This window comes from Globicephala melas, chromosome 2 (genome assembly GCF_963455315.2).
Source record: "Globicephala melas chromosome 2, mGloMel1.2, whole genome shotgun sequence".
Lineage (NCBI taxonomy): Eukaryota > Metazoa > Chordata > Mammalia > Artiodactyla > Delphinidae > Globicephala > Globicephala melas.
The window spans coordinates 6,735,657-7,006,367 of NC_083315.2; the positions used below are offsets into that span (position 1 = coordinate 6,735,657).

A 270,711-nucleotide genomic window follows, 5' to 3' on the forward strand; every position below is an offset into this window, starting at 1 on the left:
TGGTGCAGAGAGGTCCCTTACCCCCTACGCCCGGTTCCCCGCCCCCAGCATCCCCCAGTTGTAACATTTTATATAACTATAGCACATTATCAAAACCAGGAAATTGACATTGGCACAATACCATTCATTAGATACTGTTAACTGGATTCGGACTTTACTGCGATTAGAACCCGTTTTTAAAACAACGTGGACACAGCTAGAGGTAACCTGAGTCATTTGCATGAGATTTATTCTTGGAGGGAACTTGCTACAGGGAATTTGAGTTTGCTGTCATCAGACCCAGATACTATGGGCAAATTATTTGTCAGTGAGCCTCAGTTTGTTCATCTGTAAAATAGGAATAATAATACCACCCAAGTAAGTTGTCATGAGGAAACACCTCCAGTCCAATGAGTGGCATATATAATACTAGGAACTCCAAATATAATACTGTCCTTGGTTCCCTCATGAGACCTGACACTTCAGCACCCAGGATTCTGTAGGAGTCCCAGGTGCTCTCCCAATAATAACCTGGTTTTCGGTTATTCTTGTTATCATTATTATCTTGCTCAGGCTAGTGCTGTCTCTTATAATCAACATCCCTGACAAAGGCACATCCTCAAAAGATATGAAGTGAGAAGTTTCAACTCCGGGTTGGGCTTAATGTCACTTCTCTTAGAAGCAGCCCCTTACCCCAAGAAAGTGATTTGAAAACTTTGGGTCCGCCCTGCTCCAAAAGCCATCCTCCACCAAGCAAGCTAGCTGGCCTGGACTCTTCGTGCTCCTGGGGGCAGGAACCCAAGCTGGACTTGAGGACCGACTGATCTGCATGGTCCTCTCTATGCTCCCCTCCCCTGGCTCTGATGTGTACCCTGGAATTACCCTAAGGCTTTGACGCTGGAAGTTAGAGGAGGAGGCATCAGGCAGTCCCTAATTGTGGGTCTTCTTTGCCACCTTCCCGACTACCTGCCACCCTGTGCAGGTGCCCAATTTGCACTAATTGCAGCCTTGGTCCTGAGGGTGCCGCTAACACCCACAGGGGCTTCCCCTCCTCCTGGTTTTATTGTGTCTCACAATGACTTGTCTCTAATAAGCCAACTGGGCAAGCGCCATCCTTCATTCTCTTTTTGGTACAGTGCCTGCCATACCTTAATGCCCAATTATAAAAATACGATAATAACCCTCCTCTGGCCTACCGTTCTGGAGGCAGCATGGGGCCTCTAGTGAGCCTGGTGTGGATTTCCCCAGATCGGCGGTCCCGGGCAGAGGTCCCAGGGTCCCTGCAGTGCTGGTTGGGAGATGGGGTGGAGAGAGTCAGGGGGACATGAGGGTTATATGGAGGAAGGTACACAGACAAGAGGGAGTTAAAGAATGGAAATTGGGGCTTCCCTGGTGGCGCAGTGGTTGAGAGTCCGCCTGCCGATGCAGGGGACACGGGTTCGTGCCCCGGTCCGGGAGGATCCCACATGCTGCGGAGCGGCTGCGCCCGTAAGCCATGGCCGCTGAGCCTGCGCGTCCGCCTGTTGCTCCGCAGCAGGAGAGGCCACAACGGTGAGAGGCCCGCGTACCGCAAAAAAAAAGAATGGAAGTTGGTGGGTGGGTGGGTACCTCAGCTTCAAGGAAGCCTGAGGTTCTCGCGGAGAGTTTCAGCCCTGGGGCCAGGATGATTGTCTTATTAGAACCTTGTCTCTGTCACCCACCAGCTACTTATTAAGGACAAACTCCTTAACCCTCCCTAGCTTCGATTTTCTCCTCTGTAAATGGGGATAGCAATACCTACCTCTGAGTTCCTATATTATGAAGATAAAAGTGGGAAATAACAAGTACTTAGGGCCTCAATAAGTGTAAATTTCCTCCCCGCCGTAACCTTCTAGAAACATCCAAGCCCAACACAGCCTGGAGATGTTTGCCTGTCAACACGCAGGCGCTGAGGGCCGCCAACGTACGGTGTACCCGGGCTGGGGGATTCTGTTCCCGCCGACCTTCGGCGTTGGGTGTCAGATCTCCCCTGGGGTTCCTGGGTGGATCGGGACAGGCAGAGCTGCAGGATGCCGCGCTCCTGCGCAAACCGAGAGGGCCATCAGCTAACCTGGTGCGAGGGTTTCGGCCTGAAAGGCAGCTACCGTCTTTCCCAAGAGGCGAGGTAGGGGGGTGGCGGGGCGGTCTGGACGCCAAGGTCGCGTTCACTGCTCCCGGGAGACCGGGTGGCGCGCGGGGCGGACCCGAGGGGGTGGCCGCTCGGGCGGGCGGGGCACGTGGGCTCGCGGCCGCCAGGTGGCACCACGGCCCGGGGCCTGGGCGCCGCCGCGGGCGGGGCGCGAAGGGGTTAAGGAGGCGGCGGAGGCGCGGCGGCGACTCTTTCGGGGAAACCCACCGGGGCGCGCGGAGGCGGGAGCGGCCGTGGGCTGCGGGGCCCGGCGCCGCGCCGGGCGGGGGCGCGGCCAATCGGGCGGCGGGCCCGGCGCGCGCGGAGCCAGGCGATATGGAGGGAGGCGCGGCGGCCGGCTGCCCCTGACGCGCCGCTCCGAGCCGGTGGTCGGCCAGCCCGCGCCGCCCGGGGCCCTGCGGCGCGGAGATGAGCAGGTCGGCGGCGCTCCTGCTCTGCCTGCTGGGCTGCAACGTCTGGAAGGCGGTGACCAAGACGCTGCGGGAACCCGGCGCCGGAGCCCAAGGTCGGTGCGCGGCGGCGGGCTTTGTGTCGGCCGCGGGCCTGCTGCAGAGGCGGCGGCGGCGGCGGGGCTCCGGGGCCGCATTGTGTCGCCGCGGCCGCCCGAGCCCGAGCCGCCGCCACCGGGCCTGCAGCCCCAGCGCCGCGCTCCCGAGGGGGCGGCGCCGCCCGGGGGAGCCGAGATACCCGGGCAGACGCTCCCGGGGGGCCGCGGGCCGCCGGGGTGCGGGTGGCATCAGCTGTTGCCGCCTCGCGTGGCTGGTGTGGATGTATCCGAGGGTCCTTTATGCGCGCCGCGGAGACGCGGCACCATCTCCTCCTTCGCCCGGGCGAGAACGGCAGACCCCGGGTCGCCATCGCCCGCTCCCCACCTCGGGGCTCGGTTCTCGAAGCCCGATCGCGAAGGCTACGCTCGGCCCTTTTGTTGCGGCGGTCGAGGGGGTGGCCGCCGCCCCTGGGGTGCCCCCTGCGCCCCGGGACCCCGAGGTCCGCGGCCGCTGCCCGCCTCCAGCCTGCCGCAGTTTGGGAAAGTTTCGGGGTCTCCTCCCCCTCCCGATGCGACGTCTTTAACAGGCCTTAAGGGCTCTGCTCGGCGGCCCAGGAATCATCCCCGGAAGGGGAGAAAGAATTGGAACTGGGAGGCCCTAATCAATTTTTAAAAAAAAATCATTTCCACGGCTGTGTGTCGCCAGCTCAAGGCTTTTGTCTAATCTTTGGCCTCTGCAAATATGCTTTCCAACCCTGGGAGGAGTGTGCTTGCCTCTGAGAATGGCCACGAGCCTGGCTTTTGTTTTCAAAATAAGAATTTGTTTGGGGGGGAAGCCCGAAGGTTCCTTTGCACGGGTTTGTGCGGTCGAAATCGAGGGCTTCTCTGTTGCCTGGTTTTTCGAAAGGGTGAGTGAGGCCGCCGTGGATGCACATCTGGCGTTCACACAGGACACCAATGCCGGGCCTCGCTGGGCCTCTCTGGTCTCCCGGGAGGGTTTCCCTGCAGCCCTGGAGACCCTCACCCGCACCCCGACCCCCAGACTCCTTGCCCGCGTCCTTTCCTCGAGGAAAGGTGTGTGTTCTGTGAAGTCCGCCCAGCAGACGGAATGCACGGGGAGCGCTCCATCCCAGCTCGCTCCATCCTCTTGCTAGGACCCTGCCTTACGCCCTTTTCCATATGCTCGCCCTCTTTCCTTATGGCAAATATTCAGAACCCAGAGCCCGGGAGTGCCTGGGAGCAGAGAACCCAGGTGGTTTTCCACCTCTCATGTTGAGACAGGGAAGGGAGTTCCTACCCACAGTCGGTTGGGGTTTGATTTGTTACCTACATGTTGAATTCAAGGTTTTCATATTCATCGCTTGCTGTATCATTTGCTGGAGTCTCTTTCATGCGTCGCTTTTTCTATAGCTGTGATGGGACAAGACCATTCTGAATTGTGTATAAACTTAGTAATGTACATTACGGAAGGGGGAACATTGACAAGGTACAGAAAAGACTGTCTCTTCATGTAGGAAATGAATGTTTAGGACATTAGCTCAGCAGTGTTGAATTGTAGCCTCTTTCATTAATCCCCTACTGCTCTTTGAATCAGCTGTTTCAATGAATATGATATTTGTGTTTCAACGAGGCCATTAATTCCAAAGAATGGGTGGAATTTTTTGTTTTGCACTTGGAATAGAGATATGGAAACATTAAGTTTGTGCACTTATAAAATAGGGGAAAGCATAGCCTTAACTGGAACAAAAAAGTCATGAAAAAAACCTACTAGGTCTAGGTCAAACACCACATTTTGCAGAGAGCTTGCTGCTAAATATTTTATCTGGTAACTAAAGTCTCAGAAATGGAATATTCTGCGCGGTGAGTGAGAAAAAGTCAAGCTGTGAGATGTTTATGCACAGCTAGGAGTACCTTAGTATATTGTGTGTTTGGAGTGGGAGATCAAGTATCTTGGAATATTTTTCCCCAGGATTACTTCCTTGTTTGGGTAGGATGGCTTTTTAAAGAGCTGAGCCCAGGAGCTCTGCTAGAACTCAGGGTCTCACTACCTGGCATCTGGATTTTGAACTAGTACCGTGTTTTCAGGGAATGGACAATTGCTCCTCTAACTGTAGAAGGTCGCCTTCACCCCACTGAGTTCTTCAGACCATTTTGAAATTTATCTTGTAACATAGTTTTAAAATTCATGTCTTCTCTGCTCTCTGGGATCACACACACCATGAAGACAAATGCTATCTCTGATTCCACTTTGCATTTTCCGCAGCAGGTTGTAGAGGGTTTTGCACAGAGCTGGTGCTCAGGTTGTGTTGAAAGAAAGAGTAAAGGATTGAAGACAGCTAGTGCATATACTAAAGGGCACCATGCATACACTTTAAGAAAAAAACTTCATGCTTACCTGCCCAGAAACCTAATTTGTAAGAGTTTTGCTTTTATTGTAGAAACTGTTCCATGAATCGTACTTTTTTTTTTTTTTTTTTGGCTGCGCAGCTTGTGGTATCTTAGTTCCCTGACCAGGGATCAAACCCATGCCCCCCTGCAGTGGAAGTGGTTAGGGAGTCCTAACCACTGGACCGCCAGGGAAGTCCCTACGAATCATACTTTGAACATGCATTGTGCTCACATAGATGTTATGCACCAACCAAATTTAGATTAGGAAAAACTACTTAGAGACCTCAAACACGTAAATCATGGGCCAGAGCACCCCAATTAGATTCCTAGGCCTAAATGACACCTTCCTTTTTAAATGAATCCTTGTTATGTCAGAGGAAACTAACATCTGCAAAATTTCTCGGCATCACTTTGCTCTTTATATATTCAAGATAAAATTTAAAGTTTGGCTCTCCCTACTGTAGCTGCTTTGAATCAGCAAAGGGATTTCAAAGGCAACAGTTAGCTGTCACCATGAGGCTTGGCTTTGCTGGTCATGAATTTGAACCAACTCCAGCATATGATTGCGTGTTTTTATGAAGTGTTTCCATTTGAGTTGCCCTAAAGTGGTCATAGTATCTAATTTTTTTCCTGGGAATTTATAGAAACCGTTATTCACAAGTATCTACTAATTCTGACTTTCTCCACCTCTTACACAACTGTGCGCTAAGACCAGCTTGATAGAGGGGGCCCCTACTTGAAGAGTGGTAAGCTGTGCAGACGTGCTCAATGAGATGTATTCTTGAACCCCAGCACTCTCTTTATGTGCCAGAAGAAAGGTCAGAGCTAGGTTGCTGCTTATTCTCTAACAGTAAAGTATTTTGCAATGATGTGCTATTTTTTTGTTCCTCTCAGAAAAGCTACAATCTATCATAACATTTGAGGTGAATGGTTGGCTGTCTCTCTTCTCTGCAAAAGGTCTATTCCTGGCCAAATTCAAATTTCGGTTTTTAGAACATCGTGATCAGTTGAAAGACCAGGAAGGGATGTAAGCTATCAGGAGGATTATCCAACAGGCATGACTTATGCTGACAGTATATTAAGAGCATAACATCTAAATAAAACTCATGGGCTCACATCCTGGGAAACTGCAGGACTTGAACTTGCCGAGACCTCTGGACTTCCTTGCACGCCAGGTGTGGGAATTCTATGCAGAAGCGACAGCAATGTCTAGGGAATTTCTGGCAAAGTCTTTGAGATGAGTTTAAGCATTATTTTTGTATCCTATTTGTACTTGTCCTGTAATGCTTGGTAACTTACAGCTTATTAGCTTAGAAACCTAACCAAAAGAAAGAAAATATTGCATGGATTTCCGAACTAACAGCTTTCAAGTGAAGGTACTTTCTCAGTTTTAATCAAGCCTTCATTTTAAACAAATTACTGATATGTCTGTAAATCTGTTTATTTTCATTATTGTTGGCCAATGCTAATTTAGTAGTTTTATTAAATACTGCTTACTAAAAAGGCACACGGAAATAAGTTGGACAGGCAACAGACGTGTATAATACTCTATATTGAAGGAAAAATTGAATATAAAAACATTTCAGAAATCTAGTTGGAAGAATTTGCCCTGTGATAACACATATACATCAGTAATGCTTTTATAGTTTGCTTTTATATATGACTTCCGGACCTTTAAAGACCACAGTCCTGGCTAAATTATTCAGTTCCAGCAAAAACGGAAGTGAATGTATTTTAACAGTACTTTTTAAATTAAGCTTCGGCACCCTAAATAGACCAACTCGTTATAAGAAGTGATCGTTCTTAAAAATTCTATATTGTGACCCGATGGTGTGCCCTACATTCAGAAAACCATTACGTACTTTCGTAAAGTCAAACTTGTAAATAGGCAACATTTGAGGCAATTAACCACTTTAGAAAGGGTTTCACAATAAGTTTCCTTAAAATAAACAGTTTATTCTGCGTATTTAAGGCGACTCCACCTTCCTCTGATCAAGCCTCTGTTTGAAATGTTTGCAGCTCCTCTTCCTCTCAGATAAAAGTGAGGCTGCAAACATTTGCCTATTTTTCTTTCATTTACCCCTTGCAGGATCTATTAACCCATAGAGATTCCAGTAATTAAACCCTATTACGTGGATGACTCCAACTTTTCTCTCTCTTGCTCTAGTTCCTTCTGTCCAACAAGCTACTGGACGTCTCCATTCAGTGCACGAAGCTGACCTCAAACTCCTCAGCTGCCAGCCTCCTTCTCCAGTCCAGCTTACCTTAAGTTCTCTATTAAACTGGACTCAAAATCTGGGTGTCCCCTTAGATCCTTCCTCTACCTTATAATCCATACAGTTGGTCATTGTAAGGGTGCATATAGAGAGCACATTTATGTAGATGTCTTTAGATCCAGGTAGGTGCGTTTATATAGTATCAGAAGGCGCTTCTTGGTCAAGTTTATACTTCTTGTTCTGCAGGTGAGGAAACCCAGGCCCAAAGAAGTGAGGGGACCTCAGACAATGGTGTTCTCTAGCCGCACAGACCCTGTGGAAGGTGGAGTCATGGCCTCGAAAAATGTTCATGTCCTAATCTCTGGAACCAGAGAATACAGTAGTGCTTTACGTGAGAAGAGGGACTTTGCAGAGCTAATTAGGTTAAGGATCTTCAGATGGGAAGATTATTCGGGATTATAAAAGGGAGGCAGAAAGATCAGAGTCAGAGAAGGAGATGTGACAACGCAAGCAGAGGGTCAGAGCCAGAGACGGTGAAGATGTTTCACTGCTGGCCAGGAAGACAGTGCCAGGGAATGCAGGCGGCCTCCGGACGCTGCAAAAGGCGAGGAAGTGGATTCTCCCCTAAGGCTTCCAGAAGGAATGCTGCCTTGCCAACGTCTTGGCTTTAGCTCCGTGATGCTGATTTGGGGCTTCTGACCTCCAGAACTATAGGATAGTAAATTCATGTTATTTGAAGCCACTGAGTTGTGGTACTTTTCTATGGTAGCAATAGGAAACCAGTACAGAGACTGACCCCCAAGGACTGTGAGAGATGATGCACCCATACAGCCAGGGTAATGGTACAGCTTGGACCACTTTGGGGGACCAAGCTGCTGAAGATAACATTTGGAGGCTTTTTGCATCTGTTTAACAAAATTCTGCCAAATTGGAACCCTGTTGGGGGCCCTTGGGGAGAGCCTAAAGGGCCTTCCCACCATCACCACCAAAATAACGATTTTTTTTTCCAGAGGAGCTCAGTGGGCTGTGACTTTTATTTGCAAGCAAGGTGCATGCAATTATCGGTGTTCCTTCTAGCGCGGGGATTACTCACACCTGCAGGGAGAAGCGATCGCCTCTTTTAGAAATTTGGCTTCACTTGGCTCTAATCTTTGTCGAAACATACCTATCAGTAACTAAATGAGGTAAAAGAAAGTTACGACTGAACGTCACCATCAGCCCCCGAAGCCATCGTATAATAAAATGATAGGGGACCCCCAACGTGGAACGGCCTCCCAGTGTTGTCTCAGAGGCTCAGCACATCCCCTTGATGTTTCTCTGCCTCTCTTGGGCCAGTGAGCCCCACCAGCTCGGGGGCCTGGAACCCCCAGAACCATTAAGGATGCCTCCTGCAGGGAAGGGGGATGGGGTGAACTGGGAGATTGGGATTGACATATATATACTACTATATATAAAATGGATAACTAATGAGAACCTACTGTATAGCTCAGGGAACTCTAATGCTCTGTGGTGACCTAAATGGGAAGGAAATCCAAGAAGAGGGGATATATGTATATGTCCAGCCGATTCACTTTGCTGTACAGCAGAAAATAACACAACATTGTAAAGCAGCTAGACTCCAATAAAATTAAAAAAAAAAAAAAAAGACGCCTCCTGCAGGTGGAGGACAGAGCAGTATGGAAACACCCAAATAATCCTCGACACTGCCCCGATTGCAGAATGCAGGAAGAGGGAGACTGCTTGGTCTCCTGCAGTTCCTATCCCGCTGGGAGCAAAAGACTAACGTTCACCTTAGCCCAGAGAAGGGAGCCACCACTGCGGGGGTCGCTGGCCACTTGGTGGAGTGATGTGGGGATGGGAGAAGGGGAAGGATAATGAAGTGTCTCCTCCCGAGGAGCAGACCCAAGAATGGACAGAAGCCTGACCCATCTCGATTTCAGGGCTTTAGCCTAAAGGTAAACAAAGATTGGAGAAAGGGAGAGAATGACTCCCTTATATGCAGGCCGAAGACCTTGCCTCATGTTAAGGCATCATTCTTCCCTTCCCCTCCCATCTCATCAACATTCCTTCACTCATCTCTCTTCATTTTCCCTCCCAGGTACTTGTGCAAAGCAGCGTGTCTTTCTCCCTCTGTTTCAGTCTGTTCTTTCAACCCAGGCTCTTTCCACGTGGCCCTCTTCAAACACCATTTTAATTCATGTTTCTCTCCTGCAGAGACACGTTAACTCTTTTCCCGTTGCCCAGAGTATGGCATCTAAATTATGACGTCTGGCCTTTCCTCATGTGCCTGTTCCAGCTTTAGCTCCGTTCTTCGCCGGGTTGGGATCACCCCCTCCGGCTAGAATGTTCCATCGTTGTCCCCTGGGTGACGGTTGTACATCCTCACTTCCCTTCACTCACAGCCATGCTCCCCTTTTCCATTCTTAAAATACTAAATGTGAAATGTCTGCTGTATGAAAACAGTATGCTAAACACTTGTTAGACGAAAAAAGGGTTCTTTGGGGCTTCCCTGGTGGTGCAGTGGTTGAGAGTCCGCCTGCCGATGCGGGGGACACGGGTTCGTGCCCCGGTCCGGGAGGATCCCACATGCCGCGGAGCGGCTGGGCCCGTGAGCCATGGCCGCTGAGCCTGCGTGTCTGGAGCCTGTGCTCCGCAACGGGAGAGGCCACGGCAGTGAGAGGCCCGCGTACCGCAAAAAAAAAAAAAAAAAAAAAAAAAGAAGGGTACTGTGGAGGAGACAGTATATTTTGGGGTAAGCTTGATTCTTTAGGGGTGCTTACTTTTTCACATTTTACAATCCAATTGAAGAAGAAATGGAAAAATAAATTAAGGACATCACCAAGGTACTTTAATGTAATTAGGCAAGAATCTCTTAACATGAAACCGTTAACAGTTGCATGAGTAAAATACAGCTGTAAGTTGTCTGTGATGTTTATTTCTAGAAATTTCGAGGACTTGCCCACAGTAGGCCACAGGAAGTTGTATTTGAGAGAGCATAAGCACACAGAACATCACTTAGTGCTCCTCAGAGTTGTACGTTAGGTGAGACACGTCCTTTTGGTGATCAAATATTGAAGCAGGGACAGTATTGGTTAGACAGTGTTGGTTCTGTAGTGATTTCCAGTATCAGCTGAAGCTCTGAAATAATAATTGCAGAAACAATTAGGTAGAACTCACAGTACTTACAAAGGGTGGGGTGGTGAGATGATCAAATATGGATTTAATATGTTCAAATAGTTTGAGCCCTTAATTGAAGCTTAACTTTATATAAAACATATAAACATACTCAAATATGAGAACTGGCAAGATCTTTTGGGATTGTGGGAAGTAGCCAGTGGTGTTGGAAAAGCTGGCTTAGGAGAAATTAACTTGGAAGTGAGTACTGAGTTTGTAAAAGATTGGTTTGTTTCTTATTTGTTTTGTTTTGAGCTGTACCCCACAGGGATAGAGAAGCCTGAGTGTAATGAGAAGAGGCAACCATGTCCAAGTCAAATGAACATTTCATTTGCCTAGACTTCTTAGAGCTCAGAATTCGAATAGAAAAATTATTGACTTCATATTGAAGGAAAGATTTTTAATGTAATTTTGACAGAGCTGAACTAAAGACATAAATGCTCTGATGAAAGCTAGCCTCAATCCATAAGGTGAATCACATTAGTCAGACCTCTGATTTCAAACCAGTAATTAGTAGCAGTCTTATGGATGACTTTATACCGGGTGTAGTCGAGTGTGGCTGTGCTTCGTTTCCTCAGCCTCACGATTAGCACTTAGATCTCTCCTCTTAAGAGAGAAGGGTCAACAACAAGCATTTGTTAATGGAAATCTATCTTAACAGAGAGAATTAAAGCACGTGTAACTTGGGTCTCTATTTTATTATTAACAACATTCTATTTATTTGCCTATTCTTAATTTGATTATTTATAATTTATAGTTGATTTCTAATAATATTTTATTAATGATTTGGATGAGTACCTTGCAGGGATGTTGATCATACTTTCTTCTGAAATAAAGACTAAAAGGGGGTGTCTTAGTCCATCCAAGCAGCTGTAGCAGAATACCATAGCCTGGTTGGCTTATAAACAGCAGCAGTTTATTTCTCAACAGTTTGGGAGGCTGGGAAGTCCAAGATCAAGGTGTTTGCAGATGCGATGCCTGGTGAGAGCCCACTTCTGATTCATAGATGGCCATCCTTCTGCTGTGTCCTCCCATAGCAGAACGGGTGAGGGAGCTCTCTGAGATCTCTTCTTAATCAGGGCACTAATCCCATTCATGAGGTCCCCACCCTCATGTGCGTGTGCGTGTGTGTGTGTGTCAGGGTAGAGAAGGAATAGGAGAGAAAAAGAAAAGAAAAATAACCCTTCCAGAGTCTATTATTTGCATCCTACCAGTGCAAAACTAGAGGTTATATAGGGCTGTTTCAGTGCCTGTCCTCCTCTTTAAAAGAAACCTGAACAGGGACTTCCCTGGTAGCACAGTGGTTAAGAATCCACCTGCCAATGCAAGGGACACGGGTACGAGCTCTGGTCCGGGAAGATCCCACATGCCGCGGAGCAACTAAGCCTGTGCGCCACAACTGCTGAGCCTGTGCTCTAGAGCCCGCGAGCCACAACTACTTAGTCCGCGTGCTGCAACTCCTGAAGCCCACATGCCTAGAGCCTGTGCTCCACAACAAGAGAAGCCACCGCAGTGAGAAGCCTGTGCCCCACAATGAAGTGTAGCCCCCCTCTCGCCGCAACCAGAGAAAGCCCGCACACAGCAATGAAGACCGAATGCAGCCAAAAATAAAATAATTAATTAATTAAAAAAAAAAAACTAAACATATATGCCAGTTGGAAGGTGCAAGAGTCGATACACTCCAGCAAGTACCAGGATCTCTTAAAATGACTAAGCAGCTTCTAGAAGTTACTTGGGACACTTCATTAACCCTTTTGAGTCACGAGTATATTGATTCAATTCCTCATAGTCTAACAGTCATTTTTAAAGTTAAGATAATAATAAAGTTCTAGACATATCTATTCACAGAAGTCAGATATTTTGAATCAGAGTTGAGCATACCAAGAGATGACCTGCTGTAAAAAGTGAAATTTCTTGAGATTTAAAATCACCCCTAAAGACTGGGTATATCATTTGGAAATTGAGACCAGATAGGATTGTCCCCTTATTTCCTCTGCTTGTGCCATTAACCTATAGAAATGTACATTGGGTGTTGCAGATGCATGTGCATGTCTGCATGTAGATTTCACAGAACTGAGCCATTCCAGAAATCCTCGCTGGGATTCGGGAAAAAGTGGGTGCTTGAGTCAGGTCCTCTTTTTTCAGTTCTGTTTCTTCCCTCATATGGCCTTTGCTAATTTTTAGTCTATTTCAGAGCTGCCTGCTTTTTTTTTAGAAGCTGTATCCACATAAAGAACAGTGACACCTGTGTACGGCTTCCCTGCTGTATATACTGTTGGTACTTTCAGCGAAGGTACTTTCCCCAAGTCCTTTGAGTTCTTTGGACTTCTACCCAGACAGACAGATTTAGTGGCATAAATAGCCTTTCTGTTGTTTATATTAAAATAGAGATTTTATAAAAGGAAAGGATTTTTTCTGAACTTAGAACATTTTCTTGCTGTGATGCTCACGAGATAGGGGTGTTCAGTCTGACGCCTGAATGTGGACCCTCAGAGCCCAGCATTGGTTTGGTGTTTAATGTGATAGAAAAATCATCCTCTGAGAGTTGCTGGGCGCTCTATTATTGTCTCAATATTTTTTGATATTAAGAAAGTCTGTGATCATTCCGAGTTAGGAAAACAGAATAGCATTAGATCCATGTAGGTCTGTTATTCTAAATATTGTAATACAAGAGGGTAGTGCTTCTTTGAGGATGGCGCGAAAGAAGTTGCTTGTGTTTCACGTCGTTTGATTATTTACAATATTCCCGTCTAATCAGAGGTTGGAGGAGACTGGTTTTTAGATGCCTCCTTTAGAACCAGGTTTGTCACTTTTTGCTCAGCTTATCAGTTTCTTTCTCTGTTACCTACCATCTGCTAGACATGTTTGTGACTGTGTGAGAAAGCATATGGGAAAGGGATAGAGAAGTTAATGCAGTCAACTGGTGAGTGTGGAGGACACAGTGTCTGCAGTCTGGTCAAGTTTACAGCCCATCTGCTGGAGCCCAGGGAGCCCTCTTAAAATATGGCTCTGCTGTCCAGGCAGAGTACCTGCAGGATTGTCCCAATGTTACTAGTATGGCCACAGCAAAATTAGGTCTCCTTCCTAAACAACGTTCCTTGGCAGATACTCTATGGATACATTTTTTCCTTTCCTGTAAACTTAAAGACTGCCTAGTGAAATGAGACTCAGAAAGCGATCCTTTTAGCTCACTCACCTCTGGGCAGAGCAGACTGTTAAAATGGCTTTTCATGCACAAGTTTTATTTTCTTTAGAACTGATTCTTGTGCTGTAACTTAGGTTTTTAGTTGAAGTTAAAATTGATAGAAATGCTCCTATTATGAACTTTCTCCCCTACTGTTTGAACCAGTTTTTTGAAACTATCTTGATAAACCTCATTTGCCTTTTTAAATTTAAAGATAGAATCATTGCCTATAATGATGGTTCTTTGAGTGTCTTGATGGAAATCTATTAGATGTCACATAAAATATTAAACTTATGCATTCCAAATCAATACATGTTAAAATACTATATAAATGCTAAGTAAGTATGAGAAAGGAGTTGCCAGCTCTTAGACCAGGGCTGTTGTTCATGTGTACTCGTTAGATAACATTTTGTTCATTAGGTGAAGCTATTCCCTGCTCCTATCTTCCCATTTCTAAATTCAGAATCCCTAGGGAGATGTGTACCTGAGAGAATGGTCTGGAAAGACTTGAAGTTAGATGCTTCCTCACCTTATCTCTCTGTTAGCTGCTTCATGGCTGATTAGCCATTCTTTATACACCCTTCCCCTCACCTATCTCCACACCCATCTGTCTGCCCACCCACCTATCCATTCATCCATCCATCCATCCACCCACACACTCATCCACCCATCCACCCATCTATCCACTCATCCACCCATCCATCCATCTATCAACCCACCTATCTATCCATCTACCCATCTTTATACCCACCCATAGGTTCACCCATCCATCCAACAGAGAGTCTGCTTGCCTTGCCTTTCACCACCAAAACATTGATGTTATTATCTTAAATTTATAGGATCCATTAGATTTTCAAGTGCTTTCAGAGCCATTATCTGTTTTGTTCCTCATAATCCTGAGAGGTATTGGGGAGAGAGATTATTCCTCTTTATACATGAAAAGCAATGTGGCTTGCAGTCATGTGCTGGTACACCGTGGAGGTGGAGGTCCCACCCGCACACCCTCCTCTGCTCTCCTCTTAGCGTGTCTCTCAGTTGTTCTAGGGATTCACACTCACTGTTTCTGAGATAATTTTCAAAGATAATTAAGACCCAGCCCCTCTTTTCTGGAACTCAAGCTTCCATGAGGGGAAAACAGGGATAAGCAAAAAGCAAAGCGTGCAGGGTTGCAGGGAAGGGAATGACTGGCTGGGCTGCCTGAGAGGCTTTCCCAGCGAAGAGGCTTTGGAGCCGGGGTTTGAAGGCTAAGAATTAATCATGTAGAGAAGGTTGGCAGGGAGGCACACCCAGGGCCACACCCCCATCCATGTGAATCGTAGCTCTTGGGGGGGACATAAGGATAATGGCGTCATCCGCAACGAGGTCTTCTGAGTTTATCGATAAAGCATTGGAAAAAGAGCTGCTTTTTTTCTTTTGTTGGAAAAAGTATCAGTGGAGTTGCTGAATTTGCTAATAAACTCATGTCTCATCCCACGGGGCATATTGAGTAGTGGGTGTTATTCTTAAGTCTGTGAACTGGTTGCCACGCCTATCTGTCTTCCTCTCCCCAGTTATCATAAAACCTCTTTTCCCATCTATTCTGCTTGGTTGGTTAATCTTCAACTACATAGTCCAACATCAAAGGCTCTGGCTTTTGCAGCATAACTTTCTGTAACCTGAGCCTCCTCTGCTAATCATGTGTAATTTATTTAGAAGGCAGTTACTGGTCTTTGTTCCCCATCTCCTTTCCTTTTCCCCCCCATTCTTATTCTTGCTTTTTCAGTTAAGAGAAAGTATCCGCCTCACAGCAACCAAAAGGGCACAGAAAGGTCAGCCTCCTTAAAGTCAATTTCAGCCGCAGAAGGAGGAGACTTTGGTGTTTTTTTGTTGTTGTTTTAAGTTTTATATTGGAGTATAGTTGATTTACAATTTTGTGTTAGTTTCAGGTGTACAGCAAAATGAGTTAGTTATACATACATTTATTCTTTTTCAGATTCTTTTCCCACATAGGTTATTTCATTTATTTATTTATTGGCTGCGTCAGGTCTTGGTTGCACTGCACGGCTCTTCGTTGCAGTGAGGGGGCTTCTCTCTAGTTGTGGCATGCAGGCTCCAGGGCGCGAGGGCTCTGTAGTTGCGGCGCGTGGGCTTTGTTGCCCCTCAGCGTGTGGGATCTTAGTTCCCCAACCAGGGATCGAACCAGCATCCCCTGCATTGCAAGAAGGACTTTTAACCACTGGACCACCAGGGCAGACCCCATATAGGTTATTACTGAGTATTGAGTAGAGTTCCCTGTGCTATACAGTAGGTCTTTGTTTATTATCTATTTTATATATCGTAGTGTGTACATGTTAATCCCAGGCTCCTAATTTATCCTTCCCTGCTAAGCTTTCCCCTTTGGTAACCATGTTTTCTAAATCTGTGAGTCTGTTTCTGTTTTGTAAATAAGTTCATTTGTATCATTTTTTTAGATTCCACATATAAGTGATTATGATATTTGGCTCTGTCTGTCTGACTTCACTTAGTATGATATTCTCCCGGTGCATCTATGCAAATGGCATTATTTCAGCCTTTTGTATGGTTGAGTAGTATTCCATTGTATATTTGTACCAGATCTTATTTATCCATTCATCCTAAGTGTTGATGGACACTTAGGTTGCTTCCTTGTCTTGGCTATTGTAAATAGTGCTACAGTGAACATTAGGATGCATGTATCTTTTCGAATTACAGCTTTCCCTGGATATATGCCCAGGAGTGGGATTGCAGGATCATATGGTAGCTTCATTTTTAGTTTTTAATGGAACATCCATACCGTTCTCCTTAGTGGGCGTACCAATTTACATTCCCACCAACAGTGTAGGAGGATTACCTTTTCTCTACACCCTCTCCAGCATTTATTGTTTGTAGACTTTTTGATGATGGCCATTCTGACCAGTGTGAGGTGATACCTCATTGTAGTTTTGATTTGCATTTCTCTAATAATTAGAGATGTTGAGCATCTTTTCATGTGCTTTTTGGCCATCTTTATGTCTTCTTTGGAGAGATGTCTATTTAGATCTTCTGCCCATTTTTTTTGATTGGGCTGTTTGCTTTTTTGTTATTGAGCTGCGTGCACTGTTTGTATATTTTGGAGATTAATCCCATTGTTGAAAATAACCACTTATGCCTAGATCTTAGTTTGTGTAAGAGTGATTGAATGTGCTGTGTTTATCTTTCCAAGTCCAGAAGTGATCGAGATAAAGGAGCTGATGGTAACTATTGTAGTGACGGGTTGGGAGCGATTTAGTTCCCAGAGGAAAAGGCCCCTCTGGTGGTCCTTATGGGAGCAATGGGGAGACTTCTCAGTGTAGGGAGTGGCTGCTTGGGAATCAGGAGGTCACTTTAATTCCCTCACTTTTGCATGAGTTGAAAGGTAAGGTGCAGAGTGTTGTCGGGAGAGCCCGGATTTAAGAGCTGTTCCTTTATTCACTCATTCATTCATGGGTATTTATTAACCTCCTCCTACTCTTTGTCAGGCAGTGTAAAATAGATTCATGACCGCTACTCTGCCGGGGTTTACAGTACAGTGGGTGCAGTGAGCTCTTCAGCGAGTAGGACTGCTGCTCCCGACGGAGACATGTACACTTAGGTCTGCTGTGGACACCTGTGCATGCAGCCCTGTTCCTTGCTTTTGTTGACACCAGCCCTGGCCTCTTCTGTGTGGTTCTAATTACATGTCAACTTTTTGGATAACGGTCTAAGTGACTTCCTAGCTTGCTGTGAAAACACCGGTTTGCTAATGAGTCAATTAACAACTGTCACCAAAAAAAGAAAAGGGAAAAAAATTATATAATCATATCTAAAATTGAACTTGAGAAGCATTTTCCATTTCGCCCCACCCCGTTACTGTATATAATATAAAAAGTTGACATTACCTTAGACGGTAGCATGAAGCCAAACTACTTTGAAAAATAAAGGCCTGTGGGTCAGAAAGAGAAAAACAAATATCGTATGTTAACGCATATATGTGGAACCTAGAAAAATGGTACGGGTGAACAGGTTTGCAGGGCAGAAATAGAGACACAGATGTAGAGAACAAATGTATGGACACCAAGGGGGGGAAGTGGCGGGGGGTGGTGGTGGTGTGGTGAATTGGGAGATTGGGATTGACGTGTATGCACTAATATGTATAAAATAGATAACTAATAAGAACCTGCTGTATAAAAAATATAAAATTAAAAAAAAAAGACCTGTGGGTAAAGAAAAGGAAGACTCTGTTACTTTAGAGAAAAGGTAAATACAACTGAAAAATGTTATACAATGAAATGTAATATAATGAAAGGAGCACTTGATAACTTCCTGAGGTGATGTGCCTAGTCTCCGTATTACCTTTAGGTGTGGAACGACCAGAAGGAAAGCCAGCCGATCTTGCTCTGCTGACCACTGCTGCCCAAACTCCAGTATGGACGTGTATCCCTGGCAGGTCTGGTTCAACGTGCATCCTGGTCCAGTGGGTCTGATGTGGCCCCTAAGATGCTGCAGCTCTTACTATGCTGCCGGGCAAGGGACCACACTTGAAATAGCGAGGCTGTCCACTGCCAGTCAGTTCCTAATGTTTAGAGACAGACAGAGGCAGAGCCAGGAAGCAATCCGTTTTGTCTGGCTCCTCTCATATGCCCTGTTACTCGGCCACTGCGCCTGCCACCAGGTAAACGCGCTGCTGCTTTTTCCTTAGGTTTTTAACATCTCAGTTTAAAGAAAGCTACCTAGAAAATTCATTCTCACCTTATTCAAAGCCTAGCTTCAAGATAGGTAGGTGGGGCTTCCTTGGTGGCGCAGTGGTTGAGACTCTGCCGGCTAATGCAGGGGACACGGGTTCGAGGCCTGGTCCAGGAAGATCCCACATGCCGCGGAGCAACTAGGCCTGTGTGCCATAACTACTGAGCCTGCGCGTCTGGAGCCTGTGCTCCACAACAAAAGAGGCCGCGATAGTGAGAGGCCCGCGCACCGCGATGAGGAGTGGGCCCCGCTTGCCAAAATAAATTAATTAATTAATAAACTCCTACCAATAAAAAAAGATAAGGTAGGTGATGTAGTCCACTCGGGTGTTGTGATGGACACAGATGTCTTGGAAGGGGCTACACATGTTTTTCTATGTGCGTATTCACATCCTTAAACATCCATACAGTTAAAATGTTTATTATGTACTTAATTATGTACATAATAAAAACTGTCCACAGCTCCCGTAAGCCTGATTGTGCACTTCGTGTTCGGTTATCGTTTTTGTTTTTTTTATCGCGGTACGCGGGCCTCTCAGTGTCGTGGCCTCTCCCATTGCGGAGCACAGGCCCCGGACGCGCAGGCTCAGCGGCCATGGCTCACGGGCGCAGCCACTCCGCGGCACGTGGGATCCTCCCGGAACCGGGGCACGAACCCACGTCCCCTGTATCGGCAGGCGGACACTCAACCACTGCGCCACCAGGGAAGCCCACGCGTTCGCTTATCTTTAACCTGCCTTTAGACCATCTCCAGCTGGACTGCGTATGTTTCTGACCTGATGAAAATAATTTCGAAGAGCAACAGCAGTACCGATATTGGTCTGGTTCCAGTTTGCACTTGATATTGAACTGCCTTTTTATACCGTTTCTTTTTCTGTGGAGTGCAGTTCTTACAAACCGTGAAGCTTACACGTTTTTATCCTTGTTATGGTAGTGTGGTTTTTTCAGATTGTGCGAATGGCATCTTGAATAAGCCACTTATTGCCAGCTGTTTGGGGCTCATTTAAAGAAATAATAGTAACAATGACTGTTGTTACTCAGAGATGTAGAGTCCCGACTTCTTTTCCATAATTATTTAAAAAGAGTAACGACTGAGTAGATCTTTGAGTTGTTTTATTCAAAAGACGTGGTTTTTGCACCACACCTAGATAACACAGTAACAGAGCTGCCAGCTGCCCCAGCTGTGTTTACTTCGTTGTCCCTGCGTAGAAGGTGGTTCAGGCACTGTCGAGGCAGCAGGATTCCAGGGTGACCTTTTCGTAATTTATCTCCGTGGAGATTCTTGGCTGCCTGAAGAGTCCCAGAGACCTTAGAGGAACCAGCAGAATGATTGATCTGTGTGAACCTTTGTCTTTCTGGCTCATGGGGGTTTTATTTTTGTTTTGTGTTTCTAAATGAACGAGGTGGAGTTGCATCACCTAGTCAATTACCTCTGGAAATGTTCATTTCCTCGCCTCCGGAAGCGTGCCACTTGCCCAGGTGAAAGCCAGTATGCTCGGGAGTGGGCTTTAGACACAGCTGGGCCAAGGCTAGTTCCTCCTGCAGGGCATCTGGGGCTGAGGAGGGGACACAAGGGAAAGGAGCTTAAGAAAAGCTCTCCGCTCCCCCCGCCCCATCCTGGCCCACAGCATCCCAGCCTTCAGCCCTGAGCCGTATGATCAGGGTCTTCCTGCCTGAGGTTCCACCTCTTTATCTCAGCATATCTTGAGGCCTCTCCCACCCAAAGACACACCTGTGAAACGGCACCTCCGTGGCCCTGTCATCCCTCAGACTGTCCACTTCTCACACCCCATTGCCACAGATGCTGCTGTCTGTGACGTCTCTCCGTTGTCACCCCCAAGTCATCCCTTAACCCTCTGCTTTCTCTCTCCCTTGACCCCGGCCTCTCCATCTCCATGACATGCCGTCCGGGCTCCCGTGGCAGTGGCTTCTCCTGCCTCCTCTCCTCCTGCTGGGGTTGCCCTTTCTTAGTCTCCTTCGGGTCCCTCCTTTCCTTCACTTCCTCTTGAGAGGAAGATGTGATCCAGGGCTCCCTCCGTGGACCCCCAGAGCATCCTCTTTCCTCTGGGGCTTCCATTCCCAGCCGTCTTCCTGATGGACTCCCCAGTCTCCATCCCCTGTCCAGCCTCCCTCTTGAACGCCTCTCTGTGCTTCCGCTGTTTGGTGGATGGATGTCTTCACTCCCGGGAGCCCAGCTCTCGGGCTTTGCCATGCCTTTGCACCAGCTGCTCCTCCAGGCCAGAATGCTTTTGGCCGATTAACTCATTTTCACTCTTCCTAGAGCATCAGGTGTCCCTTGGGGAGCCATCTCTGGTCCCCCCTTCCACTCCTTCAGGTCTGTGCACATACCTTTGCTCTTTATTCAACAAATATTGAATATGAATGCTTGGGTGTTCCAGGCACTGTTCCAGGTGCCGAGGGTTCAGCAGAAAACTCCATCCTCACACTTGCTGCCCTGTAGCGAGCAGTTGTGTGCGTGTGTCCGCCATCCGTCTCCCTTGGAGGCCAGAGCTGCCCCTCACTCCTGGCTCCCCCGGGGTCCTCAGTGTTTGCTGAAAGAGCAAATCCTATTATGCTGATTTTCTCCCTTCTCCTGTCTCCCTTTTCTGCTGGTGTCTTTCCACCATCTCTGGCAGGAGCAAAAACAGGGAATACAACTTCATAATTACAGGATTAGCCAGATAAAATTTCATCACTGTTTCCGCCTTCTGCATATAGTTTGTTGAAATTTTGTGTGTGTGTGATGCAGAGTGTGAGTTGAATGCTTCCTTTGTTTGATAAATTTGCTCAGCTGCAGCCAGCAACAAAAGTTTCCTTTCTGCCTTGTCCTTTGTTCAGAGCTGAAGAACTCAGTTCTTTGAAAGGGAGAGAGGAATATTCTGCTTATAACCTATTCTGGGCAGTTCCTATGCCATGAAGACCAAAGTATTTTGTTGGGGAGCAAGCAGAGGGTTTTCAAATGTTTTTATCTTGTAATACATCCTCTCTTTCTCCTGAAACAAAGTAACGCAAGGCAACAAATAGACTCTTTATGGGCTATTACTGGCAGAGGTGCCAGATAAAACACAGGACACTCAGTTAAGTGGCGTTGCACTTAAACAATGAATAAATTTTTAGTGTATGTATGTCCAAGTATTGCAGTGGACGTAATTACACTAAAAAAGTATTTGTCGTTCATCTGAAATTCAAACTAACCAGGCATCCTGCATTTTTTCTTTCTTTTTTTTTTTTTTTTTTTTTTTTGCAGCACGCGGGCCTCTCACTGTTGTGGCCCCTCCCGTCGCGGAGCACAGGCTCCGGACGCGCAGGCTCAGTGGCCATGGCTCACGGGCCCAGCCGCTCTGCAGCATGTGGGATCTTCCCGGACCGGGGCGCGAACCCGCGTGTCCTGCATCGGCAGGCGGACTCTCAGCCACTGCGCCACCAGGGAAGCCCCCATCCTGCATTTTTATTCACTAAGTCTGGCCACCCTTATGACTGGCAGAAGGCACTTAGTTACTGGGATTCGCCATTTTGGGCTCTTATTTTCAATCACGGTAATGTTTCAGAGGTACCTCCTAGGATTTGGTGAAAACTACTGCCTTTGCCACCTTTAAGAACTCGTAGAACACGTCTCAACCCCAAGATGGAGGAACAGTGAGAAGGTGGCTCACCCTTTCACCGGACCTCCTTCAACCTGGAGGGTTACAGTGTCGCAGGATTAGTGGGAAAAATGACGTGGCAAATGGCAGCCCAGTCTTTATCCCTGGGATTGCTCAGCTGTTACAGCAGTAGAAGTTGTCTGGTATGTAAGTACATTCAGTTTCATTCAGCAATAATTTATTAAGTCTTCCACGCGTGAGGCAAAGCAGAGGAAACTGCCCACCTGCAAGGTGCTCACATTCTTGTGAGGAACAAAAGCGTTCCCAGTGGGTGTGCACCCTGGGTGGACGTTATAATTACCTGGAAGCATTTTTGTTTGTTTGTTTTAAGTAATTTATTTATTTAATTTTTGGCTGTGTTGGGTTTTCGTTTCTGTGCAAGGGCTTTCTCTAGTTGCGGCGAGCGGGGGCCACTTTTCATCGCGGTACGCGGGCCTCTCGCTATTGCGGCCTCTCTCGTTGCGGAGCACAGGCTCCAGACGCGCAGGCTCAGTAGCTGTGGCTCACGGGCTTAGTCGCTCCGCAGCATGTGGGATCCTCCCAGACCAGGGCTCGAACCTGTTTCCCTTGCATTTGGCAGGCGGATTCGCAACCACTGCGCCAACAGGGAAGCCCTATCTGGGAGCATTTTTAAGCAACACTGGTGCCCAGGGATGCACCCAGAGATTCGGAGTCAGGTGTCTGGTGGGGGCCGAATACTGATAATTTTGAAATGCCCTCCCCCAGATTCAACAAGAGTTGAGACCGGCTGTTTCAGCATCACACGTGGTCGTGAAGGATTCTCTGAGCACGGGTACCGAGGAGGAATGGCAAGTGGCACAACCTCTGCTTGTGGAGGGAACACGTGGCCAGTGTAATTCTGAGCCGTGACTCAAAGGGGAGGCCTCCGAGCCCTTTCAGTAGCAGCGCAGTGCTTAGAAACCACTCATCACTGCATTCCTGAAATCACTGCTAAGTGAGGGTGCCGAGGGTCCGACTCCCATACCAGAGGGCCTCAAATTGGAGCTAAAATTTTATGGGAGCTGGATTCATGCTTACTTTCCATTTGTCATTAGTCCTTTGTGCTGTACGACTGGCTGATGGGACCCGAGTGGAGTTAACGTGGGAGAGTTAAAGCGATGAGTGTGGAATTGAATATAATTCAGTGTAAAGACTGACTGAGAGAAGCCTGTCCCAGCGGTACTCGCTAACACTGTGACGTATAATTAGGTTGACACATCTGTCCTGTTACTAAAAGTCCTGTGGGGCGAGTCCCCGGGTGGAGGGCTGGTTTGGCCTGCAGGTCACCTGTGCTTTGTAGCCCCAAGTCAGTGTCTCCGAGGGTCATCAAGGACCTCCTGCATCTGAATCCTGGGATGCTAGTGAAATATGCAGATTCCTGGGCCCTGCCTCAGAGCTGGGGGACCAGGATCTCTGGGGGGTGGGCCTCCAGTCCAGTAAAGAACTCCTGATTCTGGTGCTGGGGTCAAGGGCTTAGTCTAAACTGCATCTTGAAGGTAGAAGACTCTGAAGTCAGATGGGGGTAGAGGCCAACTTTCTTCTTCTTCCCCTCTTTCTTCTTTATTGTTATTATTATTGTTATGATTATTATTTTTATTATTTCTGTGAACTTCCCTCTGTTGGGGGCAGTTTTATTATTATTACTATTATTGGTGTTGTTGTTATTATTTCTATGGACCTTCTGTTTGGGGCAGTTTTATTATTGTTATTATTGTTATCTCTGTGAACCTTCCTCTGTGGGGAGCATTTTTATTATTATTGTTGTTGTTTTTGCTATTATTACTATTTCTGCAGACCTCCCTCTGTTGGGGGCATTGGTATATGACCTCTTTGCCTTCTCAGAAGAGTGAGGATCTCGTGGGCATCCTCAGAAGTACCGGGTACGTCCCGGGTTATTTCCAGCTCTGCGTAGTAGTTGATAATTTTAGGACAGCTTGTCTTTCTGCTTTGCTGAAATGGTATCACTTTTCTCTCTTTGATAGTTTCTTCCTGTTGTTTTGAATGCAGAGTTTTTCTTAAACTATGAGCAGAGTCTTCCACATTTAACTCCTAAGTAATGCCATGTGTCTTATCGTAAATCTTCATTAGTGAATAGCAGAGCTAAAAATAGAACAGTGACGGTTGGCAGCAATTGAAAAAACTAAGGAAACTGTTGAATATCAAGTTTTTAAATTTTACCTCTTTATTTTTTGCTAATTTGGATTTTGACGTGATTTACGGAATGACCTCTGAAGTATATCCTTCAGTCAACTGAAAAGAGGATTTGTTACATAAATTAGTAACAGAAACCAGAATTTCTCAAATAAGGCTTTTGGTGAGCTAAGCAGCGGTGTTTAGCTCACAAAAAGCCCTATTTGAGAAGAGGAATATTTGGAATATTCCGATTCCAAATAAGAATATTGGGGACTTTTCCTATTTCATCCTGGAAAATATTAGATAAACCTTTAGATAAATTAGATAAAATTTTAAACAAATTTTTCCTTCAATACATTTTTCTTATCTATGTTGCTTGTCTCTATTAGAACCTTTTACAAGAGAAATTCTATCCAACCCCAGATTGGAAACTTATTTTAAGTTTGGTAAACCTACATATCAGTGCAAATTTCCCCATCACTTCTAGGTGTTCTGCCACCTGAAAAATTTGAGATCTACTGGCAGAAGCGAGATTGCAAATTTAAAAGCATTCATTCGACTTTATTTTTATATTTACATTGCAAATATTGAGAGAGTTAGGCTCCACCCCCTTTCTGCATCACACACTCTTGTTATTCTGGCTCCATCTCAGCCGTCATCTCTGAGTGATGTTCTCTGCAGGTTCCCCTACACTCTGTACAGCCTGCATTATGTCACCTGCCGTGTTTTACAGGTAGGCACCCCTCCCGGTCCAAATACACTCCCTATCAAGAGTTGCAGAAATGTTTATCCTAAAGTCACTGACCAGCCTGAAAAATCCACTATCGCACGTGCCACCAAGTGCGCAGGTCTGTGCAAGAGGCTGTCGGGGTGGGTGGCGAGTCCTAGTCATTCACCCCCCGATAGGATCTGGACTCCGAGTGTTTATGCGTCCCCTCTGTGATTTGCCGGTCACTTTAACAATGGGATTGAGGACGAAAGCAGGGATGTGCACTGACATGAGCAGGCGGGTGGGTTCTGCACTTGCAGTTCAGTGCTCAGACTGAGCCCAGTGGTCTGCAACACACAGGACTTTACATCACAGCAGAGTTCAACTGTGGGCCTTGAGACTGGTGTGTGAGGGAAGCCTCGGGGCTATCAGGAGGCTGGTGACTGTCCTGTGTCCACATCAGCGGCCTCTGTCTTCCCTGGTCTTTGCACATGCACAGGCAACAGCAAAACCCCTTCCTGCCTCTTCCTGAAAGTGAACTCTGAGGACCCAGGAGTCCATACTGATATGAATGAATGAGGGAGGGAGGGAGTGGATGAATGAATGAATGGAGGAAAAGACAAATCTCCTCGGCAGAAGAATTCTGAATAACTGATGTCCATACTCTGCCCTCTAGGAGAGGGAACATAATCCCAGCCCCTTAAGTGTGAGCTGTGCTCAGTGACCTTCCTGTCAAAGAGGATAATGTGGAAAGGGGTCGGGGTAACTTTATGGGTGGAGAAACTTGACAGACAGGCAGGTGATGGAGGCCAACGTCAGCAGTAATAAGCCAAGTTGACAGTATGTACCTTTGACATGATGGGGTGAGAAGGGCACTTTCCCTTCGTGGTCTTCCTCCTCAAACCCATAACCTCAGGGCTTCCCTGGTGGCGCAGTGGTTGAGAGTCCGCCTGCCGATGCAGGGGACACGGGTTCGTGCCCCGGTCCGGGAAGATCCCACATGCCGCGGAGCGGCTGGGCCCGTGAGCCATGGCCGCTGAGCCTGCGCGTCCGGAGCCTGTGCTCCGCAACGGGAGAGGCCACGGCAGTGAGAGGTCCGCGTACCGCAAACAAAAACAAAACAGAAAAAAACCCCATAACCTCAGTCTGAGCATGAGAAAAACACCAGAAGAACCCAAACTGAGGGACATTCTACAAAATCCCTGACCAGTACTCCTCAGAAGTGTCAAGGTCATCAAAAGCAAGGAAAGTTCGAGAAACGTCCCAGCCAAGAAGAGCCCAAGGAAACATGATGACTAAACGTGATGACAGATCCTGGATGGGTTCCTGGGTCAGGAAAGGACATCAGGAAAAAACTAAGGAAATCTGAAAAAAGTATAGATCTTACTTAAAAACAGTGTACCAATATTGCTTCATTAATTGTAACAAATGTGCCAATTTAATATAAGATGTTACTAATGGGGGAAACTGGTGAGAGCTACGTGGGAACTCTCTGTACTACCTTTGCAATTTTTCTGTAAATCTAGAACTGTTCTCAAATTGAAAGCTTATTAAAAAATAAAATAATCCCAAGGAGGAAGGTAAATTTGGGTGCTAGGGGTAGAAGGGACGAGGTTTTAGAAGGTGATGCTTATTAACTAAAAACAAGTTTTATAGGAGAAAATATATGTCATATTCAAATTTGGGGTTCCTTAAGACTATCAGAATATATCCTTCACAAATGTCATTGGTCTCCTTTATTTTGGTTTCAAGTGAAATGTACATATAATATTAGGTCTCTACTGTGAATTTATTTATTTATGGACATTAGCAGGTATAATAAAGGCAAAAAAAGTCAAAACAGATTATCAGTCATGACAACAGAAGCAAAAGCAGTACCATAAATAATGACTTGGTTAATTGCAATTTCCTTTATTAATTGGCATTCAGTTTAGTCTGACACACACATCATAAGTATTGTTTATTTTTATACCTATTGTGAGAAAGCATACAAAATAGTGACTTTTCCCCTCAACTGTTCCAGGTCTGAATTAGAGCAAGATGAAATTCTGCTTGTGCTTGGAGATATACCAGTTTGAAATAGAGAACCATTAAGATTTCCCTTGTACTAAATTTATTTTTTGAACAGGTGAGATCCAGGTGAGCACTTGGCTTCTATAGCTCTGAAACTGTCATGATCAGATCATACGCATCTGAATCAGACCTCAGGATGAATTCCAAAGTCAGTATTTCAGTGAAGATATTTAATTGGACTGTTTACGTGGTATGTCTGCTAAGAAGAGTGTTTTGTTTGTTAAGTAGAAGTTTATTTAAAACCATGATAAGGGAGCCATAACAATCTGGAAAGAGTGCTTTTTCCTACTGTTAATTAGAGTGCTGTGGGTATTTTCCCTATTTTCCAAAGGCCTTTGGTGTATTTAAACTAAAGATACTCTTTGGATACCCTGTTCAGGTGAAACCACCAAAGCTACTGTGAACTATAGTTTAGGAATACCAGAAAAGCTTAAGGTTCTGGTGTGAAGCTAAGATATCATCTGCTTACATTTCTTCCTTAGGAGTTGATCCTCCAGTTATTCCTACTCTGACTCCTTACAACATAGGAATGAATTTTTTTTGTATAAAGACTACATCAGTAAACAAGGTATGGTACATGTATACAATGGAATATGACTCAGCCCTAAAAAGGAATGAAATAATGCCATTTGCAGCAACATGGTTGGACCTAGAGATGATCATACTAAATGTAGTAAGACAGAGAACGACAAGTATCCCATGATGTCACCCGTATGTGGAATCTTAAAAAAATGATAAAAATGAACTTATTTAAAAAAACAGACTCACAGACATAGAAAACAAACTTATGGTTACCAAAGGGGAAAGGGGGTGGGGGAGGGATAAATTAGGAGCTTGGGATTAACACTACTATATATAAAATAGATAAACAACAAGGACCTACTGTATAACATAGGGAACTATATTCAATATATTATAATAGCCTATAATATGGTGGTTTGTGACCACCTAGAGGAGTGGGATAGGGAGGGTGGGAGAGAGGGAGACGCAAGAGGGAAGAGATGTGGGAACATATGTATATGTATAACTGATTAACTTTGTTATAAAGCAGAAACTAACACACCACTGTAAAACAATTATACTCTAATAAAGATGTTAAAAAAAATAGCCTATAATAGAAAAGACTCTGAAAAGTATATATATAAAACTGAATCACTTTGCTGAACAGCAGAAATTAACACAGCATTGTAAATCAACTGTGCTTCAATAAAAAATACATACATACATATGTAGATAAAACAGATGAACTTCTGAACTCTCAAGAAAAAATACAAATGCCTCAAAAAATGCTAGTAAAAATTTTTAGATACTATAGATATTAGTACTTGAGCTCTTGAATCTTTTTTTTTTTAATTTATTTTGATTTATTTATTTTTGGCTGCATTGGGTCTTCATTGATGCGCACAGGCTTTCTCCAGTTGTGGCGAGCGGGGGTTACTCTTCGTTGTGGTGCGTGGGCTTCTCATTGCGGTGGCTTCTCTTGTTGCGGAGCATGGGCTCTAGGCACACGGGCTCAGTAGTTGTGGCACGTGGGCTTGGTAGTTGTGGCTCGCGGGCTCTAGAGCGCAGGCTCAGTAGTTGTGGCACACGGGCTTAGTTGCTCCGCGGCATGTGAGCTGTTCCCGGACCAGGGCTCGAACTCGTGTCCCGTGCACTGGCAGGTGGATTCTTAACCACTGCGCCACCAGGGAAGCCCCAGAGCTCTTGAATCCTAATTATATTTTTGAAAAATATAAAATCAGTGACGTCATCAGCATATATTTGACTTGGTGTGTTGTGTATTTCAAGTACCAACCAAAGCTTTGTGCCCAGTGGGGATTAGGAATGGCTGCTAGAACTGGGAGTATGACGAAAGGGTGTGTTTCTAGAGCTAATTTTTTTGTTTGCTTTTTGGGTGTTTTTGCTTGTTTAATTTTTTCATTTTATTTATTTATTTATTGGCCACACTGCGTGGCTTGCGGGATTTTAGTTCCCCGACCAGGTATTGAACCCATGCCCCCGGCAGTGGAAGCGCAGAGTCCTAACCACGGGACTGCCAGGGAAGCCCTAGAGCTAATTTTTAAAGTTCAGAGGTTGGTTGTTCCCTTTTTTAGATTGTCTGGCTTGCTTGTTTCTTAATCTTTTGCTCTTATAGGAGGTCTGAGGAAGACTTCTTTGGTGTCAACCTACTGGCTCTCATAGACAGGAGATACTTCCAGAACTGTTGGGGAGTCACAAGGTAATATGGTGGAAGGACCTCTGGTTTTGAGTTAGGAGACCTGAGTCTTCCAACGTCTGGCTCCTCCCACTTTGTAGTCCTGTGAATTTGAGGAAAGGACTCAGTTTCTGCAGATCTCAGTCTCCATTTGCAGTGCAGGCCTGACAGCGCCTCTCAGCCCACACCAATGTCCTTACATTGCAGGAATGTCCTTATTGGAAACATGTAGTATGGAGACATGCTACAAGGAGTGTATCTTAGGCAGTGACGGAGAAGGTTGATGACAGACCCCCTGTGGGTGGCATTTACATTTGTGCCAGAAGGAATTAACTGAAAAGCTTTTGATTGGTGCACTGCTCTTGTTTTATTATTAGGTGATCTTATTCGCAATGACTGGACGAAGTTTTTGTGTGAATCTGTGGAATCTGGCTATCTGTCAGCTCTCTCCCCTGGACTACTACGCAGAAGCTTTTCTGCTTTGTCTCTTTCACTTCCCTTTGCCTACTCTGTGGCTCCCAAAGAAATGGCTTTGTGTACCTTTAAAAGTAGTACGGAATCATGATTGTGATTCCGCATAGTAAAATAATCCAGTCTGGAATAGACTGAAGCTTACTGTTTATACCAACCATTTCTGAAGGGAAAAATGTTTACCAAGTGAATTAAACTCACAATGTTCAGCAAGTCGCGCTGCCGTGCTTTGTAATCAAGCGCTTATCTTACATGCATCCTGCCACAGGACTCTTGAGACTGCAAGTCAAAGAAACACAACTCAAAGCTGGCTTAAACAGTAAAGGGCGTATTGGTTTATGAAACTAAAAAGCCAAAAGGCACGTACTGGCATCGGGCAAATCTTGATATGGGTCAGCACCATTCGCTAAGGGTCCCGATTTCTTTTTTTCCATCTGCTTTGCTTTCCCTGGTGTCAACTTTAAGGATCTCTCCTTGAGATCCTCAGATGGTTTCCAGTGGGTCACAGGGCCATATGCACCCCGTTCCCAGCATCCCCGGAAAGAACTCTCCCATCCCTTCTTGTTGGATCTGTTCTGGTCATGTGACCAGGACACGGTGGCAAAGGGGAATGAGCTGTGCTGACTGGCTCAGTCCAGATCCTGGGTGTTAACCTCCCTGGCCACGTGGAGCCCTTAGTGGAGTCTGGACACTCAGTCCCCATCTGTTCATTATGGCTGGTTGGTCAGGACTCCTGTCGATCAACTCTTAGTTATTAGCTCAAGTTAGTATATATATTTTAAACCCATAAATGAAGATCTGTCCAAAAACATGTCGTCCTTGCCTTTTCTCAATGCTTTGCAGCCCACCATGGAGAGTCTCTCTTTCTTCCCGCATCACTATACCTGAGGGGTTCCTGCCACCTGGGACCATCGGAATCTTGGTCATCGTGACTCATTGCACCGGTGGTTTTGCCAGCGCTCCTTATGTGTGGCATGACCAAGGGTGAATGAGTTCAGCTGGGAGCCACGGGTTCTTTGTGTAATTTGCCCTCTCGACAGAGTTGTTTGGAATGTTTTCTAAGGTGACGTATCCGTCACAAAGCGCAGCCCAGCGATGAATGTGTGGTTTCTGATCTCACGCCTCATAATCAGAGGCCAAGTCTGCTGGTGCCCTGGAGTTCCTTGCTGGTGCCCTGGAGTTCCTTGCTGGTGCCCTGCAGTTCCTTGCTGGTGCCCTGGAGTTCCTTGCTGGTGCCCTGCAGTTCCTTGCTGGTGCCCTGGAGTTCCTTGCTGGTGCCCTGGAGTTACTTGCCGTTGCTAGATTCTAGAACTTGGGGTGGAGATGCTTGCCAAGGCCTGAACTGTTTGGGAAACCAGTTGCCAAATCCCCGGGGCTAGAGAGGGATTGGAGACAAAAATCGGTGGGGAAATCATGGAAGCTGATGAAGGAAAAGTAATGACCTCAACCAAGTGGCAGCCGCCCGACTCCGACAACACTGCAGGGCAGGGAGACCCGCGCGTGGACTCATCCTGTTCCTCGGCGGGTAAGGTACAGAAAGAACAAGCTCCAGCAGTTCTTAGGGGCACCCGTGTTCCTGCACTTAGAGGTGTAGATTCCAAGGTACCTGCCGACACTTGTCCAGAATAGCCCAGTTTCTGATGAAAACCAATAACTGAGTGTTTGTTTTCAGAAAGATGGTTCTTAAAGGGTACAAAAGCACTGGTAGCTGTATGCAGTGTCTACGTAGTTATCCTTATCTAGGCTGTTCTGAGGCCAGTTAGGAGATGGAGAGAATGGCCAGCCAGGTCATCTTTGCTGTCCTTGTAGCTAGGACCTGGTGAGCACTTAGCCAGGCACTGTTCTGATTTGGTTCTTTTCCCCATGCTGCGTGGCTCTCGGGATCTTAGTTCCCCGACCAGGGATGGAGCCCGCGCCCTCGGCAGTGAGAGCGCGGAGTCCTAACCACTGGACCGCCAGGGAATCCCCAGCCAGGCACTGTTCTAAGCACTGTGGATGCACTGCCTTGTTCCTTCCCTAACACCCCATGAGGGCAGTGACTGGGAAGGACAGGTCCCTTGCTCCAGGTTACTCGGTGGGCAAGCGGCAAAGCTGGGATTGATCCCAGGTATTCTGGTCCCCGTACTATACTATCCCCTAGTGATTTGATCTCAGTTAATTTTTTTTAAGGGAATGCTTTGTCTGAAGCCTGGAGTTTATATTGATTTATGATGGATACTTGAGGGAAGAGAGAGATGGTTAATCATTTCACATACATTGTTGCCACATTTTAGTGGCAAAAAACCAACATGTGTGGCTGTGACTTCCTGACCGAAAAAACAAAGGGTAGTAGGAAGCTCTCACTCCCACTTGAAGCAGCCAATTGAGACTTATTTTTAATTACTTGCTGAGTCTGCATCGACAAACCCACTGTGAATGAAATTGTGGGTTACAGGGCCAGGGCGGGCGGCAGGGAGAAGATAAGTGAGTTCAGTTGACTCTTGTAAGGATTATTAATAGAACATAACATAGAAGAATCTAAACTTGCCCAACAGATGAACTAGAGGGTAATTAGCTGCCATGGAAAATGATTCTTTTTCTGCACAGCTCATCATAAATTTCTTGTGCATCCTTAGAGTATTTAGATTGGGCTTTGCCCTGGACATGTTTCATCTCTACTAGGTTGAACTCAGAAGTGTAGTTTACAAGTAGGAGTCTGAAGTGATGATTGTTGACAAATGAACAGGAGAAGCTAGAGTGATGGGATGGAACAGAGCGATTTCTCTTGACTACTTCCAACTCACCCTCACCCAGGTCAGAGTCAAATGGCGTTTACCTACCAGTGTCCCCACTCAGCATCTTCTGCTGTCATTCACTTCCTGGCCTGATTGGACTTGGAGGCCATGCCCAGCCAGGAGTGAAGATGAGGGTGTAATCTGGAGACGAGAAGAAGAAATGGGTACACGTTCTGGGATTCAACCAGTCATAAAGCGTAATTCTACTCGAGGGATCCCACACAGCACAGTAAGCTTTTGGAAATCCTGAGTTCCAGCAGAACATGAAAAACCCTGCCATAGACAAGAAGTGTTTGTTTGAGGTACACAGCGTTGGGGGCAGAAAGGCCTGAAAATGGGGCAAGGGAAGGTGGAACTGAGCCGGTCCTGGAAGGCTGGAAGAGTTTGGATGGACAGAGCACAGAGGAAAGGCCAGGGAGAGGGCTGGGGCCAAGGCCCAGCCACAGCAGGGACAGTCAGGGGACCTGAAATGGAGGAGGGGAAGGGGAGTGCCTCGAGAGGGCGCAGGGATGAGGCTGGTGGGCCGGAGTCTGCAGGGTCCGCAAGCCACGGAAATCAGCTTAGACTCAGTGCCGAAGACCAGTTAACTGCTGCGGGGTCTTAAGCAGAAAGGTGGTCTGGTGAGAGCTCTTGAAATAATTAAGAGGCATTTGACCTTATAAAGCAGACAGTCGTCCTCCTTTTACCTGGTGGTGGATTGGGGTGTCATAGCACGTCACACTTGCCAGATTCACCCACGTCCCCACATGGAACACATAACTGGTGACTGTGTCTGGCCGATGCGTGGCCAGCTGGCCCCTAGTCCACTGCGGGGTGCTGCCCTGGGAGCTTGTCGAGAGAATTTCAGTCTCCAACTGTTATCACCAGTTGAACTGACTTTAATTAAACATTACATAAGCCATGTAAGTGCACAGAGAAAGTTCTCGAAACTTGAAACAAAGTTGAAGTTTTGGGAAGATTCAATAAAGGCCAGCCACTGCAAAAAAGGATCTGGGTTATAACAACCATTAAAAAGATCAGAAGGGGCGCTGTCATTAAAAGCTAGAAGGATTTTTTTGTTTGTTTGTTTTTGCGGTACGCGGGCCTCTCACTGTTGCGGCCCCTCCCATCGCGGAGCACAGGCTCCGGACGCGCAGGCTCAGCGGCCATGGCTCACAGGCCCAGCCGCTCCGCGGCATGTGGGATCTTCCCGGCCCGGGGCACGAACCCGCGTCCCGTGCATCGGCAGGCAGACTCTCAACCACTGCACCACCAGGGAAGCCCCGAAAGCTAGAAGGATTTTGGGGCAGGTTGCTTCTCCAGGGTCTTTAAGAGTTCTCTCTCCACTTAAAGAGAAACTGGGAACTGTAGACAGTGCTTTCTGGGTATAGATGTTGCAGGATAGGGACCTGGCACTCCACTAGCTCTCAGGGAAGGAAGGAGGGGGTGGAGATCATATCTTATTATTTGGTTCTAACCAGTTTACTCCTTTTAGTTATGGATCATTAGACAGATGTGTTACGTGATGGAGCCCCCAGCTTCTCCCAAGTCTTGTCATTTCCACTGCTTTTCCGTTTTGTTCTGAGTCCCGGGCTGTGGGGACCAGTGCTGGATGGCCGGCATCAGGGCAGATGTTTTCACTCAGAGAGTGATCAGAAGTGTAAAGGCCTTTATTTAGTCGGGGGTTGGTCTGCCTGTGATTTGTTGTTAGATCCATGACAAAACCGTGGTTCCTCCCCTGGCAGCAAGGATATGGATGGGTTTCTTTGTTTGTTTCTTTTTTGTTCTTTTTTGTGGACTCTTTTTTTTTTTCCCCCCCCTCACCCTCACCTCTAAGGCTTTAGTAGACACTGGTGGTTAAGCAGATTTTAAGATTGTCGATAGGAAACCTCTTAACCGTTCCTTGGGTAGATGTGTGTAATGTGCGTCAAACAACCACTGAATACAAAGTCAGTCTCAGCTGGGGGTGCGTGGTAGATGGATAGTACATGAGGCTGGAGGTCGACTGGGGTTGATGCCCCCAGAAGTGCTTTAGTGCAATGCAGAGATTGCCGATTGCCAGGAGACGGTGGTTAAAACTTGGAGCATCGACAGTATGTTATGCTGTGGGAATAAAATATATTTGTTTACACTATGTAAAGAATGTCTCCCCCAAAGAAGAAAAAGGATGGACCTCTTAACGTGTCATTTGAGGACTCCCAAAGAAGAAAGAGGATGGACCTCTTAACGTGTCCTTTGAGGACTGGAGAAGGATCTGCATTGCATTCCTGCCCTGTTTGGGGTGGACTTCTTCTCTGCTTCAATCACTTTATCGTCTCTGAGGAAAAGATGGAAGAAGAGAAAGTTGGATCTCAGTTGGACATGTGACAAGTCGATGTGACAAGTAGATGCCTAGGTGTTAAATTCCCTGTCAGTCCAGATGACACACTGCGCATATCAGTTTCCATCTTCAGTCTTACGCATTTTGGGGTGGAGATTCACTCATGTTTATCTTGCTGTCACTCACTGCACTCTCCATCTATGTATGCATTTCAAGAATTCGAGCTAAAAGTTACGTGATAGCACTCTGGCAAAACTGATTACCTACCAGCCTTCCCTTTTTTTTTTTTTTTTTTTTTTTGCGGTACACGGGCCTCTCACTGCTGTGGCCCCTCCCAACGCGGAGCACAGGCTCCGGACGTGCAGGCTCAGCCGCCATGGCTTACGGGCCCAGCCGATCCGTGGCACGTGGGATCCTCCCGGACCGGGGCACGAACCCACGTCCCCTGCATCGGCAGGCGGACTCCCAACCACTGCGCCACCAGGGAAGCCCAAGCCTTCCCATTTTTGATGCTTCACTTTGAAATAGTTTGTGCTCTATGTGGACTTTGTCACCGTTACATTTTTAATAGTGCTGAAAGTAGAAGCTTTTCCTGGCAGGTAGATGGCTGTTACTTTGAAAGTGTTTGCACTGTGTTTAAGGACTTTTTTAAATCGTTGAAACTAAACTAGGTGCTGTATCACCCCGGAATACCATGTTCTTTTCTTCCAACTATATTACCTCCCACTTACTTTAAGTAAAGCCACAGCACATAGGGTAGAGGATATCATGGACCTATTCACAAGACTTTTCTGATTGCCGAGATGTACGCACTGGTTTATTTTAGCCGGATGCCGTTGTTATGCCCTTGAATCCTATAGTTAGCTCTCCTTTTTCTAATTCTAAATTGTCCACCAGGTAACTTTCTGATTATAAGTTGGCTTCTTGGGTTGGTCGGCTTTCGAGGGAGAGAACATACTGGTTATCTGATGAGAGTATTGCCATCCTAAGGAGAGGGGTATTTTTCATTGCAAATTAAGACATTGGCATTTCATTTTCATTCATCAGTCTCTGTCATCCTGGTAAAGATGGGTCCATCTGGGGGCAAGATCTCGATCAGGGCTAAAGACCAGACCCGGACACTGAGAGGAATTTCCCAGAATATCCCCACTCGAGGAGACTACTTCGTGGACAGCTTACTTGTTGCTGCTGAAAGAGCTCTACCATCCTCATGCTTTTCATTTGAACATAAATAGTTACTATTAAGTGTTTTGGTAACAGTGACTAATAGTGTCAACTAGGGATCAGTGCCTTTGAATGAATACAGTATCCTGTCAGAGGTAACTTCAGGCAATCAGCCATATGTCCACCCGTGTCCAGCTAAAGCTGAGGTGAGTAGAGTTGCCTTAACCTCAAGGCTGTCTCCTTTAAACCCACAGTTTACGTTATCTAACAAGGATGAAGCATGAGGGAAAAGAATTTAAAATAAGAATTATCTTTTTTTCATGCGCTCAAGATAAGTAAGGATTGTTTGCACGTTGGAAAGCATCCTGGAAAAGAAAACCTGGTAGCAAACCAAATAGAAATCTCCTGGCGGCCGACCCTCTCCCCAGCTGTATTCAGTTATGGAACAGCTGTCCAAGAAAGCAAAGCATTATTTGTTCATTTCGAGCAATTTCAGAAAGCTGTTTTTTAACCCCCAGTAGTATTTTTCTGCAGCCTTCTAATATCTGTAAGGGTTTTAAAAGATCTAATAACCCACACTTGTATCAGGCCTGAAGTTACCACTCAAGCATAAAGAGACGCCCAGTAAGTGTTCATGTGAAAAGAATTATAACCAGGGTTTTATTTCTTGCAAAATTTTGCACTGTGGCACATCATCATGTATAGATGTCCTGGCTCGTAGTCAGCAACAGTATCTACTATCTGTTTCTCAACTACATGATAAATAATGTAAGATAAAAACCAGAGCTATAGACACAGACCTACTAGAGAATGGACTTGAGGATATGGGGAGGGGGAAGGGTAAGCTGTGACAAAGCGAGAGAGAGGCATGGACATATATACACTACCAAATGTAAGGTAGATAGCTAGTGGGAAGCAGCCGCATAGCACAGGGAGATCAGCTCGGTGCTTTGTGACCACCTGGAGGGGTGGGATAGGGAGAGTGGGAGGGAGGGAGATGCAAGAGGGAAGAGATATGGGAAAATATGTGTATGTATAACTGATTCACTTTGTTATAAAGCAGAAACTAACACACCATTGTAAAGCGATTATACTCCAATTAAAAACAAAAACAAAAACAGAGCTATATGTACTTTGCATAACTACGGAACTGGAAACAACTATCGGGTCAATTTCTATTCTAAACGTTTCATCTTATAGAGAGGCTGGGTCTGTGCCGTTTTATGAGCTTATGATGATATGAAATGATATGAAATGCAGTTGGCATGGTCTTTTGCGTTTGAGGCGCAAACCATTCTGATTTCGAAGCATCCATTTTTTTCCTCTCTGTTTTTATTGAAGGGTTTAGGTTTCTGACTGGGAAGGCTAGTATTTGAATATATTGAAATTTGAGACTTAGAAAAAATTCAAAATGTTTGTGTTTTGGTTTTTCTTTGTGGTTGAATGTTTGCCGGAAAAGCTTTTATTTTAGTGAAAGTTGTACAGAATTGTAAATGGGCTATTTGACTGTGAAACTGGGTCATAGTTTTAGTGAAAAAAAAAATGTGGAACAAACCTGTTTGGTGGCTTCTAAGATTTGAAACTGATTCATTACAGGAAAATCATATGAGCTACCTTATCTCTTACTTAAAGCATTTAATATTGTATTTCAAATATTTGAAAAAGTATATATCATCGGGATTTTCTCTCCCCAGTAGCAAACTTGAAAGTAGAAGGAAAATCTTTTATATGGTAGCCTTCCTGAGTCAGGCCACAAAATGATCAAATGTAAGATAAACCAATGTGCTTGTGACAGTAATATGAATTTAAATGCCAAGATCAACACAAAAGTCTGCCCACGTTCCATCACCATTATATTCTCTTTTCAAATACGTTATCTAGAAACCATTTGATTGAGACAAATTAAAAGTTAGTTGAATTACCTAAACTCTTCCATACCTTTCACTGGTAATTTTCAGCACTTTTCACTGCATAATATTACTGTAACTATGGAGGTAGAACCAGAAGACACTTTCTTACGGGCATCATTGCCATATGGTATAAAATGATCTATTTAATATAAAAGCTTAAGTAGTTTTACCTGCTGTTTTTATATCTTTAATTAAAAGGGCTCCAGATGGTGAAGAGTGTTATAAAAATATTTTTGTATATCTTCTGTGCCTTCCTTGAGTTCCTTGATTGGGGAATTTTTTTGCTTTTGTTGGTTTCCCCACTCCCACTCTACTTTTAAGAGTCTTCCCTATATGTGTTCAAAATCCCTGGCCATGTCGTATTTTTAATTGAGGGGAGATGTATTTTTTTCTTTTGTGGCAAACATGGGCTTTCTATTGGAATGAACAAGTGACAGAAAAGAGAGGCTAAGGTTCTGTGACTCAGTTCAGTATGTTACCGAGCTCAGGTCCAGCTGCTCGCCACTTGAAAGCCAATATTCAAGAGACAAGTGTTGGTAGAAAGGAAAGTTGCTTTATTGAGGAAGCCGGCAACCTGGGGAGAAGGTGGACTCATCTCCAAAGGCCAGCTCCCCCTTGTGGACCTGGGGACAAGAGTTTTGAAAGGGGAGTCGGTGCCTAGGTGGAGAGAGGGGGCTCCGTGGGGCAGAACAGCACAGTCAGCACTGACAGTCATCTTGAAATTGGTCCTGGGGTCGTCTGATCAGTGTCATCCTGATTGTTTAAGTACAGCTAATCTTTACTTCCAGGGTGGATTTGTTCCCATTTCCTTGAGGCCAGTAATCGGAGCTGTGGCAGCTTAGGTCATGGCTACAGTCTGCTCGTCATGTAGTTAACTTCTTCCACCTGGTGGGGGTTTCAGGATCTACAGAACAGCTCACAGGATATGGCTCAGAATATTACCTATATCCCTTGAGGAGGAACTGAAGGTCCGTGACTTTATTTAATGACTCACTTATTATTATTTTGTCCTGTTTGACTGCTTTACTTTGCTTCTCCATCTTCTCATTTCTCTGATTAAATTCATTTTTTGACTAAAGGTTTTCTACAGACAAGAGGCAGGCAGAGGACATGGGGGTTGGGGGGTCTGTCCCAGGAAGGCCCTGTGGGGTCCTGCCCAGCTTTAAATATTCATCCCATCCACAGGCTAGAATATTGACATGGGCATGTGTCCTGTGCTTCCAGAGGTCTCTTCAGCGTCCTTTTGAGTCTGACTCTCTCCCTCTAGATAGCTACCCCCACACCAGCCTTTTTGGTTGTTCTCGAACACTTAGATGGTCTTTATACTGAAGTGGGAGTGGGAATGGGCATCCCACTGGCGACTTTATGGTTCTTCTTCTTCTTTTCTCCCTTCAGTTCCATCTGAAGCTGCTTATCCCTCATGAACCATCAAGAGGCCTCTGAATTTCTTCCTGTGACTGTCAAATGTCACTGCTTTCCCAGGAACAGTTTGGGACTGCTTCATCTTTTGCTTTTAGCAAGAGGGACGGTACAAGCGTGGTCCCCAACAGAAAGCGTCTCTATACCCCCAGGCTGCGGGCCAGGCAGCGCCGCTCCCAGAGTAGCCGCACGTAGACCCCTAGAAAGTCTCCAAGGGATGGGAAGAGAATTAAAATATTAAGCACACTTAGAAGGATATAAAGGAAGTTGAAATAAGCATAGAATTAAGCATAACAGAGGAAAAATAAGACTGCATACACCTCACAACTCCTAAAAAGTAGCCAACCAAGTTGATATTTTCTGAACCCCCAGGGAGGAACCAGGTTTAGCCCTTGACAGGGGATTTGGCCCAAGGTGCCTGTCCTCCGAGGTCCAAAGGGGAGCGTCTTGGGTGACAAGAGCTGCTTGGAAGAAGATGAATGGCTTTCCCTGCAGGAGGCCGTCTTTCTGTTCGACGTGCTGTCCACATATGCATCCAGGCTCGTGACCCTCCTCTGTGTGGCGGTGGGATTTTGTTTCTCATCTGAGTAGCTCCTCCCATCCCAGAAGGGCCGAGCTGGACCTCAGCTCCACCCGGAAAGAGTCCCTGATCTCTTTCCTCCTCCAAATTCACTTGCCCTGGGAATTAAGGTGGAGGAGTCTTGAACTCCTGGTGTCCTCATAACAAATGTCATCATGTCACTTTCCTGTGAAGAAAGTTCCAGGGTTACCCATCACTGAGATCATTCATCTCTACACTTCTTGGATTGCATACCTCTAGCAAGAAAAATGGAACATATGCCCCTAATATGTGTACATATAAATTATGTTATGTCACATGTATCTGTATAAAATATTAGTACAACTGGATTTCTTTTTTAGGTAGAAATGTATATAAGTGAGTTCCACGCTTCAGTTTCATGACCGCGGGCTTACAGGGTAAATCCAGACCTTATTTATGGCATCAGCCACCTCTGCTGCTGACCACAACCCTGCCTCCTGACCGTACAGGTTTTCTTTGCTCTCTGTCTGCAGACAGTTCACACAGCCTCTGTTCAGGCCTCCCCTGGCCCCATCTGTCCTCAGGCCTCTGTGTTTCATGGGTACCTCTCTTTCTACACATGCCTCACTTTGTCTGCCATGACCTTCCTCTCTCCTCCTTCCTTGACTCTTAAAGGGCCATTTTTCTCCCCTGAGCAACTGTCAGCACCTTGTAATTTTTCATCAGCTTCCCCCTGAAGATAGCTGTTTAGACGGCTCTCCTGATAGACACTGAGAATCCCAGACGTGGCTTGACTCTTTCCCCCTTGTGTCACCCAGGCCTGCTTCAGGACCCCTGGTGAGCAGAACACCATTTTTTACATTGTGTCAGAGAATGTGTGAGTTTATCTGTGGAATAAATTCATAAAAGGAGACCTTGTCAAAGGGTATGTGCATTTGTGACTTGGATGGACGTTGCCAGATTGCCCTCCAGAGGGGTAATGCCTACTCGTGTTCCCACCAAGAGGGAACGTTGAGTGCCCGTTTTGACACAGTTATGCCAACACGGTGCATCATCAAACTTCACGATCTTTGCCTGTCAGATGGGTGAAAACTGGTGCCTCACAGTTACAGCTTTTTCTGTGATTCTGCTTAAACCTTCGCTCTTGTTGAGGATTAGAAAAGAAAATGATGGTGTCTTAAGAGGTAAAAAGGCCCCCTTTGGATGGAGGTGTCCATCCTGCCTCAGTCACTACGTCAGCATCTAGAAAACAGGTGCTAAAAGCTAGAATGGCTCCTTAGAAATAAAGAGCCAAGGGCATTGGATCCCTTAGAAGAACCTTCTCGTCATAAGAGCAGGGCCATAAGAAGCCCTTCACTTAGCAAGTACTAACTTTGCAGTTTGGATGGACACCAAAGCACGTCCTTCCAACACATGGGGAGTGAATGGTTTGGTGAGGGAGGAAGCCACCCCCTGGGGTGATGTCTGTGCATTCCCAGAGGCAGCCCAGACGGTCTAAACAGAAAACGCAGCTTCTCAAACCAAGGAATGCCTGTCATTTCAAGCAGGCAAATTATATACAAGAGTACTCGTAGCATTATTTATAGTAATGCAAAGCTGAAACAACCGACAAGTCCAGAATAGGGGATAATTATGTGACATATCCATAAGATTGGAATGTTATGTAATCTTTAACAAACATTTTTAGTGACAAGGGAAAATGTCTATATGCTAAATTTAAGTTAAAAACGTACAGGTAAAATATAACCTTCTTGCTATACAAAGAAAAATGGCAATAAATCAAAAGCAAAAAAACCAAAAAACAAAAACAACAAAAACCTGAGAGGAAGTATGCCAGCATGTTAGATGTAGTTGCCTCTGGGAGATAGGGTTGTGTGTGTGGGATTTTTTTTTCTTGCTGCTTCTTTATATTTTTCTGTATTAATTTTCTACCTTATACTAGTGGTCAGGGAGGAAAAAGGTAAAAATCTCAGCTCCCTCCAGCCCCTCCTTGTCCACAATAAAAAGGACATCAGACCGTCTTAAGGCCTGAGCTTGGGACTGAGGGGGACACCAGGTTGGTCCCAGGGGATGAGAGATGGGTTGCCAATGCGATCATGGTCTCAGCGAGCCTGATGTGGTAGAGGAAACTCTTTTAATTGAGGAGAGCGTTACTCAGACCTTTGCGAATAAATCCGTGTTTGCAGATGTACTGAGTCTATTAGAATTATGGGATAATGTGGTATTAAAGGTGATTTTTCCAGGGCCCTGTCACAAGCACCCTCCACAGTAGAGAAATTCAGCCACAGAGAAGAAGGCCCAGCCATATCTTGTGATGATGGTGATGATGATGATGATGGTGGTGATGATGGTGATGATGATGATGGTGGTGATGATGGTGATGGTGATGATGGTGGTGATGATGATGATGGTGATGATGATGATGATTGTGATGATGGTGATGATGGTGGTGATGATGGTGAAGATGATGGTGATGGTGATGATGATGATGAATGATGGTGATGGTGATGATGATGATGGGATGGTGATGATGGTGATGATGATGAATGATTATGACTGATGGTGATGATGAATGATGGTGATGGTGATGATGGTGGTGATGATGGTGATGATGGTGATGGTGATGATGGTGGTGATGGTGATGGTGATGATGATGATTGTGATGATGGTGATGATGGTGGTGATGATGGTGGTGATGATGGTGAAGATGATGGTGATGGTGATGATGATGATGAATGATGGTGATGGTGATGATGATGATGGGATGGTGATGATGGTGATGATGATGAATGATTATGACTGATGGTGATGATGAATGATGGTGATGGTGATGATGGTGGTGATGATGGTGATGATGGTGATGGTGATGATGGTGGTGATGGTGATGGTGATGATGATGATTGTGATGATGGTGATGATGGTGGTGATGATGGTGGTGATGATGGTGAAGATGATGGTGATGGTGATGATGATGATGAATGATGGTGATGGTGATGGTGATGATGGGATGGTGATAATGGTGATGATGATGAATGATTATGACTGATGGTGATGATGGTGATGATGATGAATGGTGGTGATGGTGATGATGGTGGTGATGATGACGATGATGCTGATGTTGATAATGATGGTGATGATGAATTATGATGATACTGATGATTATAAATTATGATGATAGTGATGATGATGAATTATGATGATGGTGATGATGGAGATGATGAAGAATGATGATGATGGCGACGACAACAACACTAGTACCAGCTGACATATACGGAAGGATAGCTACGCGCCAGGCACAACTCTAAATGTTCTGCACTTATCACACCATATAATTTACACACAAAGTGTACAATGGGTTAAATGTTATTACTTCTCCCATTTTTCAGATGGAAAAACCAGGAGAAAGATTAGATAACTCAACCCAGTCACCCAGCTAGTAAATGGCAGAGCTGCATAGCTTCAGAGTAGAACCCAGTCTGCCTTTTTTTATCAGGTGGATTTAATGGGTCTAAGCAGGTCAGGGGAGAAGGAACTTTGGGTGGTGATGGAAACGTCTATATTTGTATGCATTGTGGAGGCAGTTACATGGATGTGTACCTTTGTTACCATTCACCCCACTGTGCACTTAAGATGGGGTATAATCTAAATTATACCTCTATCAAGTTGGTTGTTTTAAAAAGGGCTGGAGGTATCCTGTTTCCCTAATTCCAAACTGGAGTCTGAGAATTTACTACTGTGATATGAGGACAGGGGAGGCCCATCCACAGCACACACCCTGACTCCAGAAGAAGAGGATAGAGTGATGGCCCAGATGGAGCTGTTTCAGCCCCTCTCCTGCTGCTACGGCCTTGCAGGCTCGGGGCCTGAGACGCAGTCCGGGGGGGCGGGGGGGATGGGGAGCAGGGCATCACATGACCCTGACCTTTCCTCCAGGCAGAGCAGGAAGGCGGGCCATTTGGGGGTCACACTCCCCTCTGTGGGGTTGGGATGAATTGCCTTGATCTGCCCAGGGATGCGGAAGGGGGCCAGAGTCCCTTGAACTCTTTCCCTGGAAATTACATGGTATGCACAGAGAACTCCCTGCCACGTTCAGTCTGTGGTGTTGGGTAGCTGGCCAGATGGGCTCAGTAACCATCTGTCTTACACAGTGCGCATGGTTCATGCCCCAAATTATGCTTTTCCCCGTATCGCTGAACTTAAAAAGACTTGCAAATAGGCAACGCTACAAAAGTTCAGATCTACGAGTGCCTAAGTCTACTGTGTTTTTAACAATGTGTGTTTGGTTAATCAGCTAAATTAAAGAATTCTAAAACATGCCAAATGGGTTTCTCTTCTCTTTCTCTTTTTTTTTTTTTTTTGCCAATAACAGCAGGATCTCAGTCAGGATGATGGCATGCCTTCAGGCCTATGTTTTTATACCATTGTATGTGGCCTCCGGTTTTGAAGTCCTTTCCAGTGACAGGGTGGCGGTTTGCTACCTGAGACCGTATGATCAGACTCGTAACATCTCACCCCTCCGTGTCATCGGGCTTTGGCAGTGGGAGTTGGCTTCTCTGCTTCTGATCAGGGAAGCATATTGTCAACAGGAAATATCTGTCAGCGAGACAGAGGCGACTTAGGGCAAGAGCATGGGAGGAGAGGCCAGATCTCTGTGAGTCCTGTCCTGTCCTCAGTCCACAGGGCCGGAGCAATTCCTGCTTGCTCAGAGTGTGGACTCAATGAAATTCTGCTCAGTTCCGGCAGGAAGCAAGTTGCCCTCGTTCAGGAACGGTGGAGACTTGCTTTCCTGAGATCACATGCTCCTGCAAACTCATAAATACATTTTTTTCATTTTTCTCCAAATTCAGGATGACAGTGTGGAGAGTGAGTGGAGTTATCCACCTAGCAGGGCTATCTTCTTCTTTACCCTTACAAGGTTTATTTATTCACCTTAACTTTCCTTTTAGATTGGATGCACTTTATTATAAAAGACTTGGAAATATACAAAAGCACAAAAGTTAAAATCTACACATGCCCAGGTCTCCGGCGTTTTAAAAATGGTCACTTCCTCTACTATACATAGTAAAGTTGATTTGTTGTCCCTTTTTTTTTTTTTTTTTTTTTGTGGTACGCGGGCCTCTCACTGTTGTGGCCTCTCCCGTTGCAGAGCACAGGCTCCAGACGTGCAGGCTCAGCGGCCACGGCTCACGGGCCCAGCCGCTCCGCGGCATGTGGGATCTTCCTGGACCGGGGCACGAACCCGTGTCCCCTGCATCGGCAGGCAGACTCTCAACCACTGTGCCACCAGGGAAGCCCAGTAAAGTTGACTTGTGAAAGTTTATCTAGTTGATGCAGAGGCCCCCTATGGTTTAGATACTGTCGTCTCCAAATTCTTGCTGGGTTGGGTCTTTAGGAGGGAAGCTAAGTGTTAATCTTTGACTCCCGAGGCCCCAGTTAAGGTAGTGAGGAGAGAGAAGTTACAGAAGGAAAAATTTTAGGTCAGGAAAAGGAAGGATTTTCTAGTATCCAAAGCTCTTGGGCCATGGAATAGGCTGCTGCCCTGGGCAGGGAATCCAGGGGCATTTCAGCCACAGATGATGGAAGTCTCCCTCCTGAATCTTTCAGATTCCCTTTCTCCAGCTGCTGATTCCTGGAACAGAGAGAAGGTTCTATGGCTGCAAAGCAGCTCATGCTGTTGAGAGTAGGAGTTCCAACTGTTTCCATGGGGGACGAAACACGTTCTCGTCAAGGGCTGTTCAACTCCAGGACCCCCTGGAGCTGGTTCCCCAGCACCACGCTCTGTTCCTGGCATCCAGGGAGGTACAGAGCTCACGCTAGAATGAACTCGGCACTCTGCTTACTTCACCAAGAGTGGCTCAAAAAGCAAAAAGTGCTGAACTCAGAATAGTATTTGATTTGACACTCTGCTACCAAATGTTTTAAGAAGTCGGAGTTCAATTTGCAGACGGCAATTCTGTGGACCTCTGAGTGGCACAGCCCTCCAGGTGTGGGGCGGCAGATGAGGGCTCAGAGCATGTGGTGCTCCAGGCCACCCTGCTCTCTCCAGCCCCGCCCCACTGGCTCCAGCCAGAGCAGTCTCCACGCGCCCTTAGCTTCAGTGTAGTGTTTTAAAGAAGGGACTCGAAGGCCAAACAGTGTTGGGAACCTCCCCCATGTAACAGCAGACTCACTTCACAGCTCAGCAGCAACATGGCAACGGGGGCTTGGGGTGAGGGTGACAGGTCAGTAGGAGTATCACCTCCACATCTAACCTTGCTTCTTTGGACCTTGAACATTCTTCCCTGTTTTTCTTTCAAGAGCACTTTTATAAGCAGGGGACTCTTTATCTCCTTCTTTGGTGACCTTCTGATCTGGTCAGATTTGAAAGGCAGTTTCTGGTACTTGGATGGTAGGCAGCTTTGGGGGAATAGAAAAAGTGCACCAGACCTAGCAGATGTGAGCCGAGATTTCAGTCTAAGCCCCCAGAGCAGCGTTTTAGAGCTTATTTAAGGGGAGTCCCAGGATAAATGGAGATCCCGCCTTATTGACTATTTCATTTTTAATGGCAAGAGGGAGATCACATCTGTTTAAAGGAGGAAACAAAAGCATTTGCACAGAGAAGGTCACTTCACACAGACTGGAGCCTTCAAATGCCATTCCCTACTTTTGCAGCAAATGGGTCAAAAGTAATTAAAAAGGAATATGGGTTTAATTTTTTTTTCTGTCTCTTCTCTCCATTCTAATTCATTGAAACATTAAATGCAAATGGAAATTTTAGAAATGATACGTTGAGATTATACCTGTGCTGGCAGAAAGCTTGTCTCGTACGATGCTTATAAACATACAAACGCCTGCTCAGTCTTCATACAGGAATGCTTAGGCTTGGAATTTAAAATATGTAGCCTGAAAAGGAAGGCAATAGTTGTAAATGTGTATTGTTTGGGGACCAGGAGGGACCATGTGGGCTGTACCTGCTGGCAGAGCAGATGATGCTTAGGGCGCCCTCCATCCTGCATCCCTTGGGTTCCCTGTGCTCACTGCTACCTGGGCTCTGTCCCTCCTGGGACTTTTCACTTCCCCCGTCGTTCCTGATGGCTAAGGTCCATCGTGCCGTAGAGCTGCTTTCCAGCCCTGGGAGGTGGAGAGGGAGGGAGAAGATTTCTGGAGGGTCGATGCTGAAACCCAACGGATCTTTATCCAAGAAGAAAGTTTCGTTTCAAAGACAGGCCAGGTGGGGAGTGCTTTTAGAGACCTTTTAGTATAGGGGGCCGGCAGCTGCTTCTCTGCAGAGCTAGCCTGGGCTGGTCACGGGGTACTGCATGGCTGGGCCACAAGACCAGTCCAGCTTGCCTCTCAACTCTGCCATTTTTAGGGTATTTTTAAGCATTTTAGGTCACACTTGCCCTTACTGTAAGCAGGGGACCTTACCTGCTCTGTGTCCTGAGATTGCTACTAAGATCAAATAACAGAACCTATAACGATAGTTCTTTGGAAACTGTAATATTCCATACATATATAAGGTTTTAAAAAAATCATTTTTATGGTACTATTTCCCACCAAATTCCTCCCTCACCAAACTCGTTCCCTAGATCCACATCCGCCCCCGTGCAGTCATGGCAATAGAAATTGGAAACAGGTCATTCTTTTACATATTTGGTCTTTCAAGGCCAAAAAGAAAATTTAACTACCAAGTACAATTGGTTGGTGAAGCTCAACTTTCTCTTACAGTCAGAATGGTTGGTCCTAGGCCCAGAAGACAACTTTATTTCTGGTGCTTAAGAATAAACCCCAGAGACCTACCAAAGTTTGAGATCAGAATTTAGAAATTAAACATACCTTTTATGTTCTTCTTTCCTCCCAATTGAAGATTCACCCTATCATTAAGCAAAAATAATTTAATGATCACCAAAAGGTTTCTACATTAAAATATTAGCATTTCCTGTGTTTTTAATTAATAAAAGCATAGAAAATACAGATTACCTTCAAGTCCTAAAGCAAGCATTTAGAAGTTAGATTCTTCACTTCCAAAAATTCTGTTTGTTTGTGGATTTAAATTCACATGCTATTGAGTATGTCATTTTAAAGCAATGCTGGGGTTTGTTTTAGGTAGCTTTCAAATTGTTAGTTGTGGGGCTTCCCCGGTGGCACAGTGGTTTAGAGTCCGCCTGCCGATGCAGGGGACACGGGTTCGTGCCCCGGTCCGGGAAGATCCCACATGCCGCGGAGCGGCTGGGCCCGTGAGCCATGGCCGCTGAGCCTGCGCGTCCGGAGCCTGTGCTCCGCAACGGGAGAGGCCACAGCGGTGAGAGGCCCGCGAACCGCAAAAAAAAAAAAAAAAAAAAAAAAAAAAAAAATTGTTAGTTGTGAAAATATAATTACTTGAGTATCAGTTAATACAGTAAATATTACATTAGAAAATAAGGTAAACTTGGTTTCTGCTTACCTCTAATATGTATTCATGTTCAAGTTATCTACATCCATTAATTTATTGTTCACAAATTACATGGTAATAAGGAATGAGCAAGAAAACAGAATGTTCAAAGTTTAAAGTAGGACCAGATTTGCCACAAGAAATAGCTGTTCATGTTAAGGTTGTATTTTTTTTTTCAAGTTGAAAAACTAGGGCAGCTTTTGATGGAAATATTGATCAAAATAGGCTTTGTCGAGGTGATTTGTCTGAGCTGTTCCAAATCTTTAAAAACAAACTTTCTGTTTTTAGAAACTATATGTTAGCATATGTTTGTCTATTTATAAGACTTTCTCTTTATCCTCCTAGCATTTATTAACTTTCGCAATGAAGTAACAATTTTGCTTTCTGGCTAATTGCAGTGCACGCCCTTCCTAAGAAAATCCTGTGTGTACTTGGACTGTATACTTGGACATGGAGTAGAATGTATTGCTCTTGGATTGTATGCATAGCAAGCACTGTTTTTAAAAGATTAAGGTGTGAATATGAACAGCATGAGAATGATAAAAATGTTTAATTATTTCTAATAATTAAAGGTAAAAGTCTTCATTTCCCCACCTTGCCTCCCTGTTCCTAAAAAAGCACTAAATATTCAACTAGTTTGTTGACTGGAAAGGAAACATCACAACATTGGAAGAATATATTTACATTCTTGTGGTGGTCGATGTTACTGTTTTGGAGTTTTCCTCAAGTTCCTTCCTTTTTTAGGATAAAATCATAACTGTTTAATCCTGTGTGTGCCCTGTTAGCTCAAGCTTTTTAAAACCCCATAGATGTTTTGCAAAGTTCATGGGTTCACTAGGCAAGTGAGTAGGAAGTTGTAGGATTTGTGCTGATTTCACAACTTCCTGAAAAACAAGTCAAAGTTTTTGCCCCATTGAGGATGCATGGATGGTGTCATCCATATACACCTGGGTCAACACATGGGAGCAGGAAATAAGATCACTCAACAGAGACCATCTCAACAGTACACTGGATCCAAGCGTGTGTCTGCACCCACAAAATGTCATAATCCAAAGCCCTGGAAAGGATCACCAGGTCCCACCAGAATTACTGTGGAATGATGGAAAGCCTTGTTCTAGAAAGCTTGCCCTGGCAGAGGTGATCACCACGGTAGATGTTTGCTGAATTTAGTTCTGATAAGAAGGTAGATGTGACTTAATTGAGCAGAAGAATGGGAATCTGGAAGTAATTGCTGGTTCTCTGTGTGCAGGTTGTTGTATTTAGGATGCAATTTTCTGCTACTGCCCTCATTTCTATTTTTTGGGTCGTCCTTGAGAGTCTTCACCCCCAAATTGGGCGATCGTGACCATCAATTTCAAAAGGACATCTCATCCTAAAAAAGCTAAGTAAATGACTCTAAATTTCCCGATATTGCCGACAGGATGATTTAAACATTTTTCTTTTGCACGATTCTAATACTTGAATGTGACTTTTTCAAAGGAGAACCAAAAATACGTTAGCTGTCATAGCCTCAGTGAAAGACCTGAACTTAAATCCGTAACTTAAAATCTTTTTGCATCAACTGATTCAGATAAATGTGCTTCTGAGTGTGAAGATGGGGGTGGGTCCTGGCAAGAAATGTCTGTACATTTCTTGCACACGAATGTGAAACCCACGATCATAATATGCGTGGACCGCTCGGGTGGGTCCTTTGCAGGTCACTGTCCAATGCTGTCAGACCGTGCCCTCATGATATATTGAATCTCTTCCACTCAGAGCCTCTGCCCAGGTCTCTCTCCTCACCTGTGTTGAGAAGGGGGCTCAGTTCAAGTTCAGGTGTACTCTTCCTCCTATTTCTGTCCCCACCGTTATGCACCCCACATATGCACCAGCGAGCCTCTCTCTGTGCTCTTGGGACTGGACTTCACCAGGAATCCCCCCATTATTTCTTCTGCCAGCAGTCTCTTTCTGTTGTGGTCCATTTTGCATAGTGTTAAAAATTTAATTGCTTCCCTCCCCTGCTCAGAAATCTTCAGTCACCCTGCGCTGTTGAGGGTCTGCAATTGCTTATTCACTGCCTAATACGTGAGGTCCTTTATAGCTGTCACAGAGTCTGGAAGGTAACTTACAGTTCATCAGGTCTGATCTAAGTGCTCTGTTGTGCCTGGCTGATAAACCCTTTTCTCCTCTTGCTGCTGGAGTATTTTCTGTGATGTGGAACATCCTGTTTCTTCATGCATCCGAGACCTTTTAGAAGGTTCTTCGTCATCACGAGCGTAATCCTAACTAATTCGGCACCAATTCTCTGTTCGCGGCTTAGCCTCAGCCAGGAAAACCTTGAGTCATCCACTGCTTGAAAATGTAAATTGTATTATTATTCAGGTGTGGGGGGGCCAACAGGCCAGGAGCTGACTGCCCTCGAAGAGACACTTTGTTATACTCAACAGTTCCCGAGACGAAGGGGTACATCACCCCACAGGGGGACACATGGGGAAGCACCAGGGACCGTTCGGAGGCAGAGGGACTGAGGGGAAAGCACAGGACAAGAGCCTTTCTTGTGGTTTTCTCGGGAAGGAATGAGTGAAGCAGAGTAAGCAGGCCAGGCAGGGTTAGCATTGTCTAGTTTGAATGATTTCGTAGGCTCTGGGGCATGCGAACTGCCTGTAGTTGTCTGATATCAGGCCCCGGGGAGATTAGAGCAGGTGGATAGTGGCCTGGGGCTGGAATTGAGCCCCATGAAGGAGGTGGGTGTGGGTGTGTGTTCTGGGTGGGTTAGTTTGCATCTGAAGGCAGCTCAAAGGTGGGCCCTCCAAGATAGTACTTTGCTATCACTAGGAATCAACTAGCCTTAGGAATTTCAGTCCCATGAGAGTCAGCAAAGCCCCAAGATGTCAAAGCATCAAAGTACAAAATAAAAAGACATGATTCGTACACCTGCCAACCTGACTGTCCCATCTCAGGTACAGACCAGCTCTGTCACCTTGAATGAGACACTCCAGCTCCTCATGGATGCAGTGGAGATGTAACGGCTATAGCACAGCCAAGAGCTCATTCTTTCTTCCTTGTGGAGGTGAAGCCTCCCACACCTCCTACTACTTTGCCCCCATCCCCAGGTTCGCAGAAGTTTCAGTCACCGGCACTCTCTCCCTCCCTGATAATGTGCAGGGAAAGTCACCAGCCACGGGCCGCCCTGGAACTTCACTTTAGTCTCTTTCATATGTGGACTTCCCTGCCTACATTTGTATCCTGAACACCTTGGGCCACTGGGGTGCCTTTGGGATGCAGTCATTGGCCCTGCCACTCTTAGAACTTTTGAGTTCTTGGCCTGCGCCAAATGACTATCCCCTGTGCACTCTACACCTGTGACCCATTTGACAGGTGACATTTAATAATGCCTTTGTGAAGGCAGAGCTAAAAATAGCATCGACTTCCAAGTATAAGACAAAGCATGGCAGACCTTCTGTGCTACAACTTGGAAAAATTATCCATCTTACGTTGCAGAATTATTAACCGAGTTGGCTGTGAAGAGCGTGGAACTCTTATTTTTCAAGGCAAGAGCGGAAAATAAAATCCCCTTATTGACATTGATGCCAGTACACGAGCTATGAAAGTTAGAAGGCAAAATGTTGATCCATGTGGCACAAACGAAGAACCAATTCTATAAACGTAAACAGTGTGGAAAATATTGTATGCTGAAGGTCACTGTGGAAAAACATCACAAGGACCAAGTACTCTGTTGTTCAGAAGAGTCCAATTTTTCTTCCCCCTCAGATGAAGCAAGAAAGTTAAATTGTGTTGTGAAAGCTTCTAAATTTCTTAGAAAACCCCTATACATTGGATTTCGTAAATATCGGTGTTAATTAGAACATTATAAGGTTTATCCATTCTATATATAAAAGTTGGCATTGCTAATCCCAACCTCCCACTCCATCCCTCTCCCTCCCCTGTCCCCCAGAACCACAAGTCTGTTCTCTATGTCTATGAGTCTGTTTCTGTTTCATAGGTAGGTTCATTTGTGCCATATTTTAGATTCCACATGTAAGTGATGTCAAATGGTATTTGTCTTTCTTTTTCTGATGTACTTCACGAGTATGATAATCTCTAGGTCCATCCATGTTGCTACAAATGGCATTATTTCGTTCTTTTCTATGGCCGAGTAGTATTCTGATGTATATATGTACCACATCTTCTTTATCCAGTCATCTGTCAGTGGACATTTAGGTTGTTTCCATGTTTTGGCTATTGTGAGCAGTGCTGCGATGAACGTGGGGTGTATCTTTTTGAATTATGGTTTTCTCAGGGTATATGCCCAGGAGTGGGACTGCTGGATCATATGGTAGTTCTAGTTTTAGTTTTTTGAGGCACCTCCATACTGTTCTCCATAGTGGCTGCACCAATTTACATTCCCACCAACAGTGCAGGAGGGCTCCCTTTTCTCCACACCCTCCCCTGCATTTAAATAAACATCCTTGAAGAGAGAGTCCACAACCAGGGTAGTCAGTGCCTGGCTCACGGAGTGTGCAGAAACGCAAGAGCCCAGGGAGAATTCATGTTCGGCAGAGAGCCTAACAATGGCTTCTGCCACGCCTCCAGCTCCCTGTCACCTTGGGAATTGTCAGCGGTGGGTGTGAAGGAGAAAGGGAAGCTTCCGTGAACCGTACTCAGCTGTGGTCAGCTCCTTGCATGAACCTTTTCGGGAGGGCTTTAATACACTTCCTGAAGACCCTTGATGATCCTTGTTTCAGAGTCAAATGCTGGGAGAGAGGAAGCTCATTAAGCCCCCACTGTGTGCTATGCTGCATGCCAGCACCTTACCCTTATTGTCTCACGACAGCTCTCTGAGATGGTTATGGGGGGCATCACCCCCATTTTTTTCCAGACAGGAAAACTCCAGTTAAGAGCGCGAAGCAGTAAGTGGAGAGATGAGACTCAAATCCAGGTGGTCAGAGCCCCAAGCCCTGTGCTCTGAAAAGCACAGTCTTTTAATTTTTCTTCCATCGAGAGGCTTTTGGAGGAGGAAGGGCTGTGAGGGGTGGTTTTGAGATTTTGTTTCACCAGGTAAAGTCAGAGGGATACTGGCAAGGAGGCAAGATAAGGAACGACCTTGTGCCCACAGACGCCTTACACACGTCATCCCCGTCCTGCGAATCCTACAATGTTTTCAAGGCAGTTGGAACCCCTGTTTTATGGATGAAGAAATAGAGGCTCAAGGAGGCTGATGGACTTGACTGAGACCACACAGCTCCTAAGCGAGGAGCCTGGCAGCCGACCCCAGATAGGTTGGCTGTGAGCCATGCGTTCTGTACACACTCCCCGGTAGTCAGGTATGTGCACGTGGAAGACCCTGAAGTGCCCTAGATAATTAAGCTGCTTCTGAAACAGGAAAGGAAAAATTTTATGGGTACATAGCATTTTAAAAATATTTTATTTATATTTTTAATTTTTATACAGTTTTTAAAGGTTACTTTCCATTTACAGTTCCGAAAAGAAAATTTTAATAATCGGTTCACTGTAGCTTGTTAAATATCTCTTTCTTTAGAAAGATAACCACTGCTCTCACTACAGCTGCTTCAAGGACCTTTATCTTTCTCTCATGTTCTTCAAGTACCAGCGAGCCTCACACACTTGGGCCATTCACAGCCTTCCAGTGAGCCTCTTCTGCTTGCCTTTTTTGACCCTTTTTTAAATTCTAAAAGTACTTAATGTCAGCTTTCTCCCAGACAGCTCCATTTAGCACTTTCTAACTGGTCTCTTCCTAGAGAGAGAAATGACTTGTTAAAACAGATTTTTTTTAATAATAAACATCTGAAGCCTTCTGATTCAAAAGAAATGCCATGTAATCTTGGTCTTGACCAAGCCCTGGACAGACGTATTAAAAATGCATATCTGGGGCTTCCTTGGTGGCATAGTGGTTGGGAGTCCGCCTGCCGATGCAGGGGACATGGGTTCGTGCCCCGGTCCGGGAAGATCCCACATGCCGTGGAGCGGCTGGGTCCGTGAGCCATGGCCGCTGGGCCTGCGCGTCCGGAGCCTGTGCTCTGCAACGGGAGAGGCCACAACAGTGAGAGGCCCACGTACCGCAAAAAAAAAAAGCATATCTGTAAACATAAGGAGATCTGGAAAGACACTCACACACACACACACACACACACACACACACACACACACACGCAGAATTTTTCCTCCACCAGGTTCCCTTGGCAACCTATCCACAAGCATCTTCCAACACATCTTTAAAGCTTGGTTGAGGTGTGTATGTAAATTTTATAGACGTGCTTAATATTGCTGATTAACTTCATGGTTTCTGGATTCTTCTAAATTCTCTTAAGGGAACTTTTATGCCTCTGTGAAAAGTTTACAATACAAACAAAACTGAAGTCACCTTCAAGTGGTTTCTATGGTAATTTCCTTACAAATACTTGTGGGTCCTCTTTCAATGCAGTATTGCATCATCATTATTCTCTTGTTTAATTGTGAAGGAGATTGTGCGAAGCTTAGAGAAACTTTTACCGTATTTACATTTTCCTGTTGTACTTGTTACGTACTTTCCCATATCTGAGTAAAACGAGGAAATTGTTAGGTTTATATATATGCATATATATATATATGCATATATATGCATTGATTTTTCTGGAAAAGTTCTTTAAAGTTGGAACCACAACTTTTTAGCTATGTTGAGCATCATTTTGGTGTTCAATAACTGCTTCAATTCTAATTACTTTTGAACAGTTAAAGCTTTCTTTTATTTTAAATCGGTTTGAATTTTTTTCAGAGGTTTCCCCCAAGACAAGCAGTCATATTTTCATACAGTGCTTTAAAGTGAAATCTACATGATTCCTGCTGCTATTTTTAAAAAACTGGGATTGTGTCAGTGGCATTTGCTGTCAGATAATTTTTTAGGTGAGATCATAGAAACACTGTGAAATTATTTTGCTTGGGAGCACTTGGTTATATACGTAAGTTGTACAGTTCAATCAGGTATATCCAGCAATGGTTTTCAGGTTATCCTGGGATGTTTAACCTAAATAACCCCTTGATTAGTTGCGAGAGTGTAATCACTTTATAGTTGCTTTTATAGCATAACCTGTATGTGGACCCAGCCTCAGAAAGTCTCATGTTGTACCAGGCACAATAACAGAGAATGACTTCTGCCATTTAACTTATTGGTGAATAGATAAACTTAAGCAGCATCCTTATCCAAAAAGTTGTAGGAGGTTGTTGGTATTTGAGTATCGCATTTTCTATTTCCATTATAGAGGGTTTCATGTGGGGAGAAGAAGGCATCCTGTCACTTGAAAAAGCAGAAGGTCGATGTCATACATGTCATACATGTGTGTATCATGTATCCTGTATGCATTTATCAGAGCTTCTTTAATTGCTGTACTTCTGTGATGAATGTTTATTGTGTATTTCGACATTCTTGGCAACTTGACGATGTCGGTTAGGAAGCGTTGTTAACAAGATGATCATTGGTGTGATCCTCATATGTACGTCTTACGGGAAGAGGGAGGAATCCACTGATTTATGGCCCCAGGGATCCTCGCAGCCCCGCCAAGACGGAAGTTCATGTCTGGGAGGGACAGACACGAGGGGTTGAGGTGAATGTTCGTGTGCAGAGCCTGCAGAGATAGTGATGGTGAATAAGCTCAAAGCCCGTGCCCTGCGGAAGGCGGACGGCCAGCAGGAGGGCGCCTGGGGACAGCACTCATTGGCTGCTCACACAGGGCTCTTGTCCGTGTTCCAAACTGAAGCTGTGACCATGAGTCACCACGGAGCCGTCTTTTCATGAAGTTCAGGTAGGAAGGAGTCAGTTGCCAGAAACTGGAGAACACAGAAAGGCACAAAATGAGATCCTGAGTTCCCAGGGCTGCCGCAGCAAACATATCTCATATGCTTTTTCAAGTGGGTAGAAATTCAAATGGAAGTACGGAGACACAATCCTCCACCGCAAACTAAGGGACACTTTTACAAGGAAAGCCTCGTGTGGGTGGGAATTCTGTATCAGATATTGTGACCGCAGCTTGATAGAGAGGTTTTAGGGCAGCGCTTGGTACGGTCAAGAGCCAAAGTTGCTTGAATAGAGAACAGGCGCTGAGGGGAGCATCAGTGACGCTAGGAGGGACTAGTGCCAGCACACGTGTCCCCCCGACGCTTGCCTGCATCCGTCCCTTCTCTTCTTCGCAGAGTACCAAACTGAATATTATTTTTAGGATGAAAATACACAAAAATTGCCAAACGCTTTAGTGCAGCTAGAAACTGGGTATAAGGGAGTCCTAGGATGTACAAACTGTAGCAGGTTTTTATTGAGCTATATTGTATATTTTATTATATATAATAGGTAATATATCAATATAAGAATGTCATAATATTTATATAATATCCTGTAGTACACTATATGTTAATTTATATAATACAGAATATAACTAATGTCAGTATATAATGCATGTGATATATTAATACCTAATATAATTATATAATTAATATATAACGTGATTATTAATATTGCTATATTGTTATATAATAATGTATGTATATACTATATTGATATAATTTATTAATAACTAATATTAATAATACATTATATGTTAATACAGATTATATAATGCACAATATTATAGATGATAGCTAATATTATACAATCTATAATATTATAGATAGGTCTTTTTTAGAAAACATAATTTGCTTGAAGGATATGATTCACTAATTTGGGGAAGAAAATAAAATTGAACACTATATAAGATGCGTATGCACTCTATGAGACCAGAGAAAATAAATTATAAGAAAACACTAGTGTAACAAAGTGCATTCTCCTTTCATCAGATTACAAAGCAAGGTAAACCTTTCATGTTACCAAAAGAAATAAAATAAGTGGATAGAAAGCTGCCCCTTAACATGTTGGGCAGCTCAGGATGTACCTGTAATTGCTGTATAAGGACTGGCAATTCCACGTATACAGATACTGTTAAGTGTTAGCACCAAGTACTATAGGGCAGGATCTCTTAGAGCAAAGTTCTGGTAACATTTTAAAAGTAACCTCCCATTTAGAAAATGTTTTTAAATGAGCAAGTAATTTTTTATATTTTGACTTAGATGGAAATCCGTTGTGACTCCCCTGAATTTGGGTTAAGTATAACTAATTACAGTGCTGGAGGCTCTGAGTCGAGTGACTTGCTTTTCTGCTGCTTTCCCTGGTGGTTGGCAGCCACAGGGGGTCCAGGCAGCTTGGGATAAAATCCTTTGCTTGATCTGCTGGTGGAAATGGACTTTCTTTCCACAGAGCCCCACGGCCAACCCAGCAAACACCGGGTTCCCAACGAGGTGGGTTGCTGTGGAAACCAACAGCTCTAAACACCAAAAGGAAAGAAAAAAATTAAACGCCCAGAATCAAGGCCAATTTGAGGGAATATAAAAAGGCATGAAGAATGGTCCGAGGGAGCCAAAATCTTCACAGAAAGAAGAAGAAGAAGAAAAAAAGATGGAGCCTACAGGGTTCGCTTTCCCTTCCATGATGAGCCAGAGTTTGTTCGAATAGATTTGAAACCAAGGCCCGGAGGCTGTTCAGTCCGCCAGCGAGAGTGGTCCTCTCAGCTGTGCTCCCAGTGACAGCCACAGAGGGCGCTGTGATCCGGAGTAGTATCTGTTAGCAGGTGACTGTTAGATGGAGAATGTTGGTTTTGGAGTCTGCGTGAGAAGTTATGAAATAACTGGCTTCTGTCATTTGTAGAAAAATAACTAAAGCCGTGAATTATTAGTTGAAGCTGAAAGGGGAGAAGGCAAGGCATGCTTGCTGCGTGGCCTCCCAGCGTCTACAGGCAGTTCTGTGAAACTGCACCTGTGAAGGACGCACTGCGATTCCTTCCTCTTGGCCCTGCCGTTATGTTTGCTCTAAATTGCTGTGTGGGTGCCTCCTCTCCAACCAGCAGTCTGAAACAGACTCATCGCATTGAGTTCTGAGTCTGTGTCCGATAGAAAGGAGATGACGAGAAGGTCATGCTGGACTAAAAGATAATGTTTAGTGCTCTACCCACCAAGCAGGTGCTCTTCGAAAATGGACTGGTTCGTGCCTGCAGAGTCAAACTCTTCCAACCTGCCAAGAGCAAAGGAGTTCTGAATCCTAGTGGAGGTGTGATGCAAGAAGAGGTCTGAGCCACACACCCACGGGTCCACCCACCATGCTGCAGAATTGGAACCCCTGATGGGGATTGTGGTATTCAGGGTTCTCCAGAGAAACAGGACCAGTAGGATACACGGACATTTAGGAAGAGATTTATTCTAAGGAATTGGCTCCCATGATTATGGAAACAAGTCCCAAGGTTTATAGGGTGAGTCAGCAAGCTGGATGCCCAGGAGAGCTGATGGTGTAAGTTCTAGTTCAAAGGCTGGCAGGCTTGAGATCCAGGAAGAGCCGAAATTTCAGCTCAAGTCTGAAAGCAGGAAAAAGCTGATGTTCCAGTTCAAAGGCTGGCAGGCAGGAGGAAGTCTCCCTTTACTCTGGGAAAGGTCAGCCTTTTCCTTCTCTTCAGGCCTTCAACTGATTGGACGAGCCCCACCCACTTGAGGGAGGCTGAGCTGCTTTGCTTAGTTAAATGTTCATCTCCTCCAGAAACACCCTCCCAGACACACTCAGGATAATGTTTGACCAAACATCTGGGCGCCCTTATGGCCCCGTGAGGTTGACATATACCATTAACCATCACAGATACTGAGAAGGAAGGCCAGGGGGTGGGAGGAGAACCAGGTGGGTGCAGTTTCAAAGAGATGGTCCTCTGTCGTATAGAGTCATCCCAGGACAGCACAGAACCTGAGGGGTGCAACCCACCCCTTCCCACTCCAGCTAGGGAGCTCACAAAACTCCTGTGAGGACGAGGTGCACAGCCATATAAGGAGACTGAGCTGGGACCACCTCACTGCCCTCCTGCCCTGAGACGGGGCTGCTCACACCGCTGCCCCCAACCAGACGTCTCCTCCCTGCTCCCTCGGTCAGAAAAAGCACCTGCTTCTTTTTTATTATTTTTTTAATTTTATTGAAGTGTAGTTGATTTACAATGTTGTGTTAGTTTCTGGTGTACAGCAAGGTGACTCAGTTATATATATATATATTTTTCAGATTCTTTTCCATTATAGTTATTATTATAAGATATTAAACACAGTTCCCTGTGCTCTACAGTAGGGCCTTGTTGTTAGCACCTGCTTTAGCACCTGCTGTCTTCTAAATCAAAATCCAGCATGAGGGTGGAGCAGATTAGCAGAAGTTAGGTCAGCAAGGCCAAAATCCATTCCTCCATCTTAGCTACCAGGGCGGCTGGGAAAACAAGTCTCTGGCTTCTGCCTCAGACCAAACATGTGATGCAGGAACATACTGAAATCTTCCGAAAATGCTGGGCTGGCCATCAGAGTTCATCTTCCTGTGCTACCCGCCCTTCCAGTCCCAGCTTCAACTTTCTTCTCTTCCAAGAAGCACTCCCCCATTGAATTCAATAAACCATGATCACGGCCAGTATTCATACCATACATGCTTGTGTAGCCAATGGTACCCCTTTTTAAATTGTTAATATCACCTCTACTTCTCTAGATACTTTCAGATCTTTTTTCTTTGTTAGTTTGTGTTTGTGTTTGTAAACTCCAGACCCTCTTAGTCTCTTTTTTGCTCTATTTTTTTTCCTCTGTCTTATCCAGCTTCAGACTTTTTGCTCTCTGGCACGTGTATTGGTCTTACCTCTCCCCACCCCTACCCCCCAAAAAACTGTAAACTCCTTAAAAACAGTAACCATGTCTTTTTTCTTCTCTTTTTCATCTTCCACAGTCCCTAGTATAATATCAAGCACATAGTAGCTGATCAATAAATATTTTCCGATTAAGTACAATTAATTAGTTATCTGGATTGATTAATGCTCCTCAAATGAATTTTGATAGTTTCTATTTAAAAAAATAATGAGAAAAAAAACCCCAGTAATGATGGGGAGTTCCCTGGTGGTCCAGTAGTTAGGACTCAGAGCTTTCACTGCCGTGGCCCTGGGTTCAGTCCCTGGTGGGGGAACTAAGATCCCGCAAGCCATGAGGCACAGCCAAAACAAAATTAATTAATAGTAATAATAATAAAGCAATAGTGAATAAGAAATCAATGGAACAACAAAAAACAGGTATATTTAGGCCATATACCAGATGACACCCAGAAATGCTTGTTAGTTTTAGTAATTCATTCAGCATAGATATTGAGGGCCTATGTGCCAGAGACTATTCTGTGTGCTCGGGATACATGAATAAAGAAGGGAAGAGAAACAGACAAAACAGCTCTCTCAAAGTTTATGTCCCAGAAGAGTCAGACAGTTAATACACATATAAATTAGAAACATGTTAGAATCAAGTGTAACGCATAAAAGAGAAGGCAGAGCATGATAATATCAGAAGTTCAGGGAGACGCTGGGATCGACACTGTAGAGAGGATGGGCAGAATTGTGAAAACGATTGTTTTTACACAATCAGAGAAAATTGAAGATTTGTTGGGTATGAGACAATATAAAGAAGTGGTTCTATAAACTGGGCCTGTTAATGGCATTTGGGGTATTTTTTAAAAAATCCTCATTTGTTGTAAACTGAAGTATTTATGGGGAAATAATGTGACCTAATGTTATGATGTCTGGGATTTGCTTCTAAATGTTTCACAAAAAAAAAAAAATGAGGAAGGGAAGGAAAGAATGACGAGAAAGGAAGGAGGAAAAGGAAGGGAGAGGGGAGGGAGGGAGGGGGAGGGGAGGGAGAGAAGGGAAAATCGGGTGCGGGGAGCACAGATGAGACAAGAATGGTAGAAAGTTGACAGTTGAAGCTTATCAATACTGGGGGGATCCTCATACTGTTTTTTCTACTTTTATATGTGTTCTAACATTTCCATAATAAAGTTTAAAAGGCATAACTAGCGGTCAGTCAAGGCCTCATTTAAGCAGAGGCTCAGGAGGTGAGGGAGGGAGCCCCGGGGAATGGGTTTGTGGGGGGAGGTTGCCGAGGAAAGAAACAGCCCACAGAGCCTGCCCCCCTTGCAGCTCCTTGAATTGGGGATGGGAGCCGTGTAGGAGCTGAGTCTGGGAGGTAATTTGGCTGTGGGGTGGAGAACACATGGAGCCTGAAAGTCACTGCAGGGGCCTCGAGTCAAGGTCAGATCCAGGCGGGCTGCAGAATCACACTTGACGTGCTTTCCTTGGGAGTTTGTTGAGCCACCCAGATACCCTGGATCTCTTTACTCAGACTCTGAGGTGAGCGTTTGTAATGCATCATCAGTGCCGTCTGGTAGAAGTTTCTGTGTTGGTGGAAATGTTCTCTCTGTGCTGTCCAGTATGAGAGCCACTGGTCACACATGGCGCTTGAGGACTTGAAATGTGCCTAGTGTATTGAAGGAACTCAATTTCTAATTTAATTTCATTTTAATGAATTTAAACTTAAATTGACACTCCCCCCTGTGGCTGGTGGCTCCCACACTGCAGTCTTAGGAGACGGTTAGCCGTTCTCCGGAATTTCCCTCCACGTTGGTCCTAACTCCACGTAAGCAACCAGGTCATTCTCACCTCCAGGTGTCTGTAGCCCCGCCTGCGCCCCCTTGCCTGGCCGGTTCCTGTGCCTCCTTCAGGCCTGAGCTTACGTGACACCTCCTTGAAAGGCCTTCGCAGTTGAAATTCGGCTCTCCTCCATCCTGCTGCCCTGTGGTACCCAGCTTTCCTTGGAGGCATTTTTCCCAGTTTGTAATTATACTTGGTCTTTATTTATTTAATGTCTAAAGCCAAGAGCTCCTCAGCATTGGGGGTCCATTCACCGCTGTCTACCCACATTGTTGGTGAGCAATAAAAACGAGCTGGGATGGAAACAGAGGGAGCAGTCTGAGTGTATGCAGTGCTGAGGACCCAGGTGAGGGGCCTCTAACCCAGCGTGGAGAGCAGTTGGTGAGTTGGGAGCAGTTTCTCGAATAAACCTTAACCAGGGCTTTTAAAGGATGAACAGGCCTTAGCAACAGGAGAGCGAAGATGGACAACGGCATTTCCTACACAGATGAGAGGTAGCAGCAGGAAGGAGAGTAGGAAACGTAGGGGACAGTGTCTGGGGCCTGTGGTATGTGGGGATCAGGTGGAACTGGATTGTGGAGGACCTTGGGTGCCTTAAAATGGATCGTGTAGGTCAGGGGTGGGCAGATTTTTCTTTACAGGGCCGAAAGTAAATAGTTCAGGCTGTGCAGGCCTCAGGGCTTTGTCAAAACTTCTAAACTCCACCATTGAAATGCAAAAACCGCCTTGGACGATATGTAAATCACTGGGCGTGGCTGTGTTCCAATAAAACTTTATTTATGCGCACAAATTCAAGTTCCAGGTAATTTTCATTTCACTATTATTCTTTTGAATTTATTTTTCCCCCAATCATTTATAAGTGGAAAAACCATTCTTGGCTTATGGACCACACAAAACAGGCAGCTGGCCACATCTGGCCCTCGGCCACATTTGGTGGGGAGAACTGTCGGGTTTGAAGGGGGACAGGAAGTGGTGAGATCAGTATTTCAGGCGGCCCCCTGAAATACTGGCTTCGGTGGGAGCTCAGGGATCAGGTCTTAAGACAGTGGCAATTTCTGTGAAGAGGCTGAACAGCAGTCTGGGTGATAGATTTCCACGGCCTGAGATAGGGCAGTGTTAACAAGGGATGGGAAAGAAAGGCCGGCTTTGAGATCTATATTCCGGAATCAGAATCAGCAGAACTTGGTGATGGATATTCAGGGTAGAGGGTAAAAGAATGATGTCCCAGCTTCGAATTAGTAATGAGGTGCCCCGTCTCAGCAGGATACATCAGCTGTCATGACCAACAAAGAAACATAGTGCATCTTATTTTTTTTTTAATTGATGTATAGTTGATTTACAAGGTTGTGTTAATTTCTGCTGTACAGCAGTGGTTCAGTCATATATATATATATATACACACACATACGTATATATATTCTTCATATTCTTTTCGATTATGGTTTATTACAGGATATTGAATATAGTTCCCTGTGTTATACAGTAGTAGGGCCTTGTTGCTTATCTATTTTGTATATAGGAGCTTGTATCTGCTAATGCCTAATTTATTAATTTATTATTAAACTCCTAATTTATCCTCCCCCCCCCTTTCCCCTTTGGTAACCATAAGTCTGTTCTCTATGTCTGTGAGTCTGTTTCTGTTTTGTAGATAAATTCATTTGTGCCATGTTTTGGATTCCACATATAAGTGATATCATCTGGTATCTGTCTTTTTCTGATTTACTTCACTGAGTATGATAATCTCTAGGTCCATCCATCTAGGTTGCTGCAAATGGCATTATTTCATTCTTTTTTTTTTTTGCGGTACGGGGACCTCTCACTGTTGTGGCCTCTCCTGTTGCGGAGCACAGGCTCCAGATGCGCAGGCTCAGCAGCCATGGCTCACGGGCGCAGCCACTCCGCGGCACGTGGGATCCTCCCGGACCGGGGCACGAACCCGTGTCCCCTGCATCGGCAGGCGGACTCTCAACCACTGCGCCACCAGGGAAGCCCTATTTCATTCATTTTTATGGCTGAGTAATATTGCATTGTATATGTTGTGTAACACATCTCCTTTATCCATTCATCTGTCGAGGGACACTTAGGTTGCTTCAAAGTCTTGGTTATTGTGAATAGTGCTGCTATGAACATTAGGGTGCGTGTATCTTTTTGAATTAGAGTTTTCTCCAGATATATGCCCAGGAGTAGATCTTAATGCACATTTAGGTCTGTGGCCGTGTATAGGGGCTTCCTTTTATCTGCAAGATGAGATTAATAAATAGTTAATAGTGTTCCACCTCGTCATAAGATCACTCCCCTGGTTGTTATTTAGTGGGAATAATTTTATTTGTTGTTGAATGGATAATATAAGTATTTCTATAAAAATGATACTCCAGTGAGACATTTCTGTGACTTCCACTCAGTTTTGCTGTGAACCTAAAACTACTCTAAAAGATAAAGTCCATTTCTAAAAAAATGAACTAGATATAGAACCACTGAACAAGAGGACTGTTCATGCTGTACTGTCATATGAATAAAGCAAATTGCAAACGTTTTAAAACTATGATACCCCAGTGGTCTGTAATAAGTTCTTAACTACAGTGACATGTTTTCACATCCTAGCACACCAAAAGAAGTAGCTACGTAATCTCTTCCAAGGACTACAATTGCAGAACGTAAACTAGGCTTCCTGTTTTAGAAGCAATTCAAGTGGTAGAACCTAGGACGTTGATTATAGGCGAACTCCTTTCTTGTGTTCATTCACAAATCCTTTAGCTTCTTCCAAACCTCAGCTGCTTTTGCCTTCTCAGCAAACAGTTAAGAGAAAGCAGAAACCTTGTAATCCCAGTTGTTAGTAAATGTTGCGCTGCCATAAGATTACATAGATCATCACTGCAACGCTACAAAGCCACCTTCCCACTTGCCCTGTTTGAGAGGATTTCTGCTACGCGCATGTTAATTCATTTATAACTTCTCATACCACCTGGGGACAAGGAAGACCCCAGTTCAGTAAGAAAACAAATGCGTGTTTGTACATACTGCAAACGTGCATTAAGATAACAATGGTAAGATTGGAAGGAATCAACTAAGTATGTTTTGTAATGCCATATCCTTGATTTTCTTGATGTTGATTTTATCTCTCTTTTGGCAGTTTTCTCCTGTAGTATGAAGTAACCAGGTTCAGTTTCTGTAGCACTTTTTTTCTCTACAAGGTTTTTGGGTTTTATTTTTTTTTCTTTCCACAAATGGTTTCATCAATTGGCTTTTTTATTTTTAAGGCATTTTATTTACTTATTTATTGTTGGCTGCGTTGGGTCTTCGTTGTTGCGCGCGGGCTTTCTCTAGTTGTGGTGAGCGGGGGCTACTCTTCGTTGCGGTGCGCAGGCTTCTCACTGCGGTGGCTTCTCTTGTTGTGGAGCATGTGCTCTAGGCGCACGGGCTTCAGTAGTTGTGGCTTGCGGGCTGTAGAGCACAGGCTCAGTAGTTGTGGCACACGGGCTTAGTTGCTCCGCAGCACGTGGGATCTTCCCGGACCAGGGATCGAACCCGTGTCCCCTGCATTGGCAGGCGGATTCTTAACCACTGCACCACCAGGGTAGCCCCTCTACAAGGTTTTGAGAGATTTATTTGGTGCAGACCTTATATAGCACCAAGGTCTAGGATTCTTTAGGGGTTCCGTACGGTCATCTAGTCAAGAAATGGATTAAGTAAGTGATACAGCCCGAGCCCTTGGACTATTTAATCAGTAGAAATTGAGGAGAGGCCAGCCGAAAAATTCAGGCAAGGTTTTATTGGGGAGGCTGCAGCACGAGGGAGCAGAAACAAGTAATCGGTGCCCTTGCTCACTCCCCGAGGAGGGGTGAACTGGTTCCTTAAATGGGATAACAACAGGGGCAGGTCTCTGGGCCGGGCAGGGCACGTCGCTTCGGTGGTCTGCCCACCCCCTTGCTGGTGCTGTGTGCAGGGACCATGCACAGGACCCTGCTTTTGTTCCCGGCCCCTAAGAAGTGGCGGTTGGTTTGTGGCCTTTTGTATGTTATTGTTCATAATTGCCCCAACTGTGCATGCGTGCAGTTACTTTTTATTCCTTTATAGTTTCTTTCTATTCTGTTGCTCAAGGAGACATTTGTCCAGGTGCAGTCATTCTGCTAAAGGGTCCTGGCTCCCAGCCTATCTCATCAGTATGTGAAAAAAGGGTGAGAAAATGATCGACTAAGTGAAATTTGCAGTATTGAAAAGGTTGCTTTCGCATCATAAGATCGCCAGCAAGTTACCAAGGTGGAAGTTCTCGAACCGAAAGAAGTTCTAGTCAGTGTAGTGGCCCCAGTTGGAGAAGAGCTTGGGATGTTGAGTTATTAGCCCCCGAGAAGGATGTCTCATCCCTCCACTTAGTTTCATACCCTTTTCCCCTCCAGCTCTCCTCCCTGTGCCCCGTCCTGGGACCCTTGGACACTGTGACCGAATGCTCTCGAGCATAGTGACTGGAACAACGTAATGGCACTAGCTTGTGTTCGTAATTATACTGAGATATATGTCGTTATCATCCCCCATTTACAGATGAGGAGACCAAGACCTGGAAACCATAAGTAACTTGCCCAAGGCCATGTGGCTAGAGCTTGGTAGAGCCGAGGGTCAAACCTAGAGTGTGCATTGCCTAGAACGCTAGAGCTGCACGCTGGGCAGTTCCCATGGGGCTAGCTTGGACGCCGCCTCCCCTCACTCTCAGGTCGCCCCCAGCCAGCCTTGACCTCCCCAGTGGTCTCTCCACTGAGCCAGCGGGTCTCCAGTGGTTCTTTAAACGTGAGCCTCCCTGCTCACCGGTTCCTTGTCCCACGTCCCTCTCCCAAATCACCAGGAAGGCTTTCAGAACTGAGGCAGCTCGCAGTGTATGGCAAGTAGCGCCTCTAAGCGGCCAGTGAACTTAGGTCACTGGCCACCGTTTACTCCCTTCATACCTTAGCAAAGGGGGTTTCTTGGAGCAGAATGCACGGATCGTTCTAGAATATATGTGGAATCAGCATCCCTTCACTGATGTCCACCATGGTCCACCACCATCGGGTTATTACAGAAATCTCTTAACTAGATGCTCGGTCTCCAGTCTTGCCAATCCCTGAGTCCATCCTTCGTCCAAAACCAGGTGTTTCTACGCATAAATTGGATTTCCAGCAAGTTACCAAGGTGGAAGAGCGATAAAGATAAAGAACAGTGAAGGATAAAGAACGATCCTTTTAGGTCACTTAGAAAGCCATATCTGATCTGGCCCCTGTGGGCCTCTCGAGCCTTGTCTTTCCCTGGGCTTTGTACCCCTCACACTCCCCCTCCAGCTCTCAGAAGCTATTTCCTATTTCCGTTTCTCCAGGAAGCAGGGCTTTCTCTTGCCTCTGGGCCTTTGCATGTGCTGTTCTGTAAGTGCCCCCTTGGTGGCTCCACCACATGCCCCCCGGGCATAGCACTTACCTGTCTACTCCCTTCCCTTCACCACTGTAGTTGTGCGCAGTTGCTCATGATCCTAGGTGTGGGGTAACAGTTCAATACACATCTCTTGCATGAATAAATGAAAAGTATTCATTCCAGTGTAATTTTTACCGTTAATTTGGAGTCCATTTCCCACATCCGTTTTCTGGTTTTGCCAATACTACTAACTCAACTTCAGCCATCTTTTCAAATGTTTACTTTTAATTTTTTCTTCTTCTGACCTTCTCCACTGTGTGGGTCCTCCCTTTTAAAGGTATTTTTGACTACTTTTCAGTAACGTCTTCATGATTACTAGCACAGCAACCCTGAGCTCTACACATCCGTGTTCACCAGGACCATTGAAGAATTTTGCTGCAAATCTTAGCACCTGCAGGGTCTTTCTGTAGCAGCCCAAGCCTTGCTTAGGCTGTGTTTACCAGCAGCGCTGGGCAGGATAAAAGAGCATTGTGTTTATTTAAAGGGATAGAAATTTTCTCTCAATTATTTGTTCGTGTGAGCCGGGAGGAGCCAGGGGGAAAGCAGTTTGTTATGGGCAGTGGTTTTGAGGAAGGTAAGAAATCATGTAAAGTGAAAAAAGGACCTCTAAGAAGAGAACATTCCCGGTTAAAATGATTTATAGTTTGGATGTAGATCGAGATTTTCTTAGCCTATCTCACTTTCTGCTACCTATCGCGGTTATAGCAGAATCACTGTTGGAGTTGCCCAATTAATAGCCACTGTTCTTTGTTGCTCTGTCCTTCTTCCAGAGGTCACCCTGAAGGTCCACATCAGTGATGCCAGCACCCATCAGCCCGTCCCCGATGCCCTCATTGAGATTTTCACCAACCAGGTCTCCATCGCCTCTGGCACCTCGGGGACAGATGGCATCGCCTTCCTCAAATTCCAGTATAAGCTGGGCAGTCAGCTGATTGTCACCGCCACAAAGCACGCCTACGTGCCAAACTCTGCCCCGTGGAAGCCCATCCGGTTACCCGGTAAGGTGGTCTTAACCTTTCTGTAAAACAGGGCTTACAGTCAGGCTAGGGATGGAGTCAGACATAGAAACAATTTTGCAAGTGTTAAGGGTTAAGTCAGACAATCAGGAAAATACTTGTTCATTCACTGCCTTAGCTTTTGGGGCCCCTTATGTGCAGGAAAAGGTGGGATCCCGGTATGAAGCTGGTTGTACGTTACTATCCATTTAATGGAACTCGTTTCCCCAGCGTTCCGCTCTGTACCTTACTGATCGTGACCAGCTGATGGGATTGGGGCGGTGCCCTGAAGTGGGGCTTTCTCGTCTTGCTTCAGGGTCTGAGACCAAGGCTGGCCAAAAGGTGGGGAATGATGGCGAGACTGTCTTTCTCTTTCCCACCTGTCTCACCTGCTCAGGAAGAACACTGCTGTGTGTTTCTTCCTCTCTCAACACTCTACTCCACTTCTGGCGTGTCTGATCACCAAACATGGGCGTTTTGCCACACATCCAGCAATTTGCGGATTCTGTGACACCAGCTGGGTACTTACTAGATTACCAGTTTATTACAAAGGCTATTAAAGGAACAGCTGAATGGAAGAGACGCGTAGGGCAAGGTCTGTGGGAAGGGGTGTGGAGCTTCCATCCCCTCCAGGTGCACCACCCTCCCAGCACGTCCAAGTGTTCGCCAACCAAGAGGCTCACCAAACCCCATCCTTTTGGTTTTTTATGGAACCTTCATTATGTAGGCATGACTGATTAAATCATTGGCCACTAGTGATTTATTCAACCTCCAGCCCTCTCTCCTTTCCTCCCTGGAGCTTGGGGAGGGGGGCGGGTGAGACCGAAAGTTCCAACCCTCTAATCACATGGTTGTTTCCCCTGGCAACCAGCCCCCATCCTTGGGTTATCTAGGGGCCTTCCAAAAATTACTATATTAACTGAAACTCCCATGGTAAGTGGCGTGTTATAAATAACAAAATATACCTTTATTGCCCTTATCACTTAGGAAATTCCAAGGGTTTTAGGAGCTGTGAGGCAGGAATGAGACCAAGAGCAAATATATATTACTTATTATAAATCACAACAGCACATTACCATTCACCGCTGCAAAGCAGCCGGTCTACCACAAGGGGCTAGGATGGTCCCTGACATGGGTTCAGCTGGGGATGGAGTAGGTGGGAAGCAGCAGACAGTGCCGCTTCAGTCCCCTCACCTCAGGCTCCATCTAGTGCCTGCACCACATTACCTGCCGGCACTATTGCTCTGAGGCTAGCGAGGGTGGGCGGGTGGGAAGAGCATGGGCTTTGGACCTGGGTTCTGGCTCTGGGTCTGTGCTTGAGCCCCTCCAGCTTTGATGCCAGTCTCTGCAAAAGGGAGCTGATACCACGTAGTAGAGTGGTTCTGAGTAAAAAGGGGTTCATGCAGGTGCACTAGCTTACAGTACCTACAACATAGTAGGGGCTTGATAAACGTGTAGCATCTGACACAGTGCCTGGCAAAATGCCAACGTTAGTGCTCACCTGTGTGCCACTGGACACGCCCCATCAGGGTCCCTGCTGCCCCTGGGGCACATGGGAGCTAAGCGTGACTGTGCCCGTCTTTTCCAGCCCCAGCATCTACCCTCAGCCACAAAATTCTCTTTAAGTTCAGTTTACACTTATTGAGTAGCTACCGTGTGCCAGGCAGTGCCCTGGTCACTGAGGATACAGGTCTAAAGACGCAGAACTCGCCCCTAGGGACTTCATCAATTAGTTATGAAGTCACCCACAGAACCCGATGCCTCCTGATGGGATCAATGCTCTGATAGATGTAGGTGCCTACGGGGATGCTGGGGACCAGTTCACTGGCCTAGGTGAGCAAATGAAGGAAGGCTTCCTGGAGAGGCTGAGAGGGGAGCTGAGTCTTGAGGATGAGTAGATATTAGCATCAGAAGGTGCTTGTATAATGATCCAGATTCCGGGACTCAGCCATGCAGACTGGGCAGGTGGACCCAGGAATCTGCGTTTTCACAAGCAACTCCTACCCGCCCCCCCAGGGTGTTTATGGATAAAAATGTTCACTATAGTTTGGGACCACTGCTTTGAGAGCTATGGAAAGTGGATTTGAAATAGGTACAACTGAGGAAATCCTTTAGCAAAACGTTAGAGAAAAGGAGATAAACCTGAGAAATATTTAGCAGGTAAAATCCAGAAAGCCTTGGAGAATGGGTGGGAGAGATGTGAGGGAAGGGACGAGTGAGAATAAATGGAAGTTGAGTCTCGGGTTTCTGGTTGCTGATGGAGTGGGTGGGATAACAGACGGGCGGTGGGCTTGGGAGACCTGCCACCGTGTGGTTCCCTCGAGTTGACTTGATCGATTAATGCCGTCGGCTGAAAGAAGCCTCTTCCTCCCTCCCGTGTGCTCCCCTCTCTCCAGGCTTGGGGCTCAGGCAAAGGTGGGTGGAAGTGGGAGTGGAGGTGGGGAGATGGGGAGAAAGGGGTGCGTGTCGGGATTGTAGGTGGTGATGAATTTAGCATGGATTGGATTGGAGCTGCCTCTGAGACGCCAAGTGTGTTCGGGCTTTAGTTTGAAAAGAGTTTGGGGCTTAAGAGGTTTGGAGGTGGAGGTGGAGTTTGGGGTCATCAGCAGCTTTTAAGGGAGACTCAGAACAGTGATCTCACCCAGAGAGTGGAGGGGAGTGGGCCTGGGGCAGAACCCTGGGAAGGCCAGCACGATAAGAAAGGTGGTCCTTGTTAGGTTCTTGCTAAAGAAAATGTTAGAAATGACCTCCCCCATTTTTCATACTGAGAAATCACTGGAAACAACCCTGGGGGAAGTCTAAATGGTATCCAGACACCTCAACTCCACCTTTGCTGAGGGCGGGGGGCGGGCAGCAGCACAAAATGCCACTGATTCTCACCATCACAGGAGTTACGTTCTGCAGAGTCACCGTGAACACTGAGTTCGTGAATCCTGAGCCATTGCTCCCAGGTGAAGTGCAGGGTTAGGTTCCTTAGAGCCTCTGGTCACGTTTTCATCCACTGATCAGTACATCTCCTTGTTTGATGTGTGTTTCTATTGCAAGATACCTGACTCAGCATATATTGTTCGTTCATTAACCTTGAACTCATGGCCGACAGCACCGTAACTCATGGCTAAGGGAAGCTTGTCTAACGTGTAATAAGGCACATCCCAGCCTCCTGCAGTTAGAAACACTGGACAGCACTTTGGGCCAGCACTCAGGGGCTGTTTGAAACAGGGAAATCACCAACAAAAAGCACAAGAACGCAAACACTTGGCACTAAATTGATTGCAGGAAGGATGCTTACGGTGTGAGAGCTGAAACGAGAAGGCAGAGCGTCTGTCGCCTTGGTCGACCTCAGCTGGGAGGAGACTCAGACTTTTGGCCCCTCTGTACGTACACGTAGAAAGCATCACAAGTATTGACTTGGGGTTACAAATACCCTTTAGCAAGTAGGCACATTTGCAAATCCTGAACCGACAAATAAGGACGGACTGTACTTTAATTACATTTGTTTTGACTTTGTTAACATGATCATTTGAGAAAAAGGCAACCATTTTCATAATATCCATTCTTCTTAAATGAGTAAATAATGGTAAAAAAATGTAGTTTCATTCTAAGAGTTTTGGACTAGGCTTGAAGATGCCTGGCTTCTAGGCCTGCCCGCCCCCAGCTCTGCCCACACATGGGGGCCCATCACAGCTTTCTGAGCCCAAATGTCTAGTTTCTAAAACCAAATCAGTTAGACCGAATAATTTTCAAGGACCCTCCCATGTCTTTCTTTTTCTCTGCTTGTCCCGTCAGCATAACAAGATCCTCTTAACTAGAATCTAACGGACAACGTGAGCAAAACTTAGACTGGTCTGATGTGAAAAACAGAGTATACTGTTGTTTTCACGTCTATTGTTGAAGGTGCGCTTTTGGTATTCCAGGTAATTGAGCGAGGAGGAGAGAAGAATTGGGAGCCTCTTCTAAAATATTTTTAAAATTTGAAACTAAAAAATAATTTCTTTACTACATGTCCGCACGTGGTTTTGTTTGCATACGCGTTCTTATGAGATTTGGGAATAGATTTCTTTTCTCAGCCTTGACAGTAGTTCCTGGAGGATGTGGGGTTTTTTTTCCCCTTGCATGGAAGGGGCTACATATTGGGCACCAGGGAACCACAGCAAAAGGAGAGTACCCTTTACCTTTGGTAGCAGTTAGGAACAAATTTAGCTATATGAAGTGACATCCATCCACTAAAGACTGTGATTCCACATCTTAATTATTTCTAGCTCTATAGCTCAGGCCTTTTGCAACAGTTCAGGGCTACTGCAGTGGCCTCTGGCCAGCTCAGTCTGACCCCTTCAAAACGCCCTTCACATTACTGACCATTAGTGTCTTAAAATGTATTTTAAATATATATATAAATATTATAATATAAATATTATAATAAATTATAAATATTAAATATTATAAATTATAAATATTATAATATAAATATTGTTTTTATAATATAATAATTTCACATATTTATATATTAGATATATGTATTTATATATGGATGTATATTTATACATCCATATATATATGCAGGCAGACCTCATCTTATTGCACTTTGCAGATGTTGCATTTCTTGCAAATTGGAGGTTTGTGGCAACTCTACACTGAGCAAGTCCATCGGCACCATTTTCCCAAGAGCATTTGCTCATTGAGTGTTTGTGTCACATTTTGGTAATTCTCCCAGTATTTCATTATTATTATATTTGTTATGGCGATCTGTGGTTTTCGTGTTACTTTTGCAAAGAGATTACAACTCACTGAAGGCTCAGATGATGGTTAGCACTTTTTAGCAATAAAGTACTTTTAAATTAAGGTATATCTGTTGTTTTTTAGACATGATGCTATTGCACACTTAATAGGCTGCAGTATAATATAAACGTGACGTCTGTATGCATTGGGAAACCAGAACATTGACGTGCCTTCCTTTATTGCGACATTCGCTTTATTGGGGTGGTCTGGAACTGAACCCGCAACATCTCCGAGGTGTGCCTGTATATATATCTGTCTAACTACGTTATATGTCTGCCTAAAGGCATCTGAGGTCCTCAGGATCAAGTTTAGACTAACAGAACACAGGGACCTCCCCAGCCGCTTCTCCCTACGTTTCTCACGGTCTGGTCACCCTGGGCAGTTTGTTATTCTCTGAAGGAATCTGGCATTTTACCCGCTCTGTGCTTGTCTGCACTGTTGTTCCTTTACTGTTCTCTCTGCAAGCTTGTCTTCTATCCGTTCATTCCCAGTGTGGTTGTTCTCTGCGCTCAGAAGTGTTCCAGCCTCTCCCAGGTAGAGTCAGATGTTCCTTTCTCTCTACTTATCAAAAAACAAGACAGCAGTCAGCATCTCCTCTCTGATGGGTAATATACCATCTGCCTGCAGGTCTGAGGCGTCTCTGCCACCTCCTGCCCAGGAAGCCCTTGCAGGGGTCTCTACCACCCACGTCTCATCATAGTCATTACAAGAAATCGTCTTTTCTCATATATGAAATAGGGTTTGCGGAAGAGTTTGCTGGAGCAGATGTCTGATGTTTGGAAGCACCAAATGCTATAGGCAAGAAGCGTTTCAAAGCATCCTGTAATGGTCACACACATCTCGAGAGACCAATTACAGGTGATTCCAGCTCAGAGTCCCCCAAGCCAGACAACACACAGGTTTTCAGGACCAAGGAAATGCCTTCAGGCTCTGTGTGAGCTCTTGAAGGGAGCAGTGTGGTCCAGGTCTCTACCTAGAGAGGCGGGGAGGGCAAGGCCATGGTCTGGAGGTGAGCTGTTCCCTACCAGCACCAGCAATCCGGTTCTTCTTTCCTGGCCAGTAGGTGCCCTGTGCCCTTGGGTGAAGGGATCTCTGTTTAAGAAGGTTAAGTTTCCCTGGGACGTGGTTCTGCAGGAATTACCCAAGTCAGGCTTCCTCCCTTCAGTCCTGGCTCACACACAGGACCTGATCCCCCCTCCCGCAACTTGGTATAGATTTTTCTTCCAACTTTAAACCCCCAAGGTGAATTCTTTTTTTTTCTTGCTTGATTGATTTATTTTTGAGATATAATGCATATCACCGTCCGATTCACCATTTTAAAGTGTATAATTCACAAGGTTGTGCAACCATCACCACTGTCTACTTCCAGAATTATTTTCTTCACCTCCAAAAAAGCCCTCACGCCCGTTAGGATTGACTCGCTGTTTCCCATCCCCCCAGCCCCCAGCAACAGCTAATCCCTCTGTCGCTATGCATTTGCCTGTTCCACATATTGCAGATGAATGGAATCCTCCAGCGTGTTGGCCTTTTGTGTCTGGCATCTTTCACTTAGCATGGTGTTTTCCGGGTCTGTCCATGTTGCAGCATGAATCAGCACTTTATTCCTTTTTATGGGTGAACAATATTCCGTTGTGTGGATAGACCACGTTTCGTTTATCTGCCCGTCAGATGATGGCTATTGGGTTGTCTCCACTTTCTGGCTAGTATGACTGATGCTGCTGTGAACATTCATGTGCAGGTTTTTGCATGAACATATATGCTCAGTTCTCCTGGTTATATGCCTGGGAGTGGAATTGCCGGGTCACATGGTGACTCTGTGTTTAGTATTTGAAGGAACTGCCGAATTGTTTTCACAGCACCAAGGTACGTCCTTATCTTTGTCTTGGCACTTGCCACGTTCTGTTTGTCCTACAGCTATGGGTTGTGCGTCCAAGTCTCCTTCTAACGTAGAACCCTTGAAGACACAGACTGCCCCCAACATTGATCTGTTCCGCACGTCTAGCTCTGGGCCTTGTACATGTTGGCAGCTAAATAAATGGAAAAAATGTGTAGGGAGAAGTGTCATGTCCAAGGCCAGCCGCTCACTGGTCGCCCCAACATTGTCCAGAGCCGGCTGTGCCAAGTAATTGATATTCTTAGCATTTGATGTTTCTGGTTCCTAATATTATCCTTGAAAGTTACTTTACCTCTCTAGGCCTCCCTTTCCTCCTCTTTAAACTTAGAGACTTAGGCTGGATGGAGTCCAAGAAGCCTCTGAATTTGAGTCCACGAAGCATAGCAGTCGAGGTCAGACTCCAGAGTTCAAATCCTGGCTCCAGTATTTACCAGCTGCGGCGTCTTGGACAAGTTAATTCCTTCTCCATAAATCTGTTCCCTTACCTGTCAAATGGGCATGTTAATAATACCTATTTCATAAAGCTGTTTTGAGAGTTAAATAAATCACCAAAATTAAAGCACCTAGAATAATGTCTGACATGTTAGTGAGGGTTCAGTAATGTTAGTGATGATTGTTATTCCATAATATGTTGATTTGTTTTTTTCTTAAAATTCATGATCTCCCCAGAAACACGTAGGCTTTGTGAATTTTTTAGTTGGAAGTCCAGGTACTTAAACAAGAATTTTAAAACATAGCACAAGTTCTGTCATCTTATTAGTTCCCAGAGTAGGGAAGAAAGTTGTTTTTTTTTTTTTTTTTTATGATGAGGCACACAGTAATCTAAGCACATATTTTTAAAGTCTTTCTTAATGTTAATACCCAGTGTGTTACATCCATGCAGTGTGTACATTGTAACTTTTAATAGATTCCTAATGGGAGGAGGTTCAGATACTTTACTAACAGCTTCTAACGAATAAAAAATACATAGTTGACTATTGTAGGGCAAGCAGTTGTTCTAGGAGAGATTGCAGGACTCTTTGGGCGTTTTGAAAGCCTTTTGCTAATAACACTTAAAGGAAAAACGGTTTCTTTTCTCTCTGTTTACAGCACTTCTGACACCCGACGGGTGGGTTTTTTCTCAAGCCAACCAGTTCTCCAGCTCTCTGGACACCGACTGGGCGACCTGCAATTCAATTCAGTTCTGACAGTAACTTTCCAGAGTTAGCTCAGAAGCCACAGGTTAAGGGTTCAGTCCCACAAGACCAAGTACCACTTCAGACACAAGCCCCGGGTTGTCACCTGACCAACCAGCTATAAATCAGAGGTTCTCATGAGCCCCTCCCTGGGTTCATTTACTATCGTGGCTCACAGAACTCAGGGAGACAGTTACATTCACGGGTTTATTGCAAAGGATATTATAAAGGATGCAGATACACAGCCACATGAAGAGGTACAATAGGGGGAGATCCAGAAGGGTCCAAAAGGAGCTTCTGTCCCCGTGGCGTTGGGGTGTACCATCCTCCCAGCACACATACTTGTTCACCAGCTTGAAGTTCCCCAGAGCCCGTACCTTGGGGACTTTCATGGTAGCTTCATCAGTCATGGCAGGCATGATCGATCATGAGCTGTCCACCGCCTCTGTCCTCTCTGGAGGATGGCAGGTGGGACTGAACGTTCCAAGGTTCTCATCGTGGCTTGACCTTTTCGGTGAGCAGCCCGCCTCCAGGAGCCCACCCGGAGTCTCCTCAACAGAACAAAAGATACTCTGATCACTCAGGAAATTACAAGGGATTTAAGAGGCAGGAACCAGAGGCAGAGACCAAATACGTATTTATTATTACGCCACCCTGCGAAAACTCAATATTGCCGACTGAGTGGAAATCAGAGAATCCAAGGAAGGCAGAGTGCTTAAAAAACTGGAGTGGGCATCTTGATTTAAATGTTCGAATTCCCTCATATCCATCCTTGTTTCTGCAGTGTTTTCTTCGCTGAGCCTGGGCCTGCTTCCAGAACGATCTGCTACTCTGATGGTGTATGAAGATGTTGTCCAAATAGTCTCAGGATTCCAAGGTATGTTTGATAGTTAAAAAGAGACGTGAAGGTAACTCTGGGGCCAACTCTGAAAATCTCGTGAGGGATGACTCTCGTCAGGTAGTGATGGCCGTGAATGTGTCCACAGCTGGAAGTAACAATGCCTGCGGTCCCTACGGGTGCACGACACATTGGCATTTTGGTAAAATGTCTCTTGGCTGTGGCCTTTTTTCTTCTCGGCCCAGCCTTTAAGTGCATGAGAGGGAAGAAGGGGCTCTACCCTCTGTTCACACCACATCTCTCTCTTCTCCGAAGGCGAGAATATTCATCCTGGGGTCAGAGTCCGGACCCTGTCTGCGCCTCACTGACCATTGGGCGGGGTCTCTCTGAAAAGGTTCATAAGCATTTGAGAGTATAGAGTTTCAGGTTTTTTGGGTTTTTTTCTTTGGCCACGCCGCATGGCTTGCGGGGTCTTAGTTCCCCGAACAGGGAATCCCCCTTAGTTGCCCCCTGCAGTGGAAGCACGGATTCCTAACCACTGGACCCCCAGGGAATTCCCTAGAGTTTCAGTTTTGCAAGACAAAATGGTTCTAGAGATCTGCTGCACAACAATGTCAATACACTTCACACTAGTGCACTGTACACTTAAAACTGGTTAAGATGGTAAATTTAATGTTATGTGTTTTTTACAATAAAAAAAAAAACTCTTCCCTTACCAAAAAAAAAAAAGAAAAAACAAAAGGTTCCTAGGTGTTCGAGTGTGGCCTTTTTCTCTCCCTTGTCCCTCGTTTGTTTGTTTTTTTGTTTTGTTTTGTTTTGTTTTTTTCCGGTACGCGGGCCTCTCACCGCTGCGGCCTCTCCTGTTGCGGAGCACAGGCTCCGGACGCGCAGGCCCAGCGGCCATGGCTCACGGGCCCAGCTGCTCCGCGGCATGTGGGATCTTCCCAGACCGGGGCACGAACCTGTGTCCTCTGCATCGGCAGGCGGACTCTCAACCACTGCGCCACCAGGGAAGCCCCAGTATTCCTTTCTTTTAATACCATTTTACACCAGTCATTCTCTACCTGACCACATCCAGGTGCCATTTGCAAACAAGGTGACCTGATTTATTCCTTTTTTTATCGAGTAGCTGTGGGAACGTACAAGGAGGTTCACGTGCTGTTCTTAGAAGACGTATGTAAAGAGAAATAAGTAGAAACGTCTGGGAGCGTACGTGAACTCGAGTTAGGAGAGAAAAGAGGAACAGAGACACAGATTTTCATGTCATCTGCGTAGTGAAAGTCCTAAGTTAGCAACTATTTTTTCTCCTCCTAAGAGAGAGCAGAGCTAGGACCGAATCCTCAGCACCCTTTCACGTTGGAACCACACTGGGGCCTACTGGCCTCGGTACCTCCAAGCTCTCTTTAGTTAGCTTTGCTATTGTCGTTTCACAACTGAAAGACAGTGGAAGAAAGTGAAAGATAATTTTTCTCCTCCAGTCTTACTGAGATATAGTTGACATATACCTTTAATGACTTGAGATGTGTACATATTCCACAATGGTCACAACTGTAAGTCTACTTAACATCCTTCACCACCCAGAGTTTTTTCTTGTGGTGAGAACTTTTAAGATCTACTCCCTTAGCAGCTGGCAGATATACACTACAGAATCGTTAACTGTAGTCACCACGCTGTACGTCACATCCCCAGGACTTACTCATTTTATAACTGGGAGTTTGTGCCCTTTGACCACCTTTATCTGCTCTCGTCACCTCCCGCCTCTGGTGACCACCAGTCTGTTCTGTTTCTGTGAGTTTGTTTGTTTGTTTTTAAGATTCCACTTATAGGTTGTTTGTTTGTTTTTAAGATTCCACTTATAGGTGACATCCTACAGGATTTGTCTTTTTCTGTCTGATTTATTTCACTAAGCGTGATAGCCTCCAGGTCCATCCATGTTGTCCCAAATGGCAGGATTTCCTTCTTTTTTATGGCTGAAGACAGTAAGTCCCCTACATACGAACGGGTTCCGTTCCGAGAGCACGTTCGTAAGTCCAATTTGTTCTTAAGTCCAACAGAGTTAGCCTCGGTACCCAACTAACACAACTGGCTATATAGTACTGTACTGTAATAAGTTTAGAATACTTTTCACACAAATAATACATAAAAAAACACAAAAAATAAAGAAAACATTTAAAATTTTACCGTACAGTCCCTTGAAAAGCACAGTAGTACAGCACAACAGCCGGCATGCAGGGGCTGGCATCGAGTGAGCCGGCAAGAAGAGTTACTGACTGGAGGAGGGAGAGGAGGTGGGCGACGGTAGAGCTGAAGGATCCTCAGCAACAGGAGACGGAGGGCAGGCGGCAATTTCACTCATGCCTGACGTTGATGGAACGCACATTCGCATCTTTGAAAAGTTTGCAACTTGAAGGTGTAGGGGACTTACTGTAACATTCCATTGCATATATATACATATACGTGTGTGTGTGTGTGTGTGTGTGTGTGTGTGTGTACACACATTTCCTGTATCTCTTCATCCATCAGTGGAAACTTCAGTTGTTTCCGTGTCTTGGCTTTTGTGAATAATGCTCCTGTCTTTGCCTGAATAAGTAACTTCTGACCCTGGGTGACCTCAGCCGCTCATGGCCACACCAGAACACGTGGCTGGAGGAAACCTCACAGCTGCATCCACTGGTTACACAGACCTCAAGGTGGGCATCAGCCCTGCAGGACCGAGGCCACTTCCTAATTACTTGTTTTCTGACTCTCCGAGATGGCTATTTCGTGCCCTGTCACTCCCACACTGCCGTTTTCTCCCGCTCTGTAGCGGGTGAGCGTTCAAGCCCGTGTATCCCCCAGAAATGCTCCCCTGAGCGTCCTGTGCTCCAGCCGCTGCCCTGCTTCTCTGCTGTCCTTTGGGAAGGACTTTGCTCCCTCATCTCTGCTTTCTCGCCTCTCCTTGCCTCTTCAGCACACTCCGGTCCGGGCTCCTCCCTCAGCGCTTCATCAGAGTGTCTTATGGCCCCCGTGCGACCAGACCTAAGGTCACCTCTCTTCCTCTCCCGGGATGTCCGCACAACATTCAACACAGACAGCTGGTCACTCTGTCTTGAGACTTTCTTCCTTTCGCTTCTGTATCATGCCTTGCCTTTCTTTCCAGCTGTCGGTTACTTCTTCTCTGGACGCTCCCATGACTGTTCTGGGCCTCTGTTTCTTCTTCCCAATGCTCTCCCTAGAGGAGCTCATAGACCCATGGCTTTCATGCACCCTGGGCACTGATTACTCCCAATTTCCCCCTAGAGGGAGGCCCTTATTTGACGTCTTGACTTGGGCGTCTGCCAGGCATCTCAGTCTCAGCAGAGACGCACAGAACTCTTGATGTTTTTTACCTTCCATCTCAGTGAATGGTGTAAACGCACACCTACGCTTCCAGCCAAGACTCTAGGAATCATCCTTGACTCTTCTCCTCACATCCGGTTCTCCTGCAGACCCTCTTCTCTCCATAGGTGTTGCTGCCTCCTGAATCCAAGACACCACCATTTCCCCCAGAGAACTGCGGTGGGTTTCTCACTGGTTGCCCTGTGCCCACTCTTGCCAACCTGTAATCTAATCTTCACAAAGTTACAGCGATCAAGTCGCCTTGCTTCCATTCTTCAGTGGTCTTCCCATTGTACTTGGAATAAAATCCCAATTCCTTACACTCAGGGCTGGACAGCCCCTGGCCCTGAGCCTCTGGTGGCTGCCACCGTTACCTGGAAGGTCGCCACTGATGAGAAGGGGCAGAGATTGTATCTACACACAGAGCATCTTCCCTGCACCCCTTCCCCCTCTGACTTCCCTTTCAGCCCCACAATTCCCTTTGTCGAGCTCTTCTCCTTCACGGCCACCTTTGACGTGCCCGGCACCCTCATGGGTCATCCCTTCCCAGTCCCCCTGCCCAGGAGCGGCACTAACCTTAGGAAGGTGTTTGTGACAAGGACTCAAACTGCAGCCCACAGGGTCCATTGTTATGGCCACGCTTTACCCCATCGTGGTGCCAGGCCTCCTCGCCGCCCCCTGCTCTGCTTCTCCCTGCCGTCTTCCAGCCCCGATGCTGAATTGTCCCCTCCAGTGGCTCCGAGGGGGTTCATGAAGGACCTCGGTGCTCGTGTCGTCTGCCCTCCGTAAGCAGAGTCACCTTCTGAACATGCAGCAGTCCTGATGACCTACATCTCCCATGAGTCACACAGAGTTATGGCCAGCCTGGCCCTTTAGCCCGAGTAATCCCACAGTGGTTATCCCTCGGTCTGCCCACACTTGCCTTCTTTTTTTTTTTTTTAAAGATTTATTGATTGATTGATTTGTTTGTTTGGGTGCACTGGGTCTTAGTTGTGGCAGGTGGGCTCCTTAGTTGTGGCTTGCCAGCTCCTTAGTTGCAGCAGGCAGGCTCCTCCTTAGTTGCGGCTCCAGGACTCCTTAGTTGGGGCACGTGGGCTCCATAGTTGCGGCAGGCAGGCTCCTTAGTTGCAGCATGCGAACTCCTAGTTGCGGCACGCATGTGGGATCTAGTTCCCTGACCAGGGATCGAACCCAGGCCCCCTGCGTTGGGAGCGTGGAGTCTTAGCCACTGTGCCGCCGGGGAAGTCCCACACCTGCCTTCTTTCTGCTGCCCACATGTTGCACATTTGCACTGCATGGCCCATGCCCTGATTCAGTCCCGGTCTCGGTCTCCACCCGGGCCACTGCAGTGGCCTCCAGCCAGTGTGCTGGTGTCCGCTCGCTGAGCTAGCGTTGGCGCTGGACTTGAGAAGATCAACCAGATGTCCCATCTCTTGTGTCTCCTCCCAACACACCTTGCACTGAGCTGCCCGAGTGATCTTCCGGGAGCAGAACCCTTTGCCCACAGAGTGAAATCCCACCTCCTTACGCAGCATGCCCCGGCCTCCTGACCTGGCCTCAACCTCCCTCCTAAGGGCTCTTCTCCTCCATGTCTTGTGTTCTAGCCTAACTGAATTTCTTTTTCTATTTTCCACCTGAGATGTCCCACCCCATCTTCCCAATCTCTCTTCAAATTCTCCTTGGACATCAAGACCCACTTCAAGGCCACACCCTCCAGGAGGTCTTTTCTGTGTCTTCCCTGGAGACGAGATTCATGCCAGTGTCTTATCCTTCACCTTCGGCTGCCAAGGGACCCCCGACTCAGAGGGGTCACCAGTCCATAGTGTGGCCAGGGGCTGGGACCCAGCTGGAGGAGAATCGCTGGAGCCGTCAGTTCTTCTCTCTCTTCCTTTTACCGGGGTGGGACTGAGAACCCAGAAGAGATGAGACTCTCAGCTGACTGTGTGGTCACGAGATGCAGTGGGTCTGTAATTACACCAGGTCATCTGCAAGCCCAGGTTTGAAGGGAACAGAAAGTATGAGTCAGAAAAGGAGCTAGTTGGTAGCAGGCCAGAGAGAAGCAGACCGCAGACCGGGATTTGTGGAGTCATGTTAATGGTACAGCATTCAGGTGAAATCCACAAACTCCTGCCACATGGTCCCAGAGCTGCCCTGAGCCCAGACCCAGGCTCGTGCCTTCCGCGCACCCCCCACCCCCGGCTCCAGCCTTGGATTCCACACATCCTGTCTCCCTTATGCCCCCTCCTGTCCTTACCAGTAACCAGGAGGATGGATTAAAACAGCCCTCCAGCTGGGGGTTCTGTATCCGATGCCGCCCCTTCTGCCCTATTTGGTAGTAATATCTTACCTCCCGGACTAAAACTGAAAAACCTGAAGAACAAGGAGGGGGTCACGTCCACCTTAGCATCCCCAGGGCCTGGCCCCATGCCCGCCTTCGGATCCGTCCACAATGAGCAATTCACTGAAGGATTGAGTAAATATTTAAAAACTGTCCAAATCCCACCTTTCTTTGCACTTCCTGTATAGATCACTCAAGCTCGGGTTAATTATTTTCTTTGTTGTGCCTGCTAAGAGGACCGTTCACATGTACACACACGCACACAGACATACAGAGTATTTGAGTAACTCTCTCTCTCTGAGGAGCAGGAAGTATGGTCGTGTTAGAAACCCAAGGATGTAAGACATTCATGGCAGCTTTCGTTATGGTAGCTTTTGTTATGGTTAATTTATTCAGTCTAGTGTATCACTTCCCTCCTCTATGTAACCGGAAACTGAGAACCATTTATCTCTCCCTTGCCAAAAATCTCATTTACATTCCAGCTTTTTAAAATTGTCTACATTTTAATTTTTTAACTTACGCCACTTCGTGAATTTAACTATTGCTAGTTGTACTTTTCCTTGTCTCAGTAGAGTTGAGGCACGGCAGGAATAACACTGGGTGAATTTGTTTCACGTTTTCTTACCAGTTGGAAGGAGAGCCACGTGTAGATAATTTTTGGTCTTTGCAGTTCTGTTCCATAAAGCGAATACAGAACTGAATTTCTAAATAATACATCAAATTTTTATTCTCAAACTGGTCAAGTGTAGGTGCATTTATTTTTTTTTAATGGAATCAGAGGAGAAAAACATAAACTCTTGCTGATCAGAACTGTAAGTACTGTCAGCCGTTTGAGTTTTTGTGTGTTGCTTGGATGTTACCGTGTGTCAGATGATCCCCCCAAGGAAATGGGGAGGTAGTGTGATGACAGTTTGACAAAGCCTCACCCGTGTTATGTGCATAGTTTTGGGTGATGCCCCGTTGTTTGATTTTACGTGACACCGAAGCAAAAGATTTGAAAGCACAAAGGCCACTGGGTGAGAGAGGTGGAGACAGGAGAGGCGGGGATGTTCTCTATGGGAAGATGTTCAATGCTTCAGGTGAAGTTTTTGTTTTGAAATGTTTACAACCAAATAAACGAGAATAAGCTCATGGTTAATGAGAGTTTTCCTTGAAGAATAAAAGACTACTCACTTGTTTTCCTCTCTCTAGGTATGGTATCTATTTAAATTCTGACCATACACACCCTAAAACTATTCCCATCAGACGAGGTGGGATTATGTGCAGTGCCTTCACACACACACACACACACACACACACACACACACACACAGTAAATGCATGTTTCCAATGGAACTGGCCTTAGCATTCGATTTCATTTGAAAAGTGAGGAAAGTGATTGCGTTGTCATTGTTGACACTATTTTATATAGAAAGCCTGGAGCAGTCTTATGATAACAGTGTGGTGAAGGGGAAGGACCAACATAGTCATTGATTAACTACGTATAGGGATCTTTCCCAACAGAGGCTAGGTCTAAAAGTATGCTCGTTATCACAGAATGCTTGCAAATTGCTTTTACATTTTTTTTGACTTTTTTTTTTTATTGAAGTATCGTTGATTTACAATGTTCTATTAGCTTCAGATGTAGGGCATAGTGATTGATATTTTTATATATGATACTGCATTTAAGGTTATTATAAAATATTGGTTATATTCCGTATGTGGTATCTTATATCCTGTACCTTGTTTATTTTATACCTAGTAGTTTATACCTCTTAATCCCCTACCCCTGTCTTGCCCTTCTCCCCAATGGAAACCATGAGTTTGTTCTCTGTATCTACAAGTCTGTTTCTGTTTTGTTATAGTCATTCATTTGTTTTAGTTTTTATAGTCCACATATAGATGAAAACATACAGTATTTGTCTGTCTCACTTCATTAAGTTTAATACCCTCTCGGTCCATCCATGTTGCTGCAAATGGCATTATTTTGTTCTGTTTAATGGCTGAGTAGTATTCCACTGTGTATTTGTACCACATCTTCTTTATCCATTCCTCTGTTGATGGACACTTAGGTTGCTTCCACATCTTGGCTGCTGTAAATAATGTTGCTATGAACATTGGGGTGCATGTGTCTTTTTGAATTAGTGTTTTCATTCCATTTTCTTCGGATATATACCCGGGAGTAGAATTGCTGGATCATATGATAGTGCAAATGGCTTTTAAACTTTGCAATGAGATCATAGGAGAGTGGAGAGAGAGAACACTTGTCAATTGCTTTATAAGGATCATTTTCTTTGAGAGTTTTTTGTACTTTGCTGAGGAACTGGAAGCTTTCAAGGAGGAGTTTGATGATGATTCCAAAATGTAACCTCACGACGATGAACCATAAGGTAGGAGTCGTTGCTCTACTTCCGGCTCTCTCAGACCTTCACGCTGTCTCGGGAGAAACAGCACGTTGTCGACTCAGAATGTGATGACGGTAAATAAGAAAGTACCGTCAAGATGCCCCAGGCTGCTCGTGGCTGCACTGTCATCAGGCCAGCTGGTACCACCCAAACCAGCAGTGTCCATCCTGCGGGGCCCTGCGCTGCTCTCTTTACGGTCCCCAGGACAGTCCCCTTTCTGTTCCCCAGGCAGTGCTGTCAGACTCTCCCACGCTCTGCACACACCCCCGACCTGCATGCCCTCCTCTTAGCCATGACCTTGACGGTGGGTCCAGGGAACCCAGAGGCCATCGGGGAAGGCTGCTTCTGTGGCCTGCTTTTCTGCATCCCCTTCTAAGGGGACATTGTGACGTGTCTCCCCGTGGCTCCTCTCCCACCAGGAGCCTCTTCACATCACAGTCAATCCCTCGTCTAATCTCCTCCCCTCCCACCTCCCTCTGTTTGCGCCGAATCTTCCATCTTTCTCCTCTGGTTCCTTCTCAGCTCCCAGAATTACGAAGCCCGCCCTTCCAAGGAAACCCATCTCAATCCCTATTCCTCACTTCCTTTCCCACTCAAACTTCGGAGCCGTCTGCCCTCGAGAATTTCCTTTAGGGATTTCTCGTGCCAGCTCCGGTGGCCTCGTCCTCCCTGCATCCCCGAGCTGGGGTCCTTCCTCCTGCACTTCCCCTCCCTCCTTGTCTCCTGTTCACCGCTTCCCCGTCTCCTCCCCGGTTCTCCCTTCCCCGCCTCGCCCACATTCGAAAAGTGGCTTTCAGCTCCAGCCACCTCCTCTGTTTTCTTCCCCGAGGCCACTGTCTTTATTTGCAGCTACGTCATTTCTCACCGAACATCTCACAGGAGCCTGGCTGACGCTCTGACTCTAGGATTTCTCTACCCACAGCCACCCCCAACTCTGCTATCGGCATTTGGTAAAAACGAACACGATTCCTTCACTCCCGTTCCGAGAACCCCCGGAGACTCTCTCCCCTGCAGGTTGCCTCGAGTTTAGACTCCTGAGCGGGGTGCACCAGGCCCTTCACGAGACTCCCCCTCTGTCCGGAGCCCACACAGCCTGCACGGGGCTCACGGGGAGGCCTTGGCCTCTAGCCACGGTCCAGATGTCTGTCACCCCTGGAATTTCTCCCCTGGGTGGTTGACGGTTCTCTGCTGAAGCTTCTCCTGTACTTTTTGGGCGTAACCCTCTATTTTGGCATCAAAACAGTATGATGATTCAGCCATTGCCATGACTACCTTCTCTACCCTGGAGTCCTAGGATGTCAGGACCATCATCCTCTTCCCCATCATGTATCCTGTGCCCCGGAGCAGAGGAGACTCTGTCCGTGTCCTCTGGGTCATTCTGAGGACGCTCAGAGTATCTTGTAGAATCCTCTCAGTCAGGGGCAGTTTCCCCCCAGGGGCACCTGGCAATGTCACAGCTTGGGAGCCACTCCTGGCATCTAGTGGGTAGATGCCACAATGCATAGGACAGCCCCTGTCCCCCAGCAGAGAAGTGCCTTTGTGGCCCCAAACGTTAATAGTGCTGAGAATGAGGGATGGTGACCTAGTCAGAATTGAGACAGACCATTACTAGGACCCAGTGAGTTGCCCGGAATAACTCATCTTTACATTTAATCCTATAAGCATTCCCAGAACGTGGTACCATGGGTTTCACAGGACACCTGCTCTTAAGGAGCTGCCATCTAAACGGGGAGAGGCGGCGGGAAATTATTGCTGATCCCGTACCTGGTATGTACCAGGAGGCAATGTGAGGCATCGTATCAATGCATGTGTGTTCTGAGCTAACATCCTAGCAGCCATATCATGAGACAGGCGTGGGCCACACCCACTTTCAAGATAAAGAACCCAAACCCCAAAGTCACTCAGCTCAAAGGTGGTGGAGGAGAGATAGAAACAGAGAGATATACACAGTGATGCTCCTACGCATGTCCTCTTCTCATGGCGCCTCTGGTTAGGGAGATGCTCAAATACACAAATAAATACAATACCAGGCGCAGGAAGATGGGTTCTGTAAGAGACATACAAGTAGAGTTTAGAGCTTGGGGTGGGATCCAGAAAGGCCACACAGGAGAGGTGGCAATGGAGGTGCACCTTGCATGACGGGTAGGATCTGCAAATAGAGACGATGCAGAGAAGCTCCAGATGCGGGGAAGAACGTGAGCTCGTGAGCAGAAGCAGAGCTGCATGGGCCAGAGGATGAGGGCCGTGGGCAGTAATAGCAGAGCATCTGTTCTGACGTGGGCAGGTGTGCTAGGAAGGGACGCAGAGGTCGGAATTCAGAGAATTCATTTCCACCTCGTGCAAACAGAATGACTGTGGGCCTCTCTGGGCCTCAGTTTCCTACCCCGTAAAGAGAGGAGAGAGCTCCTTCTTCACGGGATTGTTGTAGGTTTGTTTTTTTTTTTAATTTTTATTGGAGTCTAGTTGATTTACAATGTTGTGTTAGTTTCAGGTGTACAGTAAAGTGAATCAGTCATATATATATATATATATATATATATGTATGTATATCTCCACTCTTTTTTAGATTCTTTTTCCATATAGGCCCTTACAGAGTATTGAGTAGAGTTCCCTGTGCTATACAGTAGGTCCTTATTAGTTATCTATTTTGTATATAGTAGTGTGTACATGTCAATCCCAATCTCCCAATTTATCTCTCCCCCCTTATCCCCTAGTAACCATAAGTTTGTTTCTGCCTCTGTGACTCTGTTGCTGTTTTGTGAACAAGTTCATTTGTACCCTTTTTTTAGATTCCACACATAAGCGGTATCATAGGATATTTGTCTTCCTCTGTCTGACTTACTTCACTCAGTATGACAATCTCTAAGTCCATCCCTGTCACTGCAAATGGCTGCATTATTTTGTTCTTTTTATGGCTGTGTAATATTCCATTGTGTACATGTACCACACCTTTTTATCCTGCTGCAGATTATTAAGTGAAATAATGTGTATGTAAGATCTTTGTAAATTCTAAAGTGCTGAACTACACCTCCCATGAGAGAAGTGGGGCAGCAGTTCGGGTCTGTGTTGGTCTGTGGTTGTTGCCGCTGTTAATTTGGGAAGCGGTGGATCCATTGAAGGTTTCTGGGTGGGGAAAGGCGGTGATGAGAGTGGAACTGGAGAACCATCAGTAGATGAGGCGGGAAAGGGGTGAGGCTGAAACACAGGGGAAGTTAGGAGACTTTTGCAATAGTTGAGGGGTCACGTCACAGGGTAGTGTAGGGTGGAGGCAGGACGGAGGGAAAAGAAGATGCTAGAAACGTTGATAAGGGAAGATTGGGCCGTCCTGGCACTTGTGTGACGAAAAGCGATGGTGGCAACCTGGAGTCAAACACAGGTGTCGGGGGGGAGCGGGGCTTTAAGTTGGACAGAAGGTAGTGATGACTTCAGTGTCTGACGGGCATCCGAGTCGAGGTGCAGAGGCGGCGGGAATGCAGGCGTGGAGTCCCCGGCACGACCGGAAGGTAACTGGTGAGGCTCCAGCAGGGAGGAGAGTCAGGCAAGTCAGGAGAGAGTCAGGAACAGCAGAGGCGACTGTGGTGAGCCTTCGGGAGCTGTCGCATCCGAAGCAGGAGGAGAAACAAGCACTCATAGAGGAAAAAGCCGGCTACTCTGGGGAGAGCGGAGTGCAGCACCGTGACCCCGCGCGGGGGCGGGGAACAGCGCGCATCATTGTGAGTAGCTGGAGGCAGGAAGGCGAGCCAGGGTCACGGGTTTGCAGATTATACAGTCATCAGGTGACATTTCCAAGGGCGGCGTGGGGGAGGGGGGTGAAAGCCACGTCCCTGGGCGTTGAGGGGAAAGAGAGGAGGCTTACGGGGGGATAAGAGCGAAAGTGGTGTCTTGCTGTGGTTTTTCTAGCTGAGGAAGAAAGGAGTATATGTGTTGGTTGGGGAGGAAAAGCTTCTGAAGAGAGGTTTTTGATGAAGGCAAGAATAGTGGATCGAGTCACGTCTTGCAATAAAACAAGCAAAAGTTAGGAAACTCGGGTTGACCTTGGGGGAGCGCAGGGGCAGAAGAGGCAGCAGAGAAGAGGGAAAAAAGATTTTAAAGTGCAGCCGGAGGGGGCTTCCCTGGTGGCGCAGCGGTTACGAATCCGCCTGCCAATGCAGGGGACACGGGTTCGAACCCTGGTCCAGGAAGATCCCACGTGCTGCAGAGCAGCTAAGCCCGTGCGCCACAACTACTGAGCCTATGAACCACAACTACTGAGCCCACATGCCGCAAATACTGAAGCCCACGTGCCTAGAGCCCGTGCTCCCAAGAGAAGCCACCGCAACGAGAAGCCCACCCCAGTGTTTTTAGTAGAGTTGGATTTGAGCACTGGGGGGATAATGGTGGAGCCCCAAGGAGGATGGAGGATGACACAGCTGCTGTGGGGAGTGTGGAGGAGAGGCATCCACAGAAGAGGGACAGACCCGTCCCCCTCCATCCTCCCCTCCCCACCCAGTCAGGTCCCCCTCCTGAAATGCGTGGGAACTCAGCAGCTTTAATCCGTAAACTTAGGCTTAAGAGCATAACCACCCCCCAACCCGACATGTACCCACTTTAGATCGTATTTACGCTGCGGCTCAGAGTACTTCGACCCTTACACCCCTCAGACGTTTCTCGGGGCATTTCATCAGGCAGAGCCCGTGCTCCTGTGTTCAATCCCCCAGCGGCATCACAGCGTGTGTTCACAGCGTGTGTCAAAGCAGCTGGACCAGCCACACCCTCTTCGAGTAAACCTGCCCCAGCATCGCCCCTCTGTGCCCCCCACTCCTCCAGAAGTGGGGGACAGACACGGTGTCTGTTCAGGGAGTGAATTCTTCTGCACAGAAAAGGGAAGGGGGGCAGCAGGGGAAGAGGAGTGGGGAGAGGTGGGTCTCCCACTGAAACGCATGGTGTGCCAGGGAGAGACAGAGGCAGAGACATGCACACAGAGACAAAAAGGCAGAGAGAGAAGCACGCACAGGGGCAGAGAGAAATAGACACATACACAGAGACAGACAGAAAGACACTGAACTGTGATGATATGTGATATCACTTATATGTGGAATCTAAAAAAATAATACAAATGAATCTATTTACAAAACAGAAATAGACTCACAGACATAGAAAACAAACTCATGGTTACCAAAGGGGAAAGAGCAGGGGAGGGGGTAAGGGATAATTTAGGAGTTTGGGATTAACAGACACACACTACTATATATAAAATAGATAAGCAGCAAGGACCTACTGTATAAGACAGGGAATAATATTCAATATCTTGTAATCTATAATGGAAAATAATCTGAAAAAATATACATATAACTGAATGACTTTGCTGTTCACCTGAAACTAACACAATGTTGTAATTAAATTATACTTCAACTAAAAAAAATGAGGAACTGGGACCTCTTTGGTGGTCCAGTGGTTAAGAATCCATCTTGCAACACAGGGGACTCCAGTTCGATCCCTGGTCGGGGAACTAAGATCCCTCATGCCACGGGGCAACTAAGCCTGCGCGCCACAACTGCTGAGGCTGCGTGCCTCAACTACTGAGGCTGCATGCCTCAACTAGAGAGCGCACATGCTCTGGAGCCCATGCGCCACAACTACTGAGGCTGCATGCCTCAACTAGAGAGCCCACGTGCCGCAACTACTGAGCCTGCACAGGCTTCAGAGCGCCACAACTAGAGAGAAGTCTGCGCACTGCAAAGAAGTATCCCATGTGCCGCAACTAAGGCCCGACGCAGCCAAAAAATAAATAAATGAGAAGAACTAAAACCTAACATCTCTCAATAGAGTAAAAAACATTAAAAAAAAATGAGGAACCAATGACAAAAGTAGACACCTCTTTAAAATCTCCCTCAATCTGAAAGGGATACCATTTTAAATTGAATTTAAGGAGGACTTCTTTAAACTTCAATTTATTAAAATTTAAAATCAGAAAAAAAAAAAAAAAAGAATGGGAATGAGCCGCCCAGTGGCCCGAGAGCTGGGAACGGCCTCGGTTGTGGTGTCCGGGTCCCAGGCTGGTCCCCATAAGGCCTGGCTGGGCTAGTTTCCTGGCGCTCAGCAGGACTCCCCTTCATCTTTCAGCAACGTCCCCTTTTCCGTGGTCCAGGATGAGTGGGTTCTCTTCCTTTCAGCCAAAGGGGCCTTCACGGTGACTTCAACCTGCCCATCTCACGGGGCCCGGAGGGGCACACAGGACCCACGGTGTTCTGGGGTAACCCGCCTGGCCCCTGCTTTCTGCCTTGACCCTTGTGAGAACAAGCCCCTCTTTGCGCCATCACGCTGCAGACACGCCCTTCTGTCCTTCCTAGTAGCGAGTTCCCCGTTTGCCAGTGCATGAAACCCAGGCGGCAGCAGCATTGTTTAGGCTGAAGAACGGTGGACAAGAGGAAACATATTGCAGGACATTCACTAGCATTGAAAGAAAATGATAACAGGAGGAGAGAATGTTGTCACGTAGTTGGGGGTGAGGAGATGGACGAGAAAGGGTTCGCTTTGACCTTCCGTCTCTGAGGGCAGCTCGGAGAAGAAGGAAAGAGGCAGACAGCATGTGCGGGAAGCGGGCTGCGGGAAAAGGGATGGGGTGAGGCACGATGCTCCGGGCCGGCGTGGAGAACGCCCCACCCCCTGGGAGCGTGAGGCATCTGAGCCCTGCGCAGACCGAGGAGGTGACAGCAGGAAGGCATTGCTGTCATGTGAAATCAGAGGACAAGGAGAGCAGACTCACAAGAGCTGAAAGTGAGAAGATTCAGCTATGTGGATGCCAGTGCATCACCATAGCTTTGTTTTAGGGACCAAGAAAGGGCATCGATGGTCTAGAACAGGACCGACGTCCATGTCCACTTAGCTTCAGATAGGACTGTTGTGAGTTTGGGCACCTGGCTCCCATGGGATCTAGAGCTGGACCAGTGTTTATGGAGAACCAGTCATCTGAGAAATGCAGTCAGTGATTTTCAGGGGCCGTCATGACCGCCTTGGTCACACATGGTCAAGGCAGCCCACCCCCTAAGTCTGTGTTGGTGGTGAGTCCGTTTTGTGGGCTCACCTGTCAGAAGAGACTTGGATTGGTTGATCCTTGGAGCTCCAGAGCTCCGTTATTCTAGAACACTGCTTTTTATTTTATTTTATTTTATTTTGCAGTTTGCAGGATCTTAGTGCCCTGACCAAGGATTGAACACGGGCCCTCGGCAGTGAAAGCACAGAGTCCAAACCACTGGACCTTCAGAGAATTCCCCTAGAACACTTCTTGATAGGCTTATTCCTCCCTTAAAAGTTTCTTTTTCAGGGCTTCCCTGGTGGCGCAGTGGTTGGGAGTCCGCCTGCGGATGCAGGGGACACGGGTTCGTGCCCCGGTCTGGGAAGATCCCACATGCCGTGGAGCAGCTGGGCCCGTGAGCCATGGCCGCTGAGCCTGCGCGTCCGGAGCCTGTGCTCCGCAATGGGAGAGGCCACAACAGTGAGAGGCCTGCGTACCACAAAATAAAAAAAAAAGTTTCTTTTTTAAAAAAATATTTATTTATTTATTAATATTTTCGGTTGCACCGGGTCTTAGTTGCAGCAGGCAGGCTCCTTAGTTGTGGCTCGAGGGCTCCTTAGTTGCAGCACACGGGCTCCCCAGTTGCGACATTCAGACTCCTAATTGTGGCATGCATGCGGGATCTAGTTCCCTGGCCAGGGATCGAACCCGGGCCCCCTGCATTGGGAACGCGGAGTCTTAACCACTGTGCCACTAGGTAAGTCCCCTTTAAAAATTTCTGATCCAGGGTGAAGAGGAACCTTGGTGTAGACATAAAGACCATGAACTCTGGGCAGGGCTGTTGTGTCAGGACATCCGTGGGTGGGGAAGAGGAAGCCCCCAGCCGACCACAGGGAAACGTGGCCTCCCTCAAGGCTGGGGTGGGATATATGATGAGCAGAACATCAGGGCAGACCACCACGTTTGAGGAACCACTTTATTTATTTTTTTAATTAATTAATTTGATTTTGGCTGCGTTGGGTCTTTGTTGCTGCACCCGGGCTTTCTCTAGTTGTGGCGAGCGGGGGCTACTCTTCGTTGCGGTGCCTGGGCTGCTCACTGCGGTGGCTTCTCTTGTTGCGGAACACGGGGTCTAGGCACTCGGGCTTCAGTAGTTGTGGCACACGGGCTCAGCAGTTGTGGCTTGCAGGCTCAGTAGTTGTGGTGCACGGGCTTAGTTGCTTCGTGGCATGTGGGATCTTCCCAGAGCAGGGCTTGAACCTGTGTCCCCTGCATTGGCAGGCAGATTCTTAACCACTGCACCACCAGGGAAGTCCAAGGAACCACTTTATTTTAACCCAGAGAGATGTGTACTTCCATCGGGAAATGCTCCAACTCCCATCTCTATTCATTTTTGTCTTCACGATGTTTTTGCTGGTTGTGTGTGCAAACTGATATAGCACGTCTGCGTCTTGTGACCCTCGCTACAGCAATAGATAAAAACGGGTTCAGGTTTTACAGTCAAAATAAGACCTGGAGCAAAGTCAAACTGCGGATGGTGTCACAAGGTAACTGCGTAACAGGGTCACTGGCTCAAGCCATCCTGCACAGAGTTGAGTTTGCTGAAAAGAGCAGTTCTCACATCCTTTCAAGAGGCTCATCATAGAATCTGTAACATGATCCGTCGCGAGTCAGATGCACCCACCGGAGTGGATGGAATGCCAAAAGGCAGCGTCCGCCGAAGGGAAAGGACTCATTACTGTGGGTTCTTATTTGCAGTGTCTTGTCCAGCTGCTGGTCTGTTGCCCTGCTCTGCTTCAGCTTGGACCAGATTTTACCAGGAAGACTAAGGATGTGTCTGTAACGGTGTCAAAGGGTCTCTCCTGCCTTGTTTGTATCAAGAGATTAATTGTCACCTACTCATTTCACTTACGTGGACTTTTTCCCAAAACGCTACCCCTACCCATAGGCGAAGGCTGGGCAGTGAAAAGACTGCTCACAAACAGAGCTTTTTGTGAAAAACCTAAATAACGTTCTGTGTGAAAGCAAACGTGACAATGGGCTGTTATTTCTCTCCCCATAATAACGTGCTGTCACATCTCTGTGCCCGCGAGAATGGGCGATGTGAGGGGATGTCGAGAGGAGTGGAGACGGGGAAGCCACGCTGAAACCTTAGAGGAGCTTTTCCGGGGTTTGCGTTTTCTGGAAACAGAAACCGCCCCTCCGAGAGGTAACTCCAGGGTTCATTTCCGCAGGTGCCCGGCCGCAGCCTCGCGTGCATTTCCAGAGGAGAGCTCTGCGGCTGCCGGAGAACACCAGCTACAGTGACCTGACAGCCTTTCTCACGGCCGCCGGCTCCCCCTCGGAGGTGGACGGCTTTCCTTATTTGCGGGGACTAGATGGAAACGGAACAGGTAACTCGAGGCTCGTTTCTTTCCAGCCGGGCAGTCTGCGTTTGCATCTTTATATGCGTTTGTATCTTTATAAGTGGGAGAACCCAGCCCGAGGTGCAGAAGGGCAGATCTGTCGTCTACAAGTTCAAGGGCACTAAAAGTGTCATTTGAGGACTTCAGCCTGCGCCGCTTTCATGAGCTTGTCTCCCTGAGCCTCTCTCTTGGTACCAGTTGCCTGAGCTCTCCGTTGGCCAATAAAGTATATTTAATTCCCAGAAGTTCTTTTAATTGAATTTTTTTAAGTGTCCGATCAGAGTTAGAGGTTTTCTGTCCCCCTGTTCTCAGCCTCGCCCCACTTGCCCCCGGAACGTGTATTCAGTGAAGCAGCCTGCCCAGCTGTGCGGAGATGCACTGTCCCCGCCGCCCCCCCCCCACCCTGGGCACGTGTCACAAGTGGGAGGGGCGGGGGTGGCCCTGGGCCTGATTCCCAGACGAACACACCATGCCCCCTCCCACCAGTGCAGGGAGCACTTGACGGGCAGGGAGCCTCTGGGCTCCACCGGCTGAGTCCATCCAGCCTTTTCTCACAACCTCCGTTTCTCTGAGTTTGCCCTCTCTTTGCCTTCTCCTCTGCGAAGAGTGGTGAGCCTTCATACTTGACTTTGAAACATCTCCCGGAAGGCCTCTAAGTCCGCTTGGTCATTCTCACCCTAGGCTGGCAGGACACAAACTGCTCAAAGATCACAGAAACTAAAAGCCACCAGCCAGAAAATAGGTAATCGTTCCTTACCAGTGAAAGACCGCCCTTACCTCCGTTCCCAGCCGACAGAGCTCGGTGCTGACGTGGTCCCCGGCCCTCCTTTTGGTGAATGGATGGTGGCCGGGTCTCAAGCCCTGAATCGTTTTCCTGTCTCCCCCTCTTCTTTTCCCCAACACTTTACACGAGTCACAACATAAACTTGAAAACCAAAGGCTGTTCTGGGTTAAATCCCGCTAGGTGAGTACGTTACTGCATTTCCCAGGGACGCTTTGATTGAATTTCACTTAATTGTCTAGTGCTTTACAGAAATGGATCATTCTGCAAAAGCTTTTTATACCTGCCACATCTGATCCGCTTTATAGAATGTTAATAAACGTCTGGTTACAGATCAAGCTCACGTGGTGATTAGTTACTTGCATTTCTTCCCTCTGCGATACCCGTTTTGAGAAACGTTTCTTCTTCCTTGAATTTTTGCATGATAATGTTGCAATGAATATGTCAGTCACTGACCGCCAGAAAAGTTGCATGGCGGTCATCTTAAGTGAATATTATTGGGAAGAAAAAAGTTGACTTTTCATTTAAATGGACAGGCCTGGGAGCAAAGTAGTGTTTCGGGGAACAGGATAATCCGAGGCCATCATGAAACCTCCATTCAGCCTCCATCAGAAAGCCCCGAGTTGGAAGAACAGCCTCGTTCCTTGGAGCTCATTCAGTTTTTTTCTGTGCCCCAATTCCAAGAGCTCTTGAATAAGTTATGAAATCCGAGACGACAGTAAGATAGAGAAGACATAGGACTATTGATTTTAGAGGAGTTTGTTTTATTTTAAAATCACTCTCTTATTTCAGACGGAAGAGAGGAGGTCTTTGGAAGGTTACATTCAATTTGTTTTCCACTGAAATAATTGGCCAGTTGACCTAGGAAGCATCAGACCTCCGGCCAAGGAAGGGCAGCGTGGTATCTGCCTAGCACCCCAGCAGCCCATCAACTAGGGATTCTCTTCTGCCCCACGTTGGCCTCCCGTTTCATAAACCGCATCTAACAGATTTCAACTTAGTGTGAGAGCCTGGACCACACAAACCCGTGTGAGGTGACAGGTTATCACCAGAATTCAGCAAAATAAACAGAGGCCACAAATGCAGTTGGAAAGAGGCTGGTTTCCCCGCCGTGTCCTCAGAGGGGTTGTTTATTTCCCCCCTTTGGAGGGATCCAGAGTTGTAGACAGAGAAACGCAGCCATGTGGAGGTTTCAGTCCCTTCCTCACTTGCTCGTTCCCGTGCACCCTCATACGCTCTCCCCTGTGGTTGCCAAGAAAGCGCAGACCTGTTCCGTGATGCTCCCGAGGGGTTTTCAAGAAATTACTTCTGCTCGCAGATCCAAGAAAGCAGAGGAGTCAGTAGTATGACTAATGTCCAGAGCCAAACAGAACCGGAGATGCTATCCGAGCAAAACCCCTCTTGTTCTAAGTGATGAATTGGGGGCCTCCTAGCTTGGTCCATTGTTGCTGCTTTTGCCTGACAGACACCTGTCTTTCTTCGGACATGATGGGAGTCAGGTAACATCAAGATGAACAGGAAGGAGAGACTCCTTATATGGAGAACTCAGTGTTGTGTTGCCGTCTAATAACGAGGGCTGGAAGGAAAACAGTGTAGCCCTTCAAAGTATGTCCAGAATAAAGAAAGTGGGAGGGTAGACTGTCATCTGGAAGGCATGGAGTGGAAGCAGTGAGAGAGGAAAGAAGCCTCAGGAGAGCAGGTATAATTGCCTGTGATGTCTTCTAACAGAGAACATTTTAAAGAACATTAAAGCACATGCACCCAGGCCATGTTGCTTTAAAAGAATATGCCCCTCTCTGCAGTGCCGTTCTTCCTTCTGAATGTTTATAGTCGAGTTCGTTCCTCTCTGTAGCCTCGCAGGAAAGCATCTAGTCCAACCTCCTTAGTTTTGCAGATGAGAAAAACGGACCCCGGAGCAGGGAAGTAACTCGCCAGAGGCCACATAAGTAGTCGGTGGCGGGTCTGATACTGGGACCCTGGCTTCCTGGGCCAGGGATGTGCAAGATTATAGGAAGGAAGTCTCGAAATGGGATGAGTGGGGACCACGGGGATGCCATCTCTGAGAATCAAGAGGCAGTGTTAAGTGGGACGAAAGGGTGATGGGTCTGGAGCACCTTTCTGCTCTACCCGCAGCTTCCCCGGGCAGACTTCCTACCTCGGGTTTGATGAAAGAAGCAGTGCTTCCTGATTGAAAACATTATCTTTAAATTGTTTATGTAAGGTCTAGTAAATTACTTAATCTCTCTTTGTTTTAAATCCTGTCTCATCTAGAGAGTCTAACAGAGCCTAGAGAGGTACATTGGAGACCTGGCTTTGCTTCTGTGTTGCCTTTGGGCAATGGACCCATTTAGGTCCTCCATCTGCAAGGTAGTTTGACCAGAAAGATGGTAAATTCTGTGCTTTGGTTTTTCTTCACCCTAAAGTGAAATGGCCACAGGATAAAAAGATTTCAGAACTTGAATCTATGCTTCCAACGTGGACCTTTGGATGAAATCCTCATTTCCATGCCTTTCCCTTCACTGGAAAACAGAGATGGGCATGAATCATAAAAGATAGTGCTAACATTAGCCGTATAGAGATTGCTCTACAAAGGGTTTAGCTCCCACTGGTTGTTCAGACTCTAAAATCCACCAGATTTGTTTTAAATGTTTAAATTTAGTCCTCATTGGAGGTTTGCATTAGCTTGGGTAGTTAGTTGATAGGTAGGTGAGTATATAAGTAGCTTACTAAGAAATCCTATAAATGGTATTCTAACGTAGCTTACATTTTTCTATCAGTGTGTTTTCATCGTGTTCAAGGGAAGATTTTAAATTATGACCGAATACATTTTGTATGATATATTACATTTCACTGGAGAAAAATTCTTCTCAAATGGACCGCTTAACTGTATAAATATCATATTGCTCTCATAAGCATTCCCCAGTTTATCTGTAGACAGTCATTCAAGCATTGGCTTGCATAAAAGGCCTCTAACGCACAATAATTGGTATATTAAATTCCTTTTAAACAGATCAAAATAACAGTGGCAACCAAAATAACTCATAAATATTTCAGATCCAAGTTTTCAATCGTGTACTTTTCGTAGCAGTAAGTTAATATTTTGAAGTACTCCTTGAAGAAATTCACTCTTTTTTTTTCAGCAGTCTCTGATTTAAATCATTTGGTTCCATTATGGTGACCTGCTGGGTCATTAACATGTGTGCAGTGCTTGCTTTGTATAGATGTTGATTTCAGGGATTTCCACACACACCTCTTCTTCCATTATAGACAATCCCTTCTCTTTTGAGGCCCTTGTTTTTGGGGGGAGGGGCGCAGCCTGCGGGATCGAACCCGCTGCTCCTGCATTGGGAGTTCAGAGTCTTAACCACTGGACCACCAGGGAAGTCCCTTGAGGCCCTTTTTGAAAGCACAGCACAGTGGTTAGAATGTGCAAACCCAAGCTTGGATCAGGTTTGCAGATTCAAACTGGCCTATATCCGAAGACCAGCTCTTATTACTACCCTCTCTGAGCCTCAGTTTGTTTATGTGTAAGATGGGAATTAGAACGTCGTGGGGAGGATTATGTGTGTAAGATGCTGAACAGAGTCCCTGGCTTATAGGAGGCCCAGTCCTCAGTAGATGGTAGCTGTGATATTTCTCTGTGAACAGTTTCTGCAGCCCCATGTAAGTCCTGTGTGTGCACGTGATGGAGAATGTCTCTTGCTTCCAGGAAACGGCACCAGGTACGACCTGACCCCCGTCACAGCCGTCAGCGTGCACTTGCTCAGCAACGATGGAACGCCGGTGCTGGTGGATGGCCCCATTTATGTCACCGTGCCCCTGGCCACGCAGAGCAGTCTGAGGCACAATGCCTATGTCACAGCGTGGCGGTTTGACCAGAAGCTAGGTAAGCAGGCTCCTGTGCCAGCGATCGGCTACAGATAACTTCGTTACTGTCTGATTTCCCTTTTAAGAAGCCTGTGCAAGTTCCTTTTCCTTGAAATTATTGAATGCTGCTATTTATGGTGCCTTGCATGGCTTCTAGTGGGTAAGTCTTACACGCTCTTTGGAGTTGGGGTTTTTTTCACATTTAAGCTAATTTGCTTGAAAAGAATCGTTAAAGGTTATTAGAACTAAATTGGCTCTCCTAACCTTTATCCTTTTAGTCTTTAGATGGTCACATGATCTCTCTTGGTCCTGTGTTTGAAAAAAGAAAAACACATTGCCAATATTGTACAAAAAAAAAGAAAAGAAAAATTACCCATGATCCCACATGTAGCGAAACCTGCTAACAGTATTTTGGATTACAGGCAGACCTCGTTCTGTTGCACTTTGTTTTATTGCACTTCGCAGATACTGCGTTTTATACAAATTGAACATTTGTGGCAACCCTGTGTTGTCAGATGATGGTGAGCATTTTTTAGCAGTAAAGTATTTTTTAGTTAAAATATGTACATTGGTTTCTTAGGCATAATGCTATTGCATACTTAATTGACTACAGTATAGTGTAACATAATTTTTAATGCACCGGGAAACGAAAAATTCACGTGACTTGCTTTATTGCGATGTTTGATATATTGCACCAGGTCTGGAACCAAACCCACAGCATCTCCAAAGTGAGCCTGTATTTCCTTCCAGCCATTGCACTATGGGTGTATGTATTAGTTATCTTTTGCTGCGTAACAGATGGCCCTAAAACTCGTAGCTTTAAACAACAGTGAACATCTGTTGTCTCACAGTTTTGGAGAGTCAGGAACCCGGGCACAGCCTAGCTGGGTGACTCTGGGTCAGGGTCTCTAGATAAAGTTGCAGTCAGACTGTCAGCCAGTTCATCTCAGGGTTCAACAGGGGCTGCACGCACGCTTTCAGGCCCCAGCTCCTCACTGGCTGATGGCCAGAGGCTTCAGTGCCTTGCCACGTGGGCGTCCCGACAGGGCCACTTGCAGCGTGACAGCTAGCTTCCAATAGAGCAAGTGACCCAAGAGAAATTTACAAATAAACTGAAAGTACAAAAGCGCACATGGGCAAAATGGAAGTCACCGTCTTTTATCACCTAAGGTCAAAGTGGCCTCCGCTCCCTTCTTTCCATATGCTGGTGGTCGCAGAGCCCGATGCTGGTACAGTATGAGGTGGACCACACAGGTGTGTGAACACCAGGAGTGGGGGGGCGGTCACTGGGCCCTCTTAGGGGCTGCCTTCCAAAAATACACATTTAACAGAAAGGGGATTATACGCTATGTACTGTCTTATAACTTGCCTTTGAAAACCATTTGTATGTCATGAACATCTTTCCCTAGCATTATTTTTCCATAGCAGCCGTTATTCTGCAATGTCAATATTAAGATTGCATGGTATTCCCTTATATGTTTATGTCGTAATTCAGTTGCTCAATCCCCTAAGTTAGAAAAAAAATTACTCTTCTTACCAACGTTGTGATAAATATCTTCGTAGCAAAATCTTTATACATGGCCATGATTGTTTCCTCAGGATAAAATTTTAGAAGAAGTGGAATTGCTGACTTCAAAAAGTACAAAATTCTAAAGATTTTAATACATATTTCCAAATTTTTCTCCAGGAGGTTTTATAGTTGACATTCGTAGTAAGAATGTGGGAAGAAGTACGTGCTTGTGTTTCGGGTTTGGACAGCACATTGGTCCCTATACCCTGTTGGTTCTGAATCCCAAACTTGAAAGTCAAACTTGAAAAGACCGGTTTTCAAATAACCCCATTCAGAGTTTTAAACTGTTAGACCACGCGTAAAAATTCTTGGGGGATTTTTGGTGTCAAATGTATTTTCAAAGACACCTAATTCCTTGAGTAGTCAAATTCTAGTTCTAGGAATTTATATTTGGAAATAAATGCTTGTTGGGCTTTCTGGAGTTTGGGGGGAGTTGGGGTTTGTTTTGTTTTGTTTTCTGGTTACTAACAGACCGCGTAATTATTTGTGTGGAATTCATTGGCTTTACCAGATGCACCGAACTTGATGTTGTTAGAAGGATCGTGCTGCTGCGTGGACATGCGGCACTGGGTCATGTGGGCACTTTGTCATTGGCGTGTGTTCTCCACGGCTTGGTGACTTCTTGAGGCACATGGTCCTGATCAGGATGTAAGGAGCCCTGGGCTCCGGGAGAAAGGGACTTGAGGGAACCCCTGGGGAAGACGGGAATTCTGAAGGGAGGAAAGGACGTGGATAACAAAGCAGGGAAAGAAAGTAGGAAGGAGAGGGGAAAGCTTGCACTTGGCCTTCTGAAACCCTGGATCTGCTACTTGGAAAACTCTAAGGCCTACCTTGGACGAATCACCTGTCCTGTTTCCTCACTTGTACAAGACGCACATTGATCGAGGCTCTCCGTCCCTTGTACAGTCTTCCGCTCACCGTTGTCCGTCCAGGTTGGGCCCCAACGTGCCAGGGCAGTGCTCTGAAGTAGAGCGTGTGGTTAAGAGCAGCAACACTGAGGCACAGTGGATTGGAATTCCAGCTCTGCTGGCCATCAGCTGTGTGGCCCTGGCCAAGTTGTTTAACCTCTCTGTACCATAGTTTGCTCAACTGTGAGATGGGGATAATAACAGTATCAATACCTAGTGCTGTTATGAAGAGTGTGTTTATCAGTCAGAGAAACAGAACCAGTAGGATGTGTGTGTGTGCGTATGTGTGTGTGTGAGAGAGAGAGAGAGAGAGAAAGGGAGAGAGATTTTACAGTATTGGCTTATGCACTTGAAGAGGCTGGCAAGTTCAAAATCTGCAGTGGCCCAGCAGACTGGAGACCCAGAGAAGAGTTGATGTTGCAGTTTGAATCCGAAGGGCCACGTGCTGGCAGAATTTCCTCTTCCTTGGAGGAGGTCAGCCTTTGCTTGAGGCCTTCAACTGATTGGATGAGGCCCACCTACAGGAAGCGTAATCTGCTTTACTCGGTCTACTGATTTAATTGTTAATCTCATCTTTAAAATACCTTCACAGCAACCTCCAGGCGCGTTTGATCAAATATCTGGGTGCTGTGACCTAGCCAAGTTGACACATCAAATTAAGCACCCCAAGGAATAAATGAGTTAATATTTGTAAGAAGCTCAGTTCAGTGCCTGGTACATGGTACACCCAAAGAGTTTATTCAGGGAACAAAGGTCTCCCCTCCTCTGCAGAAGGGTTTCTCAAACTGTGACCTCTAAACCACTTTCCCAGATTCCCGTTAGCCCAGATCGCTTTTTTTTTTTTTTGCGGTACGTGGGCCTCTCACTGTTGCGGCATCTCCCGTTGCGGAGCACAGGCTCCAGACGCGCAGGCTCAGCGGCCATGGCTCACGGGCCCAGCTGCTCCGCGGCATGTGGGATCTTCCTGGACCGGGGCACGAACCCGCGTTCCCTGCATCGGCAGGCGGACTCTCAACCACTGCGCCACCAGGGAAGCCCCAGCCCAGATCTCTTGAAGGACTGTTTTCCATGTGCTGCTTCCACTTCTCGACCCACTGCAGTCCCGCTTCTACCTTCCGCTCTCCTGAAACCACAGTCATGAAGTTAAGCAGCAGCTGCCTGATGGTGGAATCAGGTGACCTCCTCATCCCCTTGGACGTGTCTGCAGCATCGGAGGGTTTCCTTTCTCTAGAGAGGAAGGCCCGCCTCCCTCGGCTCTGTGACTCAGTGTCCCTGGGGTCCTCGTCTCCTGTCATATGGGCTCTGCCCCACGCCCAGCTCCTGACTTCCTTTACATGCAGTCGCTGGGACATCCACCTGCCTCTCACACTCCCAAAGCCACCCCGTGCAACCACGTCTGCTCTCTGATCTGTGTTCCTGACTGTCCGTTAGGCCTCCATCTTCGGATGTCCTGCAGGAAACTCAGATTCACGTGCTTGACACAGACCCACTGACTCGCTTCACTTCAACCCCTACCCCTGTTCATTTCTGTGTGTTTCCTCTCTTGGTTAAGGGTGCCATCCACCAGACCATCCAAGTAGAAACCCCCGACTTATCCCCCATTTACTCTTTTGCTTCACCTCCCTGCCCCACCGGCAGCCACGTCTGCTCCCTTGCAAGGTCATGTTGATGTCAAATCAGCGTTTCTCCAACCTACCTTCTCCTCTCCTTCTCTGGTTACCTCTGTCTGGGTGCAGACTCTTCCCTGTTTTCTGGCCAATTCCTGCAGCCGTCTGCCTGTCTTCCTCTCTCCTTCCCTCCACCAGGACTTCTGGGTTGCTGCTTGGGCTGTCTTTCAGAAGCACAGACCCCTTTCCCACATGAGAACATCTCAGAGGTACTCGTCGTGAGGCTGTCCACGCTCGTTGGCACGGCACACAGATCTCTGCAGAGCTGGTCCCTGCCTAGCTCCCCAGCTCACTCCCAGCCTCTGTTCCCTGCACACCCTCCATCACTCCCACACCAAACCGTTTGCCGTTCCCTGGATGCGCCTGGGTCTCCCTCATCACTTGTCACATTGTGTGAGCAGGACCTTTCCTCTGAAATCCCTTTCTCCATGTGCTGGACAGTAGTTTGGTTTCTCTCGAGCATGTTGTCCATTCAGCAGCGGCACTAGAAGTCTGTGAAGACATGGCCTTGCAGTGTCTCAGTTATTATCTGTGTCCTCACTGAGTCTTCCTCATCGTTGAGTCTTCATGATCACACACAGTCCCTGGCAGTTGCTAGGTGTCTAAGCAGAATGTTTGCTAAATGATTGAATCAGATGGGGAGCTTTTATGTGTTCTAAGATTCAAGGCGGTTTAAGATATTACAATGTAACACTGGTACTTAGAGGCGGTTTAAGATATTACAATGTAACACTGGTACTTAGAGAATAGACATGTGGACACAGTGGGGGAAGGGAAGGTGGGATGAACTGGGAGATGGGGATTGACATATACATACTACCGTGCGTTAAGATAGATAGCCAGTGGGAACATGTTATAAAACATAGGAAGCTCAGCTCCGTGCTCTGTAATGACCTAGATGGGTGGAATGGGGGGAGGGGGTGGGAGGGAAGTCCAAGAGGGAGGGGATATATGTGTACCTGTAGCTGATTCACTTCATTGTACAGCAGAAACTAACACAACATTGTAAAGCAATTATACTCCAATTAAAAAAAAAAGATGACTCTATACACAGAATTTACCTTTACATATCTGTGTATATATATGTTTAATGAAAGAACGGTGCTTTGAGCACTTGTCTAGAGAGACAGCAGTTATATTGGATTTTCTCCATCCTGGAGCTTCCAACCCTGCTGCTATGATTCTACTCCTTCCTGCCTCTTCATTTTTGAATGTATATAGTTGAATATAGATAAATAAGGCTGGGGTATAAAAGGCTGTATTCCTAATACAGTGATGCTTTCACTAGAGAGTCGTACACAGATATGTCATAACAATATGGCACAGGTCTAGAGAAGCAGCATCCTTGCTCTCATTGGTTTATTTTGTATACAGCTCACAAACAACAAAAGTTTATATAAAAAAAATTTTTTTGATATCTATGGCCGACTGAATAATGCCCCCCCTGAATATCTCCACATCATAATCCCTGGACCCTGTGAATATGACCTTATATGATAGAGGGACTTTGCAGACGTGATTCAGTTATGAATCTTGAGATGGGGAAATTCTCTCGGATTATCCTCGTGGGCCCACTGTAATCACAACGGTCTGTATAAGCAGGGTGCAGGAGGAATCAGAATCAGAGGAGATGGCAACGTAATGACGGAAGCAGCAATTGGAAGGATGCACTTTGAAAATGGAGGAAGGGGCCACAAGCGAAGGAACAGAGGCAGCCTTGAGAAGCTGAAAAAGGCACAGAAATGGATTCTTCATTCAGAGTCTCCAGAAAGAACCAGCCCTACTGATACCCTGACTTTAGCCCAGTGAAACTGATTTCAGACTGCTGACCTCTAGAGCAATAACGGAATAAATTTGTGTTGTTTTAAGCCCCTAAGTTTGTGGTAATTTATCACAGGCGCAAAAGGAAATTAATATACTATAGAAGTCAGTGAAAACAAAGAAATGTGCAGTGTTATAAAGACTCTGAAATATAAGTTATCCAATTTTCTACTTCCTCTCTGGAAATAATCCCCGTGGCATTATTCCTTTTGTCATTGAGAATCTCCATTGTGTCGTTGATCTCTTCCCACTTAAATGGTCTTTTTTAACTTAGCATCTACAGTGAAAAATGTAACTGCCAATTCCTGGCTCTAACAGATTGTATGTGTGCAGAGAAAAGCCAACATTTGGATAGTCATTCAGAAACGATCAAATGAATTAAAATATGTTTTCTGAAAACTTTAAGATTGGATGGACATTTCAAAGAAACCATATGTTCTTTAACTCACTAAACTCAGTAGAAGCCTACATATTTCATAAGGGGTTTTCTGTTATGTGTAATCAATAATATCATTATTCAGGTAGAAATTAAATTATTGCAGTTAAATGAAAAGTTCCAAGAGTGTATTATAAGATCAGAAAAAAAAATAGGAACACATCTTAAGCACATAGCACTCACTGTTTACTAATTATCTGCTATTTATGATTAAGTCAAATATGATAATCACTTCTAACCAGTTTAGCACTTTAATTATCTACTTTTGAGGTATATCAAAGTAATTGCAATTTCAAAATGTTTAACAGCCAGAAATAGCAATTCATGAATCCATTAAGAATTTTTCGTCTAATTAAGTATCGCCAAACTATGGCCTGAAAGCTAAGAATGGTTTTTACATTTTTATTTATTTATTTTATATATTTTGATTGATTGATTGATTGACTGATTTATGGCTGCATTGGGTCTTTGTTGCTGTGCGCGGGCTTTCTCTAGTTGCGTGAGTGGGAGCCACCCTTCGTTGCAGTGTGCGGGCTTCTCACTGTGGTGGCTTCTCTTGTTGCAGAGCACAGGCTCTAGGCATGCGGGCTTCAGTAGTTGTGGCACGCGGGCTCAGTAGTTGTGGCTTGCGGGCTCTAGAGCACAGGCTCAGTAGTTGTGGCTCACGGGCTTAGTTGCTACGCACCATGTGGGATCTTCCTGGACCAGGGATCGAACCCGTGTCCCCTGCGTTGGCAGGCAGATTCTTAACCACTGCAACACCAGGGAAGTCTGGTTTTTGCATTTTTAAATGTTTGAAGAAAGAATCAAAAGAAGAAGAGTATCTCATGACACATGAAAGTTAGATGAAAAGTAAGCATCCCTGAATCAATTTTTATTGGGTGCTGTGGACTGAATGTTTGTATTCCCCCCCCCACAAAATTTGCATGTTGACATCCTAACCCCCAAAGCCATTAGTATTTGGAGGTGGGCCTTTGGAGTTGATGAGGTGATGAGGGTGGAGGTCTCTTGAATGGGATTAGTGCCCTTATAACAGGGGCCCCAGAGAACTTTCTCCCGCCTTCCACATGTGAGGACACAGCAAGAAGGCATCATCCGTGAATCAATGATACAGGCTCTCTGTGGACACTGAATCAACCGGCACCTTGATCTTGGACTTCCCATCCTCCAGAACTGTGAGAAATGAATTTCTGTTGCTTGTAAGCCACCCAGTTTATTTTATTACAGCAACCCAAATGGAATAAGACATGGGAACCCAACCGTGCCTGTTGGTTCATTTGTGGTCTGTGAGTGTTTTTCCTACACCAGCAGAGTTTGAATAATTGCAGGAGAGAGTGTATGTTCTCGCAAACTGAAAAATATTTGCTACCTGGACTATTACAGAACATGTTTGTGACACTCTGATCTGAGATGCATTCAACAGGGAAGCTCTTACTAAAATGCAAGTGTATTCTCCATCTGCAGGGCCGAACAGCGTGCCTGATTCAGTCACAGTCTCTCTGTACTGTTATCCAGGCAGCCTTCCAGCATTTGGCCCCGAGGGACAGCTGATGCTCAGTGATAACACCTTGGTTATAGGGCACGATTTCAAACTCTTAAAGAAAAATGAAATTCTTTTTAAGTTCCGTGGGACTTCTATTTGAAAAATAAATCCACATTTTAATGCTAACTCAAATACTTTCATTCCTGACTGCTGGATAACTGAAAGTTTACTCATGAGAGAAATGTAGAGGTACCTCTTTTCTTTTTTCTTTTTAGATTTCACATATCTGTGATATCATATGGTATTTGTCTTTCTCTGTTTGGCTTTCTTCACTTAGTGTGATAATCTCTGGGTCCATCCATGTTGCCGCAAATGATGTTATTTCATTCCTTTTTTATGGCTGAGTAATAGTCCATTGTGTGTGTGTATATATGTATGTATGTGTGTATATATGTATGTATGTATATATATACACGCACATATATGTGTGTATATATATACACATACATATATATATACATACATATATATATATATATATATATATATAAATACACACACACTACATCTTCTTTATCCATCCCTCTGTTGATGGACATTTAGGTTGTTCCCATGTCTTGGCTATTGTGAATAGTGCTGCAGTGAACATAGGGTGCATGTATCTTTCTGAATTACAGTTTTCTCAGGATATATGCCCAGGAGTGGGATTGCTGGGTCATATGGCAACTCTATCTATATTTAGTTTTTTGAGGACCCTCCATACTGTTCTCCATAGTGACTATCAATTTATATTCCCACCAGCAGTGCAGGAGGGTTCCCTTTTCTCCACACCCTCTCCAGCACCATTAGAGAGGATCAGTATTTGGTGCTATCATTTATCACAGTTTTCTTTTTCTTTTTTTTTTTTAACGGCCACAGTTGTCTTTTTTTTGGGGGGGTGGGGGGAACAGGCAAAGAATTTCCCATTATAATAATGAGCATCTCTATATTTTAACCCACGTGTTCATCCGAGGGTGACCTAATAGATTAACAGTCTCCTAGAACGTAAGTAAAGTTGGATTTTGTTTCGTGTGTTACAGCGGTATGAACTGGCTGATTATGGTATGCACTCTCAGAAAAATGATTTTTTTAAGAAGCCTGACTTGCACATATTAGAATCGAAACTTTTGCCACATTTATGGGCAATGCTGATTTTGCTGACGCTACCGTGTTAAAATGCCACTGGATTTATGGTGCGAGGGAGGCCTCTGTTTAGTGAGTGTAAGTCTTTTCCTTTGAGGAATTACCAGATTTTTTAACCTAGATCTTCTAAAGGTGCTGTCTCTTTTGAAAAGTTGTACAGTGCCAGTGCCTGGGGCCTGGGTGTCCAGGCGTGTCTGAGGGGGTGGGATAAAGTGACCTTATCGGTCACGTTCAGGGGCCAGTGTAACCTTTGAAAGAAGCATCTCTCCTCCCCTAGTCTGGCAGGTGCAGTTTTGTGGGTCATGGTGAATGCACCTTAGCTGAGGCTTTCTGGACAGTACGAGATGGCGTGTCAGCTCAGCTTCACAGGCATTTACTCTCTTCAGCCTGTAACTGGGACAACAGATGGCTGTCCATGTCCTGGGTGGTGCCCTGGGGAATGGTCACTTATGAATAAGCAAACCAGGTCAGTGGTTTGAATTGAAAGTGACTGACTGACCTTGAGTGGCAGAGAAATCACGATTTAAGATCCTCTATGCAATAAGTTTCTGCTGTTTCACAATAAGTTATGTGGCTTGAAGACTCTCATTCTAATGAGGTGACAGAAATAAAAGCAGATTCCAAGTGAAGCTACATTGCAGGATCCAGTTTTAACTGCCTTCCCAGAATGCAGCCTGCAGAGTGGTGTGCGTTGCTATAGAAATGGTGGTTACTGAACCAGCTTCTTATCACGTATGGTGCACACGTATCGGGCCCTCAGCAATACCCGCTCATAATTGGCCTGTAGTGGATTCATCTCTGCATAGGTGATGAGCATTACTGCTGATGCTGTGCTCACTGAACTAGTCCTTTTAGGTAAGTCATGGCCAGCCTGCCCTTGAAGGTGGAGCTTGATTTAAAATACAGATCTAAGATTTTGTTCCATTTCATTGTTTTTCGGGGGGAGAAAGGGATGGGAGTTCTTAAAGCACTAAATTCTGTTTGTCACTTTAAGAAAATGAAAATAGTATTACTGGTGTGTCTTTTTCTCTCTCATGAGCCATGCGTCTTACATAGGAGGTGACATATTGCTATGCAGAGGTGTAGTGATTGAATTACAAGAATGAACTGTAGTGCATCGGGTGGGCAAAAGTTAGAACAAAAGAAGGGAGTTCATGTTTCTAACAGTTCAGTATGTATTTACATGTGTGATGTTAATTGTAGAACCATGTGTATCATCTTTATAATTTTTTTTTCAAAAAGAACAGACTCAATAGTTAATGGAATCAAACAAAGAAGGAAGCAGACTTACCTGTCAAAGTACAATGTCAGTATATCCTTGAGAAAGATGATCTGAAATGGGTCTTCTGAGGATGAAGGTGATTTGTTAGAAACAAAGAAAGAATTCTCAGGAAGAGTCTCTATGTTCCCAGATGTTAAAATTGCCCATAAAAGTGAATTGGGCTTCCTTTAGATATAGGAGGGGAGAAGAAGATAATGTACCTGCAAAGAAAGCTGACTGAAGTGATGTAACAAATCAAAAAGAACCCTGAAGGTGTAGGACTTAATTTGGATAAACGATACCGGTCCGGCGAAAACTTTGGCCACAGATCTTGACTGCCAGGTGGCCAACAAACTGTGATCTGTTTTTCAGACACAGATTGGTGTCTTTTGACCACTCCGGACCATCAGCATCACAGTTGGGATATTCCACCCCTGCTGACCAAGTGGAACGGAGTCCGGCCACGGAACATGTGGGCTGTCCGTGGGGAGACCGAGTGCAGAATGATCTCAGAACATGGACATTTGTTTTCTGATGTTGCCTAGCAACTCAAAAAACACTGTCTAACACCAGTCCATTCCTAAAAATTGTTAAGCCTTTTGTGTTTGTAGCCATACGCCCCAACAGCAACAAAAAAGAGAATTTTTAGAAAACAACACCATCGCATTAGGTATATTGTGGCCATGGTTCAGGGCCGCTTTTGTTTTGAAACCTATTCTTAGAGACTTAATTTTTCTAAAGGATCCTTTTATATAGAATGAGAACTTCCCATGCTTGAGTTGCACAGAAACAGTTTTTGGAAAGCGTAACAAATGATGGTCGCCCGCTTTGCGGCCTTAGAGTGTATAGATCCACGTTCCTCCTAAAAGAAAATGTCTCATGTTATAGTCAGCCCTTAATTACCACTTACGGAATATTCACTTTGTGGATTATCTGTGGCAAGTGTGTATCCTCCAGTGACTTGCCCACCACCTGGAAGCCTCAGAGCTGCCTTGCTTTGCTACCACGTGGCCTGGATTTTAAGCACTGCATCTAACATGCTCGTTCTAAGATCAGCCTGGGTGAAAAATAACTAGGAAGGCAAAGCTGCCACATCATTTATTTTAAAACCAAGTATTTTATAAATGTCTCCTGTTTTCAGTGATCTCCACTGGCATGGGTAATTAAAAGGTAAAATTATCTTTGATTTGAATATTGCACTGGTTGTACGGCATTTGGCAGGAGTGTATAGAACACAGGTAGCCTGTAGCCCAGCAATTGAGACAGCTTGGACATGAACAATGGCTCCTCTGGATCTTGAGCAAGCCCTTTAGCCTCTCAGGGCCTCAGTTTTCTCATCTATAAAATGGGCATAATAATAGCTATCATCCCCATCTCATAGAACTGTCGAGACTGGAGAGCCCTTACAGTGGTGCCTGGCACTGGGGAAAGTGCTCTCTAAATGTTAGCCCTTATTATAATCATCACTGCCCTTATACAGCCCATATGTAGTTTGTGCATTTTGGGTAAAGCGTGTTATAAGCAAGACAGACAAGTACAGTGAAGTCTTAGTGTCTTTAAATGGAATTTCCAGTCTCAGCAAAGGCTGCTTTGTAGCTGGTATGCCTGGACATCCAGTCTAATTGGTTGGTACTCTTGTTCGACTAGTTGTCCCATATTTTGAATGTCATTGCTGTCTCCCTGTTTCTAAATGACTCAAAGTTCAGAATAGGTGTTGCCTTTTAATTTGACTTGAGATAATGTACATAAAGCACCTAGCGCGTTGCCAGGCACGTATTAAGTTCTTAATATCGTGGTTCTTTTTACCCCTTCTCTTGAATCACCCCTTTAAAATTATTTGCATAAACACACATGCACATGCATACACAGAACACACACATCGAACCAACCCAGCCCACATAGAATGTGCTGCGTTAGAGGTTTCTGCAGAAGCGTGCTTGCTGGCTCTCATTATGACCCGCAGTGGAGTTGTACATGGCAGCCCCGCCATTTCACATGGTGGGCAGTTTGAAATACGCCTATATTGAAGGGGAAGAAAAATAGGAGCGTTTGGGGAAAGCCTTTTTTTGTCTACCCATTCTCAGCTGAGCTTATTCATTAGCACAACAGGTGTGACCATAAACCAACATTTTTCATCACTGTGCTCAAAGCAGCCCTAGAGGTTGGGGGACTACATTCTTTCTTAATCAGAAAGAAGCCGCAATTCAGCGCAGGGAAGTACCTGGCACACATGTACAGTATGCTGGGAAGGGAGAAGGGGAGACACAAAACATGGTTTCCTTCAGACTTCAAATCCTCTTCCTGTTCTAGAATCTCCGATTTTGGTGCATTCCTGCTTCTGTGCCAAGACTTAATGTGGCTCAATAGAATGATGGACTGGATCTGGGTTTACAAAACAACAATCCATTCCCAGATGTTTTGTTTGGCCCATACAGTCGATTTAGGGGCATTTATTTGTTTGTTGTGTTTTAATTTACTGTCAACATTTAAATATTGAAAGATTTCCTGAGGAATTCTGTTCTTGGCTTCTCTTTTTCTTTGTTTTTCTTTTTTGCGGTACGTGGGCCTCTCACTGTTGTGGCCTCTCCCGTTGTGGAGCACAGGCTCCGGACGCACAGGCTCAGCGGCCATGGCTCACGGGCCCAGCCGCTCCGCGGCATGTGGGATCTTCCCGGACCGGGGCACGAACCCTGCCCCGGCAGGCGGACTCTCAACCACTGCGCCACCAGGGATTGGCTTCTCTTTTTAAAAGTTGAACAATTCGTTCATTACAGCAGATAGATAGTAAACATCTTCTTTGTGCCAGATTCTACTCTGTCCTAGCCTCTTGGGATAAAGCAATTACAAAACAAGCCAGGGAAGGTCCCTGTAATTATGAAGTCTTTGTTCCAAATGGAGGAGACAGACAATGCACCAGTTTATTACTTCATTGGCATGAGTGCTATAAGACAGGTAAGCAGGGTGATGTCAGGGAGAATGGTTGGCTGGTCAGAGCCTATGGAGGAGTGATACTTGAGCTGAGATCCCAGAGATACCTCTGAGTCTAACATGGGAATGTCTTGGGGGGCAGCACATTCTGGGCAGAAAAAAAATGGTCAACGCAAAGGTCTTAAGATTGGAACCAATTTGTCCACAACCACAGCAGCCAGTTCACTGAGAGGCACTGCCCCTTCAAGCATCTGGAACAAACTCAGATAAGTAAGTGTTTGTCAGCTCCCTGTCGGTAATCTGACAAGTGACTAGATTATTTCTGGAATATATTAGAAATATTTCTGAAGTTGCTTCAAGTACTGGCCACCCAGTTGGTGTACCCCGGAAACATTGTGGGAAATGGTCTTAGGGTTTTCTGAAAGGGTCGCCACACGCCACAAAAGTGCAAACCATCTAGAGCTTTGCTACTCAAAGAGTGGTCTGTGGACGGGGAGATTGTTCCAACTGCAGGATCTCATGCTTTGCTCCAGACCCACTGGATCAGAATGTGCATTTTAACAAGATCTCCACTGCCACAAGCTCTTGAACAAGCACTGGTTGAGAGCATCTGACCGCATCTGTCCAGATGTTTGTCGCCTTCTCTGTTCCGCCACCCTTCGTTTTGAGCAGGTTTTCTAAATGCTGGGGATTTGTGGCTGTGCCTCCCAGAGTCCTGGTCTGGGTCCCCCACCCCGTCCCATCTGACATGTAATTGCAGGATGGATGTTGGATTTAGTGGGTAATGAACAAAATTTCTCTCCATATGGGCTTAATTAGCCAGTTCTCCGATGCTGCTTTCTGGAAATTTATACATACCTATCGTAAATTCAAAATTCTCTCATTAAATTTTATTAATGCTATTATGCATGCTGATACTTTTGGCCACCTATTTAAGGCATACGCTTTCTCTAGCTCTGCCAGAAGCGTTATGGTTTCCCATTACTGCTCTCTCCTAAAATTTGTTTCAGTAAGTCTTGTGATCGCTCAGCTAAAGCTGAAAGGGAAAAAAAAAAAATCAGTCACTTAGATTAAATTTATTTTTAAGAATCCATTCCTCAAAATTTACCCTAAAAATACCCAGGGAACATGTTGTAGCTGAATACAGATGCATTTCTTGTTTTAATTTCTAATAATTGATTATATCTGTGATTTTATGCTTTGAACAGAAGGTCATTGTTTGTAGTGTGTTGCCCTTAATTTTATTCTTGTTTAAACGGGTCCTGAAATGTACTTGCCGGAAGCTACAGGAATGCAACCATCTGTACAGGACTTTCACTCTTCAGTTCCATTGCTTTTAACAAGCATGGTTAGGTAATTGACCACCAGGTAAACACTTTGCAGTGTAATTAACAAGGAATGTATCCTCCTCACAGACTTCATGAAAAAATAATTCCAAAAAAGGGAACATAACTATTCAAAGGCATAGACTTTAATTTGGGAAAAAAAGAAGGCTACTCCACAATGTCATAAAAATTGACACTGTCGCTGTTTCTGCTCTACTGATTAATGTGACTTAAGGGCGGATGGACTTTTCTGGGTGATCTCGTCCCACTAAAGTTTTGTTAAAGCATGTGATAAAAGAGGCTCAGACCTTGACACTGCTAATCGTACATCTGGTAGAAAAATATAGTAGAGGTTATAGCTTAAGATAATGCAGATGGTAATCCTGGGAAATAAGTCTGTGCTGGTTTCTAGAGAAATCCAGCATATTCCGGAAGCTGGGGAACCCCTATGATTATAAGTAGCAATAATAGTAATAACTGTTCGCTGTGGATCTGAGCGGTACATACCCCTTAAGAGGACTGCCCTCAAATGAACTAATGCCCCCGCCATCCTGATCATTCAGCAAGAGTCACCACAGCCCAAGCGAGGAGACAGTCATTGGCCAAAACCAACAGCTGAAGGGCAGGACAGCAGAGGTTCCTACTGTCCAAATTCACACGTGTGTCATGCATATATGTCTCACCTCTCGCCATGAACGTTCTCAAGTAGTTCACAGTGAACCATTAAGTCGTAGGAAGAGACATGGCTCTATTTCACAGAGTGAATATTCACCTTTTAATTGATAGAACTTTTTTGAGATGGGTTTTCTGCGTGGCTGTGGCATTTCTTCATGTCCCAGCGTACAGGCCTAGTAGAACTCACTGCAGCCTCTTTCAGGAAAAATACATCAGTTAGGATATGTTAGCTGCACAGGGTAGCAGAATCCCCAACTACAAGTGCTTAAATGATGAGACCATTTATTTATGTGACAAAGGAAGTGTGAAGCAGCCATCCCCCAGCTGGGCCATCCTCTGCGTGTCCTTGGGTCACACAGCTGGAAAGTGGCAAAGCTGGGATTCACATGCGGGGTTATCTTAGGCCAGGCAAGTCGTCTATGCACTCATTCGGCCCTTGATCATACTGGACTTTTATCTGCCCGGTGTCCTGAGGTGTGGCGTGGTCACAAGTCCCGGTATAAGAGCAATGACTTCTTTCTCTGTATATTGGCGAAGATGCAAGATGCCAGCTTCAATGTGTAAAAGGGCAGGTTTTCACTTATAGTTTCCTTTTCAAAATCAGTAGTGCTCATCCTAACAGGGTTTTTCTGCTTGTTACCAAATGCTGAGATGAGCTCGTGCAGCTGATAAAATAGGGGCTTCTGGGCAGAATAAGTGAGCCAGGCAGAAAAAGCAAGGCAAATCTGATCCGTATCAGTTGTATTCTAATTAGACATTATATTTTTGGCCCTTTTTCATATTTTAGAGTTCTTTTCCCTTTCAATAGACATTTGTTTAAATTTTGAACTCAGTGTTCTTTATATTTTGCAAATAAAAGCTGCTTTCATTCCTGCTTGGTAACCAAGCAAGAAAACGGCACCCTTGGTGATCGCTAAGAGACTCCATCAGATCTTACAGACGAGCATAAGGCGTGTCTTTTCCAGCCTGTCAATTATTGTGTGTAATACTCATTGCAGTTAAATGTAGCTTCCAAGTTAAAATCTTGTGGTGCTTTATACACACAACGAACCTTGCCAGCAGAATACATAACTAACACGCTTTCAAAAGATGAGGGCAGGGGCTTCCCTGGTGGTCCAGTGGTAGAGAATCCGCCTTACAATGCAGGGGACGCGGGTTCGATCCCTGGTTAGGGAACTAAGATCCCACATGCTGTGCGGCAACTAAGCCCACGTGCCACAACTACTAAGCTCGAGAGCCTCAACTAGAGAGCCTACGTGCCGCAAACTACAGAGCCCACGCGCCTTGGAGCCTGCGCACCACAGCTAGAGAAGAGAAAACCTGTACGCCACAACTACAGAGAATCCTGCGCCGCAGCAAAAGATCCTGCATGCCTCAACAAAGATCTCGCGTGCTGCAACTAAGACCCAAGACGGCCAAAAATAAAATAAATGAGTAATAAACAAATCTTTAAAAAAATAATAATTAAAAAAAAAAAGATGAGGACGGTTTTTCAACAAAGTATTTCTCCTTGAAAAATCTTTCCATTGTGCAGGGTTTCACTCTAGAGAATAAGAATTCAGACAAAAACCTATCTGAGGAGGACTTCTCAAAAAGAATAAGAAAACAAATAATCCTGGAGAAATATTAAAATGAGGGTATCAAAAACCAGTTAAGGGCTTCCCTGGTGGCACAGTGGTTGAGAGTCCGCCTGACGATGCAGGGGACACAGGTTCGTGCCCTGGTCCGGGAAGATCCCACATGCCGTGGAGCGGCTGGGCCCGTGAGCCATGGTCGCTGAGCCTGTGCTCCGCAACGGGAGAGGCCACAAGAGAGGCCCGCGTACCGCAAAAAAAAAAAGAAAAGAAAAAAATAAAACCTATCTGAGGATGTGTGTTGAAGAAACTTGGATTTAGCATATCTCTGTTCCACGTCTGGATTTGTCTCTCATGTGGCTGCCTGTGGAGTTTATTCTAGATGCAGTCTTTGCAGGTGGGTTATCTAGTCCCCAGTAGTAGGTGCCCCTGGTGGGGAGTTGGGGGTCATTGGTGGTGAGGAAGCAGAGCTGATAACAGAACCGCTGATAACAGTGTGTAGGAAGGGTGGGGGAGGGGAGGGAAGGGGAGGGGGGAGGAGCGAGGAAAACACATTTGTGGGTGGGAGTATTTAGCATAAGAGCAAACAACTTCGTTCCTCAGTAGGGACCTAAGCACATCAGTATTTTAGGACCAGCATCAGTTGATCATAATCATGACCCTGTATTATCATGAAAAACATCAAAATTATATTCAACTTTATAAGGCAGGAGTAAATGATACTTTTTAGAATTACAGAAAATTGCCTTTTCAAACTTTGGCAAATAAGACCCAAGTTCTGTAGAAGAATAGCTTCCAAACCGTGTTCAGGAGATGTCTTGGGGGTTGTGCCGGGGGGGGGGGCGGTTCTCGTCACTTGTTTGCAGAGAAGCTTGTCTTTTTTTTTTTAATTTTTTAAAAAATAAATTTATTTGTTTATTTTTGGCTGTATTGGGTCTTCATTGCTGCGTGCGGGCTTTCTCTAGTTGCAGCCAGCAGGGGACTCCTCGTTGCGGTGCGCGGGCTTCTCATTGCGGTGGCTTCTCTTGTTGCGGAGCATGGGCTCTAGAGCGCAGGCTCAGTAGTTGTGGCTCACGGGCTTAGTTGCTCCGTAGCATGTGGGATCTTCCTGGACCAGGGCTGGAACCCCTGTCCCCTGCATTGGCAGGCGGATTCCCAACCACTGCACCACCAGGGAAGTCCCGAGAAGCTTGTCTTTTATCTGTTTTATATATTAATTTCTTAATATAAAGGTTCCATTAAAGAGAAAGAGTTCAAATGCTTTGAAAGCTGATGATCTAGAAATTTCAGTACTGCGGAATTCATCCCTCGGTGATGCTAGAGGGATCGCTCTCCTACCTTCACACACATAAGAGTCCCAGTAATGGATGCAGCACGGGGCTCCATCAGCACAGAGACGCACACGGCCGCCAGCCCGCCTGCTCCTGGCACACCCGCTTTACAGCCAGCCACCCTCCCTGGGCAGTGGCCGCCGTTAATGAAGGTGGCAGCCTGGCTGGGCTGGCGTTGTGGAGCACAAGGAAGCATGGCACCCTCCTCCTACCTGCACACCTTCACCAGGTGACCCACCTTGAGACCTGCCTGGACGGCCCACTTGCGAAGAGCCCCGGGGAGTCGGCAGGAAGCCCCGTTATGCTGTTATGACCTCAGCAGCTGCCCTAATGTCCGGACCACAGGGGAGACAAGCTTATTGACCCTGGCAGCCCTACCAGCAGCTGTGATGACCAAGGGGTGTTCAGAGGCTGGCCCCACCCGGGAGGGAGGGGAACAAGCCAGTGGCCTTGCACTTGGAATTTTCTAAGCAGGAGCAACCCGGGTCTTCCCACAGAGATGGAAGGGACCCGCTCCTGGTACCCTGTCCGCGGGTCTGGCGGTCATATAACCTGCTCAACAAAAGAGACTCTCCAGAGGTCTGTTTGTCCGGCTGTCCGGTCACCAGTGACCATTCCCGGCGCTGGCTCTCCAGCCATGAGCACAAGAATCTCTTACGAGTGCAGAGGTTCCTCAGGTGGGAAAACAGCCTCACACCACAGCATCAGGATTTCAGAAATGAGAAGCATATGTTTCTAGTACACAATTCATTAATTCTTGTGTTCCCTGTAGCTAATTTCCTACACAGAAAGCTTGGAAATGGCTTTTGCCAATAACAACGTGATTGCCGAATCCCAAGACAGCGCTGCCCTTTATTCATTGTACACATGTATGTTTCACAGAAAACTTAGGCTGAAATAGATGCCTCTTTCCCAGCTGGCTTTGTTCCCTCTGGTCTGAAAGAGTAGAATCCCAAGCTTAACTGCATTTCCTGCCAGCCACACCCACCTTTGCACAGGAGGTCATCTGATATTATTCGAGGGGAAATGGGGAGTTTGCACGTCTGGCTTTCACCCTCAAGTACTGTCACGTTCCCACGCCACGGATGTGTCTGGGTGTTGAGAAGACAAAGGGAACATAGGATGAGGGTTAGCAACTTCGGCGAGGTATGCTTTGGAAAACGGGTGATGTAGTGACACGTGCCCTGGGGTCGCCGAGACCTGGAAGGTCCCTGCGCGCAGGAGGGACTCAGGATGGACACAGGATGTGACTTGAATCTTGAAGGGTGGGTAGATTTTTGGAAGAGAGGAAAAGCATGTGAGGTTGGAATAACAGTTGAGGGCAAAGTCACAGCCTCTGGTAAAAGTGTGTGTTGTGAGGACCAACCTGGGAAGAACTGGGGGTGGGGGCGGGTGGCCTTCCATTGCTAATGGCGCCGGAAGCCCTGCCCAGACGTCCCCAGTCTCTGTCCCTCCCGTTCCCCGGGCCAGTAACTTACCATGCCTCTGTGCATGCTATTCCCTCTTTTTTCTCTCTGCTCCTGGCCACCCTCCACCCCGGTGACAGTCCTGCCTGTTCACCGGAGCCCAGCTCGTCCCAGCCTTCTCTGCCCACCGCAAGAGGCACTCGTTCTTACTGAGCTCCCAAAGCAGCTTGTACTGCGCCTTTCCCTGGCTCTTCTGGCTCCCACAAGCATCACAGGCTGGACTTGCGGGCCTGTTAGCTGGGGGCGGGGTGTGTGTGTCCGTCCACCCTTTAGGCTTGTTCCCAGTGTAACTGGGAGGTGTTTTAAAAGTCCCTTTCCAGGGCTTCCCTGGTGGCGCAGTGGTTGAGAGTCCGCCTGCCGATGCAGGGGACCCGGGTTCGTGCCCCGGTCCGGGAAGATCCCACGTACCGCAGAGCGGCTGGGCCCGTGAGCCATGACCGCTGAGCCTGCGCGTCCGGAGCCTGTGTTCCGCAACGGGAGAGGCCACAACAGTGAGAGGCCCGCGTACAGGTTAAAAAAAAAAAAAAAAAAAAAGCCCGTTTCCAGTTGGCTGTGTCGTAGAAAGCCAAGGCGACTTAGCCATCCAGGTAGGTGGCTCGCCCTTGAGTGAGCGCTCAGGGCTCTGAGCTTCCAGCTGTTTTCCTCTGGTCGCCTTTAGCCTAACCTAATCCGCTCCACTTGAAGAGCAGTGACTCAAGAGGGAAACTGCAAACCAAAGAGTGCAGGCGGCTTCCTGGCTGATAGGAGATCCTGGCAGGGCCACTCCTGTGGGAGCGCGTGTGGGAGTGGGGTCGGGTGTGTAAGTCATGAGCTAAACAGCATGGGGTCCCCGAGGGGAAAACCGGAAGTGGTGGCAAACCATCCGTTCGCTGCCTTCAGGCGAGCTTTCTGACCCGACGCAGAACCACGTTAGCCGCCTGTGTCACATGCTCCCTGTTTCCATGTTCTCAGCAGCCCTGTGGAGTGAGTGATGCTCGGAGTGGCTGGACCACCTCTGGGTTGATGCTCTTCAGCACGTGAATCTGAAGTGAGCATCCTCATCCTCACTTTGGAAACCTTCCAGCGTATATTCTCGTCTCACTTGACTTGAAATCCTCTGGGGCCATGATTCAGCCTGTTGCAGGGGGCAGTCAGACTACGCAGGGCACCCGCTGACGCCTGGCCTCTTCCCGTCTTCCTTCTTTGTTCACCTTCTGTCTTCGAGGATGAGGAGGGGGAGGAGGGGGAGGGGAGGACATGGAGGGGGAGGGGAGGAGGGCTGTGGGAGGCGTTGCTGGGGCACCTTTCCACCCCGTACATCTGAATGTTGCTATGGCAACTGATAGGCCCGAGGAAGTCTGCCAGGTGTTGCTTCTTTTCTCAGGAGGGAAAGAAAACTGCTCTTGCCACGTCGGTGATGTGTATACCTAGGAAAGGCAGGGATTTGGAGACTGGAAGGTGGAATGTTTGGTGCACAGCTGGCGCATTTAGTCCCGGAGGGGACAGGATTCCACATGCAGCCATTTCAGGGGGTGGGTGATCATAGGAGGAACCCCGTGTGAGAGACCCGTGTCTCCGGGCTGGTGGGGACCTAGCCAGCAATCTCCCTTGCTCCCCGGCTCTCAAAGCAAGGTTCTCTGCAGGTGAGACAGGTGACAGCCAGGCAGCCTTGGGCGACCGGCTCCTGGAAACCTTACAAAGTAAAAAAGTTCTCAAACGCTGGCAGGTTTCGTAGGAGATGCGGCAGGGCAGAGTGGAAGAAATAGCACCGGCCTTGAGGCCAGACACACAGAGAGACCTAGTCTGCCCCTGCTCTGCCCTCTACCCCTGGGAGGCCTCGGAAGAGTTCCGTGTCTCACCAGTGTCCAGTGTCTAAAAGGGGAAAATAAGTCCTCCTCTGTAGGGTCGCTGTGAGAACCGTAGATAGCTTGTATAGGAAGCACATGGCTGCGACGGGCCAGCACACAGAGGTGCTCACTACTGTGAGGTACTAGTTACAGTAGTGACTGAAGACAGCCCTAACTAGTATCTCACAGTAGTGACTGAAAACAGCCCTGACCTGGACGTACTCCATGTCTCCCAGCATCAGAACCAACTAGAAGCTTCTTAAAATACTCGCCTAAGCCAGTCTTATGGGTTGGAATTTGCAAAGATAGGACCAAGGAATCGATATACTTTTTTTAAACTTCCCGAAGCATATATGGAATCTAAAAAAGGTTCTGAAGTACCTAGGGGCAGGACAGGAATAAAGACGCAGACGTAGAGAATGGACTTGAGGCCACGGGGAAGGGGAAGGGTAAGCTGGGACGAAGTGAGAGAGTGGCATGGACATATATACACTACCAAACGTAAAATAGGTAGTGGGAAGCAGCCGCATAGCACAGGGAGATCAGCTCGGTGCTTTGTGTCCACCTAGAGGGGTGGGATAAGGAGGGTGGGAGGGAGACGCAAGAGGGAGGGATATGGGGATATATGTATACGTACAGCTGATTCACTTTGTTATAAGGCAGAAACTAACACACCATTGTAAAGCAATTATACTCCAATAAAGATGTTAAAAAAAAAAAACAAAAACTTCCCCAAGCAACTCTGATGTCACCAGTCTGCGATTCCAGAGAGGAAATCCGTTTATTTGCTTGAGGATGAAGACTATAAACAGAGCTGGAGTTTCCCCTCTTCTTTCTCGTCCCACCAGCCCTTTTCATGCTACCTTTATTCTGCTTCTAAACCCCTAAGGCTTCCGGAGGAGATGGGACATGATGGTGGAGGAGTAAACTCCAAAAGCTTCTGCTAAAAGTATCTGCATTTGGAAGCAGGAACGTGTGATAAAGTGGCTGAAAGTCATTTAATCAGGAAGAAAAACAAGTTCGACTCTTTCCTGAAAGCGAAATGCAGTCCCTCCGTGAGAGCTGGACCCTTTTGGCTCTCTGATGGGTTCTAAACACGACACCGAAGGTGACTTGTACAATGAGCTTAAGCCTTAAATAGGAGTTTAGCGTGCATGTGGCTGAAGTTTTTTTCTGCATCCCACAGGAACGTGGCTGAAGAGTGGTCTCGGCCTCGTGCACCAGGAAGGCAGCCAGCTGACGTGGACATACATCGCCCCTCAGTTGGGGTACTGGGTGGCAGCCATGTCTCCTCCCAACCCAGGTAACAGGACCCCCGAAATCTGCAGTGATGGGAACCGATTCCTTTGAGGGTTCAGGCTAAGTGTGCTTTTGAAAGCGATGTCAGCAGGGAGATCAGATCTTCCTTAAATATGGTTGAAAGTGTGAAAAAGCAAATGAGGAGTCAAAGGTTTTTCCTGGGGGTTGGGGGAGTTCTGGTTGGAACTCTCCCATCCAGGATAAGAATCATGCATAGAAAATAGCCTTGTCTCGAATCTCTGTTTTGCTCAGACAGCTGCCGTAGGGAATTCTTAATCTAAAGCCCACAGAGGCGGGTCAGACCTCCTCCCTAATTTCTGAAACAGCTGTGGCCTGGTGCAAGAGAACACGTAGTATAAGGCAATCACTAGAGGGACCAGCAGAAAGTCACCATTGGAGGCTTCTTGGGGCAAAACCCTTGATCGGGCATTTCTGAAAGGCTTAAAAGGAAGCCTGTTTTATATCTAAAAGAATACTCATCTCCACTTAGGATACATGAATTAACTCATGTTTTTCACTGAAGTTTAATTTCACAAATATTTTGACTAAAAGTTTGGGTTTTTTTTTAACCGAACCATGCTGATTTATCCCTAGGAGTATTCTAGAATTGCTTTTTTCAAAATAGTCACCTTAGGAGAAGTCTTTCCAGTGGATGGCTTCCAGGACTCAAAATGCCTTTAGAAACTTTTTCCCCTGGACTGTCATCATTAGAGAAACTCTTCATAGGTGGCCAATCTTTTTGCCCAGAGGGTCCCTTTGATTTTTCTTAGACACATCTAAAAGTCACCCACCTCCAAGGCTGGTGAATAAAGTAGGTAATTGAGCTAGGTCAACATGTGCTGTGATTAAAAGTTGTCTCGTCAATTAACCATGAAGGCAGTTTCAAAATGGGAGTCCAAAATACTTTACCAATGGAATCATCACTGGGATGAACACTTAGACTCCCAAAGTAACTAATTTGATGGAGGCCAACCCTAGATGGGTGTTGAAAAGTCAGTTACATTTACTTGATAGTCCAGTCCTGGGAAAATGTACACTTCACATCTGGGTTATAAAACTATGTGTTTCCCTTTACCGTATGGTTCTTGTAGCCACGTAGGCATGAACCAGCTACAGAAATGCCTCAGTCTCCAAATCTGAAATATCTAGAATATGATTATGAGTAAGGTAAGAAAGAAAAAAAAGCCCTTAAGTACCAAAGTAGAGACCACAAAGCCCGTGCATTAAAGTTAACTTTTATTTTAGATCTATTTCAAAGAACCATGGCGATCGGTGTTCCTATCATGCGACAGATTAATAGATACTTTTGTAAAGAGGGGAAGAAGAACTGCTAGATGTAGGTCGACCCAAGCTTCCTGAGAGCAGTGAAGGAAGAGACAAAAAGCCATAAAAAGCACACATAGTACAGCCCTGACGGCATTTAACGTAGAAATGTGTATATTGGTAACCACACAGCCGTCACTTATATTAAAACAAATTACAGTGATGCTGTGCTTTTGTGAGCCCAAAACCAACAAGAAAATAGAGTTTTCTCTTTCATTCTCTGGTTAAGAAGGAAATGAAGTATGACTGTGAAGTTTGTCAAGATTTCCACTGGCAGAAGTTAAAATAATAGCATTTTAAGTACTTAAAAGGACCAAGCTTCAGTTATTTGGAAATGATTTTTATGTGTACCCCAGATTTCTTGGTGACCCCTGCCAAGGCATTACATATGTCTGTGGGGTTGTCTCTGTGTCAAAAAAAAGAAAAAAAAAAGTTTCTCTGAACAATTCAGGCGGTAGATAGTTGTCAGTAATTTCCCCCCCCACAAAAAAAAGTTTCTCTGAACAATTAAGGCGGTAGGTAGTTGTCAGTAATTTTTCCAAAAAAAAAAAGTTTCTCTGAACAATTAAGGCGGTAGATAGTTGTCAGTAAGTTTTCCAACTTTTGTAAATATTCACCCTCACCCCGTTGAAATGATTTGTAATTGGGAGAGAATGATGTCATCTTTTGAACTTAAGTAATGTCACTATTTTCAAAAATCCAAAAGTCTCCTTGGATTTATCTAGCTTTTAAGAGATTTTTGAAGAAATCTGTCCCTTCGAATATAAAAAATCAATTAAGAAATGGGTGTTTATGGTGTTTAGTAATCATAACCTTGCTCCTCTGACATAATGTACGATCTAACCACATTCCTTCCTTCCCATCTTTTGGAGCACTGCCAAGATACCTGGACACCAATAGGTGCCCCAATATTGTAATTTGGGGAAGTTTTCGTTATTGCTGTCAATCCATTGTTAGCAACATTAAGATAGATTCTTACTACTATTGAACATAAGGAGTAAGTTAAACTACCTCTTGGGATTCTAATGTAAATTAAATCCCAATTTAATTTAATGGATTCTAATGGATTTTAATGTAGATTAAAAAGAAAATATGTTTACCTCTGATCACCTTGTCTGTAAGTTCTGGAAAGGTCTGTTGCCACATCAGGTTAGCCATTTTGAACAGATACTAGAGAGAAAGATGTTATTTTTTAAAAACAGGAGGCATTTTAGAAACCCTTGATACCCCTGTAATAAGCTGTGGATTATTTTTTTTAAGTCATAGAAATTTATTTCATACATTTCAACTGATTCATTTAGGCCAAGGGTTTAGGCCAATGATTACACAGTAATCATTGCCCAGGGAAAGTGAGAATCAAATTTCATGACTTTTTTTTTTTTCTTCTGCAGTATCATAAAATCCCCAGGTCTTCAGGTCATGTCTCTGAATGGATGAGTCCCCCTCATTATATGATCGTGCATCTAGTTTTCTTTTATTAAAAGATCACATATTTAGAATGATGAAAATGGTACCCAATGCTAAGGAAGGACCCTGGACACTGCACACAGAATTTGAGTACTCAGAGTGCTCTAGTGATGGTTGGGTTAATCCCTTTTCACTGAGGGAAGTGACGGTGATGCTGCAGGCACACCATCTAAAGGGTGTCTGCATCCGGCCGCCGCTCCACACCCCAGCCAATAAGAGCAAGGAAAACATCACGCTCTCAGTTCATCTCCCCTCTTTTTATTGAAAGGTTTTCACAAATCTCAAATGCCCTTTTCTGACTTTTTAGGTCCCGTTGTCACACAGGACATCGCCACGTATCACACGGTGTTTCTTTTGGCCATCTTGGGAGGAATGGCTTTCATTCTTTTGGTTTTGCTGTGTCTCCTTTTATATTATTGCAGGTAAAGTTTTACCATTGAGGCACTGTCTTTTTTAATTTGGAATTTCTTGCGCAAGCATTGATATCGAGGTCCTTTTCTGAGTCGAGGTCCTTTTTTTCTCATGAAAAAGTACCTAAGAACTGAACATCTGTCACGTAAGTTGCAAACAGTGGGAGGCACACTGTAAAATGTTTCTTAGAAGGGCGGTCACAAAAAAATAAGTTGTCATGATTCGTTCAGAATAGTCCTACATGGTAATGAAGAGATGATATTCTCAAGGACACAGCAGAACTGTTCTTATTTTGATGCCTCATCTGATCGACTTGCAAGAAGGTTTATCGTCGACTCTGCTTTTGAATGGATAACTTGGATGTACTTGGGGTAAAATCTGCGACCCTCAGAATCAAACTAGGGCTGAGGGTGCGGGGTGAGAAGGCTTCTGGCTGCCAGTTCATTGTGTTGTCTTGTTTCTTCCTGTGGGAATTGAGAATTAGGTTTCGACTTGAACCTTCACTGTTCTGAGAATCTTTAATCTTGGGGTTTGTATCTTTGATCGCAGGCGGAAGTGCTTGAAACCCCGCCAGCACCATAGAAAACTGCAACTTCCTGCCACCCTGGAGAGTACCAAAAGGGATCAGTCAACTTCCATGTCACACATCAACCTGCTGTTTTCTCGGCGGGAATCAGAATTCCCTGGCCCGCTCTCCGTCACCAGCCAGGGCCGCCCCCCCGACGCCCCGGGCTCAAAGGAGCTGATGAGCGGAGTCCATTTAGAGATGATGTCTTCCAGCGGGGAGGTGGACATGCACACGCCCATGCTGAAGCTCTCCTACAGCACCTCGCAGGAGTTCAGCTCTCGGGAGGAACTCCTGTCTCACAAGGAGGAGGATAAAAGCCAAATCTCCTTTGACAACCTGACACCGAGTGGGACGTTGGGAAAAGACTACTGTAAGTCGGTGGAGATGTTCCCCTTAAAGGCCAGGAAGTCTGTGGAAAGGGAAGGCTATGAGTCCCCCGGCAACAGTGACTACAGGAGGAATTACAATGCCATGCTCTCGCAGCCTTTATTTGAAAAGCAAGACAGAGACGGGCAGGCCTCCGTGACCCACATTTCCACAGGAAGTAAGCTCACCATTCAGGAACACATGTACCCCGCGCCTTCATCTCCGGAGAAAGACCAGCTGATGGAACGCAGACCTACTGAATGTATGATGTCGCGATCAGTAGACCACCTGGAGAGACCTACCTCTTTCCCGCGGCCCGGCCAGCTGATCTGCTGCAGTTCCGTGGACCAGGTCAATGACAGCGTTTACAGGAAAGTATTACCCGCCTTGGTCATCCCGGCTCATTACATGAAACTCCCAGGGGACCATTCGTATGTGGGCCAGCCCCTGGTCGTCCCAGCCGACCAGCAGCTCGAGATCGAAAGACTGCAGGCCGAGCTCTCCAGCCCTCACGCGGGGATCTTCCCACACGCCTCCTCACAGATCCAGGCCCAGCCCTTATCTTGCCAGGCTATCTCGCAGCAGCACCTACAGGACGCGGGCACCCGGGAGTGGACCCCACAGAATGCATCCATGTCCGAGTCCCTCTCCATCCCTGCATCCCTGAACGACGCAGCCTTGGCTCAGATGAACAGCGAGGTCCAGCTACTGACCGAAAAGGCGCTGTTGGAACTTGGGGGTGGGAAGCCCCTTCCCCACCCTCGGGCCTGGTTCGTGTCCCTGGACGGCCGGTCCAATGCACACGTCAGACATTCCTACATTGATCTCCAAAGAGCTGGGAGGAACGGAAGCAATGATGCCAGTTTGGATTCTGGCGTGGATATGAATGAACCCAAATCTGCCCGAAAGGGAAGAGGAGACCCCTTGTCTCTGCCGCAGAACCGCCCACCGGTCCAGGAGCATGCGCAGAAAGAGCCGCGGGCCGCGGACAGCTCGGCCTACACGCAGCTCGTGTACCTGGACGACATGGACCAGAGCGGCAGCGAGGGCGGCACCGCGGTCGGGACGCCCGAGGACAGTGCCCTGCGGTGCCTGCTGGACGGCTCCAGCCGGAGAAGCGGCGGCCAGCTGCCCAGCCTGCAGGAGGAGACGACGAAACGAACCTCGGACGTCCCCCCGGCGCCATCGGCCAGTCCCGACAAGAGGCGATCCGCTCAGGAGGACGAGGACGACGAAGACGACGACGACGACCAGGGCGAAGGCAAGAAGAGCCCGTGGCAGAAACGGGAGGAGCGACCCCTGATGGCGTTCAACATCAAATGAGCGGCCCCGAGCCGCCCAACAGGGGGACTAGAATCCAGTTGCCAAAAATTCTTTCTTACGGAAGCGCTGACCTGTTTGCGGAGGAAGTGGAACCACGTCCACAGTGGGAAGTGGACTTTTTTCTGCAATTACCGTTTGCTGTCAAAGTGTTTGCAAGTAAAGTTCTTACTCAGAAGAAAGAATGCGTCGCCTCCAGGGAGATGGCCGAACGGAGTGTCAGAATGTCCGCGTCGTTCCCCGTACTTGATGTGTCCACCCCCGAGGACACCAAAAAACCACACGTGATGTCGCTGAGTTCTGATGATAACCTCAGTGCTCCCGCAGATTCTGGGAACAGATGAAACTCTTTTTGCATTGCTTGAATCAATTCTATCACAATAATGCTCCTGTGAAGTTATTATTGAGAAATTAGCTTGGCACTTAGTGTCTGGAGGTATGCATTATCTCAAAGGAAAACTATGCATCGCTGCTTCGTGGTCTTACTTTGCTTAGATTGTTGCTTTGGCTAGGTTTCGTTTCCGATTTGCTTTTGTTAAACACACACACACACACACACAGACACACACACACACACACACAATTTGGTTGTAAGGAATCTATTCCTTCGTTTTCGCCTGTGGTTTATTTCGGTATCTCCTTTCAGGAACTTCTGAGTGTCACCTCTGAACATCCAAGCCTCTTAATGAAATCGTACTGAAGTTTTTATCAGCTGCCAGTCCTTCACTTCTGGTCCCATTAACTCCAAGTGCCTTTTTTACAGTGACAACAGACAGTCCCTTACTTGGCTTTTTTTTTCGTTTGTTTTTCTTAACTTCTTTCATTGAACTGCCTGGATTTTATAAAGTTATGAAACGATCCCCCTTTTCTTTCAACTGCATGCCGCCAAGTGCCCATTCGTGCTCCGAATTCTCATTTCAGCTCAGTGTATTCTGTCGTTCTCACGTGTGACGTGGATTCTGTTTAGCTAAGCTAGCCTAGAGGACACTTTAGCGATCCCCTTCCCTCCGCCATCCTTTTGGCCACTAGGCACCATTATGGTTTTATTGGCTGTTTGTATATATGGTTACGTATTAACTCTGGAATCCTATGGGCTGAGCTTGCTTACCAAACACAGAGTATGGGCTGAGCAAGAAGACTGAATGTGACTATTAAACAAATCTTATGTACTATCCAAAAGTGCCAGAATGATTCTTCTGTGCATTCTCCTTAAAGAGCTGCTTGGTTATCCAAAAATGAAAACTCAGAATAAACTCTTAAACAGAAACCTGTCTTGTGGTCCTTTTCATTCATTCTGAGCCATAATTGGTTTTAGAGTCGCCATTAAGAATGCTCTCTTCATCCCTTGGCAGTCTGGAAGGCCAGTTGTTGGATTTATATTCAAAGGCTAACACATGGTGGGGGGAGGGATACATTGGGAGATTGGGATTGACATATACACACTGCTATAGATAAAATAGGTAACTAATAATGCCCTACTCTATAGCACAGGGAACTCTTCTCAATACTCTGTAATGGCCTATACGGGAAAAGAATCTAAAAAAGAGTGGATATATGTGTACGTATAACCGATTCACTTTGCTGTACAGGAGAACTAACACAACGTTGTAAATCAACTCCGATAAAAAACAAACAAACAAAAAAGACTAACACATAGATGCCTCGGAGTTGACATGATGGTTAAATCCTAAAAATCCACCTTGCTGTTTAATTTCATTCAAGAATACAAGGTAACATTTTATTGTGTTTCCGCACTTTACAAAAAACTAATGTTTTCTTTTATGTTCAGTGTCGATCCAGCTTCAAAAAGATGTCATTCAAATGACCAGAACCATCCCAGATGTGTGAAACTATTAATCAAAATCATTACTGGAGCCGTCAGCATGTAGCACAGATTGGTGGAAATAAATTAAGCTAGCTAGCTTCGTTATAAAATCTTATTCATGAATTTCACACCAGCAGAAAAATGAGTCAAGCTGATTTTTACGATTTTAATTTTCAAATGCCGATGTCTAGTGTTTTGCTTTTAAAATGGTTGAGAGAGTCCCTGACAGTGTGGAAGCATATGAATGGATGGGAGTCTGGGGTTTAGCAAGTGAGTGACTGGGAGTGAACATTCTCACCAATAGGTGGCAGGTGAACCCTGGCAGATGCCACTAAAATTCCAGGTAAGAACCATTTGTCACTCTCCAAAGGAGAAGTAGGCGGCCTCTCCCAGCATACCCAGGTCAGACCTGGGTGATGGGGGAATGCCAGAAGGTCCCCTTTGACTTTGCCGCGCTGCTAATGCCATAATCTCCTTAAAGCATTAGTTTCCAGAAGAGCCTCGTTTACAATGCATGTTACGTGTGACTTGTAGGTGACCTGTTACCTGTCAGTACTGATGATGGGAGATTGAGCAGGAAGACGGGGGTGGGGGTGGGGTGCTCTTCTGATTCCTTCTCATTAGGTGGGACATACCTGGGTCGACCAGGATTATGGAAGGTGTAGAGCAGCCAGCAGTGGTCATGAGACACTATGTCCCTAGAAAGACAAGACAGTGGGTTTGCCAAAGGGAAATTGGTTCTGCCGAAGATGAAGCTCACTCGTTTTACGCTTGTCCAAAAGGAGGTTCAGAGGCTAATGTTTTTGCTCGGGGAGCCAAGATTGGTCACCAGACTAGAGCTGTCTGGAAAGGGCACCCTAACTGTGTGGACTTTAAACGTTGTATTTATCTTTTCATCGCAGTGTTCCGTGTTCCGAATCAATTATATTGTGTGAAGAACTAAAGCCTTCAAAAGCACCTTGCTTATGCCACCTAGTGGTGAGTTTTCACCTGCCTCTTAAGGAGACTTTAGTCAAACAGCTCTCTGCGGCCAGGTCTGGGAAGACAGGTGAGTGTGTACAGGGATGCCTCAGATGCTGCTTCTGAACCCCTGGTGAGATGAGTGAGGAGATGGGGCTGACGTTTGTTGAGTCTCTACCTGGAAACATTATGTTGGAAACAATAATGCATTCAATTCTCAAAATCTTGTGAGGTTTATTTTATTTTTTTTACACCTAACTCCATGGAGGCTGGGGGTTAAGTAATCGAGGTCACTCAGCTAGAATCAGTGGTGTGTCACTTACACGGCCAGCTCTCTGGAAATGAATGCATTTAAGTTAAAACTGTATTACAAATCATAATAAAATGCATAATTGTCAATTCCATTTGATAATTCGTTCTCACAGAATGCATTCGTTGATTTCAGTCAGAGCCAACCTGTTGCAATTGACAGAAGGATGTAGTTGTGACATAAACACTTGTTGATTTTTTTTTTACATTAATGATTAATTAGTGTAACTGAAACAACGAAGATACATGTCAGAACTTCACTCACTGATCAATCATGGAGTGACTTCTTTGCTGGATCATAATAGTTTTTGAACCTGTAAGAATAATTCCTCGATTTTTTGTGTGTGTTACTGGCAGTGTAATGGCTCCAGACATGATACAGTTCTAAGTGTATCTGCACTATTAACTTTTCTCCATCGCTTTCTTAAATCTGTACAATCAACAAAGCAAGCTCTGATTTGTAGCACTTGTCCATATCCACGGTGTAAATATTCCCATGTGGCCAGTTTCAAGCCACTAAAGTGACATCACCACACACAAAAGTTAGGAGAGATGCACAGTAGCACATAGTTATATTTGCAGCAAACAGATACACTAGAGATAAATAACCTCAGAGCATAGTCAAATATAAGTTAATCCTCATCATTTGAGGATTCCATATTGACGAATCTGCCTGTTTGCTAAAATTTATTTGTAACCCCCAAATCACCCCTCACTGGGCTTTCGAAATCATTCGCAGACAAGCACGGAGCAATGAAAAATCTGAGTTGCCCCACACGCATGTTCCCAGCCCAGGCTGAACTGGGCGACGCTTTGCCTTCTTGTTTCAGCTCTCAGACTGTAAATAAGTGTCCCTAGTTTACAGTCCGCTTATTGCCACATTTTCTGCAGTTCTATCTTTTTGTTGGTGATTTTGCTGCTGAAGACGGCCCCCAAGCGTAGTGCCGAAGCGCTGTTTAGCTTTCCTAAGTGCAAGAAGGCTGTGATGTGCCTGGTGTAGAGAGGACGTGTGTTAGCTAAGCTTTGTTCGGGGCGTGAGTCAGAACACTCCACGGGCCACTAGCAAGAAGGTAGGAGCCTGGGAACAAGGTCTCCTTGACTCCAGAGCCTGGTCTCTTGCTTTATGAAGCTTCACATTGAAACCCCTAGTTAGAACGGAAAATGCGAGGTGCAGTCGTTTTCCAAGCTGTAGTGTCACTCCGAGTTAAAGCTGGGCAGTGTTCACTGGGAAAAGAACCACGTATCTTCTTGTGGTTTGGGTCTGGCCGCGGGACTTGGAGGAATTTGTGAAAGAAATGAATTTATGTGCCCTAAACCATGCTGGGAGATATGCAACATCATTTAAATGACAGAGACCCTGTGCTTTCGGGAACTTTATTTAGTATAAACTAACACAGATAATGCTAAAACAGTGAGGCAAAGTGCCCAAGAAAATAAGACTGGAACCAAAAAGGAAATAGACCATAAAACCTAAAAATAATCCAGCCACAAGTATGATAAACTCTGTGATTTCTTGTGTTCATCCTCTTAAACTTTTACTTTTTCAGACCCTCTGTATTTGGAGGACAAGGGGATAAAAATGAGTACAGTTAAACGTAGAAATGTGTGGGGATTTTTCAGCTATTTCATAGTTCCACAGTTGTTGGGTTTTCTTTGTCTTTAGAGTTTTTTTAATTGAGGTATAATTGACATACAACATTATATTATTTTCAGTTGTACAACATAATGATTCCATATTCATATATATTGTGAAATGATCACAAATTAAGTGTAGTTAACATCTGTCACCGTACGTAGTTACAGAATTTTTTTCTTGTGAAAAGAACTTTTGGGACTTCCCTGGTGGCACAGTGGTTAAGAATCTGCCTGCCAGTGCAGGGGACACAGGTTCAATCCCTGGTCTGGGAAGATTCCCACATGCCGCGGAGCAACTAAGCCCGCGAGCCACAACTACTGAGCCTGCGCTCTAGAGCCCGCGAGCCACAACTACTGAAGCCTGTGCACTGAGAGCCCGTGCTCTGCAACAAGAGAAGCCACCGCAGTGAAAAGCCCGGGCACCACAATAAAGAGTAGTCCCCGCTCGCGGCAACTAGAGAAAGCCCGCGCACAGCAACAGACCCAACACAGCCAAAAATAAATAAATTTATATTTTAAAAAAAGAACCTGACTTATTTATCTTATAACTAGAAGTTTGCAGTTTCTTTAGGTGAAATGGAAATTTCAACCCCTGCAAACTGTATTTTCAAAGCTGTGGCTATAAATACACACCAATATCCCTGATAAATGTTTTTATCATTCTTTACAGAGATTATGACTTGTTTAACGCTGGTATTCTGGTACCCGAAAAGTGACTAGTAATTCCTGTAAGGCTGTTTCACCTCAGCGGGATGAACAGGCATTAGAGTCCCTGAGAATGTGGAACATGAAAGAGCCTCGATAATCCCACACCAGAGGAAATAGAGCCAAGAGTGTTGGGATGACTTCTCCCACGCAGGCAGCGAGAGACCACATGGGGTGTCTTGGTCTGTTCTGGCTGCTACAAAATACCATAGACTGGGTGGCTTATAAACAACAAACATTTATTTCTCACAGTTCTAGAGGCCACAAGTCCAAGATCGGGGCACCAGCGTGGTTGGGTGAGGACCCTTTTCCTTATTCACCTTGTTGCCACCTCACAATGTGGAAGAGGGTAGGCAGCTCTGTGGGGCCTCCTTTACGAGGGCACTAATCCCGTTCATGAGGGCTCCACCCTCATGACCTAATCACCCCCAAAGGTCCCACCTCCTAATACCATCATCACCTTGGGCTTTAGGATTCCAACATATGAATTTGGGGAGGACACAAACATTCAGGCCATAGCATGAGACAGGGCCCCAACACCTGGCTCTGTGTGTGTCCACCTCCTCAGATGGCTTCCCCATCCACTGCTCTTCCTGGCAGCTCTTCTGTACCTTCTGCCATCTGTTCACATTCCATGTACAATAGATACTCAGTATCCAGAATGTAAGGCATTGTAAGCCATGCCAATTATTAAAATTTCAGGGCTGTGAGAAGAACCCTGGATTTGGATGCAGAACACCTGGGCATCAGACCTGACTCTATGAATGAGACAGGTGATTAACTTCAAGGACTGCAGAAGAGGGATGGTGGTACCTTGGCTGCCAACCTCTCGGGAGGAGGACGGGTGGGAGTTGAGTTCAAATGAGACAACGAATAATTAAAGTTCGCTGTAAAATGTAAGTTACAGTCCAAATATAAATTGTGGCTCTTCCTAATTATTCTTTGAATCTTGTAGTTCCCTGATCCTGCTGCTACCATGTAACAATGATCTTTTTTTGTTACACCAGCAGCTTCTCTGCTGGTTTTTAGGAAAATGGTAGACAGAACAACAGGATCTTCTTCTTTCCCGTGCTTACTGCTCCCCACAACCTTCAGTGGAGTGATCCCTGTCTCTGCACAAGCAAGATGATTTGACATAAACCAGGGAGCTCAATGAAGATGCAGCCTCCTTACACGGTGGTCTCGAAACATGTATGAAGACATGCTTACAAGGCAATGACATTGGGATAGGTGCCCAATAACCATAAATTACTTGCTACTGGCCACAAAGATAAATACCTTTGCAAAACACAGCAGCAGCCTCTTCATCCCTTAATTTAGTTGCTCCTGTGCTTGTTACCTGAGAACAGTGGTGCTCAAACCCAGAAGCACAGTAGCATCACCTGGGAGCTGGAAAACGTACTCAAGTATTTTGGCCTCACCACAGACCAATCAGGATCAGAACCTCTGCAGGGGAAACCCGGCACTGATATGAAAAGAGAAAAACAAAAACAACAATTCCGCAACTGATTCTGATACAGTCAGGCTTGGAAACCACTGCCTTAGAAGTTCTGAAGATACATCACAGTTTCGTAGCGCCTTCTGTTGGGCAGCTCTGAGAGTGATGGATTTCCCCTTTGTTTCTAGGGTAGGTCAGCAGCCCTGTCCTAGATTTGCAGTTGGGAAGGGCAAACGCAGTCAGTAACAGTGCCCCCAGCTGAGCGGCACATGCCTAAGAGATGTGACCAGGGCTCTTCTCTGCTTTGTTCGCACTGTCAAAAATCTGGATGTTGACACCCCCTGGGCTCTGTCATCTATCCTGCTCAGGGGTACTACACATACCCATTGTTATCACAACCATGGCTATTTCAGAGCACTGCCTGTGAAGGATTCCCATAGCTATATCGGCAGCCAAATCTGCTATTGAAATTCAGATTCAGTTTCCACCTGCTGACCGTGCAGCTCCATCCAGATGACCCTCAAACACCTAAACCAACTTGTCCCAAGATGGATTCATCATGTATCATCCCATGAACCTCCCTGCCTGCCCCCCACCAAAAAAAAAAAAAAAAAAAAAAAGCCCAATTCTCCTACTTTCCTCCCACATCTGCCACCCCAGTGAAGAGCCTCACCATACACAATTTCCCCAGCCGGAAACGTCAGGGTCACCCTCCAAACCTCTGTCAACCTTACCACCTGGGTTCAGGCATCACGTCCTATCAATTTCACCTGCTGTCAAGAAACAGTATGAAAATTTCATGCTTCTGGCTGGCCAGGGCTTTCTGAGCAAGATTTACTGGCATCCTAGGTCTAAGGATGCATGAATATAACCATTCCTTGGAAGACAAAGAGAGTGAATTACTCCAGAGAGATTTACAGATATATCTCCCCTGGAGCCATTCATTCACTGATCTTCATTTACATTCATTATAACAGAGAAGGACCTTTCCTTCTCTTCCCAGAGAGGATTGTTTTAAAAGCTCCAGAATTGGGCTTCCCTGGTGGCACAGTGGTTAAGAATCCGCCTGCCAATGCAAGGGACACAGGTTCGAGCCCTGGTCCGGGAAGATCCCACGTGCCGCGGAGCAACTAAGCCCGTGCGCCACAACTACTGAGCCCATATGCCACAACTACTGAAGCCCATGTGCCTAGGGCCCATGCTCCGCAACAAGAGAAGCCACCGCAATGAGAAGCCCACACACCACAACGAGGAGTAGCCCCCGCTCGCTGCAACTAGAGAAAGCCCGTGCGCAGCAACGAAGACCCAGCACAGCCAAAAATAAAATAAATAAAAGCTCCAAAATTCATAATTCAGGGGTTCCTCTCCTGTAGTACAGACCCTCCTTTATATATGGGATGTGATATAGACCCCCCTTTATATATGTGATGTGATATCTGCCCTCATCGCATCCCCCAAGGGGTAAAATGAAGCATAATGTAAAGGTATTTTTAAAGTAAATAATAGATCAGCCTCTGATCCAAAACCTTGTTTTTGCTGTCAGGATAAAATACATAAAGACTTATCATATGCTAAGTATCTCCCAGACAGTCCCTCCTGTCCCCCCATCACCATTTCTAAGTGGCGGGGCTGTCACAGCCCCCCTGTCTCCCACCCCACCCCTCACCATCTACGCCCACACTGCCACAAGTGTGATGTACAATCCAGTCATGTCACTTATATGTAATAGTGTTGCAGATGACAGAAGCCAAACTCAAACTAGCATCAATTAAATGAGGGACTCCGTCATCATTAAAGGGGGATTTGGGAGGTGGGTGAAATAAGGTTGTGATAGTGTGATGTATAAAAAGGAATCTATATTTGGTCTTCATCCCTGTTCCTGGCACAGAGCTCCTAAAACCCCTGGAATTTCTTAAATGATGAGCGTGATAAAGGTGTCTTGTTATTCATAACAAACCCCTTTCAATCACACCTGAGGTTATGTTAATGAAGTGACTTTGGGGCCACCGCTAAGGATGGGGGTTGGTCACCAGGGGAGCCAACCCTGTGATTAGAGGGTTGGAACTTCCAGTCCCACCCCTAACCTTGGGAGAGGGGAGCAGGGCTGGAGGTTGAACTGATTGCCAACAGCCAATGGTGTAATCAACTGTGCCTATGCCATGACGGCTTCATAGCAACCCACAAGGATGGGGGTCAGAGTTTCTAGGTTGGTGAATGCGTGGAGATTCGGGGAGAGTGCTGCACCCAGAGGGCATGGAAACTCCTCCCCCGCTTCCCCATAGCTTGTCCTGTGCACCTCTTCCATCTGGCTGTCCCTGAGTTATATCCTTTTATAACAAACCAGTAATCTAGAAAGTAAAATATTTCTCTGAGTTCCGTGAGCCACTCTAGCAAATGAATGGAACCCAAGGCGGGGGTGGTGGGACCCCCGATGTATCGCCATGTGGTCAGAAGTACAGGTGACAATCTGGACTGAGACTGACATCTGAAGCGGGGGCAGTCTTGTGGGACTGAGCCCTTAACTCGGGAGATCTGATGCTATCTCCAGGTGGGTAGTGTTGGAATGGAGTTGAACTGTTGGACACCCAGCTGGTGTTGGAGAATTGCTCGGTGGTGTTGACACCCACATATCAGAGTTGGTATCCAAACTGTGCCATGGAACCAAACCACAAAAGGCAGAGTATAATAATGATACCCCAAAACTGGGTTCACCTCTTGGTGAGTGTCAAGCCAAAAGATACAACCAAGCCAAAGAGCAGGAAAAGAAAGGATTTATTATTTGCAAAAGTAAGGGGAACACCAGGGATATTTCCTAAAGCAGTGTCTCCCCGAGCAGCAAAATTGGGGAAGTTTTCAGGGTACATGCATATGCATGAAGGGGCTTGGGCAGGGGAGAATTCAGCATAGAACTGGGGCAAATGTTTGTTGACAGCGCCCAGGCTGTAGTGGATTGAAGTCAGAGGGTCGGCAAAGGTCAGCATCGTCAGTACTTAGGCTCTAGTTAGTCTGGTGGTTGAGTGCTCAAGGGGGGTTGATCCTGCAAAACAGCTCAAGAATGTGCTTCAGGCTAATCTTTACCTTTGAAACAGAACTAGGAGTCTTTACAACTGATGTATTGTCCCCAGTATGGTTATATCTCCCTGGGCTGGTCATAGCTATTTGTTCTTACATTCTTTCGTTCCTTTAAAATCATTAACTACTGAGACCTGTTCTGCAAGGGCAAGCGCTGTGGCCAGGTTTAGATCACAGAATGGGTTAGGCCTAAAATGGCTTCTCTTATGTCAAAACGTCGTGTCCGTTTCCCTTTCTCCTGGGACCCACTACCCTATCTGCCTGCAGTCATAGCCCTGTGAAGGGGTTCTTGTTTATAGACTGCTTTCATCATGCATGATCTTGTTTGATCATGACATCCCTGTCATCTAGCTAAAGCAGGTGATGTGAATCTACTTTGGCATCCAAAGATACAGAAAAGACCTGTTTTGCCCAAACAGGGGTAAAGACCCAGGATTTGAGCAGAAACCCAGACACTTCTCCCGGAAGTACAGTACATATTCTCCCGGAAGCACCTGGCTGCCTCACAGAGACGAATTCCAGGGACGGTCACAGAACTAACACTGAGTGCCTGCTGTGTTCAGGTAAGGTTCTAAGCACTTCCTGTGGATCAGCTCATTGAATCCTCACCAGAATCTGTGAGGTCAGTACTCTGTCATTTCACAGATGAGGAAACTAGAGAAGCAGAGAAACTTACCTTATGGACCTGTCGACTGAAAAAAATCCACAACTTAAAAGCTGAGAATTATGTTTTATTTGGCAGACTTGCTGAGGACTTAAGCCCAGGAGGCAGCAACTCAGATGGCTCTGAGAGACCCCTCCAAAGAAGTAAGGGGAGAGCCAGGATATATAGGAGTTTTTGCAAAACAAACAAACAAAAAACAGGTAGACAGACCATCAGAAGATGACTGTTCATTAAAGAAAAACATACATCTCAAGTTAGTGAATTTAGCACTTTTCTATGTGTGGGAAGATGCAAGAATAGGGGTTCATTGAAATCATTCCTTTGATAGGCACCTTAACTATCTAGGGCCAATATCCGGCTTTTCTCCTCAGGGTGAATCCCCTCAGGGTGCACATTCAGGGGAGGCTGCAGTGGCTATGGCTTGATCCTTTGTTTACGGATATGGCAGGCGACGTATGCTCTCTACCTTTCTGCAATGCTTATGAAATAGTGTTAACTGTCTTATGGGAAGCTAAAAGTGTTGTTTTCCAGAATGCCAACAACTTGATAAAGAGTATAACAATTATAAACTCCTTCGAGAAACATGGCAGTGGTCACTGAGGTCCTAAGGGATCCTGTGAGCCTTAGGAAGATAACTTGATACTTATTCCTCAAGGGGGGAAATTGTAGAGTCCTGTGATATCAGTCACCCCTTAAAGGCCAGACAAGGTAGGAAAGTAGGTTAAAGTGAGATCAACTGCACAGCAGCCAAAAGATTCATGTTTGATATAAGGAGACACACAAAAGGGGAATCGTGGTGATGAATATATCAGTAGAACTACTTGGAAATAGAGAATAGCTCAAATTGCATTGGAGATCAATTACATTTTTCCTTCAAAGAGGCCAGGAAAGACAGATTTTCATTCTCTTGAGTCAGAGAAGAAGAATGTCAACTATTTCTCAGGGAGGTTTGCCTTTTTCTAGATTGGGAGGTAAAAGAAAGCTGGAAAGAGGCATCTTCAGAGAAGGAGCTTCATGGAGGAGAGGTGATTCTTGGCCAGAGAGCACTTGGTGAGTCTCATGTGAAAGGGAGTTGTTTTTTTAAGTGGTTATTATCTTGTAATACTAAAGTTAGCTTGTCTCCAGTGGGTATTGGAATGACACAGAGTATCAACAAATAAATAACCAAATAGTCATTGTGAACTGCAAATGAAACTTATTCATGTGAGCATCAGTTGTCGTTTCATATGAACTAGAACTACAGTTGGTCCTTCTGTTAAGAATACGACACACTGTGTGAGCTTAACTTTTTCACTGTGCAAATAGAATAAAATGTAGACTTTCAGAAAAATCTTATGGTTGGAAAGCTGGTATACTTCCAGAGGTACATGTACTGCATTAATTATATAGGCTAGTCCACTAAAATTTTAGCACACTGAAGGTGAAAATCAAGAGAGACAGAGGAAATATAATTTCCTTTAAGAACAGAAACCTCGTCTTTCATCCATTTTGTATCCTCAGACTTGCACACTTGGGTGTGTGTGTGTGTAAAGGAGAAGAGGGACAGTGTATATAAGCTCAAAGAAACACTGGCTCATAAAGGAATTAACTTTAAAATTAGAGAAACAAAGTTACTGAACGATGTAGTGATTTTTGGTGTTGCCTCTACTTATAAAACAAGTTATCTGGCAGATGAAAAGGTGTTAGCTCAGTTTTCTCAATAACCTTTTTTCCTTTCCATCCTTAGACATGGTACCAAAATGACATTTCTTCTCGTGTGTTTAAAGAGGTATCTTCTATGCCTCTTTCTGACTGAGAATTCCGTCTCTGGAACGCCCAATAGGGTGGAGCCCAGTGGTCATGTCTCCATGATGGGAGTAGAGTGATTAGTCACATTCACAGTGATTGATCTAGGCAGGAGCCAATCAGAGTTCTTCTCTGGCTTTTTTATTTTTTTAACTAGAACTGCGAGAGGTAGGGCTAGTGGTGGAACTGCATATATGAAACTCTAAAGCTGCTAATAGGCGTATTCCTTGGATTATCCAAGCCACTCCACTAACTTTCCAGTAAAGTCCCTGTTTTGCCTAAGGCATCCAGGCCACAATGAGAGAGAGTGAACTTGACTCACACAGAGAAGAGGTGAGTGAGAGGAGAATCCCGGCTGCCAATGCTCACCTGGATCACTGTCCTTCCCGTAATTTTATTATTCATCCGCTCCCTTCCATTATTTAAAATGTTCCAATACCCTTCCAGTAAATTCCCCTTTATTGCCAGATAGTTCTAGTTTGTTTGTCACTAGTGTCTCACAGAGCCCAGAAATAAAGCATCCTACTGGCCAGATGTAGCACCTGGTTAAAAACCTACGTGGGATTTTTCAGGTCCAACCATAGGCAACTGCAAAGATTTGCTGGGTAGGGAAGCTGCTCTCCCACACCAGACAATGTGTACACACACATATCCATTCCATGGGGAAGATGGAACATTTCGGGGGCTGGTGCGTGTTCCTGTTTGGCCTCTTGGCTTATCCTAGAGCGGTGATTAAAGACTTGACTTTCCTTTTGGCGTGTTGTCTTAACTGAGCATCTCAACACCTGGCAACTCCGCTCGTGAAATAAACTCATCAGTGAAGGTGGGGTATCTATTTGCATTACATGATGCAACCACAACTGAGACACTTGAAGACACGCTTGTGATTTGGAAGGCTAAATCAACTGGAATATACACTTCTAGAAGTTTTTAACCTGACTTCTGTGGAAAGATATGAACATTTGCATCATAAAGTCCTAGATTGTTCATGCTACCCAGTCATTACATGCGTAAGTCACCACGGTAGCGACCACAAGTCACCATGACAACGCAATAAACTCTCATTTTGCTGCACTTTAGATGCTCTCCATTCTACAGATAAGAATGAAGGAGCATTCCTAACTTACCCTACTTTCGAATTATACTATTTTCCCATGATAGATAGAGAGAAGGTACATAATCATGAATTGTTTGAATGATAATCAAAATCATTTTCTAACTTGGTTCACAAAACAGTCTCTGCCCTTGATATTAAGGAGTGAGAACAAAGACTCATCAAAGTTAAGATGCAGAAACTGTCTGATTAACAGAGTTTTTAAATTAATTTACTTGTCTCTTAAACCCCGTGTTTGTGTTGATTTTTTTTATTGAAGTATAGTTGATTTACAATGTTGTGTTAGTTTCAGATATACAGCAAAGTGATGCAGATATATATATATATATATATACACACACACACACACACACACACACACACATATATTCTTCTTCAGATTCTTTTCCCTTATAGGTTATTACAAAATGTTGAGTACAGTTCCCTGTGTTATACAGTAGGTCCGTGTTGGTTATCTATTTTATATATAGTAGTGTGTATATGTTAATCCTATACTCCTAATTTATCCCTCCCCGCCCTTTCCCCTTTGGTAACCATAAGTTTGGGTCTCTATGTCTGTGGGTCTATTTCTGTTTCGTAAATAAGTTCATTTGTATCATAGTTTAGGTTCCACATATAAGTGATGTCATATGATATTTGTCTTTGTCTGGCTTACTTCACTTAGTATGATCATCTCTAGGTCCCTCCATATTGCTGCAAATGGCATTATTTCATTCTTTTTAATGGCTGAGTAGCATTCCATTGTATACATGTACCACATCTTCTCTATCCATTCCTCTTTTGATGAACGTTTAAGTTGTTTCCATGTTTTGGCTGTTGTGAATAGTGCTGCAGTGAACATTGGGGTGCACGTATCTTTTCAAGTTATGGTTTTCTCTGGATATATGCCCAGGAGTGGGATTGTAGGATCATATGGTAGCTCTATGTTTCATTTTTTGAGGAACCTCCCTACTGGTCTCCATAGCTGCTGCACCAATTTACATTCCCACCAACAGTGTAGGAGAGTTCCTTTTTCTCCTGTGTTGATTTGCTTTTAATTAATTTCAAAAAATCTTCTTCCATTTTTTTCTTAACTAAGCTTCTTTGTTTCTCTTAAGGCCTACATTCAACCTTCTGTACGCCTTGGCAGGTACACCTGTGAATTTGCATAAGGACTGATGTGCTTGTGGCTGACTTTATGGTGATATGTTGCCTTAACACACAACCATATAAGCCAAAAGCACAGGAAGTGAACAGCCAACCATCTCACCTGACCAATCAAAGTGCTCACTGTCAATGTGAATCACAGCTGTCAGTTTAGGAACAGGTGCCGTTTCTGCTGAGACAAAGCCCGGAATGTCTTAACCACAATTCACAGGTAAAATAGATAAGGGCTAAGATGAGAAGGAGGGCCCGGGAGGGTCCAAGAAGGAGGTGAGACTTACGCTCAGTTTAGAACGTTAAGGGAGGAAGTTTTTTTGAGAAAAGAGATGGATGGGGAGGCAACAGAAACCAAGGGTAGGATGTGGTCGGTTCTCCGATTCCCAAGTTGCATTTCTTTGGATGCTTATTCTTTGTGCCTAAGACTCTAGAGAGATGTACCTAGAAGATATAAAGGTGAACTTGCTACCGTGGTAACATCTTGACTTTCTCAGCTGTACCTTAATTATTTATTTTAATTGAATAAAAGAAATTAATCCTGCCACTTGCAACGACACAGATGGACCTGGACATTATGCTAAGTCAGCAAGACAGACACAGGAAAATGCTGCATGGTATCGCTTAGATGTGGGATCTAAAAAAAATCAAACTCATAGAAACAGAAGGTAGAAGAGTAGTTGCCAGGGCTTGGGAGGCGGAAGAAACAGGGAGAGTTTGGTAAAAGGGTACAAATTTTCTAAGGTGAAAAACCCGGTGACTATAGTTGATAACGCTGTATTGTATAGTAATTGGAATTTGCTAAGAGAGCAAAATGTAAACATTCTCACCAAAGAAAAAGAAAGATAAATATGTGAGGTGATGCATGTGTTAATTAAAAGGTCGGAATCCTTTCACACACAAAAAAAGTGTCTTTAACTTTATCCTTGGAGACATTAGGTGTCAGATGATGGCATCTCTTGTGAATCAGAATTTCTCCGTTTTCAGGAATACCATAGTAACAATGACTTCTTTTTTCATCTGAGAATAACTTTTGGAATAATTAGAAAATTGTCATAGTATGACTCAAAATTTTTTCTCCCTCTGTCCTCTGAGGCTTTTAACGTGGACGCCGCCCTAGGAATTCAGGATTCCAGAAACTCTTGGTGGGTTAAGTCACCACATTCTCAATGAGATTACTCACCAGGATGCTTAACCCCTATCTGCTTCCTTTGATAAAGTCACTCCTGATTGTTTCAATGTGTGGATCTACCGATAAAATCATATCATTGCCCTTCTGTTACGTATCTATTCATACCCTGTGCTTATGACTGAGACAGTAACAGGGTGATGGCTCTATCTGATTCCCTCCTTCCAAGTGTCATCAGCCCCAATATAAAAAGGTTGTGAGATGTTTAAAACGGTTGTGAATAGAAAATTCACATTCTTGCTTCAGGTTGTGGAACTCCTAACCAGTCTACAGAGCCCCAAGCCCTGTAGCCGCAGCATTTGCTTCTGTGGAAGATGGTCCAACTTCTTTACCTGTAAAACTGCTGTCGTCCAAGAGGAGTGGGCTTCTGCCCCTGGAGTGCCGGGCTGTCACCCTTGGTTCTCCTGATACACTTACAATTTTGCTGAGGAAACAAATATACATACTTGAGCCATTAACCATGCAAGTAGACGGGATATAAGACTCTGTGTCTATATATGAAACTCTTCCATTCCGAAGGAAGGTTGAGTTTAGGTTAATTCACACAGAAAAACTAAATGGAAAGAGTAGTATAGGTTTCATGAAGGATTGAAGCCCTGGAGCCCCCAGAAGATCACAAAGAAGTTAATGGATTAAGGGGTACAGTCAGCATGCACCTGTCCGAGATCGTGAAGTTGTGATCAGAGCAAGCGTCTTTGAAAGACAAATTCCGACCGCTGGAGAAAACCATGCCATGGAATTACTGAGAGTGGCACATCAGCTGCTTCTGTGTGGAAGCACAGAGGAGGGATGCCTCTTGCTAAATAATGTTGCAGCCACACGTGGCACAGAGTTCAGAGACCTCGGGGAGGCCAGGAGCAGATTCATCTATAAACTTCAGCCTTCACTCTCTTAAGAATGAGTTAGTATTATAGAAAACAAATGGGAAAGGGAGGCGGGGGAGAGATAAATTAGAATTATGGGATTAAGAGATACAAATTACTATACATAAAATAGATAGGGACTTCCCTGGCAGTCCACTGGTTGAGGCTCCGAGCTTGCACTTCAGGGGGCATGGGTTTGATCCCTGGTGGAGGAACTAAGATCCCGCATGCTGTGCGGCATGGCTAATAAATCAATAAACAAATAAATAAATACATACATAAATAGATAAGCAACAAGGATTTACTGTATAACCCAGGGAACTATACTCAAGATCTTCAAACAATCTCTAATGGAAAATAATCTAAATATATATATATATAAACTAAATCACTTTGCTGCACATCTGAAACTAACACAATGTTGTAAATCAACTATACATCAATTTTTTTAAAAAAGAGTTAGTGTTGCAAAGAATGCCTTGAATGACTCAGAAAGGGAAAGGACTCTCCCAGAATTTGAAGTGAGTGCAGCAGAGAGTGGGTGTGCAGAACTTACAAAGGAAATGTCTGCAAACTGATCTCACCCTCCTAGCCCACTTATAAAAAGGTCATGAGAGTGGGAGCATCTTGAAGGATTTCTTTAAACAGAACGGTGCTGTGAACTCCAGCCACCTGCCCCCAAGCCCAGGGCCAGACCCTGGGGAGGGGGCATAAACCTGTGAGAGGGAAAAGGCTGGAGTGGCAGGAGGGGCGTAGACCACAGCCCTCCTGTCTGACCGCGTGTTCTCCATCATGGCGGCCCCACCTGGGAAGAAAAGTCCAATGCCAAAACCGGCAGAAGTTTTGATTGTTCGCAGGACTGAGCCTTCTGATTAAGAAATCGAAACTCATTTTTTTCACCGAATGGTCCGTAAGACTGTTGTTCCTTGAGAGTGACCAGAAATGTCATCAATCTGACAGTTTTAATGGATGGACAGACTTGAGTCTGATGTGGTCGAAAAAGCCAAACTCTTTGCTTCAGATCAACAGAGGAAAAGCTTGCAGGAGAACTGAGCAGGGCTGGAGGGAGTCACGATTCTCCCACTAAACACAGAGACGCTAACCCTGCCGGCACGGATGCTGGAACGCAGTGTAGAAACAGGCAACAGAGGAACCGAGCTCCCCATCCTAAATCATTATTTTGAATTTCTCCAGGGCAGAAGCCCAGACAGACACATGGCCGTTAAACTAAGGGCCAGGCATGGACAAAGTACAGCTAAGAGATTGAAGGAGTACGCTAGCCACGCTATCTGGCTTTGGTTACAAGCCCATGAAGTTGACTCTATTCTTGTTATACTTAAGTAGAACTTGTTTCTTTAACTCCAACCTCATGCTATGATGTTGGACATTTCCTGTTCATCGTTCTTTTCGTTGGAGCTGGTCCTGGTAAAGAGATAGTTCTCTATGACTCACAATCTCTGACTTCCTACTCCAGTTTGTTTTTTCTTTATTTGGTTGACCCAGGTCATAATGCCTCCATCAATATGAATGGGAAAATGAAAGAACCCAAAGCAAGCTCTCTTAAAAGTGAGCTTAAGTTGGTCTTATTTCCTGTTACCAAACATTTGTAACAGCTAAGGGAGCAGGTAGAGTGTTTTTACTGATACTTATTTTTTTCCCCCAATAATTTCTCTTTCTTCAGTATCCTAAGCAATTGGTTTGTTTTTTGGGTTTTTTATATAAATTTATTTATTTATTTTTGGCTGCATTGGGTCTTCTTTGTTGCACGCGGGGTTTTCTCTAGTTGTGGCGAGCGGGGGCTACTCTTTGTTGTGGTGCATGGGCTTCTCATTGCGGTGGCTTCTCTTGTTGTGGAGCACGGGCTCTAGGCACGCGGGCTTCAGTAGTTGTGGCACGTGGGCTCAGTAGTTGTGGCACGAGGGCTCAGTAGTTGTGGCTCGCAGGCTCTAGAGCGCAGGCTCAGTAGTTGTGGCACACGGGTTAAGTTGCCCCGCGGCATGTGGGATCTTCCCAGACCAGGGCTCGAACCCGCGTCCCCTGCATTGGCAGGTGGATTCTTAACCACTGCGCCAACAGGGAAACCCAGCAATTGGTTTTAAAATTATTCTGAAGTATACTGGGGTTCTTTGAGGTCAGAAGCCAAGACAGAATCTTCCAGTCTTTACTGATTTATCTATTAGGGGGCCTCGTGTAATGACTTTTTATAAAATGATTTCAGTTTTTTTAAAAAATAACAGCATTTGAAAAGGATTGTGCTAGGCAGTGGCAACAAGGATTTGTTCTTTGCAGTCCTGCTGTTAGGCTTTTTTGTTTTAAGTATCAGAAGGAGAGAAGTACGTAGAAGGAGGCCGTGGAGAATGGCAGCAGGAGTCCGAGGACCGAGGAGGGTACTTCACAGCATGGGGGGCAGGGGCTCTTGTCCAGAAGAAGAAACAAAGTGGGGAGCCTGAATCCACTCGGCATCTTCTGGGGGAGCAGCGAGACCTCTTACGCTGGCTCTCAAGGGATGGCTTAGGGAGTACAGGAGCTGCCAAAATTGGGCCATTTAAGGGATTTTAAAAATTAACCTCACATCTGCCCTCACAGCTATAACTCAGAGGAACCCGGGGGAAAACATGCAGAGAGAGAAGCTCACTGCTTCCAGATCTACTCTGATGGTTTGATGTCATCCCAGAAGGGGGAGCTGAAAGGCCCTCAGAGGTCCCCTGGTCCCGTCTCCTTATTTGCAGATTTAATGGAGGGTTAGATTGAGGCTGGTTTCACTGACCACAGAGAGGCGACCTACAGCTGTGAACAGCAAGAGTGGCCAACCAGCCCAAGGTAAGCCCTCTAAAAATGGACATGCTGCTTTGTAAAGGGAATGATTTGAGGATCTTTAAAGACAGAACATCAGGAACTTGATACAACTGGTGAATTTTTTCACACGCTGTTTGCCCTGCATACGGATTCCCTGACATCATCTACCCAAAGCATTCAACCCTGAAGATATTCGGGGGGGGGGGGTGATAGCTGAAAAATATCTATGCGTAAATTACATGTTGCTATTTTTAACTTGAATTTGCATTAACGATTCCCTGTTCCCTTCTTTATTGGAGAAGGTGGGTGACTTCTCCTGAGCAAAATTTCCTCTTGAATAAGAGTCAGATTTAGTCCATTTGTATCTTTCCAGTTTTTCTAGTGATTCCTCTTGAATTTACTGAGATCCTTAAAGGCTGAAGTAAGAGAGGATAAATTATCTGAAAATAGTGCATGTTGTTTTAGTTCATGCAGGATCATTCAGTATTAAGCAGTTATTTCTCAAGTAGTAAACCAGGCAGTAAGCACTAAACAAAGTTCTGGGGGTACAGATATAAATGTGACAGGGGCTTCCCTGGTGGTGCAGTGGTGAAGAATCCGCCTGCCAATGCAGGGTACATGGGTTCGAGCCCTGGTCCGGGAAGATCCCACATGCTGCCGAGCAACTAAGCCCGTGCGCCACAACTACTGAGCCTGCACTCTAGAGCCTGTGTGCCACAACTACTGAGCCCATGCGCCACAACTACTGAGCCTGCACGCTAGAGCCCATGAACCACAACTACTGAGCCCACACGCCACAACTACTGAAGCCCGTGCACCTAGAGCCCGTGCTCTACACCAAAGAGAAGCCACCGCCATGAGAAGCCACTGCAGTGAGAAGCCCACGCGCTGCAACGAAGAGTAGCCCTCGCTCGCCACAACTAGAGAAAGCCCGTACACAGCAACAAAGACGCAACGTAGCCAAAAATAAAAATAAAATTTTAAAAATTTATTAAAAGAAAGAAATGCAACAGAGTTCTGCCCTCAAAGCTCACTCATGCAGCCAGTTAAGCATCCAGCATAACTGATTACTTTTAAAGCTCTGTTTGTGATTATCTCACCTTGTAAGAACCACGAAAGGTGAAACAGTGTTCCTGTGTGTTAGGGCTTCTGTTGTAAATCATTATGGACATGCTGATGTTTAGGGTTCAGAAATGCTTTAAGACATGCCATGGAATGTACTGGTCAGCACAAGAAGTACAGAGAAGTGGATTGAGATCTGGTATGGGTCAGTATCGTACTCGCGTGTAAAAATAAATGGGTCAGTAAGAGATCGGCCATTCCCATCTGCTGTAATGGCCTTAGGGGACAAGGGCCAGTGCGATATGAAGGACCCAAGCTGGGAGAAGAGCTCTGAAGAGCACTGAGTCCCATGCAGGGGCTGCAGCAGTGATATCTTGCTTATTCAGATGATATCTTTTTTATTACTTTGTATTGGAGTATAATTGATTTACAATGTTGTATCAGTTTCTGCTGTACAGCAAAGTGAATCAGTTATACATGTATCCAGTCTTTTTTAGATTCTTTTCTCATATAGGTCATTACAGAGTATTGAGTAGAGTTCCCTGTGCTATACAGTAGGTCCTTGTTGTTTATCTGTTTTATATACAGCAGTGTGTATTTGTTAATCCCAATCTCCCAGTTTATCCCTCCCCCCCGCTTTCCCCCTTGGTAACCATAAGTCTGTTTTCTACATTCAGATGATATCTTAAGAGCCAATTTGGCCCTTCCCAAGCTTCCATAAGAACAAAAAAATTCACTAAAAGTGGAAGCCCAGGGACAGCCACGTCCTGGCTGGAGAAAGTCATCAACGTTATTACATCCTTCTCCCATCAAATATTTCCTAAGGAGAGATGTCCAGCATCGAGAACCTTCTAACTACAGGGTCAGGGTTACGAAATTAGAGTTGGGCCAGTGCTTTCACTTGCAATTTTTATCATTTCCTTTTGTTCATCTCCTCATAAATAGGCTTTTTGTTTTCCAAAAGCCTGGTGTCAAAGAACGCTTCATGGGATTCAGTCACTCGGTGTGTGAGAACTGAAATTGAACGTCTGTAGATTATTCGTGTGAGCCCACAGAAGTCCCCCTGGCCGCATTACGATTCGGAGAAATGCCACCACAGAGGTGTGCGATTGTGCTAGGTGATAGCTCTCACTGTCAGTTATTTAAAAAGAAAATCAGGTGTGATTTGAGCTACGAGTACAACAGGTAATTTAGAAAATTGTGATGAAAGCAAAACTCCTTTCTTCGTCTCTAATTCCCACAGCACAAAGGATTTGTTCTACTCACAGGCAGACGTGCAGAACACTCTACCTTTTAAAAGGAAGAGGATTAGAAAATAAGGTATAGCAGTTCGAGAGCTCAGGAATGCTGACAGCAAGGCAAGTTGCATCTGCGTGGCCACATCCAATAGCAGATGCACAGAGAGCCGAGGACCCAGCGCTCCCCAGGGACCCAGTTCTGTTTCCCAGCCCCACCCTATCAGAGACCAAGGTTGAGAATCCAGAGCAGCAGGGGGAATAAATCTATGCTAGATGATCAGAAGGGAAGAAGCAGTAACAGGTTCTGAAATCCAGGATCAAAGCCAGACACGGGTAAGCTAAGAAGCAGGCTGTTCAGAGCCAGGAGTGAAATGAACCCGACTTAACAGTCCAGATTCAAGGTGTCAAGTCAGAGCTGGGATCTGGTTAGGAAATGTGATGCTTGGGCAGGAAGCAGGAGGTAAATGGGAGGTAGCATCTTTGCCTACCCTCAGCCACTCCGTATCCTTACTCCTTCTTGTCCAAGAGTAAAGGATGGCTCACCAGAAGTTTGAAAGGCAGCTAGAAATTCAGCTTCCCTGACACCCAAGCCTTCTCTTCCTGTCCCTAACTGCGATGAAAGCAGCTGCAGGATTTGTGGGCACCAGGCTGTTCTTCCTTTGCCGAAAGCTACAGCCGTCAGAGGCTCTAGGCCCCAGTAGAGGAGCCCATAGGACAGCCAGACGGAAGCCTGAGCTTCCCCGCGGTCAACTTGACCTTTACTTTCTATTGTAGTATTTCTGGCCTCCGGGGAGGTCCGGTTCCTGAAAAATCTCCAAAAAGTAAAATGACACTTCATTTCTTTTTACTTTATCCAAAGGGAGAGAAAGAAAGAGGGAGAAGGGAGGGTAAGGGCAGAGACTGCCAGGGCAACCATATGCCGATTTGAATGAGGAAGAAGAATGAAAGAAAATGTTGCGTGTGAAATAATGGGGCTCTAGAACATTCTATCCAAAACTGACTGTTAAACTCAACACTGAAGTGGGATTTAGCTTGACTCTTACCACCTCAATAGCTGTTCTTCTACGCCCCAAATATGCCCAAAGTTGGGGTAATAATACGCATGTAGATGTTGAAAGGATGAATAGAAGAATGAATGGACTGATCGATCCACTAAATATGGAAAGTTGTGTGACGTCATTCAGAAGATCATTGTAAAGTAGTGTGACAATTTAAAAGCTGACTTCTCTTAGCGTTATACTATGAAAAAAGTCGCAGACATACACGTCCACAAATAGGAAGGAACGCTCTTAAATACCCACACTTCTTAAAAGCTTCTGGCTTCCTTAAGTTTGTATTGAGAAACTCTACATGTCTCACAGTAATTTTCAAACATCACTGATTCCATGGGTGGACCCTCAGAGGGTGCTGGGGGGACAGATGTGATGACACATTGTAGATAGTGTATGGTGGGAGTGTGGTGCTCTTCAAGCTTGAATTTCTTAACATTTACAGAGCAGGTCATCTTACCACACTATCGGAATATTTTCCCAAGAGTAGGTGTGGTTTTCAATAGTTTTGCTAAGGAGTGGCATGTTACTCTTTCATGTTATTCTATTTCGAAAAATACAGTATTCTCAGCACTGTCTCCTGAAATATATATATGAAAATTCTGAAGTCAGGCTTGGTCTCAGAAAGATACTTCTGTGAGTTCACTTGTCCCAAATAACAAATAATTTTAGAAAAACGAAGTACGAGTTAAAGCATAAAGCATGACTGCAGGTATTATACAATCCAATACCTGGATTGAAAAAAATATGTGAAAAGATATACTTAGTTGTATAAAGAGCTCACTTAAAATTTCACCATGAATATTGGATGCACTTCTAACTTTAAAATGATAGCATCTTCTGCACAACTATATCAACAGTCCATATGACAAAAAAAACCCCCAAACAAACCCTTTTTAAACTATGAAATAATTCCTTCTACTGAGGACAGGATTACATTTTCTAGTAATGTTTAAATGGTTGGTTAAAATGTCAGAGCTCTTGTTCTCAGTGGAAAGTTTACTTTAGACTTGAAGTTGTCACCGTCTCCTTCGGCATCTTCCAGAACTCTCCCCTTCTTTGTCCTGCTGTCTGGTCCCTCCCGCCCCGGTTGTTCTGGAACTCTCACCCCGTGTTGCACTTCTGCTCCAGCCCCCACCATGCTGAATCTCAGACCTCCATCTCAGATCTCAGATCCCAAGTTTTCCTGGCTGGGTGCCCTTCCCTCTCCCCCCATCTGTCCTCCAAGGTCCCGAAGCAAACCAGCCTCTTAGGGTCAGCTCGTGTCCCTAAGGGATCTTCTAGAATGCTTTCCGTGTGTCCCAATGGGCCCACTCACCACGGCATGATGCTTCGTAATATAATTTACTTCAGTGGTTTGACCTGCCTCCATAAAAAGGTTAAACTCCTAGAGGGAGAACCATGCCTTTTTCTTCCTTTAACTCCCAGCAGCTGTTCAGCATTTGATTTGGAGGCTAGAAAACCTGTGTTAAAATCCAAGCTCTGTCATTTCATTCATGACTTCCCTGACTAGCATTCATTGGACGCAAGGTATGTCCGGTCTATGCTCCGATGGGGGAGTAAAAGCTTAGTCAGGCGTGGCTACCGCTTTCAAGGCAATATGGACTGAACTGTGTCTCCCCCAAAACTCAGATATTGTAGCCCTAACATCCAGTATGGCTGTAATTGGAGATGGTGGCTCTAAGGAAGTAATTAAGGCTAAATGACGTCATTAAGTGCAGGGCCCTGATCCGATAGGGTAGTGTCCTTATAAGAAGAGACCCCAGAATTTACTCTTGTGCCCTCTCTCTCTGCACACCCACGAAGGAAAGGCTATGTGAGGTCCTCGCGAGAAGCTGACCATCTACGAGCCAGGAAAAGAGCTCACACCAGAAACCTACCCTGCTGGCACCTTGCCCTTGGACTTCCAGCCTCCAGAATGATGAGAAGATAAATTTCAGTTGTTGACGCCACGTAGTCTATGGTATTTTGTGACAGTACCCCACGCAGACTAGTACGTAAAGAAATGAGGATTTAGGAGAAGAGGCAGATGAGCTGTGTTAGGCAGCTGGCTTGTTAGCAGGACGTGGATCAACTTCCATCAGATTGGTGGGAGCTTCCCACACAGCTACTTGTGACGGTGAAGGAAGCAAGAAACCCAGAAGTGGCCTTTCTGCCAGGCCTCACAGAGATAGCTGGGAACCAGCTGCTGCTCTGGGCCCAGAGGCTGGCAGCAGCTGGGGCACAGGTACAGGGAGCAATTGGGTCGATGAATGACATGGAAGTCTGAAGCTGCTTAAGAATGTGCTGGTCTAATAAATTGTACTGATATTTTTTTGGCTCCGTCTCCTAAAACAAAGGAAATAAAAGCAAAAATAAACAAATGGAACCTAATGAAACTTAAAAGCTTTTGCACAGCAAAGGAAACCATTGACAAAACCAAAAGACAACCTACTGAATGGGAGAAAATATTTGCAAATGATATGACCAGTAAGGGGTTAATATCCAACATACGTAAACAGCTCATACAACTCAACATAGAAAGACAAACAGCCCAGTTAAAATACAGACAGAAGAACTGAATAGACATTTTTCCAAAGAGAAAATGCAGATGGCTAACGGGCACATAAAAAGATGCTCAACGTCACTAATCATCAGGGAGATATAAATCAAACCACGATGAGATATCACCTCACATCTGTCAAAATGGGTATCATCAAAAAGAACACAAATAACAAATGTTGGCAAGGATGTAGAGAAAAAGAAACCCTGTACATTGTTGGTGGGAATGTAAATTGGTGCAGCCACTGTGGAAAACAGTGTGGAGGTTTCTCAAAAAACTAAAAATATAACTACCGTATGATCCAGCAATTCCACTCCTGGGTATATATAAAAAAAAACCCAAATAATTTGAAAAGATACATGTACCCCATAGCAGCATTATTTACAGTTGCCAAGGTATGGAAGCAACCTAATTGTCCATCAACAAATGAATGAATAAAGAAGATGTTTTTTATATATATATATATATATATATATATATATATATCTCCCAGGACTTGTTCAGCATTTGATTTGGAATACAGATATAGAGAACAAACTAGTGGTTACCAGTGGGGAGAGGGAAGGGGGGAGGGGAAAGATACGGGCAGGGGACTAAGAAGCACAAACTACTATGCATAAAATAAGCTACAAGGATATAATGTACAGCACAGGGAATACAGCCAATATTTTATAATAACTATAAATGGAGTATAACCTTTACAAACTGTGAATCACTATAATGTATGTCTGTAACTTATATAATATTGTATAGCAACAACACTTCAATAAAAAAAGAAAACAAGAATGTGCTAGTCTAGTTGGAGGATTTGGCAAGGAAACGGCATGGTCCTGATCGTTGAGAGGAAGGCCTAGGCTGCTCGGAGCTCCCTGGATTCTGTCCTGGGGGTGCACTAGCCTCCACATCCATCAGATCTCAGGGGTTTTCCTAGAACCCATGGCCTTCTGGGAGCCCCTGAAACCAAGGCCTGCTTTCCTAAGCTCTTAGATGCTTAAGGAGCAGACAGCAGAGCCACTTATCTAAACAGTAATCTCAGCCTGGGCTCTCTTAGCCCCCCCTCCCTTCTCAGCCACTTCTCCCCGGAAACTAAAAATGAAATTGAGAAGAGGATCATTAAATCACAGAATTCAGCTGAGGCAGGAGCTGAGGCCTCAGGCCTACATGGAATTGATGAGAATAACTGGTCCACAACAGGATCTCCACCTCTGGTCATCCCATCTTTTGGGCGTCGGGAGTTGACAGACGGTATTCACTGGAGTGCACTTCACTGCCTTGATATGACTCAGCTTTTCTCGTAGCCTCTGTTTTGTCTTGTTTCATTTTTGTTCTTATGTCTCCCTCCTCTGTTAAATAAAAAGCCATCTGCCTATATCTCCAGTTCAAATTCCCAAAAGAGAGAATCCAATTTGGTCTTCAGACCCTTTTGGGGAGGATGCTTTCATGCAGGGCCATTTGATGGTCCTGCTGGCCCCAGGCAGGCTGCCTTGTCTCCCTGCAGTGACCTGCTAGCAGGGCCCTCTCCCTCAAAGCGAGTGGCGAGAATCTGGGCATACAGAGGCAAGACTGGCCTGCCTGTATTGATGGAATGCTCTCAGCTGCAAGTAAGACAATATCCAAATACAAGGAGCCCAAACACTAGGGAGTTATTTTTCTCTCCTAACAAGAGGCATGCAGGTGGTGGTCCTAGAGCTCAGAGGCTCTGTGACCCCCCTGAGGATCAAGCTCTTCACATCTTTCCCTCTGCCAAGCGGCTGGGCAGTAGTTGCAGCTGCTCAGTTCCCCTGATGGCCCCCAGGAGGAGTCTTTATGTCTCATGGACAAAACGGGGTCCTGGCAGCACCTTGAGCGGCGAGAGAAGCCACCAAAGTGAGTAGCTGGCATTTGCAGTGTCTACAGGGGCAGGTGGATTCTGATGACAGAATAGGGTAACACATCGTGTAGACAAGTGTCTTCTCTAACAAGAAAACAGGAACTTGCCACGCAGAGCTGTAAGTGCTGTAAGAATTTGCTAAGACACTATTTTGGATAAGTTACATAACCTCGTTGAGGCTCAGATGCCTAAATGGAAAATGAGAATAATGCCTACATCACAGAGCTGTTGTAGAGATCAGTAGGAAATAATACAGTACAAAGTCTCTGCTTCAATACCTGACACCACAAATACACAATAAATACTTGTTGACCAAATAAAACAGCGTTCACCTGGAACATGATCCTCTTGGGTATTTTTGGATATTTGTTTTAAAGAAATCAACTTGACATGCAAAATAAAAGTAAACATAAACAAATCCAAAGGCTGGCCTGGTAGGAATTACTTTAAAATGAAATCATGCTTCATCGTATTTACAAGAAAGCTCTGTAACTACACTTAAGTGTCTAACACATTTCCCCTAGATCATGGGAGTATCCATTGTCACCCTCCCTCAGGCGTGGAGCCTCTGAATCACGTCCTGCTCCTTCCTGCAACTGGCTCGTTGCTGAAGTGTTGGGGGGTTTTGGTTGTTGTTTCTTAATTCATGTGTGTTTGGCTGGTTTTTTTCCTCCACTGTAGAGTCTCTGGGACAGTCTGTGATCATTTCTCATCTGAAATAAGTCATATTAACTGGCAGTTTTGCCTCTAGACTCTGTTCCTCACAAGGCATTCAAAACACTAGTGAAATCCATTTCTCCCGCCTGCATCTTTGACAACATAATCGGTGGATGCTTCTGCAGTGGATTCAATTTACTCACATTTGATTTCAGGAGTCTTTATCAAAGTAGCCTAATTATATCACCTCCCTGCTTCACTCACGGGTTCTTTCCCTGCCAGTTATGCAAAAGACATTTGGTTTTCTTCTCACTGCTCCAATTGGTCATCAAAGGATCCTGCTCTCTCTACCCAACATCCAAGAATTCTTTTTATGCAAAATTCATCTCCAAACCCACAACCTCCAGGAAACTCATACCAGCAATGATGTGAAGTCATATCTGTTCCACTAAACAGGACCATTTGAACATTTGGTCTTTAACAGGGCAGAAAAACCAATGGACAGTGAGAAATCATTAGTTTTTTTCACTGGAATTGTAAGTGCTGCCATGCTCTGTGGGAGGCCTGGCCTCATGGTAATTCTATACATCTATGTAGTGCTTGAAAATCTCTGAAATACTTTCTCTTGCACAACTTCCTACTATTTCACTTAATGTAATGCCCTCCAAGTCTATCCATGTTGCTGCAAATGGCAAATTTTAGTTCCTTTTTATGGCTGAGTAGTATTCTGTTGTAGATAAAATTTATACCACATCTTCTTTATCCATTCATCTGTTGATGGATACTTAGGTTGCTTCCATAGTGTGGCAATTGTAACTAATGTTACTATGAACATTGGGGTGCATGTATCTTTTCAAATTAGTGTTTTTTTTAATTGAAGTCATTGATTTACAATATTATATTAGTTTCAGGTGTACAACATAGTGATTCAATTTTTTATAGATTATACTCCATTTAAAGTTATTACAAAATAATAGCTATATTCCCTGTGCTGTACAATATATCCTTGTAGCTTATTTATTTTATACATAGTAGCTCGTATCTCTCAATCCCCTACACCTTTCTCACCCTTTCCCCCCACCTCCTCCCCACTGGTATCCACTAGTTTGTTCTCTGTATCTGTGAGTCTGTTTCTGTTCTTCTGTAAGTTAGGCTATGAGGATTCAACAACTCCAGTATCACGCATTGGCTTCTAGCAAGGGTCGAATTGGTTTCCTCAGTTGATGGTCACACGATGTACTGCCGGTAGGCAAGATTCTGGTTACACTAAAGGGGGGAAATTGAGGCCAGTGAGGATGAGAGAACGTGGTTGGATCTGCACCAACCCATTTCCACCGCAGAGCAAATGACTGAAGTGCCCATCCTGAGTGGACAAGAAGGAAAACACTAAGAAATCTCTGTGGGTAAATGGTTGTGTCTAATGAAAAAGTATGACTTAAATCACTTTTTACACATTTCTGTAAAAACATTCTCCAATTCAGAAGTTTTACAAATTAAACCAGGCTGTAACCCTCAACACATTTTAACACTGAGGTTTACGCTATGCAAATCTTGTGAATATGTATCTTCCTTGGCCATAAACAGGAATAGGAAGGTACAGGGATCTGAATCTATCTACAGTTTCTTCTTAAAAGGATGGTACCATTTTTGCTCGGAGACACTATTTACAAATAAATAAAATGATACATAGGTGGGGTTTTTTTGGCTTTGTTTTTGTCTTTATAAAATAAAATGGGTGTGGGACTTCCATGGCAGTCCAGTGGTTAGGACTCCACGCTTCCACTGCAGGCGGCCCGGGTTCAATTCGTGGTAGGGGAATTAAGATCCTGCATGCCACGCTGTGCAGCCAAAAACAAAAACAAAAAAAACCCAAAAACCATGCTTTCAAATCTCCCTTTCCCCACCCTTAGTGATATCTTGGGCAGATCCCAGAGCTTTCAGTGATGGCAGGTATTAAGAAGTTCACTCCAGTCACATTCTGTTTGAATCTTTTATCTTTTTTCTGTCCAATGCCAAGTCCACCCCACCCTTGGTTCTGGCATTTCCCCGTGGTTCACAGGATCTCTCCACATGCCGGGCTGTGGGGCCTCCAGAGCCCAGGTGGTAGGGAAGAGGGATTAGAGAAAAATGGTGTAACCTGTTTTACCTAATTGGGGCAGCTATAATCTCCTCTTGGTTATCAACACCCACTGGGTGGCCAGTATCCAATCTTCATTGTGTGTTCCCAAACTTGCGAGGAAATATAGCTGGCTTTCCCAGGAACTTTCTCACCAAGCTCTGACACAGGAGTGCCAGTGTGAGCCTGTGAGTGTCTGCATCTTAGCAAGCTTGGGCGAGATGTACATCTTCCTTTCTGGCAGATCCACTGAGTGTGCAAGGGAGGCTCCCGGGGAGACTTGGCTTCAGGGGCTGATGTACCAGTGATGATATTAGCTTGTATAAAGACGAAAGGTCCTAGCAATGAGAAAGCATTTTTTCCTCTTTTACTGTTCAAATAGATTCCCTTCCTCTTCTTCCCTCACATATTTTACTTTTGAAAAAGTGGGAACAAGAATCCTGTGCTCACATATGATTCCTGGAAGAAATCTCTGTCCTTAGAAGAAACAAGTTAAACTGTGTCTCTACTTCCCATCTTTAAGTTTTCCTGAAAATCCGTGGTAGGGATTTTACCAGGGATTTTTTCCATGGTAAGAAATTTTGCCTGAATGCCTCTGCAAGTAAACCATCAAAAGGGGATGGGTTTGCATATAGGGAGAAATGAGGTGGAAGAGGCATTCATTCATTCGTTCATTCTGGGCCAGGCACTGTTGGGTAATAGGGCTACTGAGACCAGTAAACGGAGCAGGACTCTTCAGAGCTGACAGTCACATGATGGGATGGTTGCAGGCATAGAAAAAGATTAATTACTGCATTGGTAACAGAGGCATGAGCAGACGGCCTTGGGAGCAGAGGACACTGGGCAACTCTCTGGCGTCTGGGAAGCTTGACAGGGAAGCAACATTTGACCTGTCATCAGTGATGGATGAGACGAGGGGGAAGAGACAAGTGAAATCTAAGTAAAGACCCTGGTGCGTTTAGAGACTGGATGGAGTATCCTAGTGGAAACAGTATGCTGGTCATGGGGAGGCTTGAGGAGTGTGAGACCAGAGGCAAGGTGAGGTTAGTTTGTGGGTGGCCTTGAATGCTCACCTAAGGAGCTTTGACTCAGTGCAGAAAGCAATTGGGACTTGCAGAAGTTCTAAGTCAGGGGACTGATCAGATTGCTATAGAAGGATCATTTGAGTAGCACTGTTGAAAAGGATCTAAAGGGAGGTAGAGGCTGGAGGCAGGGAGTCCTCTCATCTGGGAGGCCCTTGTGGCCTTTGGGTTGCTGGCAGCTGATTCCCTACGCCTTTCTTTGCTTCCCTGTACCCCACTAGCGTCCCTTTCTTGATCTGCCCCTCCCCCTTCCACTCCCTTACCTACTCTCCCTACTTCCTTTACTCTTTTCCTTTCTCCTCCACCCTTTCTTCCTGAGAGGACTGGGAAACCCTAATCCTGGACAGGCTAGAATAGATCCTTTTGCCTCCTTTCGTACTTAATACTTCAAGTAAAACTTTCTGATGAGAATGTGCTTCTGGAATAGACAGTTTTTATTCATGAAAGAACTGATAAACTTTGGCACTACACCATCCAGTGATGTGTTGGTGAACAAAGCCTGGCTATATTCACAGGTGGCAACAGGGTGTGGTCGTGAAATGACCTTGTTTACAGACTTAAGGCACCTTCTAGCTCATGCTATGGCATCATCTCTACATCTCTGGCAGTTTCCTTGGCGTCCCCCTCACACTCTGCTTTACGGGGTGCAAAATGGTCGCACCAACAGTGAAGCTGCATAATGCAGCTGGCCTGCTGGTACCACCCTGCTAGTTTGGACAAGTAGGAAAACTTTTCAGCAGGATCATAAGCAATGGGAGGTGAAAATTGCGCTCACACTGACCCTAAGAAGTGCTTGTCAAACACACAATTGCAAAAGGTACAGCGTAGTCATAGTTTCCTCCACAATTAGAAATGGAGTCACTTTTTTTTTTTTTTAATTACAATCAAGTCAACCTGAGTGTGAAGCAGACCGGCTATCAGGAAGAGTTAACACAATGCAAAAGTAATGGGCATTGTTTTTGTGAGTACAGAGCGGCACGTGCAAACTTTCGACTTGGCAGGAGTCTTTTTCAGACGTACCCTGATACATAGACAGTTATCAAGTTGATGATAAAGGATGTGTCAATCTTTAAGATTTTCTTTTGGTCTTTGCTTTTCTGTAGTGTATCATTTAGTTATTGCTTCATTAAACAAAGCAAAAACAAAAAACACTCCACAACTTAATGGCTTTAAACAATGACCATGGATTATTTCTCACACATCTTATGGGTCAGCTGGGCAGTTATGCTAAACTCAGTGGGGCTCGCTCACGTGTCCGTGGTCAGTTGGCAGACTGACCAAGAACTGGAGAGCCCAGGAGGTCTGGGCTCACTCCAGGTCCAGCCCACAGGCTAACCTAGGCTTGTGCCTGTGGAGGGGAAGCATTCCGCTGGGTAGAGTAGAGCGTGCAAGCCTCCCTTTGGCCAGAGTTCATTAGTTCTCATATTAACAAATATGATGTATCCTAGATACACACCCTGTATCATCAGAATTTCTTTTTGCTGGAAGTAAAGGGATAGAGGAAGCAAAAGGGTATACTCTATGTGCCAAAACTGCCACACCATCACTTCTGCCAAATTTTGTTGGTCATCCCAGAATCAAGTGGTGGGGACGTTGGTTCCATCTCTTGATGGGAGGAGCTGCCAACGACAGGAGTAGAGATTTGAGGCCATAGTTTTGCAATGAATCTATCAATCTACCTTCTGGACAGTTATTCACATCCTTCTTACATCACATCCATCTTATGTTCACATTTTCCTCTCGCCCACAAGACTCCCCAACATCTCACCCAAATCACAGCATCAGCCTCAAAGTTTAGGATCTTATGATTTACAATAATACAATGTTATTCATACAACAGAATGTTATTCATACAACAGAATATTATTCAGTCTTAGAAAGGAAGAAAATTCTGATGCATGGTACAACACAGATGAACCTTGAGGACATTTTGCTAAGGGAAATAAGCTAGTCACAAAAAGACTGTATGATTCCACTTACACAAGGTACCTAGAGGAGTCAAATTCAGAGGGATAGAAAGTAGTCAGATCCATAGGTGGTTGCCAGGGGCTGGAGAGAGGGGTAAATGGGGAGTTGTTTAACGGTTATAGTTGCAGTTTTGCAAGATGAAAAAGCTCTGGAGGTGGGCTTGCACAACAATGTGAATGTACTTAACACTACTGAACTGTACACTTAGAAATGGTTAAGATGGTAAATTTTATGGTACGTGTAATTTAGCACAATTTTTTTAAAAGCAAAAAGTTACCATAGTTTAAATAAAACAAGACTAATTATACAACTATGATCTTACATCTATAATAAGAGATGAGTCAAGTAGGATAGGAAATTTCCAAGAGCTTCTTTTAACACACTAGTAATCACTGTACAGTACTCTCTTCCCCCAAATAAATGTTGGATCTGAGATTCTAGAAGATACCACCTGCTTCCAGTCCTCCAAACTCTGGGATTAAACCAGAGGAAGAAGCAAAATTTTTTAGAAACATAGTGAGTTTCTATGCATAACAATAGGATTTAAGAATTTTCCAGGGTTGTCGGCAAACTCTGTCCTCCTTCAAATGATTAATGATGACACACGTTTGTATTATGTAATACCTCCATCCAGTACCAAAGAGTCATCTGGGCCAACTTCTTTGCATTCTGGGGAACAGATGTTCCCTATTTATCATTGCTTTCCAGTGTTTAACTGGTTTTTGTTTTGTTTTGTTTTGTTTGCGGTACGCGGGCCTCTCACTGTTGTGGCCTCTCCCGCTGCGGAGCACAGGCTTCGGACGCGCAGGCTCAGCGGCCATGGTTCACGGGCCCAGCCGCTCCGCGGCATGTGGGATCCTCCCGGACCGGGGCATGAACCCGTGTCCCCTGCATCGGCAGGTGGACTCTCAACCACTGCGCCACCAGGGAAGCCCTTAACTGGTTTTTGATACCCTCATTTTAATATTTCTCCAGGATTATTTGTTTTCTTATTCTTTTTGAGAGGTTCTCAGTCAAAATTTCTTGAGAATTCATATAAATAATACGTGTCTGCTGACTCGGCTTTGTATTTTTAAAACATTTTAGAGAACCCTTCCAATAGGCTATAGCAACTGATGGGATGGATTTGCAGCGTCCTGCTGACTACCCAACCAGGTTACCGTTAGCCAACTCTTCCCGTTCACAGGGATGAGCAGCGGGAAATTCACTGATCTATATTTGCCTAAAGTTTGAAGCTAGAGGGCCACATGTGACTTTCTGCCTCAGAAATCATTGCAATTGTGAAAGAAAGCATTGTATTTCCTTCGTGGTTTGGCCCCATTTTGCACTTCTTACAGAACCTTTGCTGGCTCATCCTCAGTCAGTCATAAAAGTCTGGTGAACTTTGAAATAGCTCTGCAATTTTTGTCTCTAGATACTTCTATCTTACCGTATTTTAAGGGCACGGTCTGGCTTGTGGGGAAAAAAAGGAGCCCCAAAATGCTCCCAATGTCTTTTGCAAAAAAAAGGACCCGCACCAAAAATTTCAGGTGGCTTTTAAAAGCCTCTTTTTTCCTCTCTGAGCATTTCTGATAACTATCTTTCCACTGCCTTTGTAAAGCCATGTAGGCTTCCCATGACCCAGTGGGACCTTGAACTCTGCTCATGGAAGGAGAACAAAGGAAGGGACCGGGGTGTACAGACTGCAACAGCAAATAAGAGTTTGGACTTCACCCGCGTTTTATTTGGCAATCCGCGGGGTGCCTCCTTCCCCTCCTGCGTTCACGGGGAGAGAAACGGGACCATCTGAGCCTAGAAGGCCACCCACTTTTGCTCGGAGGTCTAGGTCATAACCTTCACTTGAGGACGCCAGAGTGGCCTCACTCACTGACACTGTCCAAGGCCCCAGCATCATGGACAAGTCCCATTTCCCCAAAGATGGTTGTGGTCTAAGCCGTCCAGCAAAAACAGGGGCAGTTCTACATTTTTCTCTGTCAAGAGTTTTAGGGCTGCGAGTCTCGTTGGAACGGAGAGGCGGGAAGGCTGGAAGCACTCTGTTTTGACTCTGGCTTTGACTTTATAGTATACTGGAAAGACAGAGACATATGAAATGGAACTTTTACAAAGCGTACGTGGTTGGGGATGAGGTGAAGGGCGGGGGTGAGGGTTCTGGAAATCAGTGGTCTTGGCACGCCTACCCCTGACTAAGAATTTCCTGCAAAGAGTTAAAAGTCTTCCTACTACGAAGAGATGTAAAATCGCGTTGCCTGTGCTCCCAAAACGAAGACTCAGGATTCGGGGTCTTCAGGTTGCGCCATTCAGAGGCGAGCGCAGGGTTCAGGCACCGGCCGGGATCCAGGACCACGCTCCTGCGCGCAGCGGTTCGCGACCACCTCTACTACCCTCCGCCCTGCCCGCTCCCTACCCGGGGCTGCGGGGGCGCGCGGACCGCCCGCCACCCAACCCGGGCCGCAGGGGGCGGGCCCGGGGGCGGGGCGGAGCCATGCGAGGAGGGGCGGGGCGAGGAGGGGCTGGCACGCCTGCGGCTCCGGCTCTGAGGAGACGGCGGGCGGCGCTAGAGGGAGCTGCTCGCTGCGCCGCCTCCGCCGCGCCGGCCCTCAGCGCCAGCTGCCCGGAGCGCCGCCCCAGCCCGCGCCGCCGCGATGGCGGAGGACAGCGAGTCCGCGGCCAGCCAGCAGAGCCTGGAGCTGGACGACCAGGACACGTGCGGGATCGACGGGGACAATGAGGAGGAGACGGAGCACGCCAAGGGGTAGGTGCGCCCGGGGCTCCTCGCGGGCGCCGGCTCCGGGGCGCGGCGGCCGCACCGCTGAGCGGCGGGCGGCCCCCCGCGTGGCTTTCGCGGGGCTCACGGGCGGCGGGAGGTCCGGGGGGCGCGTCTGGCTCGCGGAGCCGCGCGGCGGAGGCGAGGCCCCGGGTGGGCGGGGAGGCGCGGGGACCCGCCACGCCGCTGTCACCTGCCGCGCGGCCCGCCGGCCCTCGCGCGTTCCCATCCCGGCAGGCGTGAGACTCGGTGACACCGAGGGGGGCGCGGCGCCCTTCCCTTTGTGGCGGCCTGGCCGGTGGGAAGTGGTCCTCCTCTCTCCGCTCCTTGTCATCCTCTCCTGAAGTCCTCCCACCCCTCCCCCAGCCGCCACCACCACCGGGAGAAAAGAGTCGCTGATGGCGGGGAGCGGCTTGAGATTCGCCCCTGCCCGTTTCGGCGCCGCTGGCGGGGAGCTGCGGAAAGTTGTGCCTCCCTGGCCGCCCCGCCCCGCGCCGGGCCGGGCCGGGGGCGCCGGGGGTCCCGGCCAGGCTCCTGGGGACGCGCAGGTTCGCCGCCGCCGAGCGGGTCCCATCTCTAGAAGTGGGTCAGCATCTCTAGAAGCGGGTCCGACCTTGATTTCAGCTCAGTCTTGGGGAGCAGCTCCCGCCGACCGGACCCGATCCTGCTTGCTGGTTGATGTCCAGAGCCATGCGTTTTAACACCTGATCAGGTTTCTTCCTCCTTTAACTGGCTCATTTTCTCCCTCGCAGACTTGATTTGCTCTCCGGTTGGAGAAAAGATTGCTTCCGGTGGGGGGGGGGGAGGGTATTGAAGTTCTGTTTTTGTAGGTAGAGGAGGTCATTTTAAATGCTGCCTGGGGTTTACGTTACCCTTTTACCCAGTTGAATGCGAACTATGAGCTGGCACCGAGCACTCATCCCCTTAGAAGTGAGATTTTACAAACCATGGTGACCGGGGAAGAAGTGGGTCAGCTTAAAAACATGATAGGGAGGCCGTAGTCACAGATGGCTTATTTATTCAGTTCATGGAGAGGATTCTTTAAATGATTGATGATTTAAAGTGTAAAGTATTTGCATTCTGTTTAACGTCTGCTTGAAGATTTGTTTAAGAAAGGAACTTTGAGCTTTAATGTGTTATAAAATATTAAAAGATCAAGAAAAAGAAAAGCTGACTAAATGTATCTTTCATTGGCATGAATATTTTTCAGTGGCAGCTGCAAGTACAGAATGTTATCAGTCTGGTCTAGAATGCTTTTTTTTTTAAGAGAGGAAAGGAAATTCTGCAGACATCTGAGCTCGACTTCTGTTTGTGCAGTGATAGAAATTTGTCTGTGATAGATAGCTAAATATAGATATGTTATTGAAACAGTGGCCCTGGTGCCAGCAGTGGGCCCAGATGCAAATATGTTGCATTACCCAAAAAACTTTTTAGCTCCTGTCTTTCTGGCAAAGGCCCTGGACGTCTGCCTTCTCCACTGTAATGTCTATTTGTTGTTCTTCATCCTTCGGAAGGTTTGATTATGTACTTCTTTGCTTATACAGTCAAGAATGTCCATGGTACAGAGAATTACTCATCTGTGTACCCATTGATCAGGACCTGCCCCCGGGAACCTTGCAGGAGGCTGTGCGAAGTTCCCAGATTAGCACCCAGAAGCATCTCCATGCCTTCTTCAGACATTTTCAGTTTTGTACACGGGCTAAGAGTCTAAAAAATTAGACTCTTTTGTCCGCACAATGTAAATACTACTGTGTATGCTTTACTTACATTTTTGTAGAATTTTATTTTATGAATTAAAACAGGTATTTCATTTTGTGGATAATGCCAGAAGTCCATAAATGAAATATGACTTTTGTTCAGTTAAAAGCAATGGCTGACATATTATAAAATACTTGCATCTCACTATCTCTGTATCTTATTTTTTGTGGAAAATGTGCTCTTCGTTTAACTTTTTGGTCCACCCAAGTATGAAAGTGGCACACCACTACCCAGATTTCATGAATTCCAAAAATCATGGGGGAGGGCAGGGATTGTCCATTTTAATTAGCAAGACTGAATTCAAAAAAGTGTAGCTTTATTATCTTCAAACAATATGCAGCAATTAGAAGTAGACCAACAGAGGATTACCGAGAAACATGCTTTAAATATTGCTTGAGCACATGATTTACAGTTAGGGGAAGTGTGTCTTTGTAAAGCGTTTGAGGGAACTTGAAAACTTGAAAGCACATTAAAAGTTCTGAGGTAGGACTGGCGGTCCAGTGGTTAGAATTCTGCACTTCTACTGCAGGAGACACGGGTTCGATCCCTAGTCAGGAAACTAAGGTCCTGACTGCTGCGCAGCGTGCCCCCCCACCCCAAAATGTTCTAAGGTAATCTGTCTACATAGGTAAGAATTACCTTCACCTGTCTTCTTCTCCTTGCCCCGTTGATCTGCGTCTTCTCCGTTTGTAAAATAGAGTGGGTCCTGGTCTTTATCTCTTAGCCTGCCTACCCCGCGTTAAGCATAGTTACTGCCCCGTGCCGGAAACGGGAGCACACAGTTGGCCCTACATGAAATTAGCATTCAAGTTGGCAGATCTCTCTCCTTGCTTTACCAACACTGGCTTGCAGAATGCATAGTTCCTGGATGAACTGATGTGTTTCATCTCCTTTTCACGCAGAGAGCCTTGCCCTCATTATTCACTGAGGTGAATAGAGACAGCTACCAAGAATATTAACATAGGGAATAAAATAAGCATATATGAAGGTGCCTATGTTGGCAGATAAATGACCAAATTATTCCCTGGGGTAGATCTGAAATAGTTTTGGTATTTGAGGGATATTCCCAGACATTTTAAATAAGTTATTTTTCTTAGAAAAATTAAAGATCTGGTATTTGGGAAAGATTAATATTAAAACTTTGGAATTCTTTGAACAGAGACCCTAACCTCTCTTTTCTTACCCCCAATTTAAAGAGGAAAAATGGAAGTTATTGTGTGTGCACTGTGTTGTTCTGATTTTATCTGTTGTTGAGATGGGCAGTGGGAACTTCTCCTTAGTCAACTGTAGAGTCAGTGGGAAGATGCAAAAAATTACTGTAACTCTCCAGAGATTTTTCTTGTCCTGGAAAACTTAAGGGCTAATTCAGAGCTGCTTCTCTGAAACGTGATCTGTTATCAATAGTATAAAAATCTAAATGGAAGGGTGAGCTAACAGCCTTTGCCCAAGCAACCTCCCAATTTAGGGAATGACATTTAAAAGTATTAAATGTCGGTTCAGGCTTAACATCTGAAAGGGTGACATCACCCTGAGGCCCAGAACAAACTTCTTGCAGAGCTTGGCTAAACTCTAGAAAGTCTCCAAGTATAGGCCACCTACTGTGCCATCTTGAAATTGTTTATTAACCTGAGTGTACACAGTAGATATTTACGAGTTCGAGTTAGTTACTGGGTTAACCCTGGGGTTGGAACCAGGTTCTGTACCAAGTTCAAGAAAGAGGTTGGTTGGTTGGTTTGCAGTTACTCCCATTGAAAATATGTAAATGACTTTTACTCATTGTCCTGTAAAATATGCTTATTAAAAATGCAAACAGGGCTTCCCTGGTGGCTCAGTGGTTGAGAGTCCGCCTGCAGATGCAGGGGACGCGGGTTCGTGCCCCGGTCCGGGAAGATCCCACATGCCGCCGAGTGGCTGGGCCCGTGAGCCATGGCCGCTGAGCCTGCGTGTCCGGAGCCTGTGCTCCGCAACGGGAGAGGCCACAACAGTGAGAGGCCCACATACTGAAAAAAAAAAAAAAAAAAAAAAATGCAAACAGTAAAGTATATGGAGAGTAAAAGCCCCCATCATCTCATTTCTAAGAGCTACCACTATTGACAGTGTAATCAAGTCAGACTTATTTATATTCATATACATATATATACACCTACACACATATTTACATAAATAAGGTCGTACTTTATACACAGACGCTTTTGTTATCTATTACTTTCCACTGGCAATTTGCATTTATATGTATCTGTTTATATGTATATATAAATGTATATTTAGCATAAATAGGATCATACTTTACATAGACTCATATTACGTTGTATTTTGCACTGACTGTGAGTGTTGTCTGCTAGACCTTTCTGCGGTGATGGAAATGTCCAATACAGAGGTCAATGGCCACTTGTGACCAGTGTGACTTAGGAGACGACTTTTAAATTTTATTCATTTTTAATTCATTTAAATTTAATAGCCCCATGTGGGTCATGGCCATTGTGTTGGACAGCTCAGATCATATCCTGCCTTTGAATTTTTTAAGCCTTCTCGGTACTCAAAATATTTCCTTATTCTTTTCTTCTGTTTTGCAGAATATGTCAAGTTTCCATTCTTCCTTTTTTTTTTTTCTCCTTCTAGTGGTTTAGGAGCTCTATATCCTATTTTTCTTCTTTTAGGAATTATCATTAAAGTTCAAGCAAGCTTGCTTTTTTTCTGTATTTCTCTATCAATGTCAAAAATTAACCAATGTCCAAAATATTCTGTGTACTACCAAACAAGACAAACCATGTAGGATGTTTGGATTTCTCCTTCCTTTACATGTCCTAGATTTTGTTGAAATAATCTGAAATTTCAATTCCGTGTGCCTTCTTTTACTTTTGCCCTTATGTCATATTAAAGCTTTTTCTTAACTATTAACATTACAGTCACATCCATAGTATCAAAAACTTAAACTTTCCTGACTGCATTACTGTTTTCATTGCTTACCACTATTTCTTATAAACTACACCCCCTCCTTTTCTTCTTTGATTATTTTCTCCCTTAATTTTTTTATTAGAGTAGGTGGATGATATATTTTCTAACTTCTTATATGTCTGAAGACGCCTCTTTTTGCTCTTACGCATGAACCAGAGTCTGGGTGTAAGTGTAATTCTGTGATAATCGTTTTCCTTCAAACTCCAGAAACATTGTTTTATTATCTTCTAGCATTTAGTGGAACAGATGTTTCTCTGCCAGTCTCTTCTCTTTCTTTTATAGGTAGCCGTATTCTTTTTCTTTGTTTTGACTTGTTTTTAGTCTAGAAGCTGGTAGGATTTTTCTTCCAATTTTCCTAAAACTCAAGTGTTTCCACATCCTTTAACCTTCCAGGATCACTTTTTTCTTTAATATCTAACAAAATGGCTCAAGCTCATACGTATTTGTGGCGGTCTCGTGGGGACCGAGGTTTTCGTGGTCCTCCAGCACGTCTGTGTGGCCCCAGCTGCCCCATCACTAGCTCCTAATGCTTTGGGTCCTATAGCATTTCTCCCCAGACCTTTGACCCTGGTGGAATCCAGTCAGCTCTCTTTCATCCCCCTCCCCCGGCAGGAACCACTAATACAGGGCTGTCCTGCACAGCATTTGCTGAAGCTTTAGTGAATCAAGAGTGCAGATATTTGATTATAGCCTAGGGCAGAAAACAACTTCCAGCTCAATGTCAGACATCATTGTTCACCAAAGGGATTTACTGGCGTCCATCCTCCGCTCCCCCCATAGGCCACGGCCTCCCTCAGTGTCCCTCTGAGAGTGGTCTCTTAATCCTCTGACCTCTGCCTCTTCTCCAAGTTCAAGGTCCAGCTCCGGTGTGCTTTCTTTCATGACATCTTCTCTGGTCATTAGAACTGAGGGTGACAACCCCTGGCGAAGGCCCTGGGACCCTTACTGAGTGTATCCTTCACGCGTGCCTTTCCACCAGTCGCTCTGTCTCCCAGCCATCTTCTCAGGCAAACCCTTGTTTTACAGGAAGGAAGCTCTGGCTCCTAGGTAAGTGACTTCTCCAGGGTCACATGGTGTGTTGTAGGTGGGAACAGAGTTTTTGGTGTCTCTCTCTTCTTTTTTTTTTTTTTTTCCTTTGGCCTTACCACGCAGCTTGTGGGATCTTAGTTCCCCAACCAGGGATTGAGCCCACGCCCTCAGCAGTGAAAGCGCTGAGTCCTAACCACTGGACCTCCAAGGAACTCCTGGTGTCTCTTGTTTAACATGTATGTGTAACATCTGCACACTGGCTCACATAAAAGATTTTATTTTACACGTACAGTAGGTTGTCTTGAAATAAAGCATGGCTGAAATTTATTAGAATTGAGGACCAGCAGGTCAGGAAGGCGGGTCTGTCTGTCTGTCTAGCCTTCCCTCCATCAGTCCGCTACCAGCAGGCTGGGTCCAGGCAGGGGTGGCAGAGGGTGTGCCGGCAGCCGGAGGGGGTTGTCACGTGGTACAACATGGCCATTTAGGGCCAGGTCTTCAGGGAGGTCTGGAATCAAAGTAGTTTTCAGAGAAGGAGATAATAAGCAAGGCTGGCACCTCAAAACATGCCTACAGAACACGAGACATGTGTCTACCTGTCTGCTCACCCCAATCCTTGTAATATCTGGGAATTGCGCACATAGGTAGCTTCATAAAGGTCACTTGAGTGGATTCCAGTGGTTCCCCATCTTCACTGACAGGCTAACTTCTAACTTAAAAGATGTTCCCCTGTGTGCATTATGAAGACGTGAAGGATTTCCTTTTCCTAATTCTGCTTTTGAAGGATGTGGACTGTGGCATTCTTAGTTGTGCTCTTCGCTGTATAGGACCCAGCATGGGAAAATGATAGCTCATCTTTTGAACTCCTCCTGCTATGGGCTTCTTTCCTTGTATATACTTTTTTTTTTTCTCACTGAATCATTATAATAACAGGTGAGGAGACTAAGGCCTCTCCAGGTTTAAATAACTTGCCCAGGCCACATCTTGGATTCAGATTTAGGTCTTGGGGCCTCTTGCTGTCTGACTGTCTGACCCCTGCCTGTTCACAAACTGCATGGTCTAGTGGACTCTCAATACAGAGCAGTTTGTTTGATAATGTTTCAAGTTCATCTCCCCATATGTTGTAGATTACCAGCTTCAGTGCCTCTGGAGCCAAGATTCACCAGCGTAATGGGCATACTATTGGGCTGGCCAAAAAGTTCGTTTGGGTTTTCCGTTAGATGTGATGGAAAAACCCACATGAACTTTTGGGCCAACCTAATAAATGTCAGTGAATTTAAAAGGAAATAAATGCATACATTTCTTTGTTTTAAAAGACATTGCACCTCGATTATAGAAGACCCTTTCAGAGTTTGTCTTTTGGTCTCGTCAAAGGACTGCGTTTAATGATAGCATCAGTAGTTGCAATAAGATCCTTTTTCTTCTATGCTTCTTTTCTGGCTGTCTCTTCTCCTTTCTGGTTCGAGTTCCGTGTAGCCCACAGTAGCCTGTCACACGCCAGCATCCTTTCCCTCCCGCACTGCCGTTGTTCACGCCTCCACCAAGTCAGATTTTTGTAAGAAGCAACGTGGGCTTAGGAATCCGGTTACTGAACATCTCTGGGTGGTAGCACTGCCGGAGGAAGCCACGTCAGCCCCTCAGTACCCGGTACCCCAGCTCCACGGCCCGGCCTGTGGAGCGCCCGCCACGGGTAGCGCTTCTGGGCGACGCTTTGAGTTCCTCTCAGTTGGTGGCCTGTCACGGGAGAGAACCCAGCACACGGTCACCCGGTGCGGGCCCCAAGCTGAGCTGGGATTTACCTTTGCAAATTCTGTTTTGTAAGCACATTGCACTTCTATTGCTGGCTTGAACACACACGCCAGGGGAATATGGGCTCCTCTATTCTGTGTTCACTCCATAGTCAAGTTCATGTACTGCTTTCCCAGAGAAAGATGGCAACTCAGCTACTATGATACTTTCCCACAATTTCTTCATTTAGTATTTGGCGGTGGGGTAAATACTTGCTCTTTACTGCCCGTGGGTATTTATTAACATTTTAAAGAGACCGCAGAAAGAGCCCCTGAAAGCAGAGTTCCTTTTTTATTTTTCCAGTTGAAGTTTTTAAAAAAAACCTTTTTGCAAAAATGCATCATTTCTAAAATGGAACATTAGAATGTATCACCAAGCAAAAAGACAATGACTTGGCATATTCATTTACACATTTTCCAATTCATATATATTTACAAAAATGCAAATATACTGCTCCTCTGGTACTGGAAATTCCTGTTTGTCACTTGATGTGCCAGGACCATCTTTCCAGGGTGTTACAGCGCCTTCTCCGGAGTCACGGGAACTGGCTGGCTAGTCCATCATATGACTCTGTGGAGATAATAGAATATCCTCGTCTGTTCAGTCTCCTGTTGTTGGGTCCCAGTGGCCGAGGCCGTTAGTGGCCCCTTCTTCCAAAGGAGCAGGGCCAGGGTGTGCTTGTTTGAGATGGTAAGTCTCCATGGACCAGGTGAGCCCGGCACACATCCCAGGGATCCTGGGGATGGCCGAGAGCAGGTGAAGGATCTTCTGGCAGAACTTCCCCACTGAGGGAAGCGAGACTTTCCTGTGAGCGCGACATGGGCTTCTGTGTTCCATGCTGCTGTTATTTTGGGACTCGACCCGCACAGCTCAACCTGTACACTAACTAATAGAACATCTGTATATTACCTTTGATTTTGTAGACACCTTCATTTTTAATTATTATTTTTCAAATAGGTAGTATGAGCATATGGTACAAACTTCAAAAGGCACAAAAAGGCTATCCAGTGAAAAGGAAGTCTCATTCTGCCAGCCCTGAGCTTCCCTCCCTGTGAGCAGCTCCTGATGCCAGTTCTTGGCACGCCCTCCTGGTGGCATTCTATACACGTACAAGGATGCGGGGCAGGTGCATGCGTGCATGGGCGTGCTTACGTGTGCACGGACATTCACCAGCAGTGGGAATGTGACCTTCCATTGCTGCACCTTGATTTTTCACCTAACAGTGTATCTTAGAAATCCTTGCATATATATTATATATCAAAACCCATAGACCACCCTCATTTTTTATTTATTTTTTGGGCCGTGCTGCACAGCTTGTGGGATCTTAGTTCCCTGACCAGGGATTGAACCCAGGCCCTCGGCAGTGAAGGTGTGGAGTCCTAACCACTGGACCACCGGAAATTCCCCCAACCTCATTTTTTAAAAGGCTGCATGTCATTGTTGAATGGATGTCCCATTTCTCATTTAATCTGTCCCCTGTTCATAGATCATGAGATTGTTTCCAATCTTTTGTGCTAACGGACAGTGCTGAAATGAGTATCCTAGGATGTATAGCACTTCTCCAGAATATTTCTTCATAAATATCTTAAAAAGCTTTCCAGATAACAAGTTTTAAGGAGGCGGTGTGGTGTGTGGAAATGAGTATTAAACCAGGAATCAAGAAAGTCCTGTCACTCACCCTCAGTTGGATGTTGGAATACTGGTCAGTGCATCTCTCTGGGTAGGAGGGTCTTGTCGGGAAATTGAAGCATTTGGCTCTCAAACTGTTAGGATCTAACAGGAATTTAACAAGTACACACGTGGTCCTGGGCCTGGTCCCTACCCTCAGGGATAAGGACCACAGACCTTGTGCCATGGGTGCCGTCAGGCCCCCAGAGCTCCTTGGATTGACTTTCTGCTTCCATAGCCCAAAGGTCAGGGGGCAAGATAAACGTAGGCAGAAGAGAGATCCCTGTCCTGCCCATCTCCTGGCTTGTCCCACTTTTTAGCTGTACTTCTAGGCACTGCCAGCTGCTCTTTCTCTATTAGACACTTTCTCTGAGCCCTGGGGGTGTTTCTGTGCTTTTTACATTTATTTTATTTTATTTTCTTAATTTATCTTAATGAAGTATAGTTGATTTACAGCGTTGTTTTAATTTCTGCTGTACGGCAAAGTTATACATATGCATATTCTTTTTCATATTCTTTTCCATTGTGGTTTGTCACAGGATATTGAATATAGTTCCCTGTGCTCTACAGTAGGACGTTGTTTTATATCCATTCTGTATATAATAGTTTGCATATGCTTGTGCTTTTAAAAAATGTCCTTGTCTCTTTCCTCTGCCACTGCAAAGTGGACCGTGACCTCTGGCTCCCTTCTGGATCTGGGAGGTCTTGTCCTTTGTGTTTGAGAACTCCAAGTCCACCTTTGTGATTCCTGGAGAAGAGAGACACCTGTGCGACCTCTGCTTGGCCTCTGACCCTTGACTGTCCACTGAAATCATGTTTTCTCTGCATCCCGTTTCTGGCCTTTGTACTTGGTCTCATATCCCAGACTCATCGCTCAGCCCTTCCACTCGAGGTTGAGCTGGTGTTTTCTCTGTTCCGGTGTTTCTACCCCTTCGGAGCCATCAGTCCCTGGAATCCCTCCAGGCTAGATGGGATCTGACCATCACCTTCTTGCTCTTGGCGCCTCCTGGCCCCTCCTTGCAGATTTAACGGCCTGAGACAGTGATTTGCCCTTCCCGCCGGGCATGTCTTGCCCCTTACTTCTTCACCAGATTTTTCTAGGGGAGAGGGGAAGCCTAATATTTTGCTACGTTCATTTGGAACGTTCATTTAATGAAAGAATTGAGTAGGTCCATGGGCAGCATCGGAATATACAAAAGAGAGAGTAAAAAATGAGTATTGGATTTAGCAAGGGAATTCACAAATAGGAATATCATTTGAAAAGCACTGAATTGTGAACTTTGCTGACACATTAATCTTATTATCTGTAACAGCGCTAATACAATATTGAAATGAATCTCAGCCAGAAAAAAACATTTTTTTTTGACTTGTTAATCGTCTTCCTTCAGTAAACTCTGGAAGGCCCAGAAATGAGAAAAGTCATAGAAGTAGGAGCTAGTGTGAATGGGCTATTCTTCTATCAGAAAAACATTTGTGAGCATGAGTAAGAAAAGGCTGTAGGAAATAGGGTAGTTTTTCACTAATCTAGACTGTCTCGAAGGTTATACTCTGCCAACAAGCTTAACCTTTTTAGAGAACTTGATTTTTCTGCTTGTTTTGTTCACCATTTTATCTTTTGGAACAGTTTTACCTAAGATGCAAGGAAGTAAGCCTTTAAGAAATTTGCCTGTGGAATAGCTGGGCAATTTGAATGTAGTTTTGCAGTGACATGTAGTGATCTTAAAGATATCCAAACAATTTTTAGGAGCATTTTACATATTCCTTTATTCTGATCTTGGATAATCTGCAAAGACAGGTCTTACTTCACAAACTAAATTTCACGCTAGATGGTTTCTGGCCAATGAGTATTGATAAAATTTTATGATGAGTTAACATTAACTCTTATGATAATTGGGTTTTTATGGGAAGTAGGCCCCAAATGTGTTGAATAATAATGAAATACTTGTGGAAAGAGAAGGCTAATGAGAGAGAACGTATTTTCCCACATTTAGATTATAGTAAGAGGGAAAAGAACTAAAACCTTGGAAACAGCCCAGTATCTAAAAAAGGGGAATTGGTTAGCAAACTCTAGACCAGAAGCTAGGTCCTACTCCAGCTGGGCCCGGATTGCTCAGGGCTTATTGGTCAGCCACTGCCGGGAGCCAGCCACCCTCTGCTGCTGACACCCATGGAAATACTGGAATTGTTGGCTGGTCCTACCGTGACCTCTACCCAATGCTCCAGCCTCAGTAGCTACCGCTGCCTGCCTCCTTGGCTGACCTTTATAATGATAAGGATCATTGTCAGGTTTCCACCCCTCACTGATCATAAACTTCTAGGGCAGCTTTGAGCTCGGAACCCTCCAAGGGCTTCTCCGTGACGTACTGCTTTGACCAGAGATGATGTGGCTTTAAAGAACTTCTGACAGGTGTTTCCTCCATCAGCCCCAGGAGGGGAAGGAAGGTACAGAGCAAGGGATGAAGCTCCCACGTTGAAGAGGTGGCTGAAATCCTGCTGGAGGTCAGGCCGTGACAAAGCCAGGTGATGACAGCGGCAAGGTTAGCTTCTTGCTCTGAACTGTGCATCACGCTTGTGCAGGAAGCGGGTGAAGAAGTCGTGACTGGAGTCGCACACATGAACCACTGACAAAACAGACTCACTCGTGGGCCTTCAAGAACCTGAACTATAGATAAAATCCATTCTTGAGTTGGGCGGCCGGGTGATCAGCTTGTATCGGATGGGTGCCCCAGTCCAGCATGAGAACAGCCTGTGGCCAGTACCCAGGAGAGTTGGAGTCTGCTGCAGCCACCTGCCCCGCAGCTGTGGCTGTGAGTTCTCTTCCATCACCTGGGCACTGTGATGCTGCTTTAGGTTACCTTTTTCATAAACTGTGCCAAAACTGCCTCATGTATTTTCTCTCCTGGGTAGTGCATTTCCCTCTAAATAAAGTAATTTGGTATCCCAAACAGAACACACATACACACCTACACCTAAACACACACACACACACACACACTAAAGATCTGTTACCATTCAATAAAAGACAACTAGGCTAATAAAAAGTGTTCACAGGGGCTTCCCTGGTGGCGCAGTGGTTGAGAGTCCGTCTGCCGATGCAGGAGACACGGGTTCGTGCCCTGGTCCGGGAAGATCCCACATGCCGCGGAGAGGCTGGGCCCGTGAGTCATGGCTGCTGAGCCTGCGCGTCCGGAGCCTATTGCTCCGCAACGGGAGAGGCCACAACAGTGAGAGGCCCGCGTACCGCAAAAAAAAAAAAAAAGCGTTCACAGAAGAAGAGGTCATTCCCCAAAGAAGACCTCAAGATTGCCAATAAATATCTAAACAGATATTCATCCAGTGGAAACGCATAAACAAGAGATGATATATTGTAGTAATTACCTGAATCTTGGAGCCTGACTGGCTGATTTGAGTCCTTGGCTCTGCCATTATTTAGCTGTGATTTTCAGCAAGTTACTTAACCTCTATGTCTTGCAGTTTCCTCTTCTATAAAATGGGATTAACTATAATTGTAGGACTTAACCTCACAAGGTTGTTGTGACAATTTACAAGGTTGATATATATAAGGTGCTTACACGGTGAGTGCACTAAAGTGTTAGCTGCTCTGACAATGACCGTGACGATGATGACAATGACAGTGATGATGGTGATGTTGGTGGTAATGACGGTGGGAGTGATGGTGGTGGTGATGTTGATGGTGGTGGTGATGGTGATGATGATAGTGATGATGTGGATGATAGTTATGGTGGGGATGCCAGATTGTTTCCAAATTGCTTGTACCAGCATTATATAAATATTACCTTTCCTCACATTCTTCTGATACTATTAGACTTGAAAACGTTTGGCGAGTCAGTGGATAAAAAGTAGAATCTGAAATGGGTTTCATTTTCAGTTTCCTTGCTGCTGCTGAGGTTGAGCATCCTTTCATAAGTTTATTGGCTGTTAGGGTTTCCCCTTTTGTGAATCATTTATTCGTATCCTCAGCCCATTCTTCTCTCAGTGTTTTGTCTTCCTATTGATTTTTGCATTGATTTCTCATTCACCCAGCAAATATTTATTTTATACCTCAGACACTGTTTTAGGTGCTAAGAATACAACGGAAAAGGCTGTCTTATGGATCTTATGTTCTAGTCAGAGGAAGACAAATAAATAAATAATACGTTTTTAGCTAGCGATAAGTTATATGCAGAAAAGTAAAGCAGGATAATCATAATAATAGCTAGCATTGACTGAGTGATTTCTCTTTGACAACTATTGATACTAATGTATTAGCTCATTTTATCCTGACAATTTTTGTAACACCATTCATTGAAAGCTTCATCCTTTTGCAGGTATGGAAACTGAAGCACAGAGAGGTTAAGTAAAATATTCCAAGTCACACAGCTAGGAAGTAGTGGAGCCAGGATTCAAAACCAGGTGGTCTGAATCTAGCTAATGCCTGCAGTCTTGACCCGGATATTATGTTGCCGGTCTATACTATGCTGGAGATAAAATGTGAATGGCAAAAGAGCTTTTTATATGTTCTGACTTAATATTTTATCATGTGCTTTATAAATACCTCCCCTACTTCTGTAGTTTTAAAATTTTGTCTATAATCACTTTGCCACAAAATATTTAACTTTGATGTAGTCAAGTTACCCCTTTTTATCTTACGGTTTGTACTTTTGGGTCCTTATTTAAGGAATTCTTTTCTTCACTGATATTATGAAGTTATTGTCATTCTTCTGCTTATTCATTCAACAGATATTTATTTGACCATATATGCCAGACGCTGTACTAGGCATGGATAGATGTTAGCGAAACCAACAAAAAGCACTGCCTTTCGTCTTAATCATTGCCTTAATCACCGCCTTTGGTTTTGTTTTCCACGTTTGGGTATTTAACTTATTTGGAATTTGTTTTTGTGATTCTTGGGTAGTAGCAAACTAATTTAATTTTTTCTGTATAGAAAGTCAGTTTTTCTGATACTATTTATTTACAACTTTATGCTTTCACTACTGATTCATGATGTAATCATTATCATATATCAAGTTCTTGTATGCCGTGAGTTGTAACTGGTCTGTCTACTCCATTTCTTTGATCTGTTTATCTGTTCTTGAGCTCTGTTGTATCTTGATAATGTTTTAGTTGCAGAGGCATTGTGGTTTTTATAGACAACTTAGAAAATGCATGAAAATACAGCAGCGATTAAAATCACCTATAATCCCACCATTTTCTATGCAGCAAGTTGGAAATCAAGGGGGAAAATTTTGTAAAATGATTATAATATCAAACTACTAATGGTCCTTGTGGGGAGGAGCTAAGTGATCTCTCTGGTGGAATCCTGTGAAATCTAAATTTTTTCTTATCTTTGGGGTTTGCATACCGTGAATCGAGCTCTTAAAATTAATGTATTAGTTCCGACAGGCTAAGCTGCTGTAACCCTGTGGTGGACCCTATGGTGTCACTGCTCAACATGATGGAAGTTCTCTCCTTTTTTTTTTGGCCACGCCATGCGGCACGTGGGATCTTAGTTCCCCGACCAGGGATGGAACCCACACCCCCTGCAGTGGAAGCACGGAGTCTTAACCACTGGACCACCAGGGAAGTCCCAGTTTTTTTCCGTATTGATGGGACAGTCCCAGACAGGTGTTCAAGTGGATGGCGAGGGAACTTCCCTTTATCCTGTCCATCAGAGGCTGCCTCCTCCTGTCACGTGGTTCTGCCGTCCTCTACTGTCTCATCCTATACCTGCCTTCAGTCGGCCCAGGGGAGGGGGAGCCTGGAGGAGCAGCCCCGGAGCCTGTCTGGGCCAGCAGGAAGCAGCAGGCTCGCGTCCACTCCCATCCCGCTGGCTGGGACTCAGCCACATGGCCGCACCTGACTGCCAGCGGTGGGGAAGTGTGGTCTCGCTGACACACTGTGAGCTCCCGGACGAAGGGGGGATGGATCTTTGTGGGCAGCTGGCGGTCTCTCTCTCACTCGTTTCTCCTGGGGCAACTGTAAAACGTTTACAGTTTCCTGTAAAATGTGTTACTTTGCTCATTCCATTAAGTCCTGTCTGCAGAATCCCTGTATATATCTTTGAAGAGATTTCCTGGATGTGCTTATTAAATTTAGTTTGACATTTCCGTGGCTGACAAGGAGTTTGTTGGTTTGCACTTGGGGTTTGAATGTGCCAAAGATTCTCTTTAGGCACAGACGGAAGTATCTTTCCTTCCTGGGGTAGCAAAACGGAGAGGCTTTTCCTTATGGATTTTTTGTACGAATTCTTGGGGAGGTGGGAAATGGAACTTCTGTTCTTAAAGAGGCAAGAGATCTTTGTAAAAGGGCTGCATGATTTCCATGGTTAAACGTCTGGGACTCAGTAATCAGCCTCAGGCACTTAAGAGTCCGAATCTTTTTCTTCATCAGATTTCGAAGAAGGATCTTCTTGAGCTGGGATTTTCCTCTGTTATCCTGAGCCCTTTGCAGCATCTTATCACCCCCCTGGGGACAGGAATTTCCACCTGCCACTTTTTCAACAGCTTTGATGAGATGTAGTCCACATACCCTGTGATTCTCCCATTTAAAGTGTACAATCCAGTGGCTTTCAGTATATTCACAGAGTTGTACAACTATCACCGCAATCAATTTTAGAACATTTTCGTCACCCCAGACTGAAACTCCGCATCCCTCCTTTGTGACTGGCTTCTTTCATTTGGTGTAATGTTTTCACAGCTCATCTGTGTTGTTGCATGTATCAATACTTTTTTTAATTTACAATTTTTTATTGCTGAATTAATATTTATTATATGGATATACCACATTTTCTTTATTCATTTATCAGTTGATGGATATTTGGGTGGTTTATACTTTTTGGCAGTTATGAAGAGTGTTGCTATGAACATCAGTATACAAGTGACTGTGTGCACAAATATTTTCATTTCTCTTAGTTGTAGACCTAGGAGTGGAACTGCTAAGTCATGTGGTAAATCTTTGTTTAGCGTTTTGAGGAACTGCCAGGCTGTTTCCAAAGCACCTGCACCATTTTCCATTCCCACCAGCAGTGTGTGAGGGTTCCAGTTTCTCCACATCCTTGCCAACACTTGTTATTATCTTTTTTGGTTGCAGTTGTCGTAGTGAGGGACTAGTGGTATGCCTGTCAGCTCTGATTCCCAAACTCTAGTCTCTTTGAGGCTAGACCCCTTCCACCCTTCCCCTGCACCCAACACAGTGCTGAGCACATACTAGATGGCTCAGTAAATACACGATAATAGGCTGCAATCAACTTTACCATGCAGGTAGGGAGAATTGTAGCTTTCAGAGATATTCTCCTTCCTGGCAGTGTGTGATTGGAGCTACCCCAAGGATTATTCATTCATTCAACAAACATTTGTTATAAAAATCTACTAGTGTCAGGCATTAAATCATTAGCGACCTTAGGGATGCACACAGGAATAGTTTTCTTCTGTACCCTGCACACACTGACACGAACGTGCACACAAATCATAAGCGCAGCACAGCAAGTTCACCACTTTATGAGGTGCCAACCCTGGGAACACTGAGGGAGGAAAACCCGAAATAGTCAGACTCCCAAATCAGAGAATGTACAAAACCATACTATCCATGGCATATTTCTAGCTCTGGTATCTGGCTGTGATATGTTTGTTTAAGCCCAATTGCTAGTCAGATATTTATGGAAGTCCTTAACTACTAGATGATTTTAAACATAAACATCACAATACATAGTACAGATTTGATTCTACTGATGGAAACAAACTGCTCATTTGGGGGTGGGAATGCATTACTGTTTTTAGACCACGAGGGTGCCACTTGGCGGGGTCTTCTCGTATCTCCAAAAATGAACACTAGTTTCTATTCCAGGATTAGGGAGAAGAGGGAAACACGAATCTATAGCTCATGCGCTTGTCTTTTAAACACTTTTTCTCACTATTGAACATGGCTTTCATGCTTTGACTCTACAGAGGAATGAATTACTTTAACTCAGAAAGTTTTCTGATTTTAACACATGAATAACTGCCTGTCTGTCTGTGACGTAGATTGTGGGTGATGAGGCTGGCCCTTGGGATCCTCTGAGTGGTAAAGACCAAGCCCACAATTCTGTCACGTTAAGTCAGCAAAACTTGGTCTCCCCCGGCACTACACGCAGCACGTGGGGACCTCTACTCCTCGGAGGCCTCTCGGGCCTCAGCTGAAGGAGGCCCATCCCCTCCCGACGTGTCATCTTTACAAGGCCCTGGGGCTCGCTGGGAGGGGAAGTCAGCAAAGAAGAAGGTGTGGCGGCCGTCACGTGCTCTCACCTGGCAGCAGCACCTGTTCCATCCTCAACTTCCATTGGCTAAGCCTGCTTGGGCCTACTTTTCTCACTTGGGGGGTGGGGTGGGATGCGGAGTGTATGCGTCATCCTCTGGAATGTCCACAGGAGGGGAATTCAGAAATATCGGTGAGCACAGATAGTGTTCACCTGAGTAGGAAAACCCCAGTTCTCCTTCTGTGTTCTCCTGACTCTCACTGCTGTCACCCTCAGCGCTTCGGACACCAGGCGTCGGCGCCTCCCCACACCGAGCATTCCTGCAGCGCTAGCATGGGCTGGGGTCCTACCATATAACTCGATTCTGACACTTTCTGCCTGGAGGCGGCGTCAGATCCCACAGGTTGAGGGCTCAGTCCTGCCAGACTGCCCTCTCCCCACTTCAGATGCCAATGCTAAGTCCAGGTTGTCACCTGTGCTTCTGACCGATCAGCTACAAATTGGAGTTTCCTAAGATCCCCTCCTCGGATTCGATTAATTTGAATCCACAGAACTCAGGAAAACACTTTCTACTGTTCACCAGTTGATTGTGAAAGAACGTGGTAAAGGATGGAGATGAACACCCAGATGGGCGAGGTGTGCGGGGGACGGGTGTCCATGCCCTGTCCGGGCACCACCCTCCCGACACCTCCACGTGATCACCAACCTGGAAGCTCTCTGAACCCTGCGCTTCTGGGGACTTCTGTGAAGGCTTACGATCGATCATTAACTCCATTTCCAGCCCCTCTCCCCTCTCTGGAGAACTGGGGACGGAGCTGAAAATGTCAGGCTTCTGATCATGGCTTGGTCTTTGTGGTGACCATCCAGGAGCCCACGCAGAGGCACCGCACTGGAACCAAAGACACTGCTCGCTCCCAGGAAATTCCCAGCGTTTTAGGAGCTCTGTGCCAGGGACTGGGGTCAAAGACCAATAGATATTTTCTCTATTATTTCACACATTTTTTAAAGAAATGGGAGACCTTCTGTTCTTAGGCAGCTTACACTCTAGTGGGGAAAGAGGTAAGAGCACTGGGTTTTGAGCGTGCCTAAATCTTTTTTTTTTGAAGTGTAGTTGATTTACAACGTTGTGTGAATTTCTGCTATACAACAAAGTGATTCAGTTATACATATATACATATACATTCTTTTTTTTTCTTTTCCATTATAGTTTATCACAGGATATTGAATACAGTTCTCTGTGCTGTACAGTAGGACCTTGTTGTTTATCCATTCTATATATAACAGTTTACATCTGCTGACCCCAACCTCCCACCCCAGCCCTCCCCCAACCCCCTCCCCCTTGGCAACCACGTGTCTGTTCTCTATGTCCATGATTCTGTTTCTGTTTCATAGGTAGGTTCATTTGTGTCATATTTGAGATTACACATATAAGTGATATCATATGGTATTTGTCTTTCTCTTTCTGACTTACTGCACTTAGTATGATAATCTCTAGGTCCATTCATGTTGCTGCAAATGGCTTTATTTAATTCTTTTTATGGCTGAGTAGTACTCCATTGTATATATGGAATACCACATCTTCTTTATTCATCTGTCAATGGACATTTAGGTTGTTTCCACATATTGGCTATTGTGAATAGTGCTGCTATGAACGTAGGGGTGCGTGTTATCTTTTTTGAATTATAGTGTTGTCTGGATAGATGCCCAGGAGTGGGATTGCTGGATCATATGGCAACTCTATTTTTATTTTTCTGAGGAACCTCCATACTGTTTTCCACAGTGGCTACACCAGCTTACATTCCCACCAACAGTGTAGGAGGGTTCCCTTTTCTCCACACCCTCCCCAGCATTTATTGTTTGTAGATTTTGTGATGATGGCTATTCTGACCGGTGTTAGGTGATACCTCATTGTAGTTTTGATTTGCATTTCTCTAATGATTAGCAGTGTGGAGCATCCTTTGATGTGTCTATTGTCTTGGCCTAAATCTTGAACGAAAAGCAATCTGCCAGGAAATGAAGGAGAGAAGGGTGTCCTGGCAGAGGAAACAACATGCCTAAATGTGTGATGAGAACAGTACCTATCAGTTATTGATTGGCTTACTCCATGCCAGACGCTAAGCTACACACTGTGCAGGCTCCGCCTCCTTTAATTTCCCATAAGCCTCCCATCTGTGTGTTGTCTGTTGCCTTAAGAATATATGCTCCATAGGGCAGGACGTTGCTTTGTTCATTGCTGTATCTTGATGTTCCAGTAGCTTGCTGTTTAATAAGCCAGCAACCATTTTATTAGGCTCACAGATTCTGTGGGTTAGGAATTTGGAAAGGGCATGGCTGGAGGGAGTTCTGGCTGGGGATCTCATGGGGTCACAGTCAGATTTCAGCTCAGGCTTCAGTCAGCTGAAGGCTCCCCTGCAGTGGACGCCCGGGGGGGCTCACTCACATGACTGTCCGTCCATGCTGGCTGTTGACTAGAGCCCACCCATGTGGCCTCACCAGCATGCACACCTCTAGAAGTGGGTGGGAGCTTCTCACCTAGACTGGGAAGTCATATATTGACACATTTGTTGTGAATGATTGGTTGTGAGTCACAAGCCCATCCACGTTCAAGGGGAGGGGAGCTAGATTCCATCGTTCATTGGGGGGAGTCTCTAAAAAATTTGAGGATGTATTGAAAACTACCACAGTCCATCTTCTGGCCATTAAAAGTATGCACATTCTCCCCCAAGTAGAATACATTTACCCTCCCTGAGGCTCTCCTGCAAATCATATCGCGTTTTGGCTTACATATGAGGCTCAGGCTTGAAGTGCAGGATCTCATCATCTAAACCAAGTCTAGGTGGATGAGGGCCCTCAGAGTCCATCTCAATACCTGTAAAATGAGCAGGTATGTTGTCTGCTCCCCACATGCCCATTGTGGAAGGGTGGACAGGTATAGGGGGGCCATGGTGGTGGTTCCATTCAAAAAGGGGGAAATAGCACAGCACAGCCAGTGGTCCGTAGCAGTTCTGAAATCCAGCCAGGAACCTGTCGCCAGTCCCTTGGTTTGAGTTCAGTCCTAATCTTCAGGAGCTGCTCTCCATGGCTCTGGCCTCTGTCCCTTGGGCTGTGGGTTCTGCCCTTTAAATCCTCCTTCCAAAAGAAAAGATGACTTTGCATCTGAGTGAGTGACCTTCTCTGTCTGATTCCTGCCTGTAAAAGGCTGAGGGTCCAAAGGCCTCTTTGCATTTTGTCCTGTTCTGTCTCTTTCAAGCTGGTGTAATTCTTTAAAAAATGTACTGGACTTCCTGTTTCAATGTATAATCCAGCTGTCCCCAACCTTTTTGGCACCATGGACCAGTTTCATGGAAGACAGTTTTTCCACGGACGGGGAGGTGTGGGGGGATGCGTCAGGCGGTAATGCAAGCAATGGGGAGTGGCAGATGAAGCTTCGCTCTCTCACCCGCTGTTCACCTCTAATAGTGTGGCCCAGTTCCCAACAGGCTGCAGACGGGTACCAGTCTGCAGCCCGGGGGTTGGGGACCACTGTACTGCGCAAAAGCCACACCCACCAACCTCTTCTTCAAGATAAACTTTTCTCTACCTTGGTCTTTATGTGAGGCTGAATGTCCAGAAGATTTAGAAGCTGTACTGTTTAGAGACAGAATAGAAGAGGCACATCCTTCAGAAACCGAGAGGGTGTTTTGTCTGTTTGAAATGGTCTATGGAACACCACCTTGAAGATTTTCTGAGGTCCTGACCACAGCTGCATTCCAGGTTTGACTTTCTGTCCTGAGACCATTTCTTAATATGTACAGCCTTTGCCTTCTGGGGATGCTGGGGATGAGGGACAGTTTAATTTTGAGTCTAGCAAGCCCTGCCTGGGCTCGTGTATTCTCTAACTTCCTCTCAACTGCCGAGAAGCTCATTCTTGAGTTAATGTCTCTCTGCTCTCATTTTCTTATACACAGCTGGGAGAAGCCAGCACGATTTCAGCCTTCTGCCCAGAAATCGTTTTAGATTTTCATGCTCATTACGTCCATTCTCTATTTCCCACGTTATCTCTGGCGGCAGTTTTATAAACATTCCTCTACTACATAACGGGGGTCCCCTTCCGTCGATCTTCCCATATCACTTCCTTTATTTTCCCAGGCCCTCACCACCAGCCTCCTTGAGACCGTCAGGCTTCTGCTTACAGTCGCCGCAGGCTCTTTCCATCTGGTCTGAAAGCCAGGGCCGCGTGTTTCGGGTTTTAGTTACAGCAGCCCTCCACTTTCACACCCCACGTACCTGGCTGAGTTTTTATTGCTGCATGCAGCACCATTACAGGCCTGGTGACACAAAACAATGTTGCTTTATCAGGCTTGCAGATCCGGTGGGTGAGGAGGCTGGGAAAGGCAGTTCCTCATCCAGGGTCTCTTGTGCGCTTCCAGACGGATGTTGCCTTGGGCTGGAGTCTTCTGCAGACTTGACCACGCTGGGCATTCATGAGGGTTCCCTCCTGTGGCTTCAGCGGGTGGTCTCAGGGCAGTCAGACCTCTTACGTGGCTCCTGGCTTCCCCCAGACTTGAGCATCCCAAGGGAGCCATGTGGAAAGTGCGTGGTCTTTTGTGACCTAGTCTCAGAAGTCATGTAGTGTCACTTACACTGCGTTACGAGCAAGTGACGAGCCTGCCCAGACTCAAGAGGAGGGAAAGAGACCCCCACCTCTCGATGGGAGAAGCATCAAAGAATTGGCAGACGTATTTCGAAACCGCTTGCACCCGGAGCAGTGTCTGGCAGCAAGGCCTTGCCATGCAATTGTATCCAACGAGTAGGCACTTCCGCCTCTCTTTTTATATCTGCTTGTTAGTCTTTGGGCGCTCAGTGTGGCCCCTGTAATAACAAGCTGTGTTATAAAGGGGCTTTCTTGTATTTGAAACGTACTTTTGGAAAGTAGGAATACAGGACTTCACATTCTACACACTTTATTCCAAATGAATTAGAAAGCTAAATATTTTTCCCCAAAAGTCATAAAGCTAAAAGAGAAAAAGTTACAGAAGGATACTTACGTAATTTTGGAATTGGGAAGACTTTCTAAGCAAGATTTGAAAGCCGAAAAACCACAAGGGAAAAATTTTAAGTATTAGACGCCATAAAATTTTTAATTGTCTGTACAGGAAAAAATACCATAAATTAAGTGGAATGCTAAAAACTAAACTGTGTATTTACAGTCTAAACAATGGACAACAAACTAGGCGATGGAATATAAGCAGAGGGTAGTATCTCTCATAGGCCTGTTGTGAGGATTAAATGAGATTAAAGTGCCCAAAGTAAAAATTCTTAATAAATGACAGGTTCTATCCGTGCTTTTATAAAGGACACCTACAAATCATTGTTTTTTAAGATGGCTAATGGAAAAAGAATATGAATGAGCTATTCGTGGAAAAATATAAATGCTCTGTAAACATATAAAAAGATATGTAGGGCTTCCCTGGTGGCACAGTGGTTGAGAATCCGCCTGCCAATGCAGGGGACACGGGTTCAATCCCTGGTCCGGAAAGATCCCACATGCCGTGGAGCAACTAAGCCCGTTCACCACAACTGCTGAGCCTGCGCTCTAGAGCCCGCGAGCCACGACTACTGAGCCCACGTGCCACAACTACTGAGCCCATGTGCCACAACTACTGAAGCCCGCGCGCCTAGAGCCTGTGCTCCGCAACAAGAGAAGCCACTGCAATGAGAAGCCCTCACACTGCAGTGAAGAGTAGTCCTGGCTCATGCAACTAGAGAAGGCCCACGCATAGCAACAAAGACCCAACGCAGCCAAAAATAAATAAATAAAATAAATAAATTTATTTAAAAAAAAAGATATGTAGCCTCACCCCTGGTTAACTAAAGGAACATTAAATCTACAGTGAGATTTTTTTCTACCTTTCAGATTGTCGGGGATGAAAAAGAATGGTTATATTTCAGTGCTGGCAAAGACATAGGGAAATTGCTGTTCTCATTTACTGTTTGGTCCTTTGTTCTTCTACAGGTAAGGTAATTTTTCCTCTCCGGCTCTTTTCATCTTTGGTTTTCTGTAGTTTGAGAATGATTTGCCAGGATGCCATTTTAGGGGCATTTATCCTGTTTGGTGTTCTCTGAGCTTCTTGGACCTGTGGGTTAGCACCTGCTTTTGACTTGGGGAAATCCCCAGTCATTATTGTTTCAAGTATTTCTTCCATTTCTTCCTCTCTTCTCCTTCTGGTTCTCCCATTACACATATGTTATACTCTCTGTAGTTTTCCCACAGTCCTCGGATGTTCTGTTCTGTTTTTTCCATCTTTGTTCTCTTTGCTTTTCAGGTTTAGGGGGGTCTCTGAGGTTTCCACTGCTGTATCCTCAAGCTCAGAGATTCTTTCCTCAGCCACGTCCAGTCTACCAATAAGCCCATCAAAGACATTCTTCATTTCTGTTGCAGCGTTTTTGATTATTCTCGGTTCTTTCTTAGGATTTCCATCTCTGCTTACATCGCCCGTCTGTTCGCACGTGCTGTCTGCTTTGTCCATTTGAGCCCTTAGCATATTAATCAGAGTTGTTTCGAATCCCATGCCTGATCATTCCACCGTCGCTGCCACGTCTGGCTCTGATGCTTGCTGTATCTTTCCCAGGCGTGTTTTTGGCCTTTTGGAATGCCTTGTAGTTTTTTCCTGATAGCCAGACATGATGTCCTGGGTGAAAGGAACTGCTGTAAGTAGGCCTTTGGTCATGCGGTGGTGAGGCGTGTGGGGCGGGAGGCATTGCGGGGTCCTGTGATCCGGCCTCAGTCTTTCAGTGATCCTGCGCCTCTGGACCGTGAGCTCACGAATGTGAACAGGATGGCTAACGGGGGCTGGAGTCAGTCATCTCTTTTCCCCAGATTAGTTAAGCTCTGACCGTAGGCCAGCTGCTTAGGCTCTGGTTGACTAGTTTCTGCTGAGGACAGACCTTGTTAAGCACAGAACGTCTGACATTTTTCAGAAATGATTCCTCTTCCCCTCCTTCTACCAGAAGCACGAGGGGATTTTTCTCTGCTCTCTACTGTGGGAACCTGACTGCGCTCCTGAGGATAAAACTCAAAAGGGGGGAGACCCTGTGACTGGGCTCCTAACTCTGGGTCTTGTTCACATGTAGCCTCCAGGGCTTTGTGAATTGAGGTCCAGGGGTTCCTGCCTGAGCGCTGGCTCCCATGGGGGTTTCCACGCGTGAGTCTCTGCTCCCAGAAGCTGTCTCTCCAATCTTGGGGGCGGCAGTTTGTCCTGTGTCCCTGCCTCCCACCCTTAGGGATCTCAGAAGAACTGTTGGCTTTTCAGGCTGCTGGGATGGAGTGGTGACTTCCAAGCTCCTTGTATTCAGAACCAGAAACTGATTTACTGTTGGTATAGTGGAAACTGGAAGAGTATTTAGTAAAGCAAGCTTAACTATCCACTAAAACTAAAAATGTGCATGCCCTTTGACCTCACATTTCCATCTTCGGACAAACTAGCATGAATGCACAAAGATGTAAGTACCAGAATATTTTTTTGCAGCAGCATATTTTATGTAGGAATGGTTACATAAAATATGATATACTGACACAATGGAATGCTACCCAGTTGCTAAAAAGAAATGAGGTAGCTCAGTATATCCTGACATGGAAAGAAAGAAATCCCAGACGCATTTGTTAAGTGGAAGGAGAAAAGGAGCCAAGTTTCAAAATAGTGTGTTTAAGATTCAATTTTTGTTGAAAACTTACTCGTAGTAAAAACGAAGGCATGCTTAGAGAAGAAAGGCTATTTTAGAAGAATTTATACCAGAAGAACTATTGGCTGCCTTTGAGGGACCCTGTTATAAGGCTGTTAATTAATGACATTTGTGTCTTATATAATGAATATGTATTTGATAATTAGGCAAAAATTCAAGAAAGAAAATAGGAACAGATAGAGCTAATTAAGAACAATAGAACAGAATTGCTTATTTCCATCACTTTTCCCTGCATCAGGGGATAATGCAATAATAATCTCTGACTCAAAATTTGAATTTACCTTCTGGGAATACTGTGGGAGAGTAGGCCCAAAGAAAGGGAAATTTTAAATCTCCTTGTGTCTCTTTTTCTCTTTCAGAAGATTATAGCTCTAATATGACAAGGGTTCCAAACAGAAATGTTTTGCCAGTGAACTTTTTTTTTTCCTGTAGAGTTTTTTTATTGTTAATCCTTCTAATAAAAATCTTTATCAGGAAAAATGCCACCCCCTGCAGAGATGCCCTTTCTTTGGTTCTCTTGTGTCAAGATTAGAGGTTTGTTGTGCCCAAGAGATGTTTATAATGGAATATTTTATGACATGTATCTCTCCCTGAAAAGGCTGATTTAAAAGTAAGTTAGTGGAGCAGTGATACCTGTGAAAGCTATTTGACTTTGGCGATAAAATAGAGTTTATTGCTACAGTTTTCCTGCTTAAATGACATCTAAGAACCCTGCAGGATGACTGAGCGTAGACTAATATTCTTCTGGGTTCCTGGACCCAGTTCCAGTGGGGAGGTAGGGGTGGAGGGTTCCCACATAGCACCAAGCAATTCTCAGACGCCAGCTGGGTGTCCTGAAATTCATCTCAGTTCTGACACCGTCTGTGCAGAGACAGCATCAGATCCCACAGGTTAGGGGCTCAGTCCCACGAGACTATCCCCCCCGACCCCTCACCCAGGTTGTCACATGTGCTTCTGACCAGGCTACAGATTGGAGGTTCCTAAGACCCCCCTCCTTAGATTCGGTCAATTTGTTAGAGCAGCTCACAGAACTCAGAGAAACATTTACTTTCTAGATCACCTGTTTATTATAAAAGGATGTAACTCAGGAACAGTCAGATGGAAGAGGTGCCCAGGGCAAGGTGTGGGGAAGGGACACAGAGCTTCCGTGTCCTCTCCAGGCGCCACTGTCCCCAAACCTCCACTTGGAGAGAAATCACCAACCTGGAAGCTCTCTGAACCCCCATCCTTTTGGGTTTTTATGGAGGCTTCCTTACATAGGCATGATTGGTTACATCATTGGCCATTGGTGTTTGATTCAACCTCCAGCCCCTCTCCCCTCCCGGAGGTCAGGGAGGTGGGATTGAAAATTCCAGCCCTCTAATCAGGGTTGGCTCCCCTGGCGACCTGCCCCCATCCTTAGGTGCTTCGAGAAGTGACCTTCTTAACATGACATAAGGGACACCTACCTTAAAGTTCTAATCTTTTAGGAAACTCCAAGGGGTTTGGAAGCTGTGACCCAGGAACCATGGATCAAGACCAAATATAGATGAAAAATATATATTTTGGTCATCTGCAAATATATGTATATTTTTATCAATCAGAATATTGCACATCCTAAGGTAGTTATTCCCTCCTGTGTGTAACATGTGTTTTTCCTAAATGATTAATTTCATGCAATTCACATTTTACATAATGACCTGTTGTTGTTTTTACAAACCCTGTGAATTTCCTAACAGGAGTCCCGGAGGTGATTTGGGTGCCAAAAAGAAAAAGAAGAAACAGAAGAGAAAAAAGGAGAAACCGAATTCCGGAGGCACCAAGTCAGACTCGGCATCTGATTCCCAGGAGATTAAAATTCAGCCGCCTTCAAAAGTGAGAACCATGTTTTCTTTTAACCTCCGTGGTGTCCCATGTGTGTGAAAGCGGGTCCGGGCAGCTTAGGCGAGTGCCCTGTTGGCTCAGAGGTGTAGTTAGGGTGTTGCCGTGACTGTGTACTGTGTGGTCACAGCAGGGTGTTTACAGCCTTCCCAGGACTGACATTGGCACCCAGAAAACTAAGAGGTCCGTGCTGGGCTTCTATGTGTGTGTGTGTTCTGCCCACATCCCCCCTTTCTCAGTGAATTAGTACATAGGTTGTAGTCATAGAAGAAAGTCTCACGGTGACCTTGTTAGATTTTTGTTTCTGGTTTTTGGGGGGTTTTTTTTGTAGTTACACTTAATATTTGATTCCCTTTTGTTCAGAAGATATTCACATTTTCATTTTTCTGGGTGTCTAATTACCTGAATAGCACAGCACCATCTGGCAGCAGGTTTCAGCAGGAGCAACCATGGGTAAGTCTCACGTTGACTTTGCCTTGGACCAGTCTGCAGTGGCCATTCTTAATTCTATTGCCAAGGGTAGGAAGTAACCCATTTTGGACCAAACCAGAAGTGGTCCTGCTGGGCCCTGCGTCTCTGTATGCTTCTGGAGATGCCGATGCCAGGCGCCACTTCCCTGGGGCCACCCATCATCCTGGCTGTGAACAGAGACCTCGTGTGCTGGGCCCAAGGAAACAGAGCCCTCGATGCCAGAAACTCACAGCGAAAAGGGGTAGAGTTAGAAGCATAACAAAGCAGAGGTCATCTGATTGTTGTAGCTCCAAGTAAGTTGGGCAGTGCGTGGTGTCATGGCAGGAGCTCAGTCCTGCCCCAAAGCTCTCAAGCTGTGAGCCTTTGCCAGGCTCTGCCCCTCCTTAAGCTCATTTCATCTGCAGCTTGGGGACATGCCTCCTCCCCAGCTCATAGGCTGTTAATGAGGTCACAATCAGACCATCTTTATAATGTGGTTTTTATACCATGTAAAGCAGCAGTCCCCAGCCTTTTCGGCACCAGGGACCAGTTTCGTGGAAGACAGTTTTTCCACGGACCAGGGCCGGGGGGATGGTTTTGGGATGATTCAAGCGCATTACATTTATTGTGCACTTAATTTCTATTATTATTACATTGTAATATATAATAAAATAATTATACAATTCACCATAATTCTGACGGGAGGCGGAGCTCAGGCGGTAACACGAGCGATGGGGAGCGGCTGTAAATACAGATGAAGCTTCGCTCACTCGCCCGCCACTCGCCTCCTGCTGTGCAGCCTGATTCCTAACAGGCCACGGGCCGGTACCAGTCCGTGGCCTGGGGGGTGGGACCTCTGCTGCGGAGCACTGTGTATACATGGCAGTTGTTACCATTACGCCAGTTTTGTGGGGTCTCAGGTTTTTTTCTTGCACAAACTTTACATCTTACGACGTTGAGTGAGTCTTGCAGGTAGTTTTGTTGTCGTTGTTACCTGTTTTACACATAAGGACCAGGAATCACTGGGCAGGAAAATTCCTTGCCCCAATTTTTCCCTGATTGCCTTTGTGGGGTGAGAAGAAAGTGCAGTTTCCCTCACTAGCTTTTCAACTTGCTTCTCTGGTAATAAATAGTCTATCCACAGACATAAGTTCCAAGGTAACTCATATAAGGTGCACCGTAAGCTGGCAAGATATCTTGTCCATTTCTCATCGTTGCTTCATCAGACAAATGTGGTGTTATTTACATGCAGTTGTGACCATCTCCTTATTCTTTCTGTCATCACCATCAGCTGCTGCCCAGCCCTGTACCCCTGGTGATTCAGGGCCCTTCCCCTGCCTCTGGTCACTTATAAGAAACTACAGAATGGGAATTGGGGATTAGCAGAGGCAAACTAGTATGTGTAGGATGGATAAACAACAAAGTCCTACTGTATAGCGCAGGAAACTATATTCAATATCCTGTGACAAACCACAGTGGAAAAGAATATGAAAAAAAATACATATATGTATAACTGAGTCACGTTGCTGTACAGCAGGAATTAACACAGCATTGTAAATCAACTATACTTCAATAAATTTTTAAAAAATAAAAAATAAAATGAGTGGGTGGTTGGACTTTAAAAAAAAAAAGAAGAAAAAGAAACTACAGCCAAGCAAGGCAGGAGGAACTGCTACCATGGTATGGTAGAGAAATTCTTTTCTTTTTTCATGAAGACTAAGTCAAAATTGTTTTAATGTGGGCTTTTCACTGCATTTTAAAAACTGCGGCTCCTTTCCCTGAAACTGATGTCAGCTCTACATAACACCGTCATTTACAGTGACCTTTAGAGATTCTTCAGTTTAGAGAATGTTGCAGTCTACGCTCAAGAACCAAAATAAAATGATATTTGGGTTCTTGTACACTTCTTAGTGATGAAGGACTTGAACATTTTTTCCAAGGTATTAAATTGGAAAATAATGGGCAAAGAGTACAGTTGGTGTTTAGTATTTCCCAAGGAACAGATATGGAGGAAAAGAGGCATGTCTGACTCTTACACCAGAATATGATAGTGGGAGGCTAATGCGGGGTCAGCACACATTCTCACCTTTCCAAACGCCCCGTGTGGTGCTGCTCTGGTAGGTGATTGGTTAGGTTTAAGAATTTATCATAGCTGAGTTTTCCTTACTGCTCTGTCGCTATGGATTTGAAAGTTGTACTTACTTGAATCTACTTTGAGTGTCATCTATAAAAATATTGACTCACGGGGCTTCCCTGGTGGTGCAATGGTTGAGAGTCCACCTGCCGATGCAGGGGACACGGGTTCGTGCGCCAGTCCGGGAAGATCCCACATGCCACGGAGCGGCTGGACCCGTGAGCCATGGCCCCGCTGAGCCTGCGTGTCTGGAGCCTGTGCTCCACAACGGGAGAGGCCACAGCAGTGAGAGGCCCGCATACGGCAAAAAAAAAAAAAAAAAATTGACTCACTATATTGTACACCTGAAGCTAATATAATATTGTGAATCAACCTAACTTCAGTAAAAAACGAAAGCATTTAATAGTGAGCATTGGAATATGACTATTTCATGAATGGTGATTTCATGTAAAGACTGCTGGTCAACCTGCTAAGGCAGAAACCACTCTGAAGGCTTCTTCGTGCAGACGGGGTACCATCATTGGCTCCTTTGGAACAAAGATGCTGATGCATGTTTGTTACAGAAGGGTTGGAGTTTGGTATAGCCCTGTTAGAGGATTTAACTCAAATAGCAGGAAAGAAGGGTTACCATGGCAAATTGGGTGCAGATACTGTAGGTATATTTTCGTAAGACTGGGTTCTACGTGGCCTATTTTAAGATAAAGGGGTGCATGTTCAAGCATTACTAGCTGAAATAACGCTGTGCTCTCACCCTATGTAAGTTGCAGATCTCCTAGTTGATTGCACTGTTGGGAGTTCAAGTGAATGTAAATTTCATTTTGCTAGAAATCAGTTACTTTTGTGTGGGAGGTTCAAAAGAGGCCCAAACAAGAGAAATATAAAAATACAGTAAATTAGAACAGCAAAACTATTTTGTTAAATTAGTATGTGTAACTGATATATATGAACCTGATGATTCAGACCTCAATCAAAATATAAGATGAATGGCTTACAGAATTTGTGGCAGTCCTGGGTGAGGCTGTTAGACTTCCAAGAGGAGACATTAAGACTTTAACCTACCTCTGGTTAGACTCCAGCACTTTGTTTCTTGGAATCATTTTAGGGGCAAGAATCTTAAGGGAACCCAGTGAGTAAAGCCACCACAGGATGGTCTGTGTTAAATAAACCCTGTTTTGTACTGGGTCAAACAAGCAGGCTTCCCAGAGTCAAAGATTTGCTCCAGACCACAGACTTCAGAGTCAAAACGGAACAGAAGTCCAGAGCTGCTGTTAATAAACCATTGAGGATCGATGGTACCTTTCCTTGGTGCCCATGGTGTTGACATACAGGGAAACCGAAGACTCTGAGACTCCTTCTAACAAATTATGAGCCCACAGTGAAGAGCATTCTTTGTATGGCATCAGAATTCTAAAATGAATCAATAATTTCACATGTTGAAAAAACCTCACTGATTTCCATATTCAGTCCTACATGCCACTTGCTCATTTCAGTTATAGTCTCATTTTCCATGAGGGATTTCTGCCCCCCCCCCAAAAAAAAGAGCTGCGGGATCTTCAGAGATGACAGGAATATTGGCTTTGAGGAAGGAACTTTAGTATTTAAAGGCATTGTCAATTTTATAGACTGAGGATACGTATTACTTAAAAGGGAGGTTGTTTCCACCACTTGGGTTGGGGGGAAAAGGCTTTTATGGTTGCAGAAGATCTGAATCCATAGAGGAAACTGCTCATCCTCGTGGCCTCTGGAGGGGCCGTCAGGATTGGCAGAGGGCGGGGTGTGGTCCAGGAGGAGGCATCCTTAGAGGGTCCTTTCTTGATGCACTTCCTTCCCAGCCCGGCACTAAGTTCAGATTTCTTTCTTTTTTTTTTTTTTTTTTTTGTGTTACGCGGGCCTCTCCCCTTGCGGAGCACAGGCTCCGTAGGCGCAGGCTCAGCGGCCATGGCTCACAGGCCCAGCCGCTCCGCGGCACGTGGGATCTTCCCGGACCGGGGCACGAACCCGCGTCCCCTGCATCGTCAGGCGGACTCTCAACCACTGCACCACCAGGGAAGCCCCCTCTTTCTTTCTTTTTATGAACTAAAATGTCCCTCGTCTGCCTGGTTTCCATTCTAGAAGTTATTTCCTTTGTCCCCACGTTGCTCCTCCCGAGCATTAACCCCATCAGTGAAGCCGAGGCTGGAGTCTGACTGGCTGCTGTATGATAGTAGCATTTGCACTGCAGGGCACTCCTCTCTGCTGCTCCGCCCACACGAGTAATTAATGGTGAGGACCGAGGACCCTTTGCAGATGGGTGGGAAACTGAAGCAGAGAGTGGTTCGGTCTACTTGAGAGTTCCCAGACTGTCAGAGCCCCATTGAAGCTATAGGACTGTTGTTGCCTTCAACCTAATACGTTTGCTTATATTTTAATACGTTAGCATCCTTGAGCCCAAGGGCCAGACTTAGAGGAGGATTGTGCGTTTCTCCAGCGAACGCCGTGTAGTCTCCAGTGCAGGTGCACGTGGACCTGCCCAGGTTTGGGAGCAGCGGCAGCTTCCTCATATTCTGTGTCTGTGTGTCTTTGCTGTTGTAGAATCCCACCATTCCAATGCAGAAGTTGCAGGATATCCAGAGGGCAATGGAGCTGTTATCCGCATGCCAGGGCCCCGCCAGGAACATTGATGAGGCTGCCAAACACAGATACCAGTTTTGGGACACACAGCCGGTACCCAAACTAAGTAAGCTTTTCTGCCTTTTCCCCCAAAAAACAAAGCTGGGTTAACAACAAACAAAAAACACAAAAGAGACTTGACTTCACTTATATGATTTGTTTTAGACCACAGATTCGAAATTTATACAAAAGTCATATTTTTCTTCTTAAAATAAGTGTTGGGTGGCGACATTGGCTTTCAGTAACAACAATTTTAATCTAACTCCTGTCCCTATAAAGAAATCTAATTTCCCCACACTTCAAACATTAGTGTATTAAATATATGTATATAAGAGGGGTCTCACCCACCCCCAGTTTTTTGGTTCTGATCTTCATGGAGTGGTTTTTCTTCTGCATAAATTTTTAGCAATCTCACACCTCAGTTATCCCAAAAGACACAGAAAATTTGCCCTATTAAATCTTACTGAAATGGAAAATTTTGCTCTGTTTAACAATAGGATTCTGAACACTCACCCATGTTGTTAATTATTACCAATGTGATAACATTCCAGTATAATAAGCGAATTGGGACACCCCGTGAAGGCCTTCATAAGTGCTCTGGGTCATGTAGAAATCTGTAATAGGCCTCTTTCCCTCAGTGCCCGGCTTGCTCCATCACATTTCACTTAAACTTTTACCACTTAAGGTTCTGTAAACTTAAGAATTTAATAATTAATAAACTTAATAATTTCATTGTTACTCTTTCACATTATGCCAGAAAAAAGATGATATAAATGTATAAAAATGTTTTTCAATGTATTACAAGCTAAACCTGCTGCTTTGTCGTATGTTTATATGAAGATACATATTTCCATGTATTATTTCCATACTTTTCTTCCTTGATAGTTCCAGTTCAAAATCTGTATAATAGAAGGTATTCGTTGCCATCCCAAACTCTTATTAGCCCAGTTATGTACACATAATCAGTTTTAACAAATATAAAGCAAGGAACAATCCTTGTCTGTGCCTTCAAATAATGGGTTTCAAACTTTTTAAAAGTGACCTTTCGTTTTCCACCCATGCCCACGCCAAGCAGCTTCAAAATCGTGAGCTTCAGAGCATGAAAGAAAGAAGAAAGCAATTATCTTTGCTTGATTTTTTTTCTTTCAGGCTCTAGAAATTATTTGGTAGTGGAGGAAGACCTTCTAGAATGAATTTGCTGGATTTTAAATGACATTGAGTTGAGTGACCATTAGCTACAGGGGTGTAGATTTATTGATCTGAATGTATTGGGTTGGGCTAAATTTTGCTGGGGGCTTTTGGGTCAGTGCCCAGGGGAGAAAATTCTCTTCCAGCTGGCGCCTCACCCCAGCGCACCTCTTTGGGAAGACTTCCCCGCCGCTCACCTCGTTTCGGCCCCTCCCCTAAATCCCTGCAGTGTTCTCGGGTTCCTAGAATGTTCTTTGCATACCTCAATTAAGGCAACACCAGGTTAATGGTGGAAGAGGGAGCCTGAGGTCGGGGAGAACGTTTGAAAGTCAGGGAGACTCTGCCTCTTCGTTTCTCTCCAGAGCCACATCCCAGTTCAGTCAAACACACCCAGCTGCTTGGAGCTGCTTGCGTGGGGTGGGCCCCTGGTGTTGTTATGTGGATCAGACAAGCCCTGAGCAACTCCCAAGGAACCCCAGGGGAACAGCTGGGAATCTGGCTTCTAGAGCTGACCCTGGAGCTTGAGGTATTCACTTGCGGATGAGCTGGTGGAGTGGAGATAAGATGAACGTGCAGAGTTAGGGATTAGGAAATAGAGAAGAAGAAACCCCTTGGGGCTGGTACAAACCCTGTGACTTCCCCCCTGTGAAAAGGTCTGTGATGGTAATAACTGTACCTGAAGCTCATTTATTCAGCAGATGTTTATTGAGTGTCTCCCACTAAATGCCAGGCACTGGGGCGCAGACCCGGGAAACAGTGGTAGGAAAGTAGGATAAACGGTGGGCGGGCGGTGAGGACATACTCCACGTAGGAAGAAGCTTTAGTCGGGGAGGATGCTGTGAGGACGTTACGTGTAAGGCTATAGCTGAAAAAATGCCAGCGGCCAGCCGTGTGAAAGACCGGGGATGGGCCTTCTGGGCAGAGGCCCAGTCCGAGGGAGGGCAGTGGGCCTGAAGCCCTGAGGGCAGGGCTGGGTAGATGTGTCAACGGTGGCCAGGCAAGCAGTGGCCCCGGTCAAGGGCTTGGATTTTATCCCAACCTCACTGGGAAGCTCCGGAGGAAGAAGTGGGAAAGGGTGCCTTTGTGGAAATCGCTGGAGACACTGATGGCTTGAACTGTGCTGCCAGCAGCCCAGACAGAAGTAAACAGTCCTGAAATTAATTTTGAACTTTGCTGGGAGGGGTCAGGTCACTGCAGCCCTTGCCCCCCATTGGTTGAAAAGCAGTTAAACAGAAAACATCTCTAAGGCGGTCATATCAAGCCTGTGTCGCCGGCAGTTGTGCTGAATGATTAATCTGTAATCTAGGAGTTCAGACTGAGAAGTCACCATTGTTTGGTAATGTCCAGTTTGCCAGTGGATGACAGAGGATTTCTCCCGTATCTGGTCCACTAGCAGTTACCCTCCACCTTGCGTAACCACCCTGCTTCGCACTGGCAGCAGCTGAAACGATACAGTACTTTTAAGGATTATGTGGAACTCAAGAGCCCTAAGCACGCTTTTGTTTCCTGTAACTGACCATTTTGGATCGTCAGGACACTCTGTAATTGAATCGTCTCTCTTTTTGTCTTTGTTTTTCCCCTCCTCCCCGTCCCAGATGAAGTAATAACATCTCATGGCGCAATTGAAGCTGATAAAGAAAACGTGCGTCAAGAGCCGTATTCCCTGCCGCAGGGTTTTATGTGGGACACTTTAGATTTGGGTAACGCCGAAGTGGTGAGTAAAACCTTCGACCTCGTTCCCCGACTTGGCGTGGGTTGCTTCTGCGCTGGTCCCAAGCATCACAGGCAGGACGCTTCTTTGGTCTCGTAGCTCAGGGAGCTGTACACGCTGCTGAATGAGAATTACGTGGAGGATGACGACAACATGTTCCGCTTTGACTACTCGCCCGAGTTCCTGCTGTGGTGAGTCTCGCCGGTCACGTGTGCTTGCTGGGGACAGGGCGAGGGGGGGTCGGCCTGTCTCTGTCTGTCCCTGTGTTCCTGGACACTCACCGCATCTGTTTTCCTTGCCTGCACTGACTTCAGGGCTCTGCGTCCCCCAGGCTGGCTCCTCCAGTGGCACTGTGGAGTCAGGGTATCTTCGAACAAAAAGCTAGTGGGGTTCATCAGCGCCATTCCCGCGAACATTCGGATCTACGACAGGTACATAGTGAAGCTTGTCAGTTTTGATACATTGCTTCTCCAAGAGTTGTGGTTAGAATAGGCTTTTTTTTGGTTTTGGCCGTGCTGCGCGGCTTGTGGGATCTTAGCTCCCCAACCAGGGATGGAACCCGCGCCCCCTGCAGTGGAAGCGCGGAGTCCTAACCACTGGACCGCCAGGGAAGCCCCTAGAATAGGCTTTTTGAAATGACTGAATGCAGGCTGCTGATGTTGAGGGGGGTTGGGTGCGTGGGGAGGGCAGAGGTGTATGGAAACTGTGCTTGCTGCTCTGTTTTGCTGGGAACCTAAAAGTGCTCTAAAAAATAAAGTTAAAAATAATGCATAAAAAACAGGTTGTGAACAGTGACCAAAAAAAAAAGAGCTGTATTTTTCTCTATCTCTTTTTCTGTCTCTGCTTCGCAGTCTCATACATGCACACACAGGTATGTATATACGTCCGTAGCAGAAAAAACAAAACTGTAAATAGGTATTTCAGATTTGTTTCTGGGGAAAAAAATTACTCGAGGGATTCTTTTTAAGTCTTTCTGTCCACAGATATGTCTGTTCCATTTTTGCTCTGGGTCTTCAGCCCAGAAAGTCAAAGATACAGTTATGAAACGCGAAGATCTGATGCGTAATAGGTCTCTTCACCTTTCAGTGTACTGGGTGAGCTTATTTACTGCTAAAAAGCATTTGATCTCAAAGAATATTTTGTGCCAAATGAAATGCCTCCGTATCTGGAACCAGAGCAGAGGATGGGCTTTGGAGCTCTAGAAGGTTTATGGTCGCTCAGAAAAGCACCAGCTCTGGCCTGGTCGAGGCACTTCCCAGGGATCCTGGGTATTGCATTATGCTCCAAAGCAACGTCCTATTAGATTCTGCATCTGGGTGACCCAGTTATTGTCGTAACTGTATACATTACAGGAAAAACAGATATAGAAACTTCGAGGCACAGCTGATCCAGTTTCTACACTGAAAATTCAGAAGAGACCAAAGTTCTCAAATTTATTTAGAACAAGAGGTTTGCTTCTCCACAGCCTGGAGTTTTGATCATTTTGGTGGGGGAGTATGGAAAATAGCTAAATCTGTGAAATATCTAAAAGATAGAATATTTTTCTTAAATATTGTGTTAAAGGAGGGCTTTCAGTTTCTCATTCTTTGAAATGTTATAGGTGTTGTCTTGCTTTTTGAAAATGTTTTTCTCTTAACGGTGGCTCTAATTTGCAACACCTTTATTTCTTAGCGTGAAGAAGATGGTCGAAATCAACTTCCTTTGTGTTCATAAGAAATTGAGATCCAAACGGGTAGCCCCAGTGTTGATTCGAGAAATAACCAGAAGAGTGAACCTGGAAGGGATTTTCCAGGCCGTTTATACTGCTGGAGTGGTTCTTCCCAAGCCAGTGGCCACATGCAGGTAATAGCGTCCCACCTTTATCTTGCACGTCACCTGTACCTAACGCTTTGAGCCTCCCTGCCATGTTGCTACAAGTATTATTCTCCACCCGCGTAACCCAGAGGGACTTTGGCTGACCCGTGATGATGTGGTTGGTGGGTAGCAGAGATGGAGATAGAACCAAGAACCACTAGCCCAGTACTCTCGCAGTAAACCCCACAGTCACGTGTGTACTAATGGTGCTACATCTCCATTTCTGTGTCTCTTCCATTTGAAAGAATAGTCTCTGCCTCGGGAAACCCAGGACATCAGTTATCTCGGGATGCCCTGTAGTACGATTTTCTTTCCTTCTCTAACACTCACTGTCACACCAGTGCTATCAGGAACTACTCCGAAAGCTTGATAAACATCAGCTGAAAAACCCGCTAAAGCTGTTTTTATTTCTTCATCTGCTCTTATCAAGCTTTCAAAGGTTAATCTAGTAAGAAAATTGTTTATCAGATTGTCACTTGAATAACCTGTTCCTAGAGCCTCAGAAAGAGTTTATCTCCCTCTGTTATTTTTATTGACTCAAATAAGATGAAACTTCAGGAAAACAGAGTATAAAAGACAAAACTGTAAAATGACTCTCTCCTATTAACTTATTCATAAATAAACAGAATAAGACTTTACAGGTGTTATTTTAATATAATCATTCATCCGAGTACCTAAACTAGAAACACTTAAGAAATTCAAGCTTGTTTTTCAAAAAGTTGTCTTCTTTGGTGTGCGTTATATAAATGTGAAGGCTACTAAACTTAAGGAGAGTTTTTTCATGTTTTTAAACTTTTTGGTTTGCTATCTTAGAATCTGTGATGCTCATTCAATACTTACAGACTGAGCATTATCAATATTCCTTCTGCAATTCTAAGATTTCTCTTTATTGAAAGAGATGGATGGTTACAAACAACAAAGGAACATAACTGGGACATCATTTAGAGGTCAAAACTGACAGATAAAATAATTGCATAGGAAGAGGGCCAGCACCCAGCACTGCACTGGGCCCAACATAAGTGTTCATTCACTGCTTCTATAACAGCTGAGCTTAGACAAAGGTGAAAAACTTGGAGAGTTAGAAATCAGTTAGATCTTAAAATCTGTATTGTATTCCAGATACTGGCATCGATCACTAAACCCCAGAAAATTGGTAGAAGTGAAATTTTCTCACTTGAGTAGAAATATGACTTTGCAGAGAACAATGAAGCTGTACAGACTTCCAGATGTAAGTAAGAATGATTTGCAGTTTTTCAAAGCTGTTAAGAACTGAAACTTTTAATGTAGAAAAGAATTATTTGTAGGAAGCTAAAAACTGGCTCATGGGTCTGAGGATGTGAATATGCAGCTAAAAAGACTGCATAGAACTCTGGGGCCAGAAAAAAGGAGGTGGGTTTTTTTTTTTTTAAGGCTTTTTAAAGTTCTTCAGCTTGGGGTTGGAAGGGCTTGAATTCCAGACATGTAAGTTTTGAAATTTTGAGTATTTATATTCTGTTTAGGAAGAGGAAAGAAAAGTTCAGGTTTCTGATGATATCTTAACACATGGAACTAAGGAATAAGGTTTAAAGAAGAAACCCGGGGAGAGGAAATAATGTCTCATTAAATTCGCATATTTTTAAACTAGTAAATTCCCAGTGTGAAAAATTGTCTCTTAATAAGTGGAAATTTAAACGTGCTTATCAGTCTTAGCTTTATTCAGGGCTCAGATGGTGAATGAATTATCTATCGCTACATAACAAATTACCACAAATGTAGAAGTTCAGACCAACACATGTGCTATCTCTTGGGTTCTGTGGGTCAGGAATCAAGGCACTGCTTAGCTGAGGCCTTTGCTTCAGAGTTTCTCATGAAGCTGTCATTAAGGTGTCAGCCAGGGTCAGGGCCTCCTCTGAAAACTTGACCGGGGATGGATCCACTTCCAAGCTCACATGACTGTTGGCAGCCTTGAATTCTCTGTGGGCAGTTGGCCTGGGGTCCTCAGTTCCTTGCCGGCCGTCGGCCTGAGGCTGCCTCAGCTCCTGGTCGGCTGGGGTTCTCTGTAGCTTAGCTTACAGCACAGCGGCTTGCTTCATCGAACCCAGCGAGGAGAGTCTACAGAGAGCATCTGCTAGCAAGATGGAAGTTAGACCCCTGCATAGTCAATTAAAGTGGAATCACTGGTGCTGTATGTCATTGGTTAGAAGCAAGTCACAGGCCCCACCCACACTCGAGACAAGTGGATGGCGGGGACATGAACTCCAGGAGGGCAGGCATCACTGGGGCCATTGTGGAATCTGTCCGCCAAAGATGGGATCTTTTGTGTAAAGTTTTGATTTCGTCAGAGCTATTCTTTCTTTTGGGTTGTAGTAGATATTTTAACTCGATTGAGGGATTCTTGTGCAATATAGCCATGTTCCTCCCAAAGAAGGAGAGGACTTCACCTGTGGAAGGTGCAGCCAACTCTAGTGCCTTTTGTCTTGGGCCGGTTGTGTGTTTACCAAATGCATGTGATCAGCGGCTGCAGGAATTGATGTCTTTTTTCTGATGACTGACCAGAATCAACTAATTGCTGACTCAGGCAGAATTTCATAAGGAGAAAAGTGGAGGTGAAGGAAACCAGGTGTTGGACATGTCAGGGTCGTCATTCTGGGGCTCCACCACCTGGTAGAGGGCCTGGAAGGCACTGTCTCCCTTCTGCCTAAGCTGTAGTTGCAGACAGTGGGGCTTGAACTAATGAACTCACTGCCTATCTGTGAGGTCAAGGACAGAGGGGGGAACGTAGATCAGAACAGAGATAAATAAAAAGCACAGGTGACAAAATGAAGGAGGGTCCACGTGTCCTGAGGAAGAAGGATCAGGCCCCCTCAAGTTGGGGTGACAGAATTGAAGGTAAGTGTATGGAGACATGTGCACTGAAATGGAGATGCAGGAAACTGCTCTGAGGGGTCACACCATGATCATGACCATCATAATTTACTGATCAGCTAGAAATAATTTCTGCTAGTGGCCGAGACCCAGAGCCACTGAGTGGGGCAGAGTCATGTAGAGGCACAAGTGGCCATGAGAAATAAAGAGGAACAAGGGAGGCACAGTGCACAGCTAAGACAGGACACCATTGATTCTCAGCATCCTCCTTGCAAATTGTCAAATACTTTGCCGTATGTGAGTTGAAATAAGAACTGGAGGCGTGCCTACTTTTTTCACTAGGGGCGAATGCTGTTCTACTTTGGTCTCCCCAGATTTAAGTTTCTTGAGCCTAAACCTGTCTAGTTGTGGGTAAGGAAAGTGCCCCCTTACACATAGTTGCCTAACGTAGACTGAAGAATAAGGAATTTTAGTAGCTGGCGTTGGTTTATTCAGGATGATTAGAATTAGAGGTACTGAAAGTTAGTTTTGACTTGACTTTTTCCATCAGCCTCCATATTTTTGTACAAGCATCCATCAACTCATAGGTAACAAAGTTTTGACAAGTTGATGATAAATTGCTGGTGGGGCGGGCATTGGTGTGAAACCAGACCTTGGCATCTTGGTTGTGGTTAACCTGGTTTCCTTGGTGGAGCAGTCCTCTTCTGGCCATGTTGCTATGGTGATTGCCTTTTTTCTTCCCTAATAAGTTGAAGTTTATAAAGTGCTGTCACGTATATTGTTCAGTATATTCTTCCAACCACCTTTTGAAGTCAGTATTCTTATCCCCATCGTACAGATGCAAAGACCGAGGCTTGTGAAGGTTGATGCTTAGACCAGGGCCTGTCACTAATAAGTGGAGGACTTGGAAGGCAGGCCCTAGACGTCCGTGTTTCTCCTGTGAGGTCCCTTTGCCTCCACCCTCACCTCTAACACAACTGCCTTGGGGGCACCAAGGCCCAGTCCAACCAGACGTCTCACTGTGCCATCATTAGAGACCAGGTTGAGGCAGGAAGGGATGAGTGTCAAGGTCCAAACACCTCTCATTGGTGTGTTCCAGCCTCCCTTCCTCCTTTTAAGTCATAGGGAAGGAAAGAAAACTAAAGAGTAAATTTAAAAAAAGAGAGAGAGAGAGAGAGAAGATAGAAGAGATGCAAGTAGAGACACTGGAAAATTGGAAGGTGCTTCCAGCAGCCACCATGGTGTCAGCTCCTGAGTTAGAAGCTGGACGAGGCAGCATACACCAGACGGCCTCCTTCTCTCCCGAGGGCCCAGGCGGATGATGCCCCCTCTGGCAACTGCATCATTTAAGAACATTTTTGTACCGTGAAGCGTAAAGACAAGAACCTTACTGAATACAGCGTTTGCTCTTTGATTCTATCTCGTTTTCTGATTTGCCAGGCCCGTTTCTGCTTACCGTGCCAGCGTTACATCTTCGCTGTGGACATCTGACTATAAAAGTCAACATTGATTGCAGCCAGCATTATGCCAGACAGTTAACGTCCATTATCTCATTTATTATCTACACCAATCAGAGAGGGCGGGTGACTGTCCCCAATCACAGAAGAGGACATTGAGACACCAGATTGATTTGCCCAGAGTCTTCCAATCAGGACAGAACCATCCCCGGGGCCCATGCCATTAGCTACTGTTACCTGCGAGACTAAGGTTTTCCCAAGAGGAACACAGTTTCCTACCCTTTCAGTGTTGGTTTGTTTTTAATTTGGTGTTGAGAATTTCCAAACCACGTTGGGGTTTTTTTTTTTTTTTTTTTTTTTTAGTCGGTGCTCTTCAAGGTGAAGGAATTTGAAGCAGATAAAAAGCGGGAGTCAGGTTAATCTCCCAGTGTCTTTACATTGTGTTGCAAGAACTTTACGCCTGGGAAGACATGCTAAGACTCAGGTGTTCTCGATTTAGTAACTGTTGATTTTTTTTAGTGTTTAATGTCCTACTGCTCCTTCTTAAATCAAATAAATAATCATAATCATTGCCGACATCTCTACTGTGGAATCTTAGCTCCAAATCAGTTCACACCACATAGTTTGACAGAGAACGGCATTGCTTCTGTTTTTCAATAGGGCTCTGAGCTTTGTTTCCTTATGTACTTACAAGCAGATTTTACGCAGATCTCAGTGCATATAGAGTCCAACAAGTAATGCATATTAGTTGGATGGTGGGAAAGTATCTGATTCAGAAATAGAGTTTGTTTATGTAAGTTAAGATTTTCTCAGTTACTGGAAGTTTTTTCTGCTTTTTATTGAAGTCTCAGAAAACATTGCCACTTGATTCTTTCAGATTATGCCAAAGCTGAGATTTTTGTCTAGGTATAGCATTTCCCCCACCTCTTCCTGAAGACAACAGCTATTATATAAAATATGATTCTTTTTTTGTTTTTGGCGGCACTGGGCAGCTTGCAGGATCTCAATTCCCTGACCAGGGATCGAACCTGGGCCACAGTAGTGAAAGCCCGGAATCCTAACCACTAGGCCACCAGGGAACTCCCTAAAATATAATGTTATATTTTAAAATTTATTTCGTGCTTCTGTAGATTTCTTGGAGAGGATGTGACTTTCTGATGTTAGAAAGAAACAAGTTTAGGCTCTGAGACACATAAGCCATTGTTAATCAGCAAAAGTAAATATTCTTCCCCTGTTTCTAGGACCTTATATGTTTTTATAGCTGGATATAGTCTGATGTTCTCTCCTGCTTTAATGCTCCTGTAAAAACTTGTTTGAAGTGCTTGGAAATTACCAAGTTTATGTGTTTTCTCCCTGCCGGTTTGCCAAACAATACTGTTTTCACTGAGTCTTCCTTATCTAAATTCTATTACCCATTTTTCTGACCTTCAGAGACCTGAGGTAGCAGTTCTCAAAGTGTGGTCCAGGGATCCCTTGAAGTTCCCAGAAACCTCTGGGGGGCCTGTGAAGTCAGTTTTTTATAAAACACAAAAGTATAATTTGCATCTTTCATTTCATTGTCTTACAAGTGCACTGTGCAGTCTTCCAGAGGCTATATGGAATGTGAGCTTATATATTCTTTTTTTTTAAATTTCTAATTTAGTTTCTAATATGATAAATGCGGATAAATATAACCCACGTAGGCAAAGCTCTTTGGGAGTACTGAATAATTCTTAAGAGCATAACAAAGCCCCAGAACAAAATATTTGAGAACTGCTGCTTTAAGGGTGTCTTCTGGGCAGAAAGGATGTTGATTTAGTGATTACACAGTATGAAAATTCAGTGAATAAGAACTGTGCTGCAGAAGCATATTTTGCTCCAAAAAGGAGTTGGCCAGCTTCAGTCTTCATTTCTGAATGTTCTCTATGAACAGAGAAGATGTATCCTGTTGCTTTCATTAGTTAATCTCATTGCTTGATATTATTGATTCTTACTGAACCAGTAACAAAAGAAAGAACAATCTGATGTTGAGAAAGGCTGTTTAAAATGTATCAAGGTCATCCTCATAGTAAAAAATAATCTTTTCAAATGACTGCAGTATACATTTGGTATGGCTTTGGCCTTCCTACCAGCATTTAGAAATGTATATTTATTTCATGTAACACCATTTAGCAATCACATAGGTTTCCTCTTCCCATGAATTGCAGTGTAGAAATGCTCCGAATGACTAAAATTGGCTTAGGGAAACAAAAGAAAAATACAGTTTCACTCCTGGCTTGTACTTAAATGCCAGGTTGTAGAAATATCATCTCTTCAGAGCTGACAGTGACTTTTTTCCGTGTCTGCAGCCTTCACCTCACCTTATTGGGTAAATGATTGTGCTAAAAACCTAGGAATTCATTCATTCATTCAACACCTATTCAGGCCATTATTAACCAAGGGTTAAGCCTTGGGTGGAACCTGGGGCCTGGAGATTTCGGGTCCTTTGGCTTTGAGATCCACAGAAATACTAAAAGTATGAGTTCTCTATTAAATGTCAAGGACTTAAAATTCTCTCAGTTTAGAATATTAAACTATTTTAGCTGCATTACTGCATCTTTGTAGATTCCATAAATCATAACTGAGTGGCACATAGTAAATACTCAGCTAAGGACTGCTGGGTCTGTAAACACAAAGCCCCTCTCCTCCCAAAGTGAATCAGTAAGCAATCAGCGGTTCTTGGCACAGAACGTTAGAAACCTCAGCACAACTACTAACATCCATCAGAGCCGACACTCAAGATGAAAACCCGTTTTCCACCTTGGTCTTCTCCCCTACCAGTAGTCTGGGGGCATGCAGGAATTGTGATGATCTAATTTTAAAGGCAGTTTTTAATTTTAAAGTACTTAGATAAACAACAAGGTCCTAATGTACAGCACAGGGAACTATATTCAATACCCTGTGATTAAACCATAATGGAAAAGAATATAAAAAAAGAATGTATATGTATGTATAACTGAGTCACTTTGCTGTACAACAGAGATTGGCACATTATAAATCAACTATATTTCAATTAAAAAAAATTCTAAAAGTACTTAGTGGTAATTTAGGACAGAAAAGATAGAATAGCACTATTTATATACAAGTTATTTGTCACTTAAAATTTATCCAATATTTCTTCAAGAAAAAAAAAATATCGAGTTAACTGGGAAAATGCAGTTGTATTTGTATTAAGTTTTTCTTTGTACAAACAAGCAAATGTAGTGACCTTTCTCACTTCTGTTGTCAAGTATCCTGGTGTCTGTACACTTCCTATAGTTGCTGTCTGGAGCTCTTTTAAGGATAAGACTTGAACAAATCCAAATGGGGACTTGTCCTGACCTTGAGGGTTTGTTATTCCCATGGCCTAATGTAAAAATTTTGATGTTCTGGAATGATGGATTCAGATGCCTATTCTGATCACCTTTTAATCAAAAGATGGCATAAGAGATCAGGGCCACTACTTGGCAACTAGCCATTCATTCTTGGCAATTAAAATGCTTCCCTTCCCATACTGACCGATATGATTTTTACTTTTCTTGCATTTTTATTGCTCACGAGAACAGAAGAGCTACATTTTTTCCACGGGCTATTGGACTAAAAGTTTCTCAGCCATTTTCAACTGTGTTTTCAAAATGTCAGACGTGGCAGTCTTAAAAGTGTGATCCTCCAGAACACATGCTGAGATTGTTCTGCCCTATCGTGTAGGCTGTTAAAGTTCTTGGCATGGGGATATAGATGAACTTGTAGTGTTCCCGTTGGTTTTGTCTGGGTAATGGACAATACTGACCAAAGACCTGGTACACAGAGATAGGATAGAACATGTCGTGTAGCTTATGTTCTAAACTAGTGGTTCTCAAGCTTTATGTGTATACGAATCACCAGGGGATCTTGTGAAACTGCACATCCTGACTTGGTAGGTCTGCGGTGGGCCCACGATTCTGCCGTTCTGACAAGCTCCCATGGGATGCTAATATTGCTGGTCTGGGGATCATGCTTTGGCGCCAAGTTTGTTTACTCCTCTTATTTAAACCTCCCAACTTTTTTTGTTTTAATAAATTTATTTATTTTATTTTACTTTTTTGGCTGTGTTGGGTCTTCATTGCTGCAAGCGGGCTTTCTCTAGTGGCAGCGAGCAAGGGCTACTCTTCGTTGCTGTGCGCGGGCTTCTCATTGTGGTGGCTTCTCTTGTTGCGGAGCACAGGCTGTAGGCACGTGGACTTAAGTAGTTGCAGCGCACAGGCTCAGTAGTTGTGTCTCACGGGCTCTAGAGCGCAGGCTCAGTAGTTGTGGCGTACGGGCTTAGTTGCTCTGCAGCATGTGGGATATTCCTGGACCAGGGCTCGAACCCGTGTCACCTGCATTGGCAGGTGGATTCTTAACCATTGTGCCACCAGGGAAGCCCGTCCCAACTGGTTTTGTTTTCACTCTAACAGGTTACAAAAACTTCAGGCTTGAGGCCAATGGAACCAAGAGATATCAAAGCTGTTCAAGAACTAACCAACAGTTACCTGAAGCAGTTTCATCTAGCCCCGGTGATGGATGAAGAGGAAGTAGCCCACTGGTTCCTCCCCCAGGAGCACATCATTGACACTTTTGTAGTGGAGGTAAAGAGAAGGTGATAAGATAGTACAGAGAAGTATGAGAACACTGTGCAACGGAGTCCATTTTCCAGAAGGATCATAGAGTGTCCATTCCCTTCCTGCCCACATGACTCAGTGCTTCTGAACCAGCTTCCTGCTCACCCTTTCAGAACCAGCTGTTCTTACAGCTTCCATTCCTGGCAGAAGAGCACACTTTTACTACTTAATCATGGGGAATCAGGGTTCTGATCTGCTCTGTTGTTGTCTGTGTGACTAATTGCTTTTCTTAGTTTTGAAAAGGCCAGTTTGGATGATCTCATCTGAGAAGGATGTGTCCCAAAGTTTAATATTGTTTTGCTTTTGCAAAACTGGTTGGAACTGAACTGCCTTTGTTCAAGATGGCATAATTCAACCACTTCACTCAACCCTTGTCTTCTTGATTTGTAAAAGGTTTTTTTTGGTTTTTTGTTTTTTGGCCATGCTGTGCAGCTTGCAGGATCTTAGTTCCCCAACCAGGGATAGAACCTGGGTCCCTGGAAGTGAGAGCACCAGGTCTTAAACACTGGACCACCAGGGAATTCCCTGTCAAAGTTTTATATAGCCTGAATACTGATACTTTGTATTGTGGTCCATTTCTGGGTTCTCTATTCTGTTCCATTGATCTCTGTGTCTGTTTCCTCACCAGTACCACATTGTCTTAATTACTGTAATTGTATAGTAAGCCTTGATACCAGGTAGAGTGATTCCTCCCACTTTATTCTTCTTTGTCAAGATTATTTTAGCTAATCTAGTTCCTTTGCCTTTGCATATAAATTTTAGAATAAGCTTGTCGTTATCTACCAAAGACCTTGCTGGGATTTTGATAAGAATTACATTAACTCTGTAGATTAATTTAGGGAGAATTAACAAGTCTTCCAATCCATGAACATGGTATGTCTCCATTTATTTAGGTCTTCTAAAATTTATTTTGTCAGCATTCTGTAATTTTCAGCATCCAGATCCTGTATATATTTTTTAAAGTGTTTACCTAAATACTTCATTTCCTTGGAGTGATTATAAATGGTATTATGTTTTTAATTTTGGTTTCCACATGTTTATTTTTAGTATGTAGAAATGTAATTGGTTTTTCTTTGTTGCTCTTGTATCCTGCAGGCTTGCTGAAATCACTTATTAGTTCCAGGAATTTACTTGGAGATTCCTTGGGATTTCCACATAGACAATTGTGTCATCTACAAATAGGGTCAGTTTTATTTCTTCCCTTCCCATGTGTATGCCTTTTCTTCCTTTCTCTTGCCTTATTGCAGGGGCTAGATATTCCAGTACTTTATTGAATAAGAGTGGTAAAGATCAACATCCTTGCCTTGTTGCTGTTATTAGGGGAAAAGCATTCAGTCTTACCCCATGAATCTTACTCCATGATGTTAGCTGTAGGTTTTTCATGGAAGCTCCTTACTGATTTGAGAAAATTCCCAACTTGTTGAGAGTTCTTATTATAAATGGGTGTTGGATTTTGTCCAGTGCCTTTTCTGCTTCAATTCATACAATCATGATTTTTCTTCTTCATTTATTGATTTTCATTTATTGATTTTCAAATGTTTGACCACCCTTGCATACCTAGAAAAATTATCCACTTGGTTATGGTATATAATTTTTATACATTGTTGGATTTGGAGTGCTGATATTTTGTTGAGTATTTACTGAGTTCATGAGAGATATTGGTCTGCAGTTTCTTTTTTTGTACTGTCTTTGTTTGGTTTTGATATCAAGATACTACTGGCCTCATAAGATGAGTTGGGAAGTATGACCTCATCTTCTGTTTTCTAGAAGAAATTATATAGAATTGGTGTTAATTCCTTAAATGTTTGCTAGAATTCTCCAGTTGAAACCATCTGACCTTAGAGAATTCTTTTGTGTTGAAATAATGAATTCACTTTCTTTTATGATTATAGGACTGTTCATCTTGTTTGAGTTTTAATACAGTTTAGAAGAATTGGTCTGCTTCTAAATTGTCAAATTTGTAAGAATAAAGTTGTTCATAGTATTCCCTTTTAATGGCTACAGAATCTGTAGTCATAGCTCTTATTTAATTCTGGTAGTTCTGTCAGTTAATGAGAGCGGTGTGGAAGTCCCCAACTATAACTCTGGATTTGTCTTTTTCCCCTTCAGTTCTGTCAGTTTTTCTTGATGTCTCTGGAGGGTCTTGTTTGGTACTTATACATGTTGGACCTGCATGAGTTTCTAGTGGATTGATCATTTTATCATCATGTAATACCCCTCTTTGTCTTCAGTAGTTCTCTTTGCTCTGAAGTCTACTTCCTTGTATATTAATACAGGCAGACCTCGTTTTATTGCACGTCGCTTTATTGTACTAAGCAGATACTGCATTTTTTTATAAATCGAAAGTTTGTGGTAACCCTGTGTCCAGCAAGTCTGTTGGTGCCATTTTTTCCAACAGCGTTTGCTCACTTTGTTTCTCTGTGTCACATTTTGGTAATTCTTGTACTATTTCAAACTTTTTCATTATGGTTAAATTTGTTATGGTGATCTTTGATGTTACTACTTCTACTCGCTGAAAGTTCAAATGACGGTTAGCATTTTTTAGCAATAAAGTGTTTTTAAATTAAGGTATGTACATTGTTTTCTAGGCATAATGCTATTGCATACTTAACAGACTACAGTATAGTGTGAACAAAAGTTTCATATAAACTGGGAAAACAAAAAAATTCATGTGACTCGCTTTATTGCCATGTTCGCTTTATTGAGGGGTCTGGAACCAAACCCACAGTATCTCTGAGGTATATGTGTATAGCCACTCCTACTTTTTTAAAATTCATGTTTGCATGGTATATCTGTTTCAGTCCTTTTACTTTCAACCCATCTATGTCATTGAATTTGAAGTGAATTTCTTGTAAACAGTATATATTTGGGCCATTTTTCCTTATCCACTCTGCCAGAATCTTTTGATTGGTGTTTTTTGGCCATTTACATTTGATGATTATTGATATGTTAGAGCTTAAGTCTTCTATATTATAATACATGTTTTCTGTTTGTTTCTTCTGGTTTCTGTCCCTCTGTTTCTGTTTCCTTGCCTTCCTGTTCCTTGAACATTTTTGGATGTCTTGATTTATTTATAGTGCATTTGAGTATATCTGTGTAGGTCTCATGATGGTTGCTCTGGGTATTACAGTATACAGATGTGACTTATCACAGTCTTCTGGTATCCATGTTGTACCACTTCCAAGTGACTTTACTTCTCTTTACTTTTTCATCATTTTTTTTCACATCTTTATTAGAGTAAAATTGCTTTACAATGTTGTGTTAGTTTCTGCTGTACAGTCTCATTGTTTAAATATCACTGTCTTGAGTATCAGATGGTGTCATAATTTTTGTTTCAATCATCGTGTCATTTATAAAACTCATGAGAAGAAGCATAGCTCAAAGTATGTACCCAGATTTCTGTTCCTTCTTCCTTCCTTCCTTTCTGATGCTCCATGATGCTTTCTTTTATGATTTCCTTTCTATTTGAAGAATGTACTTCATCCAGTCTTAAAGGTATGTATGCTAGCAGCAAATTCTTTTAGTTTTCATTTGTCTGAGAATGTCCTTATTTCCTCTTCTTTCCTGAAGAAAGTTTTGCCAGATACAGAATTCATGGTGGACGGTTCTTTTCTTTCAGCTCTTAATGCCACTTGCTTCTGGCCTCTGTGGTTTCAGGTGAGCAGTCTGCTGTCATTTGAATTAGTATTTCCCCATAGGTAATGTGTTGTTTCTCTGTGGCTACTTTCAAGATCTCTCTCTGTCTTTAGTTTTTGGAAATTTCATTATGATGTGTCTTGGTGTGGATTTCTTTGGGTTTATCCTGTTAGAGTTCACATGGCTTCTTGAATCTACTATGTCCGTTTTGCCAAATTTGGGAAGTTTTCAGCCATTGTCTCTTTCAGCCCCACATTTTCTTCTTTCCCTCTGGGACTCCAGTGATATGAATGGTGAATCTTTTGTTACTGCCCCACAGATCCCTGAGGCTTAATTCTTTTTTTTTTTTTTTCATTCTGTTTTCTCTCTTGTTTCAGATTGGGTAAATTCAAGTTCAGTGATTCTATCCTCTGTCATCTCCACTCTACTGTTGAGCCCATCCAGTGATTTTTTTTTTTCCTCTAATTTCTGCTGTGGTGTTTTTCAAGTTGAAAATCCTTAATAAAGCTGAAAATTTAGGTCTTTAAGTCATCTCTCACTTTTGCTTAACATCTTTAATTTCATAATGTCTGAAAAAAAGGTTTAATGAATCAGAAGCACTCAAAAACCAGATAATACATCCTCTGGAATTTTCTGCTAAAACAAATATTAGCAATGGCATATGTGGTCTAGCCTCCGCAGCTGTATACTTCAAATATATCATGGTTTGAATTATATGCAGACTTGCATAGGTCACTGCAGGTAATAGAAACAATGCAAACAATATTGGCTAATTTCTTGTATTGAAAGTGTACCAGTGATGACAAAACAAACACCATCTTTTGCATCCCTTTTGATTTTTGATAGCTTCAGATTTTCTCATTCACACACATATATTTTGGTGCAGTACCAGTGCCTTTTTACAAGCTTCTAAAAAACTAGCTTCCAAATCCTATCCAACTTCACTTTAAGCTGATACAATTCCTGCCTTGTGCCAAGAAGATTATTATACAGTATCCTTTAGTTGGAAAAGGTAGCCTTCTAATCCTTGGTGCTCTTATTCCTGCAAAAACAATGAATTTACTTTTATCACTGTCCCATAAGTCTAGAGAGACTCATTAGTCAACCAGAGAGCGTTCCTTTTAGAACATTCTGCTTCTTAAGAACTTGATGCCAGTTGCTGACGAGCACTTAGGCTGAGGCACAGCTCCACGCTCTTCCTTGGCCTCTGCCCAGCATATGGTAAGGGACTCCACATCAGACCTGGAGAGCGGAGCATGAGCTGTTGCTTTTCATTCTAACGGAAAGCTGTGGTGCAAGTCAGAGATCAAGACGTGAGCTGAGATGCCTGGATGAAACTTGTTCAAGGAGATGTTTACCTGACATTGCCTTTGTTCTTTAGAACTCCAGTGGTAAACTAACTGACTTCCTGAGCTTCTACACGCTCCCCTCCACAGTCATGCATCACCCCGCCCACAAGAGCCTCAAAGCCGCCTACTCCTTCTACAATATCCACACAGAGACGCCGCTGCTGGACCTCATGAATGACGCGCTCATCATCGCCAAGCTGGTATGCAACTCACTCCTTGTCATCCCATGTGTGTCTCCAAATACGTATATTGGAATATATAAAACATCTTGTATTTTCTTCCACATGGTGGGGGGATTTGTTTGAGATACTTCTTACTGTTGACAGTCAAAGGAAGAATTTTGATAAGAGGTTTTTTTTTTAATTTAACGGCTATTTTCATCATTAATTCTGTTGTAACTTAACCAAAAAGACATTTTGTACAAATTAGAAACTTGTAACCCTTATATAAAGATATACGAAATTCATAATATAAGGAATATAAGAAAACTAATGTGATCCCATGATACAGGCATACCTTGGAGATATTGTGGGTTTGGTTCCAGATGGTTCCAGATCACTGCAGTAAAGCAAGCGTCGCAATAAAGCGAGAGCCACACGAGTGTTTTGGCTCCCAGTGCATATAAAAGTTATCTTTACACTATAGTGTAGTCTGTTAAGTGTGCACTAGCATATTTAAACAATATACAGACCTTAATTTAAAATACTTTATTGCTAAAAAATAATGCTAACCATCATCTGAGCCTTCAGCGAGTTGTAGTCACATCAGAGATCACAGATCACCATAACAAATGTAATAATGAAAAAGTTTGAAATATTACAAGAATTACCAAAGTGGAACACAGAGACACGAAGTGAGCAAATGCTATTGGAAAAATGACTCTGATAGACTTGCTCGATGGAGGGTTGCCATAGACCTTCAATTTGTAAAAAACCCAGAATCTGTGAAACTCAATAAAACAAGGTCTGTCTGTATGGGGAAAATATGAGTGTATTGCAGTGAATAATTGGCAACAGTAGGTTTTTTGATTCAAATAAATAGTCTCTGAATTTTAAAATTAAAGAAATTTAATTTTAACTATTGGAATTATTATTATTAAAAGGATTTGAAATGAAAAGAATTAAATTCAAAATGTTCCTTACTATATTTGCATTATTTTTCTATTTCCTCAGTGTGGTAGTAAGGATGATTGTTAAATTCTTGCTACAAATAAACATTTTTCTTTAAAAAGAAACTGAAATCAGCTGATGGGGACATTTTGATGTAATTGCTGAGTGAGAACATAAATATTGTTCACGAGAAATTGGGAGCAACCCTTCAAAAGTGTCTTCCTTGTAGTCTTCTAGTATTTGATCATTGGAAACATTTTTTTTAATCTATTATAAGTGGATCCCCAAATCAGCATTCTTCTTTGCTTCTTTGATCTTGTAGCTCATTTTCAACTACCTCCCCAAAAAGGCCAGTAATAAGTTATTTAAGGTAAAACCCCTGAGAAATAGAAATGTAGGTGCTTCATCTATATCACATTTTGCATAGTATTATCTAAGCTTTTTTTTAAATTCTGTTTTTACTATTGAAATGTTACTAAATTTATTTCCCATTATCAGCCCAAGACAGATACACGATTTAAAGTCTTTACAGCTTTGATTTCTTGGCGTAGGTTCAGGTAAGTCAGAATGTAGAAAGGCCAGTAACTAACAGTTCTGGTGATAGAGCCATCTAGGCAGCTGTTTGCTTCAAAAACAGGGAGAAGGGCTTCCCTGGTGGCGCAGTGGTTGAGAGTCCGCCTGCCGATGCGGGGGACACGGGTTCGTGCCCGGGTCCGGGAAGATCCCACATGCCGTGGAGCGGCTGTGCCCGTGAGCCATGGCTGCTGAGCCTGCGCGTCCGGAGCCTGTGCTCCGCAATGGGAGAGGCCACAACAGTGAGAGGCCCACATACCACAAAAAAAAAAAAAGAGTAGCCCCCACTTGACCCAACTAGAGTAAAGCCTGCACACAGCAATGAAGACCCAATGCAGCCAAAAATAAAATAAATAAATAAAATAAATTTTAAAAAAAACAGGGACAAAGTATTTCCTGAAATTTTAATAGATTCTTTTTTGTCAGCCATCAGACTGCACTTTTCGATTCAGCATTTCTGGATAATCTTGCTGACTCCATCAGATTCACTGCTTGCTAGTTTAATAAGACAGTTTTGAACTGAATTCCTAACCCATACTATATATTGCAGACATTAAACCTTATTATAAATGCATTATCAATTCAAGCTATTAGTAGGGGAATGAAATGTTATACTGAAATACATAATATACAAAACACTCTAATCCTTTGAAACTTTAAAATTAAATTTTTTTTACATTGACAGAAAGGATTTGATGTATTCAATGCACTAGATTTGATGGAAAATAAGACATTCTTGGAAAAACTCAAGTTTGGCATAGGCGATGGCAATTTACAGTATTACTTGTACAACTGGAGGTGTCCAGGGACAGAGTCCGAAAAGGTAAGTGAAGTTGATAAACCTTTGTAAACTTGATAAATTTACCTAGAAAATCCCATATTTGCTTCTCTTCGGATTGTTGAGAGGTTTTTTCTTGAGTAGCTTTTTAAAAATATAGATCTATTGTACTACGTTATAATTTTTCTTGCTCACTTGTTTTTGCTATTCCATTTCTTCCCTCCCTTTAGGTCGGACTCGTATTACAGTAGATGGATATTTCTATTTCTAGAACTCTGATGTCATCATTTGTTAATATCCTAGTTAATGATTCCTGGAACTGCCATTCCAAAGAATAAAAGCACAACCTAAGTGACATCGAAGTGTCAGTAACAGAAAAGATGGAAAAACATCGATTGGTGACCAATAGAACACATTTCTAGCTAGAATGTTAACATTCATCCTTTTTTTCGCTGTTGACCCATTTGTAGGAGGGATGGAAGGAGGATACAAAGAGCACATTCCTCTAATTTTCAACCTTCTGACTGTCTCTCAATGAAGAGAAGGTATTTGTCCCTCTCTAGAAAAATGGACGGCTTTTCTATGGATTGAACAGAAATCACAGAATCGTGTAGGAAAATCTTTGCCATTGTGTGGAGATAAACTGCTGCCTTTCTGTTTATTGAGGGTCTGTGGGTCCATGTAGCAGAATGAGGGAGCCATTTGGAAAGGGTTTACTTATGTCACTGCACATGATCTCATCGGGAACACCTATGGAGCCAGCATTTCTGTAACGCAGTGATGAGCGGTAGGTGTTAAAGTGAAGAGTGAGATAAAAATGTACTGGTTGACTATTTCTCTAGAAGCAAAGTTGCCAAATCAATAAACAAACAAATGGGTACTTTGATCTTCAGCAGGTTCGTGGCTTGGTTCCAAAGCAAGGTTTGGGGCAAACATTGTGTTCTCTGAAGAGCACACAACCCTGACAAACTAGACGGTTCTGCTCCTGCAGAGACTCTCTTCTTCTCAGCAACAGCCAGGATACGTGAGGAAAAGAAGAATCAAAGCCCTCAAGTCAGAAGACATGCCCAGTGGTGTTCCTGAGTGCCATCGGGACACTGATAGTCTGAATGTTTTTATTACTTATGCAGAATTGCACATATTTCTTTATCCTGACTCTAATTTATCACGAAAGCCGTCATGCTCTAGGAAGATGTCTTAATTGTAAATAAGTCTTGTGGTTTTGTTACTGATGGTGTTTTTATCTAGGATTTGAAAATCCAAGTTTCTCGGTGTACATAGATAATGTATGTATCACCAATAGCCCAAGGGGAAAAAGATGCTGGACAAGGCCACCTAAAACGGCCTCGACTCAAATACCACAAAGTAGATACTTCTTCCTGCCTTCATGTACCAGTGCCTAGGCCGTTCAGTCCAGAAAAATCTAATTACCTTCGACAACAGGATGCCCTTCCTTCATGTTACAAGTAGTCAAAGGACACAATCGTACCTTATAAAAACCAGGCAGGGGCTAGCACACTGTGGCCCATGAGCTAAACTCAGCACAGCGCCTGTTTTTGTACAGCCCACGAGCTAAGAATGGTGTTTACATTTTTGAATGGTTGAGGAGGAAAAAAGAAAAAGTTTTGTGACACATAAAAATTACAGGAAATTCAGATTTCAGCATCCATAAATAAAGTTTTATGGGAACAAGGCCTCATTCATTCATGTGTTGCCTGTACGTGGCAGGCAGGGTTGAGTTGTTCCGACAGAGACTGTGGACCCAAAGGCCTAAACCTGGCCCTTTAGGGAAAAAGTTCTGTTGCCTCTGATTTCCTTTAAAAATCAGAAAACCTCTTTCTGCAGCTTCGCGTCATCCTGAAGGCCACCCCACAGCTGTGGCACCCTGGGACCTCCACTAGGGGGCATGCGTGGGCTCCGAAGTCGTCCTTAATTTAGGACACCACAGTTTTCCTTCTTGAAGACGCGAGGGAAGACTTCTCCTATAGGATGATTCAAACCCAATTGCGTTACCTTTTTTTTCCTAACGTGAGGAGGATGCCTGCAGAAGCAAAAGTGAACCAATTCACTGAAACACCAGAATTAAGTAAACAAGATTTTTAACATAATCCAGAGTCGAGGCTCCAGTTGGGAATTACGTTCCACTCATTTTTATGGCAATCTTAACATGAAGTAGGTTTTCGAATAATTGCAGGATTGTCCCTCAGAAATTGTGTCACGGGCTCACCCCATGACAAAACTGTGGCATTGTTCCTCCATTCACTTACATAATTGCAGTTAATAGAGTTCATGTTCTTTTACTCAGTAATTTTTAAATACAGTAATTTATAAATTATTAGCACATTTGCCGCTTTATAACGCCTCTTTATAATTTACGCACGTTACCAATGAGCATTTTAAAGTAGAAAATCAGTACAGCTGCTTGTGTTTATAAAGTGGCCGTTAGAACTAAATTTCAGTGCAATACACAGTGTCTTACAGATTCACAAACCCACACCGCCCCGTGTCCTTTGTCAGTAATGGAAATGCTCTGGTCCATGACGCACCCTTGCCCACACACCCCACCATTTTTTGGTCAAGATGGCATTCAGTAAATTTAAACGGAGGTGGCATAATCCACAGATCAACCAGAATTTAGGCTGAAAATAAACCTTGGCAAGCCAGTACCTTTCCCGTAAATTACAGAAAGCACCTTTTCCAAACACATGCTGGAAACAGCGGATGCTTTAACACAGAGCACCGATCCTGTTCATATACTAACACGAGCGACCCCTGTCATGGCAGACCCACCTCTGAGCATCCAAGCTCCTCCACTTATTTTTTTATTCTCTTCCTGCTTTATTTCACCTAATTACCATCATACTTTGGGTACATGCTAAAGTCCCAAGGAGGTAAGTTAACCGTGTAAAGGAGTGAATTCTTACCTAGTCAGAATACCTTATCTGGCAATTTTGATAGATGTTTAGCCTTTCTCCCAAGCCCACGCTTAGGCCTGCCTACAAAGAAAGGCAAACTGACAGTAAAAAATAATAATGTATTGTTTCTGAGGACAGTGTATTGCTTGGCATTTACCATCTTTCCTTTACAACTGATGGTGCACCTGCCATCCAGCTTCATCTCCCCCGCCAACTAGAACCGTGTCTGTGTGGCCTATTTGCCAAGTTCGGACAGAAAGATGTCCAGTGTTGCAGGATACAGATGTCCTTGCTCACAAGCATCGTGCCAGCCTTTTAAAAAGGGAATTTATACAAGCATGGACATTAGTTTCAATAAACTTTTGTTTTGATACTCATACTGCTGAACATTCTCTGCACTTAGTGTCCCTAAGCTTCAGCCTATCTGTGTTCTCCAGTCAAGAGAATCTTACACATGTGAAAGGAATGATACTAAACAGTGTCCCAAGAATATATGTAAAAGTCATTTTATTCGCGGCTTCTCTACGAGGTGGCGTTTTACAACTGTATGAAGTGACAGATTTATACAAGGTTACTTTGAAGCCGTTTTTTTACTTTTGGGTGGCTTCCTTATCTTATTGGGGTTTGGAATCAGTTTCTTTATTTTCAGGGGTTGTAACACTGCAGCCTGCTGACCCTCAGCAAGCTTTCTCTTGGATTTAGGGAGGTCTTCGAAGGAAGTGTCCAAAATCTCTTTGTCTTGGCTTTCCAAAGACTCCATCTCTGGGTTCTCCCCGGGGTCTTCAAGTGTGTCTCGGAGCCACGGCACGTCCAGACGGGGGACTCTGGGGATGATGGCCCTCACTTCCTCCGCAAACGCAGCGGTGTTTCTTTTGAACCCCAAGGCCAGGACGCACGTCAAGCCCATGGCGGGTGCGAGCCTCTCGCTGAGCCGGGGCACCTGGCAGGCAGGGACACCTCTGCTGGCGCTCAGTGGCACCAGGTGCGCGGTGACGATGGCCGGCTTGGCCGACTTGCACGCCAAGACCAAGAGCAGCTCGTTCCTCTCCAAGGCTCTGGTGACCTCATTGATGCCGATGGCAAGCTGCTTTCTGACGTCGGCAGGGGTCCACCCTGATGCCTGGGGCTCACCTTCTGGCTTTTCCTCCTTCAGACCCTCACCAGTGTCCACATCCATGCTGCACGTGTCTCCGCTTTGTGTTTTCAAAGCGGGCTGCTTTCTCTTTCTCTTCCTGTCCTCAGTCTTCTGAAGCCCGAGAGATTTAATCCTGTCTTCCAGGGTCTGTAGTATGAAGTGCATATCCTCCCTGTCCAGGGCACCCCAGCGGATGGAATATGGGTTGTTCAATGATGTCTTCACAGGTAAAGGTCTGGTCTTCCGCACAGAGCCCCTCCCTGGTGCCTGGGGGGCTGCGGCCATTCTGAAGACCCTTCACAGGAACAAAACGACAAAGGAAAACACGTGTTAACTAGACATGCACGCCTTAAGGATATCTTGGCTGTGCCCTTTCTGATTTTGGAAAGGCTAAAGCAAGCCTACTTATATAGGACATATATACACGTACATATATATATGTGACCATACATCTAACTTCTCTTTTAAGTTTTCCCCATTTTTTCCTGTGATTCGGTCTTCATTCATATACATGCAATTTATGAATGTTTTGCGTTACTGTGATCATACTGAAATCTATTTATTTCCTTTAAAATGTTCCATGTTGCTACTTGTTCATAATTATTTATCCTCTTCAGGACCTCTGGTATTAGTCTGATAGATTTGTTACCATTTTCTGTATTGCCCTCTACTTAGGCTTCCGTCCATCCATTCAGCAAATATTCACTGAGCACCTCCAACTCTTGAGTCACGGGTACCGGGTTTCAGCCTTGAACAAGTTCCCACCACCACCTCTGTGAGTCCTCGAGTCCGCCTGCCTCAGCACACAGTCTCTAAGGGCCCTGGAAGCCTCTGCCATTCATAATTAACCAGCTGTGGTTTTTTTTAAGAACTGGGACCATAATGTATGCACATGACTAAAAATCCAAATGATACTTTCATTCTGTGCCCTTTGGTAAGTCTCCTTCCCTCCCTGGACCCTAAGTTTCTTGTCTGTCTTTCCTAAAACACGATACACAGATTCCCCCTTCCCCTGATAAGTCCAAGCTGGCCGTTCCTCTGGCTGACAATGTGATGAAATCTAGGGAAATATCGTAATGAACTTTAAAGATATTAATCCATTAAGGCAAAATAGTAACAGGGATCCTTGCTGGGGAAATGTTATAAACCACTGTTCAGAGGAGCATGTCCTGTTTGTCCTGCCCAGAGGCAACTGCATATTCCTCTTTCTTCCCTCAGTTTTCTTCCTGGGCTCAGCCGGGAACCACAGGGACCCAAGGTGCAGAATTGAAGGAAGTTAAACAAGGCAGCTCTGGAGAAGTCTGGTTTTGGAACTGTTCCTGTTTTCAGGTAACCAGATTTTCTCATTCCAGGTCATTCATCCCACGCACACCTGCTCCCCGCTCCCCCAAGCACCCCTGGCAGGATGAAAAAAAATGAAATCTCCTCCAATCAAACACCCTCCTAAGAGCCCGGCTGCTGCTGCTGAGGAGCGGGTGTCCCGTGGAGTGTGTCATAAGGCACGTTCTCCAAGAATTATTTGGTTCTCACCCGATTCCTGCGTGATGGCCCTGTGTGTGGAGGAGGAAACAGACTCAGGTTAAGTACCATGCCAGAGTCACAGCTGGTTTCCCAAATCCAAATTTTATGCTCTTTCAATCCTGGCTGCACCTAAAAAATAATCTGTGACTTTACAAAAGACAGAGATGGTTGGTCCGTACCCCAGGTCTGCTGAATCAGAATCCTGGGGAATACAGCAGGGCACCTGTACTTGTCAAAAGGCTGCCCAGCTTAATGTGGTACAGAACCGGAATTGGGCACCATTGGTGTAGGACAGGGGGCCTTTCCACAGTGGAAAGGCCTGAGACAGGGTCTCCTGACCTCCACCGGCCTCAGACGTTCCTCCTACATCACCTTCTCACGGAAAACCAAAACTCAGCTCCCTGGGGTGTGAGCTCAGACCTCGTTCGTGTCAGCGTTGCCCACTGCTAGAGACTCGGCGTCTGCCCCCTAAGCTGCTTCCTTCCGGTGCAGCCCCCCCCCCATCCCCATCATCCCCGTGCGAAGCAGGAGGCAGCTCATCCAAATCCAAGGAAGTGACTGGCAGAGGCTGGCACCAGGTTGAAGATGGTCAGGAAAAGGGAAATAAACGACCAAGGAGCAAATATGAGGCTGTATCGGAGCTCTGCCAGACCACAAACTGCAGTTCATGTGCCTCAGCATTCAAACAGGGAGTGAGTACTTACAGTCACGTGCTGCTCTGGGCATCAGCTCCTCCTGTCTTCAGAATCTAGGCGAGGGAGACAAGAGCCAAGTGGTTCAGATAAGTAGAGTCTCATGGGACATAATCCAAACCGAAGTGGAACAAGTAACCGCTTTGGAGGAGAAAATTGGGAAGGCCTTGCTGAGGTGCCTTTGGAGGCCGCTGCTGCCCATGAGGTCAAGTGCACACTCACTGGAGTGACATCCAAGGGCCCCCATGTCACCATCAGCCTACCTCCTTACACCCCATCATGGAACCACATACTGTTTAATGAGGTCACCAGTTCCTCCCCTCCATGGCTTTACGCACATTCCCTCTGCCTGGGGAACTATTCCCACCCTCAGCCCTACCACCACCTTTCTTACTTGAACAAGTATTTGTGGGTTATCCACAATGCACCAAGCCAGAAAGATGATGAATTAAAGCAAAAACAGCCACTGAACTCATTGGGCTTAGAATCTATGTGGGAGACTTACCCACAAGTAAAATATAAGATGTGATGCACATTAAGGTCAGGGACCTACAGGATCCTAAGCAGAGGCCTGATTCAGTTGAGGGGGTCAGGAAGGGCCTCCCGGAGGAAGTGACCCTTTTAACCCACATGTGACACCAAAGGGAGTACCTATTCGGAAGAGTATCCCAGGGAACTGCATTAAAGGAAATGATGTCAGTGTCGCCGGGGCAGAGATGCTAGAGAGAGCGGAGAGAGCGGGAAAGGCGAGGAAGGACCAGACGGTGAATACACTTGCAAACCCTACAGTGGGAAGCGGTTGTAACGTTCAAAGCAGAGGAGTGGCGTGGCTGGAAAGGCGTCACAGAAAGATCTTTGGGGATTCAGCAGCAAAGAGGCTCCAGAGTAGTCCTGGTAAATGACGGTGGCCTTAGCTAGAGTCGCCGCAGAGGGGATGGACGGAAATGCATGCTACTTGAAACAGTTAAGAGGTGCAATCCGCCCGACTCAGTGATGAACTCGGGGTAAAGCAGAAGAAGGACTCAGGGAGGACTCCGAGTTTCTGGATCTGGTAGCCGACCCCCGAGTTACTCTCTTCCTGTGGTCTGCCGCCTCTCTATCGAGTGCCTACTTACTTCACTACTTAACACACTCGACTGGAGTCATTTTCTGGTCCGCCTCCACCTCTAAACCGCGGAGTACAGAAGGGCCAGGGTGGGGCTTTACCTATTTCTCGTACCCGACAGACGCTCAACTCCAGGCAGAGAGCGGAGCGTGAGCCGAGGCCGGGACGCAGGAAAACACGCCGGTACGGGCGGGGGCGGCCCCAGGGACGGGTAGCCTGGGAGACCTCGCGCGCACCCGGCCCAGTCCCAGGCTCGATCCCCACCAGCGGCCCCTCCGGATCTCAGACCCCAGCGCAGACCCCCACTCACGGTCGTCCCTGCGCCGGTTCCACGTGGGCCGCGCTGCGCGTACGCAGAGCCCACGCCTTCCCGGGCCCCGCCTTCCGACGCGGTGGGGCGGGGGAAGGGGAGGAGGAACGGCTCAGAGAACACGTTTCATTCTTCTGCATCGGGCCATTTCCAAACGGGAAAGTCGGCCCAGTGCGTCGCGACAGAGCAACGGAAGTTTTCTCTAAAAACCCTGAGTTTAGGAGCGGGTCGGAGGCTCTGAATAAGGCCCTCCAGCGGCAGTGCGCAGGCGCATTGTGTGTCTCGCGAGACTTCAGGTTGCCTGGTAACCGGCCACCTGCTCTCCCGGTTGCCCTGTCTGGGGAGCATTGTACCGCGGTTAGACTCCGGAACCTAGCGGTGCCGCCTGACGACGCTCTCTTCTAACCCAATTTCTACCTTTCAGTGCCTGGCAGTCTGAGCCCCTCACTTTTCTGCTTTTGGCTTGCCTAAGGGACGCAAAATTCTGACCCAGTTCCCCCATCACCGAGCCTCTGCCTAATCCCCGGCACCGTGGAAATCAAGATAAATGGGGGATGGGGAGGTGGATTGAGGAAACCACGTGTTTACAGGCACCAATGTAGGAGATCTTGAGCCCCGGAAAGAGGAGAATAAAGGTTATCTTGAGTTGCGACAGCGGTTCAGAAAACTCCACCAGATGTCTGCTGTGGCTACTCCAGCCAATGGAGACTTTAATGGTTACGAATGGAGTGGCTGGGAAGTCATGGGCAATTGTAAGTCAGCTGAAGAACACTTTCAAGGTCAGGGGTCTGAATCTGTTGATTTACCCTTGTCGAGAACCAAGACCGAAACCTTAGGTTGCTTCTGACCCAGTGAGCTTCCTCCCTCCCTACCCCCTTTCTTTTCCCTTTCCAGTCTAACTTAGCACTTTTATTCCTCTTCTAAATATCTTCCTCCTTTTCTCAGTCTCTTCTTCACTGCTCGTTTTGTTTCCCATTCTTTGGTCTAGTTTCTGTGTTTTCAGTTTTCATCACCGACATAGTACCCGACTGGCCGTAAACAAAACGGAAAGCTATGCGTGTGGTCAGAGTATTACAGGTTAGACGGGGTAAAGAGCAATTTTTTTTAAATCACCATTAGAAAAATTAAAAAGAATGAATTTACGAGTTTGAGTGTAACAACAGGCTTTTGTTTCATAAAATGAATAGTGAGAAATCGTCATGATGAGTTGCAAACATGCAGTTCTAAACTAGTCTCAGATCACAAACAGTTTTGGGCAGCCCGACCTCGTTGCCCAACAGAATTCCTCTGTTCTTGAAATGTCACTGACTGTCCTGATTCATCTCTGCCCTGTTTCTATCATGTCTGTCACCTTATTCATTAGAAACAAGATGGCATGTTGGGCATTGGAAGGCAAGAAACTCGTGTCTTGTGATTTTTTAATAAATACTTAAAATTTTGGGGCTTCCTTTGTGGCACAGTGGTTAAGAATCTGCCTGCCAATGCAGGGGACATGGGTTCGAGCCCTGGTCTGGGAATATCCCACGTGCCATGGAGCAACTAAGCCCGTGTGCCACAACTACTGAGCCTGCACTCTAGAGCCCGCGAGCCACAACTACTGAGCCCGCATGCTGCAATTACTGAAGCTTGCATGGCTAGGGCCCGTAGTCTGCAACAAGAGAAGCTACCGCAATGAGAAGCCCACGCACCGCAACAAAGAGTAGTCCCCACTCATTGCAATTAGAGAAAGCCCACGTGCAGCAACGAAGACCCAACACAGCCAAAAAATAAAAATAAATAAAATAAATTTATTTTTAAAAATACTTAAAATTTTTGGTGGGGACTAGCCTTTATACTACCACTGATAAAGGCTGTGACCCTAGATCCTAAGGCAGATCAAGTGAAAAAAAGGTCTATTTATAAAGCTTCAGACAGTAGGTCCAACCACAGTGTTACCTGTGTTAGGTAATAACTTAGACTTCATAAATCACTCAACCCTTGAAACTATTAAACTCTTGAAAGAGCTTCAGCACCCCCAGAATAATGTTTTAACTTTTAAGGCTAATTACTCCCAAATCGATACAGTTTTGAAAGTAATAACTCTGGCTTTTGTTGTGGTAAATTGCTAATTATGGTTATCTTTGTTAGATTTAAATTGAATTAGATTAACCTTGGACCCAGTAATTCTTTGGCTTCTTATGTGGTCAGTGCAAACAGTTATACTTAATGGTGGCAAAGCTGAGATTAAAATGTTAAATGTAAGAGTCAACTGCAAAGTCATTATTTATTTTCAAAGTAATGAAAACATAGTACTTCATCTACTGTAAAATTATAGGCTAATGACTTAGTCCTACAGAGTGCCTCTCAAACATTCAATGAACCCATGCTGATTTAAGAAATGATAAAGTATCATTTCAAAGATAAATAATGAACGTAAATCACATTTTAAGTAATGCCACCAAATATAAGGTTTTAAAGCTCAGTAGAAATTTTTGGACAAAAAGATGAGAAATTATTCAATCAAAGTGGAAGGTAACTATAATTTTAAAAGAATGAACTATTTGTGAATCTTATGTTTTAAAAGTAATCTGATAAGTATTTTAAAATCTAAAAAAATAATAAAATAAAAATAAAGTCTTCTCAGATCTAGCTTTTAAGCTGTAAGACAAATAGAAACACGTGTCTGATTGAAATGCTAGAGTAATGGGAAAAAAATATGTCTACGTTTTTGTACCCCTAAGGTTTCAGACTTGCAGCCTGAGCATCTTCTCTGCTTATATTTGCTCTATGAAAATTCGCAGCCACTACACCCATGGCTCTGGAGCAAGACCAGCTAAGGTCGAGGTTTTAAGTTCATCACTAACTAGTCACATGACCCTAAAGCAAACTAATTAACCCTGTCTATGAAGTGATAAAAATAGTACCTGTTGTGAGGATTAGAAGAAATAATCTACTCAAAATGCTTAGTACAGTGCCTGGCACATACAAACTGCTTAGTAAATGGAATTGATTAATCTAGTGACAATCTGAATTAGGAATTAGGTTAATAAAAATTAAGCCTCGGGCTTCCCTGGTGGCGCAGTGGTTGAGCGTCCGCCTGTCGATGCAGGGGACGCGGGTTCGTGCCCCGGTCCAGAAAGATCCCATATGCCGCGGAGCGGCTGGGCCCGTGAGCCATGGCCGCTGAGCCTGTGCGTCCGGAGCCTGTGCTCCGCAACGGGAGAGACCACGACAGTGAGAGGGCCGCGTACCGAAAAAAAAAAAAAATTGAGCCTCTATGATTTTAGTGCTTCTGTTCTATTTTAAGACTAATCAATATAATTTCCACAAAAAATTTCTAAAATGAATGACTACATTTCAAAGGTGATTTCTCTCCCATTTGTATCACACAAACATTGCAACAAAAAAGTAAAAAGAAAAATAATTGTCCCATGACCCAATTACTTCAAAACACATTTCCTTTCAGTGTTTCCTTATAATTTGTTTCACATTTAAATGTGCACTTACATTGTTAAATAATATAGATTAAATTTTGTGTTCTCATTTTCTTTCCATGTAACATTTTTTCCCCATATTTCCCAAGCATAGTCTTCAAGTTATCACTTTAACTCATATTTGGTATCCTATTCTAATCAGTTTACTTTTTAATAGTAGCTGTTACCATTATTTTACCGTGTAGAACCTCAACTTGATCTTTGAATATAAAACATTATTTTTATATTCATTCTAGAATTGGACTGTGGTTAGATTTATATGCTTGCCATGATGTAAGAATGATTTAAGAGACTTGGTGATAAGTTATGTCATTAGCCACAATGTTTTGATGAAAGAAAGTTAGCAACAAGAAAGTTTGTCAATAGAAGAATATAAGAGAATTGAGCACCAGATTCTTCTTTCCCTCTGTGGCATCCTAATCTTTGCTCTGTGTGTGTGTATTAGAGTTCTCCAGAGAAGCAGAACCAGTAGGAGATAACAGACGTGAATTATGGAGCCTGAGATGTGCCACAATCTGCTGTCTGCCAGCTGGGAACCCAGGAAAGCTGGTGATGTCGTTCCAGTTTAAACCCAATGGCCTGACAATCAGGGGAGCTGATGGTGTGAATCCCAGTCCAAGGGCAGGAGAAGGTGAGATGGGATGTCCCAGCTCAATCAGGGAAGCAAGAAGCAAGGGGGGAAATTCCTCCTTCCTCTGACTTTTGTTCTATTCAGGCCCTCAGTGGATAGGATGATGCCCACCTGCACTGGGGAGGGGGATCTACTTTACTGAGTCCGCTGATTCAACTGCTAATCGCATCCAGAAACACCCCCAGAGACACACAAAGGAATAATGAAATAATGTTTAATCGGGCCAGTCAAGTTGACATATAAAATTAACCATCACAGTGTGATGGTTACTATATCATACATAACAATTGTTATACAAACAATAATCTGTTATTTTTAAATCAGTGACTAGAAGAACTTTAGTGATGAGCTGCAAAATCAATGACCTTTTCAGTCTGCAGGTAACAAAGCATCCTCCTGAAAGTTGTTATTCAATAGTTACTATCTGTCGTTAAAGTCCGGATCTTTTCCATGATTGGCTCATTTGCCTATACAGCATCTCAGCAAAATCCCAAGGGCTTTCTGTACTTGCCCTTTGCCATCCTCTGAATTCTGGCACTGGCCCTCAAGCTTGTCCTCTCAAGCTCACGGTTTAGTGGTGGCCTAACTGTGCCAAGGTCAAGGGCTCCACGGCCTCTGCACCCCTCCACACCCCAGTCTCCCTGACAAAGCCACGCCTGCATGGGGATCCAAGCAGTGCAGCTCACCGAGGCCTCAGGGCTGTGCCCCACAGAGGGAAGCTGGGATGTGTCCCCAGCCCAGCACAGACTCCCAAGTGCGTCCCTTTGGCCACTTCTTCCACCCACACATCGGAAGTAGTGGCAGAGCCACAGAAAGAACCAATTTGCCCCAGGCTGTGTCCAAAGGAAACTCCATCCACTGGGCAACCTCCGAAGGATAAGCCAGCCCAGCCTTTCCTCCGAAGGACCAGCAGGGGGCTTCGTCACCAGCTTCAAGTTCAAGTTCATCCTGAAACAGCCGTGTTTCAGGTTTGTCAGAAGGAACCTGAAGCAGAGGCCGATGGCAGGCACTCACACCTCGTGGAGCGAGAACAGGGGCAGGGAAAAAGGAAACACGTGGGGAGACCAGGCCGCGCTCACTACACTTGAAGATCATGAGCGTCACGGAGCCCAGTGAGAAGGTGCAGAAGATCGACCAGGTGCTGGAAGGAAACAGCGGCCAGTGAGGGCTGAACAGGAAACCTGCGCTGCTCCGGATGCAGGGCAGCCCGGCCGAGAGGACCTGGCGCAGGGGTCCAGCCGGTCACAGCCATCGCTCAGCGCAGTCCCGTTTCAGTGGACAGCCACACGTCCGCGGGCTTGGAAAGCACTCCCTCCAAAACTCACTGCAGCTTCACCTTCAAAAGGTGGCCGGGAGGCTCCAGGGAGACGCGAGCCTCCAGGAGCCCCGTTTGCGTCGGGGCCGCCTCCCTCTGCTGCTAGTCCTTCGCCTGCTCTTCTCCCGTGCTTGTGGGTGAGGGGAGCCAGTGCGGCGAGATGGCAGTGTGGCACCGTATCAGAGCCCTGAAGGGGTTCTTCCCGGGAAAATCTCATAGGTGAGCTTTACCGAGGGCCTGACGAGCATTAGAGCCACCTGTATGACACAAAGAGTTTGGGGTTTATCATAAGAGAGCTGGGAGGTCCCTGAAACATGCAGGCAGCAGGGGTGCAGGATGCCCTTTGGATGACAGGACACTAACTCTGGCTGCAGGGTGGAGAAGCCATGGGATAAGCAGCCAAGTTTCCTTGTGTTTCGAAAGTGGGCTTTTACCCCAGGGATTGGAAGTGAGGGAGACAGCAAGAAAAAAGTCAGCTCAAATGTCACTGGCTGCTCGGTGACCTCTCCTTCGTAATTTTTTGCATTCTACGTGATTAATTCCAGAATACAAAAATGGGAGCATGCTTTGCCAAGTTGTTTTCTGTGCTAGAGTTTCAGTGCAATGCCGAGAAAAATTCCAGAACTTTCTTCTATGGAACCTGACTCATGGATGTTAAAATTTCTATAGAAGAGCAAAGTGCCAAAGACAATCCTTTCTGAAGAACAAAAGTGAGAGGCTTTAATGATTAAGACAGTGTGATGGGGGCTTCCCTGGTGGCGCAGTGGTTAAGAATCCGCCTACCAGAACACCCTATGACAAAATCACAGCAAGATCCTTTCTGACCCCCCTCCTAGAGAAATGGAAATAAAACCAAAAATAAACAAAGGGGACCTAATGAAACTCAAAAGCTTTTGCACAGCAAAGGAAACCATAAACAACCCTCAGAATGGGAGAAAATATTTGCAAATGAAGCAACTGACAAAGGATTAATCGCCAAAATTTACAAGCAGCTCATGAAGCTCAATATCAAAAAAACAAACAACCCAATCCAAAAATGGGCAGAAGACTTAAATAGACATTTCTCCAAAGAAGACATACAGATTGCCAACAAACACATGAAAGGATGCTCAACATCATTAATCATTAGTGAAATGCAAATCAAAACTACAATGAGGTACCACCTCACACTGGTCAGAATGGCCATCATCAAAAAATCTACAAAGAATAAATGCTGGAGAGGGTGTGGAGAAAAGGGAGCCCTCTTGCACTGTTGATGGGAATGTAAATTGATAACAGCCACTATGGAGAACAGTATGGAGGTTCCTCAAAAAAACTAAAAATAGAACTACCATACGACCCAGCAATCCCACTACTGGGCATCTACCCTGAGAAAACCATAATTCAAAAAGAGTCATGTACCACAATGTTCATTGCAGCTCTATTTACAATAGCCAGGACATGGAAGCAACCTAAGTGTCCATCATCGGAAGAATGGATAAAGAAGATGTGGCACATATGTACAATGGAACATTACTCAGCCATAAAAGGAAACGAAATTGAGTTATTTGTAGTGAGGTGGATGGACCTAGAGTCTGTCATACAGAGTGAAGTAAGTCAGAAAGAGAAAAACAAATACCATATGTGAACACATATATATGGAATCTAAAAAAAAAAAAAAAGGGTTCTGAAGAACCTAGGGGCAGGACAGGAATAAAGATGCAGACGTAGAGAATGGACATGAGGACACGGGGAGGGGAAGAGTAAGCTGAGACGAAGTGAGAGAGAGGCATGGACATATACACACTACCAAACGTAAAATAGATAGCTAGTGGGAAGCAGCAGCATAGCACAGGGAGATCAGCTCAGTGCTTTGTGACCACCTAGAGGAGTGAGATAGGGAGGGTGGGAGGGAGACGCAAGAGGGAGGGGATATGAGGATATATGTATATGTATAGCTGATTCACTTTGTTATACAGCAGAAACTAACACAGCATTGTAAAGCAATTATACTCCAATAAAGGTGTTAAAAAAAAAAAAAAAGGAATCCGCCTGCCAATTCAGGGGGACACCAGGTTCAGTCCCTGGTCTGGGAAGATCCCACGTGCACCACAACTACTGAAGCCCGCTCACCTAGAGCCTATGCTCCGCAACAAGAGAAGCCACCGCAATGAGAAGTCCGTGCACCGCAACGAAGAGTAGCACCCACTCGCCACAACTAGAGAAAGCCCGTGTGGCAGAAACAAAGACACAACACACCCCCACACCCCCAAAAAGAAGACAGTGTGGTGTAGGTGGAGGGATAAACAAATGCAGAGGCCAAAAAACGATTCTAACTATTCTATGTTGCCCCTCATGTTTGCTCCTAAACCCACTCTAATCAGGCTTGCCCCCCTCCCACGATGACTGCATCACAACGTCCCTTTAGGTCATCAGTGATCTTGACAATGACCTAAATCCCATTGTTAATTCTCAGTCCTCATCTAGCCTAACACACTTTCTCACTCCTTAAGCTTTCTCAACACCGCATTCTCTTGGTTTTTCTCTTACTTGAGTGATCACTTCTCTGCCTCCTTTGCTCCTTCTTCCTCTTCTCCCCAAACATTTGGTGTTGGGATTTCCCATGGCTCACTCCTCAGTTCTCTCTCCTTTTCTCCTCTATACACATTTCTTTTCTAGGGCCATCCTGTCTCCAGGTTCTAAACACCATCTCTATGACCATGAGTCCCAGATTTATATACCCAGCCCAGTCGAGACTTGAATATCTACCTGCCTATTCGGCGTCTCCACTTGGATGTCTGATATCTCAAACGCAGCATGTCCAAAACTCCACTTCTGATCTTTGCCACCCCACCAAGCCTACTCCACCTATGGTCCTTCCGGTTACTCAGGGCAAGCATCTTGGAGTTATCCTGACGCCTCTCTTTCTCACATTGCACGTAGAATCTCTCAGGGACTCCTGTTGACTCTACCTTCAAAATACATCCAGAATCTGAACGACTTCTCACTACCTCTGCTGCTACGACCTGAGTTGGAGACCCCCATAAGTTCTCCCCTGGATTATTATTACAGTAAGAATCTTGCTTCCAACCGTGTTCTTTGTAGTCATAGCAACAGGAGTGATCCTTTAAAAAAGTAAGTCAGACCATGTCAGTCCTCACTCAAAACAATTCAGTGGTTCTGTTTCACTCCCGCTTGAAGCCAGATGCCTTTGTGCAAGGTCTCATATGATCTGGTCTCCGTCTCTTTCGCTCTCACCTCCTCTCTTGCTCCTCTGCTCTGGCCACACCGGCCCCTCGCTGTTCCTCACATCTGCCAGGAAGCTCATTCCTTAGGGACTTTGTACTGGACGCTGCTTTTGCAAGGGAAACACTTCCCCAGGGATCTTCCAGGTCCGCTCCCTCATCTCCTTCAGTTTTTACTCAAATGTCATCTTCCCAAGAGGCATACCCTGATCACCGTATTTACAGTTGCAAGTCATCTCCTCACTCCACATACAAAAGATCCTCCATCCCTTTGCTCTGCTCTTTTTAAAAATAATACCTATCACCTAACATCTTTTAATAGACTATATAATTTGCTTATTATATGTGTTTATTATCTGTCATCCCCTACCAGGATGTGACACAGGGATAGGGATCCTTGTTTGTTTTGCTGACTGATGATTCTCAGAAACCTAGAATGGTGCCTGGCTCATGGTGGCACTCAGTAACTATTTGAATGAATGAATAAGGCAGATAGGATGGATTGGAAAGAGGAGAGTCACAAAGGTAAAGGGAATGTTCTGTTTCTTAAACTGGCGGTATGTTCATACATGTGCCCTTTATTTTTAAAATTTTACTTATGTATGTATGCATACTGGTTTATAATCAATATTTAATTACATAGTAAACAAACAAAAAAAAGAACTTGATTGTCCAACTTGACTGACTCCCTAAGGGTTCCACAAAGCTGAGTTTTCACTATACCTAGTATGTTATTATCGCTGAATAGAGGACACCAGTGTTTCCATTGTCTCTTTCTTTTTGCTCCTTGAGACAGGCCATCAATGGCTCTGGCATCCAGTCGGAGGATGGTAACTCAAGAGAAGAACATGTTTTGAAAAGAGTTCTTAAAAGAACCTTCTAGACTTAGAGGATAAAATGGAGCACAGTATATCTTTTCTCTCCTCTTCTTCCGATTTCTTATAATGACTATAATGCCAAATTATCTCGGCTGCAAATGCACACCGATATTGGACCTCACTGCAGTATTTCCCTGCTGACACACTGATAAACAGGGCTCTCCCCAGCAGACAAGAGCGCTCGCTGTTCTTAAGCTGCTGTTTCCTTTGCGCCTTTGTGTTTCTCATAGTCGGGAAATTAGAAAGAAAAAAAAAATCCTGCCCAGTACATTTTTCTTTCTCTTCTTTTCTTTCTTTTCTTTTTTTTTTGGCCACGCCACAAGGCTTGTGGGATCTTAGTTCCCCAACCAGGGATCACCAGGGATCGAATGGGGCCCTCAGCAGTGAAAGTGCAGAGTCCTAACCACTGGACTGCCAGGGAATTCCCCCCAGTATATTTTTCTAAAATTTGTTTTTGTTCTTTATTTGGAAACTCATTGATTTCACCATGAAAATATTTTCGAGGAGAAAATAAAAAATCAAGGGATTTACATGAAAAAATAGCAAATAATTTTTAAATGTAATTTTATGCAAAAACAAGCTACGGTGTTTCGGGGCCTCGAATTGCTATACGTTGTTGCATTGTTAGACATTTCAAATCAGTAACTTTCTTAAGACTAAGTTTGCCGTTTCTTCCAGTCACTTTGCCCCACTAAGGCTTCTGTGTAAATATAGAGTCCGAAGTGAACTCCTCGGAAGACCAGAAAATGCAGTTCCAGTTCTTTGAAAATTTAATCAAATGTGAATCAAAACCCCATTCTGTGTCTGCAGACTGGGAGTGACACTGGGTTTGTTCCCCTGGAGAATGGGGTCAACTTGAAGAGTCCTGTGCTTTTACCCTAATTCGGGGTGTTTGCAGCGCGTATTCAGAATCTAAGTGGCCTAACGAGGAGAAAGGAGACAAACTACCACCAGCCTTTTTCATTCCTGACGGGCTGTGCGTAGAGACCGGTGGGGAGACCAGAGAGGTCTGAAGAAACACCTGCCTGCCTTCCAGGTTTTTAGGAATCATGCAGAGGACAGAGATACATATCAAAAGAAATCCCAAGTGAGGTCCGTGCCCCGGGGAGACAGACCTCTCTGGATTTCCTGCAAACAACCCCTTGAGAAAGAATAGGGCAGTGAGTCAGAGGCGGAGTAGAACTCATTTGAATTCCTGTCCCTTAGCTTTGCCCAGCCAGGCGCCGCGGGCAGGGCGGGCGCCGCTCACCGCCCAGCCCCGCCCTCCAAGGGCAGCGACCAATGGGAGACGGCCGGGCCCGAGAGCACGGCCAATGGGAACCGGCGGGCGGAGGCGCGCTGCCCTTTAAGGAGCGGCGGGGCGCAGCGTCGGGGAGCCCAGCGCCTGGGGTGGCGCAGCGTTCGGGCGTCGCGCAACCGTGTCCCCGCAGGTGAGCTGGGGGTGCGCCGGCCGCGGGGGGTGGGGAGAGGCGTGCTTCCTGCAGGGAAGCGCTCGAGTAGGGCGTGGGGCCGGCGTGATACCCCCCGGATGGCACGGCGCTTCGGGCAGCCCAGGGTTCTCGCCCCCGCAAGCCGTCTGCGGGGACCCCGAGACACGCCCACCCCATTGCGACCGCCCCGTGGTTGCCGGTAGCCAGCGGCGGTGCCAGCTGTTGACGGCGAACCTAGCTCCCTATGGCAACTCTTGTGAGCCCCGGGGATTGGTTAGACGCAAAATAGGCATGGGCCGAGGGGGAGGGCGGGCGCCGAGTTGCTCCGGGAAGACCCAGCGGGCCCTGATCCTCCGGCTCTTCCCATCCTGGAGAAGAAGGTGTGGGCGCCTGCGGTCTCACCCGCGCCCCTTGTTCCTTGGTGTGTCCAGGGGCTCTCCCAGGCAAGTGCAGTCTGGAAAACCACGATCTAAAAATACTGTTTTTATGATCTTTGGGAAAAGAATGTTCAGTGTGGAAATTTGCGGGAAAGCACAAATATAAGGTAAAACCATCAGGTATTCCTTCACCCAAGTGATAACCACGTTAACTGTCTATGTGCGCATATGCATATATATGTGCGTGTTTATACACATACCGATTTTGCTATTTATATAGTTTTGCTCTTTTTTTTGTATTATGAGCGTTTTGTCAAAACTAAATATTCTTTAAAATGTTTTAAATGTCTGCATTGGGTGCATGGCGGGATGCACCCGATGTGAGTGTCGGTGGTGACACGGGGGTCACTGCTACATTAGGGGCGGGGTCGGGGGCCTTGTGAAACCTGAAAACATGAACAGAAGGTCTGAGGAGAGGCCTTCAGGCAGTTGTTTTGAAGAGCCTCGAGTACAGATGCGGGGGAAATGAAGTGCACGCACATTCAGCCGGGATGCTGAGGACCCAGCTCCAGGAGAGTCAGCTCAGCGGAGGCTGAAATTGCTCACCAAAAGCACTGAGCCCAGCTCTACAGCAGCGCGGGAACATGAAACTTTCCCTTTGGCCCAGAATGCTTGGAATCGAATGTAAGCAGCTGTACGTCTAAAGCTGTGGCTCACCTATGGTAACTCTCAGGCCCTCCTAATAGCCACTCACGCATCATGCATTCCTTCAACAAGGAGGCGCAGGGCTCAGATGGGTTCCTACCACCTGCCGAGGCTCTTGCTACCAAGATGAATGTTTGTGCCTGTCCTCTAGCATGGTTGCGTGGGGGAACAAATAAATACGTTTCCAGCAGACTTCGTGCCGGGTCCTAATAAATGCCGTCCGGGGCTGCCTGCAACCCTTCCCTGCCTCTGTCCATCCCCCAGGCGCTGACCCCCCAGGCTCAGCTAAGCACCATCTCCTCTGCGAAGCTTCTTCCACACCCGCTGCTGCTCCTTCCTCTGTGGTCCCAGAGCACCCACTGCTCCTCCGTTAGAGCAGGTATCCCAGGTCACTGTGACCTGCTCATCTCCCGCTAGATGCCTAGATCTGTGAGAGCCGGCTGCCTTGCTCACCCCTGTGTGCTCCGCCAAGGCCTGGCCCATCAGGGGTGTTCGATGCGTGGCGAATAGTACGATACAAGTGATGAGCTCTGGGTGGGCAGAGTTAACAGAATGAAATCAAGACTATCTACGTTATTAATCTTGTTTAATCCTCACACTTCCCTGCTGAGGTTGATGTTATCCTTTTTTTTGGCCGAAGCTGAATCTCAGAGGAACTTCATTGTTTGTGCAGAGTCCCGTGGCAGTGTGTCTCAAAGCTAGATTCAAATCCAGGTTCCCGATGCAAGGCCGATGTTTTTCCCCCGGCAGCTCGTCATGGTTGGACTGGGGGAGCTGTACATTGGAACTACCACGTACAGCAGGAGTGTATCAAGTCGGGACGCTAGGGAAGGGCATGCTGGAGAGGAAGAGCGGTCCTGGGCCCTGCTCTGGAATGGGCTTCTCTCTACCTGGGGAGGGAGGAGGGAGGGGACCCCTGAAATTGCCTGGGAAACTGTCAGGGGCTGCATTCTTGTGTGGAGCGGGTCCGAGACATTCATGGGATCACCAAATGGTTCCCTACCCTCAAAACGTGAAGCACAATTTTCCAGAAACTCCTTCCTGGAAGGCAGGGACTTAGCATGGTTTTTAAGAAGCCTTAGAATTCTAATCGAGTCTTAGCTTGCCAATAGGAACTGAGTTGCTGTCATTGGAAAATGGCATGAGACTTGACAGCAAACAACACCTGAGATGCCTGCCAACCCTGCAGGGGAGGATCCCTATGCCTCTGGACAGCCTAGCCCTGCTCTGCCCTTAGGAAGCTGAGGGCAGTAATGTAGCATTTTAATTTTGTCCTTGTTATAGACACGATATGTGCACATTATAGGAAATTTAGAGAGTACAGACAGTAAACAAACAAACAGGAAACTTACCAATAATCAGAGGCAATTAGTATTGACACGTTTTAGTATATATTTTCTATTCATTGTTTTCTAAAAGCTGAGTGTATACTAACAATGCTGTATCCTTTGTTAAATCATAAAAAGCACTTTTCACATCTTGTTTCATTGCAAGTACTTTTTGCATTTTATTCTAGAACTTTTTTTTTCAAAAAGCCTTATAATAAAAATTGTAGCAGCTGTACTTTATTGAACACTCATTATGTGCCAGGCACTATTTAAAATATTTTGCGTGTGTTGTTGTCAACTTATATCCTCATAAATAAGTTTTACAAGTGGGTGGGTGGTGGTATTGTAGCATATTGTCCCATATTTCAGATGAAGAAACAGACACACAGAGGTAAAGTAACCTGCCCAAGACCACCACCCACCCAGCTCTTAAGTGCTGAAGCTGAGAGTCAAACCAAGGCAGTCTAGGTCCAGGGCTTGTGTTCTTAACCATGATATTATCTATAAAGCAGCTGACAATTTCCTAGAAAAAAACTCAGATGAGGCAGGGGGTCTGTGCTTCATCCTAGTCACATGTACCCACACTTCTCAGATCCCCATAAAGATTGATTAGGTGGCTGGGCTATTTTCAAGGATATTTAGGGTAGAGACACTGGTCTCTGGCTTACAAGTGATTTTTGTTCATCGCAATACAACTATTCTAGTTGTGCTACTATCCTGTCTTTGGAGCTTGATGGAAGTTTTACCCAGCAACTCTGCTGAGATCACAGGGATTCTGATGTCACAGTGGTCTCTCCACTTTCTCTACCAGGTCTTTGGATCAAAAGGGGGCTCTGGCTTCAGAGAAGGAAAGTAGTGGGTAGGGGTAGAATGCTTCTTTGAACCTCTCTTGTTTCATACCCAGGCTGCTGACAATTCCCGCTTACTCCTGACTTCAAACAAATAACACAAGAATGGAAAAAAGAAAAGAATGGGAAAAACGGAGAAAAAAAGAATGGAACAATTCCATTGTTCAAAGTAATCAGCAAAGCCTTTGTATATAAACTAAGAGGTTAAAAGGAGAAAGGAATAAATCTGCTAGGAGCACCTTATCCCTATGTGGAACAGTACAGGGGAAGGGGATGGCTGCTGGCCGAGCCCCGGGCTGAGAACGCTGGGCCAGTCCTAGCGCCTTGGGAACTAGGCAGGTCAGGGTTTTCAGAGGTAAGTCATGAACGGGGAGGACAGGTTTATTATTCAGTATATTTATATACAGAATTTCCGGGAAGTCAGCTTCTTTTTACTAATCAGCTAAGTTGACTGAACAACTTCTCTTTTCTGGAAATCAATTGAAATAAGTCTTAGACGTTTTGGTCTCAATTTTTAAAGGAATCTATACAGGCAACTCAGCGCAATCGGAAGTACTGCCCTCAGAAACTAGCTAGCCCACTCAATAGGTATAAATAAAACTGCTGTTGAAGCATGTGGGCAGAGAGGCGCTGGGAGATGAATGCCCCGGACAAAGATATTCATTGGCAGCAAAGCTATTGCATACAGCAAAGTGTAGATTTTGGAAGAAGAGGAGGACGTGCTCATGAGGGTGATCAAGAAAGTGAAGGTAATGCCATCTAAAAAATGAATAGAAACTTGTATTTATATACTTCTAACTTACGAGAAAAACTTCGCGTTGGAATTTCTCAGATATAATTTTTTTGCATGTTTTTCTTTTACCTTTTCACCATCTTCAACCATTCTTCCCCCCACCTCTGGCAACTACCAATTTGCTCTGTTTCTATTAATTTCTTTTTATTTTTAGATTCCACGTATAAGTGAGATCATACAGTATTTATCTTTCTGCGTCTGACTTATTTCACTTAGCATAATGTCCTCCTAGTCCATACATATTGTTGCAAATTTCGATAGCTCCTTCTTTTTTTGTGTGTGTGGTACGTGGGCCTCTCACTGTTGTGGCCTCTCCCGTTGCGGAGCACAGGCTCAGTGGCCATGGCTCACGGGCCCAGCCGCTCCGCGGCATGTGGGATCTTCCCGGACCAGGGCACGAACCCGCGTCCCCTGCATCGGCAGGCGGACTCCCAACCACTGCACCACCAGGGAAGCCCAATAGCTCCTTCTTTTTCATGGTTGATTAATATTCTGTTATATCTATATAATGGAATATTATATATATATATACACATATATATACGTATATATATACATATATATACATATATATATATATATATATATAAAATGTTCTTTATCCATTCATCCATCAATGGATACTTAGGTTGCTTCCACGTCTTGGCTATTGTAAATACAGCTGCAGTGTACACAGTGGGTGCAGATATCCCTTTGAGATAGTGATTTCATTTCCTTTGGATAAATACCCAGAAGTGGGATTGCTGGATCGTATGGTAGTTATTTTTTAAATTTTTTGAGGGAACTTCATACTGTTTTCCACAGTGCCTGCACCAATTTACAGTCCCACCAACAGCGTATAGGGTTTCCTTTTCTCCACACCCTCCTCAACGTTTGTTATTTCTTGTCTCTTAGATGATAGCCATTCTGACGGGTATGACGTGATATCTCACTGTTGTTTTGATTTACATTTCCCTGTTGGTTAATGATGTGGCCACCTGTATGTCTTCTGTGGAAAAAGCTCCTGGCTATTTTTAAATCAAATTGTTTTCTTTTGCTTTTTTTTTTTTTTTTTTTTTGCTTTTGAGTCATATGAGTTCTTTATATATTTTGAATATATATATTCAAAGGCCCCTTAGACATATGATTTGCAAATATTTTGTCCCACTCAGCCTTTTCATTTTGTTTATGGTTTCCTTTGCTGTGCAGAAGCTTTTTTTGTTCTATGTAGTCCCTTTTGTTTATTTTTGCTTTAGCTAGTTTTACTCTCGGTGTCAAATCCAAAATAAATCATTAAGATTGATGTCAAGGAGCTTATTCTCTGTCTTTTTCTAGTTGTTTTACAGTTTTAAGCCTTACGTTCAAATTTTTAATTCGTTTTGAGTTGATTTTTGTATATGGTGTAAGGTGGGGTCCAGTTTCATTTTTTTTGCATGTTCTCTTCAGTTTTCTCAGCACCGTTAATTGAAGACACTGTCCTTTCCCCATTGTATATTCTTGGCTCCTTTGTCATAAATTACAAAGGGTTTATTTCTGGGCTCTTGATTCTGTTTCATTGATCTATGTGTCTGTTTTTATGCCAATACCATAGTACCATACCATACTATAGCTTGTAATATTGTTTGAAATCAGGAATTATGATGCCTCCAACTTTGTTCTTCTTTCTCAAGATTGCTTAGGCTTTTATGGCTCCATACACATTTTAGGATTGCTTTTTCTATTTCTGTGAAAAATGCCATTGGAATTTTGATAGGGATTGAGTTGAATTTGTATTGATAGATGACTTTGGGTAGGATGAACATTTTACTACTATTAATTCTTCCTATCCATGCACATGGAATATCTTTCCATTTATTCATGTCTTCTTCAGTTTTTAAACATAGATAAATTAAACATTTTAAATATTAACTCATTGCTGACCAGGAGATTTTTGCAGAAACTGACGCCTGTGGCCAGCGATTTGTTATGTAAATGAATATTGAAATGTCTCTGGTCAATAATATTCGGGTAACGAAAGATGTGTTAATACGTCTGTGGTCAGTAATGTGTTAAGAATTTTATTTAGTTCTCCGTATCTAATACGTGGGTACATTGTCTATGTAGCAGGTAAGGACCAGGGGAAGTGTCCACAAATTAAAATAGGTTAGGATAATTCTGGTGGAACCAGAGCAGTAATAGTTCATTTCTGTTTGAAAGCTCCCTCCTCCTCTTTACGTTTCCCCAAAGCAAATGGACCTGCCGAAAGTTAGCAAATGCACACTTTGTGCCTTTTTGCTTTAGGCTGATTTTGAAAAGGCGGCCAAAGACATGAGGAAGCTGAAAACCAGGCCAGATGGTGAGGAACTAAAAGAACCCTATGGGCTCTACAAACAATCTGTAATTGGAGATGTAGATACTGGTACTGGGTTGTCATTAAAAAAATAACAATACGTTTCACTGAACAGTATTTCTAGAAGCATAGAGTAAAAAGTAACCCTGAAAATATATCTGTCCTCCTTTTGGCAGAGTGTCCAGGACTGTTAAATCTAAAAGGCAAGGCTAAGTGGGAAGCTTGGAACCTCACCAAGGTGGTTAATTTTTAAATAAGTGAAACAAACCTTCTTAATTTCCCAATAACATCGGTCAGTGAGTCAATCTGTTTGTATCTTTCTAGGATTATCAAAGGCAGATGCCATGAGTGCCTGTATTTCTAAAGCAAAAGAGCTAATAGAAAAATATGGAATATAGAATTCAGTATGTGAGAAAATTTTCCTTTTGAAGACTTCATAATGGTACCATGCCCTAATATTTTGGGGAGAAATGCACGGTTAACTCTTTATGTATCATCCATATTTTTGCTAGTAACGTGAATTGTAATTCCTATTTAGAGGTATGCTGAAACTACATATTTAATGAAATTTTTAAATTTTCAGGTGATTTTTTTTTTTTTACGGTACGCGGGCCTCTCACTACTGTGGCCTCTCCCGTTGCCGAGCACAGGCTCCAGACGCGCAGGCTCAGCGGCCATGGCTCACGGGCCCAGCCGCTCCGCGGCATGTGGGATCTTCCCGGACCAGGGCACGAACCCGTGTCCCCTGCATCGGCAGGCAGACTCTCAACCACTGCGCCACCAGGGAAGCCCTTTCAGGTGATTTTTAAAAGTTCTTCTTAAAAAAGTGTTGCTCTGGTGGTACGTTGTTGGACTTATGACCAAATTGGACTTACGGACGCACTGTCAGAATGGAACTCGTTCGTATGTAGGGAACTTAACTTACTAAGTTTTGCCTAAAGACATTAACAGCTGTTCTTTTGGCTTCTGTTTTTTCTGCAGTGAGGTGGTCTTACTGGTATAATCAGAACAGTTTATTAAGAACTAATCACAAGACTCTTTGTTTCACTGTGTAGCACTGGGGTTCACACTTACACAGGGCTTTGGCAGTCACAGGCACACCTGGTTCCAGTCCCCGTTCGGTGACTTATTTACTAGGTAACCTGAGGCAAGTTACCGAAGCTTGCTAAGCTCATCTGTGGAGTAGGGGGAAAATGTCAGTCTCACAGGGGTGTAAGAACTGAATGAGGTAACTGTAGTTACCCTACGTCCATTTTAAAGCATATACTGTATAAAAGCTGACAGTAATGGTCTTCATGACAATTTTTTTTGTTTTGTTTTTTAGATTCCATATATATGTGTTCACATATGGTATTTGTTTTTCTCTTTCTGACTTACTTCACTCTGTATGACAGACTCTAGGTCCATCCACCTCACTACAAATAACTCAATTTCGTTTCCTTTTATGGCTGAGTAATGTTCCATTGTACATATGTGCCACATCTTCTTTATCCATTCATCTGTCGATGGACACTTAGGTTGCTTCCATGTCCTGGCTATTGTAAATAGAGCTGCAATGAACATTGTGGTACATGACTCTTTTTGAATTATGGTTTTCTCAGGGTAGATGCCCAGTAGTGGGATTGCTGGGTCGTATGGTAGTTCTATTTTTAGTTTTTTTGAGGAACCTCCATACTGTTCTCCATAGTGGCTGTATCAATTTACATTCCCACCAACAGTACAAGAGTGTTTCCTTTTCTCCGCACCCTCTCCAGCATTTATTGTTTCTAGATTTTTTAATGATGGCCATTCTGACCAGTGTGAGGTGATACCTCATTGTAGTTTTGATTTGCATTTCACTAATGATTAGTGATGTTGAGCATCCTTTCATGTGTTTGTTGGCAATCTGTGTATCTTCTTTGGAGAAATTTAGGTCTATTTAGGTCTTCTGCCCATTTTTGGATTGGGTTGTTTGTTTTTTTGATATTGAGCTTCATGAGCTGCTTGTAAATTTTGGAGATTAATCCTTTGTCAGTTGCTTCATTTGCAAATATTTTCTCCCATTCTGAGGGTTGTCTTTTCGTCTTGTTTATGGTTTCCTTTGCTGCGCAAAAGCTTTTGAGTTTCATTAGGTCCCATTTGTTTATTTTTGTTTTTATTTCCATTTCTCTAGGAGGTGGGTCAAAAAGGATCTTGCTGTGATTTACATCATAGAGTGTTCTACCTGTGTTTTCCTCTAAGAGTTTGATAGTCTCTGGCCTTACATTTAGGTCTTTAATCCATTTTGAGTTTATTTTTGTGTATGCTGTTGGGGAGTGTTCTAATTTCATTCTTTTACATGTAGCTGTCCAGTTTTCCTAGCACCACTTATTAAAGAGGCTCTCTTTTCTCCACTGTATATTCTTGCCTCCTTTATCAAAGATAAGGTGACCTCATGTGTGTGGGTTTATCTCTGGGCTTTCTATCCTGTTCCATTGATCTCTCTTTCTGTTTTTGTGCCAGTACCATACTGTCTTGATGACTGTAGCTTTGTAGTATAGTCTGAAGTCAGGGAGCCTGATTCCTCCAGCTCCGTTTTTCTTTCTCAAGATTGCTTTGCCTATTCGGGGTCTTTTGTGTTTCCATACAAATTGTGAAATTTTTTGTTCTAGTTCTGTGAAAAATGCCAGTGGTAGTTTGATAGGGATTGCATTGAATCTGTAGATTGCTTTGGGTAGTAGAGTCATTTTCACAATGTTGATTCTTCCAATCCAAGAACATGGTATATCTCTCCATCTATTTGTATCATCTTTAATTTCTTTCATCGGTGTCTTATAGTTTTCTGCATACAGGTCTTTTGTCTCCTTAGGTAGGTTTATTCCTAGATATTTTATTCTTTTTGTTGCAATGGTAAATGGGAGTGTTTTCTTAATTTCACTTTCAGATTCTTCATCATTAGTGTATAGGAATGCAAGAGATTTCTGTGCATTAACTTTGTATCCTGCTACTTTCCCAAATTCATTGATTAACTCTAGTAGTTTTCTGGTAGCATCTTTAGGATTCTCTATAGTATAGTGTCATGTCATCTGCAAACAGTGACAGCTTTACTTCTTCTTTTCTGATTTGGATTCCTTTTATTTCTTTTTCTTCTCTGATTGCTGTAGCTAAAACTTCCAAAACTATGTTGAATAAGAGTGGTGAGAGTGGGCAACCTTGTCTTGTTCCTGATCTTAGTGGAAATGGTTTCAGTTTTTCACCATTGCGGACGATGTTGGCCGTGTTTGTCATATATGGCCTTTATTCTGTTGCGGTAAGTTCCCTCTATGCCTACTCTCTGGAGAGCTTTTATCATAAATGGGTGTTGAATGTTGTCAAAAGCTTTCTCTGCATCTATTGAGATGATCATATGGTTTTTCTCCTTCACTTTGTTAATATGGTGTATCACATTGATTGTTTTGCATATATTGAAGAATCCTTGCATTCCTGGAATAAACCCCACTTGGTCATGGTGTATAATCCTTTTAATGTGCTGTTGGATTCTGTTTGCTAGTATTTTGTTGAGGATTTTTGCATCTATGTTCATCAGAGATATTGGCTTGTAGTTTTCTTTCTTTGTGACATCTTTGTCTGGTTTTGGTATCAGGATGATGGTCGCCTCATAGAATGAGTTTGGGAGTGTTCCTCGCTCTGCTATATTTTGGAAGAGTTTGAGAAGGATAGGTGTTAGCTCTTCTCTAAATGTTTGATGGAATTCGCCTGTGAAGCCATCTGGTCCTGGGCTTTTGTTTGTTGGGAGACTTTAAATCACAGTTTCAATTTCAGTGCTTGTGATTGGTCTGTTCGTATTTTCTATTTCTTCCTGGTTCAGTCTCAGAAGGTTGTGCATTTCTAAGAATTTGGCCATTTCTTCTAGTTTGTCCATTTTATTGGCATATAGTTGCTTGTAGTAATCTCGCTTGAGGTTATTTTTAGCTCAAATTTATTACATGAATTCTAACTCAAAACCCAAAACTGCCCCCATAATGAAATTTATATTATTTGCACTTGGTTAGAAAGGAATGATACATTCTAAAAAATACCTCCTGTGTGCACTTTAATCTTATGTACTAAGACTCTCTATATACTATTTTTAAATCATAACAAAAACATGAACCCATATTATGTGATCCTAAATATATCCATGCTTTAAAAGGTAACATTTTAGTGTATAATGCTGTGTCAAGCAGTTTAAGCCATAAGGAAGAGACATCGGTTGCATGAAGTAGGGGGGTTTATTGCGAAGATCAGTGGGAGATAACAAATCAAGATACCGATTGAACAGCCGGGATTCCAAGAGACAAACACGGTTTGGGAATTGCTAGAGATCGCAGGATCCACGCAGCTCTGGGTATATGGTGCCTCTTCATTCCCTGTGAATCCTGTCTGTAGTGTTCTGCCATTGCTCCGTCTCAGATGATTTTCTGTATTTCCCTTTTTATTCTTTTCTGTTTCCAACTGTTGCGCTTTCTCCCTACATCTGAGGCAGCCTGTTGGGTGTGCTTGACCCTGTGTACGCCAAGGGCTGTCCATGGTAGGCTCGCCCTGGGTCCCCGTCTGTCACTGCCAGAGCAACAGCAGGACCACACAGAGACAACGGGCAGTCCAGGTCGGAGGAACCCCTTAGAGGAGAACCAGGGCTATGGGCATTCCGAGGACTTGCCATCACAGGCAGCAATGATTAGTCGGGACTGTCTTATTTTTTTTTAAATTTTTTTTGTGTGTGGTATGCGGGCCTCTCACTGATGTGGCCTCTCCCGTTGCGGAGCACAGGCTCCGGACGCGCAGGCTCAGCGGCCATGGCTCACGGGCCCAGCCGCTCCGTGGCATGTGGGATCTTCCCGGACCGGGGCACGAACCCGTGTCCCCTGCATCGGCAGGCGGACTCTCAACCACTGCGCCACCAGGGAAGCCCTATCCTGTATTTTTAATTTCTTAGAGACCTATCGGTATACAGCAGTATTACCTGCCTTCTCTCATTTCATACACAACCAACATCTCTCCATTTACACTAAATAAATCTTGGGCCAATTTTCTACTCCATGTAAACGCTAGTTGACATTAGCTGAAAAATCATCAGATATCTCAATAAAATACCTCAAACCATCAAAATAATTTCAGCTTCCAAATCCGCTGGTGTATCTTCAGATACAGTAAAGCACGTTGAGCCATGTTAACTCACAAGAAAGAACAGCCTCAGAGGGTGTATCAACGCTGCAAACATAGAAGAGCTGGGTGGGAACTTTTCACAATAGACATGCCCAGAATCTTTTCCTATTAATAACTTCATTTATTTATTTATTTATTAAAAAATTTATTTATTTATATTTTTGGCTGCGTTGGGTCTTAGTGGCGGTGCACGGGCTTCTCACTGCGGTGACTTCTCTTGCTGCGGAGCACGGGCTCTAGGCACACGGTCTTCAGTAGTTGTGGAATGAGAGCTCAGTAGTTGTGGCACCCTGGCTTAGTTGTTCCATGGCATGTGGGATCTTCCCGGACCAGGGCTCAAACCCGTGTCCCCTGCATCGGCAGGCGGACTCTCAACCAGTGCGCCACCAGGGAAGCCCTAATAACTTCATTTAAATCAAACATGGCGTGTCCTCACCTCTTTCCCTTTTGCTATTTACAGCAATACAAACATTTTTTTATCCATGGTTCTTACCTGTCAGCACCTGTCTGAGAGTCACTGTGGTCCAGGCTATTTTCCAAGATCATCTGGCTTCTAGAACAATGCCAGTGGCAGCAGGATGGCACCTGGGCACCCAGTCCAGCTCAGGGTGAGGCTGGTTATATAGTATCTTTAAGTGTCATTCCCCCAAAATGACCACCTCTCTATTCCCCAGCCCTCCATTGTCCGGCAGAGGGTTGCTGTGTACAGAACAGAAGCAGGTTTATGGAAGCAGGGCCCCTGAGTTGGTTCCACCAATTCTCAGTTTAATCACAACAGCAGGAAATATTGACTGAGCTCGGTGCTGGGTGCTGTGTTAGCCCCTAGGGACACTCGAATAAATAAGCACAGTCCCTTTCCTCCTGCAGTTTAGAGACTGGCTCGGGAGACAGACATTAATTAAATCATCGGACGACTGGAGAGATGTGTCACCAAGTTCAGGGTCATCTGTGAACACTTGACAGGTGGGGGTAGGGTGTCATCAAGCAGGGACTCCCTGGGAAATGGACCTGAGATCTGAATAAATAGGAAAAACTTGGCAAAGGGGAGAGAGGCAGCAGGGGAAGAGGGAACAGATGAGCACAAACCAATGGCTATTGTTCCAAGAGCGAATGGGGAATTGGGACAAACTGAGGTAGAAAAAGCAAGCAAGGGCCACGTGTAGGCCTCATGAAGGACTTTGGTCATAAGACAGCCAGGAAGCCCCCAAGAGGATTTAAGGGAAGGCAAATCATGACCAAACTTGACTGTTATCCCTCTGGGTATAATGTGAGGGACACATTATAATGTGGGACTGAAAGGGGCAAAGGGTTGTTTCAATCGTCCAGGCAAGGATTCCCACTTCTGCTCAGAATGTAGAAAACTAAGAACATGACTCCTAGCCTAAGGAGGAACAAAAGCCCCACAGACTGCAACATCATAACTTCTCTTGAGCCCATCAGAGAGCTGAGTTTGCAAGGCAAACTAGAAACCGAACTCCAGGGAAGGTCAGGTCCCTCTAAGCAGAGGTGGTACATGTGGACTGGCTCACATGGGCAAAGCATGGAGGAAGGGGTGCCTGCTGTCCATGTGGGTAAAAAGAAATCCGCTAAAATGTGCAAGTGCTGGAGACCAAGCGTGGGGTGGTGTGTCAGATGCAGTTCACACTGACTCACAGGCTCCCGTCCATGGGCCCCCACTAGGGGTGTCACGAGAAAGACTGGGAACAAGGCGAGAGGCCAGAAAGAGCCTTCTCTGCGGGGCAGGTGGGCAGCAGGAAAGTGGATGTGACCATGAGCTGGGCACTAACCCTGCCCCCTGCCCAAGTCCTCCCCTCCTACTAAGCAGGCCTCAGCTGCTGGAGTCGGGGCATCAAACACTTCCACCCCCAGGCGCAGGAGGAGACCCACAGATGTAGAGGATAGAAGCATTAACCCTCTACCCTTGGGGAAGGAGTGGGAAAGGGTCTTGGGGCCACAATTCTTTTTCTTTGTTTAAATAAAGGTGACAGATCATGAGTCATTTTTATTGGATATGCTTGAGAAACACAACTACACATCTAATTCCCTTTAAATACCAGTTTCCCATAGAAGTTCTCTCTTGCTCCATTTTCTTTTTTTTCTTTTTGCTCTCTCTTTTTTTTTTTTTTTCAGGCATGCCATGTGGCACGTGGGATCTTAGTTCCCCGACCAGGGATCAAACCTGTGCCCCTTGCATTGAAAGCACAGAGTCTTAACCACTGGACTGCCAGGAAGTCCCCGGGGCCACAGTTGTATACAAAAACCAAGAAAACTGGCTAGGATGTCCAAGAACTCCCCATGTTACCCCAGAGGCTAGCACCTCACATAGGGTACCAAGCAACAGCTGTCTGTCAGTGGCGCGAGCCTGGGGAGAGACTGTGCTATGAGGCATAGAGAAGATGGGAAAATTGAGAAAAATTATCCAGCAGCCCAGACTCCACAGTACGCACACAGTAACTTGGGAGCAGTGTTGTCCTGGAGTAACCATAGTAACAACAAAATCCAAACACAGCTCATCTCCAGTCTGGGTTGACCCAACTCCCCACATTAATGGCCTGACAGAAGAGGGGATGTGCTCAAATCCAAGTGTAAAAAATACTTATGTCAGTTTCATGCATGATATCTAGCTTTCAATCCAAAAAATTGATCAGACACAAAAGAAGGCAAAAAATAATTCCATTGTCAAGTGCCAAAGCAATCCAAAGAATCAGACTCAGATACGACCCAGATGTCAGAACTATCAGACACAGGCTTTACACGACCTATGGTTCAGATGTCAAAGCATTTCATGGAAAAGGTAGGCATGCATGAACAAACGGGGAAGTTCATTAGAGAGATGAAGGCTGTGAGAGCCCCAAAGAAATTCTAGAAAGAAGCAGCAACAGCAAGGAGGCATTCCTTTGTGAAGCTCATCAGGAGACCTGACACAGCTGAGGAAAGAATCAGTGAACCTGAAGACGGTTAATAGCAATTACCCAAACTGAAACATACAGGGAAAGAGTTAAAAAAAGAGAACATCTGAGAGCCCTGGGACAATATCAGGCAGCCTGACATGTGGTGTCGTCAGGGTCCCAGACGGAGAAGAGAGCAGCACCTTAGGCCAGGTAGGGCAGGAGGACAGCTTAAGTGAGGTGGGAGCCGACAAAGCTTTCCCACCTGTCACAGATTTGCATTTTGGCCAGCAGGCTCTGAGCCTTGGGGTTGGGTGATGGGAAAGAGCTGAGAGACATTCTGATTTCATTTCTATTGGAGAAACCTGAGAGCTACAGAGAGGCAGAGAGAGAACAGACTGAGCAAGGGGAAGGGGCAGGAGTGAAAAGAGAAGACTGCAATGAGCAGGCCTGGGGAGAACGTTCGGGATTTGGAGAGAGGACGCGAAGAGTTGTGAGTAGCTACTGTGATTTGATTCTCTGGGGAGAGGGGGAGAACGTTACAGAGTTTTTGTTGTTTTTTTTTGTTCTCTGAGTGGAATATCCCTGTGAGTGATTTGTCTTATTTTTGGTTTGGAGGAGGTTTCTTTTGAGAGCTCTTGAGAGTTTAGCAGAAGTACTTTATAATACTGCTGCCTCGGCATCCACGCTGCGTGGCCAAGTGGCCTGTGGGAGCTTTACAAGACACTAGCCCTTCCTGTGGGCACTCGTAGAGTCACAAATAAGGGTGAGATCCTGGGAATTGCCTGGCGGTCCAGTGACTAGGACTCTGCGCTCTCCGTGCCGAGGGCCCGAGTTCGATCTCTGGTTGGGGAACTGAGATCCCACAAGCCGTGCAGCTTGGCAAAAAAAAAAAAAAAAAAAGTGAGTTCCTCATAGGACCCTCCCAACAGCTTTTGTGATAGGTTTCTTCTGGCTTCCCAGAGCCTTCCCTCGTGTGCCTCTTAGAAAACTCTCCCGTGAACTTTACCAAAACCCGCTCTTTGGGGTTTGAATTGACCAGTTTGGCCTATAGCCCGGGAACCCCAAAGCCCTCCACCCATGCATAAAGCACCCCCTAATAAGGGCATGTCCTTCAGGTCCTGCCACCTCTCTGCCTGCAGCCCGCCTTGACCTCCCTGTGTGGCCCCTCCAGTCGTGCCGTGGACATCCTCCAGGACCTGAGTTGTGAGCTTCTCTATTTCACTTTCTCTTGGGGTCTGTTATTGAACTTCTGCTCCCTTTCCAACACCCAGGTTTCTTCTTAACAAATGTTAATTCAACAAAGTCACAAGAGCCTTTGGTAGTGAATTGTTTTGTTGTGTTTGGTTTTTAAAATTGCATGAGGTTTGTTAGGTGCCATGCTGTCTCCTAAACACGGTCCCCTTGAATCCCCACCACCACACCTGGAGAGAGTTACTCTCATCAGATGAGACCCTTGCTGTGAATCTCACAGCTACTAAGTGAAGGGTTTGGATCCTGGGAAGCAGACTCTACGGACGGCATGCTTGTGCGAGGCTTAATTATTAAAAAGCAGCTTTTGCCTACGGTATCACTTTAGGGAATGCCCACGGGGGTTTGGATTTTGCCTTCGTTACCAGCGGGAACTGGAGGAGGAGATCAAGGAATTCTGAGAACTTCTGCAAAGCACAAGGGTAGCAAGGATGGCTTCAGCACCTTCCAGATGCAGTGCCCTTCACAGGCATGTGGCTTTGTACATAGCCTCGGGCCTCACTGGCTTTATTGGTCTTCAGGTGGTGGCTCAGCTGTCCAGCTGTACGGTGGGACTGCTGTTAAGAGCACTTCTCACCCGGGGATACATCAGGTACTCTGGTCAGTATCGTGAGCTGGGCGGTTGTATTGATTCTGGTACAGCATATGTGTTAGAGCAGGCCACTTCTCACACTGGTAATTCCACTCGGGCTGCTGTGAGGGATGCAGCTGTTGGGAGACCATCCTTGGATAAAAACGCTCAGTAGCATCTTAACAAGAGGATCCAGCAAGACCCTGGCCTGCCTCTTCTGATTTCTGGGCTTCTGCCACGGTCACAGGTCCGTGGCCGGACGGGTGTTTCTTGGATTCTGACTCTGTGCTAAGCCAGGAACACAGACAGCTCAGCCCCGTGAGGACCACGTTTGCTTAGATGGGGTAGAAATGGAGAGAGATGGTCAGACTTGGGGCAGCTGGGAGACGGATGGTGGACCTAGTGATAGAGTAGAGGTGGGCATTAGGGTGAATGCGGGGACGTGATGAACGCGATTGTCTCTGTTCTCAAGGTGCTTCAAATCTGCTCCACTTTTTTTTTTTTAAAGCTATTTGTGTAAACTTCTAGTCACAGGCAGTGCCCAAGGTGGCGCTAGGCCCAGTTCCAGGCTTTTTTGGTGGAAATAAACACAGGCCCAAGCATCTACCTCCTCCACAGAGGAGACAAAGCCCAGACAAACTAGAAGAACTGCATGACGGTAGATAACGGTGACCAAGGGCCGCATGCTGGCCCCATAGTGCCTGCCATGGGGAAGTTAGAGTAGGAAGAACCGTTTGTAGGTTCCGATTATTGGGGCCAGCATCTGGAATGTTAGGACGTCAGTCCTGTTAGAAGAGTCAAGTGTCAATGAGACATCTCAGGAGACAGAGGAATGGTCATGTGCCATGGAGCCAATTGAGCTCTGGAACAAAATTCCCAGAAAAGCAAACCACTCCCCGGTCCTGGGTCACCTCCACACTTAATAAGTGGGGATCCCCTTTTGCTGACCCCCTAAGATGAGAATCCTTTGGCATTAATAATTTATTCAACAAATATTTGTTATGTGATAAAACATACATGTTGAACCATATTTTTTTTGAAGAAAAAGATGCTCTATTCATCCTTGATTGATGTAATTTCCAGGCCCAGCTCCATTCTAAGGCAGCAAAAATATACAGGTGGGCTTCAAAGGGAAGGAAGTCAAACTGCCTTCCTGGATAAGCAGCCCCAGAGAACCGCCAACCTGCATCTTCCATAGATAATTATATATCAGAAAAATACTTGTCTCGATTACTTACATGGAATTACTAACAATGGGACTATCTGTCACCAGTTTGGGAAATGGTTGTAAAAATGCCTTGTCATCAACAAAATCCACAGGAGTGCCTCCCAAATCCTTTAGGAGACACGTAATTTGTTCTTCTGACAGATCTTCGGAAAAACAAAGCCTGGCCTTTGACTTAAAACATTAAGAACATTAGTCTGATGTTTCATGTAACACACCTGTTCAGACACCAAAAGCTATCCCACTCTCCCTTTTGGTGATTTCAAGAATTCTCTGATCCAGTTAGTTTGCTGAAAGTTAAGTTCTCATCTGCCTCAGAATGAAAGAAAATACACTTAGAGTCAATATTAGCTTGGAGATGCTAGGGCCAGTGCAGGCACTGACCAGAAACAGTTAAAGTGCATTTCAGAGGAAAGGAGAGAAGATACTGAAAGAGATTTGTGGGTGTTTCATTAACCAATAGTATCGTTCATTAATCGTTCATTACGCTGGATCAAAATTCACCAGATAGGAAAATAACAACTTGATTTCCGCCCCCTCACGTTTCCCTCCTTTCCACCACCCTCCCTCAGGAAAACGAAATTACTCACATGAGGAGCACTATACCTGACACAAATAAATGCACCGGTTCTAGCTTATATTTTTCTTTTAGATGTAGCACAGGCATAAAAGTAACATAAGATCCGATACTACATTTAGGGAAGAAAAACATGATGATAACTGTTCAACCAAACTCTTGATAATCCATCGGGACTCCACAAGAACAAGCATCATACGCACGGCAATGGTCATGAAATAGTTCAAAGAAAAGCATACCTTAGTTGATAACTAACTTATTTGTAAAAGGTACATTTTCAATGATTTATAGCAGCATGAGAAGTGTTTCAAGACATCCTAGGTAATTCAAACTAAGATCTGGTACTGATTTCCACAATGTCTTAAAATTAATTTCAATTTCCTTTTCTCTATGAAATATCGATATATCACTATGTCTTTAATAATATTTATCAGCAGTTCCCAAAGTACAGTCTGGGGACTTCCAGGAATTCCTGAGACGTTCTCACGTGGTCTATGAGGTTTTATCAGGTGGCCTATGAGGTTAAAACTAGTTTAGGATAATACTAAAATATCGTTTGCCTTTAAAACTCTCATTTTTTCATGAGAGCATTGTTGAATTTTCCATACCGCATTTGTGATATGGGGTATTGCCGCAGTTGGAATGCAGAGGCAGAAGGGAGAATCTAGCTGCCTTCTCATAAGCCAGATGTTAAAGATATGCCAAAGTGTAAAATGGTGCTACTCTTCTCACTATGTTTTTTGGAAAAATATATTCTTTTACATAAAATATATATTCTTTATGTCAGCATATAAGAGATTTATTAATGTTAAGTCAAGTATTTTTATAAATTTATTTATTTATTTTTTGGCTGTGTTGGGTCTTTGTTGCTGCGTGTGGGCTTTCTCTAGTTGCGGCGAGTGGGAGCTACTCTTTGTTGAGGTGCGCGGGCTTCTCATTGCGGTGGCTTCTCTTGTTGCAGAGCACAGGCTCTAGGCATGTGGGCTTCAGTAGTTGTGGCACGCAGGCTCAGTAGTTGTGGCTCGTGGGCTCTAGAGCGCAGGCTCAGTAGTTGTGGTGCACGGGCTTAGTTGCTCTGTGGCATGTGGGATCTTCCTGGACCAGGGCTTGAACCTGTATCCCCTGCATTGGCAGGTGGATTCTTTTTTTTTTTTTTTTTTTTTTTTTGCGGTATGCGGGCCTCTCACTGTTGTGGCCTCTCCCGTTGTGGAGCACAGGCTCCGGACGCGCAGGCCCAGCGGCTGTGGCTCAGGGGCCCAGCCGCTCCGTGGCATGTGGGATCTTCCCGGACGGGGGCACAACCCCGTGTCCCCTGCATTGGCAGGCGGACTCTCAACCACTGCACCACCAGGGAAGCCCGGCAGGTGGATCCTTAACCACTGAGCTACCAGGGAAGTCTCAAGTGTTTTTAAAGTTTCATAGTTTTAATTTCTAATATGGTAAATATTGACAGATATATCACACATAAAACCTCATTGAGGTCCTCAGTGTTTTTTAGAAGTATTAAAATAGTGCTGGGACCAAAAAGTTTATGGACTGCTGTGGACATTATGTAGTTATATTTTGTAGACAATATTGCCAGAGGTAATTTTTTGTAACTATATTTGGAGGATGAAGAAAGGGAAACTCAGTCCCATGTTCACTGCTGATGGAGTGTAAATTGCAGGTAATTTGGAAATATATATCAAGAGCTTTATCAATGTCATATCAATAACCTAAATTCTGGAGATATGTCCTTAGGAAATTTATAAGAGGTGTATACTAAATTTTCTACAAAAGTGTTAATTGAAGTGCTTTCATAACAGAAAACACTTTTCTCTCCACAAAAGGGGATTGATAAAGTCATGAAGCAGTGTAATCTGACAGCAGTAAAAGGTCTCCACAGCAATAGTAAGTGGGGAAAAAATCAGGAAAAAATATAAAATAGGATCTCATTATGCAAAAATACTATGAAGCCACATCACAATTCTGAAGGCTTATCTAGGATACTGGATACTTTTTATTTTTCATTTTTTGCTTGAAAATATCTATAAATATTGGGTTAGCCAATAAGTTTGTTCATTTTTTCCCATAAGATGGCTCTAGCAGCACTTGGTTGTCTTTAACTTCATTAAAAACAATCTTGTTAGACTGTATGTGACAGCTGTCATATCAGTGTGCATTTAAAAAAGACATCAAAATTGGTGAATTTTTGTCTAACCATTTTAATATTGAAGGTGGAAGAAAAAAGCAATATTTTCGGCATATTATGCTTTATTATTTCAAGAAAGGTAAAAGCTCAACTGAAACGCCCCAAAAGATTTGTGCAGTGTATGAAGAAGGTGCTGTGACTGATCGAACGTGTCAAAAGTGGTTTCACGCTGGAGATTTCTCGCTGGACGATGCTCCACAGTCAGGTAGACCAGTTGAAGTTAACAGCGATCAAATTGAAACAATAAATGAGAACAGTCAACGTTATACCACGCAGGAGATAGCCGACATACTCAAAAATACCCAAGTGAAACGTTGAAAATCATTTGCACCAGCTTAGTTATGTGAATCACGTCGATGTTTAGGTTCCACAGAAGTTAAGCGAAAAAAATCTCCTTGACCGTAGTTCCTTATGCGATTCTCTCCTTAAACGTAATGAAAACGTTCCGTTTTTAAAACAAATTGTGACGAGCGATGAAAAGTGGTTACTGTACAATAATGTGGAACGGAAGAGATCGTGGGGCAAGTGAAGTGAACCACCACCAACCACAACAAAGTCCGGTCTTCATCCAAAGAAGGTGATGTTGTGTATATGGTGGGATTGGAAGGGAGTCCTCTATTATGAGCTCCTTCCGGAAAACCAAACATTAATTCCAACAAGTACTGCTCCCAGTTAGATCAACTGAAAGCAGCACTCAACAAAAAGCGTCCAGAATTAGTCAACAGAAAACGTATAATCTTCCATTAGTATAACACAAGACCACAGGTTTCTTTGATGAGCAGGCAAAAACTGTTAGAGCTTGGCTGGGAAGTTCTGATTCAACTGCCGTATTCACCAGACATCGCACCTTCATATTTCTACTTATTTACGTCTTTACAAAATTCTCTTAATGGAAAAAAATTCAATTCCCTGGAAGACTGTAAAAGGCACCTGGAACAGTTCTTTGCTCAAAAAGTTTTAGGAAGATGGAATTATGAAGTTGCCTGAAAAATGGTAGAAGGTAGTGGAACAAAAGGGTGAATACGTTGTTCAATAAAGTTCTTGGTGAAAATGAAAAATGTGTCTTTTATTTTAACTTAAAAACTGAAGGCACGTTTTGGCCAACCCAATATATATAATATAGTAGCCAAAATTATTGAGTCCTTACCATAATACCAAGTAACTTATGATTATTATCCATTTAATCCTCACAAATGGGAACCATTATTATTCCAGCTTTACAGAGAAGGAAACTTAATTTAGAAGCCTAAGGAAGTTGCCCAAGTTCGAACGGAGTAGGAGGCAGACAGAACTCCAGAATTCATGACCTAACCGTACAATTCTATAACTTAGCTTAAGAAACATATACTATTTATATCCTTTTTAAATTTTAAAAATAAATGGAATATAAGTTGCTGCCTAGAGTCTTGATTTTACAAGTCTTGATTTTTTTTTTTCCTAAAAGGATAAAAGGTAAGAAGACTACACAGGCCATTTGTAAGAGCTGTGGCTGGTTAAAATTACCCAACATGCTGGGACTGTTTTCAAAGGAGAAGATACCAAGCTGAGCCTAGAATTTACACACTCCTGAAAAACAGATTTCAGTTAATCTCACCACCTGACATTTCTATCTTTTTGGTCCCTACTGCAGGGCTTCTTTTGGTCTGACTTTCTCATCTGAGAACAGCTATAACCATATTGAATCAATCGTTCTTTCAAGCAGTGGTGAAGCAGTGTAACCAAAACAAAGGCATGCGTCCCACAAGACACAAAGGACAACATTAACCATAGATTTGTGGTGGAAGAAACTCCCCCAAATGTCTTTCAAAACAGAGATTAAATACCTGTGGCCAAAAAATGCAAAATTTTCACCCTGGAGGACCGGCAGCAGAGCACAGGCAATTTCATCAACCATTTGGTAGATGCCACTTGGAAAAGGATCTTCCAGCCGACTTTCTCTCTCAGCAAGCCTTATGGCATGCACTGCAGATTGAGGAAGACAGTTAATACATAGAGACAGCGAGAGGAATGCTGTGATACTGTGAGAGAGCTTATGTTAATATGATGGGAGCAGTTTCAAAGACATGAATAGCAATGGTCAATGTAAGGAGAGAAAAGTTTTGGAATTTGCTGACTAGAAAGAGCACGAAGTACAGCAGACTAAATATCTGAAAAATATTCTCCAACTATAAAACATTTAGAAATACTAGCTGAGTCACATGTGTGCAGAGTTTGGCTCACAATAAGGTAAATGGAATACCTAGAAGAAAAAAAATAAGAGGGGAGTGAAAATTCCAGTCATGAGCCTGTGCTAACAGAATGGCTGTTTATTGCTTGTACCAGGAAAATAAAATACCAGGTTTAAAGGGTGGCCAAAAGGGACAAGGCATTGGAGTGCCTTAAATTTTTGAGAAAGGCAGATAGACCAATGGAACAGAATAGAGAACTTAGAATCAATATTGTGAAAGTAACTCTACTACCCAAAGCAATCTAAAGATTCAATGCAATCCCTATCAAATTACCAGTGGCATTCTTCACAGAATTAGAATAAATAAGTTAAAAATATGTATGGAAACAACAAAAGACCCTGATAGCCAAAACAATCTTGAGAAAGAAGAACAGAGCTGGAGGAATCACACTCCCTGACTGGACTACAAAGCTACAGTAATCAAGACAGTATGGTACTGGCACAAAAACAGAAATATCGATCAATGGTACAGGATAGAAAGCCCAGAGATAAGCCCTCACACATATGGTCACCTAATTTATGACAAAGGAGGCAAGAACATACAATGGAGAAAAGACAGCCTCTTCAATAAGTGGTGCTGGGAAAACTGGACAGCTACATGTAAAAGAGTGAAATTAGAACACTACCTAACACCATACACAAAAATGAACTCCAAATGGATTAAAGACCTGAATGTAAGACCAGACACTATAAAACTCTTAGAGTAAAACATAGTAAAAACACTCTTTGACATAAACCACAGCAAGTGGTCTTTTTTGACCCACCTCCTAGAGTAATGAAAATAAAAACAAAAATAAACTATGAGACCTAATGAAACCTAAAAGCTTTTGCACAGCAAAGAAAACCATAAACAAGATGAAAAGACAACCCTCAGAATGGGAGAAAATATTTGCAAATGAAGCAACGGACAAAAGATTAATCTCCGAAATATACAAACAGCCCATGAAGTTCAATATCAAAAAAACAAACAACCCAATCCAAAAATGGGCAGAAGACCTAAATAGACATTTCAGCAAAGAAGACATACAGATGGCCAAGAGGCACATGAAAGGATGCTCAACATCACTATTAGAGAAATGCAAATCAAAACTACAATGAGGTATCATCTCACACCGGTCAGAATGGCCATCATCAAAAAAATCTACAAACAATAAATGCTGGAGAGGGTGTAGAGAAAAGGGAACCCTTTGGCACTGTTGGTGGGAATGTAAATTGATACAGCCACTGTGGAGAACAGTATGGAGGTTCCTTAAAAAACTACAAATAGAACTACCATATGACCCAGCAATCCCACTCCTGGGCATATACCCTGAGAAAATGATAATATTAATATTAATTAATTAATTAATTAATATTAATAAATATGCATGTTTTAATTTCTAAGGCAAACCTTTAAAAGAACAGAAACACATGATATGCTACCCAAACTGGAAGAGAGGAATGTTTAGTGAATCAGAAAGAAAGGAGAAAAGTAAGGAAAAACATAGAACAGGTAAAACAAGCAGAAAATACAAAATAGCAGATTTAAACCCCAAATATCAGTGACTGTGTTTTATATTACATATTAATGGACTAAATTCTCTAGGAATGATTCAAAATTGTCAGATTTGGTTAAATGCTGTGTGTATGAGACATATCTAGTAAGATATTACTCTTATGATTTTGAAATAATTTCAAATGTGAAATATTCACTGCCAGGCTCTGGCACAGAAGAAACAAGTTCTGAAAGATGACTAGCTACCAGCTAGGCAGTGGAAAAGAAGGCATGGAGAATGGAGTGCCAGAGAACAAGGCAGAAAGAACAACAGGTGCCTTAGCCCCAGAAGTGAGATGGTGCATGGTCAGTTCAGAAACTGAAAGGATGTGGATTTGTATATGGATGGAGGGCAGAGCATGGATGGGAAGGTGGTGAAAGAACAAGCAAGTATATAAGTAGGAGACAGATTGTGAATGACCTTGTGAGCAAGCAACTTGAAAGGTTTGGGACTTGATCTTAACAACGATGAGAATCCATGGAAAGGTACACTGACCAGAATCACCTTTCAGGATGATGCCTCTGACTACAAGGTCATGGCAAAGAGAAAGTTAGGAGGCTCTTGTAAGATCTAGGAGAGAAAGGATGATACTTGGGGTAATCCTAACATTAGGAAACACTTAAAGAAGAGTTACTAAGGGCCAGGCATCACTCATGATTTTAATATGTATTAAGTCTTTAATTTTCACAATTATGTGGACATTCTTCCCCCCACATGGTGAAGGTATTATTATAAAATATTATAAAATTATTATTTTATTTTATTTGTTTTTATGGCTGCACTGTGAGGCTTGTGGGATCTTGGTTCCCTGACCAGGGATCGAACCCATGCCCCCTGCAGTGGAAGCACGGAGTCCTAACCACTGGACTGCCGGGGAACTCCCAAGGTATTATTATTATCTACATTTTGAAAATGAAGAAACTAAGGCACAGAGATGTTAAGTGAGTAAAAGACACATGTTGGCGAGGAGTAGACCCAGATAGCCTGGTTCCAGAAGTTGTGCTCTTAAACCCCAGTATACGCCACCACACTCTGCATTGTGCATTGCGTGCCACAGCTGCTTCCACCCCTGGAGTCCATGGGATTTGGTGATTTATTAGATATGAGGAGTGTGGGAGAGCTCCAAACAGGATGACTCCCAGCTTTCTGGCTTAGGCAACAGACAGAGTGTGTGGTGATGTCATTTCTAGAGACAGAAAACAGGAGAAGTGGATTTGGGGGAAAGGTGGTGTGTTTCGTTTCGGATTGTTAAGGTTAAGGTATCTGTGAGGCATCTGTGGGGGGATTTCCAGAGAGTATTTGGCTGTAGGGATCTGGATCTCAGGAGAGTGTCTGGGAGTAGATTTGGGGATTGTCTGCCTCAAGGGGAGGGCATGAGAAGGCCTGCAGAGAACTGAGAACAGTGTTCTCAACTGGGAGTGGAGGCTGGGGAGGCGTAAGAGACTCCACGCCATATCAGACATATACGGCGGACGCTCTTTCTAGAAGAAATGCCCCTGCCTATTTATTGCATTGGTGCCTGGTGCCATTGTGGGAGTGGAGGTGAGGGTTGTGGATGCCCTCTCTCAAACCCACCCATAGATTCCGTAAGGGTCAGTGGGTTTCAGGTTAAGAGCGACAAGAAAATGGGTGAGGACAGAGCTCCAGGATTCACTAGTATCGAATCCAAGGGAAGCTTGGATGGGGCAGCCAGGAAATTAGGAAAAGTGAGCAAGAAGCCCCCTCAGGAAGAGGGCCCTCTGCCGCAGCTTGGGCCCTACACTCTGGACAGTGGTGTAGACATCATTTCAGCAGGACGGTGCTGGCTGAGGGTCTCAAAAAAACACCTACAAGTGCAACTTTATAGGGAGATATTTAAGACTCCAGCTTTTTTTTTTTTTTTTAATGAGCTGACCATTTTTGCCAGAGTGCAGCGTGGTCATGCTACAGACACATGAATGAGATTGGCAAATTCTCTGAGAACCTGCCCTTCAAAGCTACCACCGCATCCCCTCTTAGTGACTTTTAGTACATCCAGTGTTTTCTCCTGAAATCTCTCCAATATGGGTCAAGTTGCCAGAGACTCCTACACCTGCTGTTTGCCCCGCGGGCTGGGGTGTGCCTCTCCTGATCCATCCAGACTGCGGTCTTGGCCTTTGGCTCTCTGCCTTGTCCGTACAGCTTGGAGAAGTCTTGTTCTCGGGCAGAGTTGTTGTCAGAGTAAAGACTAGCACTTACAATGAAGAGGCCGCTTAAGTTCAATGCCTCCCAAATGTAGAGACTTCAGGCCCAGGAGCTGTGGGCGTGCAGGATTCCTGGACCATTCCTTTGCCCCATTCAGATGCTCCACTGTCTGTGGACAGCTCAGGAGAAATGGGTTGCATATTTGCTGAAGAGACCACCAGGGAATGAAGTCTGCCCGTGTAGACATCCTGTATGCATTTTATTCTAAATGAATTAGAAAGCTAAATATTTTTTCCCAAAAGTTATAAAGCTAAAAGTGAAAAGGTTATAGGAAGATACTTATGTAATGTTGGAATTGGGAAGACTTTCTAAGCAAGGTAGCCGTAAGGCCATAAGGGAAAATTTTAAATAGTAGACCCCATAAAAATTTTATGTCTATAAAGGAGAAAATACCATAAATTAAGCTGAATGCTAAAAACTAAACTGGGTAAAGTATTTGCAGTCTGAACAATAGACAACAAACTAGGCAATGGAATATAAGCAGAGGGTAGTATCTCTCATAGGCCTGTTGTGAGGATTAAATGAGATTAAAGTGCCCAAAGTAAAAATTCTTAATAAATGACAGGTTCTATCCGTGCTTTTATAAAGGACACCTACAAATCATTGTTTAAAAAGATGGATAATGGAAAAAGGATATGAATGAGCTATTTGTGGAAAAATATAAATGGCCCATAAACATATGAAAAGATATGTAGCCCCACTCCTGGTTAAATAAAGGAACATTAAATCTACAGTGAGATTTTTTTCTACCTTTCAGATTGTCGGGGATGAAAAAGAATGGTTATATTTCAGTGCTGGCAAAGACATAGGGAAATTGCTGTTCTCATTTACTGTTTGGTCCTTTGTTCTTCTACAGGTAAGGTAATTTTTCCTCTCCGGCTCTTTTCATCTTTGGTTTTCTGTAGTTTGAGAATGATTTGCCAAGATGCCATTTTAGGGGCATTTATCCTGTTTGGTGTTCTCTGAGCTTCTTGGACCTGTGGGTTAGCACCTGCTTTTGACTTGGGGAAATCCCCAGTCATTATTGTTTCAAGTATTTCTTCCATTTCTTCCTCTCTTCTCCTTCTGGTTCTCCCATTACACATATGTTATACTCTCTGTAGTTTTCCCACAGTCCTCGGATGTTCTGTTCTGTTTTTTCCATCTTTGTTCTCTTTGCTTTTCAGGTTTAGGGGGGTCTCTGAGGTTTCCACTGCTGTATCCTCAAGCTCAGAGATTCTTTCCTCAGCCACGTCCAGTCTACCAATAAGCCCATCAAAGACATTCTTCATTTCTGTTGCAGCGCTTTTGATTATTCTCGGTTCTTTCTTAGGATTTCCATCTCTGCTTACATCGCCCGTCTGTTCGCACGTGCTGTCTGCTTTGTCCATTTGAGCCCTTAGCATATTAATCAGAGTTGTTTCGAATCCCATGCCTGATCATTCCACTGTCGCTGCCACGTCTGGCTCTGATGCTTGCTGTATCTTTCCCAGGCGTGTTTTTGGCCTTTTGGAATGCCTTGTAGTTTTTTCCTGATGGCCAGACATGATGTCCTGGGTGAAAGGAACTGCTGTAAGTAGGCCTTTGGTCATGCGGTGGTGAGGCGTGTGGGGCGGGAGGCATTGTGGGGTCCTGTGATCCGGCCTCAGTTTTTCAGTGATCCTGCGCCTCTGGACCGTGAGCTCACAAATGTGAACAGGATGGCTAACGGGGGCTGGAGTCAGTCATTTCTTTTCCCCAGATTAGTTAAGCTCTGACCGTAGCCCAGGTTCTGACCGTAGGCCAGCTGCTTAGGCTCTGGTTGACTAGTTTCTGCTGAGGACAGACCTTGTTAAGAAGCACAGAACGTCTGGCATTTTTCAGAAATGATTCCTCTTCCGCTCCCTCTACCAGAAGCACGAGGGGATTTTTCTCTGCTCTCTACTGTGGGAGCCCGACTGCGCTCCTGAGGGTAGAACTCACAAAAGCGTGGGAGACCCTGTGACTGGGCTCCTGACTCTGGGTCTTGTTCACATGTAGCCTCCAGGGCTTTGTGAATTGCGGTCCAGGGGTTCCTGCCTGAGCGCTGGCTCCCATGGAGGTTACCACGCGTGAGTCTCTGCTCCCAGAAGCTGTCTCTCCAATCTTGGGGGCGGCAGTTTGTCCTGTGTCCCTGCCTCCCACCCTTAGGGATCTCAGAAGAACTGTTGACTTTTCAGTCTGCTGGGATGGAGTGGTAATCCGTGGTAATCAGCCTCCGGAACAGGCTGATTAACTGTACATTTTCTTTTTTGGGGGCCGCACCTCGTGGCTTGTGGGATCTTAGTTCCCCAGCCAGGGATGGTACCCACGACCTCGGCAGTGAAATCTTGGAGCCCTCACCACTGGACCGCCAGGGAATTCCCCGGACGAGGTCCTCTCGAAAGGTGCATCTGCAGTGTTTCCTTAGCGGCCTCCTCCACCCAAGCCGACACCACTGTGGGGAGCTGGAGGCGTCTGGGCTACTTCTCGCATCTCAGCCACCCTGAGGCAGTGGCAAAGCACACACCTCTGTGGGCCTGGATTTCCCCCACTGCCTCAGGGGATGGGTGTGAGATCCGAGGACAGTATGAACGAGGGAAGGAGGGGTGCTGGGCCATGTGGTCTCCAAGGCGCCTTTTGGTTCTGACATTCTTCGATTTCATGACTTGCCAAGTTGGAAAATGGCATGCGATGCGCCTGTGCTCCTTCACCCCCACCGGGTCAGTTCTACCTCCGTACCTCCTCCTGGGGTCTCAACCCAGCCCCACGAAAAGAAAGGGTGAGATGCTTTTGACTCGGAAGAAAAACAGGGCACGGAAGATGGTGTCGTTGGTGCTATTCCCAGGATTTGGAATGCCACTGCTCCAACAGGCCAAGCGTTCTCTGGTCTGTGGCCTCCTTTTCTCTCCTGTTGCTTTTCTCCACGTTCTAGAAGGTGCGGCGCCTTCCCTCGCTGCATTCTCTCCCAGCTCCTTCTCAACTCCTACTTCCAGCAAGTTGAATGAAGGACCCCAGCTTTTCAACTCTCAGGGCTTCCCAGTGGAAAACTGACTCTACATCCTCAGACACTCTGCAGTGTCAGCAACAGCTACAGTGGTACCCAGGGTGGACTCCCAAGATGACACGTCATTCGTCCGTCGTGGAGAGTACCTACAAGACCAAGATGGCAGGCCTCAGGCTGCTTCCAGCCTCAGCACAGTCTGCCACAGGCTAGCTTTCCTTCACCACCATTAGACCCCAGGATGGCCTTGGCCTTCTCCCATCACTGCCTTTTCTTCTGGAGTTCCTTGCCCATCAAAGAAGGCTTCCGTGCCTCCTGTAAAAATTTCTTCACCTCTTTCTCTACTAGCAGTTCCACGTGCTAAGGATTATTGGGTGGGGCAGCCCTCCTTGAGTTAGAAAAGGTCCATACTCTCCTTAGGGCCATAGGTGGCTATCTGGCCCCAGCTCACTTAACTAAGAGGAGCGACTTTGTTGAACAGCCAGCAGGCTCCCACCGCCAGCAGCTTTCCCTAAATTTCCACATTACCTGGCCCTGTCTGTCTGTCTGTCTCCTTTACTATCTCCACACCTCTCCCTCCCCTGCCCTCTCTTCCTCCCTCTCTTCTTTCCTTCCTCATCCTCTACTGCTTTCTTTCTATGCATATGTTAATGGTAAAGAAAAAAAAAGGAGTCGGTCATGCTTTTACGCCTAGATTTTTAACTTAGGAAAGGACTTGACCTTTTCTGTCACCCAGTATCTTGATTAAGTACATCCAGAAATCTGAACTTATGACCCTTAAAAAGTTAGGAACCACTGATTTCTAGCAATTATTCTTGCTAAGTACAAAATCCAAAGTCAGTAAAATCGCTGAACGAGATCAATACTTTCCTTCCTTGATAGGTATCAGAACGAAGAAAGCTGTTTTTCTCATGAGATAGAAAGGTAGAGAGGAATTTAATTTCCACTTCTCTGAATTTAAGAACATTTTGACCTCATGCCTTCTGAGAACCCCTTTAGAAATCCCTTCTCATGCCAGAAATGGCAGTAGTGAGAAGCCTAATGTATGTGGCACTTTGACCAGCAAGTCACAAAATTCTCTGCGATGCACCTGTTGGGGTAGTTTTCACTTACAGGATTTATTTGTGTTCTTGTTGAGAAGCATCACGCTAAGATTTCCACAAACTGCCTATTACCTTCCGGGCAATAAGGCAACACACGAAAGATGCTGGACAGTAAAGATGCTGGACAGTATCCATACGGCCCTAGGGCAGTTTTCATTAAAGTTTTCATCTTTGTTTTATAGATTATGTGTGGTAACAAGAGGAACCCTGTACACCACTAAAAAATCATTCTGTGAAAGACAGAAAATAACAAGATAAATTAAGCGAAAGTAAAATAGCTTTTCCTCAATGCAGAACGTCTAGGTAGCTGCAGTTTAGAATGAATAGAAAGGTACAGGGAGGGCTTTGAAGCCGACATGCCGAGTTCATCTCCCAACTCTACCATCTAACCAGCTCTGTGACCTGGGGCCAGTTACTGAATCTCTCTGTGCCATATGGGGTTACTGTGAGAATTCGGGAGTCTCAAATGTTAGCTGTAGTCCTTTTGGTTAGAAAGAAATACACCAACATTGTAATATATTTGGTATTTGAGCATGAAACCATAGGTGACTTAATTTTTCCTACTTAGGATAATTTCCTAAATGTTGTTTAATGAACGTGTACCACTTTCAAATAAAAAAAAAAAAGAAAAAGAAATTCATCCAGAGTTTCCATTTCGGAATCCACTTGGATTCCATTTTCCAATGGACCCAACTTATTCTGGTAATAAATTATTCCTACCTTTATATCCTAGAGTTCTACCTCAGTTGTAACAATAGAATTCTATTTTGTTAGTTACTAGTCATTGGTACTATTCTTACTAGTTTGTTTAGTATTAGTATTATTCATTCATTCATCTACCCACCCATCCGTACTAGGTCTTCGGTGCTAAGTGACACAAAGACGATAAACACGGGCAGTTCTGCCTCCTTGACTTCATCGTCTTGTAAGGAGACAAGGGGCGTGAGAAAACTGAGTGTGACAGTGCTGAAATAAAAGGGCTCTATCAGGGGAAGGACCTCTCACCCAGATTGGAGGCGGTGGAGACCGTGAGGAAAGTCTTCCTCTGAAATGTGGCCCAGCTGAGCAAGAGGAAGAGTGGAAGCCAACCAGGAAAAAAGCATCGGGCTGGCTTGTGGGGAGAGCCACATGCGGCCAGTGAGAAGGCTTAACGGTCTGAAAACAGGTCAATTAGGTGTGGAGGTTGGAAGCTTTCAGAGAAGACGCCCAAGGACTAAACAATGACGAGGTCATGAAGGGCCATGCGGAACACTGGGTGGCATCGACGCTTCGTTTTCAGAATGATAGGGAACTTCCAAGAGTTTTACCAGCGAGGCAGCTTTCAGATTTGCGGTTTAGAAAGCTCACTCTGGCCGCAGTGAAGATAATGGGTCGGAAGGGACGAGAGCGGAGGCTGGGAAACCAGCGTGGAAGTTGGGTGAGGCCTGGGAAGGTCCCAAGGTCGGGAGCTTCTGTCCCTGTGGAGTTGGGGCATGACACCCTCTCCATACAGATGTTTGTCCCACACCCTGGGAAGCTGTCTGAACCCTTTGCTACTGGGATTCTGCGGACGCTTCGTCACTAGGCATGATGGAACATTAGCTCCATTTCTAGCCCCTCTCCCTTCTCTGGAGGATGTGGGGTTAGGGCTGAAAATTCCAAGCTTGATCTTTTTGGTGACCAGCCCCCATCCAGGAGCTCACCCAGAGTCGCCTCAGTGGAACAAAAGATGCGCCCAGTCCTCTCGTCACTTAGGAATTTACAAGGATTTTAGGAGCCCTGTGTCAGAGACGGGGGTCAGAGATGAATATGAGAGCAAGAGATGCTTCTGGGGGGGGGGTCTCACACTTAGGAAGTTGTGAAACCGTGCCATCCAGATTGGGACTTGAACCCACATTCTTCTAACTTAGATCGCACACCTGGTCTCAGGACTTAAGGAAGCTCAGGTTCTTGATGTCTCATCGCAGAAAGAATTCAGTGAGAGACAAAGTGATAGGTAAGAAGTGGATTTATTTAGAGAGAAACACACTCCACAGAGTGTGGGCCATCTCAGAAGGCAAGAGCAACACCAGGGTATGGGGTTCTCTGTCTTTATATAGGGCTGGGTAATTTCACGGGCTAATGAGTGGGAGGAGTATTCCAGCTATTTTGGAGAAGGGGCGGGGATTTCCAGGAATTGGGCCACCGCCCACTTTTTGACCTTTATGGTCAGCCTTGGAACTGTCATGGCGCCTGTGGGTGTGTCATTTAGCTTGCTGACGTGTTACAGTGAGCGTTTACTGAGACTCAAGGTCTAGTGGAAGTCGACTCATCCACCATCTTGGACCTGTTTGGTTCTAATCAGTTTACGTCGTGTCCTCGGGCTATGTCATTCTTTTAAAGGTTGTGCCCTGCCCCCTTCCCTCCTGTTTCAGTTACAAGGGTTTCAGGAACTCTGTGCTAGCAACTGAGGACAGATGTGTGTGTGTGTGTGTGTCTGTGTGTGTGTATAGTTTTTTTTTCTATGATCTGACCCCAGAGATTATGGTTTAACTGGAATGGGGTGGAGTCCAGGCATCAGTATTGTTTAGATAATGCCTTGTGCTATTCCAGTGCACAGCCGGGCTAGAGAACCAATGAATGTGGAAGAATAAATACATGGGTAGTGAGTAATCAGCTGCTTCCTGACAAGCATCACCAAGTGCAACTTAATGGCAGAAACGAAACAGGTTTCTGATCCCCTGGAGAGAGGGGTCCTCCCCAAGTGCTCACTCATACTGGGGATGTCCTGCCAAGCTGGGGAGCCTGGCCCTCTTGCTGCTTCAGTCTGAAACCGGCAACTGCGTGTTAGGACAGCTCTTCTCCAGTATCTAGTATGGAACAGGACTGGGGTTCTCTTGCCATCATGGACCAAAGCCTGTGGGCCAAGTCCCAACACAGAACAGACACCCTACTATGAGTGACTGCCAATGCCGCTCTCCACAGCACCATACTGGTTAGCTGGCACAAGCACTTATGAAAAGTGGCCAAAAGGAGCTGAGAGGAAAGTGGCTTACCCATTTTTTAAGAACGATTGGCACCCGCTATGCTCCCCATAAGGCACATTGGGAAAGCACTGGTCACACGGACTCAGCGAACCAAAACTGCATCTCGTGGTCCCAAGGGCCATGTTTCTGAAGTGAGTCTTGCTGCAGAGAGATACCGTCGCATTTAGAACATTCGAGCTAATTACTGAGAGCTTTCCAGATAAAAACTGCCTGACCAACTTCCTTGGATTGAATCTGAACCTGTAGCAAAATGTCCAAAGTGGCAGGCCACGGCTGACCCTCATGCTTACTTCGAGACTACGGATGGTTACGGCTTCATCTATTCCATGTCAGTGTCCACTTCCTACCGCTGCTCTAACAGATCACCACAAACGGTGTAAAACAACATGAGTTTATCCTGTTACGGTTCTGGAAGCCAGAAGTCTGAAACGGGTCTTATCTGGTAAAACCAAGGGGTTAGCAGGGTCGTGTTCCTTTTGGAGACTCTTGGGGCTTTGTGTATTCTATGCTCCTTCCTTGCACGTCTCAGGCCTCTGCCTCCTTCATCACATCTTCTCTGACTCTGACTTGCCTTCTCCCCTCTTTAAGGTCCCGGGTGATGACACGGGGTCCACCTAGGTTTTCCAGGATAATGTCCACATATCAAGTTCTTAATCACATCTGCAGTGTTTCTTTAGCCATATAAGGTACCACGTCCACAGGTTCCAGGAATAAGGATGTGGTTGCCTTTGCAGACAATTATTCTACCACAGTAATTTTTTTTTAAAAGCATTATCAGATTCAGAAGACCTCCTATGCCCAGCACCCAGTGGTGTGCCAAACCTGGAAGACAGACAGTGACAGAAATCCTGACCATAGAGGTACAGATAAATGACTTGAAACAAGTGCTAAATAAGATGACCCCAGGCAGCATGGGAAAGGCACAAAAGAGGCTTACCAATCTATTTATCCTTTCCACGATGTGTTTGTTCTGAAAAGGCACACTTTTGTTTTTTAAATGTTCACATCTTTTGCCTAATTTTATTATTTTTATTTTTTTTGCCTAATTTTAATTGTCTTGTCTTAATATTGAGAATTCATTATATACTGTGGACATAAGTCCTTTATTTTGTGTATGTTTTGCAGACTTAGTCTCTCAGTCAGTGCCTTGCCTTTTCTTTCTTTTTTTAAAAATATTTATTTATTTATTTTTGGCTGTATTGGGTCTCTGTTTTTGTGCACGGGCTTTCTCTAGTTGCGGCGAGCAGGGGCTACTCTTCGTTGCATGCGTGGGCTTCTCATTGCGGTGGCTCCTCTTGTTGCAGAGCACGGGCTCTAGGCGCGCAGGTTCAGTAGTTGTGGCACACGGGCTCAGTAGTTGCGGCTCACAGGCTCTAGAGCACAGGCTCAGTAGTTGTGGCGCACGGGCTTACTTGTTCCATGGCATGTGGGATCTTCCTGGACCAGGGCTTGAACCCGTGTCCCCTGCCTTGGCAGGCGGATTCTTAACCACTGTGCCACCAGGGAAGTCCCAAAGGCACAGTTTTGAACTGGGAAAAACTAACGGAGCTTCGTGGGGCAGGTAGTTCTGGAAAACAGGACCTGAAGTTGAATGAATTGATATATGTGAGCTCGTAACCCAAAAGCTATTTAAAGGTCAGAACTTATCAATGGGAACAGAAAGTCTTATCAGTGACAAAAAAGTTATAATGAAAATGATATCTTTCATCTAGTTAATTTCAAAGCCTCAAGGCTCACTGATCTGGGGGGACTTCTTAAGTCTCCCGGGGTTTAATTGTCTTCTTTGCACGTTAGCACTTGGGCAGTTTCTGCAGTGATGCCAGGCAGCACTGGAACACGTCTTCTATGGTGGTGGTGGCGGGGAGGGGACCCAGAAGCTGACACCAGGACCAGGCTCCAAGTCCCAGGAGGTGATTCAGGAGGGAAAGAGCCGCTGGCAGGGGAGTGGGGGAAGGGAGCAAGGATGGAAGAGAACCAGTTGCCTACGTCATCCAATGAGTTACTGCAGCACGTGAGCAAAGATTAACCTCAGGTTGATTCCTCCCTGCGGAAGCAGGTGGCTGGGCCTTTGATACCTCTCCGCCCCAGGCACCATCATTTCTTGGCATTTTCACTCAACTCAGTGAGAGGCAAAGGACTCCAGAGGCAAGAGAAAGCCCCTCGGGCCACAGAATGCAGATCTAGCAGTTCAAAGTGATGGGCGTGGGGGGACTAACCTCTACACAACCTCTACACAACCGCTGCAATAGTTTCAAGTGGGGCTCTTTCTTCCCCTGCGTAGTACAGTAAGTCTCCTGCATACGAACCTTCAAGTTGCGAACTTTCCAAGATGCGAACGTGCGTTCCATCAGTGTCAGGCATGAGTGGAATTGCCGCTCACCCTCCATCTCCTATCGCTGACGATCCTTCAGCTCTACCGTCGCCCACCTCCTCTCCCTCCTCCAGTCAGTAACTCTTCTTGCCGGCTCACTCGATGTCAGCCCCTGGATGCCAGCTGTTGTGCTGTACTACTGTCCTTTTCAAGGGACTGTA

At 45.0% G+C, this 270,711-nt stretch overlaps 4 protein-coding genes across 12 annotated transcripts; 3 read left to right on the plus strand and 1 right to left on the minus strand.

Moving 5' to 3' along the window:
- Window positions 1-2,473: 2,473 nt before the first annotated feature.
- Window positions 2,474-128,303, plus strand: FAM171A1 (family with sequence similarity 171 member A1). The gene is made up of 8 exons (XM_030832411.2): window positions 2,474-2,651; window positions 67,796-68,023; window positions 76,650-76,742; window positions 94,011-94,169; window positions 98,672-98,848; window positions 121,469-121,585; window positions 124,679-124,793; window positions 125,332-128,303. The coding sequence occupies exons 1-8, from the start codon at window positions 2,555-2,557 to the stop codon at window positions 127,037-127,039; spliced, it is 2,694 nt and encodes an 897-aa protein (XP_030688271.1). The 5' UTR covers window positions 2,474-2,554; the 3' UTR covers window positions 127,040-128,303.
- Window positions 128,304-162,685: 34,382 nt separating this feature from the next.
- Window positions 162,686-219,544, plus strand: NMT2 (N-myristoyltransferase 2). Of its 3 annotated transcripts, none has more exons than XM_060292414.1 (12): window positions 162,690-162,868; window positions 189,742-189,877; window positions 195,039-195,183; window positions 197,900-198,018; window positions 198,115-198,206; window positions 198,330-198,446; window positions 199,687-199,857; window positions 200,989-201,097; window positions 208,604-208,774; window positions 213,825-213,992; window positions 216,160-216,297; window positions 216,483-219,544. In XM_060292414.1, the coding sequence occupies exons 1-12, from the start codon at window positions 162,837-162,839 to the stop codon at window positions 216,501-216,503; spliced, it is 1,419 nt and encodes a 472-aa protein (XP_060148397.1). In that variant the 5' UTR covers window positions 162,690-162,836; the 3' UTR covers window positions 216,504-219,544. The 3 variants fall into 3 exon arrangements, with proteins under 3 accessions (XP_030688273.1, XP_060148397.1, XP_030688272.1); XM_030832412.3 differs by having other exon boundaries at window positions 162,690-162,864; XM_030832413.3 differs by lacking the exon at window positions 216,483-219,544 and having other exon boundaries at window positions 162,686-162,864; window positions 213,880-213,992.
- On the minus strand, window positions 218,277-224,193 carry RPP38 (ribonuclease P/MRP subunit p38). 7 transcript variants are annotated; one of them, XM_030832417.3, is made up of 3 exons: window positions 223,735-224,193; window positions 222,528-222,571; window positions 218,277-220,597 (listed from the first exon to the last, which is right to left on the minus strand). In XM_030832417.3, exon 3 carries the CDS (start codon window positions 220,585-220,587, stop codon window positions 219,739-219,741), a length of 849 nt encoding a protein of 282 aa, XP_030688277.1. In that variant the 5' UTR covers window positions 220,588-220,597; window positions 222,528-222,571; window positions 223,735-224,193; the 3' UTR covers window positions 218,277-219,738. The 7 variants fall into 7 exon arrangements, with proteins under 7 accessions (XP_030688277.1, XP_030688274.1, XP_030688275.1 ...); XM_030832414.3 differs by having other exon boundaries at window positions 223,722-224,193; XM_030832415.3 differs by having other exon boundaries at window positions 222,528-222,656; window positions 223,722-224,193.
- A 14,671-nt stretch (window positions 224,194-238,864) lies between these two features.
- ACBD7 (acyl-CoA binding domain containing 7) lies at window positions 238,865-241,638 on the plus strand. The gene is made up of 4 exons (XM_030832302.2): window positions 238,865-238,888; window positions 241,192-241,309; window positions 241,417-241,477; window positions 241,563-241,638. The coding sequence occupies exons 1-4, from the start codon at window positions 238,865-238,867 to the stop codon at window positions 241,636-241,638; spliced, it is 279 nt and encodes a 92-aa protein (XP_030688162.2).
- The last annotated feature ends 29,073 nt before the right edge of the window (window positions 241,639-270,711 follow it).

What these genes read in the sequence shown, in the direction of transcription:
- FAM171A1 (XM_030832411.2), top strand. Translation starts at nt 2,555, where the DNA reads ATGAGCAGGTCGGCGGCGCTCCTGCTCTGCCTGCTGGGCTGCAACGTC. An exon ending in AATAGTCTCAGGATTCCAAG is followed by an intron (nt 76,743 to 94,010) that starts GTATGTTTGATA and finishes TCATTTCCGCAG; the next exon opens with GTGCCCGGCCGCAGCCTCGC. An exon ending in CATGTCTCCTCCCAACCCAG is followed by an intron (nt 121,586 to 124,678) that starts GTAACAGGACCC and finishes CTGACTTTTTAG; the next exon opens with GTCCCGTTGTCACACAGGAC.
- NMT2 (XM_030832412.3), top strand. Translation starts at nt 162,755, where the DNA reads ATGGCGGAGGACAGCGAGTCCGCGGCCAGCCAGCAGAGCCTGGAGCTG. An exon ending in ATTTGGGTAACGCCGAAGTG is followed by an intron (nt 198,019 to 198,114) that starts GTGAGTAAAACC and finishes TTGGTCTCGTAG; the next exon opens with CTCAGGGAGCTGTACACGCT. An exon ending in TCGCCCGAGTTCCTGCTGTG is followed by an intron (nt 198,207 to 198,329) that starts GTGAGTCTCGCC and finishes CACTGACTTCAG; the next exon opens with GGCTCTGCGTCCCCCAGGCT.
- RPP38 (XM_030832417.3), bottom strand. Translation starts at nt 220,587, where the DNA reads ATGGCCGCAGCCCCCCAGGCACCAGGGAGGGGCTCTGTGCGGAAGACC.
- ACBD7 (XM_030832302.2), top strand. Translation starts at nt 238,865, where the DNA reads ATGAGGGTGATCAAGAAAGTGAAG. An exon ending in AATTGGAGATGTAGATACTG is followed by an intron (nt 241,310 to 241,416) that starts GTACTGGGTTGT and finishes TCCTTTTGGCAG; the next exon opens with AGTGTCCAGGACTGTTAAAT. An exon ending in GAAGCTTGGAACCTCACCAA is followed by an intron (nt 241,478 to 241,562) that starts GGTGGTTAATTT and finishes TTGTATCTTTCT; the next exon opens with AGGATTATCAAAGGCAGATG.